A 208,721-nucleotide genomic window follows, 5' to 3' on the forward strand; every position below is an offset into this window, starting at 1 on the left:
GTTAATACAAACCTGTACCCAAACGTTCATTACCCTACCACCCCAAATCCTCTGAACACAGGACTGCACCTCAAGCAGGGCTGCCTGGTCTGAGAGTGGAAGTCCTGGAGATTTTGGAGGTGCAGCCTGGGGGTTGCAGGGCTTGGGGCAAGGAAGGACTTCAGTGGGGTATAATTCCATAGAGGACACCTCCCAAAGCAGACATTTCCTCCAGGAAAGGTGATCTCTACAACCTGCTGACCAGTGTAATTCCAGGAGATCTCCAAACGTCACCTGAACACTGGCAACCCAACACTCAGGACATCCATTCTGTATTAAGAAAGAATGGCAACTCTCTTTTTAACAAATTTGCTGAATCATTTCTGAACTGGCCTCCTAAGCAAATATTAACCTATCCAAATTGAGGCTTAATTTATTGGATCTGAAGTGAGCACATTGTGAGGTTGGGCTAGTTTAGTGTTTTATTCTTGATTAACATTTTTTTTTCCTGGAGAGAAAATGCTGTTGATTTGATTAGAAAGTGGGGGGAATGTATCAGCGATTTTCGTATCATTAATTTATAGTTCTTTTTTTTTCCTTCCAGGCCCAAGAGAGAGTGAGAGAGATGGCTATGCAATTGTCTTGAGTGCTAGAAATTTCTCACTAAACGTATTAGGTGTATTTCATTAGACAATTTTCCACAGTTCAGTCATCTAAAACTTGAGTGCCTTTGCACAGGAAATGCATTTGGTATTTTAGTTCATTTCCAGAAAGCATCTGGAGAGCTGCTTACAGACGGGCAGTTTTGGGCACTTGGGAGGTGCCCCAATTCAGCCTGGTGTCCTAAACTATCCAGACTAGGGGTGTCAAACATGCAGCCCAGGGGCTGAATCAGGCCCCCAAGCAACTGGCTGCCATCTGCTTCCTTCTCCCTCTCTCTTGCTTCCTTCTGCATCACAGCTTGCTTTGCCAGGCTTGCTCAGTCGCACAGGAGCTGCAAAGCAAAACCTCAATTTTCTCCATTGGTTGAGGCTCCTCTCCCTCATGGTTTCCTGGGAAGGAATGAAAGAGCCAGAGCATCCTTTATCCAGTTCCCTCGATTCCATGGGAGAGATCCAAAGAAAGCACCTTTAAGAGCAACAAGTGCTAATGTTTTGAGCATGTTTTATTTTAAGGTTTTTAAAAAATCTTTAGTGGTGTTTGTCTGTGTCCTTTAAAAAGTTTATATCTCTGTTACTTAACCTTAAACAGGTACACACGTGGCCCAGCCCGACAAGGTCTTTTTTATGTCAGATCTGGCCCTCGTAAGAAATTAGTTTGATACCCCCGGTCCGGATGCTTCCACACAAGGTGTTTCCATCCCATCCACGGGGCTGTCAAGCATCAGTATTTCGAATAACCAAGCACTTGTTTAATACAAAGACTCGTTTTATTGATAATCCAGTACTTGCTCCAAGGTCCGAAACCTTGGAAGTGATACAAAGTTCCACACGGTATAGATTCTTAAAGACTACTTCAAAGGCAAACAGCAAAGATAGCTTCAAACCACAACATGCAGATGTGAATTGCGCCAGAGGTTCAAAGGGTACTATCAGCTACCATTATGTTATTACAACTTCTCCCGGTTCCCAGACATTCCTGTCTTTCTGATAAGATGTATGGATGGGGACAGATGGGGGGAGGCGCCTTGCTTCTGGCATCAAGGTTACTTGCATATTCTAAATCTTCTATCAAGAGGTGAGAAAAGGAAGGAGAGAAAAAAAAGGAGGGGAGGGAAGCAAGCTTTGAAATGCAACTAGGAGAGAGAAGAAATCTGAGGCAGCTAGGAAATGGCTTCCAATACCCACATTGATTCAATACAGAAATAGCATGCTTGACAGGGGCAACTTGGTGCAATTGGAGAGCCAGTTTGGTGTAGTGGTTAAGTGTGCGGACTCTTATCTGGGAGAACCGGGTTTGATTCCCCACTCCTCCACTTGCAGCTGCTGGAATGGCCTTGGGTCAGCCATAGCTCTGGCAGAGCTGTCCTTGAAAGGGCAGCTGCTGTGAGAGCCCTCTCAGCCCCACCCACCTCACAGGGTGTCTGTTGTGGGGGAGGAAGGGAAAGGAGATTGTAGGCCGCTCTGAGACTCTGTCCTTGAAAGGGCAGCTGCTGTGAGAGCCCTCTCAGCCCCACCCACCTCACAGGGCGTCTGTTGTGGGGGAGGAAGGGAAAGGAGATTGTAGGCCGCTCTGAGACTCTGTCCTTGAAAGGGCAGCTGCTGTGAGAGCCCTCTCCAGCCCCACCCACCTCACAGGGTGTCTGTTGTGGGGGAGGAAGGGAAAGGAGATTGTAGGCCGCTCTGAGACTCTGTCCTTGAAAGGGCAGCTGCTGTGAGAGCCCTCCCCAGCCCCACCCACCTCACAGGGCGTCTGTTGTGGGGGAGGAAGGGAAAGGAGATTGTAGGCTGCTCTGAGACTCTTCAGAGTGGAGGGCGGGATATAAATCAAATATCTTCTTCATCTTCTTTTTCAATTGGATGGCTGCTGCTCAACATGTCTGTAGCTTGCTTTGGGTTTCTTTTCCCCCCATTCATTTATTGGTTATGCGCATGTACACTCATTTACCCATGCACTTGAAATCAATGTATATATTTTAACAAAAAAGGCCAGAAGCGGCTTGGGGTAACTTGGTGTGTTCACACTGCCAAGGTGCCTCGCTTGCGTCCTTCCACATCCAGACACTAGTGAGGCGACTAGTGAGGAGAGCCCCAGGTGAGCGAGGCCTGCTTTGGCTGGCTAGAGATCCTTGGCCGCTCTCCTTGGCCGTCCTCTCACAGTCAAAAGGCCAGCAAGCCACCCACTGCCCAAAATCACATAAGTGGAGAAAGGGTGGTGCGGGCTTCTCCGGGGGTTAATGAGGGCTGCTGGGGGTGTGGCAAAGCCCCTGGTGGCTGGCTGGCTGCCTGCTCTCCTCATCCAGGGATTGTGATGCAGCTGCACCTCCTATTCAGTGGACAAGGGAGGTGGGGAGGAGGAGGGGGAACCCTCAGAAAGGTTCAGGAGCTCCTGCTGAAGCCAAGGCCTGGGTTGAGTACAGGTTGGGGCCGGCGGCAGATGTGCTTGTTCGGATGGGGGTTTTCAGTCGGTTTCTGAGGTGTCTCTGGGTCGCCTCAAGCTGCCCGTCTGTAAGCAGCCAATATGTTACTTTTAACCTTTACGTTTTAAAAAACGCCAGTTTCAAATGGTGGTACATGGAAAGCGCTGTCACGTTGCATCTGACTTCCACTTAAAACAATTTCTATTATTCTGCAAGGTATTGCATTAATATTTAAAAAGTTCGACACCAACACATTGCCTTTCCCACCTCCCTCCCCCCCTTTTTGTGACCTCCACCGGTGCATTTTTGTGAATGTACTAAAAAAAAAAGTAATTTTAGCATTTTTAGAATCAAGTTGCGTCTGCCTTCTGGTGACCTCCGTAGGGCTTTCAGGGCAAGAGACAAACAGAGGCTGCTTCCTATTGCCTGTCGGCATTTTTGCACTGACCTTAATCGGCAGCGACGTCCCTCTTCACCGCGCAGGATCTGCGCGGATTTCACACCAATCGCTGCGGAGCACCCGGAAGAGCCGCAAAGTTCCGCAGCTTTTGCGGCGCAAATGGAAACTGGTTTTTGGCGGTTTCCATTTGCGCCGCAAAAGCCACGGGACTTTGCGGCTCTTCCGGGTGCTCCGCAGCAATTGGTGCGAAATCCGCGCAGATCCTGCGCGGTGAAGAGGGACGTCGCTGCCGATTAAGGTCAGTGCGAAAACGCCCTGTGTCTGCATAGCAAACCCTCCAAGCACCAGCCGGATCAACCCTGCTTAGCTTTGAGACCTGACGAGATTGTGCTAGTCCATGTCAAGGTAGGCGAACAGAGGTGGTTTGCCCTTGCCTTCCCCAGTCACCTACACCAGGGGTGGCCAATGGTACCGTTGGCCACCCCTGATCTACACTTCCCCCCCAGCAAGCTGGGTACTCATTTGAACATATGAACATATGAAGCCGCCTTCTACTGAATCAGACCCTCCTGGGTCCATCAAAGTCAGTATTGTCTTCTCAGACTGGCAGCGGCTCTCCAGGGTCTCAAGCTGAGGTTTTTCACACCCATTTGCCTGGACCCTTTTTAGTTGGAGATGCCGGGATTGAACCTGGGACCTTCTGCTTCCCAAGCAGATGCTCTGCCACTGAGCCACCATCCCTCCCCTGCTCTCCAGGGTCTCAAGCTGAGGTTTTTCACACCCATTTGCCTGGACCCTTTTTAGTTGGAGATGCCGGGATTGAACCTGGGACCTTCTGCTTCCCAAGCAGATGCTCTACCACTGAGCCACCGTCTATCCCCTATTTGATTGACCTCGGAAGGATGGAAGGCTGAGTCAACCTTGAGCCGGCTACTTGAACCCAGCTTCTGCCGGGATCAAACTCAGCTCGTGAACAGAGAGCTCAGACAGCAGCACTGCACCTTTACCACTCTGCATCGCAGGCCTCAAAAGGTAAAGGTAGTCCCCTGTCCAAGCACCAGTCATTTCTGACTCTGGGATGATGTGTTTCTTTTGGGCTTTTTGATAGCCTTTTCACTTTGGTTCCTTAGTTTACCCATATAATACAAGCAGTGTGGGGGGGAAATGATCCGCCTCCAAATGGGTACATGCAAAAACCTTCTTGTTCCTTCTTCATCCAGGAACATTTTGCTCCCAAGTGTCAAGTCTCTGTAAAACCTTGGTCAAGCCTGTACTTAACTTTGGTTCAAGCAAAGAGCCTTCTGGGTAAAGCCTTTCTGTATTCCAATGCTGCTAGCTAAACCTCTCCCTACCCCCCTCCCTTTCCTTTGTTATGTAGCCTTGCTTTGAAATGGGAATATGTGAAGACATTATCTGTGCCTTCTCAGGCTGGGCATCGGGGGAGGTTGGAGCCAGAAACGCTCAAGGCCAGAGCCGGCCTGAGAACGAAATTGTAACATCAATGTGTGAATGTGCCCTGCATAGTGCCCCTCCCTTAAGTATCCCTTTGAAGTGTACCTTATATGATGGCATTGTACTGTATGATCTTTAGTCTTTCAATTTGAACTTAGCCAAGTATATCCTTATCAATAAACTAGCTACTTTGTTTCAACGACTCGTTATTGAATTTGGAGACTTGACACCAGGGCTGTTTTGGGGCACAGTGTGAGGCCACACGAGTGAACGCAGATCAGCCCTGGCTTCTTGAAGGGTGTCAGCCTCCAGCAGCCTACAGATCTCTTGGAATTGCAACTTTCTGGTGGAAGCGCCATGATGATGGAACCGTCTCCCCAGGAGATGTACCTGCCCCTCTTACTTTCAATAAAATAGGAGTGCATACACTCTTCTGGTTTTGAGTAGGGCTCCCCAATCTTCTTAACCCTGCAGGCACCTTTGGAGTTCTGACATAGGTCAGTGGGGGCAGCTACAAAATGGAAAGAGATTTCCAGACTGCAGAGATCAGCTCTTCTGGAGAATGTCCTAACAAAAGGGGGGGGGGGAACTGTATAAAAGTAACAACTGTTGATACAAGTCTTGGCTTGCTACTCTATATTTTGAAACAAACAATTTATTATCACTATTACTGACAAAAAAAACACTGCACACTAGATGCCAGATTTTAACAATATTGGGCAAATTATAATAGAGGGTTGATGTTACTGCAACAGCAGCGGCAATGGATTGCCTAGGTAACTCTCCATTTCATTCGCCTTCTTCAGGCTGCAGTACACTAGGTAAAGCCTTGAATTCAATTATGGAATGCCCAGTATTTCCTTCAAATTTATATTTAGACACTGTGAGCCAGTTTGGTGTAGTGGTTAAGTGTGCAGACTCTTATATAGGAGAACCAGGTTTGGTTCCCCACTCCTCCACTTGCAGCTGCTGGAATGGCCTTGGGTCAGCCATAGCTCTGGCAGAGGTTGTCCTTGAAAGGGCAGCTGCTGTGAAAGCCCTCTCCAGCCCCACCCTCTCCAGCCCCACCGGGTGTCTGTTGTGGGGGAGGAAGGTAAAGGAGATTGTGAGCCACTCTGAGATTCAGAGTGGAGGGCGGGATCTAAATCCAATATCTTCTTCTTCCAATATCTTCTCTCTAGCTTTTAATTGTTGCATAGACAGTTGTAGTTGGAGCCTCAGAGATCAACAGTCTTCCATTAGGGGTTGCCCTTTGTCAGATTCAAAATGTCTCTGTGGTATCTGTATAACTCTGGAGAAAGTGGCTGATAGTTTAGTTTATTTGATTTCTATCCCTGCTCCATTTCCTGCAAGCAGGACTCGGGGTGGCTTCCAACATGTAATATACATCAACACATAATAATACATATTAAATGCAGTTAAAATCCAACATTATCCATCTATTAATCTACTAGGTGGCGCTGTATTTAAATCCCATAGCACAGCCGGATGGATTACATACAATCTATATTCTAGCCATAGGGAAGGATCTGAAACAGGAGAGGGTGAGTGAAAAGAGGGCTTTTTTTGTAGCAGGAACAACTTTGCATATTAGACCACACCCCCTGATGTAGCCAATTCTCCAAGCGCTTACAGAGCTTAGTACAGAGCCAAGTCCCACAGGGCCTGGATCGCACAGGGAAGAGAATTCCACCATGCTGGGGCCAGGACCAAAAAGGCCCTGTCTGTGGTCAATGACAGCCAGACCATTTGGGGACTAGGGACTACCAACAGATTAGTACCAGTTGAGCGTAATGCTTTCTGAGGGGCATACAGGGAGAGACAGTCCTGCAGATAGAGATTTGAAGAGCAGTCGGTATGGCATAGGGTTGCCAGACCCCTGGGAGAGGTGGAAGTCTCCAATACCAGGCCCTGCTGGCTCGTAGCAGGCATACCAATAGAAAGAAAAAGGCCCAGGTCACATTTATGACATTGTACAGGAAGTGACATCATCATACTAGCAACTTCTGGGCAACACTCTGGTATTTGCACAAAAACTCTATGGCAGAAGCCAGTTTTACCATAGAGTTTTTACCCAAATACAAGAGCATCACTCATTGTCATTGGCGTGATGACATCACTTTTGTGCAACACCAGTGACATGGCCTGGGACTTTCTCTTTCTCCCAGCAAGTCCCCCCTCCAACTCACTGGTTGCTAGGAGGCACCTGGCAATCCTAGTGTGGTATTATGCCCTTCTAAGGTCCCTCCCTGCCCCCAAACCCCACTTTCTCTAGCCTTCACTCTTCAGGAATGTCACAACCTAGAGCTGGCAGCCCCATTTTATCATGAGATGATTGGCTGGATCTAGAAATGGAGACTCCTCTTCTGGAGAATCTTTAAGACTGGCTACTCCTTCCCTGGCCACCAGTGTAGGCTTCCCAACCCTCCCGCCCTGGCGGGGGACCCCAAAATTTGCAGCCTCCTCCCCCGCTCTCAAAAAATCTAGGGGCGGGGGGGGGGGAGAGAACATACCTGTAGGCATCATGTTATTGTAGAGCTTCTGATCCGTTTTTAAAATGTGTCCCTTTAAGGCTGCACAGGAAACAGGAAGGGCTTCATGGGAAAGGGTCAGTAACAGTTTCTATGGAGAACGGCCCCTCCCTTTTTTTTCCTGTGCAGCCTTGCTTTCGTTTTCACAGCCAACAAAGTTCTTCTGGAAGAAGACCAAGTAAGTATTTGTGTGTGTGAGAGAGGGAGGGGGCAGGGAGGGGGATTCCCTGGTATGGAGCCCCCCCCCCTTTAGAAAGCAGGGGGGGAGGGAAATGTCTACTGGGCACTCTATTATTCCCTATGGAGAATGATTCCCATAGGGAATAATAGGGAATTGATCCGTGGGTATTGGGGGCTCTGGGGGGGCTATTTTGTGAGGTAGAAGCACCAAATTTTTAGTATAGCATCTAGTGCCTCTCCCCAAAATACCCCCCAAGTTTCAAAACGATTGGACCAGAGGGTCCAATTCTATGAGCCCCAAAAGATGGTGCCCCTATCCTTAATTAGTTCCTATGGAAGAAAGGCATTTAAAAAGGTGTGCTGTCCCTTTAAATGTGATGGCCAGAACTCCCTTGGAGTTCAATTATGCTTGTCACACCCTTGTTCCTGGCTCCGTCTCCAATGTCTCCTGGGTCCACCCCCAAAGTCTCCTGGCTCCGCCCCCAAAGTCCCCAGATTTTTCTTTAATTGGACTTGGCAACCCTAGTGGGATGGGGGTGCTAGGTTGCCAAATCCAGATTGTGAAACTCCTGGAGATTTGGGGATGGAGCCTGGGGAGGACAGGGACCTCAGTGGGGTACAAAGCCGTAGAGTCCACCCTTCAAAGCATCTATTTTTTCCAGGGAATCTGATCTCTGTCATCAGGAGATGAACTGTAATTCTAGTGGAGCCCCAGGTCCCACCTGGAGGCTGGCATCCTTGTCTCATTATCTGATCACTCTGTCTCTCTTTCTCAAGTGAAACTGTGTTTTTTGCCAAACTGCTGTAAATGCACGCGAACCCCTCTCCGGTCATGGGGAACTTGCAATGAGTTCAGATCTCCTCCAAGCCCACTGGTTGTCTTGACACTCCCCCAGCTGTGCAGGTCGGAGAACCACATGACCCAATAGAAAGAGACTGGACAGGAAGGTTAAAAGTTTCAGATAAACTTTCCCAACAAGTTGTTAGTAATCTGTGCATAAAATTCAGACCACTGTTTATGCAAATGCCCGTTATTCTCAAGAGCTGCAGGTCAAGCGTAGGCCAGATGAGGGCTGCTTTGAATCCAAGGAACCCAAAAGGCAAAGCAAGAGAGTGAGAGAGAGGACAGGGAGAAAGAGCGAACACAGAATTGGTAATCCTTATATGGCCAAAGTCTTATACCCAAGTCTGAGTGTGCCATTATGAAAGTATGCCGAAAGCCTCACAACATCAGCTGGCTGGGTGTGGACTTCTATTCTCACAAAGCTATGACTGTAAAAGGATAAATTATATGGCAGAGCCCCCTTGTGTTGATCGCAGGTTTGGTTTGTTTTCCCACAAATCCACCCGACGGGAGATCTGTCATAGAGACTTATTAATGTTCTGCGGTCTGGTCTGTTGTTGTTCCGTGTTGGGGGCATGGTCTACCCCGACCAAATGTTTTGTCTTTGGAATTGCTGACTTAGAGGAGACGGATGGAAACCATACAAGGAACTGGATAAAAACAGGTTGGACAAAGACAGAGAACAGAAAAACAATAAGAAGAGCCCTGCTGGATCAGACCAAAGACCCACCGAGTCCAGCATCCTGGGCTTTTTTTGTAGCAGGAACTTTTTTGCATATTAGGCCACACACCCTGGAATAAGAGCCCTGTAAGCTCTGGAGGATTAACTACATCAGGGGTGTGTGACCTAATATGCAAAGGAGCTCCTGCTACAAAAATATACAAAGGAGTTCCTGCTATATACCATGGCCTACAGAAGCTCCTAGAAAGCTCACAAACAGGATAACACCAACAGCATCCCCCCACTCATGTTCCCCAGCAATTGACTGAAAGAGGGACACTGGCTCTGATACTGGAGGGAGTAGATATCCATCATGACTAGTAGCCACTGATAGCCCTGTCCTCCATTCCAGGGGTGGCCAACGGTAGCTCTCCAGATGTTTTTTCCCTACAACTCCCATCAGCCCCAGCCATTGGCCATGCTGGGTGGGGCTGATGGGAGTTGTAGGCAAAAAACATCTGGAGAGCTACCATTGGCCACCCCTGCTCCATGCACCCGTCCCCTCTCCTTTTAAAGCCTTCCAAGTTGGCAACCACAACCACTTCATGTGGCAATGAGTTCCACAAATTAGCTATTTGCCATGTGAAAAGCAGGGGTGGAATTCTAGCAGGAGCTCCTTTGCATATTAGGTCACACACCCCAGATGTAGCCAATCCTCCAAGAGCTTAAAAAAACGAGCCTTGTAAGCTCTTGGAGGATTGGCTACATCATGAGAGTGTGGCCTAATATGCAAAGGAGCTCCTGCTAGAATTCCACCCCTGCAAAGAAGTGCCTCATTGTGTCTGTCCTGAATCTAGGGCTACCAGCCTCTAGATCTCCTGGACCACAGAGACCAACTCCTCTAGAGGAAATGGCTGTTTTGGTGGATGGACTCTATGGCACGGGACCCTGCTGAGGCCCCTCCTTCCCCAAAGCCCACCCTCCCAAGGCTCCGCCCCCAGAATCTCCAGATATTTCCCAGCCCAGAGCTGGCAAACCTATCTGAATGGATGACCCCAGGTAAGGCTGCTATGGAGAAAAGCCTCTTCCTATCCACTCTCGCCACACCATGCAGCATTTTATAAATGTCTATCATGTCTCCCTTAACTCTCCTAACTAACCCTAAACACTTAACCAGTTCACCACTCAGTGGCCAAAAAAAGGCAGCAAGAGGTCCATCAGTGGGACCAGAACACTAGAAGCCTTCCCACTGTGCCCCCCACAAGCACCAAGAATACAGAGCATCACTTGCCCCAGAAAGAGAATTCCAACAATACACTGTGGCTAATAGCCACTGATGGACCTCTGCTCCATATATTTATCTAATCTTCTCTTGAAGCTGTTTGTGCTTGCAGCTGCCACCACCTCCTGTGGCAGTGAATTCCACGTGTTAATCACCCTTTGGGTGAAGAAGGACCTTTTTATCTGTTCTAACCCAACTGCTCAGTAATTTCATCAAGTGTCCACAAGTTCTCATATTGTGAGAAAGGGAGAAAAGTACTTCCTCTACCTTCTTTATCCCATGCATAATCTACCATATCACCCCTCAGCTGATGTTTCTCCAAGCTAAAGAGCCCCAAGCGTTTTAACCTTTCTTTATAGGCAAATAGTTCTAGTTGCCCTTTTCCGAACTTTTTCCAATACTATAATATCTTTTTTGAGGTGTGGTGACTAGAATTGTACAGAGTACTCCAAATGAAACTACACTATCAATTTATACAGGGGCATTATGATACTGGCTGATTTGTTTTCAGTTCCCTTTCTACTAATCCCTGGCATAGCGTTGGCCATTTTTATTGTAGTCGCACACTGTCTTGACATTTTCAGTGAGTTGTCTACCATGACCCCAAGATCTCTCTTTTGGTCAGTCTCCATCAATTCACACCCCATCAGCTTGTATTTATAGTTAGGATTTTTGGCCCCAATGTGCATTACATGGCCATGTTGAACCTCATTTGCCATGTTGATGCCCACTCGCCCAGCCTCTACAGTTCATAGAATCATCGAACCTCCTGAAGAAGCCTGTTCCACTGAGGAAGTTCTTCCTCATGTTGAGCTGGAAACTCTTTTGATTTAATTTCAACCCATTGGTTCTGGTCCTACTTTTGGAGTGCCTCACAATTCTTTCTGGTTCTCACCACCCTCAACAATATAGTGTCATCGAACTTAGCCACTTCACTGCTTACTTCCAACTCCAAAACATTAATGAACAAGTTAAAAAGCATCAGACCCTGTACTGAGCTCTGTGGTACCCCACTGCTTGCCACCTTCCACTGTGAAAATTGCCCATTTATACTCACTCTCTGTTTCCTATTAAATAGCCAGTTTTTGATCCACAAGAGGACTTATCCTTTCACCCCAAGACTCTCAAGCTTACTAAGGAACCTTTGATGAGGAACTTTATCAAAAGCTTTCTGGAAGTCAAGGCAAACAACATCTATTGGGTTTCCTTTGTCCACATATTTGTTCACTCCCTCAAAGAACAAGTTAGTGAGGCAAGATCTTCCCTTACAGAACCCATGCTGAGTCTTCCACAATAGCTTTTATTCATCAATGTGCCTACTCATTCTCTCTTTGTTAATGGTTTCCACCAACCTTCCCGGTATTGAATTCAGAATGACTGGCCTGTGATTTTCTGGATCTCCTCTGGAACCTTTTTTAAAGATGGGGGTGACATTAGTTACCTTCCAGTCCTCGGGAATGGAGGCAGATTTAAATGAAAGATTACATAGTTTTGTCAGGAGATCCACAAGATCACATTTGAGTTCCTTCAGAATTCTTGGCTGTATGCCATCCGGGCCTGGTGATTTATCAGTTTTTAAACTGTCTTTCAATCGTAGGGCCTCCTCTCTCATCACCTCAATCTGACTCAGGTCCTTCAACACCTCTCCCAAAATCAGGAGTGGGCAAGCACTTCTCATCTTCCACAATGAAGACAGAAGCAGAAAATGTATTCAGCTTCTGGAGTGGGCAAGCACATCTCATCTTCCACAATGAAGACAGAAGCAAAAAATGTATTCAGCTTCTCAGCCATTTCTCTATCCTCTTTCAGTAATCTTTTTACCTCTGGGTCATCTAAGGGCCCCACTGCCTTTCTGGTGGGTTTCCTGCTTTTAATGTATTTGAAGAAATTTTTATTGTTGGCCTTTATGTTTTTCGCAATATGCTCCTCATAGTCCCTTTTTGCCTGCCTGATCACAGACTTGCATTTTATTTGCCACAGCTTGTGTTCCCTTTTATTAACCTCACTTGGACCAGCTTTCCACTGCTTTAAGGAATCCTTCTTACCTTTTACAGCTTCCATTACTTTGTTTGATAACCATGCAGGCCTTTTTCTATACCTATTTGTGCCTTGCAAGATATATATTATCTGAGCTTCTAGGATTGTAGTTTTAAATAGTCTCCAAGCTTCCCCAAGGGTTTTTCCCCTTTTTACCTTTCCTTTCAGTCTCCTCTTCACATACCTCCTCATCTCAGAGAAGTTACCCCTTTTAAAGTTAAAGGTGGTTGTGTTTCCTGCATTGTGCAGAGCATTGGACAAGATGACCCTGGAGGTCCCTTCCAACTCTATGATTCTTTGTGTTGGTCTTATGATTTACAGTTACTGTATATTTCTTTTATATGTATTGGACTTTTCTGCTTTATATTATAATGCACAATGTAGATATGTAACAGCATGCCCTTCTCTTTCCCCTTTTATCCCTATATCAATCTTCTTAAAAATGCAATAAAATATTTAGCTAGTAATTCTCTTACCTTCTCATTCTTGCTGGATTGTATACCCTCTCTGAAATACAGAACCACCCCACCTCCCATTCTCCACCCTACCCCCATCCTTTCAATATAATTTATATCCATTTCCCACTGATTCTCCTCATTCCACCAAGATTCTGAAATACCCACAATGTCTATATTTCCCCCTAGCACTAAACATTCCAACACCACAATTTTACCTTGGACGCCTCTAGCACTTGCATATAAGCATCTATAATTTCCCAGTCACGTTAGGCCCGCAACCTTCCTCCTGCTGCCTCGAGACTTTGGCAGACAATCCATACTGTTTGTCACCATCTCAGTGGACAACTCTAATCCATTGCCCTGTAGAAAAGTAACAGCTAACCCTTCATCTCTTTGAGATGAGTCATCCTGAATCAGAGTAATTTCATCTCCTGTCGGCTTTTCCCCAAGATTCAGTTTAAAAACGGCTCTGCCACCTTTTTGATTTTAAGGGCCTGATTTGATTTTAAGCAGCCTGGTTCCTTCTTGGGACAAGTAGAGCTTTTTTTTGGTAGCAGGAACTCCATTGCATATTAGGCCACACACCCCTGATGTAGCCAATCCTCCAAGAGCTTCCAGGGCTCTTAGTATAGGGCCTACTGTAAGCTCCAAGAGGATTGGCTACATCAGTGGGGTGTCACCTAATATGCAAAAGAGTTCTTGCTACAAAAGAAGCCCTGCTGGACATGTAAGTGTCTAGTATTTCCCCAATTTTTTCCCGATGGTCAGTAAAAATACTGGACTGTCTGGGTTAATACCAGACACCTGGCAACTCTATTGACATACTCCAGGGGTTCCCCGCATGGTGGCCATGGGTGCCATGGTGCCCACTAACACCTTCCCATGTATTTTGCGAAAATGGGAGGGGCTTTTTCTCAGCAAGGCTTCTGATTGGCCATTGGGCTGACACATTTAGACAAAGCCAATGAAAGGTTGAGGGATGATAGTTTATTAATTAAAGCATTCATATGCTGCCTTTTCTCGTGGTTCAAGGCAGCTTACAGTAATTGTTAAAAATATTGTCTGTTAAAAACCAAAATAAAATAACAGGTATGTCTGCCTGTCTGAACTGGGACTTTTAAGGCAGCCCAAGAACAGACAGGTGTGGAAAATCACAGACACGCATAAAAAATAGTGTTGCCATTTCCCAGGTGAGGAGAGAGAAAACAAGCCCTAAGGCGTCCATGAAAAACCAGCCTCAATTATGAAAATAAAAAGTTTTTCAAACGATTTAAGCAAAAGTGCAAAATGTCACCCCGGAAACCCAATGTCCTTTCAATTCATAATAGAAGTTCATAGTTTTTATGGTGGAGATCTGGGAAAGAAGTTGGCAAAGCCGTGAATGGAGAGTCCAGTGCTCCAGAGATTTCTTTCAACACATGCCGGTGTGGGGACAATTGGCAGCCCAGCACGAGAACGCAACAGGGAGGTGCGTATAGCCCTGTTTCACCGAAGGCTTTTACAAGCTTCAAAATACATTTAGAATTTTATAAGAGGCACAAAGCTCAAACAGGGAGGTGCATATTGCCCTGTTTCATCGAAGGCTTTTACAAGCTGAAAAGTAACAACATAATAAATTAACCAGCAATTTCAGACATCAAATTTTTAAGGATTGCAAAAGCAATCATACATACCTTCAAAATACATTCAGAATTTTACAAGAGGCACAAAGCGCGAATATTCTGCAAACGGCAAGGCATAGCCATATATCACATGATGATATGCTTACAGACAGGTGTTGGTAATTACTACAAATCCTTAAAGTCACGACATCATAACCACAGCGTTCCAAAAACAATGTACACAAATGTTAATTCAAAGAAAGCAGGAAAGATCCCAATCACTATTGAGACCATACGGTATCAGGGAATTTAATTTAAAAATCCAACGCATTTCTTGCTTAAGTAGCCACTTCTGCATATCTACTTTACCCTGCAGCCGTAACGGAAACTTCTCAATCACAAAAAATTTTAAGTCATTGGGATCATGCTTTAATTGGCGAAAATGGTCAGTAAGAGGGGCTTCAGAAACTAAATTTTTAACGCGAGATCTGTGTTCCAGGACACGTGTTCTAACTGCTCATCTGGTACTCCCACAATAGATTTTTAAACAGGGACAAAATAATATAAATGCAACCTTTGGTAGAATAGGTTGTGATGTCATTTAGACTAAACTTAAAACCTGACACAGGATGAATGAATTCTTTCAGATCCAGTGATAGCGGGCACGTGGAGCAAGCTCTGCAGTTATGATGTCCACCATTAATTTTGATACAAGGTGTGCTCGTAAAATCAGAACGTACCAAAAAATCAGACAAATTCCTAGTTCTCCTATAGCCAATTTTAGGAAAGTTCTTACAGCCTGGAATTGTGGGAGTACCAGACAAGCAGTTAGAACACGTGCTTTCTTTGAATTAACGTTTGTGTACATTGTTTTTGGAACGCTGTGGTTATGATGTTGTAGCTTTAAGGATCTGTAGAAATTACCATACCACCACCTGTCTGTAAGTATATCATCATGTAATATATGGCTACGCCTTGCCGTTTGTACTCTGCAGAATATTTGCGCTTTGTGCCTCTTGTAAAATTTTGAATGTGTTTTGAAGGTATGTATGATTGCTTTTGCAATCCTTAACAATTTGATGTCTGAAATAGCTGGTGATTTTATTATATTGTTACTTTGCAGCTGGTAAAAGCCTTTGGTGAAACAGGACAATACACGCCTCCCTGTTTGAGCTTTGTGCCTCTTGTAAAATGTTGAATTTATTTTGAAGCTTGTAAAAGCCTTCAGTGAAACAGGGCAATACGCGCCTCCCTGTTGCGTTCTTGTGCTGGGCTGCCAATTGTCCCTCCACCGGCATGTGTTGAAAGAAATCTCTGGAGCACTGGACTCTCCATTCATGGCTTTGCCAACTTCTTTCCCGGAGCTCCACCATAAAGACTATGAACTATTATGAATTGAAAGGACATTGGGCTTCCGCGTGATTTTTTGCCTCTTTGCTTAAATTGTTTGATAAACTTTATGTTTTCATAATTGAGGCTGGTTTTTTGTGGCTGCCTTAGGGCTTGCTTTCTCTTTTCCTTTCCACGTTACTCATCCGGTGTCTCTTCCCAAACGACCTTCCAAATTTCAAAAGGATTGAACCAGGGTGTCCAATTCTGTGATCCCTCAAAGAAAGTGCCCCTATCCTTCATTATTTTCAATGGGGGGAAGGCATTTAAAAGATGTGCAGTCCCTTTAAGTGTGATGGCCAGAGCTCCCTTTGGAGTTCAATTATGCTTGTCACAACCTTGCTCCTAGCTCCACCTCCAAAGTCTCCTGGCTCCACCCCCAAAGGCCCCAAATATTTCTTGAAAATCAGGAACTATTTGACAGATTCTGGACTCCTGGTTTCAGCTGCAGGCTATCTGCTGTGTCCACAAGGCAGAATACGAAGTGCCATCTCCATTCAGGGAAATGAAATATAAATATTTGAAGGGCTGCTCAAATCAGAGCTATTCTTACAAGCTCAACCTGTAATTGCAGCCATTAGAGAAAATTCTTTGTCAAGGAAGACATTTGTAGGAGTTTAAATGCATTCTGCATTATTCAGGGGGAATTCAGACAGTTTTATCAACCCGTGATTCTCAAACCAGACCTTGGTAAAATATATGAAGGTTTATTAAATGGTCCAAAGCATATTATATTATTAGAGAACACAATCTGTATTGTCCGGCAGCAAGAAAATAACAAAGCTGAACTTTTCTGTCTAATACTCGGTATTAGATATAGCACACCCTTAAACATCAAAAGTCCAAGCAATAGGCTGAAGCAGGGGTGGACAAACTTGCTTCATGTAAGAACCACACAGAATAAACATCAGGTGTTTGAGAGCTGGAAGGAAGGAAGGGAGGGAGGGACGGAGGGGAGCAGACAAATAGCTGGGGACCAATGTTCCCTCTAAGCTGAGTTAGCGTGAGCTAACTCACAGACTTTTAGCCTCCAGCTCACAGATTTTTGCTTTAGCTGAGGAAGGATGATCTCAGAGCACAATAGGGAAGGGTGCGATATTAATGTAATAGAGATAGATAGATAGATAGATAGATAGATAGATAGATAGATAGATAGATAGATAGATAGATGATAGATAGATGATAGATAGATAGATAGATAGATAGATGATAGATAGATGATAGATAGATAGATGATAGATAGATAGATAGATAGATAGATAGATAGATAGATAGATAGATAGATAGATAGATAGATAGATAGATGATAGATAGATAGATAGATAGATAGATAGATAGATAGATAGATGATAGATAGATGATAGATAGATAGATAGATAGATAGATAGATAGATAGATAGATGATAGATAGATAGATAGATAGATAGATAGATAGATAGATAGATGATAGATAGATGATAGATAGATAGATAGATAGATAGATAGATAGATAGATGATAGATAGATGATAGATAGATAGATAGATGATAGATAGATGATAGATAGATAGATAGATAGATAGATAGATAGATAGATAGATAGATAGATAGATAGATGATAGATAGATGATAGATAGATAGATAGATAGATAGATAGATAGATAGATAGATAGATAGATGATAGATAGATAGATAGATAGATAGATAGATAGATAGATAGATAGATAGATAGATGATAGATAGATGATAGATAGATAGATAGATAGATAGATAGATAGATGATAGATAGATGATAGATAGATAGATAGATAGATAGATAGATAGATAGATAGATGATAGATAGATGATAGATAGATAGATAGATAGATAGATAGATAGATAGATGATAGATAGATAGATAGATAGATAGATAGATAGATAGATAGATAGATGATAGATAGATGATAGATAGATAGATAGATAGATAGATAGATGATAGATAGATAGATAGATAGATAGATAGATAGATAGATAGATAGATAGATAGATAGATAGATAGATAGATAGATAGATAGATAGATAGATAGATAGATAGATAATTTATGCAGTCTCACAACTTTAATGCTAGTAGCTCACAAAGTAGAATTCTTGCTCACAAGACTCTGCAGCTTAGAGGAAACATTGATGGGGACAGAGGAGGGAGAAGTGGAAAGAAAGCCACTTTAAAAGCATTTTCCAAGCTGATTTAGAGAGATTTAAAGGAGTCATTTAAAGAGAGAAATGCCTTCTCCAAGCTGGCCAACTGGGTGGTGGAGTGTCAAGAGCCACACAATATGTGTGAAAGAGCCACAGTTTGGCCACCCTTGGGCTGAAGCGTTTTCTGTGTTGTATCTGTCCATTGCAACAGAGCGTGTCACAAAGCCACTGTCCTGTTGAATCCTCAAAATTAGTATGGCTTCCCTCATGTCTGTGGCTTATCATCTTTTAGCAGAAAGCACAGGGGCAGCCTGATCTTCCACATGCCCACGATGTTATCTGGCATTATCCTTTCCTCAAGATGCTGTGCTTAGTACTCCAAGAGCCAGTTAGATAAAATGCACAAAAGAATCACAGAAGCAAAGAGAAACAAGATAACTGTACAGGTGGACTGAAGAATTTACAAAGTGGATAAAAATGCTTTTGTTTTGCAATCCACCACAAGAACATTTGCTTTAAAGGAAACCAGGCCTCAGATGCAGCAGGAGCTCACAGGAGCACAGCTCCTGAACCTTTCTGAGGGTTCCCCCTCCTCCTGCCCACCTACCTACCTTGTCCATTGAACAGTAGGTGCAGCTGCATAACAGTCCCTGGATTAAGAGAGCTGGCAGCCAGCCAGCCACCAGGGGCTTTGCCACGCCCCCAGCAGCCCTCATTAACGCCTGGAAAAGCCCACACCACCCTTTCTCCACTTCTTAGATGATTTGGGGCAGTACGTGGCTTGCTGGCCTTTCGACTGGGAGAGGGCGGCCCAGGAAAGCCCCTGGTGAGTGAGGCCTCACTTGCCCAGGGTTCTCCTTTCTTGCATTGGGTTGCTTTTGGTAGGGAGAGGGGGCGGCATATGCTAATGAGTTACGCTAATGAGCTCCGCCACCTATTTTTCTACAAAACAACCCCTGAAGAAAACTATGTGCATGAGCCTCCAGATATTGGCCTAGGATTGGCCAAGTGCAGTATGTCAAGCGTGCTCGTTTCTGGATCACACTTTACTATGTGGAGAGCACGTCATCAGCTCTCCCCCATTATTTACAATGTGAGTGAACAACAGCTTCATGACTCAAGAGATGAGGAGGCAGCTCGACCGGGTGCTGCAACCACCAGCGCTGGGGGGGGGGGCAACCACAACAGCCCCCACAACCCCAACCTCAGCAACCCCTGCCACCGCCGCAGCAACGGCAACCGCCGCCGCCGAGGCCAGTAGATTACGGTAGGGGCCGCGAGTTGGATGCCACCTTCAACGGAGACCCCGGAGAGGTGGAATACTTTTCAATACAAGCGAACAGCTTCATGTACTACCGGGGGCACACCTTCCCCGATGAGTTCAGCTGAGTGGATTACTTAGGATCCAAACTGAAAGCAGCCGCCAAGAGATGGTATGTGAGCCTCTATGAAATCCAAAGCCCGGAACTAGATATGGTGGCAGCGTTCCTACGGGCACTACTGATGCAGTACGAAGACCCCTTACAAGAGACCCGAGCGCTGACGACCCTGCGAGACTTACATCAGGGGGCCAAGGTGGTAAGAGAGTACACAGCAGAATTTCGGGCCAACACCACCAAAGTACAGGGCTGGAGTGAGCAGATGAAAATCGAGCAATTCCAAAGAGGCCTGGATGCCAGCATGCTGGACTGAGCCCTCCAACAAGCTCGCCCTACCTCGCTGGTGGGGTGAGTGCAACTTGCGGGGGAAGAAGAAACCATCATGAAGAGTGGCTCTCCAGCACCAACAGCAGCAAGGGTGTAAGGGCGGACATGAGTCTCAGCCGGGGGCAAAGGCAGAAGGGCAGAAGGCAGGTCAGTCCAGGGGGGGCATCCAAACCACCCAACCCCCCTGGTGCTGCTTTCGATGCAGAGACCCTAACCACATGGCTGCAAACTGCCCCAAGAGGCCTCGAGCCCCCCCCCCTCACTCCAAAGACCAGCACACCCAAAGCGAAGCAGGCGGAGGGACGAGCGAAGGAGCCAGTGAAGGGCAGCTTGGCAGCTGCAATCCCACAGGAGGAAGAGATCATCGTCATCAATGAATTGGGAGAAGAATCCTGGGAAGAGCCGGCAGGAAACGGGAGCGACCTGCACTGAGTTCTGCCGAGGAGCAGGTCGTGGAACTAACGGCACCACTGAGGGTGACAATTACCGGGACTTTGTTTTTCATCCCACTGACTTTACTGAACCCTAACTTTAAACATTTTATCCATGCCCGAGTATTACTAGATTCTGGATGCATCAGAGAAATAACCACACCCAAACTAGTAGAGGTTCTCGGACTCCCTACAAGTCCCTTGAAGCATCCCATCCAATTTGAGCAAATGGATGGAACGGTGATGAAGGGGGAACCCTGCACGGAACAAACCCAAGGGGCACCGGTAGGGATAGAAGACCCCCTGGGACACAGAGATTTTTGTCGTGGCCCCCTCATCATCTTTTGACATTGTCTTGGGGGTGGGGTGGCTGGCTAAACATGAGCCTAACATCAAATGGGGGAACCAAATCATAGACTTTTGAGATGTGGTGTGCGAGCACCACAAAAGGAACGAGGGGTGGGGCCCCAAACCTCCCCCCCCCGAACGAGAAACTATGCCTCACCATAGAGGAAGTGAGATCGATCCTGAAGGAGTATCATGATTTAAAACAAGTGTTTAGTGAAGAAGAAGCTAATGAGCTCCCCCCCCCCCTCCACCGGGACACTGACTGCCAGCGCAGAGCCTCCCCAGAGCAAAAATATACTCCATGGGGTGGGCCGAAAAGGCAGAGCTCTGCAAGTTTTTAGATAAGAACCTAAAGCATGGCTTCATCCAGTCGGCCACTGTCCCCCATGCCGCCCCGGTGCTCTTTAGGAAGAAAAAAGACAGGGGGCTGAGGCTATGCACGGATTTTAGGGGGATTAATGCTATTTCGGCATCCTTTTACCCCTCATAAAAGACCTATTAAGCACTGTTTCAGAGGGAAAGATTTTTACCAAGCTGGATCTGTGAGATGCCTACTTCCGGGTGCGCATAAAAGAGGGGGACGAATGGAAAATGGCATTTAACACGCCGATGGGACAGTTTGAATACTTAGTCATGCCATTCGGCTTACAGGGGGCCCCCGGGGTCTTCATGAATTTCATAAATGAAGTGCTGCAGAAGTATTTGTACCATGGGATGGTGGTGTATTTGGATGATATAATTATTTATTCAAAAGACCTCCCCTCGCACGTGAGATTAGTGAGGGAAGTATTGGCAACCCTCTATGAGAACCAACTGTATGCGAAACTATCCCAGTGTGAGTTCCATAAGACGGAACTGGATTACCTGGGCTACAGAGTGTTGGGGAAGGGATTGGCGATGCACCCAGCCCAAATACAAGCTGTGCTGGATTGGGAACCCCCGAGGACACGTAGACAGCTCCAATCCTTCCTCAGATTTGCAAATTTTTATTGTAATTTTATACAGGGGTTTGCCCACACAATGCTCCCCCTGATGGACCTCCTTAAAATGAAAGGAAAAGGTCCTGAGGTCAAACGGCCGGGAGCCAAACTGAAATGGAAAGAAAGTTGCCAAGAGGCGTTCACTAAATTAAAGAGACTATTCACCAGTGAACCAATCCTGATCCACACCAATGAATTAAAACCCTTTGTGGTTCAATGCGACACCTGCGATGTCGCTGTGGGGACAGTTCTAATGCAACCAGATGAGGGGGGGGGTCCCTAAAGCCCTGCGCTTACATTTCCAAGAAATTTTCCCAAGACCAAAGGAACTGGTCGATGTGGAACAAAGAGGCAGTTGCTGTAACGTTCGCATTAAATACATGGAGATCCTGGCTCGCAGGAGCGAGGGTCCCGTTTGAGGTATGGACAGACCATAAAAATTTGGAGGCCCTAACAGGGTGTCAGAAACTAACTGAGAAGCAAATCCAGTGGGCAGGGTTCTTCACCAAATTCAATTTCAAGCTAAAACACATACCGGGATCTAAGAACTCTTTAGCAGACGCTTTATCACACCTTCCCCAGCACAACAGCCAAAGAGAGGAGGTGATCGATTCGTTAATATCCCCCAGCCACTTGGGGGGAGCTGTGACCACCCAATCACAGTCAAAGCGCCAAGAGACCAAAAAGCAATGGGGGGGAGAAGCTGAGTAAAGAGGTAGAAAAGGAAGGAGATGCAAAACTGGAGGGGGTGAAAAGAGGGGAGGGAGGCTTTTGAACATATGAAGCTGCCTTATACTGAATCAGACCCTTGGTCCATCAAAGTCAGTATTGTCTTCTCAGACTGGCAGCGGCTCTCCATGGTCTCAAGCTGAGGTTTTTCACACCTATTTGCCTGGACCCTTTTTTGGAGATGCCAGGGATTGAATCTGGGACCTTCTGCTTCCCAAGCAGATGCTCTACCACTGAGCCACCATCCCTCCCTATTATCTTTTGGTACAAAGACAATAAACTTTACATACCAGAGAGCCTCAGAAAAGAAGTACTGCAATCCTGCCATGACAACAAGATAGCCGGGCATTTTAGGTATGTCAAAACGCTGCACCTAGTGAATAGACAGTTTTGGGGGCCGTTTATAAGTTGAGGGACAGCAGTTATTTATTACAAGTTCTTGGGACGGTTTCATATAAAATGTGTAATCAATAAAGTGACTGCAGAACTAGAATTACCAAAATTGTTTAGTAAGATATACCCAACCTTTCATTGCAGCTTACTTCAAAAAGACCCTGGAGCGATGCCCTGGCACCCTAGACCAAAAGCTCCGGATCCTATCCCGGTGGGAGATCAGAATCACCATGAAGTAAAAGAAATCTTAGATGCTGAAGCGGGGTGTGTTATACTTTCTGATTAGATGGAAACATTTCTCAACAGCTCACAATGAATGGATAATAAGAACATAAGAGAAGCCATGTTGGATCAGACCAATGGCCATCCAGTGCAACACTGTGTCACACAGTGGCAAAAAAAACCCAGGTGCCATCAGGAGGTCCACTCATGGGGCCAGGACACTAGAAGCCCTCCCACTGTGCCCCTCCAAGCACCAAGAATACAGAGGATGTCTGTCCCAGACATAAGAACATAAGAGAAGCCATGTTGGATCAGGCCAATGGCCATTACCACAAATGGCAATAAGTTCAAATGTGAGGGCCCCAGCATTAATTTAAAAATTCTATGCTAAATATCCTTCAAAGCCCAGAAGGGCGGCTTAGGGGGGCAGTATGTCAAGTGCGCTCATTTCTGGATCACATTTTACTATGTAGAGAGCACGTCATCAGCTCTCCAGCTCTCCGTTATTTACAACCCAGAGGGCACGTAGTGAAAACATCTGGTCCTGGGATGTTTATACTATAGGCTGGCCGTTGGTACCTCAAAGCCGCCTCCCCCCGGTTTCACACAGACAACCCATATCTCTTCACAGACAAGTGTGAGAAGGTTTTGATGTTTTCAATAGCCTAAGATTCCTTAGTAAAAAAATAGATAGTTGCTTAGTAAGCTTTGAACCCGTGACTCAAGTATGCATCTGTAATGTAACCTTTGAAGATATCCTATATAGCAGGGGTGGCCAACGGTAGCTCTCTAGATGTTTTTTGCCTACAACTCCCATCAACCCCAGCCAGCATGGCCAATAGCTGGGGCTGAGGGAGTTGTAGGCAAAAAACATCTGGAGAGCTACCGTTGGCCACCCCTGCTATATAGCAACTGTGTAACTGTTGGTACTCCATTACTCCCAAGGCTTGTGTCCTTGGTAAAACTCCTGAGTTTCTTACAATAAACCTATGATTCAAAACAAAAGGACTCTCTTATAGGGAAATATCGGCGCTTGACACAGTAGAAGATGAAAACTGACAATTTGCTATCCCAAGAGAGGGCAATAAAGAATCTGCCACAAGATTTTTAATTTGCCAGAAGAGATTTTAGTGATTTAGAATTAATTTTTAAACAAAAAAACCTGTATTCTGAAGTAAACGATCACACATTGTTATAAAAGGTAAAGGTAGTCCCCTGTCCAAGCACTGACTCGTTACCGAACAAAACAAATTAAAAATATATATCTCTGAAGTCTGGAGATCAGTTGTTATTCTGAGAGATGCTGAGTTTTTCTCCATGGAAAAAGAGCTGTGCTTGGTATGAATTTGAATATACTGAGATGGTTTGGAATTTATAAGATTGTGACAACTTTTCAATCCCTTCAATCACTGCACCAGTTTGGTGTAGTGGTTAAGTGTGCAGACTCTTATCTGGGAGAACCGGGTTTGATTCCCCACTCCTCCACTTGCACCTGCTGGAATGGTCTTGGGTCAGCCATAGCTCTGGCAGAGGTTGTCCTTGAAAGGGCAGCTGCTGTGAGAAGCCTCTCCAGTCCCACCCACCTCACAGGGTGTCTGTTGTGGGGGAGGAAGGTAAAGGAGATTGTGAGCTGCTCTGAGACTCTGTCCTTGAAAGAGCAGCTCCTGTGAGAGCTCTCTCAGCCCCACCCACCTCACAGGGTGTCTGTTGTGGGGGAGGAAGGGAGAGGAGATTGTGAGCTGCTCTGGGACTCTGTCCTTGAAAGGGCAGCTTCTGTGAGAGCTCTCTCAGCCCCACCCACCTCACAGGGTGTCTGTCGCGGGGGAGGAAGATAAAGGAGATTGTGAGCCGCTCTGAGACTGAGATTTGGAATGGAGGGCAGGATATAAATCCAATATCTTCTTCTTCTATGAGAGCCAGTTTGGTGTAGTGGTTAAGTGTGCGGACTCTTATCTGGGAGAACCGGGTTTGATTCCCCAGTCCTCCACTTGCACCTGCTAGCATGGCCTTGGGTCAGCCATAGCTCTGGAAGAGGTTGTCCTTGAAAGGGCAGCTGCTGTGAGAGCCCTCTCAAGCCCCACCCACCTCACAGGGTGTCTGTTGTGGGGGAGGAAGGGAAAGGAGATTGTGAGCCGCTCTGAGACTCTTCGGAGTGGAGGGCGGGATATAAATCCAATATCTTCATCTACCTCACAGGGTGTCTGTTGTGGGGGAGGAAGGGAAAGGAGATTGTGAGCCGCTCTGAGACTCTTGATTGGAGGGCGGAATATAAATCCAATATCTTCATCTACCTCACAGGGTGTCTGTTGTGGAGAAGGAAGGTAAAGGAGATTGTGAGCCGCTCTGAGACTCTTCAGAGTGGAGGGTGGGATATAAATCCAATATCTTCATCTACCTCACAGGGTGTCTGTTGTGGGGGAGGAAGGGAAAGGAGATTGTGAGCCGCTCTGAGACTCTTCAGAGTGGAGGGCGGGATATAAATCCAATATCTTCATCTACCTCACAGGGTGTCTGTTGTGGGGGAGGAAGGGAAAGGAGATTGTGAGCCGCTCTGAGACTCTTCGGAGTGGAGGGCGGGATATAAATCCAATATCTTCATCTACCTCACAGGGTGTCTGCTGTGGGGGAGGAAGGGAAAGGAGATTGTGAGCCGCTCTGAGACTCTTCAGAGTGGAGGGCGGGATATAAATCCAATATCTTCATCTACCTCACAGGGTGTCTGTTGTGGGGGAGGAAGGGAAAGGAGATTGTGAGCCGCTCTGAGACTCTTCAGAGTGGAGGGCGGGATATAAATCCAATATCTTCATCTACCTCACAGGGTGTCTGTTGTGGGGGAGGAAGGGAAAGGAGATTGTGAGCCGCTCTGAGACTCTTCAGAGTGGAGGGCGGGATATAAATCCAATATCTTCATCTACCTCACAGGGTGTCTGTTGTGGGGGAGGAAGGGAAAGGAGATTGTGAGCCGCTCTGAGACTCTTCGGAGTGGAGGGCGGGATATAAATCCAATATCTTCATCTACCTCACAGGGTGTCTGCTGTGGGGGAGGAAGGGAAAGGAGATTGTGAGCCGCTCTGAGACTCTTCGGAGTGGAGGGCGGGATATAAATCCAATATCTTCATCTACCTCACAGGGTGTCTGTTGTGGGGGAGGAAGGTAAAGGAGATTGTGAGCCGCTCTGAGACTCTTCGGAGTGGAGGGCGGGATATAAATCCAATATCTTCTTCTTCTTCTGTGGTTCCCTCCTTTTCAATTTTCCCACCTGGTGGTCGGTTACCTTAAGAAAGAACCATAAAGACAGAGCACAGATATACCAGATTTGTTCGTTAAAAGAAGGCATTACTGTGTCAAGAATGTGACTAGATGCCCTGAAACAGAATTATCTTCAAGAAAGGTCACTGGCTGAGCTGTCGTGCTCTATGGAAGGCCTGCAGGCTCGACATGGTGTCTTGGGAATTCAGATTCAAACATTGCCGGTTGTTGTGGTGGTTAAAATTATGTAAACTATTCTGGGCAGCCCTTGAAGTCCTATCCCCCCAAAATATCATTAGCACAGGCAGTTTCTAATATATGTCGGAAAGAACGCCTTTCCAATAGGGTCACCATCTCCGGCTTTATTATTTCATTTATTAATTGGATTTATAGATCTCCCTTCCTCTGTACAGCAGAGCTCAGAGTGAGTAATAACATTCATAAAACAGAGTCAGCAATTTTTACGATAATATTACTAATGAATCAGATAGCACATAAAAGAGCGCAACTTAGTGCCTCTTGTCCAGAGGGAAGAGTAAAACATCCCATGATTAGATGAAAAAAATCACCTAACCCTAACCCAGAATCAGGAAAGAAGAGAGGCCGATCTAGGGTTGCCAAGTCCAATTTAAGAAATATCTGGGGACTTTGGGAGTGGAGCCAGGAGACTTTGGGGGTGGAGCCAGGAGACATTGGGGGCGGAGCCGAGAGCAAGGGTGTGGCAAGCATAATTGAACTTCAAGGGAGTTCTGGCCATCACATTTAAGGGGACTGCACAAATTTTTAAATGCATTCCTTCCTTAGGAAATAATGAAGGATAGGGACACCTTTTTTGGGCGCTCATAGAATTGGACCCCCTGGTCCAATCTTTTTGAAACTTGATAGGTATTTTGGGGAGAGGCACTAGATGCTATACTGAAAATTTGGTGCCTCTGTCTCAAAAAACAGCCCCCCCAGAGCCCCCAATACCCACGGATCAATTCCCCATCATTCCCTATGGGAATCGTTCATGGAGGTGCATGATGGCTGTGGGGGTGGGGCTTCCCCCGCCGGCCAGCTGGCTGGGGGGGGGGAGCCTGTAAAACCGGGGGATCCCCCTCTGGGACCTGGGGATTGGGAAACCTAGGCCGATCTAAGCTGGAAGCTGTGCTGCCTCAGCTACAGAAGTAAACAGTAACCAGTAAAAGCCCACAGGAAAAAAGCTCACAGAAAAAAAACTCAGTCATGAATGCTCACAGGAAAAAGCCCACATGGGGGAAAAGCCCATGCAGAAAAAAATCCCACACAGAAAAAAGCACGTGTGGAAAGAAGTCCACATGGGAAAATACCATGTAAAGCACCATAGGTATTTATAATTGTGGATAAGCATTCACCCCCATTTATGAGAATGAGCAGGTATCACCTATATATGATGTTGCTACTGTAGGATTAGAATATGTCGTATTCATATGCAACAATGTGTGTTGTGATTTTATCAAGTATAATTAAAAATAACTGCTAAGCTATTGGTATATTAATTCGTTACTATACAAAAGTGGCCTGTATGAAGAGGGCTTTAATGCTTCTGAGTAAAGGTTTGGAAGGGGAAATACAGGAAATAACATGGTATTTTTCCGTTCTTTCTGCGTGGGATTTTTTCTGTATGGGGCTTTTTCCACGTGGGCATTTTTCCGTGTGGGCGTTTTTCCATGTGGGCTTTTTCCTGTGAGCATTTATGACCGTGGGGTTTTTTCTGTGAGCTTTTTTCCTGTGGGTTTTTTTCCTATGGGTTTTTTTCATGGAACTGAAATAAACAATATAAAATGGCTTCAGTGTAAGAAATATAAAAACAGATTATGCACCAAAATAAATACAGTAATATGCAAACGTGCTATCTTGAAGCACTGAAAATGTATAATTTATATTTGCCAAGTCCTTTTTGCAATGCATCAGTACATATAACTGTATAACAATTACAATAGCCACACTCCAAGGTTCATACAGGCTGGCTGCAAAACTTTCAAGAGACTGCATCGATCCATACATTCTGTTATCTGTTATCTGCAGCTCCTCCATTTGTATGAGAGACTGAGCGGAAGAAAAGCACTGAAACTGCCTTAAATTCTGGAAGAGGCGAGTTCTCTTTCTCTCTTTGCGCAGACTTTTGTTGAAATTCCTCAAGGTGCACGACTCCAGATCGACATTAAGATGTTGTTTTGGACATTGAAATATACAAAGGAGTGTTAAGAGTGTGAGGTCTTAAGTAGATGTTGGCTGTATGTGGCAGCAAAGTTGGCATTCAGGTTTATTGCAAGCTCTGGTACCAGTGTCTGTGTTCAAAAGAGATGTTGCATTATTATGAGTTGTTTGAGATGGGGGAGGGTTCTGTGCACAAGAAAATGTTCCACTCCCCCCCCCCCCCGTGCTTGTGAGAGAGAGCTGTCATTGTTCAGGAGAGGTTGTAAGTCATTGCTGATACCTCAGACTGTTTTGAGTAGAGAGTTGTGTGTGACCACTAGTGGTGTTCTATTATTGTCTTTTTGGGGCCTATCTTGTAACAGATTTTCTCCAGGTATCATTCTGGCTTTGTTAATCTGTTTCCTGACTTCATCAGGTGGATATTTTAGTTCCAAAAAGGTTTGTTGTAGATCCCTCAGGTGAGAACCCTGTCTGTAGGATTAGAGCAAATGTAGCAATGCAGTGTAGAGCCTATAAGGAATCATTTGGTATGTTTAGGATAGTAGCTGGAGGTATGCAAGTATGTTTGTCACTAAGTTTCCATTGTGTATAGAACACATTGTGGATAGAACACTGATGGACCTCCCGGTGGCACCTGGTTTTTTTGGCCACTGTGTGAAACAGAGTGTTGGTCTAGATGGGGCATTGGCCTGATAAGAACATAACATAAGAACATAGGAGAAGCCATGTTGGATCAGGCAAATGGCCCATCCAGTCCAACACTCTGTGTCACACAGTGGCAAAAAAAAAAATTATATATATACACACACACACACACTGTGGCTAATAGTCACTGGTGGACCTCTGCTCCATATTTTTATCCAATCCCCTCTTGAAGCTGGCTATGCTTGTAGCTGCCGCCACCTCCTGTGGCAGTGAATTCCACATGTTAATCACCCTTTGGGTGAAGATGTACTTTCTTTTATCTGCTCAGCAATTTCATCGAATGCCAACGAATTCTTGTATTGTGAGAAAGGGAGAAAAGGACTTCTCTACTTTCTCCATCTGCATTATCTTGTAAACCTCTATCATGTCACCCCGCAGCCGACGTTTCTCCAAGCTAAAGAGCCCCAAGCGTTTCAACCTTTCTTCATAGGGAAAGTGTTCCAACCCTTTAATCATTCTAGTTGCCCTTTTCTGGACTTTCTCCAATGCTATAATATCCTTTTTGAGGTGCGGTGACCAGAACTGCACACAGTACTCCAAATGAGTCCGCACCATCGATTTATACAGGGGCATTATGATACTGGCTGATTTGTTATCAATTCCCTTCCTAATAATTCCCAGCATGGCGTTGGCCTTTTTTATTGCAATCACACACAGTCTTGACATTTTCAGTGAGTTATCTACCACAACCCCAAGATCTCTCTCTTGGTCATTCTCTGCCAGTTCACACCGCATCAACTTATCTTTGTAGCTGGGATTCTTGGCCCCAATGTGCATTACTTTGCACTTTGCCACATTGAACCTCATCTGCCACGTTGACGCCCACTCATCCAGCCTCAACAGATCCCTTTGGAGTGCCTCACAATCCAACATGATTTCTCATGTATTGTTCTATTGCTTCAGACCAACATAGCTACCCACTTGGATCAACCTGAAGCCAGTGCAGCTGGTGGAGAACTGAGCTCTGAAAGAAGTTCCCATGAGAACACATGCTGCCACATTCTGGACTAGTTGGAATTTCCAGATCAGCCTCAAGGGTAGCCCTGTGTAGACCGAGTTACTGTAGTCTAATCTGGAGGAGACCATTGCATGGATCACTGTGGCTAAGTCAGGCCAAGACAGGAAGTGGACCAGTTGCCTGAACTTGCGCAAATGGAAAAATGCCAGTCTGGCCACATTGGTGATCTGGGCTCCATAGAAAAGGAAGCATCCAGAATAACATCCAGGCTTCTGATGGTTGGCACTGATGTTAAAGGTACATCATCAAGAGCTGGGAGTTGGCACCCTAATCCTGAATTTTCACTAGCAGGAGAACCCCAACAGGACAGTGGTGGCAGCAAGTACCCTAGCTGAAGGAAGGAAGAACAGTCCTCTACAGGAGGAAAGAGTTGGTAGAACAGGGTCTGCAACTCAAGCATAAGAACATAAGAGAAGCCATGTTGGATCAGGCCAAAGGTCCATCCAGTCCAACACTGTGTCAGACAGTGGCCAAAAATAACCCACACACCATCAGGAGGTCCATCAATGGGGCCAGGACACTAGAAGCCCTCCCACTGTGCCCCCCAAAGCACCAAGAATGCAAAGCATCACTGCCCCAGACAGAGAGTTCCAACAATACACTGTGGCTAATAGCCACTGATGGACCTCTGCTCCATATGTTTATCCAATCCCCTCTTGAAGCTGACTATGCTTGTAGCCGCTGCCACCTCCTTTTATCCATTCTAACCCGATTGCTCAGCAATTTAATGGAGTGCCCATGAGTTCTCATATTATGAGAAAGGGAGAAAAGTACTTCTTTCTCTACCTTCTCTATCCCATGTATAATCTTGTAAACCTCTATCATGACACCCCTCAGTCGACTTCTCCAAGCTGAAGAGCCCCAAGCAAGAGCCATTAACAGGCAATTTTTATTACCTTTTATTAGTTTCCCACTCAAATGCTATCCAGACCAAACGGTCTTCCAATTTTTTACACTATTTTGCCGTTTGATCCTAACTTTGTATCAGTTTACACTCTCAACCCACCAGCTATATGCATTTCAGCTCACTGTACCCCATTCCCTTGTCTGAAGAAGTCTGCATGCATACGGAAGCTTACATTCTGAATAAAGCTTTGCTGCAGTTAAAACTGCAGGATTTTGTTAAATGGAAGGGACAAACAAAAGTCTCTTCTGCATTAGGTGCAGCTAGAACTGAAGCAAAATTACTTGTTAAGGGATGTCAGCCTCCAGATGGGGCCTGGGACTCTCTTGAAGAGCCAGTTTGGTGTAGTGGTTAAGTGTGCAGACTCTTATCTGGGAGAACCGGGTTTGATTCCCCACTTTTCCACTTGCACCTGCTGGAATGGCCTTGGGTCAGCCATAGCTCTGGCAGGAGTTGTCCTTGAAAGAGCAGACTCTTATCTGGGAGAACCGGGTTTGATTCCCCACTTTTCCACTTGCACCCGCTGGAATGGCCTTGGGTCAGCCATGGCTCTGGCAGAGGTTGTCCTTGAAAGGGCAGCTGCTGTGAGAGCCCTCTCCAGCCCCACCCACCTCACAGGGTGTCTGTTGTGGGGGAGGAAGGGAAAGGAGATTGTGAGCCGCTCTGAGACTCTTCAGAGTGGAGGGCGGGATATAAATCCAATATCTTCATCTACCTCACAGGGTGTCTGTTGTGAGGGGGGAGGAAGATAAAGGAGATTGTGAGCCGCTCTGAGACTCTTCGGAGTGGAGGGCGGGATATAAATCCAATATCTTCATCTACCTCACAGGGTGTCTGTTGTGGGGGAGGAAGGTAAAGGAGATTGTGAGCCGCTCTGAGACTCTTCGGAGTGGAGGGCGGGATATAAATCCAATATCTTCATCTACCTCACAGGGTGTCTGTTGTGGGGGAGGAAGGGAAAGGAGATTGTGAGCCGCTCTGAGACTCTTCGGAGTGGAGGGCGGGATATAAATCCAATATCTTCTTCTTCTTGGGATTACACTTCATCTCCGGACTACAGAGATCAGTTACCCTGGAGAAAATGGATGCTTTGGAGGGTGGACTTTATGGCACGGTACCCCGCTGGGGTCTCTGTCCTCCCCCCACCCTCCCGCTGTTGGCTGGGTGGACCTGGCAATTCAAGGTGTGTTGGCCCTTTGGTGCTTTATATGACCAGTTGGAATGGAGACTTCTTTTTGCTAAGAGGAGTATTTGTTTTTATATGTGAGGTGGTGGTCCCGGTGGTCCACTAGCAGATGCTACAAATGTCTGCAAATTTGGGGGGGAGGGGGGGTAAAGTTTTGGTCATTTTATTTCTGATGCTTATTTGTATGGATTATAGCAAGAAACCAAACGTGGAAGATCTGTAATATTTCCATGCGAGCCAAGTTATAGAAATTGACCTTTATTTAAACTCAATAATCAGTTTCTTTAACTTTTTAAATACAAAGTGACTTTTTTTTAGTATAGAAAAATCCATGTTTGCAACAGTGCTGGTCTGTTTCAAGCGGACCGCTGAAGTCCAACTCTGGCCTCTCTCTTTAAAAAAATATATAACTGCTGTCCCTCAACTTATAAACAGTATTTCATCCAAGAATTTATCAATAGGCTTTCTACAGTTTTCCCTCTCCTTTTTTCTCTCGCCTGTATTTTGAATTATAAAACAGTAATCAGCAAAACAGATATTAAAATTTCCAACCAATTTTTGTCTTTGAACAACTGTGCAAGAAGAATCCCTTTTTAAAAAATTAACGCAAATAAAACCAAAACTAAAACAACTGAAGTGTAAAAACCAAAAAGTGGGGGGGGGACCTTTCTACATTATGAAATGTTAGGAGCAAGTTATCACAATGCAAAAGACAACTTGAACACCAACAATAAAGTTACAGTACCTACAAAACTCTGACATGCAATTGTGTGTTTTTTTAAACGAAGGAAAAATAAGGTTAGAAGTGCTGGAAAACTGCTGGAAAAACAAGGTTAAAAGTGCAAAGAGACACATAAAATGGAATTTGGTACAGTCAGGAAGTATTGTAACAATTCTTTTAAAAACATACACAATATTTGTTGACAATGGCAAAAACTAACAGTTATAGGACCACACTAGAGGTTATCAGATCCCTAAAAACTGAAGACTGTGCTTCTAATTAAATTAAAATCCCTATGGCTACTACACACCAAAGTATGAGCAATGTACGCTTCCAACTAAGCACACTATACCTACACCAAGCTATAAAATAATGCAGTCCAGGGCCAGTTATTAACCCTCCCAATCTGCTTCTTAAACACAGGCCCAACAACCCCAAAATCACTATTCCTGAATACACAACGAGCACAGTTTGATCAGATACATCATGACATTATGAAGCAGATCCATGCATAAAAGAAAGCCCATGGAGCTTCTGATGGGACAAAGAACTTGTGAAATATGAACAAGCGGCCTGACCTATGTGTTTGGAGTCCTCCTATATCCGCTCCCAAAAACACGTACCTATGCAAAAGCTTGTTCACAATTCGTGTGGTTATTCTGATGTGAAAAGTTCGTAGACGAACACCAGAACCACACCATGGAAAGGTCAGCTTCACTCAGCACGAAGAAAACTCTACTTTGCTGTTCGCCTTCCTTATCAGAAGCAGAGAACGAAACAAAAACGAAACAGAAACGAAACAAAAAAAAACAAACTTCGAACCAATTGTTTAAAAAATTCAAGTAAACATGAACCTCCAAGTACTTGGGGGGGAAAAAGATTTTGTAAACGTATCTTAAAGGGTTTCTTTCACTTTTTCTGTAACCTTGCAGTCTTTTTAAAATGGAAATTTAAAAGGAATTCTGTAGAAGTCCATTCATATAGAATCACGTTTCTGAGAATTCTGCCAACATCCTTTCCGAGTACCTCTTCTGCGTATTGTCACTCACGTGGATCTATCATCTGTGCCCACCATACAGGCAGGTATAAATGGACCACCCCACCCTTCAAAGTTTATTAAGAGTCTGGTGCAGAGTTTCAGCCATTTTGGAGCAGGTTTCTATAAAGGGCCAGCTGGAATCCACAGGACCTTGTTTTGCTCTTGATCCACAGTTGTCATGATCTGAGTGCAAATGGTCGAAAGAGGACCGCCTTGGACAATGCCTTTAAAAAAAGAAAAAACATACATGACAAGTCAATTCCCCCCCGAAAAAAGAAAACAGAATTCATACCAGAATAAACAAATCCAATTTATTTATTCATTTACTTTATCTATGTCCCACTTTTCTACTAAGGAAGAACCTCGTGGTGCAGTGGTCAGCTGCTCTACTGCAGTCCAAACTCTGCTCTGGGGAGGGACGGTGGCTCAGTGGTAGAGCATCTGCTTGGGAAGCAGAAGGTCCCAGGTTCAATCCCGGGCATCTCCAAAAAAGGGTCCGGGCAAATAAGTGTGAAAAAACCTCAGCTTGAGACCCTGGAGAGCCGCTGCCAGTCTGAGAAGACAATACTGACTTTGATGGACCAAAGGTCTGATTCAGTATATGGCAGCTTCATATATGTTCATGACCTGACCGATCCCGGTGGAAGCTGAGCTCAAGTAGCCAGCTCAAGGTTGACTCAGCCGTCCATCCTTCCGAGGTTGGTAAAATGAGTACCCAGTTTGCTGGAGGTAAAGTGCAGATGACTGGGGGAGGCAATGGCAAGCTTCCCCGCAATAAAAAGTCTGCCAAGAAAATGTCTTGATGTGACGCCACGCACGACTTTGGGTTGGTAACGACTTGGTGTTTGAACAGGGGACTAACCATTACTTTTTACCTTTACTTTCTACTAAGGGGAGACCCAATGCAGCTTTTACATCATTCTTCTACCTTCCCCATCCACTGTTTCCTTACAACAACCTTGTGAGGTAGGTTAGGCTGAGTGTATGACTGACCCAAGGTCACCCAGTGAGGGAAGGGCAAAGATTCAAACCTAGGTTTCCTAGGTTCTAGTCACACACTCTAACCATGTCAGATCACAACCTGAAGTTAAATATTAGACACCCCCCCCCAATTTAGTTAATTTATCCCCCATTTATTTCATTTGCACTTTACCCTCTTTCCAAGAGAGTTCAAGATGGTGTTCATGAGAAATTCTGTTCTAGTCCTCCCACCAAACCAGTCCATGTGCAACAGGGTCTGTGGTTTTTCTCACTGTAATGATTCCTGCTGCCAAAGAGGCACACCATCAGTCTGTTTTTAAAGATGACGTGTCTCTTTGCGGCTGGAACTATTCCAGCTATTATTCCATTAGCTGGCCTCCCTTGTGGCGACACTGTGTCTTACTGCAGCGCTATCCTGTGGTTACTACTATCCTTTAATCTGGGCCTACAATTGCTTACCTTGTATGATGTGCCCTTCCCATCTCTGGTGCACTTTATTGATTGTTTCTACTTGTTTTATTTTAATGTACTGCTTTAACTCTGAACTGTAGGTTTTATTCTTGTATGTTGTGATTTGCCCTGAGCCCCTTTAGGGGAAAGGGCGGAATATAAGCGTACTAAATAAATAAACTACTGTAGCAAGACAACAAATGCTACACTACCAGCTTGGGGAGCTTGCCCCCATATGTGTACAATGGACCTTTGCAATATGGCCCAGTGAATTTTGACTGGTCCTTTGGATAAGGAAGGAACTGCTAGATTTGAGTCCAGTAACACCTTAGAAACAGACAAGATTTTGGGGGTGCAAGTTTCAGCAGTCAATGCTCCCTTTGCCAGATACGCGTGATACTGGCCTTGAATCTAGCTGTTCTACGGCTGACCAACATGGCTACCGTCTGACACTGGGATGAAGCAGGGATATCCGTGATGGTAACTATATTATGGACAACCATGGGACTCTTGAACTCACTTAGGTCACTCCTGAAAGCATTTTTTTTAATGAATTGACACATCTGCTCTCCACAAATCAACCTCTGCAGGGCCTGTGCAGTTTTCCTGCCCGTGTACAAAATAGATTTATTTGGCAAAGGGAGCTCTGGCCCTCAAAAGCTCTTCCCCAAAAAATCTTGTTGATCTCTAAGGTACTCCTGGACTCAGATCAGCACAGAAACAGAAATGTTTGCCCTTTACTCCACAGCCAAAAAATGTGACTCCTTATGTGGGATTGTCATAAGAACATAAGAGAAGTCATGATGGATCAAGCCAATGGCCCACCCAGTCCAACACTCTGTGTCACACAGTGGCCAAAAAACCCAGGTGCCATCAGGAGGTCAACCAGTGGGGCCAGGACTCCAGAAGCTTTCCCACTGTAAACCGCCCCCCCCCCAAATACCAAGAATACAGAACATCAGTTGCCCCAGACAGAGAGTTTCAACAATATGCTGTGGCTGATCCACTGATGGACCTCTGCTCCATATGCTTATCCAATCCCCTCCTGAAGCTGTCGATGCTTGCAGCTGCCTCCTGTGGCAGGGAATTCCACATGTTAATCACCCTTTGGGTGAAGAAGGACTTCTTTTTATCCGTTCTAATGCTTCCTTTCTTTTATTCTAGTTTGTAAGTTCGGTATTAAAGCACTGAGAATGCACTGAAATGTCTGTGTCAGCAGTTCTTCAAGCTCTCAGGAGAACACAGGGAAAAACAGATGCCTTTTAATGATAGTAGTTTGCCTTCACTAGAAAGACAGGAAAAAGCAGGAGATATGGAGAAAGGCTTGGTATGTACATGGTTTATTTCGGCGTTTCCCAATTGCAGGGTCAGGACCTGGCACCAGGCCACGCAGGGCTCAATGCCGGGCCCCGGAGCCTCCTGTCCCCTGGCCGCGCCCCCCGCCTCCCTCCCCCACAGCGTCACACCCCCGCCTCCTTCTCTACCGCTGGTAAATTTCAGGCTTTGTAAAGTTCCCCCGCCCCCCTGCTGGCCACCTCCTTAGCGAGAAAAACGACACTGAGCTAACTCAGGGCTGGGGCAGGCCACCAGAACTTCGAAGGGACCTCGCCTGGAACAGGCGTGCGGCTAATCCCTTCCCCACACTTCCTTCCCATTCAGGAAGTGTGGGGGAGGGATTAGCTGCACGCCTGTTCCAGGTGTGGTCCCTTCAAAGTGCCTGCAGCCTGCCCCAGCGCTGAGTTAGCTCAGCACCGTTTTCCTCACCGAGGAGATGGGGGGGTGGGGGGGGGGAGCTTTACAAAGCCTGAAATTTGCCCGCGGTGGAGAAGGGAGGGAGAAGGAGGCACTTGTGCAGAGAGAGTCAGCAGTTTTAAAGGGGAGTTGCTCCCATTCGTTTTTTTCTGTTTTTCTTTTCCCTTCTTTTCTCTTTGTTTTTTCCTTTTATCCCTCCTTTCTTTCACTCTTTCCCTCCCTTTTCCTTCCTTCCTCCCTATTTCCTTTCTCTTTCTTTTTTTCCTGTTTCCAACTCTTTCTTTCTTTCTTTCTTTCTTTCTTTCTTTCTTTCTTTCTTTCTTTCTTTCTTTCTTTCTTTCTTTCTTTCTTTCCCCATCTTCTCTCTCTGTCAGTCAGTCTTTTCCTGTCTTCCTCTCTCTTTCTGTCAGTCTTTTCTCTTGTCTGCTTCCTTCCATCCCATTGCTAATCTGAGTAGACCTGGGGGGGGGGGGGATGCCCTGCTATTTCGTGTTTTCCCAGCACTGCCATTTCATTTCTTTCTCTCTCTCTTTCTGTCAGATTTTCCCCTTGTCTCCTTCCTTCCTTCCTTCCTTCCTTGCCATTGCTAAACTGAGTAGACCTGGTGGAGGGAGGGAGAAGCCCTGACATTTCATGTTTTTGCAACACTGCCATTTCATGTCTTTCTCTTTCTCTCTCTTCTGTCAGATTTTCCCATCTCTCTCTCCTTCCTTCCTTCCTTCCTTCCTTCCTTCCTTCCTTCCTTGCCATTGCTAATCTGAGTAGACGTGGAGGGGGTGGGGAGAGAAGCTTGAAATGCCCTATTTCATGTTTTCCCAGGATGAGAGCATTTTATATTTTTAATTTTCTGCTGTGTGATCCTTGTGCTTTTTCTTGATTTTTTATTTTTAAAATTGCATTGCGAAATCCCACCATTATCCTACTTTTCCTAAACATTTCCTATTGCAAGAGTTTTAGGCTCGTTTGTACATCATTTCCTGTCTCCCGGCTCCACCCCCAAAGTCTCCTGGCTCCACCCCCCAAATTGTAGTGGGCCATGAAGAAGAAGTGTAAAAATAACCGGACCATGGGGAAAAAAAGTTTGGGAAACCCTGGTTTACTTTATTGAAAAAACAGGAGGAGGAAAAAGGAGGCTGGCCGCAGAACTCTGATCTTCTAAGACAACTGTCTTGTTACTATGCCCACCCAAAGCTATTTTCAGTAGAATCAGGTGACAACGTTTACAAATGAAATCTAAATATGGTCAGAGGGACCCCTCTTATAGCATAATAAACCCTCGCGTCTTAGCAGTGGAGCTAAGTTTAGCATGGAGAGGCCAGACCTAGCAACAAGTCAGTATTTACAAATATTAGGACAAGTCACAGAAGATCAGGCCTTTTATGGGTTTACTTAATAAAACAAACATGACTGAAATTAGGAATACTTTTAGGATGATGAATTTAGGGGATGGAAGAGAGAACAAACACACGTGATAATGAATGCTGAAATTAATTATTTTAGAAACACATCAAAGATGCTGTTAGCAGTCGATGAGCTAGACAAGAGTTCAGTAAAAGACCAATAAGATTTTGAGGTATTAGGTTTTGAGAGTCAAAGCTCCCTTCCTCAAATATCTGGAGAACTGGACAAACCCAAAATGTGTTGGCAAGCCATACAGGGTAAAGGTTAGATTTCTGAACATGCAGGAGTAGAATTCTAGCAGGAGCTCCTTTGCATATTAGGCCACACACACCCTGATGTAGCCAATCCTCTAAGAGCTTAGAAAAAAGAGCCTTGTAAGCTCCTGGAGGATTGGCTACATCAGGGGCATGTGGCCTAATAAGCAAAGCAGTTCCTGCTAGAATTCTACCCCTGTTTTAGACAAACAGAAGTGAGGGTGTCCACAATAACTAAGAGAATTTTTCTGGAAGCTCCAAAATTAGGCCAATGACTGATCCAACTGGATCAACTCTAGAGCTAGCCAGGTCAGATTTCAGCCTCTCTCTCCAGATCATTCCAGCATTTCTTAGGCCAGGGGTGGCCAACGGTAGCTCTCCAGATGTTTTTTTGCCTACAACTCCCATCAGCCCCAGCCAGCATGGCCAATGGCTGGGGCTGATAGGAGTTGTAGGCAAAAAACATCTGGAAAGCTACCATTGGCCACCCCTGTTTAGGCGATTCAAAAGTCCATGTTAAAGCTTCTGAGTCAAGGGCCCCAACCTTTGTGAGCTTGTGGGCATCTCTGGAATTCTGACACAGGGTGGCAGACACAACCACAAAATGGCTGCCATAGGAGGCTGAGGGAACCACAAAATGGCTGCCACAGTATAGTGGTAGCTGCTATATCACTAAGCTTTTTCTGGCTCAGTTTGTAAATCAGTCTATAGCTCAAACACTTTTTACTGTCCGTGAATTCGATTTCAAGTGGTAGAAAAGAGTAAGAGTCCAGTAAGCACTTTAAAGACTAACAAATTTCATGGTTCTCTGATGCAGGAGGGAATCGTGAGCAGTGACTCATGAAAGCACCTCCCTTGCCACAAATTTTGTTAGTCTTTAAGCTGCTACTGGATTATTCTTTTCTATTGCTACAGATAGACTAACACAGCTACCCATCTTGATCTATCTCCATTTCAAGTGACTTCCATCTTGGACAGTTAGCTGAACCAGTTACAGAAAAAAGGTAGATTAATTTCTTTTAAAATAGAAGCTAAAAATTGAGATTGGCCTTCTTATCTTTCTGTACCAGATATATCTTATATGCCTCTGCAGATTAGCTCATATGTTGTTTATAGCTTATTTACTTATGAACCAATCAGTTATCTAAACAATATCACATGATTATGATAATCAAGATCAGGGGTAAAATTCTAGCAGGAGCTCCTTTGCATGTTAGGTCACACCTCCCTGATGTAGCCAATCCTCCAAGAGCTTACAAGGCTCTTTTTTGTAAGTTCTTGGAAAACTGGCTACATCAAGGGGTGTGGCCTAATATGCAAAGGAGCTCCTGCTAGAATTCCACCCCGGTCAAGATTTAGAGATAAGAACTGATAAAATGTACACTCCTGTGACAAAAAAATCAGATTTCCCTGGATGGAAGACTTCTTGGTGGGCAACTTATTGCTATTTGATTATGCCTAAAAGAGACAAACAGCTGAAACCTGATTTGTTTTAAAAACTTATTTGCTAAGTTTTGCTAGGCACTTTGATAATATTAGCATTTATTTTCACAGTAATTGTAGGGTTAACTTTTTCATGGTTTTATATTTTTCTGTCTTGCTTATTAAAGAAAATAACTTATGTCAATAAAAGACAAAAGTTTCTTGCAGGATTTCTGTTTGATTTGCTGGTGACATTCAAAGAACTGTAGTCACCCCCTTTTCATTTTTGTATGCTCAGAATTAATAGTTGTAAATCACCATTCACTAAGACAAATTTGGATAAAACTCTTGTTGATGAACATTTTGTGGAGTCAAAGAGCCCTTAAAAGGAGGAAATCTCTTGCTACAGACAGCGGTGGCTCGAGGCAGAACAGTGCCCTAGGCAGGGTGACTCTCTCCCCCTGAAAGCGGCGGGAGCAGCCATGCACTTTCACCGCTGAGCATGCCCAGAGGCTGCCCTCGCTCAGTCCCTGCATCTAACACAGCTGGCAGAGTGACAGGCTGCCCCGTGGTGCGCTCTGCAACGCAAGTGCGCGGCTCCCTTGAGCTGCTTCCGCAGGTATTTCTCTCTCCACGGAGGCAAAGGCAGGAGGGAGGGCCAGGATTGCCCTCCAGGCAGCCACCTGGTTTGCCTCGTTTACAACAAGAAGCAAAGTCACACAAACAGAAGAAGCCCAAGTGCAGGGGAGAAAAGGAGTACTGTATTTTTCGGTCCATAAGGCGCTCCGGACCATAGGACGCACCTTCCTCCTGGGGGGCGATCCGCTGCCTCTGCCTCCAATCCGGCGCTTCCCCGTGCCTGCCTGCCTGGCTCCATCTTCTTCAGGCAAGCACTGGGATCGCTCCATGTGGCCTCACCGCAAACCCAGCGCTTCGCAAGCGCTGGCTGCGGAGGGGGCAGAGTGCTTCCTCCTTGTCTGTCTGCCTGGCTCCACCTCTGATGCTTAAAGCAAGCGCTGGGATCGCTCCCTCCGCCCTCCGATCCCAGCGCTTGCTTTAAACATCAGAGGTGGAGCCAGGCAGACAGACAAGGAGGAAGCACGCTGCCCTCTCCACAGCCGGCGCTCGCGAAGCGCTGGGTTTGCAGAGGGGGCGGGTGTTTCCTCCTTGCCTGTGTGCCTGGCTTCAGCTGTGATGTTTAAAGCAAGCGCTGGGATAGGAGAGCGGAGGGAGCGATCCCAGCGCTTGCTTTAAGCATCAGAGTGTCGGCTTGTGTTCAAATTGATATTAACCAGAATGCCTAAACTGTTGTATTGCTCACTAACCCTGTGAACTGTAACTATAATTTAGCTGTGAGAGCGGGAGGAGTGGGGGGGGGGGGAAGAGGAGCTCGGCGCCAAGAGCTGTAAAGGTGTTTGAAGTGCAAACTATGTGGCCAGCTCTCAGCCGCTGCAAGGCCGCCTGTGGGGGAGAGAGAACAGACGCGGCTAGCTATGCAAGATATCAGTGTGTGAACCTCGCACCTCTTAGAAGTAGAATGCAACGGTATTGTGAGAATGATTTAAACCCCCTAGCTTTGATCCTGGGCCATAAAGGCCAGCTAGTTTGTGTGTACCTTATCACTTTCAAAGAACTCTCGTAGCAGTAACATGTATGTATCCAATAAATGAAACTTATTTTCAAATGGAAAGAGTCGGTCCATTGTTGGAGCGTCCATGAACCCTACGCTGACACAGAGGTGGAGCCAGGCAGACAGACAAGGAGAAAGCACGCTGCCCCCTCCGCAGCCGGCGCTTGCGAAGCGCTGGGTTTGCGGTGGGGCCACGTGGAGCGATCCCAGCGCTTGCCTGAAGAAGATGGAGCCAGGCAGGCAGGCGCGGGGGAAGCGCCGGATCGGAGGCAGCGGATCGCCCCCCCTCAAGGTACGTACCTTCGGACCATAAGACGCACACACTTCCCCCCCACACTTTTTTTTGGGGGGGGGGGAAGTGCGTCTTATGGTCCGAAAAATACGGTAATTAAAATACATTCAGAAAGAGGGGGTAGGAAGAATAAAACAAATACTGGTGGTGGTAGCTGCCACTAAAACAATGTTATTTTAATCAGCACAGTCATAGGATAATAGAATCATAGAGTTGGAAGGGACCTCTAGGGTCATCTAGTCCATTCCCCTGCACAATGCAGGTAACTCACAACCTCCTTTCCCAAAATTCACAGGATCTTCATTGCTGTCAGGAAAAACCTCCAAGGAAGGAGAGCCCACCACCTCCCAAGGAGGAAGCCTGTTCCACTGAGGAATCACTCTAACGGTCAGGAAGTTCTTCCTAATGTTGAGCCGGAAACTCTTTTGATTTAATTTCAACCCATTGGTTCTGGTCCTACCTTCTTGGGCCACAGAAAACAATTCCACACCTCTATATGACAGCACTTCAAGTACTTGAAGATGGTGATCATGTCACCTCTCAGCCGCCTCCTCTCCAGGCTAAACATCCCCAACTCCTTCAACCTTTCCCCATAGGACTTCACCATCTTCATCGCCCTCCTCTAGACCCGTTCCAGCTTGTCAATCAGATCTTCAGTGCTAAACTCAGCGCTGGGTAAGAGCCCATGGTAGACTTTTTACGGGGTGGTTTGCCATTGCCTTCCCCAGTCATCTACACTTTCCTCCCAGCAAGCTGGGTACTCATTTTACGGACCTTGGAAGGATGGAAAGCTGAGTCAACCTTGAGCCGGTTACCTGAACCCAGTTTCCGCTGAGATCAAACTCATGTCATGAGCAGAGAGCTTGGACTGCAGTACTGCAGCTTTACCACTCTGCGCAATGGGGATACTAGCAAGAAATTACATGTTCTCAAAAATTCACAGTTTCTTTGAAGGTTGCACAACAGTCTTCTTGTGTTGGACAGTGGTTCTTGTATAAGAAGGCTGCACACGTCTTTAGGAATAAACACATCAAAATGAAAAGTTTTCCAGCCTCTGAGGTTAATGTGCAGGAAATCTCATGACACGACAGAGACTCAAGAACATGTCACTCAAGACTATGTGATACAAAAAAGTGATTTGAAATCATAATATATTCAGCTCTCAAGAATATCCTCTACATTTACAGGGGTGTCAAACATGCAGTTTGGGGGCCGAATCAGGCCCCTGGAGGGTTCCTATCAGGGCACTGAGCAACTGGCTGTCATCTGCTTCCTTTTGCCTCTCTCTTGCTTCCTTCTGCATCACAGCTTGTTCTGCCAGGCTTGCTCAGTTAAGAACATAAGAGAAGCCATGTTGGATCATGCCAATGGCCCACCCAGTCCAACACTGTGTCACACAGTGGCCAAAAAAACCCCCAAGTGCCATCAGGAGGTTCACAAGTGGGGCTAGAAGTCCTTCCACTTTGCCCCCCCCCCCCCAAGCACCAAGAATACAGAGCATCACTGCCCCAGACAGTTCCAATAATATGCTGTGGGTAATAGCCACTGATGGACCTCTGCTCCATATTTTTATCCAATCCCCTCTTGAAGCTTTTGTAGCCGCGACCACCTCCTGTGGCAGTGAATTCCACATGTTAATCACCCTTTGGGTGAAGATGTACTTTCTTTTATCCGTTCTAACCTGACTGCTCAGAATTTCATTGAATGCCCACGAGTTCTTGTATTGTGAGAAAGGGAGAAAAGTACTTCTTTCTCTACTTTCTCCATCCCATGCATAATCTTGTAAACCTCTATCATATCACCCCGCAGTCGACGTTTCTCCAAGCTAAAGAGTCCCAAGCGTTTTAACTTTCTTCATAGGGAAAGTGTTCCAAACCTTTAATTGTTCTAGTTGTCTTTTTCTGGACTTTTTCCAATGCCATAATATCCTTTTTCAGGTGAGGTGGCCAGAATTGTACACAGTATTCCACACCATAGATTTATACAGGGGCATTATAATACTGGCTGATTTGTTTTCAATTATCTTCCTAATAATTTCCAGCATGGCATTGGCCTTTTTTATTGTAATCGCACACTGTCTTGACATTTTCAATGAGTTATCTACCACGACCCAACATCTCTCTCTTGGTCAGTCTCTGCCAGTTCACAACCCATCAACTTGTATTTGTAGCTGGGATTCTTGGCCCCAATGTGCATTACTTTGCACTTGGTCACATTGAACCTCATCTGTCACGTTGACACCCACTCACCCAGCCTCAACAGATCCCTTTGGAGTGCCTCACAATCCTCTCTGGTTCTCACCACCCCGAACAATTTAGTGTCATCTGCAAACTTAGCCACTTCACTGCTTACTCCCAACTCCAAATAATTAATGAACAAGTTAAAGAGTATGGGACTCAGTACTGAGCCCTGCGGCACCCCACTGCTTACCGTCCTCCACTGTGAAGATTGCCCATTTATACTCACTCTCTGTTTCCTATTAATTTGCCAGTTTTTGATCCACAAGAGAACTTATCCTTTTACTCCATGACTCTCGAACTTACTAAGGAGCCTTTGATGAGGAACTTTATCAAAAGCTTTCTGGAATTCAAGGTAAACAACATGTATTGAGTCCCCTTTGTCCACATGTTTGTTCACCCCCTCAAAGAACTCTAACAGGTTAGTGAGGCAAGATCTTCCCTTATAGAACCCATGCTGAGTCTTCCTCAATAACCTGTTCATCAATGTGCCTACTCATTCTGTCATTGATAATGTTTTCTACCAACTTACCCAGTATTGAAGTCAGGCTGACTGGGCTGTAATTTCCCAGATCTCTGGAACCTTTTTAAAAGATGGGAGTGACATTTGCTGCCTTCCAGTCCTCAGGAACGGAGGCAGATTTCAATGAAAGATTACATATTTCAGCCAGGAGATCCAAACGTTCACCTTTGAGTTCTTTCAGAACTCTTGGATGTATGCCATCCAGACCTGATGACTTATTAGTTTTTAATTTGTCTATTAATTGTAGGACCTCCTCTCTTGACACCTCAATCTGACTCAGATCTTTCAACACCCCTTCCAAAATTAGCGGTTCTGGAGCGGGCAAACATTTCTCATCTTCCACACTGAAGACGGAGGCAAAAAATGCATTCAGCTTCTCGGCTATTTCCCTATCCTCCTTCAGTAATCCTTTTACCCCTTGGTCATCCAAGGGCCCCTCTGCCTCCCTGGCTGGTTTCCTGCTTCTAATATATTTGAAGAAATTTTTGTTGTTGGTCTTTATGTTTTTTTGCAAAGTCCTCATAGTCCCTTTTTGCCTTCCTGATCACAGTCTTGCATTTGATTTGCCACAGCCTGTGTTCCCTTTTATTAATCTCACTTGGACTAGCTTTCCACTGCTTAAAGGAATCCTTCTTACCTTTTACAACTTCCATAACTTTGTTAACCATGCAGGCCTTTTCTTATACCTGTTTGTGCCTTTCCTAACTTGTGGAATATATTTTATCTGAGCTTCTAGGATTGTAGTTTTAAATAGCCTCCAAGCTTCCCCAAGGGTTTTGACTGCATTTACCTTTCCTTTCAGTTTCCTCTTCACATGCCTCCTCATCTCAGAGAATTTACCCCTTTTAAAGTTAAACGTGGTTGTGCTGGTCTTTTGGGGCAACTCTTTATTTATACAAATGGTGAAATCAATAATGTTATGGTCACTGCTCCCAAGCGATGCAATCACTTTTACATCTCTCACCAAGTCTTGGGCATTACTTAGGACCAAATCCAGGATCGCCCCACCCCTGGTAGGTTCTGTGACCATCTGCTCCATAGCACAGTCATTGAGAACGTCTAGAAACTCAATCTCTTTCTATCGACCAGAACACATATTGACCCAATCAATCTGCAGGTAGTTAAAATCACCTATTACGACAGTTTTTACGTTTAGCCTCTATCTTTAATCCTTCCATCATATTATAATCATCCTCTAGCTTTTGATTTGGTGAGCGATAACAAACTCCCATAGTTAAATTTCCTTTTGGGCTTCTATTTTGACCCAAAGCATTTCTAGAAGGGAATCTAATTCTCTGACCTCAATCTTACTGGAATGTATACCCTCTCTGACATACAGAGCCACCCCACCTCCAACCCTTTCCTCCCTGTCCTTCTGATATAACTTATATCCAGGAATCACTGTGTCCCACTGATTCTTCTCACTCCACCAAGTTTCTGAAATTCCCACAATGTCTATGTTTTCCCCCAACACTAAACATTCCAACTCCCCAATTTTTCTTTGAACACTTCTAGCATTTGTATGCAAACATCTATAATTTCCCAGGCAAGTTAGGCCCACAACCTTCCTCCTGCTGCCTCGAGACTTTGGCAGACAGTCCAAACTGTTTGTCACCATCTCAGTGGACAACTATGATCCATTACCCGGTAGAAAAGTAACAGCTAACCCTTCATCTCTTTGAAGTGAGTTCTCCTGAACCAAAGACATTTCATCTCCTGTTGGATTTCCCCCAAGATTTAGTTTAAAAACGGCTCTGCCACCTTTGGTGGACAGAGCACAGGATCTGCAGAGGAACTGCACAGGAGCTACAGAGCAAAACCTCTATTTTCTCCATTGGCTAAGGCTCCTCCCTTGGGGAGGAAGGGGGGACAAATAGCTTGCTTCCTTCTCTCTCAATTGCACAGTGGAGCTATGAGCCAAGCCACTCTCCCTTCTATTGGCTGAGGCTCCCCCCAGTCCCTTGGGGAAGGAAGGAAAAAGCCAGAGCTTCCTTTGCTCAGTTCCCTGGATCCCATGGGAGAAATGCAAAGAAAGAATATTTAAGACCAATGAGTGCTAATGTTTTAAGCATATTTTAAGTTTTTAAAAAAATATATTTGTGTTTGTGTTCTTTATAAAATTTGTATCTCTGCTACCTCATCTTAAATAGGTACACACATGGCCCGGCCTGAAATGGCTCCGCCCAACAAGGTCTTATTTATGTCAGATCTGGCCCTCGTAACAAATAAGTTCGACACCCCCGCTCTACGAAGCAAAATGTTTTAAGCAGGGCGGAAATGCTTAAAAACTTGTCAAAGGGAACCCCAAACAGCCACATGCAGACTTTCCAATTCTGCATGGTTTCTTCAGCTGCAATTAAATACAAACCTGTGAAATACTTGCTGTACTCCTGTTCTATTTTTTGAGCAGTCTCAAACTGTTCTTTGGAATGTTTCTGGGTCACTTTGTCCCGCAGAAAGATGGGATCTTTTTGCTCCCTGGAAACACATAAAACATATTTTTTAAAAAAAAAAACTTTAAAAATTCAAAAGCTAACTTTTCCCAGCAAAACTGGAAGAGACGAACATGTTTCTGTCCAACCATGTGCAAAGGGCGCCATCTGCTGCATGGTACAGAAATATCAGTCTTGATAGTTGCTGCAGTACCATCCACAGTTAATCCCTTTTGGATGCTCCACTTGAAAAGACATTCTGCTGTCAGCAGAAGGAAACCATGCAGGGCCAATCCAATCAAATGTGGCAAGCAAACACAGATCTGATTCTGCTGTGTGTGGCTGTCCTCCGACCTTTTATCCTGTGTGCTTCACTGCTTAATTTTTTTTTTCTGGATTGTGATGTGCAAAACGTCTTTTATAAGGGATGGAAGGCCATAGAATTGCAGTTTCCCCACTGTGATCCTGGGCCTAAGTTTGTTCCCTTCCCCAGTCCTGACTTGCTACCGCCAGAATAGATACTTGTAAGTACTCAAATCACCAAAAAAATGGGCTGTGATGTATACTGCAGACAAAGACCGATTTCCCACTCACCTTACACTGCTCTCACGTCCCTCTTCTCAGTGGGACTCCCTTCTATTTCACACTCTCTGCCCCAAGGCTGCAGCCAGCGTTGGCTTTTTCACACAGCAAACAGAAACAGCTAAAAACCAGTTTCTGTTTGCTGCACAAAAACGCCGAAGCTAGCTACATCCCCGGGGCGGATAGTGTGAAATCGTAAGGGAGCCCTGTGTCAGAACTTGGATGAACTTCAAGCGAGTCCAATACTTGTTGCAAGTTAGGATCTTTATTGAGGAACAACAGTACTATAGAAACGAAATAACAGTAATGGCGCATCTGGGCAGTTGGTTACATTTTATGCCCACAGCAAAGCATAATAAAACAATAAGTCACACGGGATCAAGTGAGAGTCTCTTCTTCCCAGCCTTCGTTATCAGCAAAGGAGGATGCCCCCCTATTGCGAAGGCCAAACGGCCCGGCTTCAAAGGGCACCTGTGATATTGAGCAGAGACTCTCTGCCGCCTGTCTTACCCCCTGAATATTTTGCATAGCAAAGGGCCTTGGGTCAATGACCGCTGTCAGGCACTCTAAATTATAATATGGAGTCAGTTCAGTCAAGCAAAGCATATAAAGTTACAAGTTCTGACACCCTGTTGAGAAGAGGCATGTGAGGCGGTGTGAGTGGAAAATCAGTCACAAACTGGCTATCCACTTTATTTATTTAAAACCCTTCAAACCCACCTTCCCGCCCATTCAGGGTCCACAAAGCAGCAAATACTAACAAATTAAAACGTTTGAGCAATTAAAAATACAGTCAAAGTTATAAAATAATTCAAGTACAAACACACAAAAATATACAAACAAACAACACTAGAAGAAAGGCCAGCAACTGTTATTGGGGGTATGCAAAAAAAAAAAAAAAGGCTTCTCTTGCAGGCAAAAGACCATGACAGATGAATCTCCCTGGGAAGGGAATTCCAAAATCTTTGGTGCCACAACTGAGAAGGCCCTTCTTGGGTTGCCAGGTGTCTTCAGACAGCAGGGGCAGTGGAAATGGAGCCCCTGAAGGTGACTGCAGCATGCAAAAGAGCTCATAAGGGAGGTAGCTCCAAACTGCACAGGGCTTTAAAAGGAGCATGCTTTATAAGCCAGAGGCCTCGTTTACAGTCATGACCAGTGCCACGGAAACAGGATCACAGAAACGTTTTCCTTAAAAAATGAAAGAAAAACTCTACGTATGAGAGAAGAGAGGTGTGCGGGTGCATGAGTCAGTCATGTGCCCATATCCTTTTAAAAAAGGGAGGGGGGCTTTAAAATGGCACACCTCACATTTGACTCTTACTTGATTTGCTTGGCATTTTTGTAGCGAATGAAGACGACGATCGGGTAGATGTGAATACTGTGGAGCCGTTCTATAGCGTGAGGAGCGATATCCAAGAGGCAGTGGCAGTCCTAAGAGGAAAACAGCAGCAACACGGGGAGGTTGAGCTTTCAAAGGCATTCCACAGACATGAGCTTAGTGATCCTAAGAACACATCCAAATTAGGCAAGTTATCACTGAGCTCCAGGAACAGGGTCCCCAATGTGGTGCCAGCCAAGTGCTTTTACAAAGTAGATAAGACCAAGGGGGGATTCTGCTCACCAAGGCATCTGACTGGCCACTGGACAGATGATTGGCTATGCCGGTTTTTAAAAATGAACATGTGAAGCTGCCTTATACTGACTCAGACCCCTGTCCATCTACTCAGACTAGCAGCGGCTCTCCAGGCTCTCAAGTGGAGGTCTTCCACATCACCTTTGGGGTGTCAAACATGCAGCCCAGGGGCTGAATCAGGCCCTTGAGGGCTCCTATCAGGCCCCCAAGCAACTGGCTGTCATCTGCTTCCTTCTCCCTCTCTTGCTTCCTTCTGCATCACAGCTTGCTGTGCAAGGCTTGCTCAATCGCACATGAGCTATAGAGCAAAGTCTCTATTTTCTCTATTGGCTGAGACCCCTCCCTCGCACAGCAGAGCTGAGCCAAGCTTCTCTTCCTTCTATTGGCTGAGGCTCCACCCTCTTCTAGTCCCTTGGGGAAGGAAGGAAAGAGCCAGAGCTATCTCTGCTACCTAATCTTAAATAGGGACACATACGGCCCAGCCTGACATGGCTCGGCCCAACAAGATCTCATTTATGTCAGATCCGGCCCTCATAACAAGTGAGTTTGACACCCCCGTTCTGCATTGCCCTTTTAACTGGAGTCACTTGGGACCTTCTACATGCCAAGCAGTGAGCCACAGCTGCTGCCACCACAGCACAAGGATCTTCACTGTGTGACCAAAGGAAAGCCATGACAGCTTTTTTGTGGCCGGCTCCATGAGCGCCATTTTGCGGCCACATCCACCACCCTGTATCCAAATTCCAAAAGTGCTTGCAGGCTCAAAAAAGTCAGGGACCGCTTTCCCAGAAGCCATCTAACCTGGGGTGGAATTCGAGCAGGAGCTCCTTTGTGTATCAGGCCACACACCCCTGATGTAGCCAATCCTCCACGAGCTTACAAAAAAGAACCTTGTAAGCTCTTGGAGGATTGGCTACATCAGGGAGGTGTGACCTAATATGCAAAGGAGCTCCTGCTAGAATTCCACCCCTGCCTCTAACGAGTTAACAGATGTAAGTCCTTCAGCTATCCTAGCATATTCCACTCATTGTCATGGAGATGTCACTCCTCTTTCCTGTTCTCTGTGCCAGATCCCTCTTTCAAGTATCCCATTTAAAATTCTGTTGTTGACAGGGCTTTTTTTGTAGCAGGGACTCCTTTGCATATTAGGCCACACACCCCTGATGTAGCCAATCCTCTTGCAGCTAAGAGGGCTCTTCGTACGGGGCCTACTGTAAGATCCAGGAGGACTGGCTGCATCAGGAGGTGTGGCCTAATATGCAAAGGAGTCCCTTTTTTACCGAGGTAGGTAAAATGAGTATCAGCTTGCTGGGGGGGAAGCGTAGATGACTGGGGAAGGCAATGGCAAACCACCCCGTAAAAAGTCTGCCGTGAAAATGCTGTGAAAGCAACATCACCCCAGAGTCAGAAACGACTGGTGTTTCCACAGGGGACCTTTCCTTTCCTTTCCTTTCCCTGCTACAATAAAAGCCCTGGGTGTAAATAGTCAGTAGTTTTCTCTTGTTTCTGCTTTTTCCTCCTCTACTCGCTCACTCACTTTTTCTCCTCAGGTACCCTTATTCCCCCCCCCTCCCCCTCACAAACCCCAGTGTACAAATTAGACTCCCTGGCAACATGTGCTCTATCTTCTGAGATGCTCCACTGAACTACTCTGTTTTCCAGCATCCAGCTGGTCCTTCTGTTGGTGCATTTAAATGTCTGTTAAAAACCTGGAATGCTCAGTCGCCTGCTGGTTCAGCTTATGCCCTGCTCACTGAGGAGCAAGTCTTCCGAGCTGAATGTTCAACAGACTGCTCATCTGTTCTCTGAGCGGCTGGAACCTTTTTGACTCTGGACAAAAGACACCTAGGCGCATATGACGGTGTTTGCTCACGCAGGTGTCTGCCCATTTATGAATAACACAACGGCAGGAGATCTATTTTTATTTCCTTTATATCCCCACCAATGCTCCCTTCTAAGCTGTGGAGTCTTGTGAGCAAAAATTCTACTTTGTGCGCTCCTGGCATTAAAGTTCTGAGCTACTGCATAAATTAGTATGCTCTGGGGCCATTTTTCCTGAGCTAAGACAAAAATGTGTGAGCTGGAGGCTAAAAAATTGTGAGCTAGCTCACGCTAACTCAGCTTAGAGGGAACACTGATCCCCACCTTTCTCCCCGAAGCTGCCTGCATCATTCTTTTTCTCCATTTTATCCTCACCCTGTGTGGTATTTTCCAGGCTTTTTTTGTAGCAGGAACTCCTTTGCATATTAGGCCACACCCCTGATGTAGCTGATCCTCCTGGAGCTTCCAGTAGGCCCTGCACTAAGAGCCTTGCAAGCTCTTGGAGGACTGGCTACCTCAGGGATGTGTGGCCTAATATGCAAAGGAGTTCTTGCTACAAAAAAAGCCCTGGGTATTTTTAAAGCCAAAGATGAAAAGAGCTGAACCCCTCTCCCTGTTCTCTACAACTTTCTGCTGCACCTTTAAATGTTTTGTGCACCCCAGTTCAGCACAGTTCTGGGATTGCTGCTATGCTGGGAGAAAAGCAACTGAAGACATGGGGAAAGGGTTCAGTCCCTCTCACACCTGCCAACCTCCTCTGGATGTAAGAAACAGAACACAAGACAAGTCGTGGTGAGAGCCAGTGTTGTCAAAATGTCAGGCTAGGATCTGGGAGACACACACTGGTTTCCCCCGTCTGCCATGGAAGGTCATCGGGTGACCTTGGGTCGGTCACAGACTCTTAGCCTAGCCTACCTTGCAGGGTTGTATGTGAGGATAAAAAAGGGAACGAGGAATGTTGTAAGCTGCTTACGGTCTCCATTGCAGAGTGAAGTGGGTAGAAATAAAGCAAATAAATTAAAAACATTCATTTTAGAGGTGTCCCCGTCACATCCAATTTGACCTTCAGGTTGTTGGCTGGAGGTCTGGGCCTCTCTCTCTTTGTCTGTATTCTATGTGCAGTCTGTATTCTATGTGCAGTTGCTGCAACTGAGATTAACCTTGAAGACAAAGCCTGGATTGCAGTGTTTAAATTCTGGCTCAAAATTCACTTTAGAACAGATCCTAACAGCCTTCTTGATTGTATGAAAAGAGACCCATATATTTCATCCTGGTCAGCAGTGCTTATGTCCAAACTTAACCAGTTGGGGTTAGAGGTTGATGATTTTTTGACTTCTGATGAGTCATATATCTTCAGCTGTATTAAATTGAGACTGTTGGAGTTGGAGGAAACGAAACTACGGCCAACAGACCCTTATATTTGCTCCCCAGCTTCCTTAGGTCTTCATGCTTTCTGCGGCAAAATGCCCCATTATCTATCAGACTTAACCATTCCAAGTCATCGCAGGACATTTATGTTGGCTAGACTAAATGCGTTTCCCTCCAAAGTATTATCATCGAGTCCCTTTAGGCGACAGACTCTGTTCCTGTGGAGCAAATCTTCCCGACTCAATTCAGCATATATTGCTTGATTGTTCCTTTTATTATAATCTCCGTAAAGATTTATTTTGCAAGCTTTCTTTCTCCCCAGATTTGTCTATTCTGCCACCCTGTTATTATTTATTGAACAATACTGAGGGGGAAGAAGATATTGGATTTATATCCCGCCCTCCACTCCGAAGAGTCTCAGAGCGGCTCACAATCTCCTTTCCCTTCCTCCCCCACAACAGACACCCTGTGAGGTGGGTGGGGCTGAGAGGGCTCTCACAGCAGCTGCCCCTTCAAGGACAACCTCTGCCAGAGCTATGGCTGACCCAAGGCCATTCCAGCAGCTGCAAGTGGAGGAGTGGGGTATCAAACCCTGTTCTCCCAGATAAGAGTCCGCACACTTAACCACTACACCAAACTGGCTCTCCAGGTTAGCAAGGCTGTGCCAAAATTTTTGGCTGACATCCTTAAATTTAAATCTGACCATGTATGAATGCATCTGTAAGCTCAGTTTTGTTTTGATTTTATCTCCAATGTTTAAATTTTTATATTCTGTGTATTTTTATTTACAACTGTTATGCCATTAAAGGTTTGGTATGAATGTAGGACAGAGCTGAAAAGGGGGGTGGCCTCCCCATAAGCTTCTATCCTGAAAATCTTGTTGGTCTCTCTCGGAGTGCCCAGACTGCAGCTCAGGAACCCCATGTGGCTCTTTCACACATGTTGTGCGCCTCTCAAAGCCCCGCCCCCCCGCCCCGTTGGCCAGCTTGGAGAAGGCATTTCTCTCTTTAAATCACTTACCCAAGTCAAGTCAGCTGGTGAATTGGAGAATGTGTTTAAAGTTGCTTTCTTTCTACCCCTCCCCACATCTTCCTTCCTTCCTTGCCTCCCTCCTTCCTTCCTCAAACATCTACTGTTCATGTCTTGTGGCTCTTAAACATCTGATTTATTCTATGTGGCTCTTACATTAAACAACTTTGGCCACCCTGGGTCTCTATGGCGCTAATGGCTTTCTATTTGTATACAGAGTTCAGAGGAACTTCTAAAAAGCTCCTGGGCAGTCTAAAAAACTTGCAGGATTATGCCCACTTAGCTTCAGCAGTAGAAAAGCTGCCTGGGTCCCAGCCCCCCCCCCCTTTTGGGGGGCACAGAAAAATCCCCAAGGATAACAGCTACCCCCAAAAGAGAAGCACCTTTTCTGTAATTTCTTTTATGGAGGCCACCGTTGTCACATCGAAGTGCCCGCTGCGTCTCTTGTAGTCTATGAAGAGGCAGTCTTTCACACCCCGCTCAATGGCCTGCTGAGAAGCTTTCATCACCTCTGTTGAAAAAGAACAAAAACAACAAACCACCGTTTACTCGATTTTAAGCGCAAATTAATTTAGAAGAAAACTGGTGGGCAGATCCTTCTCACCCCTCACCTTTTACATATGTGCGTGTGCATGCATGTGCAATGTGCATTCTTCCACATAACATGTGGAATTCACTGCCACAGGAGGTGGTGGCGGCCACAAGTACAGCCACCTTCAAGAGGGGGTTAGATAAAAATATGGAGCACAGGTCCATCAGTGGCTATTAGCCACAGTGTGTGTGTATATATAAAATTTTTTGCCACTGTGTGACACAGAGTGTTGGACTGGATGGGCCGTTGGCCTGATCCAACATGGCTTCTCTTATGTTCTTATGTGACACAGAGTGTTGGACTGGATGGGCCGTTGGCCTGATCCAACATGGCTTCTCTTATGTTCTTATGTTTAAACCAGCTAAATGCAATTATTTGGGTTTAGGGCATTAAAAAACAGGCTTATCCAGGAACACATACTCTCTGCTGCTAAGATCAGGGCTTTTTTTGTAGCAGGAACTCCTTTGCATATCAGGCCATGCCCCCCTGATGTAGCCAATCCTCCAAGAGCTTACAGGGCTCTTCTTACAGGGCCTACTGGAAGCTCCTGGAAGATTGGCTACATCAGGGGTGTGTGGCCTAATATGCAAAGGAGTTCTTGCTACAAAAAAAGCTCTGGCTAAGACTATGAGATGCTCAGAGGACAGGGAGGGGCTTAACACATTGCAACAGGAGAGGTGGCTTGTTGGGAGGTGGAGACAGCGGCACTGATGTCACTTATCCCCCTGCACTTTTTCCAATGCAGGATTGCACCTGGATATCATTCCCCTGCCTCTTTTTCAACGTGGCACCATGCCCTGAAGTCACTCTCCCCCACACCTTTTCTAACTTAGGACTGAACCCAAATGTCACTCCCCCACTTTTTCAATATACAACTGTGCACAGAGTTGAGGCGGAGTCTTGGAGCAGCTTCAAGTCCTTGAAGGGCTGTCATATAGAGGATGGTGCAGAAGTGTTTTCTGTGGCCCAGAAGGTCGGACCAGAACCAGTGGGTCGAAATTAAATCAAAAGAGTTTCCGGCTCAACAACAGGAAGAACTTCCTGATCGCTAGAGCAGTTCTTCAGTAGAACAAGGCTTCCTCGGGAGGTGGTGGGCTCTCCTTCCTTGGAGGTTTTTAAACAGAGGCTAGATGGCCATCAGACAACAATGAGAATCCTGTGAATTTAGGGGGAGGTGATTGTGAATTTCCTGCATCGTGCAGGGGGTTGGACTAGATGACCCTGAAGGTCCCTTCCAACACTATGATCTTGCTAAAAAGGGGGAAGCTTGGAGCAGCCTGTGTTCTTTGGGATCTGAAGTTTGACTGAGCCATGTGACAGTAAATGGTAACAGAAAAAGCTTCCACATATTAATCCTCTCCAACTAGGGCCCATAATCACAAGACTGCAACTGCTTGCAGGTGAGAACTGTTAGAAACAAAAGTTTGATAAGATCTGAGAGAAAAGGGAAATGGAAAGGAAGGAAACAGTGGGAGGGCTTCTAGTGTCCTGGCCCCACTGATGAACCTCCTGAGGGCACCTGGGGGTTTTTGCCGCTGTGTGACCCAGAGTGTTGGGCTGGATGGGCCACTGGCCTGATCCAACAGGGCTTCTCTTATGTTCTTATGTGACACAGAGTGTTGGGCTGGATGGGCCACTGGCCTGATCCAACATGGCTTCTCTTATGTTCTTATGTGACACAGAGTGTTGGACTGGATGGGCCACTGGCCTGATCCAACATGGCTTCTCTTATGTTCTTATGTGAGACAGAGTGTTGAACTGGATGGGCCATTGGCCTGATCTAACATGGCTTCTCTTATGTTCTTATGTGACTCAGAGTGTTGGACGGCATGGGCCATTGGCCTGATCCAACATGGCTTCTCTTATGTTCTTATGTGACACAGAGTGTTGAACTGGATGGGCCACTGGCCTGATCTAACATGGCTTCTCTTATGTTCTTATGTGACTCAGAGTGTTGAACTGGATGGGCCACTGGCCTGATCTAACATGGCTTCTCTTATGTTCTTATGTGACACAGAGTGTTGGGCTGGATGGGCCACTGGCCTGATCCAACATGGTTTCTCTTATGTTCTTATGTGACACAGAGTGTTGGACTGGATGGGCCACTGGCCTGATCCAACATGGCTTCTCTTATGTTCTTATGTGACACAGAGTGTTGAACTGGATGGGCCATTGGCCTGATCCAACATGGCTTCTCTTATGTTCTTATGTGACACAGAGTGTTGGACGGCATGGGCCATTGGCCTGATCCAGCAGGGCTTCTCTTATGTTCTTATGTGACTCAGAGTATTCGACTGGAGGAGCCATTGGCCTGATCCAACATGGCTTCTCTTATGTTCTTCTGTGACACAGAGTGTTGGGCTGGATGGACCATTGGCCTGATCCAACATGGCTTCTCTTATGTTCTTCTGTGACACAGAGTGTTGGACCGGAGGGGCCATTGGCCTGATCCAACAGGGCTTCTCTTATGTTCTTATGTGACACAGAGTGTTGGACTGGATGGGCCACTGGCCTGATCCAACGTGGCTTCTCTTATGTTCTTATGTGACACAGAGTGTTGGACTGGATGGGCCATTGGCCTGATCCAACATGGCTTTTCTTATGTTCTTCTGTGACACAGAGTGTTGGGCTGGATGGACTATTGGCCTGATCCAACATGGCTTCTCTTATGTTCTTATGAAATCAGATGTGAAAGTCCAAGAGGACAGAAAGACATTAACTTAAGTTTTCTCCCTCTCCCAAAAATACTGGGATTTGAGGGCATCCAATAAAGATGATGGCCGGCAGATTCAGGATGGACAAAAGGAAATACTTTTAGGCAGAGAGTGATTAAAATGTGGAGTTTCCTGCCAGAGAATGTCATGATGGCCACCGGCATAGCTTCAAAGGGGGATCAGACAGATTCTATCAAATCTGAAGAGTAAAAAATGTACCTAGAGACCAAAGGAGTATTAGGATACAAGGTAACACCAAAATTGAAGAGTTGGGGGTTTTTTTAAGACAGCACTTGATGAACAGAGGCGTTGATTTTTCTTCCCATATACTGAAATCTGAGAGCTGGAAAAAGGCAGTATCCACAGAAGAAGAAGAAAAATATATTGGATTTATATCCCACCCTCCACTCCGCATCTCAATAGTCTCAGAGTGGCTCACAATCTTCCAGCAGCTGCAAGTGGAGGAGTGGGGAATCAAACCTGGTTCTCCCAGATAAGAGTCCACGCACTTAACCACTATACCAACTACACTTAACAGAAATGTCCTCTTGGGCAAAGTTCACATGCTAACCACCATGTTCCTACTGCCCTTTCTGGATGAACCTGTATGGCTGGATGTGCATTCTCGCACTGGCATACTTACCAAGAGGACATCTGCAAAATTTTCCTGGAGATTCCTTTACCAACATGTCCTTCACCGCATCAAGCAATGGCCCCAGGATAAGCACAGGCCTAGGAGATGTGCAGTCCACTTTCTGGACTCTCTGATAAGCCAAGCTGACCGCATCTGGAAAGAGAGGGCAAGCTGACATTCAGCTCTCCAGTATTTAGAGTCAAAGGATACACACCAGCAGTGTTCCCTCTAAGCTGAGTTAGTGTGCGCTAGCTCACAGATTTTTAGCCTCCAGGTCACACATTTTTGTCTTAGCTCAGGAAGGACGACCCCAGAGCACACTAATTTATGCAGTAGCTCACAGTTTTAATGCCAGGAGCTCACAAAGTAGAATTTTTGCTCACAAGACTCTGCAGCTTAGAGAGAACACTGCACACCAGCGTTATGTGCTCCACATGTTCCACCTTAGGAGTGGAAAACTGACTGGATCCCACAACACTATAAAACAGGCCCCAACATGGCGGTAGTGGTGGAGGATGCTGGATTTATACCCCGTCCTTCCTCTCCCCACAACAGACACCCTGTAAGCAGTGTTCCCTCTAAGCTTAGTGTGAGCTGGCTCACAGTTTTTAAGACTCCTGATCATACATTTTTGTCTTAGCTCAGGCAGGATGACCCCAGAGCAAACTAAGTTATGCAATAGCCAAATTGCTTGCTCACAGCTTTAATGCCAGGAGCTCACAAAGTAGAATTTTTGCTCAGAAGACTCCACAGCTTAGAGAGAGTATTGCCTGTGAGGTAGGTGGGGCTTAGAGAGCTCTTTCAAGAACTGCTCTTGAGAGAACAATTCTGCTGAGAACCTGTCGATAGAAAAACCACCAAGTTCCAAAATATCATATAAACGGTTCTTAAATTTCAACCATACATATATTCCATAGCAAAATACGAAAACATACATAACAGTCCAAGAAAAATGAGGACTTATCGTTGATTATATTATGAATTTAAGCTATTGGGGGGACAAATGCGAAGATGAGGAAATAACTTTATACACTGGCATATGACTAAACCTGTTGAATTTTGTGAACGATTGTTAAATATGTTTTTTGTATTTTGCTACGGACTACACGTATGATTGAAATTTAAGAACCGTTTGTGTGATATTTTGGAACTTAGCAGTTTTTCTATTGCCCAGTTCAAACGCTAAGGCCTCTTTGGTGTGTAACATGCTGCTGTGAACTTGTGCAAGGTCATTCCAGCAGGTGCAAGTGAAGGAACGGGGAATCAAACACGGTTCTCCCATATTAGAGTCTGTGCACTTAACCACTACAGCAAACTGGTCATCGGCACCCACTGAAATCTTTCCTGGGGCTCAACAACGACTTTTAGAAAGTCGGTGGAGCCAGGTGAGGTTCTTGGTCAGCGAGGCTTCTGATTGGTCACTGAAGATTTGAATGAATTTGCAGATTTTAAAAATCGTTGCTTTGGTGGCAGCTGCTATGACAGCATGGGGATCTTCACTGTGTGGCTGAAGGTAAGTCATGGCAGTCTTCTTACAGCTGGCTCCGCCTCACACAGTAGCCATTTTAGGATGCACCCACCACACTCTGTCAAAATTCTGAAAGTGCCCCAAAAGGTTGGGGAGGACTCTTGGAATAAAACATTTAAAAAAACAACACCCTGACCTGCAAACATGTTATTTGAGAGTGGATCCTATCTCTACTGAACCACTTCACTACATTGACCAAAGTTTGAAGTCTCTGTCCAGTCTAAGATGCTTTCTTCTACCTTAGGCGGCTCTTCTATGGGAAGAAGAGTCATCGAAATTGGAGAAAGGCTTCTTGGACGATGGTTGGATCCACTCCATTCTAATTTTTAAAAGTGACAAACTGTTTTATATCCTGTGACCCAAAACCTTTGCTCTTTGGCAGGGGTGGAATTCTAGCAGGAGCTCCTTTGCATATTAGGCCACACACCCCTGATGTAGCCAGTCCTCCAAGAGCTTACAAAAATGAGCCTTGTAAGCTCTTGGAGGATTGGCTACATCAGGGAGGTGTGGCCTAATATGCAAAGGACCTCCTGCTAGAATTCCATCCCTGCTTCTTGGCACACAGAAGAAAAATAAAGAATCTGGAATGAGCAAAGAAACGTTTTGTTAGGTTCAACCTTTGGAAAACATTTCTTTAATTTTTAAAATAAATCTTTGTTTTTAACCAAGTATTCCAAGCATGATGTCTTCTAGGTACAGGGAACATAACGATTCCTTCCAGTGTTTGTTTCCTCGAACGTTTCCCATAAAATGACACAAGCTGCTTTCCCTGGGTACAATCCACTGAGGATTTGTCCTGCAAAAGCTGGTTATGTAAGAGAAAACCAGCTCATATCAACAGGAATCATACAAAAACTCCCCCCAAGATTTTGTTCTGTCTTTTTAAGAAAAACAAATGAAAACAAGGCACAGAATTTTCAGGACATCTTTGTAAGAGAACCCTCGTGGATTTGCGTGCATGTGTCTACTACTGGCAGCGCAAAGCATCACCAGGGCTTTGTTTGTAGCAGGAACTCCTTTGCACATTAGGCCACACCTCCCTGATGTAGCCAACCCACCAAGAGCTTACAGGGCTCATAGCGCAGGGCGGCTACGTCAGGGGTGTGTGGTCTAATATGCAAAGGAGTTCCTGCTACAAAAAAACGCCCTGAGCATCACCAAGATGCAGCTAATGTATGGCAAAACTGTAGGGTTTTTAAGGCAAGAGACTTTCAGCAGTGATTTGCCATTGTCTGCCTCAGTTTAACCACCCTGGATTCCTTGGTGGTCTTCCATCCAACTCCTAACCCAGGCTGACCCCTGCCTAGCTTCCAAGATCTGATGAGATCAGGCTATCCTGGGCCATCCAGGGCAAGACAAGAGACAAACAGAAGTGGTTTGCCGTTGCCTGCCTCTGCGTAGCAACCCTGGACGTCCATGGTGGTCTCCCATCCAAGTACTAACAAGGGTCAACCTAGCTTAGTTTCTGACATCTGATGACACTGAACTAGCCTGGTCAGGGCTTCATGAATTGGCGGTGGTAAAAAGTTGACTAATGGCCAACTCATAGGGCTTTCACAGCAAGAGATGCTCAGAGAGGCGGCTTGCCATTGCCTGCCTCCGTGTAATGACTCTGGATTTCCTTGGTGGTCTCCCATCCAAGGACCAATCTGGGCTGACCTTTGCTTAGCTCCCAAAATCTGACAAGTTCAGGCTATCCTGGTCAGAATATTCTGAACAAGGAAATGAATCCATCATTTCCCAATAGCTGGCACTTTTAGCGCTGATCTATAGGACAAGGAAACACACTTTAAAATACTGCAGCAGGACTAAATATGCCCTCTGTCCAGAAAGGAAAACTAGCACAGGGGAGGCCAAACTTGCTTAACGCAAGAGTCACATAGAATAAACGTCAGATGTTTGAGAGTCGCAAGACATGAACGTCAGATGTTTATATTAGTACTTCTACTACAATTTTTTCAACAGACAAAACCAAACGAAACAACAGAGAGGGAGCAATATTTCCATATAGGGGACAGCACAATCTCTCAGGAAACATGAAACTGTCAGATGTTTGAGGGGAGGGAGGGAGGGAGGGAGGGAGGGAGGGAGGGAGGGAGGAAGGAAGGAAGGAAGGAAGGAAGGAAGGAAGGAAGGAAGGAAGGAAGGAAGGAAGGAAGGAAGGAAGGAAGGAAGGAAGGAAGGAAGGAAGGAAGGAAGGAAGGAAGGAAGGAAGGAAGGAAGGAAGGAAGCTTTAAAGGCATTCTCCAAGTTGCTGGTTGGCTTGAAGAAGGGGGGGATGTAAAGAGAGAAATGCCTTCTCCAAGCTGACCAATGGGGAGATGGGGGCTTTGAGAGCCACACAATGTGTGTGAAAGAGCCACGTGTGGCTCCCAGGCTGCAGTTTGGCCACCCCTAAACTAGCACATCAAGACAAATGCATCCCTACATAGATTATTTGGGTGGCACAGTGTGGCAATCTTCTCAAGTCCAGAGTAAGCATGAATCTCGCTGCATATTAACTAATTTTAAATATTAACTAATATTAACATTAAATTATCTTGCATATTAACTAATATTAAATTGCAGTATTGAATAATTTTGCATATTTAACCAATATTAAATAATTTTGCTGCCTATCCGCTGCACTCTGTTAAGAGAGTCACTTGCCCTCCAGGAAAGGGATGGAGTCCGTGCTGATTGTATCCAGGGCCTGCAAATCCTTTCCGTCTTTGGACCCGCTGCGCTTGTGTTTGTGCTTCCTCCTGAAGAACGACCTCCTTGCTGCAGCTGACGACGTCTTTGTGGAACTGTTCTCGTCCTTCGCCTCGGACATGCTGTGCCTCCTATAGAACTCCTGCTCCATCCTAGAAGGAAACGGGCTGGGGTTAGCGGAACTGAAATGGAAGAAAGACGCTTTCCAAACAAGAAACCAGGGCTGCCTGCAAATGCCCAGCTTGGATTTATTTATCCAAATAAAAAAGAGCCCCTGAGGTGGGACATAAATTGCAATTGAACTCCTGGGCTGATGTGTACCAACAGGTCACACTACCATCTAAAGAATGAAGTTCAGTCCAGTGCAGGGGTCATTTTGTAGAAAAATAGGTGGTGGAGTTCATTAGCATAATTAATTGACATATGCTGCCTCCCACTGCCCAAAGAGACCAGATGCAAGAAATGAGAGCCCCAGGCGAGCGAGGCCTGCTTGGGCTGGCTAGAGATCCAGTTAACCCAAGCAGGCCTCGCTCCCCTGGGGCTCTCCTGGGCCACCACCCCCCACTCAAAAGGCCAGCAAGCCATCCACTGCCCAAAATCACATAAGAAGTGGGAAAAGGGTGGCGTGGGCTTCTCCAGGGGTCAATGAGGGCTACTGGGGCGTGGCAAAGCTCCTGGTGGCTGGATGGTTGCCTGCTCTCCTAATCCAGGGACTGTTATGCAGCTTCACCTCCTATTCAATGGATGGAGGGGGGGCATCAGAAAGGTACCTCCTGCTGAATTCAAGGCCTGATTGTAAGTACTTTTGATTCAGATGGGCAGTCATGATGATCTGAAGAAACAGAACAAAGTCTGAGTCCAGTGGCACCTTTAAGACCAACAAAGTTTAATCTGGGTATAAGCTTTCATTTGTATGCACACTTTAAAAGCTCATACCTAGAATTAAACTTTGTTGGTCTTAAAGGTGCCACTGGACTCAAGACTTTGTTGTAAGTACTTTTGTTAGCATAGAATCATAGAGCTGAAAGGGACCCCCAGGGCCATCTAGTCCAACCCCCTGCACAATGCAGGAAACCCACAAATACCTCCCCCTAAATTCACAGGATCTTCATTGCTGCCAGATGGCCATCTAGCCTCTGTTTAAAAACCTCCAAGGAAGGAGAGCCCACCACCTCCAGAGGAAGTCTGTTCCACTGAGGAATCGCTCTAACGGTCAGGAAGTTCTTCCTAATGTTGAGCCGGAAACTCTTTTGATTTAATTTCAACCCATTGGTTCTGGTCCTACCTTCTGGGGCCACAGAAAACAATTCCACACCATCCTCTAGATGACAGCCTTTCAAATACTTGAAGATGGTGATCATATCACCTCTCAGCCACCTCCTCTCCAGGCTAAACATCCCCAGCTCCTTCAACCTTTCCTCATAGGACTTGGTCTCCAGACCCCTCACCATCTTTGTCGCCCTCCTCTGGACCCGTTCCAGCTTGTCTATATCCTTCTTAAAATGTGGTGCCCAAAACTGAATACAATACTCCAGGGGAGGTCTTACCAGAGCAAAGTAAAGTGATGCCATCACATCACATGATCTGGACACTATACTTCTGTTGATACAGCCCAAAATTGCATTTGCCTTTTTAGCCACCGCATCACACTGTTGACTCATGTTAGCAACTATCTTTTGTTTTTTCCCCCCACTTAATGCATCTAGATTCTTTGCAATATCCTTGAGTTTGTGCCTTGCAGAAACAAAGTTTGTTTAAACTTGAGAGTCTGCACAAGTCCTTGCCCACCAGCCTGGCCACTTGGAGCACCACTGAGCAACACCCCCTGTGAGATTGGTTTTGGGCAACTCAAATGAGGGGAGGCCTAGATTTTACTCACAGTGGTGGCAGGAACAGCAAAAGGGTGGGAGCAAAGCAATGGTCCCCTCTAAGCTGAGTTAGTGTGAGCTAGCTCACAGTTTTTTAGCCTCTGGCTCGCAGATTTTTGTCTTAGCTCAGCAAAAAATGGCCCCAGAGCAAACTAATTTATGCAGCAGCTCACAACTTTAATGCCAGGAGCTCACAAAGTAGAACTTTGCTCACAACACTCTCACAAACATCTATTTATATATTTCTGGGATTTCTATCCCACGGAGGCAGACTCGGAGAATATGACAGATGGTCACTCTTAATGGGGGATATATTTATCTAGCTGAATGCTTGCGCCTCCCTCATAGTATCAAGGTCTTTAGCTGTGGGCCATGTGGCTGAGTCCTGTCCGTTGCTCTTGCCCTCCTCGATCCCAATTAAAAAGAGAAAGCTAATTTAGTGGCTTTAAAGGGGAAAAACGCTGTGCCTCTCTGTGTCTGAACCCAAGAATTGAAATTGAGTTGGGACGTCACCCCTGTCTAAAACCTCCCACTACATGACAATGATGAGCCATTTCAGCTATTCTGTGAATCCAAAACCCAAAAGTCCTTTCTGTTTTTAGGAGGGTGGGGGATGACCAACAACACTAAAAATGGGTCTGATGGAATGGCTGTTTTAACTGGGCGTTATTAAAAAAAAAATGATAGCGACTCTCACCAGTAACAGTTCTGGGAAACTTAATCGTCCTTGTTGACAGCCACAAAAGCTTTGAAGAGAAAACCCATGGGCTTTTATTTGCCCTTTCACTGTTCATCCCAACTGCACGCTTTTAGCAATGTCATAAATGCCATCTATAGACCAGAGATTTAGTTACATGTATTTGCTGGGGATCTGTCCTCTTTCCAACTTCTGGGCGTTTTCGTCCAGCTGCCACGCCATCCAACAACCGAAGCTCCCCTGCGGCAGAGTGTTGTCGACGTACAAGATGTCATCCTTCTTAAAGCTCAAATCCTGGTCTACTTCTGCAACCCGGTCATAAAGTGCTCTGCGAAGACAATCAGACACAGCTCAAGTGAGTCTTAAGTGAATCAATGAGAACCATCAGATCTCTCTCACCCACAAACACAACACAGACCTAGAAAGAGTCTAAATCAGGGGTGGGGAACGTCTGGCCCGCCACATGGAGGCGTCTACAAAGAAAGCCCTGGACCTATGCATTTGGCTAGGGTGGCGGGCCAGGTGTGTGTGTGTGCGCCAAATTAGGCTCTCCCCACACGACTTCAAATAGAAAAACAATTATTTGCATTAATTTTGCTGGCCTGAATTGGCAGAGCACTGTTTTTTAAGTTGATAATTTTTTATGGCCCACAAATGATGTTATAAATATCCAAATGACCCTTGGCAGAAAAAACTTTCCCCATCCCTGGTCTAAATCAACATGGTACATGGGGAAGTGCCTGTGGACACTATGGGAGCCCTGTTTTATTCACTCATATTTATAGTATTTATAATATAAAGCTAGTAACTTTCCTGGCATCCACCAACTATTTTCAAAAAGTGGATGGAGCTCAGGAAGGCTCTTGCCCAGCACAGCTTCCAATATAGCCACTGAAGATCTGATTGGCTGTGTAGATTAAAATAAGGCTGTTTCAGTAGCATCTGCTACCACTGTTGTTTTATTTTCTCCTCTTACTCCTCTTTCTAAGCGTATTTGTAATATTACCCTTCTTCTCCCCTGCACTTGGACTTCCTCTAGGTGTGTTTAGGGCTCCTGTGGCAGCCATTTTGTGGCTGCCCTCACCAGCCTGTGTCAAAATTCCAAAGGTGGTCACAGGCTTGAAAAGGCTGGAGACCTCTGTGATCCAAAGGGGTACATTTACCACCTAACACATCAGAGGACTGAGTGCTGGTTAGTTATAGCTAGTATACGGTGAGCAGGAGTGACGTGATGGTCAGAGTGCAAGAACAGACGACACGGGTTCAATTCCCCACTCAGCCAGGAAGTTCACGGGATTACTGGGCCAGTCACAACCCCTATCCCAGCCTAATCTACTTCACAAGAGTGTCGTGAAGGAGAGAAGGCAGAACCACGTACGCTGCTGTAGGCTCCGTGGTGAGAAGAATAAAAACACAAACAATAATAGGTAAAACACTTCAACACACACAATTCCCAACTGTCAGCAGTTCACACATGCATACTTTAGCATTTATTAATTGTAGTAATCAAGTGACAATTGTAGTATCAAGTGACAAACAGCCCTGTTGTCAACTTGACCACAACATCTTTCAGGGGTGCTCACTCCACATTCAGAAGGGCTGAAAACTTAAAAGGACATTCAGGTGTGAGTAAATTAGCCCATAGTACTTGTTGATTCGTCTCCAGGCTGGGTGAATGAATTCTGAAAATACCTGACGTAGAACCCATCTCCAGGTAACTCTTTGATCCTGTTGAATTCTTGTATTCTGCATTGAGCCTTTATTCTGATGCTTTCTCCTGGCTTCAGCATTTCAAGGTAAGCTTCCTCAGCGGTTTTATTCCGCATGTCAACAGAGCCGTACTGTTGAGAAATGGGACACACGAGAGAAACAACAGGATAACTTGCAGAGCAACAAACAACAGATTATTTGGCTATGAGGGCCTGATACCCAAAGGGAAAATGGACATAAAGACAGAACACAGCAACGATGACGTTTAATAAGGTTTTATAAGGGACAATCCCACACACAAAAATGTATGTTTGTTTCCCAATATGGTCAAGTGTGTTTTGGACCCACAAATTCCAAAGTGAAGTGCCACCCCCCCCCCTTCAACTCACATCTACTGCTCACCTCAAGAATCATATCTCCTAGCACCAACCCATCAGGACCTCTGGCAGGGCTTTCTTCTTCTATATCAGACACAAATATCCCATACAGGTTCCCACCACAGATCTGGATTCCAAGTTCCGCTTGGGACTTCTTGACGACAATCGTTCTAGGCTCGGTCTTCTTGCTTGTGTCCATGGAATTCCTGTCAGGAACAAGAAACAAGCAAGACCCAAGGTGTAGGGCCCTATATGACAGCCCCATCCCCTCAGCGCCGTTATAAAAATCTATATTAATGTTCAAGAAGAGCAACCGTTCATTTTAGAGCAGGGTTTCCCAAACTTTCCCACTCCATGGCCCGGTTATTTTTACACTTCTCTTTCATGGCCCACTAAAATTTGGGGGTGGAGCCAGGAGACTTTGAGAGGGCAGCCAGGAGACAGGGAATGATCTACAAACAAGCCTAAAACTCTTGCACTATTTTGTTTAGCAAAGGAAGGAGAGAATAGTGGGATTTTGCAAGGCAATTTTAAAAATAAAACATTAAGAAAAAGCACAAGAACCACACGGCAGAAAACTAAAAATATAAAGGAAGGAAGGAAGGAAGGAAGGAAGGAAGGAAGGAAGGAAGGAAGGAAGGAAGGAAGGAAGGAAGGAAGAAAGAAAGAAAGAAAGAAAGAAAGAAAGAAAGAAAGAAAGAAAGAAAGAAAGAAAGAAAGAAAGAAAGAAAGAAAGAAAGAAAGAAAGAAAGAAAGAAAGAAAGAAAGAAAGAAAGAAAGAAAGAAAGAAAGAAAGAAAGAAAGAAAGAAAGAGAGAGAGAGTTGGAAACAAATATAGAAAAAAGAAAGAGAAAAGAAATCCCTATATCCCTGGAAGAGCACTACACTGTACTGGTTGAAATCTACAGGTGATCCCCAGCCCTAAAGAGGTCCGGCTGTCCTCAACGAGGGCCAGGGCTTTCTCAGTCCCGGCCCCGACCTGGTGGAACTCTCTGCTGGATGACACCAGGGCCCTGCGGGATCTTTTTACAATTCCGCAGGGCCTGTAAAGCAGAGATGCTCCGCTAGGCTTTTGCTTGAGGACAGCGACGGTTGCCAGGCTGGCACCCCCCTCCACTTAAAGGGGGACTGCTCCCAATGCCTAAGCAGAACTATTGCACGCTATAAAGTACGCCCAGTGGGTTGCAACCAGTGTTCCCTCTAAGCTGAGTTAGCGTGAGTTAGCTCACAATTTTTTAGCCGCCAGCTCACACATTTTTGTCTCAGCTCAGGAAAAATGGCCCTAGAGCTAACTAATTTACGCAGTAGCTCACAACTTTAACGCCAGTAGCTCACAAAGTAGAATATTTGCTCTCAAGACTCCACAGTTTAGGGGGAACACTGGTTGCAACTGTTTTTAACTGGTTCTATCAATTCTATGTGTTTCTTGTACATCACCTAGAGCCCAGCACCAGCCAGGATGAGGTGATTCATAAATTTAACAACAACAGCTATACCTGATTGAATTGCAGGGACTGGTTGTGGGAGTGGTCTGTTTGGAGGTGGGTGTCATCGTCCCTTCGTCCTGTTCACTCACAGTATCAATTACCGAATGGCTGTCGGGCGTGGCGGCTCCACTGCCTTGCGGAGTGGAATGGCTGCTCACAGGTTCCAGGCGGGAGCTCAAATTAAAGGAAAAAAATTAAAAATATGTGATATTAAAACACAAAGTCTGGTCATTTCAAAAACCCCTCAACTGTCTCATGAGCTTCAGAGAGGTTCAAGGATAAACTGGACTCCGAGTTTTAAATCTAAATTTGGGCCGGACTACCAGTACTCTGTAGAAAGTACTCTCAAAACCAAATGGAGGCCACTCCCAAGATGCCGTGGGGTCTCTACTTGAGGTAGCCACTGAGCAGAGGTAAAGGTGCCCCTTTCAACCCAGAAGAGGAAATGGCAAGCATTAGTATCTCTCCCGTATATCTATGGTTAAAATAAGCCATGTCAAAGCTTGATGTCTTAACTGAGTCAATGCGAACTGTGGGTCTGCACACCCACAGAGATGCTACGGACTTGGAAAGGGTCTAAAAAGGTTCTCTAACATAATGCCCAGGAAGCCATCATGCCCGCCAGCACGGCTTTTATTTGTAGCAGGAACTCCTTTGCATATTAGGCCACACCTCCCTGATGTAGCCAATCCTCCAAGAGCTTACAGGGTTCTTATTCCAGGGCCTGCTAAAAGCTCCAGGAGGATTGGCTACATCAGAAGTGTGAGGCCTAATATGCATTCCTGCTACAAAGAGAGCCCTGCTTGCCAGTATTTTCCTTGACACCTGCCAAGCTTCTCAGAAAGTGGGCAGGGACATTATAAGGCAGGGCTTGTTACTGGCTTCCCTCATTCACACAAAAGGATTTTCCACTGGCAGGCATCTGGGCTTTTCTTAGTCCCTGTGTGTTTCCATTTCCCCTTCAGGATTTCCTTCTTCCAAGACGGTACGAAGAGGGAGGTATTCCATTCGGCTCCACCTCCTGTAGCAGCCATTTTTGGGATGGCCTCACTGCTCCCCTCTCAAAATTCCAAAGGTGCCCCACAGGATCAAAAAGGGTGAGGGACTTCTGGTCCAAATGTATCTTACCTTGAACGTGAGTGATTCCCAAGCTGGAACATGTGTGGATTATATTGCGCCAGAATTGTTACGGTATCACACTGCTGTCCAATTATCAATCGGGCTTGTTGTTCTGTGGCGTTCCGAAGATTTATCCCATTGAACTGGGGAGGAGGGAGAGAGGCAGAGACAGGGACTCAGCTGCACATTCTCACTGATGGAATCAGTACAGATTTTTCCATTTAATTCCATACTGCTTCTTGAAACCCGACACACTACATTTCCAGGAAATCGGGGGATAACATGGATAGCACTCGCTGCTACTGATTTTGTATTAATCACTCTCTTGAAGAAAAAGATTACTGCTATCCTAAAATGCAATGGTTTGACTCAACTACGGTGAAAGTAGGTAATTCACTGTCCTCCTTAAGGAAAAGTTTTCTGAACAGCTTTGAAAGATAGTGGGATATATTTCACTGGTTGACCTGACACGAAGTTGAGTTCGCAGACCTTAGTCATTGTGCCCATCCCTAGTAACCATATTTTCACGTTATGCCCAAACTGAGCTAGTAAGTGTCCAATCCCAGGTTAGAGATAACAACAGTCTAGTAGTTGGAATCTTTTTAGGAGAGCTGTTTTTACCTCCAACAACTGATCCCCATATTCAAGGCCAGCCTGATGGGCGATACTCCCACTGGTTACTTTTGACACAAAGATGCCGCCATTTTCACCACAGACGATGGAGATCCCAAGAGGTTCGGAGCCCTTCTGCACTTTGACATGCCGTGGTTCTTCCATGTATGGCCTTGGGAAGCAAAGAAGGAAACCGTGCATTTGAAACCGACCAAAGCATAGAGAGAGAGAAAAAAAACTAAACTCAAATTATGTTAATTATGTGCTTTACTACTCACCCACCCTCCCTTACAGAATTAAAGACAATCTTAAACATTTATTAAAATGCTCTGAGTAACATTCCTTTCATATGACCATGCAATGTGTAGTGGCCAACTCAAGAGCAAATCAAACAACACGTTAAATGCGCTTGGAGAGGAGGACAAACAGGGAATGGGACACCAGCAGTGAAAAGGGTGGGCAAGAAAACACAGCTCTCATCCATATTATATATAGGTCTAACAAATATATATAATATGCCATTTAGGAAACCATTCTGGAGGAAAGTCTTATGCTGAGATTTACAAAAAGTCTGAGAGACAAAGTAGTCAATGAGCATAAATATACAGCTGTGAATCGAAAGGTAAGGGAAAGGAGGACCCATTTCAATATTTAATATTTGTGTGCAGGGGGAAGAAAACGCAACATTAGTCAATGAAATTAAGCAGCTCTGAACAAAAACACACAAAAAAAAAACAACTCAAGCCATTAAAGACGCAAACTTGCATAGTAGCATTTCTATTACCATGCAATTTTTTTTTCTGTTATGGGGGGTGGGGAATTATCCAAACATATAAAATAGCACAAAGGAAGTGCGCAAAAGACTGCTCAAGAAGGACAACCTTTATAATCAAGCCAACCTCAAACTCCTTAGGGAACAGAACCTTGGTCTAGGAACCACAGGGATTCTCAGAAAAGACCTATTATGGAACAAGTATCTGAAAGATGCAGAGGGGATGCAGAAAAGAAAAAAAAGAAACACACTCAGAGAGAGAAGCAAACATAGAGGCTACATAACTACAGTGAGGCTGGACATTTTGCCTCCACATGCTCAAGGGCTTCACAGGAGCTTATTTAACCCTTGTTAGTGTGTTGAAAGAAGAAGAGATTGGATTTCTGCCCTTCACTCGGAGTCTCAGAGCAATCTCTTTCCCTTCCTCTCCTCACAACTGACACCCTGTGAGCTAGGTGGGGCTGACAGAACTCTGACAGAAGTGCTCTTTTATTTGATTTGTGGAGCCTGAAGGTCTCCTGGTATCACAACTGAACTCCAGACAACAGATCTCTCTCCCCCTGGAGGAAATAACTGCTTTGGAGAGTGGACTCTGGCATTATATTCAGCTGAGGTCTCTCCCCTCCCCAAACTCTGGCTTCCTTAGACTCCACCACAAAATCTAAAGGAATTTCCCATCAACCGGAAGCTGGCAGCCTCTCGGCTTGTCTGCCACGTTTTCTTTTCATGTGAATTAAGTTTTGCTTCTCTAGTGCTTGCATGTAAGCATATATTTTATGCTCCAAGTGGGTGCAGAAGGAGGAGGAAGGACAGAGACCTTGTTTTTATTTTACTTTTATATCTGCAGCAAACGTGCTTATCTAGTTGTTTTAGAAATGGGCCTGTTTGGCCTGGGAATGTAACTGTGACCTTGGAGGTGGGAAGCCTCGGAAGATGCCTTGTACCAACCTCTATGGGAACCAACAGAACAGGGGGCTTGGGATGCAAATAGCCTGCACTTTTCCTTGCCTATAATTGTAATTGTTCTACCTGTTAAGTCATTTCTGGCAATGGCTTTCTAGCAGAAGGTTAAGTCTTGCATCTGACTTGAATAAATCCTAACCATATTCACAAGAGCATGGATTTGTTGGGTTGATAACTGACAGAACTTCTCATTTTGCCAGGAAACCTAGTCTCTCTTTGCCCTCTGCGACACACACACCCAACAATGCTGAACCATGGCTGGTAATGGTGGGGATGGGATGGGCGTACCCAATAAAGTCAAGGAGCCCAGTAACATCTATAAAGATGTGCTGCATGATGACAAGGAGCCTGGTGACAACTCTAAAGAAAGGCTGAATAATAATAAGAAGAATTGCAGATTTATACCCCGCCCTTATCTCTGAATCAGACTCAGAGCGGCTTACAATCTCCTTTATCTTCTCCCCCCACAACAGACACTCTGTGAGGCAGGTGGGGCTGAGAGAGCTTTTACAGCAGCTGCCCTTTCAAGGACAACCTGTGCCAGAGCTATGGCTGACCCAAGGCCATTCCAGCAGGTGCAAGTGGAGGAGTGGGGAATCAAACCAGTTCTCCCAGACAAGAGTCCACACACTTAACCACTACTTCAAACTGGCTCTCCATCAGATCGTGACTTTTGCAAGCCAGAAGAAGTGAGGTGGGGGCACAACTCCTGCTGCCCTGGCCTGATGTAAGAAGAAGAATGGGGTCCCAGTCCTTTCATTGGGTGTATGATACTCTGGACTGGCCAGAGCAAACACCAAGGCATTGGTGGAAGCAAAGGGAGGAAGCGAAGCAATGAGAACTGTGCCAGAGCTGATACTCGGGGGCAAAACAAAAAGGAATCACAGCCAATAATATCAGGAAACCAAAAAAACAGGAAACTGTGACAATGGCACAATAAGCTTATTCTAAAAATACCAAACTATGTCCATCTGTAGTTTTGTTACCCTCTATCTGTAGAAAGTACTCTCAAAACCAGGCCTCAGATTCAGCAAGAGCTGAACCTTTCTGAGGGTTCCCCCTCTTCCTCCCACCCTACCTTGTCCATTGAATATTAGGTACAGCCGCATGACAATTTCTGGATAAGGAGAGCCAGCCAGCCAGCCACCAGGGGCTTTGTCACACCCCCAGCAGCCATCATTAAACCCTGGAGAAGCCGGCCACCCTTTCTCCACTTTTTATGTGATTTTAGCAGTGGGTGGCTTGCTGACCTTTTGACTGGGGGTGGGCAGGAAAGCCCCAGGCAAGTGAGGCCTGCTTGGGCTGGCTGGATCTCTGGCCAGCCCAAGCATGCCTCGCTCGCCCAGGGCTCTCCTTTCTTGCACCGAGTTGCTTTTGGCTGGTGGGGAGGCAGCATACGCTAATGAGTTATGCTAATGAGGTCCACCACCTATTTTTCTACAAAATGACCCCTGCTCAAAACCCAAAACTTATAACCACAAAAGTCAATGGGGCATATAAGCTTTTGAGAGCCGAACTCCCTTTGTCAGACTCATGAAACCTCATACTTCGAAAACCTTGCTGGTCTCTAAAGTGCTCGGGGAATGCAATCTAGCTGTTCTATTGCAGACCGACCCAGCCCCCCCCTCTTTTCAGGTTTCTGCTGCTCTGTGGTGAGAAGTCCCATTCAAATGCTTCCTGAGTACAGTTAAATGCTTCCTGGCTGCCGAAAGCTGCCAATTCTGGGCAGAAGTGATCTCAAGACAGCAAATGGCAGTAGCAAATATCTACGAACCTGAGGATTATCCCAGTTTGCTTAGGTTTTCCTTTGGGCTACCATCATTGCCCCAAACAGCGAGCAAAAGTTCAAATCAATTAAAAGATAATAATAGAACAAAGCAAATCTAAATTTACTTAGTAAGCGCCCTTGGGCACATCTGCATCTTTATTTGACTTCTACAAATAAAATAAGATCATAAAAAATAACCTATGGGAAAACAAATTGAGAGGAGCTTGGTGTGGAGGGGGATAGAGACACACAAACACGCATCAGTCCTAGTTCCCCTTTTTCTTTTCCTTGTCCCTGTTTCCAAGGACACAATGAGATTCTTTAGAAATTCCATTAACTAAACCTGATGGCACTACCTTGCACAGTGCCCTTGATTTATGTGATGCCGATCACAAGTATAAAGGACAAGCTGTGGTGGTCACTTGGGGCTATCTATTTCACACCGTACAGAAACATAATCTGGCATCACCAGGCTATAATAAGCGAGAAGAACTCTTTGTTTTCACCACTTCTGTGGCCAGCGCAGTATGTAAAGGCCTGGCGCCTAGTCTACTAGCAAACAAAGAAATGCTTAAAATTATCTAAGGAATATTTATAAGCTGACAAAGGGAGATGGGAAAAGATCAAGCTGCAGAACTTAACATGCACCCTGCTGGGAAGTTACACCTCATTTTATGTGCTTACTTGAATCCTGTACTCTTCCCTGTTTGGGAAATAGTTTTAATTGCAAGAGATTAGTGTTAAGACACCTCTCTAATAAATCCCTGCTCTTTCCCCACGATCAAGTATGCCCCTGTGTAGCTGCAGCCTAGACTTTCCAGAGGAACAGAGGAAGTCTATCCATAGCTGCTAGCTATGGTGACTAAAGGGAACCTTCACATTCAGAGGGAATAATCCCAGTGCCAGAAGGCAACATCAGGGGAAAGTCTCAGCCTCTATGCCCCGTTGTCAGCTGTCCAGAAGAACTGGCTGGCCACTATGTGAAACAAAATGCTGGACTAGATAGTTGGACCACTGGCCTGATCCAGCAGGGTTCTGCTGATGTTCTTATCCAGCTGTAGAAAAGTGCCTGGGTGCACTCTTGGTGAAAGAATTCATAACAGACTGTTTTCTAATGTTTTGGTTTATGAGTCACATGCAGACTCTTAACTTTTAAAAAGTGCCTGCGTGCACTCTAAAAAGTGCCTGTGTTCACTCTGATTTATTCTACTGCAGAGCCTTTGGATTCATTTAAGTGCAGACTGTTTGGAAAAAGAGATTATTTTAAAGTGCCTGCATGCACTCTTGTGTATTTTATTGCAGTCTGTTTAAAGGTAGAGGCTTTGGAATGTTAAAGTACCTGTGTGCACACTTATATTTCTCATTATAGACTGTTTAGAACAGGGGTGTCAAACATGCAGTTCGGGGGCTGAATCAGGCCTCTGGAGGGCTCCTATCAGGCCCCCAAGCAACTAGCTGTCATCTGCTTCCTTCTTCCACTTCCTTGCTTCCTTCTGCATAACAGCTTGCTTTGCCAGGCTTGTTCAACTGCACAAGAGCTACAGAGCAAAGCCTCTATTTTCTCTATTTTGGCTGAGGCTCCTCTCTTGGAGAGGAAGGGGGGGAATAGCATGCTTTGCCAGGCTCTTTCAATCACACAGCAGAGCTACTGAGCCAAACCTCTCTTCCTTCTATTGACTGAGGCTCCCCCCCCACCCCAAACCATGGGGAAGGAAACAGTGGCTCAGTGGTAGAGCATCTACTTGGGAAGCAGAAGGTCCCAGGTTCAATCCCCGGCATCTCCAACTAAAAAGGGTCCAGGCAAATAGGCGTGAAAAACCTCCGCTTGAGACCCTGGAGAGCAGGGGAGGGACGGTGGCTCAGTGGCAGAGCATCTGCTTGGGAAGCAGAAGGTCCCAGGTTCAATCCCCGGCATCTCCAACTAAAAAGGGTCCAGGCAAATAGGTGTGAAAAACCTCTGCTTGAGACCTTGGAGAGCCGCTGCCAGTCTGAGTAGACAAAACTGACTTTGATGGAACGAGGGTCTGATTCAGTATAAAGCAGCTTCATATGTTGAAAGAAGGAGCCAGAGCTTCCTTTGCCCAGTTCCCTGGATCCCATGGGAAAAATACAAAGAAAGCACCTTTAAGACAAATGAGTGCTAACGTTTTAAACATGTTTTAAATTTTTTTAAAAATATGTATTTGTGTTTTTTATAAAATTTATACCTCTGTCTCATTTATGTCAGATCCGGCAATCATAACAAATGAGTTTGACACCCCCGATTTAGAAGCAGAGGTTACTTAGAAGAAGAGGCCACAGAGTTTTTCTCATCCCCCCATTATTATTTCCTTGTAATAAATGTCTTGATAGAATAGTGCTTATAGTTTCACCCTGACGGTTCTTCCATTACAGATGTTCTTATCCAGTCCCCAGCCCCCCTGGTCCACACATGCACAGAACTCCTCAGAACTAGAACAGAGAAGTATGCCAGAAACACAAATCAAGAACAACGCACAAATGCTCACGGTCACAAAGGCTGAAAATGTAAAAAATCTATTGCAAAACAGACGAGTGGTACATGAAATGTAAACACTATTGACAATGGGTTACAATTAAACCCCCCATGTACAGATTCTTTGCAGACTCAGCAAAATTCATCAAAGCAACAATGTCCTACTAGCAAACTTTTACTGTTTTAGGGAAAACCTGTTCCTGATGCACGCAAGATTGCCATGACAGAGGAGCTGGCAACCCAAGCCGTTTCCCAGACAGGCTTTTTCAGGCATGCGTGCTTTTGGGATACATTTCTTCAAATTACAGCCACTTTGAGTCAATCAAATTACAGCCACTTTGAGTCACTCAAATTGCAGGCGTTCTCCTCCATCGTAGCAATCTTGCATGTGGCGATTGCTGAAGAAAGCTCATCGTTTTCAGCAACAGGAACAGGAGTTCCCTAAAACAGGGACATTGTTGCTTTGAGGAATTTTGCCGAGTCTGCAACGAATCTGTACATGGGGATTTAACTGTAACCCATTGTCAATAGTGTTTAAATTTCATGTACTACTCTTCAGTTTTGCAATAGATTTTTTACATTTTCAGCCTTAGTGAACGTGAGCATTTGTGCTTTGTTCTTGTTTCCAGTAGCAGTTTCCTCTCTTGGTTTGCACAGAAACACAAATCAATCATCGTCATGTGGGCACAGTTCACAAGTGGCCCAGACACTTGGGGGGATCTGCAGAAGGAGGAGGGGAAGTGACAAAAGCCACCCTTCTTGCTTCCGCTAACAGCCACGTTACTCCACCCTCACCTTTTGATCCAGCCTTCAATCCATTATTTTCCAACCAACCACAACCAAAGCGTTAAATAGAAGGATCACAACTTACTTGTCTTTCTGCCGCTGTCCTATGGATACCGGGCTCACGGAGATTCTGGGCAGCGTGGAAAGAGAATTTTGAGACTGGCTGCTGGTGAAGGAGGAGGTCTCCAAGTTCAGGGGCGACTGAGGTGGCGTGATCAGACTGGGGCTGCTGCACTCGGAATGCGACAGCGAACCTGCAGAGAATGCAACAGCTCCCATGGAATTGGTGCACAGGGCCAACTGCAAAAGTCTTCTTAGTCCAGGGGCCCCAACATGGTACCGGTCGGTGTCAAGAGCACCCGCTGATACCTTTTCCGGTGTCTACCATTTTTTACCAAGTGGGTGGGACTATTGGCCATTGGAGATTCGGTTGGCTGTGTAGATTTCTTTAGTATCTGATCCAAACAATTTAGCATCTGATCCTATAGTATCCAAAAGACTCGTTTTACTGCTTTTTATTTTTAAGATGCTCTGTTTTAACTTGCGTCTTGATGTAACTCTTATACTGACAATTGTTTATATAAGACAATTGTCTATCCAAATACTTACTATAGCATAGATTTTATCTTTTGTGTTGAAGCTTTTAAATTCTTGTATTTTAATTGGTCTGTGACTGTAAATAAACTGTCTGCCTGTCTGTCAGCATCGGATCCAAACCATTTAAAAATAATACTGTAGTCAAGTCAAGTTTAATACGGTCAGAGACCCATCCCAAAAAAGAGGAAAAAAAAGAAGTAACAAGGGGCATTAGAAAAACCAAGGTATGCATTCTACACTTGAATCATGGAATCATAAAAACAAACTCCATGAGTTTACGGTTCTAGGGTAGAAAATCAGTTTGGGGCCAGGGCTGAACCAAGACTAAAGGTCTAGTGTAGAATTGTGTGGCTCTTCGAGGTTGAGGCAGACTTAGAGCAGGGAAAGACAGTGAAACAGCTGAGGGGGGAAAGTGAGAGCGTAGGGGAGGGAAGCAGCTGGCCACACAGCCAAGTCCAGCTGGATAAGCACTCGGGATTCCTGCCCTTCCCTCCTGAATGGACAGAGTGACCTGAACACAGCCACTACCAAGAAGGGCAATGAAATTGAGAGCAAGGAAGGAAGGAAGGAAGGAAGGAAGGAAGGAAGGAAGGAAGGAAGGAAGGAAGGAAGGAAGGAAGGAATACAAGACAGCGAGGCTCAGTGAGCAACAATGGCAGGGCTGAGGGGAGGGCACTGAGATGGCCAAGGGCAGGGCCTGCAGCCTAGCCGAGGGAGCTGTTACTGACAGAAGAGCCTTGACTCCCTCCTTTGGCTGGTGGGTGTGGCCTGGTCGCCGGGGGCTGTGGCTGGCCAAGCACAGGACAATGAAAGGCCAAAAAGTCCACAAATCCTTCCAGACAGTCTACAGCACTTCATAACGCTGCCTAAGCCCAGAAAAGCAGTTTGTAAACTGAGAGCAAGCAATTTCCCTCAAACTGCATTTCTTTAAGACTTTAACAAGAGGAAGAGAGTCTCCAGTACAAATCTGCGATTTCTGTTCACACGAGAGAAGAAATTAGGAGTGTGTTTTTGTTGTTCTAACTTTCAGCGCTGCAGACAAAAGCGCAACAGAATGCCTTGCTCTATGGATGCAGGGAAGTCCAGGAAAGCATTAAGGGGAAGGGGGAGGTAGGCATTCTGGTTTTTCTTACCCCGGTCGGAGCTGATGATGGACCTCGGGTATCTTGGCGTCAAAGGTATTTTTATTCGTTCTGTTCTATACTGCAAGTTGCTGGAAGAACCTACTTTAAAGCACAGAAGGAAAAATGTCAGTCTTTATAATAACATTGTGCAGGCGGTTGGACTAGATAACTCTGGAGGTACCTTCCAACTCTATGATTATAGGGCCCGGATGGTAGTAGGCAGAGAATTCCACCAAGCTGGGGCCTGGGCCGAAAAGGCCCTAGCCCTGACTGAGGATAGCTGGATGTCTTTAGGGCCGTGGACATCAGCAAGTTGCTGTCAAAGAGCACCACACTCTCCCAGGGACATAACGGGGAAGATGGTCCCATAGGTCCATTGGTCCCTGACCACTCAAAGCCTTATAGGTCAGCTGGGAGCCAGTAGGATGTGCTGTCCTTGATGTAATGTAATGTAAGTCGGAATAGCAGATCAATGGCTATGTCATTGGGTACCCTGGGTATGAACTGCAATAAATAAGAGTCCGTTGTAATGTTAGCTCTGGGCCTCCACAGTCAAGGAGAGGTCCAAGACCACTTCCGCCATCAAGGGCCGGCAATCTATGCCCCAATCCCGAAGCTCCTCACCCCCAGCCACAGAACCTCCATCTTTGTCAGATTCAATTTCCACCTACTCTGTTTCAACCACAGCCTCCAAACCCACAGTCAAACAATGTGGGGTCGTCATCCAATAATAGATTCAGCTGGGTGTCATCAGCATACTGCTGACACCCAAGCTCGAAATTCCCCAGCAGCTGGGCAAGGGGACACATGTAGATGTTAAACAACATTGGGGAGAGAAGCACTCCTTGAGGGATCCCGCAGGTCAAAGGGTACCTAGAGGACACCTTCTCACCCAGCACCAGTTACAGACTCCTCAGATAAGTCAAAAGTCAATCTGTCTAATACGTATAAGAAGAGCAGCCTGCCAAAACTTTGCCACAGCATCGGTTGTCTTCCCATCTTTGTTGTTTAACAGATACAGCAGTTTATATGAATCTGGAAGCTCTAAGATACTATCAAGAATTAACAATAAAATGCGCTGAATATTAACATAATAACAGCATTCTAATAACACATTTTACTATTCTGTCACTGGATCTTACATTTGTACCATTTTGCATTCTACCCCACTGCCTACCAGCTCTGCTCGCTGTACCTGATTCCTCGTCTGATGAAGTGTGCTTGGAGCACACGAAAGCTTACGTTCTGAATACAACTTTATTGGTCTTAAAGGCGCAACTTGACTCCTGCTTTGTTCTACATGAGACACAGTTTCAATGGACCCTCTTGCACAAGGGCACAGTCCGTTAGCAAAAGGAGTACTGTTAAATTTCCCAGTTAAAATTGCTGAAGGGAGGGCATTGAACCTAGCAAGAGAAAAGGTTCTGCGTAATGCTGGTCTGAAGCTGGAAAAAGTAGCTAGCAGGAAGGCCCACCGTGGGCAAGATCCCATGTCTTATTAGCAGCATTGTACAATTCAGGTAGCTCTACTTCAAATAATCTGTCCCTTATTGTTCACATTGCCTCTAATTCTGAAAGGGGGAGACGAGTTCCAAAGGAAATATCAGTGTCCTTACTTTGTTTTCCATATTGACCAGCCATGAGGAAATATTGGATTCTGTCAAGAATTGGGCACAGTGGCTAGATCTATAGTATAATCGCTTTTAGAGCCCTTTAAGAACGTTCTTTTTTCTTGACTCATGTTGGCATGTTTTAGCTATTTGTATCCATGCGTGTGTGTACATCTATTTTTTTTCTCTCTCTTTTCTCTCTCCCTTAATGCCAATAAAGGTAACTGAACTGACTCCTCAAATGCAAAGGAATTCCGTGCACTGTCCAGCGCTAAATGCCACTTACCGAGTCTTGCACTGGATGGAAGTGAGTTCGAACCATGCGACGATCTTGTACGCGAATTTTCGGAACACTCTCCAGAGTGCTTGTGGCTCAGGTCCAAACTCAAGCGCCCCTGGTGCTGAGAACTACAACGCATGAGAAAGACTTTACTAGATTTATTGATCTGAAACGTTCAGCAGCAGCCTTTGCAGAACTAAAGGTGGCTCACAATATAAAGAAACATTTTAAAACCCACAAATATAAATTAAAAAAAATATTTTAAAAACAAAATCAAAACAGGGATCATAGAATTGTAGAGCTGGAAGGGCCCTCCAGGGTCATATAACCCAACCCCCTGCATGCAGGACATTCACAAGTACCTCCCCGCCTTCACATACACACACAGTGACCCAGAAGATGGCAAAAGGAAAAAAAACTCTCCAGGATCCCCTCTCAATTTAGTATCATTGGCAAATTTAATAAGCGTTCCCTCTTTTCTTTCATCCAAATCATTGATAAAGATGTTGAACAAAACAGGTCCCAGGACAGATCCTTGAGGCACTCCACTTGTCACTCCTCTCCAAGAGGATGAGGAACCACTCACAAGCACTCTTTGGGTGCGATCTGTCAACCAGTAACAGATCCACCTAACGGTAAGAGGATCCAACCGTATTTTCCAATTTGTCAAAAAAAGAATATTATGTGGAACCTTATCAAAGGCCCTACCGAAAAAAGAATAAACTATAAGAAAAAACAACAATTATGGAAACCACTGAAAAGGTCACAATTTAAAAACTCCAGTTTGGATAAACAAAAGCTAAATCGGTCCTAAATAAATCTTTCTTCAACTGCCTCCCGAAGGCCAACAGTGAGGGGGACAGGCACACTGCCCTGGGCAGGTTATTCCATAACCATGGGGCTGCCACCAGAAAGGCCCTCTCTTGTGTGTTCCCCAGACGAGCTTCTTTCATTGGTGGGACCGTCAGCAATCTTAATACAGATTGGCATTCTTAGTGGTATGAAAGACTCAATCCCTGACCAGTGGAGACAGGGTGGCGAGACCGTCCCGGTCTCCCGGGACTTTCCCGGTTCTGGCCACCCAATCCCGGCTCCCGGGCTGCCTATACCGGGACCATTACAAGGTCCCGGTATAGCCAGCGGGGAGCCGGCGGGCCGCGCGCGCGGGCGGGGAACGCGGGGAGTGAGGCAGCCAGCGTCCCTGCGCGTGCGCACAGCGGTGTGCGCACGCGCAGGGATGCTGGCTGCCTCACTCCCCGCCTTCCCCGCCCACGCGCGGGGTCCGGAGAGGCCGGCGCTGGTCCCTGGAGGCCTCCAAAGGCCAGCGCGGATGCGTGGAGAGGCCGGCGCTGGTCCCTGGAGGCCTCCAGAGGCCAGCGGAGGCTTCGTGGAGAGGCCGGCGCTGGTCCCTGGAGGCCTCCAGAGGCCAGCGGAGGCAGCGTGGAGAGGCCTCCGCTGGTCCCTGGAGGCCTCCAGAGGCCAGCGGAGGCTTCGTGGAGAGGCCGGCGCTGGTCCCTGGAGGCCTCCAGAGGCCAGCGGAGGCAGCGTGGAGAGGCCTCCGCTGGTCCCTGGAGGCCTCCAGAGGCCAGCGGAGGCTTCGTGGAGAGGCCTCCGCTGGTCCCTGGAGGCCTCCAGAGACCAGCGGAGGCAGCGTGGAGAGGCCAGCGCTGGTCCCTGGAGGCCTCCAGAGACCAGCGCCGGCCTCTCCGGCCTCCACCGCCGCCGCCAGCCCCGCCAGCAGCCCGGAGGAGAGGCCGCCACCGCCCTGGATCCAGGTAAGCCAAAAGCGGGGGGGGGGCGGCTGGCGGGGGGGGCGGCTGGCCTTCTTTCCTTCCCTCCCTCCCTCCCTCCCTCCTTCCTTTCTTCCTTCCCTCCCTCCTCCCTTCCTTCCTTCCCTCCCTCCTCCCTTCCTTCCCTCCCTCCTTCCCTCCCTCCTCCCTTCCTTCCCTCCCTCCTTCCCTCCCTCCTCCCTTCCTTCCTTCCCTCCCTCCTCCCTTCCCTCCCTCCTCCCTTCCTTCCCTCCCTCCCTTCCTTTCTTCCTTCCCTCCCTTCCCTCCTTTCTTCCTTCCTTCCTTCCCTCCCTTCCCTCCCTCCCTCCTCCCTTCCTGACTGAATGGGCCACAGGCCTGATCCAACAGGGCTTCTCTTATGTTCTTATGTGACACAGTGTGTTGGACTGGATGGGCCACTGGCCTGATCCAACAGGGCTTCTCTTATGTTCTTATGTGACACAGTGTGTTGGACTGGATGGGCCACTGGCCTGATCCAACAGGGCTTCTCTTATGTTCTTATGTGACGCAGAGTGTTGGACTGGATGGGCCACTGGCCTGATCCAACAGGGCTTCTCTTATGTTCTTATGTGACAATACTGACTTTGGTGGACCCAAGCACTGATTCAGTGTAAGGGAGCTTTGTGTTTGTGACTGGAGTGGACAATACTGACTTTGGTGGACCCAAGCACTGATTCAGTGTAAGGGAGCTTTGTGTTTGTGTCTTCTGGTATAATTTTGTTCTCAGATCCTGTATTTACTTCATCAGTATATGGGATAAGGCACTTTCTCAACTGTGCTGCATAATGCAGCCTATTTATTTTGTCCTGTTTGCTCTGTTGGCTCTATCTGCGCCACCTTCATCACTTTCGGGGTGTGGATCCCCCAGTGGGGTGGTCTCGCGACTCCCTCCGCCGGCTGTTTCTGATAGCCCTGCGCCCCCTCTTTCATTTGATATGTGTCCCGTGCGGATGCCACCCTCCTGCCGGGAGATGCCGCAAAATGAGCCCCCTTGAGGCTTATGGCGGCAGGGCTCGGGGGAAGCGAGCTAGACTGCTGTTCTTTTGAGGGGTCATAGAGTGTTTCGAGCCCATCCCTGTGGCATCGGTCCCATCGTTGTGGGGCCCAGGGGGCCGGCGCAGCGGCACGCTGAAGCAGCCTGTCGGTCACTTCCGGGTTCCTGTCCTGCATCTCGACCTGTGACAGGCTGCTTCGCGCGCGCACCCCTACCTTCCACCCCCCCCAAGGTGTCCCTGGCTGGCCTTCAGACATTATGGTCACCCTAAGTGGAGATGATCTAAACACAGAGCACACAACTGCAGACCACAGCAATTCTCTGAATACCAGTTATTGGGGGGGAGGGCCACCGCTTCTACCCCACTCCCCAAAAAGCACTTGAGTGGCCACTGTTAGGGAGTGAAAAAAAGATGCTGAGCTACAAGGATTTTCTGGTCTATCTGAGCAAGACTCGTCGTGTGCATACCTGGGATGTAAATGCTGGTGACAGAACTGGCTGGGAACAGATTGACAGTTGGTGGCATTAACTCTGTGGCTCCAAGCCGTGTAAACAGGGTTCCTCATAACAGCAGTGACTGCAGGACATGGGGCGATGTTTCTTGGTACAGTGCCTGTTGGGGAAGGTTAATAAAGCAGCTAAACAGTATCCACTGTTGTTGGGTGAATGGTTAGTTGAACAGTAATAGCATAAAAAGGCTCCTGATCCAATCTCAACTCCCTGTCGAGAGTCCCACAACTCCCCTGATGTTCTAGACCAGGGGTGGCCAAACTGAGACTCAGGGGCCACATGTGGCTCTTTCACACATATTGTGTGGCTCTCAAAGCCCTCACCCACCCTGTTGGCCAGCTTGGAGAATGCATTTAAAGTTGCTTTCTTTCTATCTCTTCCTCCACCCTCCCATCTATTTAGCTTCCTTCCTGAAGCGCTCAAACATCTGACGTTCATGTCTTGTGGCTCTCAAACATCTGATGTTTATTCTATGTGGCTCTTATGTTAAGCAGGTTTGGCCACCCCTGGACTATTCGGTACCTGCTTCCTCCTTCCTGTTGCAGCCCTAAACCTAAGCCGTTGTGGAGGAGAAGTTCCTATCTTCAGATAACTGGAGAAACGTCGACTGCGGGGTGACATGATAGAGGTTTACAAGATAATGCATGGGATGGAGAAAGTAGAGAAAGAAGTACTTTTCTCCCTTTCTCACAATACAAGAACTCGTGGGCATTCGATGAAATTGCTGAGAAGACAGGTTAAAACGGATAAAAGGAAGTACTTCTTCACCCAAAGGGTGATTAACATGTGGAATTCACTGCCACAGGAGGTGGTGGCGGCCAGAAGTATAGCCACCTTCAAGAGGGGTTTAGATAAAAATATGGAGCACAGGTCCATCAGTGGCTATTAGCCACAGTGTGAGTGTATATATAAAATTTTTTGCCACTGTGTGACACAGAGTGTTGGACTGGATGGGCCGTTGGCCTGATCCAACATGGCTTCTCTTATGTTCTTCTGTGACACAGAGTGTTGGACTGGATGGGCCGTTGGCCTGATCCAACATGGCTTCTCTTATGTTCTTATGTTCTAACTGAGCTTGGATCCCAGCCAAGTCCTAATTCTGTGAAGTTCCCTTTTGGCTAGCCTTGACACCCCACTCCCTGATTTCAAGTCCAGCACTGTTGCCTCTACGGCAGCGGTCATACAATGGACACCCCCCTCCCTTGCCTCCCATCCGTGGCAGGCATGGTGAGGTAGCCACTACACTCCCCGATTAGGATGCTTGGCTGAGAGCCATCCTTTGTGTCTGGCTGCCATCCACCAGGCCAGGCAGCTGATCCCTGGAGCTGCGCTCGAGCTCCTCCCATCACTCCCTCAGGGGTGGTGCCTTCTGTTCCAAGGGAGGCTATGGAGGAGCCCAGATAAAGATATAGAATCATCGAGTTGGAAGGGACCTCCAGGGTCACCTAGTCCAACCCCCTGCACAATGCAGGGAACTCACAAACACTTCCCCCTAAATTCACAGGATCCTCATTGCTGTCAGATGGCCATCTAGCCTCTGTTTAAAAGCCTCCAAGGAAGGAAAGCCCACCACACCTCCTGAGGAAGCCTGTTCCACTAAGGAATCACTCTAATGGTCAGGAAGTTCATAGAATCCTAGAGTTGGAAGGGACCTCCAGGGTCATCTAGTCCAACCCCCTGCACAATGTGGGAAACTCACAAACATCTCCCCCTAAATTCACAGGATCCTCATTGATGGCAGATGGCCATCTAGCCTCTGCTGAAAAACCTCCAAGAAAGGAGAGCCCACCACCTCCCGAGGAAGCCTGTTCCACTGAGGAACCGCTCTAAACTCACAAATACCTCCCCCCTAAATTCCCAGGATCTTCATTGCTGCCAGATGGCCATCTAGCCTCTGTTTAAAAGCCTCCAAGGAAGGAGAGCCCACCACCTCCCGAGGAAGCCTGTTCCACTGAGGAACCAACAGTTAGGAAGTTCTTCCTAATGTTGAGCCAGAAACTCTTGATTTAATTTCAACCTGTTGGTTCTGGTCCAGCCTTCTGAGGCCACAGAAAACAATTCCACAAAAAATTCTTGGAAGGCAAAGTATGACACAGTCCATTGCTAACCAACAGTGGGAACTGTCATGGCTTCCCACATGCCAATTATAACAACAATTATGACCAACACCAGGCAATTATAATATATAATTAATATCCATTTCCATGCCGAGATTCTGTTCGCTCATGGTCCAAACATGGACCCCGGTGTTTTTTATTTCTCTATTTCAATTTTAGAAAATCTTTCAACAGTGATGTAAGCTAAAAGATAGGACATAACTTACATGTATCCGTGATATAAAGATTCAAATAAAATATTAACTACTTTCATTTTTGTTTTTACAGGCTGACCTTCAAAAATGTATTTGGACACCAAAGGAAGAACAATGCCAACTACAGTTTTTGCTATTGCTTCCTGGTCTTTCTTTCTAAAATTTAAATAAACATTATTAATCACAAAATTTGTGATTAATAAATTGAAACGGAGAAATAAAAAATACCTGGGGTCTTTGTTTGGATTTCATGGGCTAACAGAACTTCAGCACGGAAATGGATATTAATTATATTTTATAATTGCCTTGTGTTGGTTATAATTGTTATAATTAGTATTCTGTCACTCAGGGGTGGAATTCTAGCAGGAGCTCCTTTGCATATTAGGCCACACACCCCCGATGTTGCCAATCCTCCAAGAGCTTACAAAAATGAGCCTTGTAAGCTCTTGGAGGATTTGCTGCATCAGGGAGGTGTGGCCTAATATGCAAAGGAGCTCCTTGCTAGAATTCCACCCTTCCATCACTTCATTGATATTGTCTTGTATTCCCACCTGCCAAGTCATGGATACCCACCTGCAGACAGGCTTCCCGAGTAGAGAGAAGGAGGCATAAACCCATCACTGTGCCTACTGGACCGTTGGGGTGAATACAATGGCCACTCCTGGAGCTCAGGAGATAGGTGCTCTTCACTTGCGGGCATGAATTTTTGTATCTGTGGGGAAAAACCCAGACCGAGGTTGTTGTTTTTGGGGGGGTGACAAAACTTCACATCCAGAGAGCACAGTAAAGGGTTATCTATTCTGACATGAACAACCCACATCTGGATTCTCGAGCGATATTAAAAACACATTTTCCTGCACAAAATGACACTAAGGTGTCAACAGTTCTATGTGGTAAGGACTTTTCTTCAGCCATCGAACTGCAAAAAGGAATATATAGGAGGGCTCTTTTTGTAGCAGGAGCTCCTTTGCATATTAGGCCACACCCCCTGATGTCACTTCAAAAGCTTACAGTAGGCCCCGTAAGAAGAGCCCTGTAAGCTCTTGGAGGATTGGCTACATAAGAGGGATGTGGCCTAATATGCAAAGGAGCTTTCCCTACAAAAAGAGCCCTGAATATATAGCATTACACAGAAATATGCATACCTATGTACTGTAAATTCGTTACATACAAACTACAAAACCAGAGAGGTTCGTAGCCATGAAAACGCTGGTAGAGTTCTCCCCTGGTTTAACAATGTTCCATCAAGCAGAATGTAGCATTGGCAAATGGAAGGCTCACGGAGGTATGATTGCACTGTGCAGGTGCTTCCGTAGCACAAGCTGGAGCTATTGCTGAGAACCACTTTCAAAATACGCTCTGAAGTGTGTTTTCACTTTAGACCAACATTCTGACCAGTAGCATCTTTAAAAGTCTAGCAAGATTGTCAGGATAAGAGGCAGTTTGGTGTAGTGGTTAAGTATGCGGACTCTTTATCTGGGAGAACCAGGTTTGATTCCCCACTCCTCCACTTGCACCTGCTGGAATGGCCTCGGGTCAGCCATAGCTCTGGCAGAGGTTGTCCTTGAAAGGGCAGCTGCTGTGAGAGCCCTCTCCAGCCCCACCCACCTCACAGGGGGTCTGTTGTGGGGGAGGAAGGGGAAGGAGATTGTAGGCCGCTCTGAGACTCTGTCCTTGAAAGGGCAGCTGCTGTGAGAGCCCTCTCAGCCCCACCCACCTCACAGGGTGTCTGTTGTGGGGGAGGAAGGTAAAGGAGATTGTGAGCCACTCTGAGACTCTGTCCTTGAAGGGGCAGCTGCTGTGAGAGCCCTCTTAGCCCCACCCACCTCACAGGGTGTCTGTTGCGGGGGAGGAAGGTAAAGGAGATTGTGAGTCGCTCTGAGACTCTGATTCAGAGAGAAGGGCGGGGTATAAATCCGCAGTCATCGTCTTCTTTTGAGAGTCAATGCTCCCTCCATCAGATACGAGTTGGACTGGAGAGTCCCAGCTCCTTAAATCCCCAGCCATAAGGTGGGAAAGGTGCTGCAAAGAAGGGACTCGGGATTTAGAGGTACAATGCAAAGTCGAATGGGCTTGATTCGAGTAGGGGAGAATCAACTTAAGGCAATACTGTAAGGTTTTCAAAGCTAGAGACATTCAGAGGTGGTTTGCCGTTCCTTTCCTCTGCCTAGTGACCCTGGACTTCCATAGCTGGCTCTGCTTAGCTTCCGAAATCAAGATAGCCGGGATAATGTTAGGATTGAGTTTTGGAACGATTCCCCAAGGACACATAGAAACAGGATGCGGCTTGTGGGACAACCAATGGCCACTCCTGCATTACAGAATTGTAATTGCTACACATTTACGGTGCCTACACTGTTTCCATCCCTGATTCCTTGCTCTCTCCATTTTTCATTTCTTAAAAAAAAAGGGGGGGGGGAGAAATTTGGTTTAATATTCATGCAACTTTCCGATAACGTTTCCTTGGTCATCCAAGCACACCAAGAGCAGCGGCGTCACCACCAGTGTTCCCTCTAAGCTGAGTTAGTGTGAACTAGCTCACAGTTTTTTAGCCTCCAGCTCACACATTTTTGTCTTAGCTTAGGAAATATGGCCCCAGAGCAAACGAATTTATGCCATAGCCAAATCACTCACTCACAACTTTAATGCCAGTATCTCACAAAGTAGAATTTTCTCTCACAAGACTCCACAGCTCAGAGGGAACATTAGTCACCACAGCTTTTTTTTGTAGCAGGAACTCCTTTGCATCTTAGGCCACACACCCCTGATGTAGCCAATCCTCCTGGAGCTTACAGAAGACCCTGTAATAAGAGCCCTGTAAGCTCTTGGAGGATTGGCTACATCGCAGGGGTGTGGGCTAATATGCAAAGGAGTTCCTGCTACAAAAAAAAGCCCTGGTCACTACCACCACCACCATCCTACCATTGGCTGGTAAGAGATGGAAGGAAGTTCATAGGTTGCAGAAACAGTGTGGTTCCTTTCATTAGAATACAACAATGCAGCAAGCCATTATGGAACTAGAAGATGGTGTTTTTTGGGAGGTGCAAGCCAAGGCTGCTCTTGCACTCAAGGGGGCTACATGCATGGTTGTTTCAAGCCCTTGGTCTCTGTTTTGTGAAGGGGAGCCAGGGTTTGTTTTTCAAGTGATGCTCTGCTGGACTGTTTAGGATGGAAATGCCATTTATAGAGAGGTCCCTGTCACCTGAGGGGAGGGACGGTGGCTCAGTGGTAGAGCATCTGCTTGGGAAGCAGAAGGTCCCAGGTTCAATCCCCGGCATCTCCAAAAAGGGTCCAGGCAAATAGGTGTGAAAAACCTCCGCCTGAGACCCTGGAGAGCCACTGCCAGTCAGGGGAGGGACGGTGGCTCAGTGGCAGAGCATCTGCTTGGGAAGCAGGAGGTCCCAGGTTCAATCCCTGGCATCTCCAAAAAGGGTCCAGGCAAATAGGTGTGAAAAACCTCCGCCTGAGACCCTGGAGAGCCACTGCCAGTCAGGGGAGGGACGGTGGCTCAGTGGCAGAGCATCTGCTTGGGAAGCAGGAGGTCCCAGGTTCAATCCCTGGCATCTCCAAAAAGGGTCCAGGCAAATAGGTGTGAAAAACCTCCGCCTGAGACCCTGGAGAGCCACTGCCAGTCAGGGGAGGGACGGTGGCTCAGTGGCAGAGCATCTGCTTGGGAAGCAGGAGGTCCCAGGTTCAATCCCCGGCATCTCCCAAAAAGGGTCCAGGCAAATAGGTGTGAAAAACCTCTACTTGAGACCCTGGAGAGCCATGAATGGGGCTGTGGCTCAGTGGCAGAGCATCTGCTTGGGAAGCAAGAGGTCCCAGGTTCAATCCCCGGCATCTCCAAAAAAGGGTCCAGGCAAATAGGTGTGAAAAGCCTCAGCTTGAGACCCTGGAGAGCCGCTGCCAGTCTGAGAAGACAATACTGACTTTGATGGACCAAAGGTCTGATTCAGTCTAAGGCAGCTTCATGTGTTCATGTGTGTTCCTGAACTGTCAGGTTTTGTGATATGGATGTTCTGTTTTTTCCATACATTGGTCCAGAATGACAGTTGAAGGCAACCCAGAGACAACTCGGAAACAGATCAGAAAAGAGCTTCCAAACATGCACATCTGTCTCCCGCCTCGGTCCTGCGCCCACCCCGTCCTCCAGCACCTTCAAAGCGGCTCAAAAACTACAACTTTCGAAGTGGCAGCAAATATCTGAATCGCATATCATTTGCCTCTCTGGTGTCTGGATGCCGAAGCCTGCCAATCCACTCTAGGAGCTCACCGGTATTCTTAAAAAAGCAACACCACCTGCCCAGAGCACGTGAACGCGTGACCATTACAAATGTATGGAAAAAACAACACCCAAACCGCACCATGGGGATGGTGCACAATAACTATCTGACCGTGCCAAAGTGCCTCCCATGCAGGAAACGGGCTCCTTTTTGAACCGTTCAGATTCCAAATACCTCCCATGCACCTCGAGCTGCTGGGCTGGAACCAGCCTAAGTGACCCAACATGTTCCACCTCTAACCAAACAACTTATTTCTGGAATATTAAAAAGTGTTGTGGAAAAGGAAGAGGAAGAAGACGAAGAAGAAGAGGAGGAGGAGGAAGACTGCAGTTTTATACCCCGCCGTTCTCTCTGAATCAGAGACTGAGTGGCTTACAATCTCCCCCCACAACAGACACCCTATGAGCTCTCCCAGCAGCTGCTCTTTCAAGGACAACCTCTGCCAGAGCTATGGCTGACCCAAGGCCATTCCAGCAGCTGCAAGTGGAGGAGTGAGGAATCAAACCTGGTTCTCCCAGATAAGAGTCCGCACACTTAACCACTACACCAAACTGGCTTCTAACCCTTCTGTTGTGTGCCCCTTGGTGTAGGCAAAGCACCTGACAGTTTCCAGAGCACTGGCCAGAGTCCCTTCCTTCGCATAGATACCTGATGAGATGAATTAGGAAAGGACACAGGTGTTAGTTTATGTCTTAAGGCAGGAGCAGACTTGGGTCTTGGTCTTTTGATCTCTGGCTCTTCCACCCTTTGAAAGCCAATGTCATCTTCACAGGATTTCCTCGAGGGCAAGTGGGCGGAGTCCAGCCCCTCCTCCCTGTAATAATGCCCAGAGGGCCTGCCCCGCCCCTTGTGCATACCACAGTCAGCTTTGAGGTCAATGGACAGAGGGGGCGGGACCGCTGCCGGGCTGGGAGGGGGAGAGCCCGTGGTCACAGTCGAGTCTGAAGTGGAACTGGCTTGCTGTTTGTGTTTAAACTTAATGGAGTCACTTCGCTTGGGAGGGGTGGGAGGGGTTGAAATGGCTTCCGTTTTGGAGGGCTGGGGAGAATGTCCTATCACCTGACTCGGAGACAAATAGTCCATTTTGGGAGGCGTCAGGGGTCTTTTGAAAGTATCCGGATCAAAGATGGACTTCCTCTGTTTTGGCTTTTTGTACACGGAAAACTTTTCTGTCTCCGCAGCGGCGATGTTGACCATGACTTTCGGCCAGGTGCCGCCGCTGTGCTTTCCGTGTTCTTTGTCCAACGTGTTCTCCACCATCATGCAGTCCGGGACCGTGGGCTCAAAGGGCAACTTTCTGTTGCTCAGGTTAACAATCCCGTAGCTTGGCTCCCCATACGCATCTGGATTAAAGGAGCCAAGGCTGTGTTCCGAGTTGCTATGGCACCCATGGACTGAGCCGTGGCGAGAGTTAGCGTGTAAAATGCTATTGGAGAAGGGTTTGAGATCACAGTACAAGCCGCCTTCGGGGTCACTCTGGTCCTTTTTGATGTCCATTATGTCCGGGCTGAAAATGTCTGTCTGAGTGGAGCTGTTGTGTTTCAGATTTCTTTTATTCTGAACCTGCACCTCAGAGGTGTGGACCCTACAGTTGGGTATCTTCTCAGAATCCTTAAGGTTTTCAAATATGTTTTGACCGCTCCAAGATGAACTTGAGCTCTGAGGAAAAACCTAAATGGGAGGAGAGGAGAGCATCAACAAAAAAGGCCTTCAAGACTACACAACTGTTTGACGCACAGTAAATGCTTTGTCATCTGGCACTCACGGGGAATGGAACATAAGAACATAAGAGAAGCCATGTTGGATCAGACCAACGGCCCATCAAGTCCAACACTCTGTGTCACACAGTGGCAAAAATTTTTATATACACACATACACTGTGGCTAATAGCCACTGATGGACCTGTGCTCCATATTTTTATCTAAACCCCTCTTGAAGGTGGCTATACTTGTGGCCGCCACCACCTCCTGTGGCAGTGAATTCCACATGTTAATCACCCTTTGGGTGAAGAAGTACTTCCTTTTATCTGTTTTAACCTTTCTGCTCAGCAATTTCATCGAATGCCCACGAGTTCTTGTATTGTGAGAAAGGGAGAAAAGTACTTCTTTCTCTACTTTCTCCATCCCATGCATTATCTTGTAAACCTCTATCATGTCACCCCACAGTCGACGTTTCTCCAAGCTAAAGAGCCCCAAGCGTTTCAACCTTTCTTCATAGGGAAAGTGCTCCAGCCCTTTAATCATTCTAATGGAGACTGCCAGTTAATAAAATGTGCTGAATACTTAAGCTTATGGCTCTGTATTAGCACTGCCTGGAGGAATCAGTGACCAGATTCTGTTCTACTAGGAATGCCATGGCTACATATCTGGTAGAATCCCCCCCGCAAGCCATTAAACCATCCTATGCAGAAGGTGGACAACTGCTAGAACAAGGGTGTCAAACTCAGTTGTTAGGAGGGCTGGATATGACATAAATGAGACTTTGTTAGGCCGAGCCAAGTGTGTCATAAAGGTAGCAGAGAGATAAACTTTACAGAGGACACAAACACAATTAAAGAGTTAAAAGAACTTAAAACATGCTTAAAACATTAGCACTTGTTGGTCTTAATGGTGCTCTCTTTATATCTCTCCTGTGTTATCCAGGGAACTGGGCAAAGGAAGCTCTGGCTCTTTCCTTCCTTCCCCAGGCGACCAGGAAGGGGAGGAACCTCGGTCAACAGAAGGAAGAGAGGCTTGGCTCAGTAGCTCTGCTGTGCGATTGAGACAGCCTGGTAAAGCAAGCTATCCCTCCCCTAGACAGGAGGCTCAGCCAATGGAGAAAATAGAGGCTTTGCTCTGTAGCTCTTGTGCGATTGAGCAAGCCTGGCAAAGCAAGCTGAGATGCAGAAGGAAGCAAGGGGAGGGGGAAGGAAGCAGATGACAGCCAATTGCTTGGGGGCCTGGCTAGCCCAGTTTCAGAAGCTAAGCAGGATTGGCCCCGATTCAGACTCAGATGGGAGACCTCCAAGGAAGTCCAGGTCTACCACACACAGGCAGGCCATGGCAAACTACTTCTGCTAATCTCTTGCCCTGAAAAACATACAGGGCTGTCGTACGTTGGCTCCAACTCGATCGCACTTTTGACCACCAGCTGAGGCGCTGAGTTACTTCCCAGCAGATGCCCATGAACAAATGCTTGAACCAGAAGAGAGACCTTTATTCCCTTCCCTTCCTTTCTGATGCTCACCTTCATCAACGAAAGCGTCAGAGACTCCCTGCAGTTCCGCAGCAAGGCTTCACATTCAGTCAGAGATTTATTATCTAGTGCAATGCCATTTATCTGGAACAAAAGGGTGACACAGCAACATCAGGCAAACACCTGGACTAGCTTCTCTTCTTTAAAATGAAAGCTCTGAGTTATAGGCGGGGAGGAGGGAAAAATGCAAACCAATGCAGATTCTCCCTGTGGTGGTTTCCTTGTGGAAAGTCCAGGGCTGGATCTACATTTGGGGGGGGGGGAGTAAAAAATGTGCCCCCACTCAAAAAACGGTGGTGGGGGGAGCATCAGCGCTAGAGTGCTGCCTCCCCACCCCCCCGCGGAAGGGAAAACTCTGGGCTGCTTTTCCACCCTTGTGGAGAGGGGGTGAAAGGAGCCGATCTCCCTCCTTCCCTCCCCATTTAAAGACCCTGCCGGCCAGCTGGCCACAGGTGGGGAGGGAGGCCGACGGGAGATGTGGGGGGGGGAGCACTTTTGACCCCTCTTTGCAAGAGAGAGAGGTGGGGAAAGCAGCCAATCTGCTGGGCTGCTGGCTAGCTCCTCCCACCTGCCCCCCAGGGAGCACCCAATCTGGCACCCCCACAGGCTACACTGGGGGCAAGCTATCCCATCTGCCCCCCCCCCCCAGATCCAGCTCCTGGGAAAGTCCTCTCACTTGCCTCATTTCAGAAGCAACTAAGAACATTTTTGTTTCCACTGGATTTTCAGGATTTCCCTTGCCTGTCGGAAAGAACTGTTCGCGCTCACCACTGCAAACTGGTTTCCAAGAAAATCGCTGAGATTTGTTTACTACATTTGTTGAGATTTATTTACTACATTTATAAATAAAAATACAGTTCAAAAGCAGGAATCTGCTCTTGGCATGTGTTCTCCCCACCCTCTCTCCAAGATGAATCCTACGGCTTCTCCGGAGACACCCCACGTTGGGTAGCTGCGTGAGTCCTTCTGTAGCAAACACCTTTTTACAAAAGACTTACGGCAATTATCCTGTCTCCCACCGAGAGGGACCCCTCTTTGGCAGCTGGGCTACCAGGAACCACTGCAGCAACAAACACTCCGTTTTCTAGACTAATCCCGCTATCTGAAAGTGAGAAGACAGAAAAATGTGTTCGTTATCACCAGTTTCGCAATGCGAGAAGTGTACGGGAGTCACTGTTCCAAATAAACTACTGGTGGAAAGGAAGGATGTGAGCTCAGAACAGGGACTCATACAGAGATGTTCCAACCACACCTGATGTGGCAAAATGCCCTCCCCCTGCTCCAAGCTGACTGGATATGGCCATGTGGGAAAGACCCTTCTAGCTAGCAGCAGCTGAATAACATCTTATTGAATTTGTTCTCCCCTCTGCACACAGATATTGATGGCCTGGGCAAGCCCAGAGGCAAGAGTAAAAGGGATCTTGTTCTTTGGTTCTTTTGGCCGGGTGGAAGATCAGCAAGAGGAGGAAGAGCTACCCTTCCTTTCTTTTCTGTCCCCCCCCCCCCATGTATTGTTAGCTGCTTTGAGTCCTGCCACTGGGGAAAAACAGCAGAATACAAATATGAAGAAGACCACAGATTTATACCCCGCCCTTCTCTCTGAACCAGCAGTCTCAGTGCAGCTCACAATCTTCTTTATCTTCTTCCCCTGCAACAACCACCCTAAGAGGTGGATGGGGCTGAGAGGGCTCTCACAGCAGCTGCCCTTTCAAGGACAACACCTGCGATAGCTCTGGCTGACCCAAGGCCATTCCAGCAGCTGCAAGTAGAGGAGTGGGGAATCAAATCCAGTTCTCTCAGATAAAGAGTCCACACACTTAACCACTACACCAAACTGGCTCTCACACACCAAACAGGCCGTACTGAAGTCATGGGCATTTGAATGTCTTAATGTAACTGTTCTCAACTTTTTCAGCATGCTGACCCAGACCCACAAATCCAAATTGACTTGGAATGGCCACCCATGGCTGATCCAAGTTTTGTTTTTGTTTTTTTTGGGGGGGGGGGCGGGGTCCAGGCCAACTGTGACCTTGGCACCCATCTAGTTCAGCATTGCATTTTCTACAATGGCTGACCAGATGTTTTGAGAAACCAAGGAACATCACACAAAGGGCGGAGCGGCCCCAATATGAAAACAAAGAAAGTGGCATTCCACTATACACAGCCTTTGCCGATGGAGCAGAGGTGGCCAAACAAAATAAGAGCCACATAGAATAAATGCCAGATGTTTGAAAGCTACAAGATATGAGCAAATATTACACACATGCCTTTATTAAAATACTTGCTTTGCACAGAAAAATAAAAATAAAGTATGCACTCTACAAAAATACGTATGCATGCATTTTACAACATGACCATGCTAGGAGACTTTTTAAAAAACAGGAACTGGGAATAACAGTCCCTGTAAGACCCATATAGGGAAAGGTTAGGAAATTATTTTTTAGCACCAGTGGGAGAAGGAAACACACATGTACCATATAAATCACTGGCCACCGTTTGTATCATTATGGCTGGGTACATATAGGCAGCTCCATGCGCATGGGAGACATCTCAAATTGCACTGCCCAAAACGGAGCGGACAAATCCCATTCACACACTTCTGTCTGAGGCGTTTATATATAGCGCGGGGGGTGCTTTGCTGTATTCACATGGTTGTTGCGTACCCTTAGCGCAGTTTGTGTCTCTTTTTTTTCCTTACATTTTCAGGGGCCATGCACTCATGTGCTCCATGGCAGTCATTTTTTTAAAAAAAGAATACTGGTGAGCACCTAGAGTGGATTGGTGGATTCACACTGCCAATCCGCCTTGCTTGCGCGCTCCCCTGGGGTGCATCAGAAGATTTTGCTACCACTTCCCTACTGGTAGCTATCTGATCCATCTCCGAGATGTCGGAGGACGGGGTGAATGCAAGAGCAGAATGGGCGGCAGATGTGCTTGTTTAGACTTGATTTTTCGATCCGTTTGGGAGCCATCCCTGTGTTGGCTTAAAGTGCCGGTCTGGACCCAGCCTTTGTGACCCACAGGTTGGGAAATGCTGCCCTAATGTCTCTCCAACTCTGGGGAGTTTACCTTTATGGCCAGAGAGACTGATGTGCAGAGGCGTTATCACCTTCCCTCCTAAGGACTTCCGTCTTCGAACCACCATATTAATAACTCCTCCGCCATTAAGCACGGCCTTAATTACTTGTTTCCTGTCCTTGTTGGTGAGGTCCACGTCGTTTATCTTCAGCAGCCAATCATTTACTCTGAGGAAACAAAGCAAAAGCCTCGGGCATGTGGAATCCGGCTGAGTCTTAAATGTGTTCCTGACTTTAGCTCCCCATCCCAAACTCTCTTGTTTATTAGGACTATTCTCTTTTCTATTCTCTTTGGCAAAACTGGCAGGCCAATGCAGTTTTCCAACACATGCTAAGAACTCTCATAAAGTAATCATGAATTCATTAACAATGTTCTTCGCCAGAAATCATGATAACTATGAAACTTTGTTCTGAGAATTACAGTTGAGGAGGGGCCAAATCAGACACAAAAGGGGGGCAAATGAGGGTGCATCAGTAGGGAGATTACAAAGGAAGCATCACTTACAGGGGTGTCAAACTCATTTGCTATGAGAGCCGGATCTGACATAAATGAGACTTTGTTGGGCCGGGCCATGTGTGTACTTATTTAAGAGTAGGTAACAGATATAAACTTTATAAAGGACACAGACAAACACAATTATTTTTTTTAAAAAAACCCTTAAAATATAACATAGAATCATAGAGTTGGAAGGGATTTCTAGGGTCATCTAGTCCAACCCCTTGCACAATGCAGGAAACTCACAAACACCTCCCCCTAAATTCACAGGATCTTCATTGCTGTCAGATGGCCATCTAGCCTCTGTTTCAAAACCTCCAAGGAAGGAGAGCCCACCACCTTCCGAGAATCCTGTTCCACTGAGGAATCGCTCTAATGGTCAGGAAGTTCTTCCTAATGTGGAGCTGGAAACTCTTTTAATTTAATTTCAACCCACTGGTTCTGGTCCCACCTTCCGGGGCCACAGAAAACAATTCGACACCATCCTCTATATGACAGCCTTTCAAGTACTTGAAGATGGTGATCATATCACCTCTCAGCCGCCTCCTCTCCAGGCTAAACATCCCCAGCTACTTCAACCTTTCCTCACAGGACTCGGTCTCCAGACCCCTCACCATCTTCATCGCCCTCCTCTGGACCCGTTAAAACATTAGTACTCGTTGGTCTCAAAGGTGCTTTCTTGGTATTTCTCCCATGGAATCCAGGGAACTGGACAAAGGAAGCTCTGACTCTTTCCTTCCTTCCCCAGGGGACCAGGAGGGGGAGGAGCCTCAGCCAATAGAAGGAAGAGAGGCTTGGCTCAGTAGCTCTGCTATGCAATTGAGAGAGCCTGGCAAAGCAAGCTCTCCCTCCCCCCCCCTTCCTCCCCAAAGAGCCAATGGAGAAAATAGAGGTTTTGCTCTGTAGCTCCTGTGAAATTGAGCAAGCCTGTTATGCAGAAGGAAGCAAGATATAGGAAGAAGGCAGCAGATGACAGCCAGTTACTCGGGGGCCCAATAGGAGCCCTCCGGAGGCCTGATTCAGTCCCCAAACTGCATGTTTGACACCCCTGGTCTAGAAGAAATAGGTGCGAATCTTACTTACTACTGTAGAGGGCCTTTTGCACCAGACTTTATTACAAGGCAAGGATATTGTCACTGGTGAAGATCACTAGGGCTGGGTGCGTGTGTGTGTGTGTGTGTGCATACCCACCCACCCACCCCACCCCCGGTATATTCCATGTTAGCACCAATATTTTTATTTATTTTATTAGATTTGTATCCCACCCTCAACTGCTTCAGTAGTAGCCAGGGCTCTTTTTGTAGCAGGAACTCCTTTGCATATGAGACTACACGCCCCTGATGTAGCCACTCCTCCCAGAGTTTACAGTAAACCCTGTACTAAGAGTCCTGTAAGCTCTGCATCAGGGGTGTGTGGCCTCTTATGCAAAGGAGTTCCTGCTACAAAATAGCCGTGGTAGTAGCTAATCTTGTACGCCTCAATAGATGCCACCTCTCTGAATTCATGTTATTCACTATGGTACAGGCAACTCCAACCATCAATGATTTCTTTCGAAAGGGAAGTGAGGGGGAACTGTGCGCCCCGTATAGACTGCCCAACTGGGGGAGAAATGTATCAGCAAGAGGGAGGAAGAGGAAAAACACGACTGTGCTTGTTATCCCTGCTCCTGACATCAACATGCAGACTGCGATGTCTGCACATCCCAGGTCCCTGGGCTCTGAACACCTGACTGGTAACAGCCATTCCCTTCTCCACACACGTTTTTACTCATTTTGATTATCCTCATAGGGCCCAGAGGTGTACCCCATTCCTTACCGTAAGCGCCCATCTGCAATACTTCCTTTGTCCACTTTGGTAACGAATATTCCGCAGTCCCCGGGGAGATACGGCTCATTCACACCTTCGGCCACATCAAAACCAAGTGCTTTCAAATCCATGTCGTCCTAATTAAATTAAATTTTAAAAATGCCGCTTGTTATCTGCAGCGATCGTGTGCAGAGAAGCAGTCGCGGATGCAAAATCTTAATTGTACCTTTATACTGCAAAGAAGAAATCTCCAGAAATTCACATGATGCCTCAAACTCAGGGCTGTTTTTGTAGCAGGAACTCCTTTGCATATTAGGCCACACACCCCTTGTCAGGTCTGGGGTTATCTTCAATAACAACAACTATCCACAGGTGCAGGATTAGTGTTTGTTGTAAGATAGGTGAGTGACACTGGTAGCCCAGTGTTGAAACTAAAGTCCATTCACAGGGGGGTTAGCTATATACTTTCCATATAGCCGTTACATGCGCGCCTTTTGGATTAGGCACGAGACTAGTTCAAACATAAATTGTCACAAAGCTGAGCATTTTCATGCTCGAAGCCATTTCAAAAACACACCGTGAGATAACAGCGACCTTAAAGGCCAGGCTCTTTCTCAAGGGGTACAAAGCTCTCAGTTTCTCAGTAGACAAAGCAAAACATTTATATGCAGTGTACAGAAATAACAAGAAACATGGCAAGGGATCTTGACACTCCTGATGTAGCCAATCCTCTAAGAGCTTACAGGTCTCTTCTTACAGGGCCTACTGGAAGCTCCAGGAGGATTGGCTACATCAGGGGGGTGTGGCCTCATATGCAAAGGAGGTCCTGCTAGAATTCCTTACAGGTCTCTTCTTACAGGGCCTACTGGAAGCTCTAGGAGGACTGGCTACATCAGGGGTGTGTGGCCTAATATGCAAAGGAGTTCCTGCTACAAAAAAAGCCCTGCAACCGACTGTGGAGAAAGGGGAGTACCCCTCCCTGGTGTAGCCAGAAGGTGCCACCCTGCAAATGGGCAATATTAAGAAATGCCTATAAAAGAGCATTCTGTCTTTTGGCCCCCAATTTATGGAATGGCCTGACTTATGAAGTTAACTGTTTGAGAGAAGATGCTGGACTAGACAGACCAGTGGTCTGATCCAGCAGGGCTCTTTTGTTACTAAACCTCCAACAGGTGGTGCTTTCCCATTGTGAAGGATGGCAAAGAGTGGTAGAGTTCCTAGACTTACCCTGTCCTTCTCAAACTCTACAACTTCCGTTTCCCATTCCAGAGAATCAGTATCAATGGCTGAATCATGAGAGCTATGGGCCATCAATTGCCGAAACCTCGCTTCCTTTTCCAGCTGATTCTCCATCTTCTCTCTGTGAGAAGCGATATTTCAGTGAAGGAACATGGACATTACATATTTCAGCTCTTAAATTCTCTTAATTATTGCATACATATTGATGTCACAATATCACTTGCCCTTTCCACCAAGTACAGAGGGATAGGTTGGTTTCCCCGTTTGTAGTTAAACCAATGGCAGACGCGGACGGGGCGTGTTTGGAGAAACTTTTGGTGGATGCAAGTCCAACTATCTCTAGATAGGTAGCCAAATTTTGCCATTACCTTGTGAAGTTCCATACTAAGAAACAAGTAACTGCATGTCTTGTATGACCTGTTGGAATTTTAGGTTATAAATGTTTTTACATACTCTGATTTAAAGGATTTATATAAATTGGAACTGACTTGAATTTTAAAATTGGTTAAATTATATTTTAGTGATCTTGGATTGTATAGGTGGGGAAATGTTTAAGTATTTTATTGTATTTTATGTTTTTTTACGAGGGTATTTTATACTATCCTAGGTATTTTAGGAGGGTTTTATATTATGTGTTATAGTTTTTATATTGGTCTATGACCGTAATAAAAAGTTCAGTTCAGTAATTAACATGGGCTAAGTAGATATGCAAACTCTTTTAAAAATAAAGTCTTCGCAAATTTCAGATAAATCCTTGAATACGACTGTTCAGAGGGGAATTTGCCAGCCCCTAGTTCAGGTGGCTCATGTTATATTTCATATAAATTCACTGTTACCAAGACTAGAGATCCCTCACCTGGAAGAAACCAGGGTTAAACTTACCTGTAACTGCTGTTCATCAAGTATCTTCTGTGCAGGCACAGATGGGGACTTCGCATGAGCGGGCCTGCCATACAGCTAAGAGCCTCCGGGTGGCAGTGTGTGACAGAGCCAGAAACTTGTTCCTGCCCAGGGACCACATGCTCCAGTGGAGCAGTGCCCCTACCCTCAGTACCTCTTATGCAACCAAAGGAAGCATGTGCCGGGGCAGGAGGGAGGGTATGTGTGCCTGCACAGAAGATACTTGATGAACAACAGTCACAGGTAAGTGCAACCCAGTTTTCATTGTTGATCTTCTGTGCAGTCTCACATGGGGATTCTAGCAACCTAGAAGGGGGGGAATGCTCACCTATTTAAACATGGACTGAAGGACCACTTCCCCAGCTGAGATTTTCATCTGGCCTGCAGGTCCAGTGCATAGTGACAAATGAAGAAGGTGTCTGCAGACACCCAAGTAGATGCACAGCATACTTCTGTCAATGGCACTCCACCCTCAAATGCAGAAGCGGTCACAGCCCTTCTAGAATGTGCGTGTACCTCTAAGGGACATGGCATTTTGGCTAACTCACAACACTAAAGAAAATTAATAAATGGATACATGGGAAATCAAATACAACTGCAAAAATATGTACACCATGCTGAGCAACTATATATACTAATTCTTAAAATAAATTTTAAATAAACTCATCTATGTGTTTTTAATACTTTCCAAATATTAATTCTACCACCCCAATGTACACAACAACACATATTTTTCAATACATCATTTTGTACAGACATATATCAAAGCTACACACATCCAATATTAATATAAATTACAAATACTGGCACCAGTTATATAGTCCACAATGTGGAGTAACATCCGACGGATCGCCGATCTGGTCTCTGTTTCAGAAGTCACCTATTACAGAGGTCTCCTTTATCTAGTGTCCAATATTTATTTTAACTCCACCAAAGAGGAAATCTCCATGGACTGTGATGTTTTTTTCTCCAATGGGTAAATCCTCTTTAATTGTGCTACTGTTTCCCATTAATGTGGAGTATAGCAATTTGCCAAAATTCACTAATGCATTTATAATATTAAAAGTCCCACTGCTTTTCCTGATTTAAACTTTGATAAACTTAGAACTATGCTGGGTAAAATCCCACGGTCAGAAATACTTAAGAGGAAGGGGATTCAGGAGGGGCAGAAGTTTTTTAAAAGCGAAATACTGAAAGCACAATCACAGATGACTCCTATGAGAAGGAAAAATGAAAAAAGCCTAAAGAAGCCGAAGTGGCTCCATAAACAGCTCTCTAAAGACTTGAGAAATAAAAAAGACTCCTTTAGGAATTGGAAAGAGGGCCTTATAACCAAGGATGAATCGAGAAAAAGTTAGGAGAGCTAAAGCTCAATATGAGCTTAGGCTGGCCAAAGATGCTAAAAACAGCAAAAAAGGGTTCTTTTCTTATGTTCAGAGTAAGAAAAGGAGCCCATTGCTATGGCAAGAAAGTGAAATTGTAACAGGTAATGAAGAGAGGGTGGAACTGCTCAATTCCTACTTTTCCTCAGTCTTCTCATCTGAGGGAAACGGTGCTCAACATGGCAAAAACAGAACATATAAGGAGGGTATGAAGTTCCAACCTAGGATCAGCATAAAGGTAGTACATAAACACCTAGTTTCTTTAAATGAAACTAAGTCTTCAGGGCCAGATGAACTGCATCCAAGGGTTCTAAAAAAGCTTGCAGATGTAATTTCTGAGCCTTTGGCTAATATTTTTGAGAATTCTTGGAGAACAGGAGAGGTGCCGGCAGATTGGAGGTGGGTGAATGTTGTCCCCATCTTCAAGAAGGCGAAAAAAGATGATCCGGGTAACTGCCGACCCGTCAGCTTGACGTCTATACCTGGAAAAGTTTTAGAACAAATCATCAAACAGTTGGTCCTGGAAAGAATGGATGTGATTAATAAGAGCCAGCATGGGTTTCTCAAGAACAAGTCATGTCAGACTAACCTGATCTCTTTTTTTGAGAAAGTGACTACCTTGCGGGATCAGGGGAATGCTCTAGACATCGTTTTTCTTGATTTCAGTAAGCCTTCTGATAAGGTTCCACAAACTATCCTTGTTGTCAAGTTGGTAAAATGTGGTTTGGATCCTGTTACCGTTAGGTGGATCTGTAACTGGTTGACCCAAAGAGGGCTTGTGAATGGATCCTCAAGATCCTCAAGAGTGACAAGTGGAGTGCCTCAAGGATCTGTTCTGGGACCTGTTTTGTTCAACATCTTTATCAATGATTTGGATGAAGGAATAGAAGGAATGCTTATTAAATTTGCAGATGATACGAAACATAGAAGAAGACAAACAGGATACAGGATGACCTTGACAGGCTGGAAAATTGGGCTAAAACCAATAAAATGAATTTTAACAGGGATAAATGTAAAGTTCTGCACTTAGGAAGGAAAAATCCCTTGCATGGTTATAGGATGGGGGAGACTTGTCTTAGCAATAGTATGTGCGAAAAGGCTTTTGATAAGATTCCACTAACTATCCTTGTTGACAAGTTTGTAAAATGTGGTCTTAGTGGATCATACACCGAACATGAGTCAACAGTGTGATGCAGTGGCTAAAAGGCCAAATGCAATTTTGGGTTGTATCAACAGAAGTATAGTGTCCAGATCACGTGATGTGATGGTATCACTTTACTCTGCTCTGGTAAGACCTCACCTGGAGTATTGTGTTCAGTTTTGGGCACCACATTTTAAGAAGGATATAGACAAGCTGGAATGGGTCCAGAGGAGGGCGACAAAGATGGTGAGGGAGTCTGGTGACCAAGTCCTATGAGGAAAGGTTGAAGGAGCTGGGGATGTGTAGCCTGGAGAGGAGGCGGCTGAGAGGTGATATGATCACCATCTTCAAGTACTTGAAGGGCTGTCATATAGAGGAGGGCGTGGAATTGTTTTCTGTGGCCCCAGAAGGTAGGACCAGAACCAGACGGTTGAAATTAAATCAAAAGAGTTTCTGGGTCAACATTAGGAAGAACTTCCTGACCGTTAGAGTGATTCCTCAGTGGAACATGCTTCCTCAGGAGGTGGTGGGCTCTCCTTCCTTGGAGGTTTTTAAACAGAGGTTGATGGCCATCTGACAGCAATGAAGATCCTGTGAATTTAGGGGGAGGTGTTTGTGAGTTTCCTGCATTGTGCAAGGGGTTGGACTAATGACCCTAGAGGTCCCTTCCAACTCTATGATTCTATGATTCAAAGCTAGACTTTGTCGCATGACAAAGTCTAGCTTGATTCAGGACGACCAGCGGTGCTTTTTAAATGCATTCGTGAATTTTGGCAAATTATATTTATATTAATATTGGACATGTCCAGCTTTATATATATATATTACAAAATATATATATATATATATTGTTATATATATATATATTACAAAAAATTGTAATGAAAAAATATTTAGTATGATATCAAAGATTTCAGGTTTTCACGGCTGGTAACATCATTAGGGTTTGTAGAATCTTTCGGACTCAAGTGCCGTGTTCTACTGGAGAAAGTTTTTCTTCCAGACGTTTCGTTCTCGGCTGCGGAGAACATCCTCAGTGGCGTTGCAGCCGGAGCCGGCGCTCTGACCTTCTTGGCTGCTGTGCATTGAGTGAGGCCAGGGCTGCTGGAGAGCTGCTATTTCTAGGCTGGAGGGGGTGTGGTGAAAGGGCAATAGGTTTGTGGATGTGCCCATTGTTTGGTGGGGCTTCCTGGAAGGGTAGTGATAAGGAAACTGGCTGTTGAATGTGAGCATTGTTCTGGGTTAATTGCTGGGAGGGTTGGAAGGGGTGTGAAGATAAGGAAGATGGTTGTTGACTGTGCTGATTGTTCTGTGGAATGTACTGGTTGTTCTGTGAAGTTCTGTGAATATCACAGTAAACTCTCACAATCAAACATAAGATAATAACCAAAGTCCAAATTCATTCAGTACCATATAAACATGTCAGTTTCCAACTTCAATGGCTTATTTATGACTTCAGCGACTTCTCCCACCCGCTCCTGTGCGGCAGGTTAAAGTGCTTGTGCTGATTCCGTCGAAGAAAAAAGCCTTCTGCTTTTATATCAGTTCTTTCCTATTTCCACGCAGCAGTTATAACAGCTTCAAAACACCAACAAGCTGGAATTCATGAAAGGGGATACAAAGGAAGCCTCTGACAGCAACGCCAGCGTTTGTTACCGTTTCCGGTTCACCCTACCTCGAAGAGGCATTCCACACTCATCACTTCAAAAACGGATGGTTCCTACAGCACTACATACAGAGAAAGTCCTCTGTGGTGTGTACACTGAGGTGGCAGAATATTTGAAAAGTATTAAAAACAGAGATGAGTTTATTTAAAATTTATTTTAAAATTAGTATATATAGTTGCTCAGCATGGTGTACGTATTTTTGTAACTCATGACGTTGCCTGATAGCGGAATCTATCCATTTTTGCTGGCCAAATCTCACCAGCTCTCAAAAGTTAAGTAGGGTTGGCCATGCTAGGTTCTTGGATGGGAGACCACTGAGGAAGTCCTCGGTTGCTACACAGAGACAGGCAATAGGAAACCACCTCTATTCATCTGTTGCCTCAACCTGGATGGCCCAGGTTAGTCTGATCTCATCAATCTGAAAAGCTAAGCGGGGTTAGCCCCGGTTAGTGCTTAGATGGGAGACCACCAAGGAAGTCCAGGGTTGCTACACAGGGGCAGGAAATGACAAACCACCTCTGATTGTCTCTTGTCTTGAAAACACCTTGAGGGGTCACCAGGGCTTTTTTTGTAGCAGGAACTCCTTTGCATATTAGGCCACACCCCCTGACGTACCCAATCCTCCTGAAGCTTACAGTAGGCCCTGTAAGAAGAGCCCTGGAAGCTCTTGGAGGATTAGGGTTTGTAGAATCTTTCGGGCTCAAGTGCCGTGTTCTACTGGAGAAAGTTTTCCTTCCGGGCGTTTCGTTCTCAGCTGCGGAGAACATCCTCAGTGGCGTTGCAGCCGGAGCAGGCGCTCTGACCTTCTTGGCTGCTGTGCATTGTGCATCTTGGAGGATTGGCTACATCAGGGGTATGTGGCCTAATAGGCAAAGGAGTTGTTGTTGTTATTATTTAAATTTATGAATCGCCTCATCCAGGCCAATGTCGGGCTCTAGGCGATGTACAACAAAAGGTACACATAAAATCAATAAGACCAGTAATTTAAAGCTCTTGCAACCCAATGAACCTACTTTATAGTGTGCTGTAGTTCTGCTTTCCAGGAACTGAGAGCAGTTCCCCCCCTTAAGTAAAGGGGAGGGAGGGGGGTGCCAGCCCGGCAGCCATCGCTGTCCTCAAACAAAAGCCTGGCGGAACAGCTTTGCTTTGCAGGCCCTGCGGAACTGTAAAAGATCCCGCAGGGCTCGGGTGTCTTCCGGCAGAGAGTTCCACCAGGTTGGGGCCAGGACTGAAAAAGTTTCTGCTACAAAAAAAACCCCCGAGGGTCACCCTAAGTCAGCTGCAACCTGATGGCACTGAATATGCCCGCACAGGTAAGTATTTAGATTTACAGCCTGCCCTAAGGGCTTGGGACGACATACATTAACACACAACATCAAGATCGAAAGTTTAAGCATGGAAGAGCTTTCCAGAACGCACTTCAGTTCTTTCAATTCACGCACAGCATCATTCTTTTGCTTCCTCATGTCGTCCAGGTTGCGAAGCGCCTCTGCCAAGTCACTGACCGCTCGGTCCCTCTCCCTCCTCAGGTTGTCACAAAGAGTCCTGGAAAAGGGAACAGGGTTTAAACAGAAAGTCAGACCAGATAATGAGGGGGAAAGAGGCTAACTACAAGACCATGGTTGGTCACCCCAATGATCCCTCTAAGCTGTGGAGTCCCGTGAGCAAAGATTCTACTTTGTGAGCTACCGGCCTTAAAGTTGTGAACTGCTGCATAAATCAGTCTCCTCCGGGGCCATTTTTCCTGAGCTAAAACTGTGAGCTGGCTCACACCAACTCAGCTTAGAGAGAACACTGGTCACCACTTTGTTTTGCCCAAAGTAGCCAGAGCTACTGCTTGTCCACACAGGTCTCTTTTCACTGGTTTGGCAACTGGAGGGCCAGGTTTGGCCTAGAAGCTGTCCATTGTGAATCCTTACAATAACAGAGTCAACTGCTAAGAACTCTTCTCCCCAAAACAAGCCCTTGTACAAAACAGGTGTGTGACAGTGGTGCTGAGACTGGGGGCTGGCCCTCGAAACCTGGGTTCCAATCCCCAGAGACTACTCCTTTGCCTTCCCACAATGCCGTGCTCCCCCACCTCGGCCTCCTCATCGGTGCTGCTTCTGCCCCAGAGCCTCTGCCTGTAACAGCCTTGTTTCCTCTTACTGAGGTCCGTCACCCTCGCAGGCCAGTCCAGCCCCATGATTTCAGATCTTGTTTGGATGGACAATCACTAGCCACAGGAAGTGGGGCAGCTTGTATGCAGACAATTATGCCGGTCACAGTTATTGGCGTAACTACACCATGGTTTTCTGTAGAACTAAGCCACAGTCTTCAGTATGAATCCCCTTATACAACGTCAATTGAAAAATGAATTTTAAATACTTGAACACGCCGTATTTTTTTGTAATTGAAAAAGAATTTAAAAGCTTTCTAACTTCTTAATTACTGTTTTTCCACACCCACAGTCCTAAACAGCAAAACCTCACCGCGAGAAAGGAGAGCCTACTATAAGGAACATAAGAGAAGCCTTGTTGTATCAGGCCAATTGCCCATCCAGTCCAACACTCTGTGTCACATAAGAACATAAGAGAAGCCATGTTGGATCAGGTCAGTGGCCCATCCAGCCCAACACTCTGTGTCACACAGTGGCCATCAGGAGGTCCAACAGTGGGGCCAGGACACTAGAAGTCCTCACACTGTTGCCCCCCCAAAGCACCAAGAATACAGAGCATCACTGCCCCAGACAGAGAGTTCCATCAATACTGTGGCTAATAGCCACTGATGGACCTCTGCTCCATATGCTTATCCAACTCCCTCTTGAAGCTGGCTATGCTTGTAGCCGCTGCCACCTCCTGTGGCAAGGTTATCCTGTAGCATAACAATAGCTACCAGAAAACTTTCAGAAACTTTAAAAAAAAAACTACATAAAAGTAATCAAAAAGACTAAAAGCAAGCGTTCTCCTAAGTCCTGTGAAACTCTGACCGGACCCCCCTCCCCAGCCTTTGTTCTTTTTACCGTATGCTCTCTCTTTCCGCAACAATCTTGTCACGTTCCTGGAAGGCCCAATCTCTCCTGCACTTGGCGACTTCGGCTTCCTGGACGGCTTCTTTCAGCTCCTGAGACATGGCCTCGTATTGCTTCCGAAGCATGTCAATCTCTTTGTTAGCCCTTTCAATGTCCAGCGTGGCAGAATCTTGTATCTGAGAAAGGTAGAACCAGGTGCAGTTTATTCAGTCACAGTACTGAAGAACAATGGGCGAAGCATAGGATTTTTTTAAAAACCCTAACAGAACTTGGCTTTTTAAAAGGTGCAGTTCTGACTCCGGAAAGTTAATACCCCCAATGTTTCCTCTCATTTTTTCCTCTACTGAGGAGTTCACATCCTGAGCGGAATGTAACTGCTGAAATCTTAAAACGAACCAGCAAAAAGGCACATACAAAATAGATATGTCTCCACCAAGCTACCACCGTCAATCCATAAATAATCCATAAATCCACTGTACAATATAGCCATATTGGGCACCACCGGACTACCCATTGCTATACCGCAAGTCTGAATGAAAAAAGAACCAAATCTAAAATAATTATTCTCCAAAATAATATCCAATGATTCAATTAAAAAATATGTTGGTGGGTGCTGTTCAGACCTAGAAGTCAAAACAGTATCAATGACTGCCCTCTAACGACTTAATTGTTGATTGAATTATTGGATATTGTTTTGGAGAAGAACTGTTTTAGATTTGGTCCTTTTTTCTTTCAGGTTTGCAGTACAGCGATAAGTATTCCAGGGGACCCTAATTTGGCTATATTGTACATGGATTTTTTTGAAAAGTGATTTGTATTGTCAGTTGAGCATAATCCTTTTTTCGAATATATTTCTTTTTACAAATACTTCATTGGTCACATATTTTTATTGTTTTGTAATTCTCATGCCATTCATGACTTTCTATTATGGATCAATTCCATTCATGGATTCATTAAATTTGACTTATGTCGTCATACATCAGTCATTCAGTTTTTGGATACTGGAGTGTTTAGAAATAAGGAGGGCAAGTATGCTGTAAAACTTTTGCATAAACCCACTAATAAAAACTCAAAATTGCATTTTTCTTCTTACCATCCTTACCATCTGAGAGCTAACTTACTTTTAGGACAGTTTATAAGCAAGAAGAACACTATTTTATTTATTTATTTATTTATCTAAGATTTATCTCCCGCCCTTCCCACTAGGTGGCTCAGGGCGGCTTACAACATATAAAACTAACATGGAATCTAAAATTAAACATTAAAATTAACATTTCATAATTTCAACATTTCAACTATAAAGCAAGACTATTTTAAAGAGTGGTAGGCATTAGAGGAACAATTTTTACAAAGAAGCTATCCTAGGGATATTATTTGTAAGGCTAAATTTAAGGCAGATAACAGGTAAAGGGAACAGCTGTTAGCATATAAAGAACACGATCAGAACGATATAAAAAACCCAAAACCTGCTTGTGCCTTTCAGTTGCCCAATCTCTCATATTGTTTTGATTGCTATTATTATTTTATTGTTGGATTTTACCTGTTTTTATTACGTCTGTAATCTGCTCTGAGCCCGTTATGGAAAAGGGCAGAATATAAATCTGCCAAAAAAAATAAATAAATTATGGGATTAATAGAAGTATCAGGAAACATTGGCACATTATTTCGCATCAACCAGGCTGCCAGACTCCTTCAGATGGGCTAAGATGGGGTCAAATTTTTAAAATATATGTAGTTAGGGCTGACATTTCAAAACAAAAGACAGGTGCGGAATTAGAAATAAAAGGAAATATCAGATATGGCCGTTGCAAAGCCTGCAAATGCATGCTAGTAGGGGACAAATTTATAGATCCAAAAAAAGGAATTCAGATCAAGTTTTCTTTTTTCCTTCAGGCTACACTAGGCAGGTGATGTATTTGCTATTCTGTCCTTGTGGGCTTATATACATGGGTATATCCACACACGCATAAGAACTCAGTTTTTGGAGCACAAATAAGCCATCAAATTAAAGAAGTTCTGATTCTGCATCCCTGTATTAGATATGGCCATGCTGCAGAGGATATCAGATTCAGTGTTAATTTTGTGTATAAACCAAAGCCATTCTGAACTGAAAATGTTACTCAAGTCCTTTTGAGAAAAGAGGCTGAGTTTATCTTCAAACTTCAAACTTAGGTTTAAATGAAGAGTCTGATTTTTTCTTCTTTTATTTGAAGGGTCAGCTTAAGATTATATCGAATACATCTGTAGGTTATTAGGAGATATCTCTTTCAATGGAAGGGGCAGGGAAACAGATTTTGAGAGCCCTTCCATTTGTAAGCAGTGACCAAGGGCCTTGATGAGAATGTAACTGGAGATTTCGGATAAGCTTGTCTATATTATATGATGTGCTTTTGTTTTCTTTGATCCAGGACTGGATGAAGTATAATGTTGGATATTATGTACAGTTCCCACTTTAATAGTCAAACTGATCTGACAAAGGACTTCAAAATACAAACATTCACCGGACCACATCTCAACTTGTTGCCTTCTGTCCAGAATTATCACCTTATTTTTTGAAGGATTTTTACAAGAAGAAAACAACATTTGTGATTACTGAAAGCTCTTCTGTGAAGGAGCTGTTAAAACTGTATTCTGTATCTGTGTTTTGTAACTGTGAGCCTGCATGAGCCGTCCAAGCGTCAGAGCCATTCATCACTGGCTCTTTAATGTATTTTTAAATAAAATCTTTTATATTTTCACTATAAAACTGAACTGCTTGTTTGTGAATCGACAATGTTAGCTTGGTGGAGACTTATATATTTTATATGTGCTTTTTTGCCGGTTGACTTTATTGCCAACTTTCCCCTTGTATAAGACTAGAAATCTTCAGGGCTTTTTTTTTGTAGCAGGAACTCCTTTGCATATGAGGCCACACCCCTCTTATGTAGCCAATCCTCCAAGAGCTTTCAGGGCTCTTCTTACAGGGCCTGCTGTAAGCTCTTGGAGAAGTGGCTGCATCAGGGGTGTGTGGCCTAATATGCAAAGGAGTTCCTGCTACAAAAAAACAGCCCTGGTAATCTTAAAATGGGCAATGAGCAGTGCAAGACTCTGCGCAGCTCCAGGCTGCTGCTAATGGGACTTCCTGAGGTAATGAGCAGCTGCTCAGGCACACAACTTAGAGGGAACATTCCCCTAAAATCTTGGTCTCTCAGGTGCTACTGGATTCAAATCTAGCTCTTCTACTGCAGACTGAGATGGCCACACCCTGCAACTCATTACTCAATGCTGTTCTAATGGATCTGGAAGTGGTTCAAACCTGCCAACCCTGACACTACCTGGCGAGCTTGATAGTACTCTCTCAGCAGATGGTCCCTCTGGATGATGGCTTCCGTCCTCTCCTTCCGGGCCACGTCTCTCTCTTCCTTCACCGTCTCGATATCCTTGCATGCCTGGTCAAGCTCCTTCTGGGCCTCGGCCTTGTCCTTAACTTCGTGGCAGTACTTTTCCAAGAGCTCATTCCTCTCGCAGATGGCTCGGTCGCGCTCCACGAGGGCCGAGTTGAGCTCCTAAAACGAGACCCACAGTTGGTGGGCTTGTTAAAGTGCAAAAATGTGAGGTTTTGCCAGTTGCCGACCCAAATTATCCAAGCACATATAAATATGGCCAAAGTTTATTGGAAATGAGGTACATAGCAATGATCTCCTGCTGAAGGGCCATTGCCGAGAATGGTCTGAATACAAACAATGGCAATTTTATTTATTTTATCAGATCTGTATCCCACCCTCCCCACCGAAGGAAACAAAAAATGTGCATGGAAGTTAAGCTCCCCTCAGTGTCTGTTATAGTTCTCAGGCTTTGGTGTAAACACAAAACATCTTCCCTGGGTCTTCAAGGTTACAACGTATTCCCCCATTGCTATTCTAACTCATTGCCATAACTACCAGTTAAGTCCGCTCCACACAATAGCCACCCTCCTAGCACAGCTTGGGAAAATATGGTTACAAGCAAGCATGCAAGGCATGGCACCAAAACTTTGGGACTCCTTCCCAGGGAGATTCATCTGTCTCCCTTTCTCTCCAGGAAGTACAGACTTGTTTTGCAGTGGTTAGTATGGTCCTTCTGTGGTTGTTCTTTGTGTATGTGTTTTGATTATTTCATTATTTTTAGGTGGGTAGCCATGTTGGATTGAAGCAACAGAACAAAGTCTGAGTCCAGTAGCACCTTTAAGACCAAGAGAGTTTAATTCTGGGTATAAGTTTTCATGTTCATGCACACCTCATCAGAGTACTGGTATACACTTCATCCGTGTGCATTCACACAAAAGCTTATACCCAGAATTAAACTGCGTTTTTATGGACATACGGTCAGAAATTAACTCACAGAATACCTGACTCATATCTGCTCAAACCTTTAAGGCTATCCCATCAGAACACACTATATTTGGGGGGGGGGGGGGGTGTTGGGCCTCAGAAAATATTCTGCAATCTACCGAACTGTCATATTCTGGTCTGTCATTGCATTTTTGGATGAGGCGTAACCCTGACCTCAATAGCCCAGGCCAGCCCAATCTTGTCAGGTCTTGGTAGCTAAGCAGAGTTGGCCCGAGTCAGTACTTGGATGGGAGACCTCCGAGGAAGTCTAGGGCTGCAACGCAGAGGCTGGCAACAGCAATCCACCTGTTTGTCTCTTGGCATGAAAACCCCACCTCTGGTTTGTTGAGGTCAGTCAGTATCGTCTACTTAGGCTGGCAGTGCCTCTCCAGGGTCTCAAGTAAACGTCTTTCACATCACCTACTGTCTGGTCCATGTCACTGGAGATCCCCAAGCCTGTATGTCATGATCCTGAGCCTATCGAGGCCTGCAGGCCCAGAGAAGCCTGCGTAAGAGTTACAAAAGAGCCTACATTTCCCAGGATCCCTTCTGTCCCTCTGATTGGGTGGCAAGATTTTGGAAGGAAACTGGCCCAAAGAGGAGTGGGGCATGGGAGGAGAACAAAAAAAGTCCAAGTCCAGGCAGGGGGGATGTTCTTTTCCTAGGAGGCAGAGCTGAGGAAGGGCTGCTGCAAGGAAGAGTCCCTTGCCCTTAGAGGAAGGGTGAGTAGACGGAGACAGTCTAAGGACAGTAAGGTCAGACGTGTTAGGGCACTGGTTTATTTTGCCCTCACCCCTTTTACTGGTTAATGCACCTTGTTTGTTATATTACACTGACTGATCTTTTAAATAACCCTTTTTGTTCACTCTGCCTGGTCCTCACATCTACTATTTGGCCTAAGCTAAAGGGGGCCTGGAAGGGAACTCTGGGCCTTCCCAAGGAGAACCCTTAACCCAGAGTGGTGGCAGCAATTGGTAAGACCGCCCCTGAGTCGTGACACTGTACCTCACTGCTTTTCCCCATAACCACACCTGTCTCAAGGCTTCCATTTCCTCGCTGGCCACCCTCTTCTCTGAAGACGTGTTTTTCAGCTTGGATTCTGCCACCTCCAGCTCCGTTTGCAGCTTGTCCACCTCTTTGATGACTTGGTCCCTCTCACTCATGATGAGCCGATACTCGCTGAAGACGGAGTCCCTCTCTTCCTTGTGCTTCTCCGCATCCTTCAGGGCCTTCAGCTGCATCGTTTTAAACCTCGTCACCTCTGACTGCAAGCGCTCCATCTCCCTCTGCAGCTCCTTGTTCTGAGCGGTGGCTTTGCTCAGTTCTTGTTGCACCGTCTCAAATCTAAAGGGGAGGAAAGAACATGGAGTATTCATATATATTCAAATATATTCAACAGACCTTTTTTTTTGGCCTTTAAAAAAGGCTAAAGCAATCCACTAAACCAGGGGGCCTGGGGGCCAAATCAGGCCCCGGGAGGGCTCCTATCAGGCACCCAAGCAACTAGCTGTTATCTGTCATCCAAGCAACCTTCTGCATCACAGCTTGCTTTGCCAGGCTTGCTCAATCGCACAGGAGCTACAGAGCAAAGCCTCTATTTTCTCCATCGGCTGAGGCTTCTCCCCTGGGGAGGGATAGCCTGCTTCAAAGGAAGCTCTATCTCTTCCTTCCATCCCCAAGAGACCAGGAGGGGGAGGAGCCTCAGCCAATAGAAGGAAGAGAGGCTTGGCTGAGTAGCTCTGCTGTGCAATTGAGAGAGCATGGATTGCACGAGAGAGATACAAAGAAAGCACCTTTAAGACCAACGTGATAATGTTTTAAACATGTTTTAAGTTTTTTTTAAAAAAAAAACTTTGTGTTTGTGTCCTTCATAAAGTTTATCTCTCTGCTACCTGGCCTTACATTTTATGACACACGTAACCCAGCCCAGCAAGGTCTCATTTATGTCAGATCCGGCCCTCAAAACAAATGAGTTCGACACCCCTGCACTAAACCATTTGCAAGGCCAACTAGGTATAAAGGGGGCAGGCACAGACGTTTGCAAAAAACAAAGACAGGAGTGTGCTGGAACCGTCTCTCCATGCTTCTTTCAGGCAGTTTTTAAAAATCCGCCAGGCTCTCTTCTGGTGTAGCGGTAGCCAGTTTGGTGTAGTGGTTAAGTGTGCGGACTCTTATCTGGGAGAACCGGGTTTGATTCCCCACTCCTCCACTTGCACCTGCTGGAATGGCCTTGGGTCAGCCATAGCTCTGGCAAAGGTTATTCTTGAAAGGGCAGCTGCTGGGAGAGCCCTCTCCAGCCCCACCCACCTCACAGGGTGTCTGTTGTGGGGGAGGAAGGGAAAGGAGATTGTGAGCCGCTCTGAGACTCTGTCCTTGAAAGGGCAGCTGCTGTGAGAGCCCTCTCCAGCCCCACCCACCTCACAGGGTGTCTGTTGTGGGGGAGGAAGGGAAAGGAGATTGTAGGCCGCTCTGAGTCTCTGATTCAGAGAGAAGGGCGGGGTAAAAATCTGCAATTCTTCTTCTTCTTCTAGCTATTACATTACTTTTTCCTTGGCATTTATTTTTACAGTAACTTTATGTTTAATGTTTACATGCTTGTATTTCCTATTGTCATGTCATAACAAAGAAAACAATTTGTTTTCTCAGTAACAGATAAAAAAGTGTATACAGGTTTCTGGTCCGATTTGCTGATTATAGGTCAAACAACCAAACTCACCCCTTACTTATTTGTATTATTGCATCTAAAGGTTGATAATCACCCTTTAATAGACAAATCCTGGAGAACTCTGCTACTAAATGGTTTGAATAGGACCTTTTGAAGTCAGCTATAGCTGTCTCAAGAATTGTCCTTGAAAGGGCAGCTGCTGCGAGAGCTCCCTCGGCCCCACCCACCTCATAGGGTGTCTGTTGTGGGGGAGGAAGGTAAAGGAGATTGTGAGCCGCTCTGAGACTCTGTCCTTGAAAGGGCAGCTGCTGTGAGAGCCCTCTCCAGCCCCACCCACCTCATAGGGTGTCTGTTGTGGGGGAAGAAGGAAAAGGCGATTGTGAGCCACTCTGAGACTCTGTCCTTGAAAGGGCAGCTGCTGTGAGAGCCCTCTCCAGCCCCACCCACCTCATAGGGTGTCTGTTGTGGGGGAGGAAGGGAAAGGAGATTGTGAGCCGCTCTGAGATTCAGAGTGGAGGGCGGGATATAAATCCAATGTAATTCTCTTTTTGTTTTAATCCTGTTTTTAATTGTTTTAATGATGACATGTTAGGGAGCGGGATTGATTTTAACTGTTTTAAAAGGTGGTTTTTTTATCATATATTTTTAAAAACTATGAGCCACCTTGGTGGCACTTATAAGGCCAGAAAGGTGGGATTCAAATTTGGTAAATAATGCTAATAATGATTCTGTGTCTTATTTATGTATTTAATTCACATTTCCCACCTTTCTCTCCAATGGGAACTCAAAGCAGCAGGAGGAGCAAAAACAGGTTGCTTACCTGTAAGTGATGATCTTCGAGTGGTCATCTGTGCATTCACACCCATGGGATATGGCGCTTGCGCCAATCCCGATCGGTACGTTAAAAAGCCCGGGATTTTTGTGCTCCGCAGCCAGTGGGCATGTGCAGAGCCCCTACCGCACATGCCCGCTGGGCGGGGCACGGATATCCCGCTAGTTTCTTCTGACCACTGTCGAGAAATCTTTTATTATTATCCCCCCCCCCTTTTTTTAGCATCAACAAAGAACTGACAGCAGAGGGGAAGGAGGGCGGGTGGTGCAAATACACAGATGACCACTCCAAGATCATCAGTTACAGGTAAGCAACCTGTTTATCTTCTTCGTGGTCTCTGTGCTTCACACCCATGGGAGACTAGCAAGCAGACCTACCTGGAGGAGGGTGATCTAGGTAGCCGCCTGTAACACTAGACGCACCAACTGAACCTTCTGGTGACGGCGGACGTCCAGAGCATAGTGCTTCATGAAGACATACGGAGAGACCCAGGTCGCTGCTTTACAAATGTCAGACAGCGAAGCACCCCGAAGAAAGGCTGTTGATGTAGCCAACACCCTTGTGGAATGACCTCGTATAAGGCCCGGCAAAGGTCTTTTGGCTAGCAAGTAGCACAACTTGATAGTCTCGTCAGTCACTTGGGCAACCGTTGAGCAGAGATCTTAGTGCCCTGCCTGGGTGTGGCATAGGAAATGAACAGATGAGGGTCCTTCCTATATGGTCTCATTCGACTCAAGAAGAACAGCAAAGCTCTCTTTACATCTAGAGAATGCAACCTCCTCTCTTCTGGAGAGGATGGGTTAGGAAAGAATGTCAGGAATGTGATTTCCAAGTTCAGATGAAAACCAGAGACCACCCTGGGAAGAAAGGTGATGTCAGGTGCCAGAGACACCCCATCATCATGGAAGCGTAAGCATGGGGAATCGGAGCGGAGTGCCCTGAGTTCCCCTACTCTCCTCGCTGAGGTGCTGGCAACAAGGAAGGCAGTCTTCCAAGATAGGCGATTCAGTGGACAAGTCGCCACAGGCTCAAAGGGTCTTCCCGAAAGCTTCTCCAAGACTTAAGGGTAAGTCCCAAGGAGCCGAGAGCCGCTTAGTGGGCGGGTGCAACCGCAGTAAGTCTTTCAGAAAACGTTTAGTCAGTGGATGGGCAAACACAGAGCAACTGTCTATAGTCTCACGGTGGGCAGAGACAGCTGCAGGTAGACACGGATCAAGGAGTGATTGAGTCCAGAGTGCACTAAAGACAGCAAGAAATCGACTATCACAGGCAATCCCACCTTAGCTGGGGTGGCACCGTGAGAGCTCACAAAGTGGGTAAATTTTTGCCATTTGTAGTCATAAGATTTGCGGGTAGAGGGTTTGCGGCCCCTTTAGTAGGACATGCTGCACCCTCGTCGACCATCCAGAGGAACAATCTTCCATGCTGTTAACTTGAGGTGCAGAACGTTGTGATGAAGTAGCTTCCCCCCTTGTAGGGACAGGAGATCTGGCTCCGGAGGGAAGTGATAATAGAGTCCTCTGGACAGGCCCACCAGCACAGGAAACGTTTAAACTTTTTACATTCTGTGTATTCTCATTTGTGATTGTTATGCCTAGGACCTGCCTACCTTCCCTGCCAGGTCTATTTCAATGCCCGGGAACTGGTGGTGGAGCACCGCGCTTCCAGGCTATCTAAAGACAACCCCTAATCAGCTGATCAACAGGTAAAACCATGCCAGAGGCTCCCGGTTCCTATGTCGGCCCTCCCGCACGCTCACTGTAGATGCCGGGTGGAGGGGGTGGGGCAGCAGCAGCGGGAAGGACCAACGAGCCATTGAAAAAATGGCGGCCACAGCTGCCTCCTCCCCACTTCCTTCCTGGAAGTGAACAAAGCAGGGAGGAGGCAGTGGAGGCTGCCACTTTTTCAGTGGTTCACTGAAAAAGTTGCCTTTAGATAGCCCGGAAGCGCGGTGCTCCACCACTAGTTCCCGGGCATTGAAATAGACCTGGCAGGGAAGGGAGGGAGTAGGAGGCTGGGGAGCAGAAGAACGAGGCGTTTGCCTAGGGAGGGAGGGAAGGAAGGCTGAATTCGGCGCCCCCACCCTGTCAGCACCCTAGGCAACTGCCTAGTTTGCCTAGCGGGCGAGCCAGCCCTGGTTGTGAGGATAAAACAGAGGAGAGGAGAATGACATATGCTGCTCTGAGTCCCCATTGGGGAGAACGGAGTCGTACGTATGAATTAAATAAATAAAATAAGTGGAAGGGAGGAGGGAGAGAAACTCAGCAGTGAGGCTATGTGACAAAAAAAGAACATACGGTGCAGTAAAAGCCTAGAGAAAGCCAGTGCCGGAACAAACTGCCACACAACAGGATGAGCCCCCCAACACTATCCTGCACCTTCTCAGAGAGGAGGAGCACTGCTGCTGGAAGTGGACTGCCGTGTCTCGCTGCTTCATCAGCGTGTCCGTCTGCTTCTGGAGGCGGCGGTTCTCCTCTTCCGCCTGCTCCAGCCGGCTCAGGTCCGTGTTGTGGCTGGCAATCTTCTCGTTGTGCCGCTTCCTCAGGGCATCGTAGTCCTTCTTCATGCCTTCCAGCTTGTCCATGGCTGCGTCGTACAGTTTGTTCAGGATCTCCGATGACCCGTTCTGCTTCATGACCTGGAAAACGAGGGAAGCGCAATTTGCACACAAAACTCCTGGTTGCAGGTTGCCATGCTTGACCCACCTTCCAACCAAGAATCACAGGCGATGTCTGTGAATGGATGCAGCCACAGTGAGGATGCCCGCCTTTCCACTCCCTCCTCCTACTTCCAAGCTCTGTTTTTCTGCCACTCTATCCCTCTTCCTCCAGCCTGTTCCCCTCCCTTTCTTCCTCCTGCTTCTCCTCTTCACCTTTGACTCCCCCTCTCTTCTTCCAACCTCCCTCGCTGCTTCTCTTGCTCCTTTGTTGCACCCTTGTTCTTCTCTGAGTATCACACAATCTCATTCCATGCCCCTTTCTTGTGGCCAGGTGGATACATACACTGTCAACATAGCCACACACCCCCCAAAAAGCCATCTAGCCTCTGTTTAAAAACCTCCAAGGAAGGAGAGCCCACCACTTCCTGAGGAAGCCTGTTCCATGGAGGAACCGCTCTAACCATCAGGAAGTTCTTCCTAATGTTTCGTCAAAAACTCTTCTGATTTAATTTCAACCCACTGGTTCTGGTCCTACCTTCTGGGACCACAGAAAACAATTCCACACCTTCCTCAATATGACAGCACTTCAAGTATTTGAAGATGTGGTGATCCTATCACCTCTCAGCCGCCTCCTCTCCAGGCTAAACAGGCCCAGCTCCTTCAACCTTTCTTCATAGGACTTGGTCTTCAAGACCCTTCACCATCTTCGTTGCCCTCCTCTGGACCCGTTCCAACCTGTCTAGATCCTTCTTAAAATGTGGTGCCCCAAACTGAACACAATACTCCAGGTGAGGTCTTACTAGAGCAGAGTAAAGTGATACCATCACATCACGTGATCTGGACACTATACTTCTGTTGATACAGCCCAAAATTGCGTTTGCCTTTTTAGCCACTGCAATACATTGTTGACTCGTGTTCAGCATATGGTCCACTATGACCCCTAGATCCTTTTCAAACATACTACTGCTAAGACAAGTATCCCCCATCCTATAACCATGCATGGGATTTTTCCTACCTAAATACTCTCCTCTGTTGTTTGCAAAAATTATCCTCTGCAGAGGATTCTGTCTAACCCCTGTACTGCTGTCTGTCCTTACTTTATTAACAAAAAGACACTGCTTTTAAATAAAAAGAAATGAACAAGGAATCCCTTTTAAAAACGGCCATGCTGTTGTACATGTCTAAAATCTACCACAAGGTGGCACACCAATTACAGAAGTCCCCATTATAGTTCCATCAGATATACACAAAGTTCAAAATGCAATTTAAAAAAATACAAACCACCAAGCACAATCCTATCACCTTCTCCTTTCCCACAAAAACACTTGATTGTATGCAAGACTCCTTGTTTTAATGATTACGAAGGCTTGCACAGGCAAAGCATAAAATCTACCACTAATCTACCCTCAAATCATAATTGGGGACACACCAGAAACACAATCCCATTCCCACTCTGCCTCAGAAGGAGTGCCTCACTGAATACATCTGATCCATCTAGTCCAGCATCTTGTCTCACACAGTGGCCAAACAGTTCCTCTGGACAGCCAACAACTGGGCAGATAGGCCAAGGCATTCCTGTGATTTTGCTTCCTAGCTCTGGAATTCAAAGGATTGGTGTCTCTGGATGTGGAGGTTCCCCTCAGCCACATATACAGCCATTGATAGACTTGTCCTCTAGGACTCTATCTAATCCCCCTTTTAAAGCTGATAAGAACATAAAATGATTTGCACAATTATTTAGAGAAATTATCAGGGACTGTGATCTATGGTGGAGAGCCAGTTTGGTGTAGTGGTTAAGTGTGCGGACTCTTATCTGGGAGAACCGGGTTTGATTCCCCACTCCTCCACTTGCACCTGCTGAGATGGCCTTGGGTCAGCCATAGCTCTGGCAGAGGTTGTCCTTGAAAGGGCAGCTGCTGGGAGAGCCCTCTCCAGCCCCACCACCTCACAGGGTGTCTGTTGTGGGGGAGGAAGGTAAAGGAGATTGTAGGCCGCTCTGAGACTCTGTCCTTGAAAGGGCAGCTGCTGTGAGAGCCCTCTCCAGCCCCACCCACCTCACAGGGTGTCTGTTGTGGGGGAGGAAGGGAAAGGAGATTGTGAGCCGCTCTGAGACTCTTTGGAGTGGAGGGCGGGATATAAATCCAATATCTTCATCTACCTCACAGGGTGTCTGTTGTGGGGGAGGAAGGTAAAGGAGATTGTGAGCCGCTCTGAGACTTTTCGGAGTGGAGGGCGGGATAGAAATCCAATATCTTCTTCTTCTACTGTGTTTAGCTTACTGAACCCAGGATCCTACTGGTGTAATTTTCCCATCGTGTTTTGCTTTGGTTCTTCTTTTTCTTAAAGACTTCTGGTTGGTTCTACAACCCTAATCCTGTTGCACTGATTACCAAATATGTCCCCTTCTTGTCTATTGATTCGCTCTGTATAATCCACCTCGAGTTCAAGAGAGAAAAGCGGACAATATATAAGGTAAATAATAATAAAACAGTAATTGTTCCATGGGAGAAATGTTACATTTCTGGCTGATGCAAAGCACCTACAATTGTTACAAACAAACGAAAGACACACAAAGGCTAGGAATACACAGGAAAGACAAAAGTATAAAGGGACAGAGGTCTGACGTGCGGTGACAACCAGCTTGTATTTATAAGGAAGCTGAAAGAAACAGCCACAGCAAATGTTCGTAAGGATACACCCCAGGGGTTTTTTGGAGCAGGAATGGCTGGCTTGGCATCAGGGGGTGTGGCCGGCTGGCTTGGCATCAGGGGGTGTGGCCTAATACGCAAATGAGTTTCTACTGGTCTTTTTCTACAAAAAAAGCCCTGGGTACACTTTTTGTGGCTTAACAATATATGCAAAAAGTCTGAAATTGTGTCTACGGCTTCCTAATGTACAATTTAGAAGAAAACCATAAACATGCACGGGCCTTTCTTTGGTTGCTTTCTGCCAGTGAACAGCACGGATGTTTGTTCCAGTCCAGGCGACAGCCAGCACGGTGTAGTGGATTAAGTGTAAGAATATCCAGAACCTCAGGCTCGAATCCCCACCCTGCCACAGAAGCCTGCTGGGTGACCCCGGGCCAGACACACACTCTCAGCCTAACCTGCCTCACAGGACTGTTGTGAGGATAAAACAGGGGAGAGGAGAAAGGTGTAACAAAATAAATAAAATAAAATGTCTATTTTCATGGAAATGAAGGCAACACTGCAGAGCCTCCATCTATAGCTTTATTGCACATTTGGCATGAGAATCATGTGCCCTGTGAAATAAGACAATTAGTTAGGGTTGCCAAGTCCAATCCCAGAAATATCTGGGGACTTTGGGGGTGGAGCCAGGATACACTGGGGTGGAGCTAGGGGGGAACGGCGCCGGGGAGCGTGGCGAGCCGCCCCGTCTCGGAGCAGGCAACGCTGCTGTGCGGCTGCCGCCCCCCCCCCCCCCCCGCCCCACCGCAGCTGCTCCTCCGAGATGGGCTCAGCCTGAGCAGTTCTGTGTGCAGTTCTGGAGGCCTCACTTCAAAAAAGATGTGGACAAAATCGAGCAGGTGAAGAAGAGAGCAAGGAGGATGATCAAGGACCTGGAGGAAGAGCCCTCTGAGGAAAGGCTGAGGAGAGTCTTGGGAATGTTCAGTCTGGAGAAGAGGAGATTGAGGAGAGACATGATTGCTCTCTTTAAATATCTGAAAGGCTGTCGGGCAAGGAGCTGTTCCACTTGGGAGCCAAGGATAGGACCCAAAGCAATGGGCTCAAATTACAAGCAGAAAGGTACCGGCTGGATATTAGGAAAAACATTTTTACAGTCAGAGTAGTTCAGAGGTGGAACCAGCTGCCTAGGAAGGTGGTGAGCTCCCTTCATTGGCAGTCATCAAAATGCAGCTGGACGATTATTTGTTGGAGATGATTTAGGCTGATCCTGCATGGAGCAGGGGGTTGGACTAGCTGGTCTGTCTAGCCCCTTCCAACGTGACCTCCAAAGGCTGTCGTAACAAAAGCCGCTGTCGCCTCTCACTCCCCCAAGCCTTTGGACTAATCTGGATGAAAAGTGACCAAGGGGGCATAGAGGGAAACAACATGATTCACTCTGATGTACTGGGGAGAGGAAACGCAGTTCTTTCGCTCTCCTGAGCACATCAGGAAGAAACTGGATGGCTGGGGGAGTAAAACATGCAGAAGCCCAAAGGTTAAGATTATTCATTTCTGCTAAATGCTGAAACCGGAGCGACAGATCTCGGCCCTCAAATCCACCGATTTCTGTATTTGGATTCAATTTAAATACACACCCCGAAGGCCTTGGTCTCACAAATAGTAGCCCAGGGGGCAAACCAGAGAACGGACTGTGCTGCTTCAGCCAGCATTGCAGGGCTTGCATGACAGAATGCTCCTCAACCTTAAAAAAGATTCTTGCCTATCAGCCACACAGATGCCATGCTGAGCGGGCAGAAACTACAAATACAGCCCAGGGCTGCCTGACTGCTCCATTCCGGGCTTAATTCAAGGTGCTGGCATTGCCCTTTGAAGCCCTGTCTGGCCTGGAACCAAGATACTTCAAGGGTCATCTTCTCCCATATGAAGCTACCTGGTCACTCCAGTGATCTTCAGAGGACCTGGTTTTGTTGCCCCCACTGCCCAAGGCTATGCAGGGGGCAAGCCAAGGAAGGGCTTTCTAGACTGTGGCACCAAAACCTTGGGACTCCCTCCCTGGGGAGACTTGCCTGTCACCCTCTACTGTTGTCTTCTGCCAGCAAGTGAAGACCTTTTTTTTGTTTTGTTTGGCATACTTTCCCCACCAATGTTCCCTCTAAGCTGTGGAGTCTCATGAGCAGAAATTCTACTTTGTGAGCTGCTAGCATTAAAGTTGTTCCTGCATAAATTAGTTTCCTCTGGGGCCATTTTTCCTGAGCTAAGACAAAAATGTGTGAGCCAGAAGCTAAAAAACTGTGAGCTAGCTCACACTAACTCAGTTTAGAGGGAACACTGCTCCCCACCCACCACCGTTAGAGTTGGGGAGGGACGGTGGCTCAGTGGTAGAGCATCTGCTTGGTAAGCAGAAGGTCCCAGGTTCAATCCCCGGCATCTCCAACTAAAAGGGTCCAGGCAAGTAGATGTGAAAAACCTCAGCTTGAGACCCTGGAGAGCCGCTGCCAGTCTGAGTAGACAATACCGACTTTGATGGACCCAGGGTCTGATTCAGTAGAAGGCAGCTTCATATGTTCATATTATAGGCCCTCCTCTCTGGTCTGGTATTGTTCGTTTGTGCATTTTTATTGAATTGTCTTCAGATTTAAAATTTTATTTATTTATTTTATATCCCGCCTTCCTCTTAACGGGCTCCAGTGGAATGTTGCTCAAACATTCTAACATTTTATGCGCCTTGCCCTGGGGCCCTGACTCAGTGAAAAGGCAGCATAAAAGTTCTCAATAAATAAAATGAATGAATGAAGTCCTGGGGGGAAAACAAGGGAAGACTTAACGCAGCACCCAACTGAAATCTGAGTCAGTCCTTCTCCCATACTAGGATTCTAAACCACGGCTTAATCCAGATTTAGAATCCTGGGAAGAGGGGGAGATCCAGTTAATCCAGATGGCTGCACGCACACATCACAGTTTTGGTTTTGACCTTTAAAGCCCTGAGTGGCCTGGGACCAGCATATCTGTGGGACCACCTCTTTCCATTCCACCCCCCCCCGCCCCCCAGAGATGAAGTGCCGTCAAGTCACAACTGATTTATGGCAATCCCTCAAGCGGTTTTCAGATCAAGAAATGAATAGAGGGGATCTGCAAGATTTTGACGGCCTAGGGGCCTCCACAAGGTTTAATCCAGCCCTGGGTTTGCCAATGCCCTTCCTCTGCATAGTAACCCTGTACTCTCTTGCTGTTCTCCCATCCAAGTATTGACCACTGTCGATTTTACTAGTCTGGACTATTCAGGCAGCTAAGGACAAAGTCAGAAGCCCTGAAATCACTAGTTATGAAATCTGACTTTGCCCAATAATATACCAACAAACAAGAAAACCTCCGTGGTGTTTGTGCCTCTGAGGGGAGGGGCATATCAGCAGCTCCACAGTCAAGGGGGAGCAGAAAGCCTTCTGTCCAAAGTGACTCTTCTTTTTATTGCTACCGGTTGACTCACAGCTTCTGCACAGAATGCTCACTTCCACTTCACAGAAGGGAGTTCCACCTGCCAGACAAGAGGACTCCGCCTTCCATCGGGTTCTGCAGGCTCCAGGGCTGCTCCCTCAGCTTAGCTTCCACTTTCCCATTTTCCCTCTTGGTTTCCAGTTTGGTGCAGTGCTTACATTTGTGGACTCTAATCCGGGAGAACCCGCTTTGATTCCCCAATCCTCCACTTGCACCTGCTGGAATGGCCTTGGGTCAGCCATAGATCTTGCAGGAGTTGTCCTTGAAAGGGCAGCTGCTGTCAGAGCTCTCTCAGCCCCACCCAACTCACAGGGTGTCTGTTGTGGGGGGAGAAGATATAGGAGGTTGTAAGCCGCTCTGAGACTCTGATTCAGAGAAAAGGGCGGGATATAAAGCTGCAGTTTTCTTCTTCTTGCTTTCATCTGTTTACCCTCTGGCTACATCTCGCTCTGTATTCCCCCCCACTACCCTCCTTCACTTCCTATCCCTCCTTCTACCCCTCCTCCCACCACTTTCTGTCCTTTCCCTTCTCTTCCCTTGGCTACATCTGTTGGTTCTCTCCTTGGAGACACACCCTTCCTGCTAGGCCACATCCAGACACCTCCCTCGCCAGCTGCCTTTGCTAATTAGGTCTGCTCGACTGTCCACAGTTCCAGCCATTAAATCATTTAATCAAGTTACCCTGGAACTGTTCCAGGTCTCTCTTTAGTAAGTAAATAATGGACTCGATACTATTAGCAGCTGTCTACCTGACTTGCACCCCTTACCTGTGCACAACCTAATTAACTTAACTGACCTACTTTCTCCCCTAACACAACAAGCAGTGGGGTGGGGGAGAGAGAGAAAATTGTCGCATTCCTGGGTACAAGAACTTGAAAGTAATTTATCTTTTCAGGCTCCTTGAGGCTGGGGGGGGGGGAGAGAGAGAATGGATGGATGGATGGATGGATGGATGGATGGATGGATGGATGGATGGATGGATGAATGAATGAATGAATGAATGAATGAATGAATGAATGAATGAATGAATGAATGTCTTCAGGGAGCCAAAGTACCCAAACCTGTCTTATAAAATGCAGAAATATGCCAAGATCTTTCTGGCTCTTTTGCGCACCACTCACAACCGTCAACAGTCTTTCTCCCCAAGAACAAGCATATTTTCAAAGATGTTTCAGGCCTCTGAATTCACAGGGCTCTCGGCAATCCAGTCAGTTTCAATTTTTATAGTGGAAGCTGGGCAAGATAGGAAAGAAGCTGAAGCGCTAATTAAGGAGCCGGCGATTACCAGAAGTAATACTGGGAGAAATGACTAATTGTTTTAATTTAAACCACTAGAGCTACATTTCTTAAAACACTGGAAGCTCTTCGCGGTCCCATTTTTTGTTACCTATAGGAAGTGATAACTAAATGTTGTAAAAGGAAAAGCATGGAAGAGATTCAAGATCTTGCAAAAAAGAAAAAGGAAAAAGAATGAACACATCCACAATTAACAACCCCCCCACCACCACCACCACACACAGACAAAAGTTCCACAATACCTGCTGTTGCTGACTGCGCAGATCTGTGATCTCTTTCTGATCCTCGTCATGAAGTCTCTTCATTTCCTCGCACGACTGCTGCAGGTGGTTGTGCTCTCGTACCAACTGGCTGTTCTTCCGCTTCAAGGTATCCATGTCCTCCTTCAGCTGGGACTGGTCGCTTAGCAGGCGGCTGTGCAAGGTGCTGCAGGTAAGGTGAGGTGCTGCAACATTCCCTGGCCGTGGCAAGCTATCAGGACCATGTGACCCCAACATTAATGCAATAACACCTGCTGCCAAACCACTTCATGGTCTTGGTTTTGACATTTAAAGCCCTGCATGACGAGGGAGCAGAGCGTCTGAAGACCATCTTCTCCCAGATGTTTCTGCCCAGGAATTTAAGATCAACAGGTGGCCTTCCTGACTGCCCCATCAACCAAAGATGCTTAGTTAGGGTGTACAAAAGAAAGGGCCTTTTCGGTGGTGATTGCGGAACAACCTAACCAGGGAAGTGCACCCAGACTACCCACTTTCCATCTTTAAAAGGCAGCTGAATTTATATGGACATATGAAGCTGCCTAATACTGAATCAGACCCTGGGTCCATCAAAGTCAGTATCGTCTACTCAGACTGGCAGCGGCTCTCCAGGGTCTCAAGCTGAGATTTTTCACACCTATTTGCCTGGACCCTTTTTAGTTGGAGATGCCAGGGATTGAACCTGGGACCTTCTGCTTACCAAGCAGATGCTCTACCACTGAGCCACAGCCCCATTCATGGCTCTCCAGGGTCTCAAGCTGAGGTTTTTCACGCCTATTTGCCTGGACCCTTTTTAGTTGGAGATGCCAGGGATTGAACCTGGGACCTTCTGCTTACCAAGCAGATGCTCTACCACTGAGCCACAGCCCCATTCATGGCTCTCCAGGGTCTCAAGCTGAGGTTTTTCACGCCTACTTGCCTGGACCCTTTTTAGTTGGAGATGCCGGGGATTGAACCTGGGACCTTCTGCTTACCGAGCAGATGCTCTACCACTAAGCCACAGCCCCATTCATGGCTCTCCAGGGTCTCAAGCTGAGGTTTTTCACGCCTATTTGCCTGGACCCTTTTTAGTTGGAGATGCCGGGGATTGAACCTGGGACCTTCTGCTTACTAAGCAGATGATCTACCACTGAGCCACCATCCCTCCTTAAGGCTGGGACCAGCAGCTTAGGGTGGCAGCCTCCTGTTCCAAAGTAAGCTGGCAGAAAAAGAAGCGCCCTAGGGGTGGTCAGACTGCACACGTCCTGCTGCCAGGACAGGGATGGGTCACGCGAACCCCGGAGGAGCGGTCAGACCACTCAAGTGCTTGAGCAGCACTTCCTGGCCATTCAGACAGCCGGGAAAGGCAGCAGGGAAGTGGTAGCTTTTTCAGGTGCCTCTATGACGCTGGAGGATGTGGTGAATACAGGAGCTGGATGGTCTCCAGATGTTCGCGTCTGTACTTGATTTTATAATCTGTCTGGGGGCCGTCCCTGTGTTGCCTCAAACTGCCAGTCTGGACCCAGCCAAAGACAGGACCAGAACAAAGTTAAGAGTCTAATGGCACCTTCAAGGCCAACGAAGTTTTATTCATGGTGTGAGCTTTCATGTGCACACACCCTTCCTCAGACAGAATGGAAAGGAAACAGAAATAACAATCTTACATATAGATGGTGGGCAGAAGATTAGCATGCAGACAAAAGGAAAAACTACTTTATTCAATGAGTAATTACATCATGCAACTTCACTGCAAGGAGATGTAGTGCCAGCCATTAGCACAGATAGCTTTAAAGGGGGTTAGACGTTGATGGAGAAGAGGTCTGTCAGTGGCTACTAGCCATAATGGCTACAGGGAACTTCTGCATCCAGAGGCAGACAACCTCTGGACAGCAGTGCTAGCAGAGAATCTCAGGGGGGGGGGAGGCCTTGGCCTCTGTGTTCCATTGGTGGCCCTTCAGGGCCAGTGGCTGGATCAGGATACTGAACTGGACAGACCACTGGTCTGATCCAGCAGGGCTCTTCTTACGGTCTTATCTGATATTCTAAAAACAAAAGCTGCCAGAACTCCCTTTGGAGTACTAGAGAGACTTTGACTAATTGCTGCCTTTTATATTTCCAAAGGCAGAGTGCCATTTTTTCCCCCTTTTTGTCTTCCTTTTCTCTTAGCTGCCACTGGTACAACTTGAACAACTGTGTTTGCACCCAGCACCATCTAATTCAATTCAGTCTGGAATATATCCTGCCTTTGCAGAGTTGGGACTTTGCCACTATTGTCTGAAACAACTTACTTTCTCATACATATATATGGGGGGGGGAACGTTCTGGCCATCACATTGAAAGGGACCGCACACCTTTTCAATGCCTTCCCTCCATTGGAAATAATGAAGGATAGGGGCACCTTCTTTGGGGGCTCATAGAATTGGACCCCCTGGTCCAATCCTTTTGAAACTTGGAGGCTGTTTTGAGGAAAGGATCTTTACCCTAATAAATTGCACTCGGATCCAATAAACTGGACATCAGAACTAGAAAGCAATAAAGGAAAGGGATGTCTTCTTTATTCTTAGGGGGGATCCTTTGCTTCAAAGGCCTCCAACCGAGACTAACGCAGGCATCTGTATGTCTCTTTTAGCTGTTCTGACATCCTCAAATAAGGGATATTGGCTGTTTATCTCATTACATATACTAAACCCATCGTCCACTATATTTTAATGTATTTTTCTTCTAATGGCAAATTGTATGTATGTTACATGTTAAAAGGTAAATTAGCTGGATGGAAAGAACTTCTGAGAAAGAAATGCCCTCTTTTTGGCCCAGGTTTATAACAATAGAGGGATTAACAGACATTCTCACATTTCAACATGTTACTGTTTTATTGGTGTCTCACCTCATCATGCTACCCAGATCAAAGGTTTGCTCAATTTGTTCATTTTACTATTCTGTCATTGGATTTTAAATTTGTACCATTTCGCATTGTCAGCCACTGCCCACCCGCTATATGTAGTTCTGCTCACTGTACCGGATTCCTTGTCTGAAGAAATGTGCTTAGAGCACACAAACGTTTTCATTCTGAATAAATCTTTGTTGGTCTTAAAAGTGTACTTGACTCCTACTTTGTTCTCAGGCTTCTAAACGTTATGGGGGGAATTGCATCTTTGCCCTTCAGAGAGAAGAAAGTCACGGTATAGTTACCAGTCTGCCTTTGTTCAAGCTCTTTTCTCCATCCTTTTTTCCCCCCAGATGCCGATTCTCTATCTGCACAGATTAGACCTGTAATCCTTAATCTGCTTCCAAAAAGCTCTTAACTCTGACCCTCGACCAACGTTTCAAATAATGACGTTGCAAAAGCGGCCACTGAAGACGAGGGCAGGAAAGTGACTGTTATGTAAGGGCCTCTCTCCCAGTCAAGAGATGCAGCACCCACCGGACGCAGTTTGTGGGCTGAGAGAGAGCCCCAAAGGCATCTTCAAATTGCGTTTGTGTCTGGTGCTGTTACTTACTGGTAAAAATCCGCCTCTTTGGCAGCTTCTTCGCATCTTTTGAGCGCCTTGGTGTGCTGATTCTGGAGAGACTGCAGATCCGACATAGCCTTCATACACTGTACCTTCAATCTTTCATAATCATGGTTTAGTTTGGGGCTTGGCCTGCCAGGAAAGGAAACAAGCCCGCAACCTTAAAATAACATGGATGCAAAACAGCATGTTTTTAACTATTAACAAGCATCAAGTATTAAGAGCTTTAAGCCATCTTACAAGACAGTGAGGAACCAAGAGGAATGTTCAGAGTACCGGCCAAAACCTCACTGATGCCAACAGATGAACCCAACTAGTATGTTTAAAGGTGCATCTTCTCTTGCCTAATTCAGGGTTCCCCAACACGGTGCCCCTGGGCGTCATAGCACATGCCAATACTTCCCTTGGCACCTGCCAAACTGTTCAGAAAGTGGACAGAGTAGGGCTTTTTTTTTTGTAGTAAGAGCTCCTTTGCATATCAGGCCACACCCCTGATGTAGCCAACCCTCCAAGAGCTTACAGTAGGCCCTGTAAGAAAAGCCCTGTAAGCTCTTGAAGGATTGGCTACATTGGTGTGTGTGGCCTAATATGCAAAGGAGATCCTGCTACAATTAAAAAAAACCCCTGGGGCAGTGTTCCTTCTAAGCTGAGTTAGCGTGAGCTAACTCGCAGATTTTTAGCCTCCAGCTCACACATTTTTGTCTTAGCTCAGGATGGATGACCCCAGAGCACAATAATTGATGCAGCAGCTCACAACTTTCATGTCAGTAGCTCAGAAAGTAGAAATTTTTCTCACAAGATTCTGCAGCTTAGAGAGAACATTGGGCAGGGCTTATAACTGGCTTGTTACTCATTCAAACTACAGGGTTTTTCACTGGACGATCAGAAGGACAGATAAAAACTCAGGATATCCTTAGTCAGGGAGTGGTCCCAATTCCCTCCCCACCCCTTCAGTCTGTCCTTCTTCCCAGGAAGTGTGATGGGCAAGGTTTGGCTCCACCTCCTGTGGAACAGGGTTCCCATTCCCCCGCCCCCAGCAGGGGTTCCCCCAATTTTGAGGCCTCCACCCACCACCATGGATCTGGCCCACCAGTGAGCTCCGCCCCCAAAGAGTGCTGGTGTACTGGATGTGCCTGTCGTGATGACATCACCCGGAAGTGATGTCATCATGCAAGGCACATTGCACAGCGGATGCTCTAGCGTTCGGGGGAAACTTTATGATAACCATATCACAGGAAAGGGCAGCAGCTGGATTTAACCTGGGAACCTTACTGTGGAAGCTATTTTGGGTTGGGTTTGGTCTGCCACCCATTGGACGTGTTGACCCCCAGTGTTCCCTCTACGCTCAGTTAGTGTGAGCTGGCTCACAGATTTTTAGCCTCCAGCGCACACATTTTTGTCTTAGCTCAGGAAGGATGACCCCCCAGAGCACACTCATTGATGCAGCAGCTTTAATACCAGTAGCTCACAAAACAGAATTTTTGCTCACAAGACTGCAGCTTAGAGAGAACATTGGTTGACACCACCAATTCTCAAGATTCCAAATATGCCCACGTACTAAAAAAGATTGGCGACTCCTGGGCCAATTCATTGCATGCTAGATTTCTTGTCATTGATACACCAGTGCTTTTGTGTCTGTGTTGAAAAGACTCATCTATAGGCATCCAGCACACTTGGCAATGCTTCTGAGACAGCAAGCTACTATACATACAAGAATTTTGGACAAACGCGCCAACAGGCCTTGCAAGCAAAACTAGTCCCCAAGCACAATTACATGTAAAGAAACGTGAAAACTTATCATCCCAATTAGGGATGGGCACAAACCAGCTGACAAACTAAAGTTCACCACAAATTCTGGCTGGTTTGTGGTTTGCGCTGAAATGTTCGCAAACTGACAAACCGCCATGAACTTTCACAAATTTTGATGCAGTTAGTGGCCGTTTGTGAAGAGCGACACGATGGGGTTTCTTCATGAAAAATGTTCATAAAAACAGCTCAGCTGTTTGGTTTAAATGGCTCCCAGACATTCAAATCGAGCAAATGAGAGGCAGGGCACTTCTCACCACTCAGCTGTTTGGTTTAAATAGCCCCCTTGCTTTCTGCTCCCCATGGCTATTTGCGGGGAGCAAAATGCAGGGGTTTAAATGGCTGGGAACCATTAAAACCAAACAGCTGAGTGGCAGGAAGCCCAGAGGCACTTAAACCTCTGCTTTCTGTTCCCCACAAAAAGACACGGGGAGCAGAAACCGGCCGTTTAAAATTTAAATGCCTCACGAGCTAGTACGCGCAGTTCAGTCTGCAAACCAGCTTATCAGTTCATGGTTTGGTTTGTAGTTCAGTCATGAACTGAAGCGCAAAAATGTTGGTTCTTCTCTCCATTGCAGCAGAATGGGCACGATCCTGCTTCCAACCCCCACACTGCCAGGCACTGAATGAGGAAGGAAAGCAAAGACCTCTCTACAAAGGGCAGACCCACCCTGGATCCCAGAAAGCAACCAGAAGGAGAGCTCAGACATGCTAGGATGCTGTAAGTAAAAAAATACATAGTCCCCTGGGCAAGCACCAGTCATGTCTGACTCTGAGGTGACTTGCTTTCACGACGTTTTCATGGCAGACTTTTGATGGGGTGGTTTGCCATTGCCTTCCCCAGTCATCTACACTTTCCCCCCATCAAGCTGGGTACTCATTTGACCAACCTCGGAAGGATGGAAGGCTGAGTCAACCTGGAGGCGGCTACCTGAACCCAGCTTCCACTGGGATCGAACTCAGGTCATGAGCAGAGAGCTTCAACTGCAGTACTGCAGCTTTACCACTCTGCGCCATGGGGCTGTAGGCAACCACAATTGTTTATGTTTATTTGATTTGTATCCCGCCCTCCCCACCAAAGCAGACTCAGGGCAGCTCACAATACACAGAATAACAATAAAAACATTAAACAATAAAATGTTAAAACAATTAAACAATTAAAAAAACAATTTTCAGTGCAAATTTCAGTATAATTTAAGGATGGCATTCAGTGATCTTAAAATATCCATTTAGATCTAAATCTTGGTGGTGGTCGTCATTTCAGTTAAACGCTAACTGTAATAATATTGTCTTGCAGGCCTTGCGGAACTGGGTTTGGCTTCAAGAAGACGACTGCAGATTTATACTCCGCCCTTCTCTCTGAATCAGAGACTCAGAGCAGTTTGCAATCTCCTTTATCTCCTCCCCCCACAACAGACACCCTGTGAGGTGGGTGGGGCTGAGAGGGCTCTCCCAGCAGCTGCCTTTTCAAGGACAACTCCTGTGATAGCTATGGCTGACTCAAGGCCATTCCAGCAGGTGCCACTGGAGGAGTGGGGAATCAAACCCAGTTCTCCCAAATAAGAGTCCACGCACTTAACCACTACACCAAACTGACAAGGGGGAATCCAAGCCAAGAAGGACTGGACTTGGCTTGGAGCTCCAATGAATCGGAAGGCTGCCCATTAAAATGCATTTTAACAGGAAATGCAAAACAGTCAGCCTTTTAAAATTAAAAAAAATTATCATCTTCATTTAAAATTAAGCAGACATAAGCATCAAGGCTGTGCCTTTCTACAGAGAGTCAGGATGGGTCATGCAGGAATCTGTTATTTAAAGCACCCAACAAATACTATCATTAAGAATGGCGGCAGGATGTCCGCTCTGGGACTACCCTCATATAAAGAAGACTTCCAGGATGTTCAGAAAGTTGGCTTTATTGAGAAGGAGGAGAAGGAGAAGATTGCAGATTTATACCCCACCCTTCTCTCTGAATCAGAGACTCAGAGCTTACAATCTCCTTTTGTCTCCTCCACAACAGACACCCTGTGAAGTGGGTGGGGCTGAGAGAGCTCTCCCCAGAAGCTGCCCTTCCAAGGACAACTCCTGCAATAGCTATGGCTAACCCAAGGCCATTCCAGCAGCTGCAAGTGAAGGAGCGGGGAATCAAACCTGGTTCTCCCAGAGAAGAGTTCACACACTTAAGCACTACACCAAACTGAAGAACACAGGAAAATGTCAGAACTGAGGCACCTGGGAGACATCCAGTAATATATATCTTATCTTGGGCTGTTGCGTCACCTGCGCAAAACTGAAACTAAAAGCTCGCCCAGTTTCTACAACTTTGTTCTCACAATGTACTTTCAGTTACAGACAGTGGGCAGTGAAGCTGTCTCCAGGACTAGATAAAGACAACCTTCAGCACCAGGCTGTGTATTTATCCGTGGGCTGTAGCGCATACTAATGTGTTGCACTGAAAGGTCTAAATGCAGCAAAGCAAGCCTAATACAGTAAACGTACAAAAGATTCATAAAATGGCAAGGACACTTGACACAGTAGACAATTGCACATACATTGAATAATGTGCTTCCAATCCACTTCGCAACTGGATTTTTACTGTATGAAATCGCAAACACAAATGGCAAATGATGGCTAAAGCAGACGGAAAGGGCGTTATTCACCTTCATCCCGTGTGAGTGGTAATACAGGCAAACTCCAGAGAGACAAACATTGTGGACATTGCCAAGATGTAGCAAGAAACAGAACTGGCCAAAGAGCTGTTGCAGTTTAGTGGCTAAGAGACTGTGGTGGTGAACTAGGAACTGCTTATGCTAGAACTGGGGTGGCCAAACTTGCTTAATGTAAGAGCCACATAGAATAAATGTCAGATGTCTGAGAGCCACAGGAAAGGAAGGAAGGCAAATACGTGGGGGGGGGGGAGAGGTGGAAATCAAGCAACTTTAACTTTAAATGCATTCTTCAAGCCAGCCAATGGGGTGGTGGGGGCTTTGAGAGCCACACAATATGTATGAAAGAGCCACATGTGGTTCCTGAGCCACAGTTTGGCCACCCCTGTGCTAGAATTTAGGAAGAGGGGTGTGAAAGTTTGAGCACGTGGTCACTGTTTTCACTGGCAGCAAAGAAAAAAGGGATCCCCAACAACAGACAAAGAGGGCTGCAAGAGTAAAGCCAATATGGTACAGCTACTACTTCATAGCTGATTGCTGGCACATATTACCATCAGGCTGCCTTATTTACTGAACAGCATCTCTTTGTAAGGTAACAGAGGATGCAACTAGACATCTTGGGGTCCTTGGGGATGCCACGGCGACTTTAGAGCTGAACTGGTACAGAATGCAGCTGGCCAACTGCTGCCAGGAACACATATTGCCCATTCTGGAAAAGCTACACTGGCTGTAAGTCTGTTTTCAGGTTCAACTCAGCGCGCTGGTTATGTCCTTGAAGTGCTTCAAGAGCTGGGCCTCACAATATTGAAAAGAACATCTTTGCTCTGGTAAGACCTCACTTCGAGTACTGTGTTTAGTTTTGGACGCCACATTTTAAGAAGGAATGGGTCCAGAGGAGGGCGACAAAGATGGTGAGGGGTCTGGAGACCAAGTCCTATGAGGAAAGGTTGAAGGAGATGGGCATGTTTAGCCTGGAGAGGAGGCAGCTGAGAGGTGATAGGATCACCATCTTCAAGTACTTGAAGGGCTGTCATAGAGAGGATGGGGTGAAATTGTTTTCTGTGGGCTCAGAAAGCAGGACCAGAACCAATGGGTTAAATAAATCAACAGTTTCTGGCTCAACGTTAGGAAGAACTTCCTGACAGTGAGAGTGGTTTCCCAGTCGAACAGGCTTCCTCGGGAGGTGGTGGGCTCTCCTTTCTTGGAGGTTTTTAAACAGAGGCTAGATGGCCATCTGACAGCGATGAGGATCCTGTGTATTTAGGGGGAGGGGTTTGTGAGTTTCCTGCATTGTGCAGGGGGTTGGACTAGATTACTCTGGAGGTCCCTTCCAGCTCTATGATGTTATGATCTCCTTTGATATATGTCCCTGTTTGCCAACTATTTTAATCAGGCAGCCATCTGTTGGCTACCTCACCAGTTAGGGTGGCCCTTCTGACATCAACCAGAACCCGGACCTTTTTTGTCGTGGCTCTGAGAAATGGGATGCCTAAGCAGGTGAGGAGGGTCCTTACCTTGGGGATCATCAGAAGGCGCTGCAAGGCCTGCCTGCTTGTGAGGGCTTGGGGGGGGGGGGTTGAATGGCAGCCATTTTTAAGGGGGGAGGATTTGGGGCTTGCTATTTTATCTTTGGTTTTAGGTGGAGATGTTTCAACTGTTTCGGTAAGCTGCCTTGAAATATTTTAATACATACACTGGAAAAAATGCTGATCATTACATGACTGGCCCAGATGCTCATTTCCTCGCCCTCTCATGGTAGCTATTTCAGCAGCTGAAAGGGTGCTGGGTTGGGGGAGTGCCAGGACATGCACTATAAGCCTGATTGGGCCCCCAAAGCATTTTGTAAAAGCCTGTGATCAATTCTAAAGTGGCAGCAAGGCCTCTTGGGACACTGTAACATCTGGCTGGACCAGAGAGAGAAAGAGAAGCTGCCTCCTCAGAAAAGAATGCTATTAATATTGCAATTAATCAGAATGTCTGACCAGACCAGCCTCACCTGTTCCTGTTTACAATGACAGCCATATTACTTAAGCAAAATGCCTAGTCCCACCCCAAGGAAGTGAGGAAATCTCCTCTCAGCTCCATCGGCACCTAGAAATGCCTGGAATACACAAGGATGACTGAGAGAATGCACGTAGAAGGCGCCAAGCATCCTGAAGCAATGCAGAGATGCAAAAAAATTATTTAGGATGTCAATCTTTGCTATCTACCACGTACCTGTCAGCTTGACATCTGTACCTGGAAAAGTTTTAGAACAAATCATCAAACAATCAATCCTGGAACATTTAGAATAGATGGCTGTGATTACGAAGAGCCAGTGTGGGTTTCTCAAGAACAAGTCATGTCAGACTTGTGGTGATGCAGCTGCAGGCTTTCTGGGAGGAAGCTAACATCCTGGATCCCTTCCAGTCCGGTTTCCGCCCTGTCCATGGGACAGAGACAGTGTTGGTTGCCTAGGTGCAGGGGTGGCCAAACTTGCTTAACGTAAGAGCCAGACAGAATAGACATCAGATGTTTGAGAGCCACAGGATATGAACGTCAGATGAAGGAAGGAAGGAAGGAAGGAAGGAAGGAAGGAAGGAAGGAAGGAAGGAAGGAAGGAAGGAAGGAAGGGAGGGAGGGAGGGAGGGAGGGAGGGAGGGAGGGAGGGAGGGAGGAAGGAAGGAAGGAAGGAAGGAAGGAAGGAAGGAAGGAAGGAAGGAAGGAAGGAAGGAAGGAAGGAAGGAAGGAAGGAAGGAAGGAAGGAAGGAAGGAAGGAAGGGGGGAGGGAGGGGGGAGGGAGGGAGGAAGGAGGGAGGGGAGGGAGGGAGGAAGGAGGGAGGGGAGGGAGGGAGGGAGGAAGGAAGGAAGGAAGGAAGGAAGGAGGGAGGAAGGAAGGAAGGAAGGAAGGAAGGAAGGAAGGAAGGAAGGAAGGAAGGAAGGAAGGAAGGAAGGAAGGAGGGAGGGAGGGAGGGGGGAGGGGAGGGAAGGAGGGAGGGAGGGAGGGAGGAAGGAAGGAAGGAAGGAAGGAAGGAAGGAAGGAAGGAAGGAAGGAAGGAAGGAAGGAAGGAAGGAAGGAGCAAGCTACTGGACTCAAATCTAGCTGTTCTATCACAGACCAACATGCCCACCCTCTGGACTTAGCTGAAATAAATTTCTCACTGAGGACAGACCAAATGGGGCTGTCCGGTAGAATTCTTCCTGCACCCAAATCTTTTAACATTTGAGCAAACAGGCTACAATGCACGTCTATTATGCAGGAAGTGCATTATCATGTTTTTGAAATTATGTTCACAAAAAGAGAGGAGGGAAGGTGATTTGTAGAATCTTAGGCCCAATGAAACCATGGCTAAGATTGCCAGAAGCAATCCCTCACAGGAGGCTAAATTTTTACCTGCAGTCATCGAAGGTTGACCCAGGAGAGGAAAGTGCAAGGCGCTTCCGCAATTCGTCCCGCTCACGGGTAACCTGGCGGAGCTGAAACAAAACCGTCTCCAGCTTCTCCTTCATCTGCCTCATATCGTCGACTGCAGGTGGAGGCGATGAGGTTTTGCCTGTCGTACCTGTGGACAAATAAAAAGTTGACAAAATAGAATCATAAGGGGTCTGGAAAACTTTTTAAACCATTTCTTTTCTAGAGGAGTTGGAAGCACAAAGGTAGGGTTCTCGTTTGCCTGCTTATGTTGGAGACCTTGCCCAGTCACCAATGCTCAGCTAATTGGTGAGCGAAAACTGGGGCCGAAGGGACAGAGGAGTGACCATCCTGAGGAGAAATATTAGAAAGAAAAATAAGGTCTCAGCAGCTTACAAAAAGTTTTGACCATAGAGTTCCTGACAATTCCTAGAGCTATCCGGAAGTGACATTGGTAGTTCTAAAAAGGTAAAGATCGTCCCCTGTGCAAGCACCAGTCGTTTCCGACTCTGGGGTGACGTCACATCATGACATTTTCACAGCAGACTTTTGACGGGGTGGTTTGCCATTGCCTTCCCCAGTCATCTACACTTTCCCCCCCAGCAAGCTGGGTACTCATTTTACTGCCCTCGGAAGGACGAGTCAACCTTGAGCCGGCTACCTGAACCCAGCTTCCACCGGGATCAAACTCAGGTCGTGAGCAGAGAGCTCGGACTTTACTACTGCAGCTTTACCACTCTGCACCACTGGCTGCAATAGGTAGTTCTAACAAACCTAGAAATCTTACTATAGAGTGTCTGGCAACTAGGACATCCCCCCCCCCCCCAGACAGGGGAGGGAGGGATTTACCAGAAGCAGGAGGGAGGCCCAGACTATGTTGCCAATCATGTAGTGACAACACTTCCTGCATGTACCAGAAGTGATGTCATTATGCTGTGAGGTCCCAGCAACACTGTGGCACTTTTACAAAAACTCTATGGCAAAAATGGCTTCTATCATAGTTGTTGCTCAAACACCAGGGCATCACGCTGATGTGACGATGTCACTTTCAGCATGACATCATCACATTGCTGGCAATGTAGCCTGGTAAGGCCTTCCCTCTGGTAAGCCCCCTCACCCCACCGGCCAGCTGGTCCTACCAATGACCCTCCTAAAGATTGTCTGGCACAATCATATTACTCGGGCAAGCCTTGTTAAACTAACCTATTCATACAAACAACAGAAACAGACATATACAGGATGATGTTCCAGATACTATCGTCAACACCACCCTCCTGCAAGCCTGGGTCTTCGAAACCACAATCAAACAAGGAAACTTCTGGCCCATGGGGCCCAATGTGGATATCATTCAACAATCATCAAACTAGCAAAAACAACTGAGCCCAGAACACTTTCTATTTAAACACCTTTGTCTCCATGGGTACCAGTCACTCCATGGATACCACTCGCACTACAGAGTACATCACACCGCCACAACTTGCTTACACTTAATGCTCAGATCAGAGCTGAAGCCAGTGTTGGTTTGCTAGCAAGCAGATGTATAGAAATGTATCAGGTTTTGCATAATAGTTTAAGCATTTTTAAGCATGCAACTAAAAATGGTGGTACACGAGGCACCTTGCATTTATACCCTGCTTTTGCTCCCAGTGAGGTCCCAAAAATGTTTGCAGCATTTCCTCCCCTCCTCATTATCCTCCCCACCACCATGTGAAGTAGGTTAGGCTGAGAGCGGCTATTAAGTTTCCATGCCAAACTGAGGATTCGAACCTGGAACTCCCGATTCTAGTTCTGCCTTGGTGAGGGTCACGATCCTGGAAGGGGGGCAAGAAAAACAGTGCCAATATGGGTAGGACATGCCAGAAGTGCACAACTTTTCATCCACAAGGCATCCAAAGGCCTTTCCAAAAAGATCATACCAAAAGTCTGGTTTAGGAAACGTTGCATACCAAGTCATACCAAGTCTGGTTTAGGAAATATTACAGCAAAATGGAATTAAAACATGGAAACGGGACAAACAGAGAACATCCAGTCTCCAGACCGCACATCTGTGTTTTCTGCTGTATTCTATGTGGCACTTACACTAAACAAGTTTGGCCACCCCTGTCCTAATGTTTGTTAAATATCAGGGGCACAGATTTTTTTTTTAAAGCATAAAAGTACTATGCAGTTGTCCCTTGTATCCCCACATCAGTGAGTCAGAGGGTCAATAGGTCATGATCAACCATGTCAAATACTGCTGTCAAATGAAGTAGTAACAGCAGCATTCGCCCACCTCAATCCAGACATCTATGAAGATAACATGCAAGGGCAACCAATGCTGTCTCCATCCCATGGCTGGGCGAAAGCTAGATTGGAATGGGTCCAGGGCCCAAGTGTCATCCAGGAAAGCTTGGAGCCGTTCCACTGCCACCCTCTCAACCACCTTGCCCAGAAATTGAAGGTCTGACACTGGATGATAGTTGGTCAGATATGAAGGATCTAAAGGTCTTTTCCTTAAGAGCAGCCATACTACTGCCTCCTTTAAACTTCCTGGAAAGACTCCTGTATCCAAAGACCAGTTTAGTACGTCTGCCAGGAGGACTTTTAAGCCACCACCACTGGTATGTATATTGTCACCCTGCTTATTTAATGTATATGCAGAGTACATCATGCGGAATGCCGGCCTGGATGAAGCACAAGCCGGAATTAAGATTGCCGGGAAAAACATCAACAACCTCAGATATGCAGATGACACCCCCATGGCGCAGAGTGGTAAAGCTGCAGTACTGCAGTCTGAACTCTGCTCACGACCTGAGTTCGCTCCCGGTGGAAGCTGGGTTCAGGTAGCCGGCTCCAGGTTGACTCACCCTTCCATCCTTCCGAGGTTGGTAAAATGAGTACCCAGCTTGCTGGGGGAAAAGTGTAGATGATTTACTCCATCCCATTAAAAAAGTCTGCCGTGAAAACATCATGATGCGACGTCACCCCAGAGTCGAAAACGACTGGTGCTTGCACAGGGGACTCTCTCGGCTTGACTTCGCGAACGAAGATTTAAGAAGGGTGCAGTAGTCCACATCTGCTGCAGGCTCGCTGGTGGCTGACAAGACCAATGCGGGACAGGCAGATCCGGCCACAGTGGCTGCAGGGAAAAGTCTGATTTGGGGTTGGTGCTGTAGCAGTGCGATTCTTCCTCAATCTCCTTTTGTCCTCAAGACCAGCTATGCGTGCGTTCTCAAAGGAAGAGACAGCCTGGTGGATGGTGTGCCTCCATGCTTTGCGATCTGAGGCTAGGTCAGACCACTGGTGATGGTTGATGCGACAGGTGCCAAGGGATTTTTTCAAGGAGTCCTTGTACCTCTTCTTTGGTGCCCCTCTATTTCGATGGCCGGTGGAAAGTTCGCCATACAGAGCAATCTTGGGAAGGCGGTGGTTTTCCATCCTAGAAATATGCCCTGCCCAGCGCAGCTGCGTCTTCAACAGCAGTGCCTCGATGCTTGTAACCTCCGCCCTCTTGAGGACTTCAGTGTTGGTCACAAAGTCACTCCAGTGGATGTTGAGGATGGTGCGAAGGCAGCGCTGATGAAAGCGCTCAAGGAGTCACAGGTGATGATGGTATAAAACCCACGATTCGGAGCCGTAGATGAGGGTTGTCATCACAACCGCTTTGTAAACATTGATCTTTGTGCCTTTTTTCAGATGCTTGTTGCTCCACACTCTTTTGTGCAGTCGGCCAAATGCATGGTTTGCCTTTGCCAGCCTGTTGTCAATCTCCTTGTCGATCTTGGCATCTGAGGAGATGATGCACCCCAGGTAGCTGAACTGCTGGACTGTCTTCAGAACTGATTCACCCACAGTGATGCAGGGAGGGTGATAATCTTCCTGGGGTGCAGGCTGGTGGAGAACTTCTGTCTTCTTCAGACTAACTTCTAGGCCGAATAGTTTGGCAGCCTCTGCAAAGCAGGACGTCATATGCTGCAGAGCTGATACCGAGTGGGAGACGAGTGCAGCGTCATCAGCAAACAGTAGCTTGCAGATAAGTTTTTCCATTGTCTTGGAGTGAGCCTTTAGTCGCCTCAGGTTCAACAGACTGCCATCGGTGCGATAGCGGATGTAGACACCATCGTCATCATCTAGATCTACTGCGGCTCTTTGAAGCATCATGCTAAAGAAGATCGTAAAGAGAGTTGGCGCGAGAACGCAGCCTTACTTTACACCTGTGCCTATTGGGAAGGGTTCCGAAAGGTCGTTGCAGTGTCTGTCTTGGCCTCGCTGGTCTTCATGTAGCTGGATGATCATGCTGAGGAACCTTGGGGGACATCCTAAACGTTTCAAGATTTGCCACAGGCCTTTCCTGCTAACAGTATCGAAAGCTTTGGTAAGGTCGACAAAGTCACATATAGACCCTTGTTCTGTTCCCTGCAGGGGACTACCTTTACCTTTTTACATCATGCAGGATGCCGGCCTGGATGAAGCACAAGCCGGAATTAAGATTGTCAGGAAAAACATCAACAACCTCAGATATGCAGATGACACACTCTAATGGCAAAAAGTGAGGAGGACCTAAAGAACCTCTTGTTGAGGGTGAAAGAGGAGAACACAAAAGTAGGCTTGAAACTCAACATAAAAAAAACTAAGATCATGGCATCTGGCCCCATCACACCTTGGCAAATAGAAGGGGAAGACATGGAAGTAGTGACAGACTTCACATTTCTAGGAGCCAAGATCACTGCAGATGGTAACTGTAGCCATGAAATTAAAAGACATTTGCTCCTTGGGAGGACAGCTATGATGAACCTGGGCAGTGTAATAAAAAGTAGAGACATCACCCTGCCAACAAAAGTCCGTATAGTCAAAGCAATGGTATTCCCAGTAGTAATGTATAGCTGTGAGAGCTGGACCATAAGGAAGGCCAAGCGCAGAAGAACAGATGCTTTTGAGATGTGGTGCTGGAGAAGACTATTGAGAGTCCCTTGGACTGCAAGAAGATCTAATCAGCCAGTCCTCAGGGAAATCAACCCTGACTGTTCCCTGGAAGGTCAGATGCTGAAGCTGAAGCTCAAATACTTTGGCCACCAAATGAGAAGGGAGAAGATCCTGATGCTGGGAAAGACAGAAGGCAAAAGAAGAAGGGGACGGCAAAAGAGGAGATGGCTGGACAGCGTTACTGATGCAACAAACATGAATTTGAGCAGACTTCGGAGGATGCTGGAAGACAGGAGAACCTGGTATGACTTAGCCCATGGGGTTGCAAATAGTTGGACTCAACTGTGCGACTGAACAAAAAACTGGCAGTGAGGAGAGAAAAAGGCGTAATTTCCCCTCCTCTTCCTTCTTCTCCCAACCTAATCCACAAAGATCTCAGGAGTCTAGAAATAATCTTCCCAAGGGTTGAAATGTAGTTCAGGAGAAGAAGATAAATTGAGGAAAAATCTGCATGCTGTTTCATAAAAACGTAAGAGAAGCTATGTTGGATCAGGCCAGAGGCCCATCCAGACCAACGCTGTGTGTCACACAGGGGCCATCAGGAGGTCCCACCAGCGGGGCCATTCAGGCCCATAGCTACAGTGGGGCCGGGGGGGGGGGCAGGCCACTCCATTCAACCCCGCCCCTTCCATCTGTATGACCACTCAACTGGAGGGCCTCCAATCTTCCCCTTTTGCTCACCGCCACTCGCTGTCACTCTGAACAAGTGCAGCACACTCCAACTGGGCCCTTGCAGTGGCTGGCCCTGCCCAGCGCTCTTGCCACAGGGACAGAACTTACGCCTGGGATCACCTCACCACGCCTGTGCAGAAAAGCGCCGGAAAAGAGAGAGACCCTCTAAGGGAACAGAAACAAGGCCCTGCTAGCTGGATCCTTGGTGTCCAGAGGCAGTGGGGGCCTTGGAATCTGAGGGGGGGGCAGTTCCTTGTGGAGGGCAAGAAGGAGGTTTTGCTTTTGCCTGGCCAGAGAGACTAGCAGGGAGGGGCTTCAGATCGGCACTGCGGGGCGGGGGAAGAAGCCTACGGGCAGCCAGATTCAAGCTCGTAGCTACAGAGGGGCCGGGGGGGGCAGGCTACTAAATTGAGGCCTCCCTTCCATCTATATGGCCCTCCTGGAAGGTTTACTGAGTTAGACAAATGGGGGGTGGGGTTGTCATTCACTTGAGAAGCAGAGAAAGTGTTTAGGGCCAAACTGGGTGGCCCTGTGCCCCCAAACAAAAAATGCTGCTGTGGTCCTCACCAAACATGAAATCTTGGCTATGGCCCTGGGGCCATTGCTGGTTCATTGTATACAACCCGTTGTGTGGTAATTTGAACAGCAATACATCGAAAGGTTAATAAATAAAGTCAACCAAACCAAACCAAGAATAGCACCAGCTTTTCCAGCTTAGTTCTGACAAAAAACAGCCTATTTGATTAGCAAGACTTCCAAAATAGATCTACAGCTGAATGAAGCTTCCCAACTGGGGGACGGACAATGAACACCCTCCCCAAAAATTCCTCATTGTATTGCCCCTTGATACAATCCAGAATAATCAAGAAGGTATTATCCACTTATTTTGCAGATTGAGGGGTTTCACAGCTGAGGTAATTTTCCTTCACAAGCACATCAAGAGAAGACAAGACTCACAGGATAAGACAAGGATGCTAAGAAAAGTTGAAGGCAACAGGAAAAGATGAAGACACAACAGGAGGCAGATGGACTCTCCGTAAGTCAGAAGTGACACAATGGCACTTAGTGCACACACAGGTGTGTCCTTGGGGCAGGGCATGGGAGGAAAGTGGTTTCCACAGGCTTCTCCCCACTTATAGAATCATATAGTTGGAAGGGACCTCCAGGGTCATCTAGTCCAACCCCCTGCACAGTGCAGGAAATTCACAAACCCCTCCCCCTAAATTCACAGGATCTTCATTGCTATCAGATGGCCATCTAGCCTCTATTGAAAAACCTCCAAGGAAGGAGAGCCCACCACCTCCCGAGGAAGCCTGTTCCACTGAGGAACCGCTCTAACGGTCAGGAAGTTCTTCCTAATGTTGAGCCGGAAACTCTTCTGACTTAATTTCAACCCATTGGTTCTGGTCCTACCTTCTGGGGCCACAGAAAACAATTCCACACCATCCTCAATACTTGAAGATGGTGATCCTATCACCTCTCAGCTACCTCCTTTCCAGGCTGAACATGCCCAGCTCCTTCAACCTTTCTTCACAGGACTTGGTCTCCAGACCCCTCACCAATCTTCGTCACCCTCCTCTGGACCTGTTCCAGCTTGTCTATATGCTTCTTAAAATGTGGTGCCCAAAACTGAACATAATACTCCAGCTGAGGTCTTACCAGAGCAGAGCAAAGCAACACCATTACGACACGTGATCTGGACACTAGGCTTCTGTCGATACAGCCCAAAATTGCACTTGCCTTTTTAGCCACAGCATCACACTGTTGACTCATGTTCAGCATATGGTCCACTAAGACCATACACTGAACATAAACCATGGCTAGCATTTGCTCTGCACTATGTCTCTGCCACCCCTCCATTTATGAAGATGTGAGCATTCTGAGTTTCTATAACAACAACAGGAATAGCACTGACAATTATTTGTTAAGTCAGTGAGCAGTGGGTGTCCATACAGCCAGTCTGTAGGGAAGAAGGCCAGTACATAATGCATTCCGTTGTCATCCTAGTATTGGATGGATGGCAACTGGATCGAGGCGGTGTGGCGGTGCTGATGTTACTAGACCTGTCAGCGGCATTTGATACAGTCGACCATCAGCTACTGATCCACCGCCTCGCCGACATAGGGGTTAGGGGGTTGGCCTTACAATGGCTTTCCTCCTTCCTCATGGGTCAGGGACAAAGGGTAGCGATTAGGGGTGAGCGGTCCCAGAGGCGCACACTAGATTGTGGGGTGCCTCAGGGAGCAGTTCTCTCCCCGATGTTATTTAACATCTATATGTGCCCCCTTGCCCAGATTGCCCGGAGGTTTGGGCTGGGTTGCCATCAATATGCAGATGACACCCAGCTCTATCTGCTAATGGACGGCCGGCCCGCCTCCGTCCCAGGGAATCTGGACCAGGCTTTACAGGCTGTTGCAACGTGGCTTAGGCTGAGTGGGCTGAAGCTGAACCCGGCGAAGACAGAGGTTCTCTGTGTGGGTCGTGGCGCTCTGGGGAAGGAAATATCTCTCCCGGCTTTCGACGGGGTGCTGCTGAAGGCGGCGCAACAGGTAAAGAGCTTGGGTGTTTTACTGGAGCCTTCACTATCAATGGAGGCCCAGATAACAGCCACTGCCAAGTCAGCATTTTTCCATCTGAGGCGGGCAAGGCAGTTGGCCCCTTTCCTAGAGCGTCAGGACCTAGCAACAGTGATCCATGCGACGGTCACCTCAAGGCTGGACTACTGTAACGCCCTCTACATGGGGCTGCCTTTGTGCTGGACCCGGAGGTTGCGGCTAGTGCAGAATGCGGCGGCCGGGCTGCTGCTAGGTTTCCCAAGGTGGGAGCATATACGGACGGGGCTACACGGACTGCACTGGCTGCCGATTGTATACCGGATCCAGTACAAAGTGCTGGTCATTACCTTTAAAGCCCTATATGGCTGAGGACTGACCTACCTGAGGGACCGTCTCTCCCCGTACGAGCCCCAGAGAGCACTGAGGTCAGTAGGAAAAAACAAACTGACCATCCCTGGGCCAAAATAAATTAAACTTCAGAATACCCGCACACGGGCCTTTTCCACCGCGGCCCCATACCTTTGGAATCAGCTCCCAGAGGAGGTGCGGGCCCTGCGGAACCTTGATCAGTTCCGCAGGGCCTGCAAGACCACCCTCTTCAAGCTGGCGTTCATGAACTGCTGAATTAGAGTTGTAACAAAGGAAAACGCCAAAACGGTTCGGTTTAGGGACCTTTGTCATTATTGTCAACTGACAGGGATAGCGTCAAAAACAACGTTGCTGTCAGATTTAGTAATGTTTTAATTAAGTATTGACTGGTTTTTAAATAATGTTAAACTAATGTTTTTATCCACCGTATTGTTTGCTTATGGATGTTGTTAGCCGCCCTGAGCCTGCTTCAGCGGGGGAGGGCGGGATATAAATAAAATATTATTATTATTATTATTATTATTATTATTATTATTATTATTATTATTAGCAAGCTGGACTGCTGGGGTTCATCACATTTGCACCCTAAAAGCAAACAGCCGACTGTGCCAAACTGTGTCTGCAACAGCCGCTGTGTGTAGAGGGAAAATGGTTCCTAAAAGATCGGCCCTCACAGACCTATGAAACATGCCTTTCTGTCTAGCCACCTGCACGCAAGGCCTGAAATTCTAACACAAAGGCTGCTAACTAAGTCAGCTTCAGGGTGCTGGCACACAGCAGCGAAAGCTTGTCCTTCAACAAATCAGCGTTCAAAAGGCCTTAGCTAAAAATCCAACACCTGGAGGGATGGAATTCTGTGCTAAATCATCTTGAACCTGTCATCTTGTGCTACCTAAACTGTCACACCGACATTAAATTCACCATCGGAAGAAGCCTACCACAATGCTGTCAACACCTTCTATGAACAAACTAAAAACGTTTAGTCTAAAAAAGCCTACAGGGAAGGAGGGAAGTATCCAAAACAAATAAGCAAAAACTCCACTTAATGCTAAAGGGCATACGTGAGTGGTGTATTTTAAGGACAATGTCAAAGCCATTAAGTTAGTTATTTAATGTCAAAGCCATTTAGGGGGTACACTTGGTATCTGAAGTGCAATAAGATCCCAAATACTGAAAAGTGGTAAATTAAAGAGAGGACAGTATTCCTGAATTAAACACTTAATCATAGAATCATAGAGTTGGAAGGGACCTCCAGGGTCATCTAGTCCAACCCCCTGCCCAATGCAGGAAATTCACAAGTGCCTCCCCCCTACACACCCACCCACTGACCAGAGTTCCCTTTAAGCTGAGCTAGGGTGAGCTGGCTCGCAGATTTTTAGCCTCCAGCTCACACATTTTTGTCTTAGCTCAGGAAGGAGGACCCCAGAGCACAATAATCTATGCAGTCGCTCACAACTTTAATACCAGTAGTTCACAAAGTAGAATTTTTGCTCACAAGACTCTGCAGCTTAGAGGGAACATTGCCACTGACCCCTGCTCCAAGCCCAGAAGATGTCAAAAAGAAAGAAGGGGGGAAAATTCTCCAGGATCCCTGGGAAAACTGTTAATGCAAAATAACAACTGGAATAGAACAACACTTAGAAAAGATAACAAAGTATCTATATTATGACTAAGTAATCAAATAGTAACAAACAGTATAAACACACAGCTATAAAGAGCCCATCCACCATTGTTCCGCGGGATACTGTCTCTTAAAGGGCCAACAATTCCATTTTTAATTCCAAGCTGCAGCTTCTGTAGATTTGAAAGTTCGTCTTGCTTGAGTTGTAAAGACTTCAATAACGTCGGAAAGAGACAGAACACTCACGGCAAAATAAATCCAAAAGAGACGGAGAGAACTCGCCACATCTAGAACTTGCTGGCGGTTTTGAAGCCTTCCTCGGCTCTCTTATAAGTAGACAGTTTTTCCACGGAGCCACAGTGTAAACATCAGTTAAACAAACTAAGCGTCATATCTTTTCTTCACTGCAAGAAGAAGAGCCTGTCGCAGTGAAGCAATGATGCTTAGTTTAAATAATCAGAATAATCAATTAAATAATCAGAATACCAAGCATATTTGACAAAGAAAACTTCCAAACAGAGGGAACCCTTCTCATATTTCTCATCTGCCAAGAAAACCTCCATGCCTGTCACAATCTTTAGTCTGCCTGACAGGAAATTCTGGGTCAGTTTTAATCTTAGCCTTCGATCTATGATGGCACCGGGTGCAAACTCTAAACCCATCGTAGGATTATTTTCCAACTTCAGCAACACAATAAATTAGCAATTTTAACACTGAGTTGGAACCGGGGGTGAATTTATCTTATTTAGTTATTTTAGTTTATTTCGTTATTTTTAGGTTTATCAGGCACAAAAATCAGGAATTTATGGTGGAGGCTACTCAAAAAGCTTTAGCTAGTCTGATAACAGACGGGCAATTTGGGGCAGTTGAGGGGCATCCCAAATCGAGACTGCTCTTTTTGAGCCATCCCAAATCCTCCAGATGCTCCTCCGTAAGCCATCCCCATACCGTTTGTGAGGCGGCTGGGTTTCTCCACATGGGAATGCACCTCAGATGCCGAATTCCTCTCTTTTTTCCCTGCAGGTCAAGCGCACAAGCGTTCTGAATGGTTTTATCGAAACAACAACAACAACAGGGAATGGCTTGGGGCAGCTTGGCAGATTCACACCACCAAGTTGTCTCGCTTGTGCCCTCCCCTGTCCAGATGGCGGGGAGGCGAATGGCGGACGACTCAAAGATTTGCTACCACTTTGAAAGTGGTAGCTTTTTGAGTTGGTCTCAGGAGCTGGGAGGACGGGGTGAGGACGGGAGGGGGATGGGCGGCAGATGTTGCCATCTGGAAAGATTTTTTGGGTCGATTTCAGAGGCGTCTCTGAGCGGACCCAAAGTGCTGGTCTGTAATCACCCCTACAGTCACAACCATAGGAAGGCCACAAGAGAAGCTATAGCTCAGGGCTGGCCAAACCACACTTTGTGAGCTGCGGGCAGCTCTCTCACATACTTTGTGTGGCTCACAAAGTGAAGGGGCCCCTCCCTCGCCCCCTCAGCTGGCCATCGGGCCCTGCTTCCCCCTTGTCCAAAGCTGCCAGATCAGGCACCGCTCTGGCAATGGTGGCTGCAGCGTCGCCAGTGTGTCAGAGTTCTCACCTTCCTTTCCCCTCTGGGGTTTCCTGGGTTGAAAGGCCAGCCACTGTAGGGCTCAGAGCGGGTCCTTCCTCCCCAGTGCTTCCCCTGTCTACCTTGGAAACTCAGTGAATGTCCAACAGTCTGGTCACTCTCTCTAAGTGACTCCATAGGGCTGTTGTGAGGTTAAACTGAAGGAGAGAACAATGTGTTTTGGGTTACAAACTGTCAAGTCCTTGCCACATTAACACTGTATTCTTTCTCCATCCTGTTCTGAAACACCTGCTATGCTGCTGAAAATGAAAGTATTTGGGTCTTCTAACAGTCTCTGTCTCTCAAGGTCATCACTATCCGTTAGAATGTTGTGCTAACGAATTCCATAGTGTGAGAATGTCTGCTTTGTGATGATTTAAAGTTTTGAACTTATTTTGCGCCAGAAGGTTAGGCACACATGTAACGGCTAACTGCTTCCATATTTATTTGCCTTCACTAGCCTCCCGCCTCAATTTCCTCACTGGCTTTGCCAGTGGTACTATCCTGTCTTACAATAAACACTAATCCTAAAGAAATGGAGAGTTGTTATTATTGAAGATAGTTGTGGACCTCACACAAACAGAGAGAAAAAGGTGTGCTATAAATACCTAAATACATACAGAAAGGTATCAACTATATATTTAGGTAACAAACGGCTCAAAGCAAACCAATCGGACCACTCCACAAACCCAGAGCATCACTTACCGGTACTGCTTAGAGAACTGCTACTTTCTGAGTCCGATGGCATTGTGGACAGGACACTGTAAGTTGACCCTAGAACAAAAGAGGGGGGAAATTAAGTTCCTTGACTGCTTTCTCCAAGGGCCTGTAGTCTGCAAGCAGTTGTGGCAAGACAAGGCTCTTCCACCACCTCCCCATCTCCTCTTCTGTAGTTCAGAATGCAACTGTAACAAAATATCGGTCAATTAAATAAAACAGGGTTCCCCCAATGCGGGGCCCGCACTTCTCCTGGAGCCTCCCAAGTGCTTTTTATTAAGTGGGAAGGCTGGGTGCATCTTTTGCCCAACAAGCCTTCTGACCGAATGTGCACATTAAAAAGGCATTCTGGTTAAACGGTTTATCCCTGAAATGTTAAAGAGTTACTCCTATTAAGGGGTAGAATTCTAGCAGGAGCTCCTTTGCACATTAGGCCACACATCCCTGATGTAGCCAATCCTCCAAGAGCTTACGAGGCTCTTTTTTGTAAGCTCTTGGAGGACTGGCTACATCAGAGGTGTGTGGCCTAATATGCAAAGGAGCTCCTGCTAGAATTCCACCCCTGCTCCTATTAGAGTTAGGTGTGACCTCACCCCCTGACATTTTGTGCTTGACTGCTACTCCTGCAGCTGCCATTCTACAGTTGGTTCCAACTTCTGTGGCAGTCATCACATTTGTGGTTGTGCCCGACACATTGTGGCAGAATTCCAAAGGTGCCCACAGCCTCCAAAAGATTGGGGACCCCCATTAAGAGAAGGTTTGTACTGAACAGTTAAGCTACCCAAAAAAAACTGGTAGCAGCCCATCCCACAGCTTTGGTTTATTTTTAAGTCTCCAGAGCCCTGGGAGCCAGGGGGGTGTGGAATCCCAGAGCTGGTCTGACCCATCTGCAGAAAGGACCCTGCGTCTCGCATACCTGCAGCTGTGGCAAAGTCTCTCCATCTAGTCTCTTGGAGCCTCCCCTGCAATGTCTGTTTCATTATTTATCTGCCTTATTGTGCTGCCAAACACATCTCTTGCCAAAACCTCAGTATTAAATGAATATCAGAGTATATTAGAGTGATTCCTCAGTGGAACAGGCTTCCTCAGGAGGTGGTGGGCTCTCCTTCCTTGGAGGTTTTTAAACAGAGGCTGGATGGCCATCTGACAGCAATGAAGATCATGCGAATTTAGGGGGATGGGTTTGTGAGTTTCCTGCATTGTGAAGGTTGGATTAGATTACCCTGGAGTCCCTTTCAATTCTATGAGTCTATGATTCTAAAACCACTAAAAGCTAAGGCTTTTTCATTTTCCCTAACCTGTTTCAGCCTGTGAGCACTTTTGGAATTCTGACACACTGTAGTGGGTGCAACCCAGTGCTCCCTCTAAACTGAGTTAACGTGAGCTAGCTCACAGTTTTTTATCCTCCAGCTCACACTTTTTTGTCTTAGCTCAGGGAAAATGGTCCCAGAGCAAACTAATTCATGCAGAACTTTAATGCCAATAGCTCACAAGGTAGAATTTTTGCTCACAGGACTTCACAGCTTAGAGGGAGTATTGGTGCAACCACAAAATGGCTGCCACAGGAGGTGGTGCCAGCCACAAAATGCGAGGGAGGGAGGTGATGCTTAAACTTTAATAGTAATTCTTCAGCATTTCAGTCACGACCTCTGCTTTACAGGATGCCTTTTAAGAAGAATGTGAAGTCCCTTGGGCTATGGCCACAGCTCTCCTGCAGCGTGATTTTTTTAAAATTTGCACAGCAAATCAGGTGTCCAACAGCCAATCAGAAGCCCTACTAGGCAAAAGCCCCACCCACTCTCTGAAAACATCTGATGGGCACCACAAAAGGTGTTAGTGGACACCACGATGCCCATGGGGTCTTCACTGGGGTCAGGGCTTTTTTTGTAGCAGGAACTCCTTTGCATATTAGGCCACACACCCCTGATGCAGCCAACCCTCCAAAAGCTTACAGGGCTCTTAGTACAGGGCCTACTGTAAACTCCAGGGGGATTGACTACATCAGGGGGTGTGGCCTAATATGCAAAGGAGTTCCTGCCACAAAAAAAGGGCCTGGTTGGAAACCCCTCAGCTGTGGAGATTTATAAAAGCAAGACTAGAGCGAAGTTTAGAAGGAGGTCCTTCAGCTGCAGGTCATTTTGGCCTGGCACTTCCCACAGTTTGGGCACACAGACTCAAGGTCTGGCATGGTTCTTTTGCTCCCAGGGCTATGAAACCTCCCTATTGCATAGAATTCCCAAGAGCCTTTAAGAAAAAGTTCACTCTTTTCATATTTACACACACTTCTGTCAGAGTTGTGACTAATATCCAGCATCTGGATTTAAAAAATAAAATAAAATAAAGAGATACTTGAAACCAATGCAGCAATTCAATAAAGTGAAACCTACTAAGCAGTTTAATGAAGTACAACCAACCTTGTGAGCTATGACATTGGCCCCACTGGTGGACCACCTGATGGCGCCTGGTTTTTTGGCCACTGTGTGACACAGAGTGTTGGACTGGATGGACCATTGGCCTGATCCAACATGGCTTCTCTTATGTTCTTCTGTGACACAGAGTGTTGGACTGGAGGGGCCATTGGCCTGATGCAACAGGGCTTCTCTTATGTTCTTCTGTGACACAGAGTGTTGGACTGGATGGACCATTGGCCTGATCCAACATGGCTTCTCTTATGTTCTTCTGTGACACCGAGTGTTGGACTGGATCGGTCATTGGCCTGATCCAACATGGCTTCTCTTATGTTCTTATGTGACACAGAATGTTGGACTGGATGGGCCATTGGCCTGATCCAACATGGCTTCTCTTATGTTCTTATGTGTGAAACAGAGTGTTGGACTGGATCGGTCATTGGCCTGATCCAACATGGCTTCTCTTATGTTCTTATGTGACACAGAATGTTGGACTGGATGGGCCATTGGCCTGATCCAACATGGCTTCTCTTATGTTCTTATGGGTGAAACAGAGTGTTGGACTGGATGGGCTATTGGCCTGATCCAACATGGCTTCTCTTATGTTCTTATGTGTGAAACAGAGTGTTGGACTGGATCGGTCATTGGCCTGATCCAACATGGCTTCTCTTATGTTCTTATGTGTGAAACAGAGTGTTGGATTGGATGGGCCACTAGCATGATCCAACATGGCTTCTCTTATGTTCTTATGTGACACAGAATGTTGGACTGGATGGGCCATTGGCCTGATCCAACATGGCTTCTCTTATGTTCTTATGTGTAAAACAGAGTGTTGGACTGGAGGGGCCACTGGCCTGATCCAACATGGCTTCTCTTATGTTCTTATGACAGAACTCTTGAGAAAAGGTTACAGTTTGTCCACCGTCAGGTAGGAGGAACTGAGAAGAGTTCTGAGAGAGCTGCAATCGACTCAAGGTCACCTCTTTTTCTGCAGATGTGGTTTCCATTATATTGGTACAGCCATAGGTTCAATCCATACATGTGTATTAGAGTACCATTCTCGCATCTCTAATCATGTAAATAATGCTCCTATGATGGAACATTATAAAAGTGCAGGACATAATATTGAGGAAATTAAATTTTGTATTATATTTGTTTACCAAAACAAATGCGATGTCATGCAAGACGTGCAATGCTTTCTTTTACCAAAAAACCCAGATTTTTCTATTAATTAAAAACTTATGAGCTGCACGGTTTAAACCACTGCATTGGCTATTCAGTCTTTATTTAATGGTGAGGGTCATTTTAAGCCCTCTTTTACAACACCTGCACATGATTCAGTCTTTCATTTTTATTATCGAGTTTGTTTGGAAGTCTTCCTCAATGAAAACCAAAGGATTCCATTATTATGTTGTGAACTTTGTTCCCGGAATAATATAGAGATGCTGAAATAAGGGTGAGCTTCTTTGCACATGATATTTGAATGTCTTTCTAGTATTCTCTTATGATTTTCTATGTGAGTATTGGACTTTTGTTTCAGTTCCAATGAAGCAGCCTGCTAGATAAAATTTACAACTGATGGAGAGAAACTGAAACACCACAGTATCTGGAATGGGTGTCTCACTGCTGCTTTATTATGTTTACTATTTCTGCCTTAGAGCAAACTGTCACTGTATTCCTTTTTTTGACGTACCTGCTATTAAATTGACAATTACTGGGACTACAGTGTTACTAATTCCAGTATTCAAGCGATTGTACACGTACAAATATTCGGAAGCACTTTATGGTACCTCTGCAAGCCCTACAATTGAATACTGATTTTCTGTTGTATACCACCAACTTACTTTATTATATATTTTGCAATACAGCAATCTATATTAATATAACTCTGTGATGGTAATCACTTAGTATGCCTTTTTGGTCTGCTCCTCTACACCAGCAGCCCCCAACCTTTTTGGCACCAGGGACAGGCTTTGTGGAAGACAGTTTTCCCATAGTCCAGGGGGGAGGGCATGCTTTTGAGATAATACAACTGCGCACTTATGTCTATTAGTTTGGTGTGGTGGTTAAGTGTGTGGACTCTTAACTGGAAGAATCGGGTTTGATTCCCCACTCCTCCACTTGCAGCTGCTGGAATGGCCTTGGGCCAGCCAGAGCTCTCTTGTCTGGGAGAACCGGGTTGCATTCCCCACTCCTCCACTTGCAGCTGCTGGAATGGCCTTGGGTCAGCCATAGCTCTCTTGTCTGGGAGAACCGGGTTGGATTCCCCACTCCTCCACTTGCAGCTGCTGGGATGGCCTTGGGTCAGCCAGAGCTCTCTTGTCTGAGAGAACCGGGTTGGATTCCCCACTCCTCCACTTGCAGCTGCTGGAATGGCCTTGGGTCAGCCATAGCTCTCGCAAGAGTTGTCCTTGAAAGGGCAGCTTCTTGGGAGAGCTCTCTCAGCCCCACCCACCTCACAGGGTGTCTGTTGTGGGGGAGGAAGGTAGAGGAGATTGTGAGCCGCTCTGAGACTTTGAAATTCGGAGTGGAGGGCAGGATATAAATCCACTGTCATTGTCTTATTATTATTAATTACTACATTGTACTATGTAATGAAATAATGCTACAACTCACGGCTCAGTTGCTAACAGGCCACGGATCACTACTGGTCCAAGGTCTGGGGATTGGGGACCCCTGCTCTACGCTGTCCACCACTGTTGGCACACAAATCTTGGTTTCCCTTAACCATGATTATGGTGGGAGGGGGAAATACGCTGCCAAGAGGGGGGCAGTGAAGGAAGGAGGAGCCCCCCAATTTACTGCAATTAACCAGAAGCCATCTTTACATCTGCATTGCCACTACTGTTTGCTAGTTGCTTGACATCCACCAGACCAAAGCATACTTCACCAGGCATTCTTCCCACTCTGGTTTTCCAAATGATTGCAAACCAAAGGGTACACTTATTTATCTATCTACATTTATCTATCTGCATTGACTGAGAAGGGATTCAGCAATTAAATTGGGGCTTCTTCCATTCCCTCTTCTGACCCATAGCACTGTTCTTATACGACTACACCCTCTTACCCCCTAGTCCAGTTTTTATTCAGGTATTACTCTGCTCACATACCCTTTGACACTTCTCACACATCAACTGCTCATAGTTGGATGGTGGGACTTCTGGATACATGTTCCCAGGGGTGGAATTCTAGCAGGAGCTCCTTTACATATTAGGCCACACCCTCCTGATGTAGCCAATCCTCCAAGAGCTTACAAGGCTCTTTTTTGTAAGCTCTTGGAGGATTGGCTACATCAGGGGATGTGGCCTAATATGCAAAGGAGCTCCTGCTAGAATTCCACCCCTGCATGTTCCAACACCAACTGCAACTTTTCCCGCTATCTCAGGCTCAGGGAAGGAGTTGCAGTTTGGTGTTCAGAAGGTCCCCGCTACAATCCCCGACATCTCCAATTAAAGCACCAAGGCAGTAGGTGATGGGAGAGACCTCTGCCTGATACCCTGGAGAGCTACTGCCACTCTGAGTAGAATATACTGAATGGACCAATGGTTTGATTCAGCATAAAGCAGCATCAAATGTCCATATATTGAATGGGAGGGGCCATGTCTCAGTGACAGAGCACCTGCTTGGCGTGCAGAAGGTCCCAGGTTCAATCCCTGGAATCTCCAGTTGGAAGGTCCAGGGAATAGAGAACTGAGACCCTGGAGAGCCCCACCAGTCTGCTTGCACATTACTGACCAGGATGGACCCAGGCCCCCCTGGGAGGGGCCTTTCAAACCCCCCCCCCCTTCCAACTATATGGTTCCTCCCACAGGAGGGCCCGCAATCTGTCCCTTTGCTCATCACCACTCTGAACAAGGAGTACCATTGCTGCAGGTCTTCTCGCTTTTTTCTCTCCCCTTCCCTAACACGCCTTGCAGAGCAAAGTTTGCGGGGGGGGGGGGGGGGGAGTCAAGAGGTCTCTGTCTCTCTGAGAGAGGGGCACAGAAGAAAGGGGTGGGGGGAGCAGAACTGCTGTGCCTGCCCAGGCATAAAGGGGGGGGGGCTTTTTTTATGTAACCAAACTTTTTATTTTGCAATATATTGGAATAAATTCATCTATTCATCTATTCAAATTCAAATATACTTCTCCAATACATTACATATTTCCCTCCCCCCCCCCCCCCACTCTTATTCATGACCTCCGCCGGTACTTGAAACAAATTAAAAGCATATTAAAGGTAAATTCACAATGATAAAATCTTTAGAAAGAAAAAAAAATTATCATTCACTAACTTTTTTTCTAATAATCACTTAGCACTTACAGTGCTGAGAGCCCTGGGCTGCCAAAACGGGTGGTCCCCCAGCCCCCCCAAGCAACAAATCCTGGCTACGGCCCTGGATGGACCAAGGGTCTGATCCAGTATAAAGTAGCTTCATATAATGCATGTATGAGTGAGGGTAGCTAGGCAGTCAACTGCTTGCTTTGAATACTCCTGATTCATTCCTCCCATCCTCCCAGAGCTCCACACCTCTTTGCTGGGCAAGGGCAGAGAAAAAGCAGTATTTTTAATCACTGTTTGACCTAAAATTTGAATGGAGCCACAGGCCAGAAAGTGAACAGCAAAAGCATCAAAATGCAACTTGTTTCTCATCATCGACGCCGCCAAATCACAGATGCAGCCACCAAGCAATTTACAGAAGGCACAGACTTCAAGTACAAGCAGCTGGTGACGCAGCAAAAATAAAGAATAAAAAAAATACCCATATGGAAGACCAACTGGCAGCAGGAGAGAAAAGGGCTAGGAATTTAGAGAAGTGATTAAATACACAGATCCAAAAGTAATTAAATGAAAAAGCTTCTTCTTTCTTATGAATCGTTAACCTCAAACTGCTGTACAGCAAAGGGAGAGAGAAAGAGAGAAAGAAAAAGAGAGAGAGAGAGAAAGAGAGAGAGAAAAAGAGGGAGGGAGGGAGGAGAGAGAGGAAGGAAGGAAGGAAGGAAGGAAGAAAGAAAGAAAGAAAGAAAGAAAGAAAGAAAGAAAGAAAGAAAGAAAGAAAGAAAGAAAGAAAGAAAGAAAGAAAGAAAGAAAGAAAGAAAGAAAGAAAGAAAGAAAGAAAGAAAGAAAGAAAGAAAGAAAGAAAGAAAGAAAGATGATAGATAGATGATAGATAGATAGATGATAGATAGATGATAGATAGATAGATGATAGATAGATAGATGATAGATAGATAGATAGATAGATAGATAGATAGATAGATAGATAGATAGATAGATAGATAGATAGATAGATAGATAGAAAATAAAAGAAAAGAAAGAAATCAGCAACATTGGTCACTGTAGTTACTTAGAACAGAATACCAGAGCTGGCACTTTGTCCAGAGTTAAATGACTTAAATGCCAAGGATGGCCAGCTCTTCAACAAAAAGGGCACATGAGGTCATACCTGCCAACGCGCCTACGAATAGCAAAACAGGCCAAAGTTATGCAATATTACACAGGAAGCATTAGGGTGTCATAATTATTCCAAAGAGCATTTTCTCACCTAGCCTGTCCCAGGAAGGCGAACAGAAGTGACCTCAGTGGGAAGGGCGGATGTTGCTTGCAGAGCTTCTATCTGAATCCTCTCCCCTGCCTGGCCAGTTCACTAACACTATAGTGTCATTTTAAAAGTTTTAATGCAGTGGCATCATTAAGACTAACAAACAACCAGACAGCAAGCTCCATAGTTGATGCACAACACTACTGTGGAAGATTGAACACAGAGCGAGCATGCTGGTGAAGCCACCTCAGGACATGCTGTCTGATCAAACCTTCCTGCTACGACTTAAATTGGCGCAATTAGGGGCACAGCCAGACCACGCCAAGCCTGTAGTACAGCCTATATCAGGGATGTCAAATATCAGCCCCCGGAGGGCTCCTATCAGGCCTCTGAGCAACTGGCTGTCATCCGCTTCCTTCTCCCTCTCTCTTGCTTCCTTCTTGCTTTGCAAGGCTTGCTCAATTGCACAGGAGGTACACAGCAAAGCCTCTATTTTCTCCATTGGCTGAGGCTCCTTCCTTGGGGAGTAAGGGGGGAGGCTCTCTCAATCGCACAGCAGAGCTACTGAGCCAAGTCTCTCTTCCTTCTATTGGATGAGACTCCTCCCCCTCCTGGTCCCCTGGGGAAGGAAGGCAAGAGCCAGAGCTTCCTTTGTCCAGCTTCCTGGATCTCATGCAAGAGATACAAAGAAAACACCTTTAAGACTAATGAGTACTAATGTTTTAAGCAAGTTTTAATTTCAGGGTTTTTTTAAAAAAAAACTTTAATTGTGTTTGTCTGTATCCTTTATAAAGTTTATACCTCTGGTACCTATTCTTAAATAGGTATACACACGGCACGGCCCGATATAGTTCAGCAGGACAAGGTCTCATTCCTCAGATTCGGCCCTCATGAGTTCAACACCCCTGACCTACATATTCAACAGCATTTGGCCAGCCTGATCTCGTCACATCTCAGAACAGAAGCTAAGCCACCCAGCAAGTCCAGGGTCACAACACAAAGGCAGACAACAGCAAACCATCTCTGAATGTCTCTTACCTTGACCTAGAGCTTCACATTACATCTGGCTGCTTGAACAGGTTCTAGATCAACCAACGCGCCTTGTACTTTGAGGATTAAGTTCCAAAATGCATAACAATTTGTCTGCACATGTATTCTCCATAGCGCCAACAACAGCTCTAGTACGGCGAGAGTCTTTCTAGCTGCTGCCAGGAACTTCCACTGTTAATTTAGCTTTCACCTCCTCCTCCTCCTTTTCCATGCCCTCTCGTCCCCCCATCAGTCAATGCTTTTGTATTGTCATCCTGACAAACGCTATGTATCCATGGCTTGGGGCAAGGAGCTGAACTGGCAACAGGCAAGACTCCCACTTGCTCTGGGGAAGCAAATAAAGCTTGTTTCAAAGTGGAAAAAGTGTGCGGTTTGCAAGGCTCCCGTTCCCTTTCACGTCACAAGAAAAGCTCAGACTTCACATGGATCACCCAGCTTGCCAGAAGCAGTAGCATTCACAACAATTTCAAATGTGATGTTCTTTTTCCAAGTGCTGCAATTATTAAGGGAGAGTTTCTGAGGTTTATTCACTGCTGCAGAATATACTAGATTTGTGTTCCATCTTCCCACAACAGCATTTTAACCATTGCTGCCCTCTGGGGATAATTCTAATTCACAACACCCCACTTCTTGCCCACTACCCCAGTTTTCCCAAGCGGTGGGACAGGACATCTGACACTCCAGGAAGAGAACTTATGAGGGATTTTCCACATCTATTTATAGACAAGTGGGGCAGCACAAAATGGACAGACAGAGGCCTGATAAGAGAAAAACTCTGGTTGCAACTCTCCTATTATATTAAAAAAGAGAAGCCCAATATCAAATTATTAACTCCAGTCAATGTGGGACATAGAAACATATTCAAAGACACATAGCAGGGCTTTTTTTGTAGAAGGAACTGCTTTGCCTATTAGGCCACACACCCCTGATGTCGCCAATCCTCCTGGAGCTTACAGAGGTAACGTTAACAAATATGTTAACAAAACTGTTAACAAAAGGGCTGAATTCAGTAGCTCACACTATATGCTGGGAAACTGGGGATTTCCCACTGAAAACATGTCAGAGGAAAAGTCTGTAACTGCTGGCAGCAAGAACTTTGTCACATGTGTGGCTCAAGCTGTTTTCTAGTAAATCAGACCTGAACACCATGGAAAGGAACATGAACGTCACACAACTCCTCAAAACGCAATCATGCAAAACCCCAAGCTCAAATCTTTCTCAACAAACCTTATTAAAACACGAGCAAAACTGCCAACTGCTATGGCACATAGGCCAAGGCCCTGAAAATTTATGTATTCTGTGCATCTCTGTGTACTGTAGATAGGGGTGGGAGATCTCCAGGCAATTGGCAATGATTGTGATTGGGGGCAAAGGATCATCCTGGGGAGAAAAAATGAAACGAAAAGGAAGGCCTCAGCTACTTACAGAAAGTTCTGACCATAGTGTTCCCGGTGATTCCTAGAGCTACCTAGATGTGACAAGGATAGCCAAGGGCTTATTTTTCTTTTCACTTTTCTCTCAAGATATCGTCTCCTCCAAAACTTTCCCACCCATTGCCAGGTAACCCTAGGCCCAGGGGTTAAAAGAGCCCCATAGTGCAGAATGGTAAAGCTGCAGTACTGCAGTCCTAAGCCCTGCTCACGACCTGAGTTTGATCCCGGCAGAAGCTGGGTTCAAGTAGCTGGTTCAAGGTTGACTCAGCCTTCCATCCTTCCAAGGCCGGTAAAACGAGTGCCCAGCTTGCTGGGGGGGGGAAGTGTAGATGACTGGGGGAGGCAGTGGTAAACCACCCCGTAAATGAAGATGTTGTGATGCCATGAAGATGTTGTGATGCAACGTCACCCCAGAGTCGGAAACGACTGGTGCTTACACAGGGGACTACCTTTACCTTTATGTTTTATATATTAAACCCATTGATTAGGAATGCATTCTTCCATTCTTCCTCAATTCTCCATTGAACACTCCAAAGCAATCCGTTTGACCAAAAGCATATTTAAAAAAAAGAAAAAGGATAGGCACACAATATCCCTTTGTATGCAGGACCGAAGGCACACAATTTACTATTTAAAAACACAAGTAAAAACTGGTTCCCATACAACCTTCGCATGCCGTTAGTGCATGCAATTGTGTATAGAAACTGACAGACACCAAGAACTTATGTGAAATGGGGCTTAAAGCACCAGTCGTTTCTGACTCTGGGGTGGCGTCGCATCATGACGTTTTCACGGCAGACTTCTGCTCACGACCTGAGTTCGATTCCAGCGGAAGGTGGTTCAGGTAGCCGGCTTGAGGTTGACTCAGCCTTCCTTCCTTCTTTCTGAGGTTGGTAAAATGTGTCCCCAGCTTGCTGGGGGGAAAGCGTAGATGACTGGGGAAGGCAATGGCAAACCACCCTGTAAAAAGGTCTGCCGTGAAAACGTTGTGAAACAGCGTCACCTCTGAGTCAGAAACTCCTTTGACCGACCTCGGAAGGATGGAAGGTTGAGTAAACCTCGAGCCGGCTACCTGATCCAGCTTCCGCTGGGATTGAACTCAAGTTGTGAGCAGAGAGCTCAGACTGCAGTACTGCAACGTTACCACTCTGCGCCACGGGGCTCTTCTGAAATGGGGATTATAAGGGTCTAAAGAACCTGTTGCCTTGACCTGGATCTCAGTAGATCTCAGAAGCTAAGCAAAATCAACTCTGGTTAGCATCTGAAGGGGAGACCACCAAACCAAGGAAGACCAGGGCTGCTGCACAGAGGCAGCCAACAGCAGACCATGTCTTGCCTTGAAAGCCTGGGGCCACCATTAGCCACCTTTGACTTGTTGTCACTTTCCACCACCAAAGAACCTGTTATATGACCCAGGACTTCTGAGTTTAAGTCCCCATCAGCCACCCTACACAAGATTCTTCTTCTATGTAAAAGAGGCCAAAGACATGAGCTTCCAAGCTGTCTATGCAATTCTGAGAACACTGTTCTAGATAGACAGATCCAAGTAGGCAGCCATGTTGGTCTGAAGCAGTAGAAGACCTTTGTTGGTCTTAAAGGTGAACTTGACTCCTACTTTGTTCTACTTTTCCAGGTATAAGCCCCATTAAGCCAGAAAAGGATTCTGAATAGACCAGCTGAAGATTGCTCTCTGTATCTCCTTCCCAATAATGCCTAAGCTTTCCACAAGCAAAACTGGAAACATTCCCAACATGAGAGAGAAAAGATGCCGCAAACATCTGAATTCAATGTGACTATATCACAGGGTCCTCAGTGTGGCATCCGTGGTGCCCACCAACATCTGTCTTTGGTGCCACAAAGATTTTTAGGCAAATGCAATTCTGGGCTGTATCAACAAAAGTATAGTGTCCAGATCATGTGATGTGATGCTATTGCTTTACTCTGCTCCGGTAAGACCTCACCTGTGTTCCGTAACACCTCATTGTGTTCCATTTTGGGCACCACATTTTAAGAAGGATATAGCCAAGTTGGAATGGGTCCAGAGGAGGGCGACGAAGATAGTGAGGGGTCTGGAGACCAAGTCCTATGAGGAAAAGTTGAAGGAGCTGGGCATGTTTAGCCTGGAGAGGAGGTGGCTGAGAGGTGATATGATCACCATCTTCAAGTACTTGAAGGATTGTCATATAGAGGATGGTGAAGAATTGTTTTCTGTGGCCCCAGAACGTAGGACCAGAACCAATGGGCTGAAATTAAATCAAAAGAATTTCTGGCTCAACATTAGGAAGAACTTCCTGGCTGTTAGAGCGGTTCCTCAGTGAAACAGGCTTCCTCGGAAGGTGGTGGGCTCTCCTTCCTTGGAGGTTTTTAAGCAGAGGTTAGATGACCATCTGACAGCAAGGAGGATCCTGTGAATTTAGGGGGAGGTATTTGTGAGTTTCCTGCATTGTGCAGGGGGTTGGACTAGATGGCCCTGGAGGTCCCTTCCAACTCGATGATTCTATGATTCTGTGTTGGATTGCAGCTGCATAGCACACACACACACACCCACGTGCATTCACCCAAACTCTGGTGCAAGCTGTTCATACATGGGCTCTACCCCTGTTTTGCTTCCCTAGAATTTCTGGTTATGGGGATTTCTGGTTATGGGGATGGAGCCCCCGATGCAGAATTTCTATCTGTGTCGGTCTCCAATGAAAGAAGTGTTCTGCTCTTTTTCTCTGGCATAGTAATGGAAAGAAACCCATTAGCTGAAGGCCACTTTAAAAGGTTGATGCAGTTAACATTTCTGCATACAGAGAGAATCTCAAGAGTTTAGGGAAACTAGACTGGCAGTTCCGAGGGCAGGGAATGAAGCGCAGAAATCTAATCTGTCCATTTATATTTCTCTCATCTGCATCTACACCTTCTCCCAAACAACTCAGAGTCCCCAAATTCAAAGGACATGCACTTTACCTTCACAGCAACCCTGCAAGGCAGGTTAGCAAGCAACCTGCCCAGGAATACTCCAAATGAGCTTTACTGCTGATAAGGGATATGAATCCTAACCTACCACATGTCTAAAGCATTATTTCACAGCTCATCCCCAGCCTCAAAGGATGCACGGGTGCCCTCTAAAGTCAAGACATGAACCACTAAAAATAAGGCTAACTTACAAATAACAATGGTATAGTTTGGGCCAAGAGCCATATGTAGCTCTTTCACACATATTGTGTGGCTCTCACAGACCCCATCAGTCAAGTTGGAGAAGATATTTCTCTTTAAATCACTTCTCCAAGCCAGCTGCTGGCTTGAAGAATGCATTTAAAGTTGCTTTCTTTCCACCTCCCTTCCCCCCCATCTATTTTCCTTTCCTACCTTCCTACCTTCCTTCCTGCTTCCAGACCTCTGATGTTCATATCTTGTGACTCTCAAACATCTGATGTGTATTCTGTGTGGCTCTTACATTAAGCAAGTTTGGCCACCCCTGGTCTGGGTCTTTAAAAACACTCCTGATGTTCTGAGGTCATCTTTATCCTCTTACAAAGTTTAAGTGGGACACAACCCAGATGCAGACTCTTCAATCCAAAAGCCATTTTCAAAAAAAGTAAATCATTCGATTAATCCTAACAGTGGCATCGGTGAAGTGACGATGGGTAAACAGAACCCAGATTATTCACACCAGTGGAGGACTGGGGCTGAAAGTATTGGTTGCCAGGAGATAAAGGGAGCCCACCCACAACTGTCATTTAATGTCGGGGAGGGACGGTGGCTCAGTGGGAGAGCATCTGCTTGGGAAGCAGAAGGTCCCAGGTTCAATCCCTGGCATCTCCAAAAAAGGGTCCAGGAAAAGAGGTGTGAAAAACCTCAGCTGGAGACCCTGGAGAGCAGGGGAGGGACGGTGGCTCAGTGGTAGAGCATCTGCTTGGGAAGCAGAAGGTCCCAGGTTCAATCCCCGGCATCTCCAAAAAAGGGTCCAGGCAAATAGGTGTGAAAAACCTCAGCTTGAGACCCTGGAGAGCCGCTGCCAGTCTGAGAAGACAAGACTGACTTTGATGGACGAGGGTCTGATTCAGTAGAAGGCAGCTTCATATGTTCATACTGGAGAGGGATGGTGGCTCAGTGGTAGAGCATCTGCTTGGGAAGCAGAAGGTCCCAGGTTCAATCCCTGGCATCTCCAGAAAGGGTCCAGGCAAATAGGTGTGAAAATCCTCAGCTTGAGACCCTGGAGAGCCGCTGCCAGTCTGAGAAGACAATACTGACTTTGATGGACCGAGGGTCAGATTCAGTATAAGGCAGCTTCATATGTTCATATGTTTATAAGAAATAAATAAAAAAATTTAAAAAATATGTAAGTGGAAAAAAGTACAATTAAAACTTTTGCAAAATAAATGTGTGTGTGTGTATATATTAATTATGGTGAACATATATTGTACATTTTGCTGGCAGTATGCAGTAGATATTAAATGTAAATCCAGATTGCATTTTCTCCAGGGGAGCTGATCTCTGCCAGCTGGAGATCAGTTGTAAGAGCCAGAGATCCCCAGGTCCTAACTGGAGGCTGGCAACCCTAAATACAACATAAAGTTTAGCTGCATTACAGTAATAATACTGGGACTTCTATTATATTTTCAAGCTACTAAAAGGTCACTAACATCTTTAACAGATTGTCTAATGTTTAAGGGGCCCGCTTCATCAGGGGCCCACTCGCCTTCAGGCAAGCCGGCATCCTGGCCAGTCTGCCATTGATTCACACCATCACTCATGCCAGAGGGATTTAACAATGGAGAATGCAGAAAGGTTTTTATGCAAAAATAAGAACCATTTGCCAAGCTTCTATGGAAGGTACGTGAAGCTGAGCCATCTATAGCGGCATGCTTGATTTCTAATTAAGACCCTGCAACATATTGAAGCTCAAGTTGTCGAGATACCAGCTGACGGGCTCGAACGGAAAAAAAAAAATCTTTTAGACACAGCAACCTGCTGACAATGCACTTTGGACAGCCAAGCACACAACAAAAGGCCTTTTGTTCCACGCTAGCAGGAACACACAGTGGTTGAACTAGTTGGCCTACTGCTCTATGCCAGCCCCGCCATTACGGCAGAAGAAGGATTCGCCGTGACCTTAGCAAAAAACTAGCAAATTGGCATAGAGTTACAAAGTTCTAATAGGTCACTGAGAAATCGTATCAAAGCAGAACATATACGTGCTTTGTCAGCAGCAACTGGAGAGGTGTTGGGGGAGAGGATCTTTTAAGATAAAAGGTGTTTTTCAAGATTTCTACCTTCACAAAACCCTTCCAGCTTTGCCAAAGAACATTGGCACGGAACACCAGTGTGGGGTAGCAAATTCCAGAAATGAGAGTAAGCCAGTATGTCATACCAGTGAAGAAACAGTTGACTTCGTAATTGTGAGATCTGGCGCACTGGGGGGAGGTTTCCCCATCCCTTCCCCCATGGTCTTTCAGCACACCTAGAAATATTTCTTTTTAATTCCTTGGCCTGCTTGGGTGCAAAGTAACAAGCAAGGCTTTTTTGGTAGAAAAAGTCCAGCATTAACTCACTTGAACAATAGGCCACACCCCCTGATGTGACCACTTGTTTCATGCAGGACTTTTTTGGAGAAAAAACCAGCAGGAACTCATTTGCATATTAGGCCACATCCCCAGCACCAAGCCAGCTGGAACGGCATTCCTGCTCAAAAAGAGTCCTGCCAGCAAGTGTGACTGCAGCTTGCCATATTGCGGAATGTGTGCGGTTCCTACCTGGGTTGCGGGGGGTGGGCAGCACATACTCAACCAGCCTTCCCGGCAGCCCAAACTGAAGCTTGGGGCAGGCACCTGGCAGGCATAAGAACATCAGAAAAATCCTACTGGATCAGACTGATAGTCCATCTAGTCCAGCATTGTGTCTCACACAGTGGTTAACTGGTTCCTTCAGGAGTCCAACAGCAGGGCGTGGAGTCTAAGTGCTACCCCCTGGCTCTGGAATACAGAGGTGTACTGCCTCCAAACATGGAAGTTAAGAGCATCAGCAAAGCTTAAAGGGATCAGACCAGTGGTCCGTCTAGTCCAGCATCATGTCTCATGCAGGGGCCAACCAGATCCTCCAGAGGGCCAGCAAGAGGTCACAGGATGCTGAGGCTCTCCCCTGATGTCACTTCCTGGAACTGGGAATCAGAAGTTGACTGCTTTTTCCCTCCCATTCCATGAAACAACCATGCCTTTTCCAAAGCAAAGTTCAGAACTAATTGAGAGAAATGTAAGGGTCCTGGAACTGAAAAGGTACTCTAGCACGGAGTCCCCGACGTGGTGTCTGTGGGCACCATGGCACCCCACCAACACCCTTTCTGGTGCCCACCAAGTGTTTTGGGGAGGTAGGTGGGGCCAGGTACAACTATGATCTAACAAGATTTCTGATTGGCTGAGCAGACTTTAAAATGTTGCTTTGGCAGCAGATGCTACTACAGCACAAGGTTCGATCCCAGTGGAAGCTGGGTTCAGGTAGCAAGCTCGAGGTTGACTCAGCCTTCCATCCTTCCGAGGTCGGTAAAATGAGTTCCCAGCTTGCTGGGGGGGAAGTGTAGATGACTGGGGAAGGCAATGGCAAACCACCCCGTAAAAAGTCTGCCATGAAAATATTGTGAAAGCAACATCACCCCAGAGTCGGAAACAACTGTTGCTTGCACAGAGGACTACCTTTACTGAAATCATGCAGTGGCATCCATTTTGTGGCTGGCTCCACCTCCTGCAGCACCCATTTTTGTGGCAGCCATTTTGTTCCTGCACCTACCATGCCGTGTCAGGATACCAAAGGTACATGCAGAGTCAAAAAGGTTGGGGATCCTTGTTCTAGCATAACAGTGAAATCCCCGTATGAGAAAGAGAAAGCAAAAGAGAGCTAACCCCTCAGGCTGAGTGAGAATTCTGCACTAAAAAAGGGGGGAAAGGGGAGTTCAAGAGAAAAGGAGTTAAGAAAAAGAAGACTGCAGATCTATACCCTGTCCTTCACTCTGAATCAGAGACTCAAAGCGGCTCACAATCTCCTTTATCTTCTTCCCCCACAACAGACACCATGTGAGGTAGATGGGGCTGAGAGGACTCTCACAGCAGCTGCCCTTTCAAGGACAACTCCTACGAGAGCTATGGTTGACCCAAGGCCATTCCAGCAGGTACATGTGGAAGAGTGGGGAATCAAACTCAGTTCTCCCAGATAAGAGTCAGCACACTTCACCACCACACCAAACTGCTTCCTGATTAACAGGAAATGAGTTTATCTATTCTCCATCTACTGAGCTGGGTACTGAGTGCTGTCTGTTAGAATGACCCAGAGATTCAGTGAAGATGAAAGGGACCTTTACGCAAAGCTTTCAAAGGTCCCAAGGAAATAGTAGGAAGGTTTTGCTGGCTCCAGAAGAGAAGAGTGGAGCCGGGGGGAGGGGGGGGCGGTAAGACTGCAAAATCTTGGCTGGCAGAACAGCGATAGTTAGAGGAGCCAGCACAGAAGTCAAGGAACTCAGGGTGAATCCAGCATAAGAATCTGTGGGATTCTCAGGCCTCAGATTCAGCAGGAGCTCACAGGAGCACAGCTCCTGAACCTTTCTGAGGGTTCCCCCTCTTCCTCCTCACCCACCACTGAATAGCAGGTGCAGCTGCATAACAATCCCTGGATTAGGAGAGCGGGCAGCCAGTCAGCCCCCAGGGGCTTTGCCACGCCCCCAGCAGCCCTCATTCACCCCTGGAGAAGCCCACGCTTCCCTTTCTCCATTTCTTACATGATTTTGGGCGGTGGGTGGTTTGCTGGCCTTTTGACTGCAGGGGGTGGCCCAGGTGAGTGAGGCCTGCTTGGGCTGGCTGGATCTCTAGCCAGCCCAAGCAGGCCTCGCTTGCCTGGGGCTCTCCTTTCTTGCATCGGGTTGTTTTTGACTGGGGGGCATATGCTAATGAGCTCCACCACCTATTTTTCTACAAAGCCCACCTCTTGCTCCCCCCCCCTCTTTTTCATCAACCCGTCTTACCCTCCACCTCCCCTTCCGACTGATCATTAAAACGCCATACAACACAACTGACCAGCGACTTGGGCAACCCCAATAGAGAAGCCCTGTACGGGGCTCAGGGGAGCTCAGTTTGCACACGGAATAAACAACATTGGCGTGGATCAGAGAGACAAAAATCATCAATGTGGAAGACCATAGAAGAGATTGCCTCCCTTATCTCTCCTCCGGACTGTAACACCTGCACTTGCACTTTAAAACACCCAAGCACAATAAACCAGGCGGACAATGGACAACGTGCAATCTATTCCTTAATGACTGACCAATGGCCTGATTATCAACAGAACTGTCATAATTTTATTGTTAATTAATTTATTAGGATATTTTAACTCAATCAATTGGTAAATTAGATTTAATATATATTTATATATATTGGAATGTATTTATTGATTCTCAGTTTCTAAGAATGAGGGGTGGGGAGGGAGGATATTTATTGATACTGGGAGGATTAAATTTATAGAAGTTTTTGTAGCAATTGATTGAAATAGACTGGGGAGGGCAACTAAATTAATTAAATTAATTAATTCAAGGTATAGGAAGTGGGCCAAGTGGTGGGAGTCAGAGAGGTTAGTAAGAGGATAAGCTAAAACGACAGACCAGGAGAGAATTGGCAAATAAGATCTGAGAATTTTACCCAGTGCAACCGCAATGTCCGGCCAAGGGATTCCAGTGCTCCTGGGGAGGGGAAGGTATGACGGTGGGAGTAGACAGTTATTCAAAGGAAGGAGACAGAGACAAAAAGGGGCTCGGCCACCTTCCAGTCTACTTCCCATCCCAACGGTGGCAGGTAGTGGGGCCAAGAGGAATGGCTCGCCTCTGTCATTGGTGTTATGCAATGCCAGGTCCGTAAACAACAAGACTGCGATCCTGAGGGAGTTTCTACTCCAACAGGACATGGACCTGGCTTGCGTGACCGAGACCTGGGTGAGGGAAGGGGAGACAGTGGCTCTCTCCCAAATGGCCCCCCGGGATACTCGGTCTTTCACCAATCGCGGACCAGCGGGCGGGGGGGAGGAGTGGCGTTACTCATACGGGAGGATTACTCCTTTCGGGCCCTCCCGGACCCAAGGATCGATGGTATTGAATGTGCTGGTTTGGCGTGGGATGCCGGAGAGGGGTTGGCAGTCTGGTTGGTGTACCGTCCGCCTAACACACCAACCGGCGCCTTACCATCACTATTGGAGGCAGTGGCGGGCTGGGCGTTGAGGTTCCCGAGGCTTATGGTCTTGGGTGACTTCAACGTCCATGCCGACGACACGGCCTCCACTCAGGCGATGGACCTAGTGTCTTCCATGGCGACACTGGGGCTCTCTCAATTTGTTACGACTCCCACGCACCAAGCCGGGCACACACTAGACCTGATCTTTGCGTCCGGGATTTCGGTGAGCGATATCGCGCTGGAAGCGGTACCATGGTCGGATCACCTAGCCCTTAAGGCTCGTGTGGGGACGCCACCCCAACCCTGTATGGGCGGAGAGCCTATTTTGGCTCGCCCTCGGAGCCTGATGGACCCGGAACGGTTCCAAACGGCCCTGAGGGAACCCTGGCCCACTAGCAATTCCCTCGATGGCCTTGTGGAAACCTGGCAAGACCGATTAACCAGGGCCATTGACGAAATAGCACCCCGGCGCCCTCTGCGCCCTCGTAGGAGGTTGGCCCCATGGTACACCTTGGAATTGCGCCAACTCAAACAAGGGCTCAGACGACTAGAGAGGCAGTGGAGACATACTCGGGACGAAGCAATGAGAACATCCTACAGAGCGCTTATGAAGTCGTATGAGATGGCAGTCAAGGCCGCAAAGAAAAATTACTTTGCAGCCAAGATTGCATCCGCAGATTCGCGCCCAGCACAACTGTTTAGAATAATTGGGGACCTTATAACTTTGCCACAAGGCAAACCAAACATTAGAGAATTGGAGATTGGCTGTGAGGCATTTGCGAAATATTTTGCGGATAAAATCTCACTGCTCCGCCAAGACCTGCCTACCACCTTGGAAACAGTGAGTGAAATTGAGGCTCCGTGCCTGTCTTCGGGGTTGGTCCTGGATCGCTTCGACCCGCTCGACCTAGAGGAAGTCGATGGGATCCTCTCCGCTGCTCGCCCAACAACATGTGATTTGGATCCTTGCCCCTCTTGGCTGATTAAATCCTGCCAGAGGGAGCTCAGAAGTCCTTTACGGGACATCATAAATAGATCCCTCGTAGAGGGGCACTTCCCAACGCCTCTGAAAGAGGCGCTGGTTCGCCCTCTCTTAAAAAAATGTACAGCAGACCCGGCCGAATTGGCGAATTACCGTCCGGTGTCTAATCTACCATTCCTAGGCAAAATTATTGAGAGGGCAGTGGCGTTGCAGCTACAGAGGTTCCTAGATGACGCTTCCGTCCTTGACCCGTGCCAGTCTGGGTTCCGACCGGGCCATGGGACGGAGACAGTGCTGGTCGCCTTGGTGGATGACCTCCAGCGGCATCTGGATCAGGGCGGCTCTGCGGTACTGATGTTATTAGACCTGTCGGCGGCATTTGATACAGTCGACCATCAGTTACTAAAGCGCCGCCTTGCCGACATAGGGGTTAGGGGGCTGGCCTTACAGTGGCTTTCCTCCTTCCTCTCCGATCGGGGACAAAGGGTGGCCATTGGGGGCGAGCGATCCCAGAGGCACACACTTGATTGTGGGGTGCCTCAGGGAGCAGTTCTCTCCCCAATGCTGTTTAACATTTATATGCGCCCCCTTGCCCAGATTGTCCGGAGGTTTGGGCTGGGTTGCCATCAATATGCAGATGACACCCAGCTCTATCTACTAATGGACGGCCGGCCTGGCTCCGCCCCAGGGAACCTGGATCGGGCCTTGCAGGCTGTAGCGGCGTGGCTTAGATTGAGTGGGTTGAAGTTGAACCCAGCGAAGACAGAGGTCCTTTGCGTGGGCCGCGGCGCCCAGGGAGGGGAAATAGCTCTCCCAACCTTCGACGGCGCACTATTGGAACCAGTGCGCCAGGTAAAGAGTTTGGGTGTTTTACTGGAGCCTTCATTATCAATGGAGGCCCAGATAGCAGCCACTGCCAAGTCAGCATTCTTTCATCTGAAGCGGGCAAGGCAGTTGGCCCCCTTCCTGGAACGCCGCGACCTCGCAACAGTGATCCATGCAACGGTCACCTCAAGATTGGACTACTGTAATGCCCTCTACTTGGGGCTACCTCTGTGCCGGACTCGGAAGCTGCAGCTAGTGCAGAATGCGGCGGCCAGGCTGTTACTGGGGCTCCCGAAATGGGAGCACATACAGCCGGGGCTGCGCGGACTGCACTGGCTGCCAGTTATCTACCGAGTCCAGTACAAAGTGTTGGTTATTACCTTTAAAGCCCTATATGGCCGAGGACCTGCCTACCTAAGGGACCGTCTCTCCCCGTATGAACCCCAGAGGGCACTGAGGTCAGCAAGTAAAAACAAAATGACCATCCCTGGGCCGAGAGAGGCCAGGCTCCAAAGCACCAGGGTGCGAGCCTTTTCAGTTGCGGCACCTGCACTGTGGAACCAGCTCCCGGAGGAGGTGCGGGCCCTGCGGAACCTCGACCAGTTCCGCAGGGCCTGCAAGACTGCCCTTTTTAGATACGCCTATAATGATACGGACTGCTGAGTTGCAATGAACGAAGAACCGCCATCTTTAACACCATTTAAACTGGCAGAATCAGCGCTAGAACAGCTATTACTGCCAGATATATATATAATGTAATTGTAAATTAAGTATTTTAACTGAATTAACGGGTTTTTATATGTGTAATTTTAATTGTTAATCTAATGTTTTACTATTTATGTTAATATATTACTTACTGTTAGCCGCCCTGAGCCGCTTTGCGGGGAGGGCGGGGTAGAAATAAAATTTATTATTATTATATTATTATAAAGCGACCCCTGGAGATTCCTGACTTTGATTGAATAAGAAGGGGGGAAGCAGAATCCCAGAAAGACAACAAAAAGGTGGACAAAGGGGATGGCAGACTGGGGGCTTTGTTCAGGTTGACAGGAGACATTTGGACAAGGTCAGTAAAAGCAATCAAGTCTACCTGGCTGTCTAACAGTATTTACATTTTGCGCCCAGGAAGACTTGCCCTTACTGATGAAGTTACATTAAAAGATCAAGGCAGGTGCCTCACTTTAAAAGCTCCCGAAGCAAATTTAGCCAAGATGGAGTCAGGGCAGAGAGCATACGTCTAGAAAGGAAGACCCTGGTAACAGAAGCCAACATAGTGTTCTCTTGACCGGCAATGGGTCTCAGGTCTTTCACATCACCACCTGCCTGATCCTTTTTACCAGAGATACTTGGGCTTGGATCTTCTGAATGCAAAGCAAATGCTCTGCCATGGATCCACAAATTCTCGCCCACAGTCAGAAGGCACAAAAAGTCCATCTTGATTCTTTGTATCGTCTGTATGTTCTGGACACTTGCCTAGAGAAACGACTCACCTTCTGTGTCATGGGTGCTGGGGACCCTGCAGAGGAAGTTGAGCCTGCAGAAGAAACTGTGCCCCTGCCACCTGCACCAGTGCCCCTGCCTCCTGCTGGAGAAGATCCCAGCCCCCCTGCCTCGCCCTCTCGGGTGGCGCGTGTGCATGACCGCCTCCATCAGGACCTCAAGCAAGACGCTCCCTGAGCCCTGAGTTTTGAGAGGATTCTGGCCCTTCTAAGAGCAAGGATGCTTGAGTTGCAACAGGATCCTGGCTGCCTCTCTGAGCCAGCAATTAGCCCAAATGGGCAACAGCCAGCAGAGGGCTATATAGCTGTAGGCTTTGGGAGGAGGCTTTGTGGAAGCAACTAGTCATCTCCCTGACGTTCTAGCATCCACTCCGGCTTGACTTTGGTTTCTGGACTCCCTGACTTTGGCTTGTGGCTTCTGGACCTTGGACCTGCGATACTTGTACAGTGATTCGGATTTGGCGCCTTGGACCCTCCGGCTTACTGGCTACAGACCTCGGACTGCCCCTGGACTTTGCCTGACCCGGCCCCAGCTGTGACATTCTGCACCTTTCAGTATTTTTGGGTAACAAAGTTTCTTTCGTGGCATAAAGACAGACTTGAAAGCACCACAATGGAATTGAGAAGAAGAGAATTGTCTGTATTCTATTCATATTGTCTCGTCATGGACAATATTATTCCTCCCTGTTCATGTACCTCTTCTCCGTGAAAGCTTAGGCCACAAATGCTGAGAAGCAAGTGTCAATGAATTCAGCAGGTCATACTTCCTCAATAAGCAGTCTTAGGACTCCAATAAATAAAACCGTGTGACCTTACAGTTTGTATCTACTCTTTTTTGCAATACTCATTTATACAAAGATTGGTTCCACATAACTTGAAGGGCTGTCATATAGAGGATGGAAGTACTAGAAGGGCTGCCACATAGAGGATGGTGTGGAATTGTTTTCTGTGGTCCCAGAAAGTAGGACCAGAACCAACGGGTTGAAATTAAATCCAAAGAGTTTCCAGCTCAACTTTAGGAAGAACTTCCTGACCATTAGAGCGATTCCTCAGTAGAACAGGCTTCCTCCTTGGGAAGTGGTGGGCTCTCCTTCCTTGGAGGTTTTTAAACAGAGGCTGGATGGCCATCTGACAGCAATGTGGATCCTATGAATTTAGGGGGAGGTATTTGTGAATTTCCTGCATTGTCCAGGGGGGCTGGACTAGATGACCCTGGAGGTCCCTTATAATCTACAAGAATACATAATAAGCAATCATTCAAACCATGAAAAAGGCTTGTGTCCTTCCAGTATCTACTCATATAGTCTGATTTTATTGCCCTTATATTATTTTGGCAGAAGATATTAAAGTCCACAAGTCAAATGTAACTCAGAGCTGGAAGTCCTTTGATTTGTGCCAGAAAATGCCAATTCCAAAGAACCGGTTTCAGTCCTACAATCTTCTTCAGCTAATGGCGTCACAGCTATACGACCCCATGTGTGGGACTGCACAGAGACCAAGATGAAGATTACATTCATACATTCAGCATTCATACAACAATAGTATAATATCAACATAATATCAAAACTCACCCCAAATCCTGCAGAATTATTTTTGGGAGCACCAGTCTAGATTAAAGTCGACCAACGTTCTAACATTCACAAGGCTGGTATAGTGTCTCCAGATCTATTACTACAGTAACCCGATCTTATGGATAGCACAGATGTTCTAGTAATTTGCATCTGTATGCCCACACTAAGAGAATTAAAGTGACACGGACATTTAGTTACAGTCACAAGCTAAAGGAAGGATGATAACTCTATGCTTTGATTAAGTCCCATGGGCACAAGCATTTTTAATGTGTGTATCCAGCAACACTCAAATAACAGTAAATGCTTATGAATGTCAAACTGTACATAAATGCTACATGTAAGCAGCATTTTGTGCAAGCCAAATGACTTTTTGCTTTTTGGTCTCAGAGAAATTTGATCCCAACAAGGCCGCTTTCCTCGCTGCTAGCCACCGATCGCAGCTTGAAGCGGCAATGAGAAGAAAGCCTCTCTTCTGTCTTCCATCTTCAGGCGTTGCCCTGGGTCTCTGCAATCTCCAGAGCGCCAAAACATGCCCTGCTCTCACAGCAGGGCTGGGTGATGCCAGGGAGCAGGCCACTCCCCCTTCTGTATGGCTTCAACTGAACTGACCCTGTTTCAGAGGAAAAGCCTATTCCCAAAGGTGATGGACTGCCCCACTCCCAGGACCACCAGGGAACAACTCCGCACCATCCTCTATATGAGAGCCCTTCAAGATGATGACCATATCACCTTTCAGTTGTCTCCTCTCCAGGCTAAATATACCCAGCTCCTTGAGTCTTTCCTCACAGGATTTGGTCTCCAGACCCCTCACCATCTTCATTACCCTCCTCTGGACACGTTCCAGCTTATCCAGATCCTTCTTAAATTGTGGTGCCCAAAACTGAACACAAGACTCCAGGTGAAATCTAGCCAGAGCATAACAAAGCAATACCATCACTCTGCGTGATCTGGAGCCAGTTTGCAGGACCAGATCTACATGTTTTTTGAGGAGGAGCAAAATTAAAAAATGGTGCCCCTTTATGGGCCCATTCTACCTTATAGGCCCATAAAATAAAATGGACTTCGTACCCAACTTTGGCGCCCCCCCTCCACCCCTCTCTGCCTGCCCCCTAGATCCGGCCCTGCCAGTTTGGTGTAGTGGTTAAGTGCGTGGACTCTTATCTAGGAGAACCGATTCTCCACGCCTCCACTTGCAACTGCTGGAGTGACATGGGGTCAGTTATAACACTCTCACAGCTGTTCTGCTCAAGAGCAGTTCTGGGCGAGTTCTCTCAACCCCACTTACCTCACAGGATGTCTGTTATGGGGAGGGGAAGGGAAAGAAGATTGTAAGCCCCTCTGAGTGAAAGGTGGGGTATAAATCCAATCTCCTCCTCCTTCTTCTGCTTCTTCTACCACTATTACTACCACTTTCTGTTGGTACAGCCCAAAAAGCATTTGCCTTTTTAGCTACCGCATCACACTGCTGACTCATGTTCAGTATATGGTCCACTTAAAACCCTTAGATCCTTTAGATCCCTTAGATCCTTTTTGCACATACTACTACCAAGACAAGTCTCCCCCATCCTACAATAACGCAACTTTACACTTATCCCCATTAAAATTTATATATTTGTTTTAGCCCAGTTTTTCAGCCTGTCAAGATCATCCTTTATCCTGTCTCTATCTTCTATTGTATTTGCAACTCCTCCCAGTTTCATATAATCTGCAAATTTAATAAGCACTCCCTCTATTCCTTCATCCAAATAACTTATAAAGATGTTGAACAGAACAGGTTCTAGGACAGATCCTTGAGGCACTCCACTTGTCACTCCTCTCCAAGAGGATGAAGAACCATTCACAAGCACTCGCTGGGTGCGATCTCTTAACCAGTTAAAGATCCACCTAACAGTAATAGGATCCAAACCACATTTTATCAACTTCTCAACAAGAATAGTATGTGAAACCTTATCAAAAACCTTACTGAAATCAGGATAAACTATGTCTACAGCATTCCCCTGATCCAGCAAGGCAGTAACTTTCTCAAAAAAAAAAAAGGAGATCAGGTTAGTCTGACATGACTTGTTCTTGAGAAACCCATGCTGGCTCTTAGTAATCACAACCATCTTTTCTAAATGTTCCAGGACTGACTGACTGGTTATTTGTTCTAAAACGTTTCCAGGTATAGACATCAAGCTGACAGGTCATTAGTTATCAAATTCTCCTTTTTTCTTGAACATGGGGACATTTGCCCATCTGCAATCTTCTGGCACCTCATTCTCAAAAATAATGGCCAGAGGCTCAGAAATTACATCCACAAGTTCTTTTAGTACCTTTGGATGCAGTTCATCTGACCCCAAGGACTAAGCTTCATTTAAAGAAACCAGGTGTTTATGTACCACCCCATGCTGATCCTGGGCTGCAACTCCCCTTCCCTCATCATGTGTTCTGGTTTTCCCATGTTGATCACCTTTTTCCTCACAAGAGAAGACAGAGGAAAAGTAGGAATTGAGCAGTCCTGCTTAGCTTCCAAGATCTGACAAGACTGGGCTAGCCTGGCCCGTCTAGGTCAGGGCACCATCCCCTAGGCTGATTTACATCATTGGCAGTGTTCCCAGTTTGGTGTAGTGGTTAAGTGTGCGGACTCTTATCTGGGAGAACCGAGTTTGATTCCCCACTCCTCCACTTGCACCTGCTGGCATGGCCTTGGGTCAGCCATAGCTCTGGCAGAGGTTGTCCTTGAAAGGGCAGCTGCTGTGAGAGCCCTCTCCAGCCCCACCCACCTCACAGGGTGTCTGTTGTGGGGGAGGAAGGTAAAGGAGATTGTGAGCCACTCTGAGACTCTTCGGAGTGGAGGCCGGGATATAAATCCAAAATCTTCATCTACCTCACAGGGTGTCTGTTGTGGGGGAGGAAGGTAAAGGAGATTGTGAGCCGCTCTGAGACTCTTCAGAGTGGAGGGCGGGATATAAATCCAAAATCTTCATCTACCTCACAGGGTGTCTGTTGTGGGGGAGGAAGGGAAAGGAGATTGTGAGCCGCTCTGAGACTCTTTGGAGTGGAGGGTGGGATATAAATCCAAAAACTTCATCTACCTCACAGGGTGTCTGTTGTGGGGGAGGAAGGGAAAGGAGATTGTGAGCCACTCTGAGACTCTTTGGAGTGGAGGGTGGGATATAAACCCAATATCTTCATCTACCTCACAGGGTGTCTGTTGTGGGGGAGGAAGGGAAAGGAGATTGTGAGCCGCTCTGAGACTTTTCGGAGTAGAGGGCGGGATATAAATCCAATACCTTCATCTACCTCACAGGATGTCTGTTGTGGGGGGGGGAAGGGAAAGGAGATTGTGAGCCGCTCTGAGACTTTTTGGAGTGGAGGGCGGGATATAAATCTAATATCTTCTTCTTCTTCTTCCCTCTAAGCTGAGTTAGCGTGAGCTAGCTCACAGATTCTTAGCCTCCAGGTCACACCTTTTTGTCTTAGCTCAGGAAGGATAATCCCAGAGCACACTAATTGATGCAGCAGCTCACAACTTTAATGCCAGGAGCTCACAAAGTAGAATTTTTGCTCACCAAGACTCTGCAGCTTAGAGGGAACATTGGTAAAAGGAACATTTATTTTTTATTTATTTTTAATTATGGGACAAAACTGCTAAAAATGTATATAAGCTACTCTTGGTTCCAAATTTGTCCTTAAATCTTGCAAGGCCATACAGTGATTCAAAATAAGACACTTTAGGCTTTCACCCTTCAGAGCTGTTAATTTTTGATTTAGGGATGAGGCCGGCACTGCAATGCAACACTGCTGTGACTCAGCAGAACAAAAGAGTTGTCGGAGTTTCTGTATCTTGAGCCAATATCTTGCTTCATCATCCAATATTACTTCCTGTTGGGTTTCACAGCTGTCTTCCTAGTCTTCAGACACAGTGCCCTAAATTTAGTAACAGCACTTTACATTTGACTCTGCTAAAGCAATCAGTGAAGGCTGCAATCCCGTATGCACTTACCAGAGAGTAAGCCCCTTAAGCCAGTTTGGTGTAGTGGTTAAGCATGTGGACTCTTATCTGGGAGAACTGGGTTTGATTCCCCACTCCTCCACTAGCAGCTGCTGGAATGGCCTTGGGTCAACCGTAGCTTTCGTAGGAGTTGTCCTTGAAAGGGCAGCTGCTGTTAGAGCTCTCTCAGCCCCACCCACCTCACAGGATATCTGTTGCGGGGGGGGGGGTTAAAGGAGATTGTGAGCCGCTCTGAGACTCTGAGATTCAGAGTATAGGGAGGGATATAAATCCAATGTCATCATCATCTTCTTCAAACACGAAGTACAACATATTTCTAAGCCTGTAAAATTGGGATTGTAAAACAGTCCCACCACATTTGCTTTTTTAAAATAGCAGCAACAGTAGAAATGTGTCATTCGTAACCTGAGACCTACTGTCTGGCACATACTTACTTAAGGCATAATAAACAACAAATGAATAAGAACTGTTAGCTGCATTTGCTCATGTTCATCTCTTGAAACCCAGTGTCTACCTTCGGATAGTCATCCCCAAACCGGGGGTTGTTTCAGAGGATATCTGTGTTGGCTTGCGGTAGAACAACTAGATTCAAGCCAGCAGCACTTTGTTGTTAAACTTTGTTGGTCTTAAAGGTACTACCGGACCCAAACTTTGTTCTATTGCTTCAGACCAACACAGCTACCCACCTGAAAGCCCCACATAGCTTGGGATCCAGGTATCCGAAGGACTGTCTTCTTCCATGTGTTCCTCTCCAAGAATTAAGATTCCCCAGAGTGGAATGACAACCCCTGGAAGAAGCAGAAAAGTTCTGGGACTGGAATGACAGGCTGTGGAGTGGGATGGCAGACCCTATGAATAACAGAAGGGTCTGGAATGACACCCCTCCCCGTGTGGAATGACAGTCCCTAGGAAGAGAATCAGTGTTCAGGGACTGGAATGACAGGCCCCAGAGTGGAATGGCAGCCCCTGGAAGAAGCAGAAAAGTTCTGGGACTGGAATGACAGGCTGTGGAGTGGGATGGCAGACCGTATGAATAACAGAAGGGTGTGGAATGACACCCCTCCCCGTGTGGAATGACAGTCCCTAGGAAGAGAATCAGTGTTCAGGGACTGGAATGACAGGTCCCAGAGTGGAATGACAGCCCCTGGGGAGTAACAGAAGTGTTCTGAGATGGAAATGACAGCCCCCAGCATGAAATAACAGCACCTGGGAGTAGCAGAAGTGTTCTGGGACTGGAAAGGCAGCCCCCAGAAGGAAATAACAGTCGCCAGGGGTAGCAGATGTGTTTTACTACTTGAATGGCAGCCCCCAGAGTGAAATAACAGCCCCTGGAGGTAGGAGATGTGTTCTAGTACTGGAATGGTAGAGCCCCCAGAGTGGAATGACAGTCCTTGGGGGCAGGAGACCTCTTGAGAGAAGCTCAGGTCTGACTCCCAATCTACCAGGCAGTAAGGTGGAGTCTGTTGAGATTGTTGTGAATTTGCTGAGATGGTGGTGATCCACCTCCCCAGTGTTGATAACATCCCTGAACTTTGGGAGGTGGGTAAAATTACCTTTGGCCAGATCCATCAACAAGTTGGAATCAGGAGAGCTGAAAAGGGAGCCCTCACCCAGACCTGCCCATGAATAAAACTTCCCTGCTTTGGTGTTATACTGGGTAGCAAATAAGTCCACCTTCTAAGTTCCTCACAACTCAAAAATGGGGAGAAGATATTTCAGGCTGAGGTACCACAGGTGAGAAGAAACCCTCATCCTGCTCAAGCTGTCTGCCTGCATGTTTAGCACCCTAAGAATGTGGACAGCCCGTGCGGAAAAGCTGATGCCCAACACTAGACTCCACACAGCGCCCGCCTTCAAACAGAGGTCCCGGGACCCACACAGACCATAACCACAGTGTTGTCCACCTGAAGAAAGATCAACCGGTTGCATACGAGATCTGAGAAACAGATAAGGGAGTTTTGAACAGCTCCCAGCTCTAACACCTTCTCTCCTCAGGTGACCAAAAACCTGACACAGAGGAGCTACCACAATGGGCACCCCATCCTTGTAGGGAAACATTCATCGTAAGTATGGCATCAACCCAGGGCAGCCCAAATGGAACCCCACAAGCACCAAGATCAAGTTCCCAACATCCCCTTGTGATCCCCCAGGCCAAAAGACTATCACTAGACCTAGAGCCTTTTCGGTAGCCGTCCCTGCCCTGTGGAACGCTCTCCCTGAAAAATATCAGGGCCCTGTAGGACTTGCCACAATGCCGCAGGGTCTGTAAAACAGAATTGTTTAAACAGGCCTTTTATAACTAATGGGGAAGCAACCACTACACTACAGCATGGATATCTAAACCCACCTCAGTATAAACATAGAGTGCCTAACAATATTTAACAACATGAATCGTGGGTTTTATACCATCATCACCTGCGACTCCTTGAGCGCTTTCATCAGCGCTGCCTTCGCACTATCCTCAACATCCACTGGAGTGACTTTGTGACCAACACTGAAGTCCTCAAGAGGGCAGAGGTTACAAGCATCGAGGCACTGCTGTTGAAGACGCAGCTGCGCTGGTCAGGGCATATTTCCAGGATGGAAAACCACCGCCTTCCCAAGATTGCCCTGTACGGCGAACTTTCCACCGGCCATCAAAATAGAGATACAAGAAGAAGAGATACAAGGATACCAAAGAAGAGATACAAGGACTCCTTGAAGAAATACCTTGGTACCTGTTGCATCAACCATCACCAGTGGTCTGACCTGGCCTCAGATCGCAAAGCATGGAGGCACACCATCCACCAGGCTGTCTCTTCCTTTGAGAACACACGCATAGCTGGTCTTGAGGACAAAAGGAGATTGAGGAAGAATCGCACTGCTACAGCATCAACCCCAAATCAGACTTTTCCCTGCAGCCACTGTGGCCGGACCTGCCTGTCCCGCATTGGTCTTGTCAGTCACCAGGAAGCCTGCAGCAGACGTGGACTACTTGCACCCTTCTTAAATCTTCGTTCGCGAAGTCAAGCCGAGAGAGAGAGCGATTGTATGCAGCACAAAATATGAACTAATAATACTGGATTTCAGGATCTTGGATTTCAAGATTGTAACTGTAAATGTATTATATGTATATGAAACTATTTTTAATGATTTTATTGTATTCTATTTTAACTGCCATTTGTTACTGGCCTCCCCCCCCCGCCCCCATTCCATCCCAGGGCTACAAGATCTGCTGGACCCAGACAACAGGTCACGTCTGTGAGGCGGAATCTGCCATCTTAGTCTTTGTAATTTCAGATTTTATATATTTTAAAGTGGTCTTTTACTGTTTTTACTGATGACTGTTTTTATGATGTAACCTGCCCTGAGCCTGTTCTACGGGAAGGGTGGGCTCAAAATCAAATCAATAAATAAACCGATTGTTGTGAGCTGCCCTGAGCCCGATAAGGGAGGGCGGGATATAAATACAATAAATAAATAAATTGCTCTGGACCTGACTACCAGGCGAGTTCCCAGAGTACTACCCAGGGAATACAAAACCTATGATGCAGTGAATGACAGTCAGAACTATAGATCTGTAAAAACTAGAGCTGGAGGGGGTCACATGTATAGACAAGCATTACATAACACTACTGTGGCAGAGGCCATATAGCCCAGAAGGTGTAGAATACTATGAGCAGACTGAAAATGCATACTTAGACATTCATGAACCGACCCCACAATATTATGAAATAACCTTTACCCAGGGTGGAATGCAGAAACCAGGACTTGAATTCAGCAGGAGCTCACAGGAACGCAGCTCCTGAACCTCCAGCCAGGGGTCTGCATGCAGTGGGGAGTTCTCTCTCCGGTGCACACAGATCCCACAGCCTATGCAAATGAGATATGCTACTGAGCTCCTGCACCTTTTTTCCTACAGAACAACCCCTGCCAGCAATGATTTTGTAATTTGGATCCCCAGAGAAGGTCCCAACTTGGACTCCTCCCACTTAATCAGAAGGCCAAGGGACTGGCAAGTCTGCAGGGCCGGATCTAAGGGGGGGGGGCAAGAGGGGGTGCCTGCCCCCGGCGCTGTCAGGGGGGTGTCAAATTGGCCATCCCACCAACACTTTTCTCCTCCCAGGGACTGTGTGCATAAACCTGGGGAGGAGAAAGTGAGGGCATCCCAGTGGTTTTTGCGCCATCCTTGGAGCCGAGGACAGCACAAACACTGCCCCAGCCGCATTCTCCGCCCCTGATCTGTGTGCACAGATCGGGGGAGGAGAAAGTGAGAGCATTCCAGAGGCGTTTGAGCTGTCCTCAGAGCCAAGAACGGCACAAATGCTGTGGTGAAACCCCCACCCCCTTTGTCCTTCCAGGATCTGCACACAGACCCTGGAAGGAAAAAAGGGGCGGGCACCTGTGGGGGGCAGAAGACTGGGGCTGCGTTGTGGGGCTGGGGATGCCCTGCCTGGGGCGGTGGGCACACACCCTCACACACCTTTCTTTTTTAGTGGAGGCACCATTTTTTAGTTTCGTTCCCACTCAAAAAAAAATGGATCGATCCGGCCCTTCAAGTCTCAAGCACAATGTCATGCTGGCAAAGTACGTCTTCCCTGGTATCAGGCACTAGAAGCCACTCGTACAAGTAGGGAAACACATTACAGCCCCTAAGCTACAAAAAGGCTACAAAAAGAGCTATACTCTTCAAGAACACCCCGGGTGCCGTAACCAACCCAAAAAGGAGAACTTCATATTGAAAAACCTGCCCTCACTACTAAAACAGAGAAACTTGTGAAACTCAGGCTGGGTAGAAACATGAAAGTACTCTTCCAGCACAATATACCAGGATTCAACAATAATAACTGTAACAAAGTAACAATAGAAACTACAAAACTTGGAAACATTCAAAAACTTCTTTAAGTATCTCAAGTCCAAAATATCCTTCTTCTGTACTAGAAACATTCTAAACAGAAAACCCTCCAAGGCAGGAGTATCAAACTCATTTGTTAGGAAGGCTGGATCTGACACAAATGGGACTTTGTATCAGAAAATGTAACGTGAGGTAGCAGAGATATAAACTTTATAAAGGATTACAGATGAACACAATTAAAGATATAATGTTTTAACTTGAAATACAAACATGCTTAAAACTCTTGCAATATTTTGTATAAAATGGAAAAGTAGGGGGAATAGTGGGATTTGGCAACGCAATTATTAAAATAAATCATCAAGAAAAAGCACAAGGATCACAGCAGAAACGAAAAATATAAAATGCGCTGAGCCTGAGGAAACAATGAAATGGTATTGCAAGCTCCCCGCCCCCCTCCCCATGTACTCAGATTGGCAATGGCTCTCCAGCAGAGGCAGCGTGTGGGAGCATGCGAGGTAGGTGACCACCTTGGACGCCACCCCACCTGGGAGGTGCTGCTGGGAGCCCCCTCTCCCCCCTGCCCAGGCTTCCCGTGACCCGGGAAGATTGAGTGGGGCTGGTGCCTGTGTAGCATGCTCCTTGCAAGGAGTGCACGACACAAGCGTCACAGCGCCCCCAACATCGCTCAGACTTCCCGGGTAGGGCCAGGAGCTGGGGCCAGTGCTTGTGTAGCCTGCTCCTCTCAAGCAGCAGACTGCACAAGTGTCACAGCACTCCCCCAACCCCAATCAGGCTCTTTTGTTGTGTCCGGCCACCAGTCTTCCAGGGGTCCCTGCTTCCAGGCCCCTGCAGCTATGGCCAACCCCATAGGATTCTGCAGTAGCAAAAGACTGGCCAGTTCCGGGGCTGCAGGGACTCAAGAGGAAGCCTGCATGGAACCAACCAGCCCCTAACCGCACTATCCAGTCCTGCACACCATTTATTTCTGTTAGGCCTTCGCTCCATGCAAGCAGGCCACAGGGCAGCTGATGATAAAACCAAATACAATCGTTTGGATTAAAACAAATCTTAAAAACCTAAAACAGATGAACAGATGATGCAGTACACTTTCCTAGATGGCAGAAAAGATTTCAGTTTCTACATGCTTCCTAGTGGGGAGAGGTCACAGAGGGGGGTGAGAGTGCCAAGATTTCTACTGTCCCATCGCTGCCCTCAACCGAATGCTTGGTGGAACATCTCTGCCTGGCAAGCCCTGCGGAAACAGACACAGGCTGCATTCTCCGTTGTGGACCCCACTTCCCTGACAAGGCCCTCCAATCTCCTGTGACCAGAGAACATCAAGTACTTGAATTTAATTTAATTTAATTTATAGATTTATATCCCGCCCTATCCCGCAAGCGGGCTCAGGGCGGCTTACAACAGAGCTAAAATAATATAAAAACAAATATTATGAAACACAGTAAACATGAAGATGGTGATCTTATCACCTCTCAGCCGCCTCCTCTCCAGGCTAAACATGCCCAGCTCCTTCAACCTTTCCTCATAGGACTTGGTCTCCAGAACCCTCATCATCATTTTTGTCCTCCACAGGACACATTCCAGTTTGTTTATATCCTTCTTAAATTGTGGTGTCAAAAACTGAACACAATACTCCAGCAGGATAAAGTAATACCATCACTCGTGTGATCTAGACAGTATACTTCTGTTGGTACAGTACAAAGTCACATTGGCCTTTTTAGCTACCACATCACCCTGTTGACTCATGTTCAGTGAACGGTCCATTCTTTTTGCACAAACTACTACCAAGACAAGTCTCCCCAATCCTAGAACGATACATTGGATTTTTTCTACCCAAATGCAGAACTTTACTTTTATCCCGCTTAAAATTCATGTTATTGGTTTTAGCCCATTTTTCCAGCCTGTACGATCATCCTGTATCCCTTTTTTCTTTCTGTATTCTACAAAAGTTCAATAAAAATCTTAACACAAGATCATCCTGTATCCTCACTCTATTTGCTATCCCTCTCAACCTACACATTTAATAAGCCATCTACAATCTACAAATTTAATAAGCTTTCCCTCTATTCCTTCACCCAGATATGTAGGACCCTGCATGGTGGTGTTCCAAAATGCATTTGGGAGCCAGAGTATTTGCCCCCCTTTCCCAAAAATGTGAATTTCCCAAAATGCATTTACAGGGGTGGCCACAGACTGTCTGGCATGCTAGGCGAGGTTAACTTCTGGAGCCTCCCCCCACACACACACACACACTGATAACGTCACCAAGTCACATGGGGAGTGCCCAATTGGGTGCTCTCAGAAGGCTAGCACTCTAGGCAATTCATGATTACATGTCTCAAAAATCTGCTCAGATACGTAACTGCTCAATAAAGCATTATAAACTCTGTCCAAGGCAAGTGTTAATTAGCATGTTCCCTCCGCAAAATAATACAGAATCAGTTAGTTTGCACTAACATCCCTTACGGATCTGCTTTTCCCTGAACTCTCACCAACAGAATCAAGATAGCGCAAGGGGATATTTCAGACCAACCTCTGTTGATAGCAAATTTATCTAGGGTTCAAGCCTTCCCCTTCAGCAGTTGCCTTTTTGAAAGGCTTACGAGATCCCCTAACTTCTCCAGCTAACAGGTCCCTCTGCCCAAATTGCAGGTAACACTGAGAACATATTGCAATATTGACAAGTTGTTTTGACCACAATCTGAACAGACGACTCTTTCCCACAATGGGATCTGGCAAACCAACACTGGCCAATGTCGGGAATGTGTTCCTGCCATAGTATTTTCTGGTTGGCAACTTGCCATTATTCTGTCTGTACCTCGTATCTTTGGGTCTACTCTAAACTACAAACCGGAGTGGGGAAAGAAGACACCAAAACCTGTAAACTTGAATTGTGTAGCTGCCTTGCCTGGAATGAAACTAGAAAGTCCATGCTTGCTCGCTTGTCACGTTGCTAAGGTAACCACATCCTCCTGACAGAACTTTCTCTCTGAATGTGAGAGCCTTGGAAGATGGGGAAATGTTACCTTAAGAGGTGATTTGGTGGGAACAGGTTTGAATGTAATACAGGAGGGGGAAAACAGGAGTCAGAATGTAACTGTTCACTTCCACTATAAATGCCCCCATGCAACTGTTAGCCCTCGGTTCCAGCAAGACCCTGTCACACCAAGTTTGGCTCTTGCTTTTCCAGTTCTAATACACATTATCTATGCTTTTATCAGAGAAGTCTGTTTGACTGATACGTGGCTAAACCCGACAGCCAACTCGGTTGGCAAGTCTGTGGCAAGTCCAGCTCAAATTATTGGAGCACCTACAGATAAAGCAAAAGAATCTATTAAATCCTCGTCTGATGAAGTGTGCTTAGAGAGCACACGAAAGCTTACGTTCTGAACAAAACTAAGCTGGTTTTAAAGGTGCAATCGACTCCTATTTTGTTGTATTAACATCGTACCACAAGCAGCCCAATGGTGATGTTTTGCACCGTGCCATGGCACAAAGCCCCTCCCACTTGTGGTACCCATACTGTTAGACGTCCACTTGTGTAACAAAACGCACAGTTGGTTATCATCAGGACACACAGACTTCAGACCAGGAGTGGTCAAACTTGCTTAATGTAAGAGCCACACAGAATAAATGTTAGATGTGAGGCAGGGAAGAAGGAAGGAAGGAAGGCTTTAAATGCCTTCTCCAAGCCGCCAGCTGGCTTGGCTTGGGGAAGCGATTTAAAGAGACAAAGGCCTTCTCCAAGCTGGCAGTGGGGACTTTGAGAGCCACACAAAATGTGTGAAAGCCACATGTGGCTCCCGAGCCGCAGTTTGGCCACCCCTGCTTCACACAAAAGAACCCAACCATGGGCAACATTTTCACTAAGGCTCCTATAATGGCAACATTCAGAAAGAGATGGTGAAAAGATACATCTGCCCTCCTTCACTACCGGAAACTTACTTATTAAAACATTTATATCCCTCGTTTCCTTGTGGTTCAACTTTGACCTGCTCCTGAGAAACAACTGGCAATTGAGGGTTTCCTTTTATTAAGCACACTGATGACACCCAACTGTGTGTGTCGATGGAAGGCTGACTGGATATCGCCCCGTCTATTTTGGCCGAAGGACTGGAGGCCATACCTGGGTGGCTGAAGCAGAGCCAGCTGAAACTCCGGAAGTGCAGAGGAGCTGGTGTGGGAGTAGAGTTCCAACTCCAGGCTCTTGACCACATACCTTTTACGCCAGCACCAACCACCAAGAGCCTGGGTGTGTACCTCCTTATCTATGGAAGCCCAGCCACAAACTGCCAGATCATGCAACTAGCCCCCTTCCTATCCTGCACAGACTCTTACCTGGGAGAACCGGGTTTGATTCCCCACTCCCTCCACTTGCAGCTCCTGGAATGGTCTCGGGTCAGTCATAGCTCTCGCAGAGTTGCCTTTGAAAGGGCAGCTTCTGTGAGAGCTCTCTCAGCCTCACCCACCTCACAGAGTGTTTGTTGCAGGGGAGGAAAGTAAAGGAGATTGTGAGCTACTCTGAGACTTGGAGTGGAGGGAGGGCAGGGTATAAATCTAATATCCAATATCTTCTTCCTCCTCCTCTGGGACCAGTCTATCTACAGGACCATCTTTCTCTATATACCTCCCAAAGGGAGATAATAGCCTCCTGGCCAGGGGCTGGAGCTCATTAGCACAACTTATTTGCATAACTCATTTGAATATGCCACACGCATTTCCCTCCAAAGTTTTACAAGGGAGATATCAGCGAGTGCCTTTAGCCGACAGACTTTGCTCCTGTGGAGCAAATCCCCCTGACTCAATCCAGCATATATTGCTTGATTGTTCTTTATACCATAACCTCCGTAAAGATTTATTTGGCAAGCTTTCTTTTTCTCCAGATTTGTCTATTCTGCCACCCTGTTATTATTTATTGAGTGATACTGAGGGGGTGGTTAGTGAGGCTGTGGCAAAATTTCTGGCTGACATCCTTAAATTTAATTCTGACCATGTTTGAATGCATCTGTAAGCTCGGTTTCATTTTGATTTTCTCTCCAATGTTTAAATTTTTATATTCTGTGTATTTTTATCTATCTGAATCTATTATGCCATTAAAGGTTTGGTATGGTATGGAATATGCCACACCCCCTGACATCACCAGAAGATGTAGTAAATTCTATCAGCTCAGCATCTACTTTAAGATGCTTCTTGAATTATAATTGTCATCATAAAACCTGACTCTAGTCCCGTCCCCCTTTTTAAATGACTTTCTCCTTTGTGGCCACAGGTCCATGAGGAAGATTTCCATCGGTCTACTTGACATGTTTTGGCTATTTTCTCTCTCTTTTTTTTTCGCGGGGAAAAATATTAGAAAGTCTGTCAAATCTTAAGAATTCAGCAAAATTCTCACAGGCAGTTTGAACAATGGAGCCCAGAAGCAAGCTCCTGACAAGAACACCACAGATGACACACATTCTACCTGTGCTGCGCCAGCTACACTGGCTGCTGGTCGAGTACCGGGTTAGGTTCGAGGTTTGGTTACGACCTTTAAGGCCTTGAATGGTCTGGGACCGACGTATCTACAGGACCACCTCCTCCATTATGTCCCTGGAAAGGCGCTACACTCCTCTGGTCGAAATCTGGCCTGAAAGAGGTGCAGCTGTTCTCAACAAGGGCCAGGGCTTTTCCAGTCCTGGCCCCGACCTGGTGGAACTCTCTGCCAGAAGACACCAGGGCCCTGCAGGGGCTCTTACAGTTTCGCAGGGCCTGTAAAGCAGAGATGTTCCGCCAAGCCTGTGCATGAGGACAGCGACGGTTGCCGTGCTGGCACCTTTAACGTCGTACATCGCCCAGAGCCTGCCACTAGCCGGGATTTGGCGATTCATCAAATGCAATAAATAAATAATAATAAATTACGAAAGAAAGAGCACAATAAAATGTAGAGGTTCTGGAGCTCTGCTCCTGTGAGCTCCTGCCCAAAATGAGGCCTTCTCTTGAAGAAGAAGAACTGCAGATTTATACCCCGCCCATCTCTCTGAATCAGAGACTCAGAGCGGCTTACAATCTCCTATATCTTCTCCCCCCACAACAGACACCCTGTGAGGTGGGTGGGGCTGAGAGGGCTCTCACGGCAGCTGCCCTTTCAAGGACAGCTCTGCAAGAGCTATGGCTGACCCAAGGCCATTCCAGCAGCTGCAAGTGGAGGAGTGGGGTCTCAAACCAGGGGTTTGGAGGGCCATTCCTGGCCTGAAGGATCTCCAGCCAGCCTCAACCAGAACCAGGGTCTTTTCAGCCTTGGCCCCAACCTGGTGGAACTCTCTGCTTAATGCCATGCAGGCCCTGCAGGACCTAATGCCTGTAAGACAGAGATGTTCCACCAGACTAGTGGCTAAGGACAGCAATGGTTTGCCAACAAGCCCGGCCTACTCAGCTCCCCTTCCAGAGAGGGATATGAAATATCCAACGCCATCTGACCACTTAATTATCGTTGTTTTTCTCTTTTCATGCATATGATTTATTAAAACTGTATTATGACAAATGTTCCTCTTAAGCTGAGTTAGTGTGAGCTAGCTCACAGGTTTTTTAGCTTTCAGCTCACACAGTTATGTCTCAGCTCAGGAAAATTGGCCCCTTAGCACACTAACTGATGCAGCAGCTCACAACTTTAATACCAATAGCTCACAAAGCAGAATTTTTGCTCACAAGACTCCACAGCTTAGAGGGAACATTGATTTTGACTTGTTAACTGCCCTGAGCACTTAGGGGAAGGTTGGTATACAAACTGAATAAATTGTTGTTTGTTATTCACCTGGCTTGGCTAGGTGAAAACTTATCCAATACGCAAACCCTTGTAGAAATGTCACCTTTAAATAATGTTCCAAAGCAAAAAGGGAAACTCCACACCTGCATAGAGTTGATATATATTTCTATTTAAACATTTAAGAACACCAGAAGAGCCCTGCTGGATCAGACCAGTGGTCCATCTAGTCCAGCATCCATTCTCACACAATGGCCGACCAGTTTCTCTGGAGGGCCAAATAAACAGCAGACATGCTGAGACCTTTACCTGATGTTGCCTCCTGGCACTGGGATTCAGCAGTTGACTGCTCCTGATATGGAGTTTTTCCCCTTAATTTCCATGGCTAGACCCCATTAATACACAATATCCTTTAAAATCATTTTGGTTACAGATGTTTGAGGAAAGGAGGGCAGGAACGTGAGTCCCCAACCTTTTATTTAATTTCTGCAGTTGTTTTTGTATGCCCTGAGAGCCTTTCATGATGGATGTAATTCTGCTTCTCCCGGGGTTGTCAATTCCCAGTTTGTAAATTCCTGGAGATTTGGGAGGGGGGGACGGTGAAACCAGGGAGGGGCAATCAGCAGGGGTGTGATGCCATAGAGGAAGGGTTGCCAACTATGGATTAGTTCCAGGAGCCTGGAAAAGGCAAAGTTTCGGGAGGGGAGAGACCTCAGCAGGGTGTAATGCCACACACTCAACCCTCCAAAGCAGCCATTTCCTCCAGGGGAACTAATCTCTGCAGACTGGAGAGCTCTTGTGATTCCAGGAGATCTCCAGGCACCACCTGGAGGCAGCAGCCCTACAGCCCACTCTCTGAAGCTGCCATTTTCTCCAGGGAGAAATATCTCTGTTGTCTGGAGATCAGTGGTGATTCCAGAAGATCTCCAGGCCCTCAACTGGAGGTTGGTGACTCGAAATCTAATCACTTTCTTAGCACAGGAGTGGTCATAAGGAGAGGGCTCCATTCTAGACCTTGCGGCTAAGAGTCACTGATGGACCTCTGCTCCATATACGAACACAAGAGAAGCCATGTTGGATCAGGCCAATGGTCCACCCGGTCCCACACTGTGTCACGCAGTGGCCAAAAACCAGGTGCCCTCAGGAGGTCCACCAGCGGGGCCAGAACTCCAGAAGCCCTCTCACTTTTGCCCTCTAAGCACCAATCACTGCCCCAGACTAAGAACCCCTGAGAGAAGCCATAAGAACCTAAAAGAAGTCTCACGCTCTGTGTCACACAGTGGTCAAAACCCAGGGGCCCTCAGGAGGTCCACCAGCAGGACCAGAACTCCAGAAGCCCTCGCACTCTCCCCCCAAGCACCAAGAATACATAACATCACTGCCCCAGACATAAGAACCCCTGAGAGAAGCCATAAGAACCTAAGAGAAGTCCCACACTCTGCGTCACACCTTGGCCCAAAACCCAGGCACCCTCAGGAAGTCCATCAGCGGGGCCAGAACTCCAGAAGCTCTCCCACTTTTGCCCTCCAAGCACCAATCACTGCCCCAGACTAAGAACCCCTGAGAGAAGCCATAAGAACCTAAGAGAAGCCCCACACTGTGTCACACAGTGGTCAAAACCCAGGGGCCCTCAGGAGGTCCACCAGCAGGACCAGAACTCCAGAAGCCCTCGCACTCTCCCCTCAAGCACCAAGAATACATAACATCACTGCCCAGACATAAGAACCTGAGAGAAGCCATAAGAACCTAAGAGAAGTCCCACACTCTGCGTCACACCTTGGCCCAAAACCCAGGCACCCTCAGGAAGTCCATCAGCGGGGCCAGAACTCCAGAAGCTCTCCCACTTTTGCCCTCCAAGCACCAATCACTGCCCCAGACTAAGAACCCCTGAGAGAAGCCATAAGAACCTAAGAGAAGCCCCACACTGTGTCACACAGTGGTCAAAACCCAGGGGCCCTCAGGAGGTCCACCAGCAGGACCAGAACTCCAGAAGCCCTTGCACTCTCCCCCCAAGCACCAAGAATACATAACATCACTGCCCCAGACATAAGAACCCCTGAGAGAAGCCATAAGACCCTAAGAGAAGTCCCACACTCTGCGTCACACCTTGGCCCAAAACCCAGGCACCCTCAGGAAGTCCACCAGCGGGGCCACAACTCCAGAAGCTCTCCCACTTTTGCCCTCCAAGCACCAATCACTGCCCCAGACATAAGAACCCCTGAGAGAAGCCATAAGAACCTAAGAGAAGTCCCACACTCGGTGTCACACCTTGGCCCAAAACCCAGGCGCCCTGAGGAAGTCCACCCGCAGGGCCAGAACTCCAGAAGTTCTCCCACTTTCGCCCTCCAAGCACCAATCACTGCCCCAGCCCAAGAACCCCTGAGAGAAGCCATAAGGACATAAGAGAAGTCCCACGCTTTGTGTCACACCTTGGCCCCAAACCCAGGTGCCCTCAGGAGGTCCACCAGCAGGACCAGAACTCAGAAGCCCTCGCACTCTCCCCCCCCCCCCGCCACAAGCACCACGAATACATAACATCACTGCCCCCAGACCGAAGAACATAAGAGAAGCCATCCGGACATGAAAAGCCCCACACTCTGTGTCACACCTTGGCCCCAAACTCAGGCGCCCTGGAGAGGTCCCCCAGGAGGGCCAGAACTCCAGAAGCTCTCCCACTTTTGCCCTCCAAGCACCAATCACTGCCCCAGACATAAGAACCTGAGAGAAGCCATAAGAACCTAAGAGAAGTCCCACACTCTGCGTCACACCTTGGCCCAAAACCCAGGCGCCCTGAGGAAGTCCACCAGCGGGGCCAGAACTCCAGAAGCTCTCCCACTTTCGCCCTCCAAGCACCAATCACTGCCCCAGCCCAAGAACCCCTGAGAGAAGCCATAAGGACATAAGAGAAGTCCCACGCTCTGTGTCACACCTTGGCCCCAAACCCAGGTGCCCTCAGGAGGTCCACCAGCAGGACCAGAACTTCAGAAGCCCTCGCACACTCCCCGCCCCCCCAGCACCATATGCATAACGTAACATAATACACATAATAACATAACATAATACATAGCATCACTGCCCCCAGACAGAACAACATAAGAGAAGCCATGCGGACATGAGAAGCTCCACACTCTGTGTCACACCTTGGCCCCAAACCCAGGCACCCTCAGGAAGTCCACCCGCGGGGCCAGAACTCCAGAAGCTCTCCCACTTTTGCCCTCCAAGCACCAATCACTGCCCCAGCCCAAGAACCCCTGAGAGAAGCCATAAGGACATAAGAGAAGTCCCACGCTCTGTGTCACACCTTGGCCCCAAACCCAGGTGCCCTCAGGAGGTCCACCAGCAGGACCAGAACTTCAGAAGGCCTCGCACTCTCCCCCCCCCCCAGCACCATATGCATAACGTAACACAATACACATAATAACATAATATCACTGCCCCCAGACAGAAGAACATAAGAGAAGCCATAAGGACCTAAGAGAAGCCGCACGCTCTGTGTCACAGCGGGGCCCCAAACCCAGGCGCCCTGCAGAGGCCCCCCGGCTCTCCAAGCGCCAAGCCCTGTGCCGGAAGCCCCTGGCGCCAGAGGCGAGCGGGTGCCCCGGGCTGGCCACTCACCGGCGGCGTCTCCGGGCTGGGCGGCGCCGTGGTTGAGGTAGAGGGTGGCGAGCAGGTGGGGCTGCGTCTTCTCGAGGGCCACGCGCAGGTCCTGGAAGTGGTCGCGCTCCTTGGCCAGCAGCAGCTGGAGGAGCAGCTCGGCCTTGCGCGCGCCGGCGGCCCCCCCTTCGCTCCCGGCGGCGGCGTCGCGCAGCTGGCGGAGGTCGTGGGGCCCCAGGGCGCCGGCCGCCTCCAGCAGCTCCACCACCCGGTCCACCTCGCTCATGGCCTGCGCCAGGCTCGGGCGGCACTGCGCCAGCAGCTCCTTGTGCTTGGGCTCCATGGCGGCGCTCCCCCGCGGCCCGCCTCCCTCCCGCCGCCAGACAATGGGCCGCCCCACACGCCGCCCCCGGCCCGCTGCCCGCAGCCGTCGGGGACTCCCGAGACCGCCCCGCCGCGGCAACTGTTGCGCTCCCGGGCGCGCCTCTTCCCCGCCCCTCAGGCTCCCCGCGCGGGCCGCCTCGCCATGCCGAAGCCTTCGGGCCCTTGCGGGGCTCAGCCTCGCCCGGCGCCTCCTGTCAGGCGCCCCAGCAGCCGCGCGCAGCCATATTGGCGGCGGCGGCGCGACGGCTGCCAGAAACGCATCGCCGGGGCCGCCCCCGCGCCCTGCCGGGGACTGAGGACGGGGGGGAGCGCTGCAGCCCGGCCCTGCAAGCGGGGAGGGGGAGAGGGGGAGCTGCGGCCGGGCGCCTCACGCCCAGCGGGCCCTTCTTCCCGGGGCGGCTGCTGCTGCTGCTGCTCGGGCCCCGCCGCTCCCCGCCTCGGCCATTGCTGGCCCCAGCTGCCAATCAGTGGGGCGGAGAGGAGGGGGTGGAGCCGCGAGGGGGAGGGAGGGAGGCCCGGCCCGCCCAGCCCCGCCGACGAGGGCGCAGGAGGCTCCCGCCAGAGTCGCCAGAGCGGCGCAGAGGCTGCCCGGAAGTCTCGCCTGCCTGCGTCCCCTCTGCGCGGACAAGTTGGCACCTTGAAGGCCAACGGAGTTGGTCTTAAAGGTGCGCTCGCCCGCCGCTTGCTTTGGTTGCTTCCGACCGACGCGGCTGCCTGCTGGGATCTGCCCTGCAAGCTGAGCTGGTGTGAGCCGGCTCGCGGGTTTTTAGCCTCCTGCGCGCGCCTTTTTTGGCTTAGCTCAGGATAGGCTTCCCAATCCCCAGGGCCCAGCGGGGGATCCCCCAGTTTTACAGGCTCCCCCCCCTCCCCCGGCCAGCTGGCCGGCGGGGGAAACCCGCCCCCAAAGCTATTATGCACCTCCATGAACGAGTCCCATAGGGAATGATGGGGAATTGATCTGCGGGTATTGGGGGCTCTGGGGGGGCTGTTTTTTGAAGTAGAGGCGCCAAATTTTCAGCATAGCATCTAGTGCCTCTCCCCAAAATACCCCCCTAGTTTCAAAAGGATTGGGCCAGGGGGTCCAATTCTATGAGCCCCAAAAGAAGGTGCCCCTATCCTTCATGATTTTCTATGGAAGGAAGGTATTTTAAAAGGTGTGCCGTTCCTTTAAATGTGATGGTCAGAACTCTCTTGGAGTTCAATTATGCTTGTCATACCCTTGCTCCTGGCTCCGCCCTCATGTCTCCTGGCCCCACCCCCAAAGTCTCCTGGCTCCACCCCCAAAGTCCCCAGATATTTCTTGAATTGGACTTGGCAACCCTAGCTCAGGAAGGATGGCCCCGGAGCACAATAATCTATGCAGCAGCTCACAACTTTAATGCCAGTCGCTCACAAAGTAGAATTTTGGCTCACAAGACTCTGCAGCTGAGAGGGAACATTGCTCTGGACCAGGGGTGGCCGGACACACTTCATGTAAAAGGCACATAGAAGAAATGTCAGATGTTTGAGAGCCTCAATACAGGAAGGAAGGGAGGGGGGAGAGGGGGAGAGAAGTGGAAAGAAAGCAACTTTAATTGTATTCTCCATGCTGCCGACTGGCTTGGCTTGGCAATGCTTTCTCCGAGCTGGCCAATGGGGTGGTGGGGACTTTGAGAGCCACCCAAGATGTGTGAAAGAGCCACATGTGGCTCCCGAGCTACAGTTTGGCCACCCCTGGTATAAGCTTTTGGGTGCATGCACACTTGATGAAGTGATCTGATGAAGTGCATGCACAAGAAAGCTTATACCCAGGGCTCATTTGGGGCAGAAACTCACAGGAGCAGAGCTCCAGAATCTCTAAATTTTATTGCGCTTTCTTTCTTTCTTACCCACCACCCCTCAAATACTTGCTTCTGGGCTCTGTTGTTCAAACCCCCTGTAAGAATTTTGCTGAACTCTGAGATTTGACAAACTTTCTAATATTAATATTTTTCCTCTCAAAAATAATAATAATAAAAAATTTATTTTTATATCCTGCCCTCCCCTGCCAAAGGCAGGCTCAGGGCGGCTCACAGAACATGGTGTTTACCATGATTACAATAAAATACAATCATTACTATAAAAACAAATTAAAATATAGTTGAGTTACAGTCATAAATTAAGTTAAAAGTTAGATAAAACAGTTAAACCATTGTAAATTATTAATTAAGGTGCTACAATTCAGAATATGTAAAGGATGGCTAGTTGTCAATTAACCGGGTTCCATCTTAAAAGCGAGCTGAAAGAGGGCGGTTTTGCAAGCCCTGCGAAACTGATTCAGGTCTCGCAGGGCTCGCACCTCCTCCTGATAGTTGATTCCACCATTGGGGAGCCATTGTTGAGAAGGCTTGCTCCCTCGTTGTTTTCAATCTAGCCTCCCTTGGCCCAGGGATTTTTAGAAGATTTTGGGAACTAGATCTCAGTGCTCTCTGAGGAACATATGGAGAGAGGCGGTCCCTAAGGTAGGCAGGTCCTCGGCCATATAGGGCCTTAAAGGTAATAACCAGCACCTTATAACGGACTCAGTACACAACTGGCAGCCAGTGCAGCTCCCGCAGCCTTGGCCGTACATGTTCCCACCGAGGTGGTCCCACTAACAGCCTGGCCGCCGCGTTCTGCACTAACTGCAGTTTCCGTGTTCGGTATAAGGGCAGCCCCATGTAGAGGGCGTTACAGTAGTCCAGCCTCGAGGTGACCGTTGCGTGGATCACAGTTGCCAGGTCGCTACGTTCCAAGAAGGGGGCCAACTGCCTCGCCCTCCTAAGGTGGAAAAGGGCGGATTTAGCAGTGGCAGCTATCTGGGCCTCCATTGTCAAGGAAGGCTCCAGTAGCACTCCCAAGCTCTTGACCCTGCGCACTGGTATCAGTGACGCACCGTCAAAAGTTGGTAGGGAGATCTCCCCTCCTGGCCTGCTGCGACCTACGCAAAGGACCTCAGTCTTCGCTGGATTCAGCTTTAGCCCACAGCCTGAGCCAACCCGCCACGGCCTGCAGCGCCCGGTCCAGATTTATAGGGACATCGTCAGTCCGGCCATCCATTAATAGATAGAGCTGGGTGTCATCAGCATACTGGTGGCAACCCAGCCCATACTCCCGGGCAATCTGGGCAAGGGGGCACATATAGATGTTAAACAACATCAGGGAGAGAACTGCCCCCTGAGGCACCCCACAATTAAGTTGGTGTCTCCTTCAATTGCCACCCTTTGTCCCCGACCTTCAAGGAAGGAGGAGAGCCACTGTAAGGCTAGCCCCTGAAATTCCTGCGTTGGCGAGGCGGCGGGTCAGCAGCCGATGGTCGACCATATCGAACGCAGCCGATAGGTCTAGCAACAGCAATACCGCCAATGGGGAAAGAACCAAAACACATAAAGCAGACAGATGGAAATCTTCCTTACGCCGCTGTGGCCACATAGAAGAATGCGATTTTAAAAGTATGATGGGAGAAAGGTTTTATTACGCCAATCATAATTCAAGTAGAACTTTAAGACAGATGCTGAGCTGATATAATTTAGTCCACCTTCTGGTGATGTCAGGGGGGGGGGTGGCATATGCAAATGAGTTGTGCTTATGAGCTCCGGCACCTCTTTTTCTACGAAATGACCCCTGCACCCCAAAGTATACTTTGTTGGTCTTAAATAAAGGAAAGCTTATACCCAAAATAAAACTTTGTTGGACTCAGACTTTGTCCTTCAATTTTTGCTTAGTTTGCAAAAGGCCAGGCCAGGGAGTTCTCCTGACCTTCTCAGGCAGATAATGCGGGGGCCACCTCATGAGTGGGTATGTCTCCTCTGCGCCAGCTCTTCGCTGAGGGCTGCTGCTGGCAAAGAAGGAAAATGCCCTGAGTAACAATGCCAGGGATCCCCCCGACTTTGGGAGTCTGTGGGCAACTTTGGAATTCTGACACAGTGTGGTGGGGACAGCCACAAAATGGCAGCAGCTGCTCCCCTTCAGTCACACCGTGAACATCCTTATGCTGTAGTGGCAACTGCTGTCAAACCAATGTTTTTTTAAAAAAATGCACATCCAATAAGATTGCCAGTACCCAAACTGGTTGGGCAAAGGCCTCTTCCTACTTCCTAAAAACACTTGGAGAGCCAGTTTGGTGTGGAGAGCCAGTTTGGTGTAGTGGTTAAGTGTGTGGACTCTTATCTGGGAGAACAGGGTTTGATTCCCCACTCCTCCACTTGCACCTGCTGGAATGGCCTTGGGTCAGCCATAGCTCTGGCAAAGGTTGTCCTTGAAAGGGCAGCTGCTGTGAGAGCCCTCTCCAGCCCCACCCACCTCACAGGGTGTCTGTTGTGGGGGAGGAAGGGAAAGGAGATTGTGAGCCGCTCTGAGACTCTTCCGAGTGGAGGGCGGGATATAAATCCAATATCTTCAATCTTCTTCACTCCAGGGAAGGAGTCAGCTGGCACTGTCCAGCACCCTAGGCAAGGCTAACTTTTGGTGGCCCCTCCTGCACTGATAATGTCACAGAGTCACATGGGGAGCACCCAATTTGGTGCCCCCAGAAGGCTGGCGCCCTAGGCAACCACCTAGTTTGCCTGGGCACCTGTCCCTGGGATATACTATATGATATATATATATCTGAACAGAGGGAGAGGGGAATTCAGGAGGGGGCTGTGGATGAAGAAGGCTTCTCCTCACTCCTGCCTGCAGAGCTATTGAATAACTGAGAAAGTCGCAGTTGGCTGCATCACAGAGAGAAAGAGAACAGGCGCTCTGACCCCAGGCTGAAATTGGTGTTCCACCAGGTTTTCTGCTGCATTGTGACTCATTAAAATATTGGATATGGTTGATATAGGAGGCAGTGTCCACACCTTAGCTGTCACCAAGGGGAGACAGCTTTGAGGTCTGAGGCAGGGTTGGATGGACCACGGGAACAAGCCAAGACACAGGAACACTAAAATAGCACTTGGCCCTTGGTTCCCCGTTTGATTTTGGAAATTCACCCGTCTTGAGTGGGACTGGCCATACCCCATCGACAGGTCTTTTTTTGTAGCTAGAATTCGTTTGCATATTGGGCCACACACTCCTGATGTAGCCAATCCTCCAAGAGCTTGCAGGCCTCTTCGTACAGGGCCTTCTGTAAGCTCTTGGAGGATTGGCTACATCAGGGAGGTGTGGCCTAATATGCAAAGGAGTTCCTGCTACAAGAAAAAGCCCTGCCCGTTGACAACAAAACTGAAGTAGACAATATGGTGGATGAGACAGGCCAGGTCACCTTGGTAGTGCTGTTGCTGATCACGATTGACGCTGGATGTCCCACTCTGAGGAAATCTATCTGGGAGACATCCAAGAAGACAGAGTGGCAGTCTGAAACATACACATATCTGGAGAGGATCAGCTGCTCTCAAGTCCAGTCGCAGCTTTGAGACCAACAAGAATTTCAGGGTAGGAGCTCTTGAGAGTCAAAACCCAAAACTTTTGCTCATACCCCAAAATCTTGGTCTGTCAGTGCTACTGGATTCAAATCCAGCTGTTCTACCACAGACCAACACAGCTATCTTGAGAGGCACAGTCTAAGCACAGTGGTTTATGGTGACAAAGTTCAGGTTTCGGAGGAAGATTTCAATACATTGGAGTCTGTGAGGGTTGCAATTAGTTCACATTTCTTGTGTTATTTGTGGGAGCAGGTACACATTTGTTAATTTGGTGTACTAAAGTGTGCGGACTCTCATCTGGGAGAACCGGGTTTGATCCCCCACTCCTCCACTTGCAGCTGCTGGAATGGCCTTGGGTCAGCCAAAGCTCTCATAAGAGTTGCCCTTGAAAGGGTAGCTGCTGTAAGAGCTCTCTCCACCTCACCTACCTCTGTGTCTGTTGTGGGTGTCTGTTGTGGGGGAGGAAGGTAAAGGAGATTGTAAGCCGCTCGGAGACTCTGAGATTCAGAGTGAAGGGTGGGGTATAAATCCAATACCATCATTTTCTTCTTCCTCCTCATTTTCTCCTCTAATGGGGACCCAAAGTGGCTTCCATTGTTCTCCATTGTTCTCCAAGGTCACCCAGAAAGCAGCTGAGACAAAATGGCCATATTACCTTGGGTCTCCTAGGTCTTCTTCCGACACTCTACCATTACACACTGGCTGTGTTCTGCTTTGATTAGGGTGATGTTTTGAAAAGGAAAAAGAGGACATATTTCCCATCTGAATACTTCAAGTGATCCCAATGACATGCATTAAATACCACTCCTATTTAAGCTGTGAATATTGCTACTTAGAATATTCTTAACCTTCCAATCTAAACATCCAAAAGAGGATGTTTGCATCAGTGTTTTTTTTTAAGAGACCTCAAAAGAGAATGGATACTAAGAAAAGAGGACTATCTGAGTGATAACCACAGCATTTTCCGTAGCAAAAGCGCAGCAGACACTCATTTGCATATCAGGCTACAGCCCCTGACACCAAGCCAGACAGAACCGTGTTCCTGTGCATTTCTGCTCAAAAAAAGCCTTGCTGATAACCTAGATTTGATCTGTGCTGCTGACTAAACATGTCACTGTAATGCTCCTTTTAAAATAAAAATTATTAATTAGCAACATTCCAGGATTGCTACTTATCTTTTCAAATCTATTAGAAATAAACCACATTCCATTTTTATTTACGCTCATTTAAAATCATAGTCTGTTCTCTTTTGAAGTAAAACCCACCATGGAGGCTGGGTGAAAATATCTGGATCATAGTGTCTGTACACTGGCAGTATTTGTGTTTTTAGCAGCAGCCCTTCTAACCTGCAGTCCTCATCTGAGGTCATCCGTCTGGAAAGCGAAGCCCATCGGAGGGAACGCAAAGGCTCCCCCTGCAGAGAACACATTGCCATCTGCTGGAGGTTCTCTGCCATAAAAAGGTAAAGGTAGTCCCCTGTGCAAGCACCAGTTATTTCCGACTCTGGGGTGACGCTGCATCACGTTTAAATGGCAGACTTTTTTATGAGACGGTTTGCCATTGCCTCCCCCAGTCATCTACACTTCCCACCACCACCACCCCCAGCAAGCTCTGGGTACTCATTTTACCAACCTCGGAAGGATGGAAGGCTGAGTCAACCTTGAGCTGGCTACCTGAACCCAGCTTCCACTGGGATCGAACTCAAGTTGTGAGCCGAGCTTAGGACTGCAGTACTGCAGCTTTACCACTCTGCGCCACTCTGCTCACTAAAACGCAACTATTAACTCAGGCTTTCAGTTGAGGCAGCAGATGTCTAATTTATCAGCTCCTCCTGCTCAAGTTTCATGTCCTGAGTTCAATCCCAGTGGAAGCTGGGTTCAAGTAGCTGGCTCAAGGTTGACTCAGCCTTTCATTCTTCCGACGTCGGTCAAATGAGTACCCAGCTTGCTGGGGGGGAAGTGTAAAAAGGCTGGGGAAGGCAATGGCAAACCACCCCATAAAAAGTCTGCCATGAAACCCCAGAGTCGAAAATGACTGGTGCTTGCACAGGGGACTACCTTTACCTTTTTTTTTTAATTGTCCAGGGGTGGGGGGGGGGCTTGTGGTTGGCAATTAGTGCAGAGACAGGTTCTAACCACCCTGGTTCTTGCAATCCCAAAGTTCAGCTTGAAGTAGGGTTGCCAAGTCCAATTCAAGAAATATCTGGGGACTTTGGGGGTGGAGCCAGGAGCAAGGTAGAGACAAGCACAACTGAACTCCAAAGGGAGTTCTGGCCATCACATTGAAAGGGACTGCGCACCTTTGAAATGCCTTCCTTCCATAGGAAATCATGAAGGATTCTTTGGGGGCTCATAGAATTGGACCCCCTGGTCCAATCTTTTTGAAACTTGGAGAGTACTTTGGGGAGAGGTACTAGATGCTATGCTGAAAATCTGGTGCTTCTACCTCAAAAAACAGCTCTCCCAGAGCCTTAGATACCCGCGGATCAATTCTCCATTATTCTCTATGGGAATAAATCTCCATAGGGAATAATGGGGTTCCCAGCAGACATTTCCCTTCCTTCCCCCCGTTTTCTGATGACCCTGAAGTGGGAGGAGGGCTTCCAAACCGGGGGATCCCCTGCCCCAACCTGGAGGTTGGCAACCCTAGCTTGAAGGGTTCCTTTAACAGCATTGCTTTCAACATAAGGAAGCCCTGATGTTCTCTGGAGAACTTTGAAAACTTGCACATGGTTTTGTGTTACGAGTCTGGCTGGCAAGCCCTTCCCATCTCACCAGATATGTTCAGCAGTAGTAGAGAGAGAACATCTCACAGCTTAGAGGTGGTGGCGGCTACTCCATAGGCTTTTAAAGGCAGACAACAAACAGAAGTGTCCGCTTCTGTGTAACAACGGGGGACTTCGCTTCTGAGATCTGATGAGATTAAGCGAGTCCAAGTCAAGGCAGAGACCAACAGTGGTGGTTTGCCATTGCTTGCCTCTGCAAAGAGACCCTGAACTTCCTTGGTGGTCTTCCATCCAGGTACTCACCAGGGGAGGTCTCCTTATCTTCCAAGATATGAGATATTGGATTTATCTCACGCCCTATACCAGGGGTGGCCAAACTTGCTTAGTGTAAGAGCCACACAGAATAAGCGTCAGGTGTTTGAGAGCCACAGGACATGAATGTCACATGTGTGAGAGCCACAAGACGGGAAAGAAGGTAGGTGGGTGGGTGAGTGGAAAGAAAGCAAATAGATGGGAGAGGTGGAAAGAAAACAACTATAAATTTAAATGCATTCTCCAAGCTGCAGACCAGCGGGGTGCTGAGTGCTTCAAGAACCACACAATGTGTATGAAAGAGCCACGTGTGGCTCCTGAATTTCAGTTTGGCCACCCTTGCCCAATACTCTGAATCTCAGAGTCTCAGAGCAACTCACAATCTCCTTTACCTGCCCCCCCCCCAGACACACACACACACAACAGACCCCCTGTGAGGTGGGTGAGGCTGAGAGGACTCAGCCCTTTCAAGGACAGCTCTGTGAGAGCTACGGCTGACCCAAGGCCATTCCAGCAGCTGCAGGTGGAGGAGTGGGAAATCAAACCCGGTTCTCTCAGATGAGAGAGCTATGGCTGACCCAAGGCCATTCCAGCAGCTGCAAGTGGAGGAGTGGGGAATCAAACCCGGTTCTCTCAGATGAGAGAGCTATGGCTGACCCAAGGCCATTCCAGCAGCTGCAGGTGAAGGAGTGGGGAATCAAACCCGGTTCTCTCAGATGAGAGAGCTATGGCTGACCCAAGGCCATTCCAGCAGCTGCAAGTGGAGGAGTGGGGAATCAAACCCGGTTCTCCCAGATAAGAGAGCTCTGGCTGACCCAAGGCCATTCCAGCAGCTGCAGGAGTGGGGAATCAAACCCGATTCTCTCAGATAAGAGAGCTCTGGCTGACCCAAGGCCATTCCAGCAGCTGCAGGTGGAGGAGTGGGGAATCAAACCCGGTTCCTCCCAGATAGGAGAGCTCTGGCTGACCCAAGGCCATTCCAGCAGCTGCAAGTGGAGGTGGGGGGAATCAAACCCGGTTCTCCCAGATAAGAGCGCTACGGCTGACCCAAGGCCATTCCAGCAGCTGCAAGTGGAGGAGTGGGGAATCAAACCCGGTTCTCCCAGATAAGAGAGCTCTGGCTGACCCAAGGCCATTCCAGCAGCTGCAGGTGGAGGAGTGGGGAATCAAACCCGGTTCTCCCAGATAAGAGAGCTCTGGCTGACCCAAGGCCATTCCAGCAGCTGCAGGTGGAGGAGGGGGGAATCAAACCTGGTTCTCCTAGATAAGAGTCCACAAACGTAACCACTACACCAAACTGGCTAAACTGAGAGTGGGCTAGCCTAGGCCGCCATCCAGGTCAGGGTGCATGCCCAGAGCTTCTCTGGTAATTAAACGTTGATACTTATGAATGTAATATTCTTATACCTTGTCGTACGTGTGTGCTCGGTGTGGTGGCAACTGGTAGTCATGTTGCTGCTGGTTTTTATCGTAATAGCAAACGTGGCTCTCTGTGACACATGGCGTGAGGACCGCAGCTCCAGTTAAGCTTGCCTGCTCCTCTGTGACTGCAGCACCTTTTCCTCCTTGCTCCGCAGACAACTGTCAGGTCGATCCCGTCTTCTGGTACAGGATGAGGAAGACGCAGCGACACGTCACAGAACAGAGGATCGGGTCTCCTCCTATCTTTGTCACAGAAGGTGCAAATCCAGTTCTCTGCATGGGAGGTCATTTGCCACCAGTACCCACTCCAGTCAGAAGTCATTGCTGCGATGACAGTCACGTTGTAGCCTGTGGTGCACAGGGGATTTGTTCCCCCTGACTTGAGCGGTTACACAGCCCTGAAGGGAAAGAATTCCGCATGAACCTGCATGGCTGAATTAAACTCAGCCAGTGGGGCAATATGGTTGATGTAACTCTGCTCTGAGGAAACATCAGAGACAGCTGCTCCAAGGCCAGAGGGTAGACGAGTTCTCTCTCTCTCTTTCTGTGTGTGTGTTTGTGTATGTGTGTATGTGGGGGGGGGGGGGAGACTGGCATTACACAACACCAATGACGGAGGAGGGTCTAACATCCTAGCCGGCTACCTTTGGGATGGGACGAAGGCTGGAAGTAGACAGAACATTCCTATATCTCCATCTTTTCCCTCCACTCATTGACCTAGACCCACCGCAATACTTTCCCCTCCCCATGAGCACCAGAATGCCCAGCCCGTCGAGACCTCCTGCGGTGTAGTCTTCAGCACAGGCCACAGACCCCACCCGGCAGTCAACCTCACTGATTCTCCTGTGCCCCAGGACTCACACGCTAGCCGTCGACTCACCTCAGCCGCTCCCCGCTATCCAATCACGTAAAGGAACAACCTAACCTCAATCCAGCAGCTTGATCTAATGGTCAATTCCAGCACATTCTCCAATTATTAATCAATGATGTGGTCAGCTAATCCAATAAGGGTCATTACACAAGTCCCGGCCTGATTTAAGTCTGCACAGTTCCAGGCAGTCTCTAAGGCAAGGGTGTCAAACAAGCAGTTTGGGGGCCGAATCAGGCCTCCGGAGGACTCCTATCAGGCCCCTGAGCAACTAGCTGCCATCTGCTTCCTTCTCCCTCTCTCTTGCTTCCTTCTGCATAACAGCTTGCTTTGCAAGACTTGCTCAATTGCACAGTAGCTACAGATCAAAACCTCTGTTTTCTCCATTGGCTGAGGCTCCTCCCCAAAGCGGGGGGGAGGAATAGCTTGCTTTGCCAGGCTCTCGTCTCAACTGCACAGCAGAGCTACTGAGCCAAGCCTCTCTTCCTTCTATTGGCTGAGGCTCCTCTTCTTCCTGGTCCCCTGGGGAAGGCAGGAAAGAGCCAGAGCTTCCTTTGCCCAGTTCCCTGGATCCCGTGGGAGAAATACAAAGAAAGCATCTTTAAAACCAGTGAGAACTACCGTTTTAAGTTTGGTGTAGTGGTTAAGTGTGTGGACTCTTATCTGGGAGAACCGGGTTTGATTCCCCACTCCTCCACTTGCACCTGCTGGAATGGCCTTGGGTCAGCCATAGATCTGGCAGAGGTTGTCCTTGAAAGGGCAGCTGCTGTGTGAGCCCTCTCAGCCCCTCCCACCTCACAGGGTGTCTGTTGTGGGGGAGGAAGGTAAGGAGATTGTAGGCCATTCTGAGACTCTGTCCTTGAAAGGGCAGCTGCTGTGAGAGTCCTCTCCAGCCCCACCCACCTCACAGGGTGTCTGTTGTGGGGGAGGAAGGGAAAGGAGATTGTGAGCCGCTCTGAGACTCTTCGGAGTGGAGGGCGGGATAGAAATCCAATATCTAAATCTAAATATATATATTTTTGTTTGTGTTCTTTATAAAACTTATGTCTCTGCTACCAGATCTTAAACAGGTGCGCACATGGCCTGGCATGGCCTGGCCCAACAAGACCTCATTTATGTTAGCTCCGCCCCTCATAACAACTGAGTCTGACACCCCTGCTCTAAGGCACCAGCTCGTGAGGACCTCAGTATTCAGGAGGAACAGATGTGCTAGCCGGTCTCCTGGGCCCAGTGAAGGAGAAACACCTAGTGGAGAACGGTCCAGTCCTTGGGGTGCCAAAACTCCTCCTGCATTCCACGTCCAGGCCAAGTCACACGACAGGCCGATTCCTTCAAGGGGGGGGGAAGCGGAAGCCTATGTAACACCTGGCACCAATTCCAGAGGCTCTCCGCGCTCAACAGGGCAGTCGTCAAACTCAGGCTCCCCAAGCGCTCCGGATGGCTCCTCAATAGCCTTGGCACCAGCCTCCACCTTCACCGTCGGTCAACAATGCTGGCGAGCCCGCCCACCCCCAGCACTGCCAAACCGCCAACAGCCAACGTCCTCCAGTGGCAAGCGCAGACAAGGGCACTAGCGTGGGCACTCGCAGTGACAACAGCAGCAACAGGAGCAGCCCAAGCAGCAAAACGCAGGAGGGGGAAAAAACGAGCCCGGCAGAGAGATCCGCCATGCAAGCAGTACCGGCCCGACGTCGCACGGCACCCTAGGCAGACTCGCTGCCTGCCGACCACCTCTGTAGCACCCCCCACAACGCCCCCCGTATAGTCTGGAACTATGACTCACCTGGGATGTTGTTTTGGACACCTAATTTGGATTTTAAGGACTACTCTTGCCTACTGGGAGGTGTGGAAGAGCAGACTATCGAGCTGCAAGGCTGTGCATTGGGTTTTTGGACCCTTGAACCCTGAGGCCTCCAAGCTGGTCGCCTCCACAGTCTCGCATGCAGGGACGGCTCGCCCACTAGGCAAAATAGGCAGTTGCCTAGGGCGCCGGCAGGGCAGGGGGCACCAAATTTTGCCTCCCTCCTCCCCCCCCCCCCAGGCAAACACCTAGTTTACCTGCCCCCCAGCCTCCTTCTCCCTCCCTTCCCCACCCATGACTATTTCAGTGCTGGAATGGGGCTCTAGTGCCACATTCCCGGCTATCCAAAGGCACCCCCCGACCAGCTGATCAGCGGGTAAAGCCACGCCGTGCGGCCCCGCCCACTGTCTGTCAGGACCAGCGTCCTGAAAGGGTGGCCCCACCCTTCCGAAGTTAGTAGTGAGGAGTCAGTGACAGTGGGGCCACCCTTTCAGGATGCTGGTCCTGACAGACAGTGAGTGCGGCAGCGTGGCATGGTTTTACCCACCAATCAGCTGCCAGGGGGGCACCGGGAATCAACCCCGGTTCTCCCAGATAAGAGCCCCTGCACTTCACCACTACACCAAACTGGCTCAGTATTTAGTCTCTTCATTGTGAGATTGTTTAAGGGTTCCAAGTACCTTCCGCTTATTGACATATTTGACCGAAACCCTAACTTTCCAAACAATGCAACAAATGTTAACATATGAAGAACGGGTGGAAAGAGTTTCCATAGCTATTAGTGCACATTTGAGCGAGGGCATCATTCAGCTTTCAAGAAACAGCTACTGAAACGGGTGCTGGGGTAACAAAGAGCTCCCCTTACTTCTCATTTCAACGCGGCTGTGTTGAAGCAGTGCGATCAACTAGTGAAACGGGCTGCCCGGATATTTGCTGCCCGAACGTGTACATCCTCTGAATCCTTGTTTCTAACAGATATAATCAAAGCTGGCCGTCCCCGCCTTGTTCCAGCGAGTGTTCCAAAGGGCCAGCAGCAGAGCTCCTCTGGACTCAACGCCAGTTGGGGCCGATTCAGATTTTGCTCCAGGTACAGCGTTTTTGGTAAATTGCACAAGAGCTGGTTTTAGACACACAAATAGCTCTCAGGCCACGCACATTTTCAGCAAGGTGGCATGGAGTCTTTTAAAAATGACCACACAGAGGGAAACTTTATTGCCACACTTAAAGCGGTGATGCATTGCACAAGCGGTGTGTGTGTGTGTGTCATTCGTCCCCACTAGCCTACACTGATATAACCAGGAGTCATTTGGATTTTGCCAACAGATGGGAAAGAAAAACTTTCCTTATTGTTGCGGGAGCTTTCTGTAAAAACCCTCAATACATTCTACCTGCTTTCTCCCGTAAAGGTACAAGTTCCCTTTTGCGTGCATCGGTGTGTAAATAACTACAGATTTACAGCTGTCTCCACGTGGCTTTTGAGCTATGCGCAGGGATGCTTCCTCTCAGGCCCCGCTCACCTGGGCCTCCCGGCTGGTGTGAAATAGGAGCTGCCCTTCCCTTGCTCCTCCTATATTGCAGCCTATGTGTGTGAGGGAGAGAGGGAAGGGAAACCTGACTTTGAGGAAGGAAACTGGCCTGGAGAAAGATTGCTGACTTACCCCCAAGTGGCAATCAGCATTTCCCTGGGTGTGTAAGAAAGCGTCACAAGAATTAAGCACTGATGCAACCCTTCCTGCCCTCCTTCACAGAATCAGCATTGCTGTCAGATGGCCATCTAGCCTCTGCTTAAAAACCTCCAAAGAAGGAGAGCCCACCACCTCCCACGGAAGCCTGTTCCACTGAGGAACTGTTTTTCAGGAAGTTCTTCCTAATGCTCATACCAGAAACGCTTGATTTAATTTCAACCCATCTCTTCTGGTCCCACCTTCTGGGGCCACAGAAAACAATTCCGCACCATCCTCTATATGACAGCCCTTCAAGTACTTGAAGATGGTGATCACATCACCTCTCAGCTACCTCCTCTATAGGCTAAACATCCCCAGCTCCTTCAACCTTTCCTTGTAGGACTTGGTCTCCAGACCCATCACCATCATAGTTGCCCTCCTCTGGAAATTTTCCAGCTTGTCTATATCCTCCTTCAGTTGTGATGCTCAAAACCCTAGACAGACTTATAGGTCTCTGCTC

General features: G+C 47.0%; 1 protein-coding gene and 2 non-coding genes across 3 annotated transcripts; all 3 read right to left on the reverse strand.

The window, feature by feature from the left end:
* Positions 1 to 32,333: 32,333 nt before the first annotated feature.
* DLG5 (discs large MAGUK scaffold protein 5) lies at positions 32,334 to 193,974 on the reverse strand. The gene is made up of 34 exons (XM_060236724.1): positions 193,645 to 193,974; positions 149,958 to 150,026; positions 137,460 to 137,628; positions 129,603 to 129,746; positions 126,112 to 126,295; positions 118,153 to 118,412; positions 113,309 to 113,621; positions 111,243 to 111,473; positions 107,920 to 108,104; positions 106,338 to 106,463; positions 99,817 to 99,949; positions 98,599 to 98,726; positions 96,280 to 96,455; positions 94,209 to 94,312; positions 93,202 to 93,294; positions 90,650 to 91,647; positions 90,162 to 90,186; positions 86,267 to 86,405; positions 83,341 to 83,485; positions 80,095 to 80,216; positions 78,208 to 78,297; positions 76,563 to 76,731; positions 69,704 to 69,866; positions 69,092 to 69,225; positions 67,973 to 68,137; positions 66,502 to 66,682; positions 66,082 to 66,230; positions 64,547 to 64,717; positions 61,780 to 61,976; positions 57,612 to 57,755; positions 54,046 to 54,173; positions 49,133 to 49,242; positions 47,166 to 47,275; positions 32,334 to 34,079 (listed from the first exon to the last, which is right to left on the reverse strand). The coding sequence occupies exons 1-34, from the start codon at positions 193,964 to 193,966 to the stop codon at positions 33,976 to 33,978; spliced, it is 6,081 nt and encodes a 2,026-aa protein (XP_060092707.1). The 5' UTR covers positions 193,967 to 193,974; the 3' UTR covers positions 32,334 to 33,975.
* On the reverse strand, positions 126,788 to 126,859 carry TRNAT-GGU (transfer RNA threonine (anticodon GGU)). Its single transcript has one exon. It is a non-coding gene; the product is annotated as a tRNA-Thr (tRNA).
* TRNAT-GGU (transfer RNA threonine (anticodon GGU)) lies at positions 126,925 to 126,996 on the reverse strand. Its single transcript has one exon. It is a non-coding gene; the product is annotated as a tRNA-Thr (tRNA).
* Positions 193,975 to 208,721: the final 14,747 nt, after the last annotated feature.

Source organism: Heteronotia binoei, chromosome 4, assembly GCF_032191835.1.
Source record: "Heteronotia binoei isolate CCM8104 ecotype False Entrance Well chromosome 4, APGP_CSIRO_Hbin_v1, whole genome shotgun sequence".
Taxonomy (NCBI): Eukaryota; Metazoa; Chordata; class Lepidosauria; order Squamata; family Gekkonidae; genus Heteronotia; species Heteronotia binoei.

Coding starts and splice junctions, on each gene's coding strand:
- DLG5 (XM_060236724.1), bottom strand. CDS start 193,966: ATGGAGCCCAAGCACAAGGAGCTGCTGGCGCAGTGCCGCCCGAGCCTG. Junction 66,683..67,972: donor AGTCCCTGCAATTCAATCAG/GTATAGCTGTTG, acceptor TGTTCCTGACAG/GAATTCCATGGACACAAGCA. Junction 49,243..54,045: donor TAAAAGAAATTACAGAAAAG/GTGCTTCTCTTT, acceptor TTTTCCTCTTAG/GACTGCCACTGCCTCTTGGA.